General features: G+C 46.5%; 1 protein-coding gene across 1 annotated transcript; it reads right to left on the reverse strand.

Moving 5' to 3' along the window:
• Positions 1-82444: 82444 nt before the first annotated feature.
• On the reverse strand, positions 82445-234760 carry LOC142257080 (sulfotransferase 2B1-like). Its single transcript, XM_075329152.1, has 7 exons — positions 234670-234760; positions 234429-234571; positions 217961-218172; positions 187062-187188; positions 151334-151428; positions 124902-125082; positions 82445-82637 (listed from the first exon to the last, which is right to left on the reverse strand). Exons 2-7 carry the CDS (start codon positions 234562-234564, stop codon positions 82519-82521), a joined length of 870 nt encoding a protein of 289 aa, XP_075185267.1. The 5' UTR covers positions 234565-234571; positions 234670-234760; the 3' UTR covers positions 82445-82518.
• Between the last annotated feature and the right edge of the window lie 19961 nt (positions 234761-254721).

The raw sequence follows: 254721 nt of genomic DNA on the forward strand, positions 1-254721 counted from the left end.
AAAGGAGATAAACTCATGGTGTGGCCACCACCTTCACCTGACCTCAACCCTATAGAGAACCTTTGGAGTATCATGAAGCAAAAGATCTATGAGGGTGGGATGCAGTTCACATCAAAACAGCAGCTTTGGGAGGCTATTCTGACATCATGGAAAGAAATTCAAGCAGAAACTCTCCAAAAACTCACAAGTTCAATGGATGCAAGAATCGTGAAGGTGATCTCAAAGAAGGGCTCCTATGTTAACATGTAACTTGGCCTGTTAGTATGTTTTGGATTTAAATAGCTTTTTATTTCAGTGAATGTGACCTCCTAATGCTGCAAAATCCACAAATGAGCATTTTCAGTTCTTTAAAACATAGAAAATGTTTAGAAACTCTACTGTGCCTAATAATTTGGAACAGTGCATTTTGAGGTTTGTTTGTTTAAAAAAAATTGAAGATTATACTGTTATCATTGGGAGGATTCTTCAATAAAATTAGATGTATACTCTAACGGGTGATGAGTTTTATTAGACTGACTGTCATTTGCGAATTTTCTGTGTTAAGGTAGTGGTGAGCAGTGCCCGGGACATGGTGAGCCTTCCCGCCGGACCCCAACTGATGTGCACTTTATTATGGGACACAAGACTGTAACAACACCCCGAGGTGGAATGTGCTGATCCCGAATTTAATAGATAGACCCCACTTAGCGAAAGAAATAAAACTAAAAGCTATTTGTTTTGTAAGTTTTGTATTTGTAAGCTAATATTTGTAAGAAGCCTGAAATCCTTGAGGATGTGTCCACAATGGTGGTATTGTAAGCCATAGCCCCAGCTTGCGCTGGTCAGTGAGCTGTGAGTTCCCAAGGATGTGTAAAAAGGGGGGTGCGGTGGGCACTTGGTGTGCCCTGTCAGTAGGTATGGTGGGTAGAGAGGAGCATATGTTGTGCTCTCTGGTACCCGGTTCAGTGGGTGCAGGGTGGGACATGGGTGCTCTCCTCTCTGCTGGCTGGCCATCCATGTGGTCCCACTCCTCCCACTGCCGTTGCCTGAGCTCCGCACCCAAATGATTAGAATGTTCCGAGCTCTATTTATGTGCTCACATTGTCAGAGACTTTTACCTTATGGAGAGGAAAAAACCCCTGAAATTGAAATTGACCTGGTGATAAAGTGAACCCGCCCCTGCTGCCAGAATGGTCCGCCCCTGCTGAATATTTCTGGTAAAATGGTTAAAAAGCGGTTGTGTGTTGCTTTTTGCCACCAGCTGATTTGCATATATTGGTAAGCGAGAGCTCTGATTGGCTGGCTGGAGAATGCACACGTGAGCTAGAGAAACTGTACTGTAGACAGGCAGAGAGCTGATGTGAGGGTATCCGGCTCGTACTGTAGGGGTCGCTACAACAAATAGTCATCAGGAGAGATGAGGAGCGATAGAAGCCGTCTGGGTACAGGAATTGTCCCTCGTCGGGGAATATGTTATTTAGTCTCTGGAAAGGTCTTGGATTGAGCATCCCAGCCTGTGATAGATGACTGGAATCAGGTTCTCTGCCCCTACATCATGCTGCTCTCATATGAGGCAGCAAAAACCTAGTTACAGATTCCCTATGAGGAGCGATTGATGCATGAAATCATGCCTGTACCTAGTTCCATCTGTAAACCTAGAGAGAAAAGTGAGTATAGGAGCCAAAGCAAGAATTTTTGTAAAAGAAAGTTTTTTATTTCAGCAAGTTAAAAGGATTAAAAAAAACCACAAAGAGATCACTCACAATAGACCCCATAGATAGTCAAGAAGCACAAAAAAATACACTAGTATCATCAGAGAGTTGTATATATTATACAGTCACTGTATGCACACTGGTAATGAAGCCACTGTTTAAGAGGAATGAAAAGAACATACCTGTCTGCACGAACACATGCTAGAAAAAGAAACAATGTGCAGAAAAACAACCGCAAAAAAAACGGCACAACACCAATTAGCCAGAGATTACCAGAAACATCTGGAAAAAAGGAATGGAAAGACGTTATCAGATATTCGCATGAACCAAAAACAAAGATAATGTCAAGATAAAGAAATACACCGTGTTCCAAATCATTTTGCAAATTGGATTCAAGTGTCATAGCGATTAATTTGTATTTTTTTTCAATGAAACTCATTGATGGTATTGTGTCTCAGGGTTCTTTGGATCACTGAACTCAATCTCAGATACCTGTGATAATTAGTTTGCCAGGTGAGCCCGATAAAAGGAAAACTGGATGCTCCACAATATTAAGCAGGCCACAGTTTTCAAGTAACATGGGAAAGAAAAAGGATCTCTCTGCTGTCGAAAAGCAGCAAATAATGCAATGCCTTGGACAGGGGATGAAAACATTAGATATTTCACGAAAACGTAAGCGTGATCATCGTACTGTGAAGAGATTTGTGGCTGATTCAGAGCACATACGTGTTGGTGCTGATAGAGGCAGAACGAGGAAGGTTTCTGCCAGGCAAGTTCATCGGATTAAGAGAGCGGCTGCTAAAAAGCCGCTACAAACCAGCAAACAGATATTTGAAGCTGCTGGTGCCTCTGGAGTCCCTCGATCCTCAAGGTGTAGGATCCTTCAAAGGCTAGATGTGGTGCATAAACCTACTATTCGACCACCCCTAACCAGTTCTCACAAGCAGAAATAGTTGCAGTGGGCCCAGACATACCTGAAGACTAATTTTCAAACAGTCTTTTTTACTGCTGAGTGTCGAGCAACCCTGGATGGTCCAGATGGATGGAGTGGTGGATGGTTGGTGGATGGCCACCGAGTCCCAACAAGGCTGTGACGTCAGCAAGGAGGTGGAGGAGTCATGTTTTGGGCCGGAATCATGGGGAGACCTCTGGTATGCCCCTTTAGGGTTCCTGAAGGTGTGAAAATGACCTCTGCAAAGTATATAGAGTTTCTGACTGACAACTTTCTTCCATGGTACAAAAAGCAGAAATGTGCTTTCAGGAGCAAAATCATCTTCATGCATGACAATGCCCCATCTCATGCTGCAAAGAATACCTCTGTGTCATTGGCTGCTATGGGCATAAAAGGAGATAAACTCATGGTGTGGCCACCACCTTCACCTGACCTCAACCCTATAGAGAACCTTTGGAGTATCATGAAGCAAAAGATCTATGAGGGTGGGATGCAGTTCACATCAAAACAGCAGCTTTGGGAGGCTATTCTGACATCATGGAAAGAAATTCAAGCAGAAACTCTCCAAAAACTCACAAGTTCAATGGATGCAAGAATCGTGAAGGTGATCTCAAAGAAGGGCTCCTATGTTAACATGTAACTTGGCCTGTTAGTATGTTTTGGGTTTAAATAGCTTTTTATTTCAGTGAATGTGACCTCCTAATGCTGCAAAATCCACAAATGAGCATTTTCAGTTCTTTAAAACATAGAAAATGTTTAGAAACTCTACTGTGCCTAATAATTTGGAACAGTGCATTTTGAGGTTTGTTTGTTTAAAAAAAATTGAAGATTATACTGTTATCATTGGGAGGATTCTTCAATAAAATTAGATGTATACTCTAACGGGTGATGAGTTTTATTAGACTGACTGTCATTTGCGAATTTTCTGTGTTAAGGTAGTGGTGAGCAGTGCCCGGGACATGGTGAGCCTTCCCGCCGGACCCCAACTGATGTGCACTTTATTATGGGACACAAGACTGTAACAACACCCCGGGGTGGAATGTGCTGATCCCGAATTTAATAGATAGACCCCACTTAGCGAAAGAAATAAAACTAAAAGCTATTTGTTTTGTAAGTTTTGTATTTGTAAGCTAATATTTGTAAGAAGCCTGAAATCCTTGAGGATGTGTCCACAATGGTGGTATTGTAAGCCATAGCCCCAGCTTGCGCTGGTCAGTGAGCTGTGAGTTCCCAAGGATGTGTAAAAAGGGGGGTGCGGTGGGCACTTGGTGTGCCCTGTCAGTAGGTATGGTGGGTAGAGAGGAGCATATGTTGTGCTCTCTGGTACCCGGTTCAGTGGGTGCAGAGTGGGACATGGGTGCTCTCCTCTCTGCTGGCTGGCCATCCATGTGGTCCCACTCCTCCCACTGCCGTTGCCTGAGCTCCGCACCCAAATGATTAGAATGTTCCGAGCTCTATTTATGTGCTCACATTGTCAGAGACTTTTACCTTATGGAGAGGAAAAAACCCCTGAAATTGAAATTGACCTGGTGATAAAGTGAACCCGCCCCTGCTGCCAGAATGGTCCGCCCCTGCTGAATATTTCTGGTAAAATGGTTAAAAAGCGGTTGTGTGTTGCTTTTTGCCACCAGCTGATTTGCATATATTGGTAAGCGAGAGCTCTGATTGGCTGGCTGGAGAATGCACACGTGAGCTAGAGAAACTGTACTGTAGACAGGCAGAGAGCTGATGTGAGGGTATCCGGCTCGTACTGTAGGGGTCGCTACAACAAATAGTCATCAGGAGAGATGAGGAGCGATAGAAGCCGTCTGGGTACAGGAATTGTCCCTCGTGGGGGAATATGTTATTTAGTCTCTGGAAAGGTCTTGGATTGAGCATCCCAGCCTGTGATAGATGACTGGAATCAGGTTCTCTGCCCCTACATCATGCTGCTCTCATATGAGGCAGCAAAAACCTAGTGACAGATTCCCTATGAGGAGCGATTGATGCATGAAATCATGCCTGTACCTAGTTCCATCTGTAAACCTAGAGAGAAAAGTGAGTATAGGAGCCAAAGCAAGAATTTTTGTAAAAGAAAGTTTTTTATTTCAGCAAGTTAAAAGGATTAAAAAAAACCACAAAGAGATCACTCACAATAGACCCCATAGGTAGTCAAGAAGCACAAAAAAATACACTAGTATCATCAGAGAGTTGTATATATCATACAGTCACTGTATGCACACTGGTAATGAAGCCACTGTTTAAGAGGAATGAAAAGAACATACCTGTCTGCACGAACACATGCTAGAAAAAGAAACAATGTGCAGAAAAACAACCGCAAAAAAAACCGCACAACACCAATTAGCCAGAGATTACCAGAAACATCTGGAAAAAAGGAATGGAAAGACGTTATCAGATATTCGCATGAACCAAAAACAAAGATAATGTCAAGATAAAGAAATACACCGTGTTCCAAATCATTTTGCAAATTGGATTCAAGTGTCATAGCGATTAATTTGTATTTTTTTTCAATGAAACTCATTGATGGTATTGTGTCTCAGGGTTCTTTGGATCACTGAACTCAATCTCAGATACCTGTGATAATTAGTTTGCCAGGTGAGCCCGATAAAAGGAAAACTGGATGCTCCACAATATTAAGCAGGCCACAGTTTTCAAGTAACATGGGAAAGAAAAAGGATCTCTCTGCTGTCGAAAAGCAGCAAATAATGCAATGCCTTGGACAGGGGATGAAAACATTAGATATTTCACGAAAACGTAAGCGTGATCATCGTACTGTGAAGAGATTTGTGGCTGATTCAGAGCACATACGTGTTGGTGCTGATAGAGGCAGAACGAGGAAGGTTTCTGCCAGGCAAGTTCATCGGATTAAGAGAGCGGCTGCTAAAAAGCCGCTACAAACCAGCAAACAGATATTTGAAGCTGCTGGTGCCTCTGGAGTCCCTCGATCCTCAAGGTGTAGGATCCTTCAAAGGCTAGATGTGGTGCATAAACCTACTATTCGACCACCCCTAACCAGTTCTCACAAGCAGAAATAGTTGCAGTGGGCCCAGACATACCTGAAGACTAATTTTCAAACAGTCTTTTTTACTGCTGAGTGTCGAGCAACCCTGGATGGTCCAGATGGATGGAGTGGTGGATGGTTGGTGGATGGCCACCGAGTCCCAACAAGGCTGTGACGTCAGCAAGGAGGTGGAGGAGTCATGTTTTGGGCCGGAATCATGGGGAGACCTCTGGTATGCCCCTTTAGGGTTCCTGAAGGTGTGAAAATGACCTCTGCAAAGTATATAGAGTTTCTGACTGACAACTTTCTTCCATGGTACAAAAAGCAGAAATGTGCTTTCAGGAGCAAAATCATCTTCATGCATGACAATGCCCCATCTCATGCTGCAAAGAATACCTCTGTGTCATTGGCTGCTATGGGCATAAAAGGAGATAAACTCATGGTGTGGCCACCACCTTCACCTGACCTCAACCCTATAGAGAACCTTTGGAGTATCATGAAGCAAAAGATCTATGAGGGTGGGATGCAGTTCACATCAAAACAGCAGCTTTGGGAGGCTATTCTGACATCATGGAAAGAAATTCAAGCAGAAACTCTCCAAAAACTCACAAGTTCAATGGATGCAAGAATCGTGAAGGTGATCTCAAAGAAGGGCTCCTATGTTAACATGTAACTTGGCCTGTTAGTATGTTTTGGATTTAAATAGCTTTTTATTTCAGTGAATGTGACCTCCTAATGCTGCAAAATCCACAAATGAGCATTTTCAGTTCTTTAAAACATAGAAAATGTTTAGAAACTCTACTGTGCCTAATAATTTGGAACAGTGCATTTTGAGGTTTGTTTGTTTAAAAAAAATTGAAGATTATACTGTTATCATTGGGAGGATTCTTCAATAAAATTAGATGTATACTCTAACGGGTGATGAGTTTTATTAGACTGACTGTCATTTGCGAATTTTCTGTGTTAAGGTAGTGGTGAGCAGTGCCCGGGACATGGTGAGCCTTCCCGCCGGACCCCAACTGATGTGCACTTTATTATGGGACACAAGACTGTAACAACACCCCGAGGTGGAATGTGCTGATCCCGAATTTAATAGATAGACCCCACTTAGCGAAAGAAATAAAACTAAAAGCTATTTGTTTTGTAAGTTTTGTATTTGTAAGCTAATATTTGTAAGAAGCCTGAAATCCTTGAGGATGTGTCCACAATGGTGGTATTGTAAGCCATAGCCCCAGCTTGCGCTGGTCAGTGAGCTGTGAGTTCCCAAGGATGTGTAAAAAGGGGGGTGCGGTGGGCACTTGGTGTGCCCTGTCAGTAGGTATGGTGGGTAGAGAGGAGCATATGTTGTGCTCTCTGGTACCCGGTTCAGTGGGTGCAGGGTGGGACATGGGTGCTCTCCTCTCTGCTGGCTGGCCATCCATGTGGTCCCACTCCTCCCACTGCCGTTGCCTGAGCTCCGCACCCAAATGATTAGAATGTTCCGAGCTCTATTTATGTGCTCACATTGTCAGAGACTTTTACCTTATGGAGAGGAAAAAACCCCTGAAATTGAAATTGACCTGGTGATAAAGTGAACCCGCCCCTGCTGCCAGAATGGTCCGCCCCTGCTGAATATTTCTGGTAAAATGGTTAAAAAGCGGTTGTGTGTTGCTTTTTGCCACCAGCTGATTTGCATATATTGGTAAGCGAGAGCTCTGATTGGCTGGCTGGAGAATGCACACGTGAGCTAGAGAAACTGTACTGTAGACAGGCAGAGAGCTGATGTGAGGGTATCCGGCTCGTACTGTAGGGGTCGCTACAACAAATAGTCATCAGGAGAGATGAGGAGCGATAGAAGCCGTCTGGGTACAGGAATTGTCCCTCGTCGGGGAATATGTTATTTAGTCTCTGGAAAGGTCTTGGATTGAGCATCCCAGCCTGTGATAGATGACTGGAATCAGGTTCTCTGCCCCTACATCATGCTGCTCTCATATGAGGCAGCAAAAACCTAGTGACAGATTCCCTATGAGGAGCGATTGATGCATGAAATCATGCCTGTACCTAGTTCCATCTGTAAACCTAGAGAGAAAAGTGAGTATAGGAGCCAAAGCAAGAATTTTTGTAAAAGAAAGTTTTTTATTTCAGCAAGTTAAAAGGATTAAAAAAAACCACAAAGAGATCACTCACAATAGACCCCATAGGTAGTCAAGAAGCACAAAAAAATACACTAGTATCATCAGAGAGTTGTATATATTATACAGTCACTGTATGCACACTGGTAATGAAGCCACTGTTTAAGAGGAATGAAAAGAACATACCTGTCTGCACGAACACATGCTAGAAAAAGAAACAATGTGCAGAAAAACAACCGCAAAAAAAACCGCACAACACCAATTAGCCAGAGATTACCAGAAACATCTGGAAAAAAGGAATGGAAAGACGTTATCAGATATTCGCATGAACCAAAAACAAAGATAATGTCAAGATAAAGAAATACACCGTGTTCCAAATCATTTTGCAAATTGGATTCAAGTGTCATAGCGATTAATTTGTATTTTTTTTCAATGAAACTCATTGATGGTATTGTGTCTCAGGGTTCTTTGGATCACTGAACTCAATCTCAGATACCTGTGATAATTAGTTTGCCAGGTGAGCCCGATAAAAGGAAAACTGGATGCTCCACAATATTAAGCAGGCCACAGTTTTCAAGTAACATGGGAAAGAAAAAGGATCTCTCTGCTGTCGAAAAGCAGCAAATAATGCAATGCCTTGGACAGGGGATGAAAACATTAGATATTTCACGAAAACGTAAGCGTGATCATCGTACTGTGAAGAGATTTGTGGCTGATTCAGAGCACATACGTGTTGGTGCTGATAGAGGCAGAACGAGGAAGGTTTCTGCCAGGCAAGTTCATCGGATTAAGAGAGCGGCTGCTAAAAAGCCGCTACAAACCAGCAAACAGATATTTGAAGCTGCTGGTGCCTCTGGAGTCCCTCGATCCTCAAGGTGTAGGATCCTTCAAAGGCTAGATGTGGTGCATAAACCTACTATTCGACCACCCCTAACCAGTTCTCACAAGCAGAAATAGTTGCAGTGGGCCCAGACATACCTGAAGACTAATTTTCAAACAGTCTTTTTTACTGCTGAGTGTCGAGCAACCCTGGATGGTCCAGATGGATGGAGTGGTGGATGGTTGGTGGATGGCCACCGAGTCCCAACAAGGCTGTGACGTCAGCAAGGAGGTGGAGGAGTCATGTTTTGGGCCGGAATCATGGGGAGACCTCTGGTATGCCCCTTTAGGGTTCCTGAAGGTGTGAAAATGACCTCTGCAAAGTATATAGAGTTTCTGACTGACAACTTTCTTCCATGGTACAAAAAGCAGAAATGTGCTTTCAGGAGCAAAATCATCTTCATGCATGACAATGCCCCATCTCATGCTGCAAAGAATACCTCTGTGTCATTGGCTGCTATGGGCATAAAAGGAGATAAACTCATGGTGTGGCCACCACCTTCACCTGACCTCAACCCTATAGAGAACCTTTGGAGTATCATGAAGCAAAAGATCTATGAGGGTGGGATGCAGTTCACATCAAAACAGCAGCTTTGGGAGGCTATTCTGACATCATGGAAAGAAATTCAAGCAGAAACTCTCCAAAAACTCACAAGTTCAATGGATGCAAGAATCGTGAAGGTGATCTCAAAGAAGGGCTCCTATGTTAACATGTAACTTGGCCTGTTAGTATGTTTTGGGTTTAAATAGCTTTTTATTTCAGTGAATGTGACCTCCTAATGCTGCAAAATCCACAAATGAGCATTTTCAGTTCTTTAAAACATAGAAAATGTTTAGAAACTCTACTGTGCCTAATAATTTGGAACAGTGCATTTTGAGGTTTGTTTGTTTAAAAAAAATTGAAGATTATACTGTTATCATTGGGAGGATTCTTCAATAAAATTAGATGTATACTCTAACGGGTGATGAGTTTTATTAGACTGACTGTCATTTGCGAATTTTCTGTGTTAAGGTAGTGGTGAGCAGTGCCCGGGACATGGTGAGCCTTCCCGCCGGACCCCAACTGATGTGCACTTTATTATGGGACACAAGACTGTAACAACACCCCGGGGTGGAATGTGCTGATCCCGAATTTAATAGATAGACCCCACTTAGCGAAAGAAATAAAACTAAAAGCTATTTGTTTTGTAAGTTTTGTATTTGTAAGCTAATATTTGTAAGAAGCCTGAAATCCTTGAGGATGTGTCCACAATGGTGGTATTGTAAGCCATAGCCCCAGCTTGCGCTGGTCAGTGAGCTGTGAGTTCCCAAGGATGTGTAAAAAGGGGGGTGCGGTGGGCACTTGGTGTGCCCTGTCAGTAGGTATGGTGGGTAGAGAGGAGCATATGTTGTGCTCTCTGGTACCCGGTTCAGTGGGTGCAGAGTGGGACATGGGTGCTCTCCTCTCTGCTGGCTGGCCATCCATGTGGTCCCACTCCTCCCACTGCCGTTGCCTGAGCTCCGCACCCAAATGATTAGAATGTTCCGAGCTCTATTTATGTGCTCACATTGTCAGAGACTTTTACCTTATGGAGAGGAAAAAACCCCTGAAATTGAAATTGACCTGGTGATAAAGTGAACCCGCCCCTGCTGCCAGAATGGTCCGCCCCTGCTGAATATTTCTGGTAAAATGGTTAAAAAGCGGTTGTGTGTTGCTTTTTGCCACCAGCTGATTTGCATATATTGGTAAGCGAGAGCTCTGATTGGCTGGCTGGAGAATGCACACGTGAGCTAGAGAAACTGTACTGTAGACAGGCAGAGAGCTGATGTGAGGGTATCCGGCTCGTACTGTAGGGGTCGCTACAACAAATAGTCATCAGGAGAGATGAGGAGCGATAGAAGCCGTCTGGGTACAGGAATTGTCCCTCGTCGGGGAATATGTTATTTAGTCTCTGGAAAGGTCTTGGATTGAGCATCCCAGCCTGTGATAGATGACTGGAATCAGGTTCTCTGCCCCTACATCATGCTGCTCTCATATGAGGCAGCAAAAACCTAGTGACAGATTCCCTATGAGGAGCGATTGATGCATGAAATCATGCCTGTACCTAGTTCCATCTGTAAACCTAGAGAGAAAAGTGAGTATAGGAGCCAAAGCAAGAATTTTTGTAAAAGAAAGTTTTTTATTTCAGCAAGTTAAAAGGATTAAAAAAAACCACAAAGAGATCACTCACAATAGACCCCATAGGTAGTCAAGAAGCACAAAAAAATACACTAGTATCATCAGAGAGTTGTATATATTATACAGTCACTGTATGCACACTGGTAATGAAGCCACTGTTTAAGAGGAATGAAAAGAACATACCTGTCTGCACGAACACATGCTAGAAAAAGAAACAATGTGCAGAAAAACAACCGCAAAAAAAAACGCACAACACCAATTAGCCAGAGATTACCAGAAACATCTGGAAAAAAGGAATGGAAAGACGTTATCAGATATTCGCATGAACCAAAAACAAAGATAATGTCAAGATAAAGAAATACACCGTGTTCCAAATCATTTTGCAAATTGGATTCAAGTGTCATAGCGATTAATTTGTATTTTTTTTCAATGAAACTCATTGATGGTATTGTGTCTCAGGGTTCTTTGGATCACTGAACTCAATCTCAGATACCTGTGATAATTAGTTTGCCAGGTGAGCCCGATAAAAGGAAAACTGGATGCTCCACAATATTAAGCAGGCCACAGTTTTCAAGTAACATGGGAAAGAAAAAGGATCTCTCTGCTGTCGAAAAGCAGCAAATAATGCAATGCCTTGGACAGGGGATGAAAACATTAGATATTTCACAAAAACGTAAGCGTGATCATCGTACTGTGAAGAGATTTGTGGCTGATTCAGAGCACATACGTGTTGGTGCTGATAGAGGCAGAACGAGGAAGGTTTCTGCCAGGCAAGTTCATCGGATTAAGAGAGCGGCTGCTAAAAAGCCGCTACAAACCAGCAAACAGATATTTGAAGCTGCTGGTGCCTCTGGAGTCCCTCGATCCTCAAGGTGTAGGATCCTTCAAAGGCTAGATGTGGTGCATAAACCTACTATTCGACCACCCCTAACCAGTTCTCACAAGCAGAAATAGTTGCAGTGGGCCCAGACATACCTGAAGACTAATTTTCAAACAGTCTTTTTTACTGCTGAGTGTCGAGCAACCCTGGATGGTCCAGATGGATGGAGTGGTGGATGGTTGGTGGATGGCCACCGAGTCCCAACAAGGCTGTGACGTCAGCAAGGAGGTGGAGGAGTCATGTTTTGGGCCGGAATCATGGGGAGACCTCTGGTATGCCCCTTTAGGGTTCCTGAAGGTGTGAAAATGACCTCTGCAAAGTATATAGAGTTTCTGACTGACAACTTTCTTCCATGGTACAAAAAGCAGAAATGTGCTTTCAGGAGCAAAATCATCTTCATGCATGACAATGCCCCATCTCATGCTGCAAAGAATACCTCTGTGTCATTGGCTGCTATGGGCATAAAAGGAGATAAACTCATGGTGTGGCCACCACCTTCACCTGACCTCAACCCTATAGAGAACCTTTGGAGTATCATGAAGCAAAAGATCTATGAGGGTGGGATGCAGTTCACTTCAAAACAGCAGCTTTGGGAGGCTATTCTGACATCATGGAAAGAAATTCAAGCAGAAACTCTCCAAAAACTCACAAGTTCAATGGATGCAAGAATCGTGAAGGTGATCTCAAAGAAGGGCTCCTATGTTAACATGTAACTTGGCCTGTTAGTATGTTTTGGATTTAAATAGCTTTTTATTTCAGTGAATGTGACCTCCTAATGCTGCAAAATCCACAAATGAGCATTTTCAGTTCTTTAAAACATAGAAAATGTTTAGAAACTCTACTGTGCCTAATAATTTGGAACAGTGCATTTTGAGGTTTGTTTGTTTAAAAAAAATTGAAGATTATACTGTTATCATTGGGAGGATTCTTCAATAAAATTAGATGTATACTCTAACGGGTGATGAGTTTTATTAGACTGACTGTCATTTGCGAATTTTCTGTGTTAAGGTAGTGGTGAGCAGTGCCCGGGACATGGTGAGCCTTCCCGCCGGACCCCAACTGATGTGCACTTTATTATGGGACACAAGACTGTAACAACACCCCGAGGTGGAATGTGCTGATCCCGAATTTAATAGATAGACCCCAATTAGCGAAAGAAATAAAACTAAAAGCTATTTGTTTTGTAAGTTTTGTATTTGTAAGCTAATATTTGTAAGAAGCCTGAAATCCTTGAGGATGTGTCCACAATGGTGGTATTGTAAGCCATAGCCCCAGCTTGCGCTGGTCAGTGAGCTGTGAGTTCCCAAGGATGTGTAAAAAGGGGGGTGCGGTGGGCACTTGGTGTGCCCTGTCAGTAGGTATGGTGGGTAGAGAGGAGCATATGTTGTGCTCTCTGGTACCCGGTTCAGTGGGTGCAGGGTGGGACATGGGTGCTCTCCTCTCTGCTGGCTGGCCATCCATGTGGTCCCACTCCTCCCACTGCCGTTGCCTGAGCTCCGCACCCAAATGATTAGAATGTTCCGAGCTCTATTTATGTGCTCACATTGTCAGAGACTTTTACCTTATGGAGAGGAAAAAACCCCTGAAATTGAAATTGACCTGGTGATAAAGTGAACCCGCCCCTGCTGCCAGAATGGTCCGCCCCTGCTGAATATTTCTGGTAAAATGGTTAAAAAGCGGTTGTGTGTTGCTTTTTGCCACCAGCTGATTTGCATATATTGGTAAGCGAGAGCTCTGATTGGCTGGCTGGAGAATGCACACGTGAGCTAGAGAAACTGTACTGTAGACAGGCAGAGAGCTGATGTGAGGGTATCCGGCTCGTACTGTAGGGGTCGCTACAACAAATAGTCATCAGGAGAGATGAGGAGCGATAGAAGCCGTCTGGGTACAGGAATTGTCCCTCGTCGGGGAATATGTTATTTAGTCTCTGGAAAGGTCTTGGATTGAGCATCCCAGCCTGTGATAGATGACTGGAATCAGGTTCTCTGCCCCTACATCATGCTGCTCTCATATGAGGCAGCAAAAACCTAGTGACAGATTCCCTATGAGGAGCGATTGATGCATGAAATCATGCCTGTACCTAGTTCCATCTGTAAACCTAGAGAGAAAAGTGAGTATAGGAGCCAAAGCAAGAATTTTTGTAAAAGAAAGTTTTTTATTTCAGCAAGTTAAAAGGATTAAAAAAAACCACAAAGAGATCACTCACAATAGACCCCATAGGTAGTCAAGAAGCACAAAAAAATACACTAGTATCATCAGAGAGTTGTATATATCATACAGTCACTGTATGCACACTGGTAATGAAGCCACTGTTTAAGAGGAATGAAAAGAACATACCTGTCTGCACGAACACATGCTAGAAAAAGAAACAATGTGCAGAAAAACAACCGCAAAAAAAACCGCACAACACCAATTAGCCAGAGATTACCAGAAACATCTGGAAAAAAGGAATGGAAAGACGTTATCAGATATTCGCATGAACCAAAAACAAAGATAATGTCAAGATAAAGAAATACACCGTGTTCCAAATCATTTTGCAAATTGGATTCAAGTGTCATAGCGATTAATTTGTATTTTTTTTCAATGAAACTCATTGATGGTATTGTGTCTCAGGGTTCTTTGGATCACTGAACTCAATCTCAGATACCTGTGATAATTAGTTTGCCAGGTGAGCCCGATAAAAGGAAAACTGGATGCTCCACAATATTAAGCAGGCCACAGTTTTCAAGTAACATGGGAAAGAAAAAGGATCTCTCTGCTGTCGAAAAGCAGCAAATAATGCAATGCCTTGGACAGGGGATGAAAACATTAGATATTTCACGAAAACGTAAGCGTGATCATCGTACTGTGAAGAGATTTGTGGCTGATTCAGAGCACATACGTGTTGGTGCTGATAGAGGCAGAACGAGGAAGGTTTCTGCCAGGCAAGTTCATCGGATTAAGAGAGCGGCTGCTAAAAAGCCGCTACAAACCAGCAAACAGATATTTGAAGCTGCTGGTGCCTCTGGAGTCCCTCGATCCTCAAGGTGTAGGATCCTTCAAAGGCTAGATGTGGTGCATAAACCTACTATTCGACCACCCCTAACCAGTTCTCACAAGCAGAAATAGTTGCAGTGGGCCCAGACATACCTGAAGACTAATTTTCAAACAGTCTTTTTTACTGCTGAGTGTCGAGCAACCCTGGATGGTCCAGATGGATGGAGTGGTGGATGGTTGGTGGATGGCCACCGAGTCCCAACAAGGCTGTGACGTCAGCAAGGAGGTGGAGGAGTCATGTTTTGGGCCGGAATCATGGGGAGACCTCTGGTATGCCCCTTTAGGGTTCCTGAAGGTGTGAAAATGACCTCTGCAAAGTATATAGAGTTTCTGACTGACAACTTTCTTCCATGGTACAAAAAGCAGAAATGTGCTTTCAGGAGCAAAATCATCTTCATGCATGACAATGCCCCATCTCATGCTGCAAAGAATACCTCTGTGTCATTGGCTGCTATGGGCATAAAAGGAGATAAACTCATGGTGTGGCCACCACCTTCACCTGACCTCAACCCTATAGAGAACCTTTGGAGTATCATGAAGCAAAAGATCTATGAGGGTGGGATGCAGTTCACATCAAAACAGCAGCTTTGGGAGGCTATTCTGACATCATGGAAAGAAATTCAAGCAGAAACTCTCCAAAAACTCACAAGTTCAATGGATGCAAGAATCGTGAAGGTGATCTCAAAGAAGGGCTCCTATGTTAACATGTAACTTGGCCTGTTAGTATGTTTTGGATTTAAATAGCTTTTTATTTCAGTGAATGTGACCTCCTAATGCTGCAAAATCCACAAATGAGCATTTTCAGTTCTTTAAAACATAGAAAATGTTTAGAAACTCTACTGTGCCTAATAATTTGGAACAGTGCATTTTGAGGTTTGTTTGTTTAAAAAAAATTGAAGATTATACTGTTATCATTGGGAGGATTCTTCAATAAAATTAGATGTATACTCTAACGGGTGATGAGTTTTATTAGACTGACTGTCATTTGCGAATTTTCTGTGTTAAGGTAGTGGTGAGCAGTGCCCGGGACATGGTGAGCCTTCCCGCCGGACCCCAACTGATGTGCACTTTATTATGGGACACAAGACTGTAACAACACCCCGAGGTGGAATGTGCTGATCCCGAATTTAATAGATAGACCCCACTTAGCGAAAGAAATAAAACTAAAAGCTATTTGTTTTGTAAGTTTTGTATTTGTAAGCTAATATTTGTAAGAAGCCTGAAATCCTTGAGGATGTGTCCACAATGGTGGTATTGTAAGCCATAGCCCCAGCTTGCGCTGGTCAGTGAGCTGTGAGTTCCCAAGGATGTGTAAAAAGGGGGGTGCGGTGGGCACTTGGTGTGCCCTGTCAGTAGGTATGGTGGGTAGAGAGGAGCATATGTTGTGCTCTCTGGTACCCGGTTCAGTGGGTGCAGGGTGGGACATGGGTGCTCTCCTCTCTGCTGGCTGGCCATCCATGTGGTCCCACTCCTCCCACTGCCGTTGCCTGAGCTCCGCACCCAAATGATTAGAATGTTCCGAGCTCTATTTATGTGCTCACATTGTCAGAGACTTTTACCTTATGGAGAGGAAAAAACCCCTGAAATTGAAATTGACCTGGTGATAAAGTGAACCCGCCCCTGCTGCCAGAATGGTCCGCCCCTGCTGAATATTTCTGGTAAAATGGTTAAAAAGCGGTTGTGTGTTGCTTTTTGCCACCAGCTGATTTGCATATATTGGTAAGCGAGAGCTCTGATTGGCTGGCTGGAGAATGCACACGTGAGCTAGAGAAACTGTACTGTAGACAGGCAGAGAGCTGATGTGAGGGTATCCGGCTCGTACTGTAGGGGTCGCTACAACAAATAGTCATCAGGAGAGATGAGGAGCGATAGAAGCCGTCTGGGTACAGGAATTGTCCCTCGTCGGGGAATATGTTATTTAGTCTCTGGAAAGGTCTTGGATTGAGCATCCCAGCCTGTGATAGATGACTGGAATCAGGTTCTCTGCCCCTACATCATGCTGCTCTCATATGAGGCAGCAAAAACCTAGTGACAGATTCCCTATGAGGAGCGATTGATGCATGAAATCATGCCTGTACCTAGTTCCATCTGTAAACCTAGAGAGAAAAGTGAGTATAGGAGCCAAAGCAAGAATTTTTGTAAAAGAAAGTTTTTTATTTCAGCAAGTTAAAAGGATTAAAAAAAAACACAAAGAGATCACTCACAATAGACCCCATAGGTAGTCAAGAAGCACAAAAAAATACACTAGTATCATCAGAGAGTTGTATATATTATACAGTCACTGTATGCACACTGGTAATGAAGCCACTGTTTAAGAGGAATGAAAAGAACATACCTGTCTGCACGAACACATGCTAGAAAAAGAAACAATGTGCAGAAAAACAACCGCAAAAAAAACCGCACAACACCAATTAGCCAGAGATTACCAGAAACATCTGGAAAAAAGGAATGGAAAGACGTTATCAGATATTCGCATGAACCAAAAACAAAGATAATGTCAAGATAAAGAAATACACCGTGTTCCAAATCATTTTGCAAATTGGATTCAAGTGTCATAGCGATTAATTTGTATTTTTTTTCAATGAAACTCATTGATGGTATTGTGTCTCAGGGTTCTTTGGATCACTGAACTCAATCTCAGATACCTGTGATAATTAGTTTGCCAGGTGAGCCCGATAAAAGGAAAACTGGATGCTCCACAATATTAAGCAGGCCACAGTTTTCAAGTAACATGGGAAAGAAAAAGGATCTCTCTGCTGTCGAAAAGCAGCAAATAATGCAATGCCTTGGACAGGGGATGAAAACATTAGATATTTCACGAAAACGTAAGCGTGATCATCGTACTGTGAAGAGATTTGTGGCTGATTCAGAGCACATACGTGTTGGTGCTGATAGAGGCAGAACGAGGAAGGTTTCTGCCAGGCAAGTTCATCGGATTAAGAGAGCGGCTGCTAAAAAGCCGCTACAAACCAGCAAACAGATATTTGAAGCTGCTGGTGCCTCTGGAGTCCCTCGATCCTCAAGGTGTAGGATCCTTCAAAGGCTAGATGTGGTGCATAAACCTACTATTCGACCACCCCTAACCAGTTCTCACAAGCAGAAATAGTTGCAGTGGGCCCAGACATACCTGAAGACTAATTTTCAAACAGTCTTTTTTACTGCTGAGTGTCGAGCAACCCTGGATGGTCCAGATGGATGGAGTGGTGGATGATTGGTGGATGGCCACCGTGTCCCAACAAGGCTGTGACGTCAGCAAGGAGGTGGAGGAGTCATGTTTTGGGCCGGAATCATGGGGAGACCTCTGGTATGCCCCTTTAGGGTTCCTGAAGGTGTGAAAATGACCTCTGCAAAGTATATAGAGCTTCTGACTGACAACTTTCTTCCATGGTACAAAAAGCAGAAATGTGCTTTCAGGAGCAAAATCATCTTCATGCATGACAATGCCCCATCTCATGCTGCAAAGAATACCTCTGTGTCATTGGCTGCTATGGGCATAAAAGGAGATAAACTCATGGTGTGGCCACCACCTTCACCTGACCTCAACCCTATAGAGAACCTTTGGAGTATCATGAAGCAAAAGATCTATGAGGGTGGGATGCAGTTCACATCAAAACAGCAGCTTTGGGAGGCTATTCTGACATCATGGAAAGAAATTCAAGCAGAAACTCTCCAAAAACTCACAAGTTCAATGGATGCAAGAATCGTGAAGGTGATCTCAAAGAAGGGCTCCTATGTTAACATGTAACTTGGCCTGTTAGTATGTTTTGGATTTAAATAGCTTTTTATTTCAGTGAATGTGACCTCCTAATGCTGCAAAATCCACAAATGAGCATTTTCAGTTCTTTAAAACATAGAAAATGTTTAGAAACTCTACTGTGCCTAATAATTTGGAACAGTGCATTTTGAGGTTTGTTTGTTTAAAAAAAATTGAAGATTATACTGTTATCATTGGGAGGATTCTTCAATAAAATTAGATGTATACTCTAACGGGTGATGAGTTTTATTAGACTGACTGTCATTTGCGAATTTTCTGTGTTAAGGTAGTGGTGAGCAGTGCCCGGGACATGGTGAGCCTTCCCGCCGGACCCCAACTGATGTGCACTTTATTATGGGACACAAGACTGTAACAACACCCCGAGGTGGAATGTGCTGATCCCGAATTTAATAGATAGACCCCACTTAGCGAAAGAAATAAAACTAAAAGCTATTTGTTTTGTAAGTTTTGTATTTGTAAGCTAATATTTGTAAGAAGCCTGAAATCCTTGAGGATGTGTCCACAATGGTGGTATTGTAAGCCATAGCCCCAGCTTGCGCTGGTCAGTGAGCTGTGAGTTCCCAAGGATGTGTAAAAAGGGGGGTGCGGTGGGCACTTGGTGTGCCCTGTCAGTAGGTATGGTGGGTAGAGAGGAGCATATGTTGTGCTCTCTGGTACCCGGTTCAGTGGGTGCAGGGTGGGACATGGGTGCTCTCCTCTCTGCTGGCTGGCCATCCATGTGGTCCCACTCCTCCCACTGCCGTTGCCTGAGCTCCGCACCCAAATGATTAGAATGTTCCGAGCTCTATTTATGTGCTCACATTGTCAGAGACTTTTACCTTATGGAGAGGAAAAAACCCCTGAAATTGAAATTGACCTGGTGATAAAGTGAACCCGCCCCTGCTGCCAGAATGGTCCGCCCCTGCTGAATATTTCTGGTAAAATGGTTAAAAAGCGGTTGTGTGTTGCTTTTTGCCACCAGCTGATTTGCATATATTGGTAAGCGAGAGCTCTGATTGGCTGGCTGGAGAATGCACACGTGAGCTAGAGAAAGTGTACTGTAGACAGGCAGAGAGCTGATGTGAGGGTATCCGGCTCGTACTGTAGGGGTCGCTACAACAAATAGTCATCAGGAGAGATGAGGAGCGATCTAAGCCGTCTGGGTACAGGAATTGTCCCTCGTCGGGGAATATGTTATTTAGTCTCTGGAAAGGTCTTGGATTGAGCATCCCAGCCTGTGATAGATGACTGGAATCAGGTTCTCTGCCCCTACATCATGCTGCTCTCATATGAGTCAGCAAAAACCTGGTGACAGATTCCCTATGAGGAGCGATTGATGCATGAAATCATGCCTGTACCTAGTTCCATCTGTAAACCTAGAGAGAAAAGTGAGTATAGGAGCCAAAGCAAGAATTTTTGTAAAAGAAAGTTTTTTATTTCAGCAAGTTAAAAGGATTAAAAAAACCCACAAAGAGATCACTCACAATAGACCCCATAGATAGTCAAGAAGCACAAAAAAATACACTAGTATCATCAGAGTTGTATATATCATACAGTCACTGTATGCACACTGGTAATGAAGCCACTGTTTAAGAGGAATGAAAAGAACATACCTATCTGCACGAACACATGCTAGAAAAAGAAACAATGTGCAGAAAAACAACCGCAAAAAAAACCGCACAACACCAATTAGCCAGAGATTACCAGAAACATCTGGAAAAAAGGAATGGAAAGACGTTATCAGATATTCGCATGAACCAAAAACAAAGATAATGTCAAGATAAAGAAATACACCGTGTTCCAAATCATTTTGCAAATTGGATTCAAGTGTCATAGCGATTAATTTGTATTTTTTTTCAATGAAACTCATTGATGGTATTGTGCCTCAGGGTTCTTTGGATCACTGAACTCAATCTCAGATACCTGTGATAATTAGTTTGCCAGGTGAGCCCGATAAAAGGAAAACTGGATGCTCCACAATATTAAGCAGGCCACAGTTTTCAAGTAACATGGGAAAGAAAAAGGATCTCTCTGCTGTCGAAAAGCAGCAAATAATGCAATGCCTTGGACAGGGGATGAAAACATTAGATATTTCACGAAAACGTAAGCGTGATCATCGTACTGTGAAGAGATTTGTGGCTGATTCAGAGCACATACGTGTTGGTGCTGATAGAGGCAGAACGAGGAAGGTTTCTGCCAGGCAAGTTCATCGGATTAAGAGAGCGGCTGCTAAAAAGCCGCTACAAACCAGCAAACAGATATTTGAAGCTGCTGGTGCCTCTGGAGTCCCTCGATCCTCAAGGTGTAGGATCCTTCAAAGGCTAGATGTGGTGCATAAACCTACTATTCGACCACCCCTAACCAGTTCTCACAAGCAGAAATAGTTGCAGTGGGCCCAGACATACCTGAAGACTAATTTTCAAACAGTCTTTTTTACTGCTGAGTGTCGAGCAACCCTGGATGGTCCAGATGGATGGAGTGGTGGATGGTTGGTGGATGGCCACCGAGTCCCAACAAGGCTGTGACGTCAGCAAGGAGGTGGAGGAGTCATGTTTTGGGCCGGAATCATGGGGAGACCTCTGGTATGCCCCTTTAGGGTTCCTGAAGGTGTGAAAATGACCTCTGCAAAGTATATAGAGTTTCTGACTGACAACTTTCTTCCATGGTACAAAAAGCAGAAATGTGCTTTCAGGAGCAAAATCATCTTCATGCATGACAATGCCCCATCTCATGCTGCAAAGAATACCTCTGTGTCATTGGCTGCTATGGGCATAAAAGGAGATAAACTCATGGTGTGGCCACCACCTTCACCTGACCTCAACCCTATAGAGAACCTTTGGAGTATCATGAAGCAAAAGATCTATGAGGGTGGGATGCAGTTCACATCAAAACAACAGCTTTGGGAGGCTATTCTGACATCATGGAAAGAAATTCAAGCAGAAACTCTCCAAAAACTCACAAGTTCAATGGATGCAAGAATCGTGAAGGTGATCTCAAAGAAGGGCTCCTATGTTAACATGTAACTTGGCCTGTTAGTATGTTTTGGATTTAAATAGCTTTTTATTTCAGTGAATGTGACCTCCTAATGCTGCAAAATCCACAAATGAGCATTTTCAGTTCTTTAAAACATAGAAAATGTTTAGAAACTCTACTGTGCCTAATAATTTGGAACAGTGCATTTTGAGGTTTGTTTGTTTAAAAAAAATTGAAGATTATACTGTTATCATTGGGAGGATTCTTCAATAAAATTAGATGTATACTCTAACGGGTGATGAGTTTTATTAGACTGACTGTCATTTGCGAATTTTCTGTGTTAAGGTAGTGGTGAGCAGTGCCCGGGACATAGTGAGCCTTCCCGCCGGACCCCAACTGATGTGCACTTTATTATGGGACACAAGACTGTAACAACACCCCGAGGTGGAATGTGCTGATCCCGAATTTAATAGATAGACCCCACTTAGCGAAAGAAATAAAACTAAAAGCTATTTGTTTTGTAAGTTTTGTATTTGTAAGCTAATATTTGTAAGAAGCCTGAAATCCTTGAGGATGTGTCCACAATGGTGGTATTGTAAGCCATAGCCCCAGCTTGCGCTGGTCAGTGAGCTGTGAGTTCCCAAGGATGTGTAAAAAGGGGGGTGCGGTGGGCACTTGGTGTGCCCTGTCAGTAGGTATGGTGGGTAGAGAGGAGCATATGTTGTGCTCTCTGGTACCCGGTTCAGTGGGTGCAGGGTGGGACATGGGTGCTCTCCTCTCTGCTGGCTGGCCATCCATGTGGTCCCACTCCTCCCACTGCCGTTGCCTGAGCTCCGCACCCAAATGATTAGAATGTTCCGAGCTCTATTTATGTGCTCACATTGTCAGAGACTTTTACCTTATGGAGAGGAAAAAACCCCTGAAATTGAAATTGACCTGGTGATAAAGTGAACCCGCCCCTGCTGCCAGAATGGTCCGCCCCTGCTGAATATTTCTGGTAAAATGGTTAAAAAGCGGTTGTGTGTTGCTTTTTGCCACCAGCTGATTTGCATATATTGGTAAGCGAGAGCTCTGATTGGCTGGCTGGAGAATGCACACGTGAGCTAGAGAAACTGTACTGTAGACAGGCAGAGAGCTGATGTGAGGGTATCCGGCTCGTACTGTAGGGGTCGCTACAACAAATAGTCATCAGGAGAGATGAGGAGCGATCGAAGCCGTCTGGGTACAGGAATTGTCCCTCGTCGGGGAATATGTTATTTAGTCTCTGGAAAGGTCTTGGATTGAGCATCCCAGCCTGTGATAGATGACTGGAATCAGGTTCTCTGCCCCTACATCATGCTGCTCTCATATGAGTCAGCAAAAACCTGGTGACAGATTCCCTATGAGGAGCGATTGATGCATGAAATCATGCCTGTACCTAGTTCCATCTGTAAACCTAGAGAGAAAAGTGAGTATAGGAGCCAAAGCAAGAATTTTTGTAAAAGAAAGTTTTTTATTTCAGCAAGTTAAAAGGATTAAAAAAACCCACAAAGAGATCACTCACAATAGACCCCATAGGTAGTCAAGAAGCACAAAAAAATACACTAGTATCATCAGAGAGTTGTATATAACATACAGTCACTGTATGCACACTGGTAATGAAGCCACTGTTTAAGAGGAATGAAAAGAACATACCTGTCTGCACGAACACATGCTAGAAAAAGAAACAATGTGCAGAAAAACAACCGCAAAAAAAACCGCACAACACCAATTAGCCAGAGATTACCAGAAACATCTGGAAAAAAGGAATGGAAAGACGTTATCAGATATTCGCATGAACCAAAAACAAAGATAATGTCAAGATAAAGAAATACACCGTGTTCCAAATCATTTTGCAAATTGGATTCAAGTGTCATAGCGATTAATTTGTATTTTTTTTCAATGAAACTCATTGATGGTATTGTGTCTCAGGGTTCTTTGGATCACTGAACTCAATCTCAGATACCTGTGATAATTAGTTTGCCAGGTGAGCCCGATAAAAGGAAAACTGGAGGCTCCACAATATTAAGCAGGCCACAATTTTCAAGTAACATGGGAAAGAAAAAGGATCTCTCTGCTGTCGAAAAGCAGCAAATAATGCAATGCCTTGGACAGGGGATGAAAACATTAGATATTTCACGAAAACGTAAGCGTGATCATCGTACTGTGAAGAGATTTGTGGCTGATTCAGAGCACATACGTGTTGGTGCTGATAGAGGCAGAACGAGGAAGGTTTCTGCCAGGCAAGTTCATCGGATTAAGAGAGCGGCTGCTAAAAAGCCGCTACAAACCAGCAAACAGATATTTGAAGCTGCTGGTGCCTCTGGAGTCCCTCGATCCTCAAGGTGTAGGATCCTTCAAAGGCTAGATGTGGTGCATAAACCTACTATTCGACCACCCCTAACCAGTTCTCACAAGCAGAAATAGTTGCAGTGGGCCCAGACATACCTGAAGACTAATTTTCAAACAGTCTTTTTTACTGCTGAGTGTCGAGCAACCCTGGATGGTCCAGATGGATGGAGTGGTGGATGGTTGGTGGATGGCCACCGAGTCCCAACAAGGCTGTGACGTCAGCAAGGAGGTGGAGGAGTCATGTTTTGGGCCGGAATCATGGGGAGACCTCTGGTATGCCCCTTTAGGGTTCCTGAAGGTGTGAAAATGACCTCTGCAAAGTATATAGAGTTTCTGACTGACAACTTTCTTCCATGGTACAAAAAGCCGAAATGTGCTTTCAGGAGCAATATCATCTTCATGCATGACAATGCCCCATCTCATGCTGCAAAGAATACCTCTGTGTCATTGGCTGCTATGGGCATAAAAGGAGATAAACTCATGGTGTGGCCACCACCTTCACCTGACCTCAACCCTATAGAGAACCTTTGGAGTATCATGAAGCAAAAGATCTATGAGGGTGGGATGCAGTTCACATCAAAACAGCAGCTTTGGGAGGCTATTCTGACATCATGGAAAGAAATTCAAGCAGAAACTCTCCAAAAACTCACAAGTTCAATGGATGCAAGAATCGTGAAGGTGATCTCAAAGAAGGGCTCCTATGTTAACATGTAACTTGGCCTGTTAGTATGTTTTGGATTTAAATAGCTTTTTATTTCAGTGAATGTGACCTCCTAATGCTGCAAAATCCACAAATGAGCATTTTCAGTTCTTTAAAACATAGAAAATGTTTAGAAACTCTACTGTGCCTAATAATTTGGAACAGTGCATTTTGAGGTTTGTTTGTTTAAAAAAAATTGAAGATTATACTGTTATCATTGGGAGGATTCTTCAATAAAATTAGATGTATACTCTAACGGGTGATGAGTTTTATTAGACTGACTGTCATTTGCGAATTTTCTGTGTTAAGGTAGTGGTGAGCAGTGCCCGGGACATGGTGAGCCTTCCCGCCGGACCCCAACTGATGTGCACTTTATTATGGGACACAAGACTGTAACAACACCCCGAGGTGGAATGTGCTGATCCCGAATTTAATAGATAGACCCCACTTAGCGAAAGAAATAAAACTAAAAGCTATTTGTTTTGTAAGTTTTGTATTTGTAAGCTAATATTTGTAAGAAGCCTGAAATCCTTGAGGATGTGTCCACAATGGTGGTATTGTAAGCCATAGCCCCAGCTTGCGCTGGTCAGTGAGCTGTGAGTTCCCAAGGATGTGTAAAAAGGGGGGTGCGGTGGGCACTTGGTGTGCCCTGTCAGTAGGTATGGTGGGTAGAGAGGAGCATATGTTGTGCTCTCTGGTACCCGCTTCAGTGGGTGCAGGGTGGGACATGGGTGCTCTCCTCTCTGCTGTCTGGCCATCCATGTGGTCCCACTCCTCCCACTGCCGTTGCCTGAGCTCCGCACCCAAATGATTAGAATGTTCCGAGCTCTATTTATGTGCTCACATTGTCAGAGACTTTTACCTTATGGAGAGGAAAAAACCCCTGAAATTGAAATTGACCTGGTGATAAAGTGAACCCGCCCCTGCTGCCAGAATGGTCCGCCCCTGCTGAATATTTCTGGTAAAATGGTTAAAAAGCGGTTGTGTGTTGCTTTTTGCCACCAGCTGATTTGCATATATTGGTAAGCGAGAGCTCTGATTGGCTGGCTGGAGAATGCACACGTGAGCTAGAGAAACTGTACTGTAGACAGGCAGAGAGCTGATGTGAGGGTATCCGGCTCGTACTGTAGGGGTCGCTACAACAAATAGTCATCAGGAGAGATGAGGAGCGATCGAAGCCGTCTGGGTACAGGAATTGTCCCTCATCGGGGAATATGTTATTTAGTCTCTGGAAAGGTCTTGGATTGAGCATCCCAGCCTGTGATAGATGACTGGAATCAGGTTCTCTGCCCCTACATCATGCTGCTCTCATATGAGGCAGCAAAAACCTAGTGACAGATTCCCTATGAGGAGCGATTGATGCATGAAATCATGCCTGTACCTAGTTCCATCTGTAAACCTAGAGAGAAAAGTGAGTATAGGAGCCAAAGCAAGAATTTTTGTAAAAGAAAGTTTTTTATTTCAGCAAGTTAAAAGGATTAAAAAAAACCACAAAGAGATCACTCACAATAGACCCCATAGGTAGTCAAGAAGCACAAAAAAATACACTAGTATCATCAGAGAGTTGTATATATCATACAGTCACTGTATGCACACTGGTAATGAAGCCACTGTTTAAGAGGAATGAAAAAAACATACCTGTCTGCACGAACACATGCTAGAAAAAGAAACAATGCGCAGAAAAACAACCGAAAAAAAAACGGCACAACACCAATTAGCCAGAGATTACCAGAAACATCTGGAAAAAAGGAATGGAAAGACGTTATCAGATATTCGCATGAACCAAAAACAAAGATAATGTCAAGATAAAGAAATACACCGTGTTCCAAATCATTTTGCAAATTGGATTCAAGTGTCATAGCGATTAATTTGTATTTTTTTTCAATGAAACTCATTGATGGTATTGTGTCTCAGGGTTCTTTGGATCACTGAACTCAATCTCAGATACCTGTGATAATTAGTTTGCCAGGTGAGCCCGATAAAAGGAAAACTGGATGCTCCACAATATTAAGCAGGCCACAGTTTTCAAGTAACATGGGAAAGAAAAAGGATCTCTCTGCTGTCGAAAAGCAGCAAATAATGCAATGCCTTGGACAGGGGATGAAAACATTAGATATTTCACGAAAACGTAAGCGTGATCATCGTACTGTGAAGAGATTTGTGGCTGATTCAGAGCACATACGTGTTGGTGCTGATAGAGGCAGAACGAGGAAGGTTTCTGCCAGGCAAGTTCATCGGATTAAGAGAGCGGCTGCTAAAAAGCCGCTACAAACCAGCAAACAGATATTTGAAGCTGCTGGTGCCTCTGGAGTCCCTCGATCCTCAAGGTGTAGGATCCTTCAAAGGCTAGATGTGGTGCATAAACCTACTATTCGACCACCCCTAACCAGTTCTCACAAGCAGAAATAGTTGCAGTGGGCCCAGACATACCTGAAGACTAATTTTCAAACAGTCTTTTTTACTGCTGAGTGTCGAGCAACCCTGGATGGTCCAGATGGATGGAGTGGTGGATGGTTGGTGGATGGCCACCGAGTCCCAACAAGGCTGTGACGTCAGCAAGGAGATGGAGGAGTCATGTTTTGGGCCGGAATCATGGGGAGACCTCTGGTATGCCCCTTTAGGGTTCCTGAAGGTGTGAAAATGACCTCTGCAAAGTATATAGAGTTTCTGACTGACAACTTTCTTCCATGGTACAAAAAGCAGAAATGTGCTTTCAGGAGCAAAATCATCTTCATGCATGACAATGCCCCATCTCATGCTGCAAAGAATACCTCTGTGTCATTGGCTGCTATGGGCATAAAAGGAGATAAACTCATGGTGTGGCCACCACCTTCACCTGACCTCAACCCTATAGAGAACCTTTGGAGTATCATGAAGCAAAAGATCTATGAGGGTGGGATGCAGTTCACATCAAAACAGCAGCTTTGGGAGGCTATTCTGACATCATGGAAAGAAATTCAAGCAGAAACTCTCCAAAAACTCACAAGTTCAATGGATGCAAGAATCGTGAAGGTGATCTCAAAGAAGGGCTCCTATGTTAACATGTAACTTGGCCTGTTAGTATGTTTTGGATTTAAATAGCTTTTTATTTCAGTGAATGTGACCTCCTAATGCTGCAAAATCCACAAATGAGCATTTTCAGTTCTTTAAAACATAGAAAATGTTTAGAAACTCTACTGTGCCTAATAATTTGGAACAGTGCATTTTGAGGTTTGTTTGTTTAAAAAAAATTGAAGATTATACTGTTATCATTGGGAGGATTCTTCAATAAAATTAGATGTATACTCTAACGGGTGATGAGTTTTATTAGACTGACTGTCATTTGCGAATTTTCTGTGTTAAGGTAGTGGTGAGCAGTGCCCGGGACATGGTGAGCCTTCCCGCCGGACCCCAACTGATGTGCACTTTATTATGGGACACAAGACTGTAACAACACCCCGAGGTGGAATGTGCTGATCCCGAATTTAATAGATAGACCCCACTTAGCGAAAGAAATAAAACTAAAAGCTATTTGTTTTGTAAGTTTTGTATTTGTAAGCTAATATTTGTAAGAAGCCTGAAATCCTTGAGGATGTGTCCACAATGGTGGTATTGTAAGCCATAGCCCCAGCTTGCGCTGGTCAGTGAGCTGTGAGTTCCCAAGGATGTGTAAAAAGGGGGGTGCGGTGGGCACTTGGTGTGCCCTGTCAGTAGGTATGGTGGGTAGAGAGGAGCATATGTTGTGCTCTCTGGTACCCGGTTCAGTGGGTGCAGAGTGGGACATGGGTGCTCTCCTCTCTGCTGGCTGGCCATCCATGTGGTCCCACTCCTCCCACTGCCGTTGCCTGAGCTCCGCACCCAAATGATTAGAATGTTCCGAGCTCTATTTATGTGCTCACATTGTCAGAGACTTTTACCTTATGGAGAGGAAAAAACCCCTGAAATTGAAATTGACCTGGTGATAAAGTGAACCCGCCCCTGCTGCCAGAATGGTCCGCCCCTGCTGAATATTTCTGGTAAAATGGTTAAAAAGCGGTTGTGTGTTGCTTTTTGCCACCAGCTGATTTGCATATATTGGTGAGCGAGAGCTCTGATTGGCTGGCTGGAGAATGCACACGTGAGCTAGAGAAACTGTACTGTAGCCAGGCAGAGAGCTGATGTGAGGGTATCCGGCTCGTACTGTAGGGGTCGCTACAACAAATAGTCATCAGGAGAGATGAGGAGCGATAGAAGCCGTCTGGGTACAGGAATTGTCCCTCGTCGGGGAATATGTTATTTAGTCTCTGGAAAGGTCTTGGATTGAGCATCCCAGCCTGTGATAGATGACTGGAATCAGGTTCTCTGCCCCTACATCATGCTGCTCTCATATGAGGCAGCAAAAACCTAGTGACAGATTCCCTATGAGGAGCGATTGATGCATGAAATCATGCCTGTACCTAGTTCCATCTGTAAACCTAGAGAGAAAAGTGAGTATAGGAGCCAAAGCAAGAATTTTTGTAAAAGAAAGTTTTTTATTTCAGCAAGTTAAAAGGATTAAAAAAAACCACAAAGAGATCACTCACAATAGACCCCATAGGTAGTCAAGAAGCACAAAAAATACACTAGTATCATCAGAGAGTTGTATATATTATACAGTCACTGTATGCACACTGGTAATGAAGCCACTGTTTAAGAGGAATGAAAAGAACATACCTATCTGCACGAACACATGCTAGAAAAAGAAACAATGTGCAGAAAAACAACCGCAAAAAAAACGGCACAACACCAATTAGCCAGAGATTACCAGAAACATCTGGAAAAAAGGAATGGAAAGACGTTATCAGTAGTGATGAGCGAGCATGCTTGTCACTACTCGGTACTCGCACGAGTATCACTGTACTCGGGCTGCTCGGCGGGGACCGAGTAATCTCGCGATACTCGTGCTTTACTCGTGGTCTTCATTTCTGCATGTTGGCGCTCTTTTGAGAGCCAGCCCTCATGCAGGGATTGGCTGGCAGACCACTGCAATGCCACAGCCCTGTTAGTTGTGGAATTGCAGTGATTGGCCGGCCTGCACAGCGTCACCGAGCCTTTATATCGGCCGGCGCGCTGTGCTCTGCTCACAGCTATTCTGACAGTGAGTGTAGGGAGAGTGTCGCTGATTCAGGGAAAGCTTTGCGGCCCTTTATAGCTTTTTCAGTTGCAGGGCTGCAAACAGTGTGACCAAAAGTCCTTCTCAGGACTATTCTAGTTGTATACAGGCAGGCAGGGTATAGCCAGGTCGGAGTACAGTAGCAGAGTCCTTCTCAGGACTATTGTTGCTGTATACAGGCAGGGTATAGCCAGGTTGGAATACAGGCTAGTGACCAAAAGAGTCCTTGTCAGGACTATTGTAGCAGTATACAGGCAGGCAGGCAGGCAGGGTAGTGGTGACCGTATACCAGCCTTCATATCTGGGGCTGGTGTACACAGTGTAAAACAGTCCAGATAGTGTCTGACTTGTCTGTACTGTAATTGTCGCTCCCCAAAAAAACCTGTTAGTAGGTTATTATTGCGTCCGTGCTTGGTTTTTAAAACCGCACGTGTGTGCCTGTTGGTGGCAGCGTACAGGTGCACTGGTGTGCGTTTACCAAACTATTATATAACGCACAAGTGTAGTGTATAATACACGTCAGTCAGCAGTGGCTGATAGTGTCAGAGTTCTTAATTTTTGCTCCTAAAACCTGTGTTAGGTTATTATTGCGTCCGTGCTTGGTTTTTAAAACCGCACGTGTGTGCCTGTTGGTGGCAGCGTACAGGTGCACTGGTGTGCGTTTACCAAACTATTATATAACGCACAAGTGTAGTGTATAATACACGTCAGTCAGCAGTGGCTGATAGTGTCAGAGTTCTTAATTTTTGCTCCTAAAACCTGTGTTAGGTTATTATTGCGTCCGTGCTTGGTTTTTAAAACCGCACGTGTGTGCCTGTCGGTGGCAGCGTACAGGTGCACTTGTGTGCAATTTCCAGAAACTTTGATATAACGCACAAGTAGTGAATATACACGTCAGCAGTGCACAGCATTGCAAAATGCGCAAGGGCATTGGCAAGGAACAAGGAAGTGGACGTGATGGTGGTGCAGGCAGAGGCCGAGGTCGTGGGCAAGCTCTAATTTCGCCACAACAAAGGGCCACATCTAGTCGCTCGCACGTCCTGTCCCAAATTCTTGGGGACCGCAGCAGTACACCGCTCTTGAACCAAGACCAGTGTCAACAGGTTGTTAGTTGGATAGCGGATAATGCTTCCAGTCAGATTGGCACCACCACAAACACTCTGTCTTCCACACGGTCAAGTGTCAGTAGCCGTGATACTGCACCGCACATTTCTGAACCTGATCCTCCTTCCTACCACCAGGCTGAGTACACGTCCTCCTCGGACATTAATGATCCCACACTTGGACACTCGGAAGAGCTGTTCACGTTTCCATTCACACATTCTGGCCTCTCGCCAGCTCATATTGAAGTGGGTCATGAGGAGATCGTCTGTACAGATGGCCAAATATTTGAGCAGCCACGTTCTCACGAAGTTGGCAACGTGTCTCAACAAGTGGTGGACGATGATGAGACACAATTGTCAGCAAGTCAGGAGGAGGAGCAGGGTGCGGAAGAGGAAGACGACGTGGTGGATGATCCAGTAACTGACCCAACCTGGCAGGAGGATATGCAGAGCGAGGACAGCAGTGCACAGGGGGAGGGAGGCGTAGCATCACAACAGGCAGTAAGAAGCAGGGTGGTGGCCCCAGGCAGAAGTCAGGCAACCGTTCCCCGGAACAACACGACGACACAAGGTGCCTGTCCAAATGTTAGGTCTTCACGAGTCTGGCAGTTTTTTAAGTTGGATCCAGATGATTCAAAAAAGGCCATTTGCAACACCTGCCGTGCCAGCATCAGCAGGGGTACCAAAACTAGCAGCCTGACCACCACCAGCATGATCAGGCACATGTCAGCCAAGCACCCGACTTTGTGGGAAGTACAACAGAGTCGAGGAGCAGTGCTTGCTGATGTCACTGCTACGTCTTCGCTGGTTGTGCATGCGAGCCAATCCTCTGTCCATGCTGCCTGCGAACAAGCCTCCTCCACTCCTGCACCTACAGTTGCCTACGCAGAAAGAACACCATCATCAAGCACGTCCTTGTCCCAGCGCAGCGTTCAGTTATCCATTCAGCAAACCTTTGAACGCAGGCGCAAATACACTGCCAACACCCCACATGCCACAGTTCTAAATGCTAACATTTCGCGACTGCTTGCGCTGGAAATGTTGCCTTTTAGGCTGGTGGAGACAGAAGCATTCCGTGACCTGATGGCGGCAGCTGTCCCACGTTACTCGGTCCCCAGCCGCCACTATTTCTCCCGGTGTGCCGTCCCCGCGTTGCATAACCACGTGTCACAAAACATCACACGTGCCCTGAACAACGCTGTTTCACCCAAGGTCCACCTAACCACAGACACGTGGACAAGTGCTTGTGGGCAAGGCCGCTACATCTCGTTGACGGCACACTGGGTTAATATTGTGGAAGCTGGGACCCAGTCTGAGCGAGGGACGCAACACGTCCTTCCCACACCAAGGTTTGCAGGCCCTACCTCAGTCAGTGTTTCACCCACACTCTACAGCTCCGGAATGTCATGCTCTTCAGCCTCCTCCTCCTCCTGCGCATCCTCATCCACTGTGCCCTCCACACCAGTCACAAGCTGGAAGCACTGCAGCACTGCCTCGGCGAAGCGGCAACAGGCTGTGCTGAAGCTAATCTGCATAGGTGACAAACCCCACAATGCAGAAGAGCTGTGGACAGCTCTGAAACAGCAGGCAGATCACTGGCTCACACCTCTGAACCTAAAGCCAGGAAAGGTCGTTTGTGACAATGGCCGGAACCTGGTGGCGGCTTTGAGGCGAGGCCAGCTGACACATGTTCCATGCGTGGCCCATGTGCTCAACCTCGTGGTTCAGCGGTTTATAAAGTCATACCCAGAGCTGTCTGATCTGCTGGTAAAAGTTCGCCGCCTGTCTGCACATTTTCGAAAGTCACCTACTGCTTCAGCCGGCCTTGCCGGCTTTCAGCGCCGTTTGCATCTTCCGGCTCACAGACTGGTGTGTGATGTCCCCACGCGTTGGAATTCAACTCTGCACATGTTGGTCAGGATATGTGAGCAGAAGAGGGCAGTTGTTGAGTACCTGCATCACCTAAGCCGTCGGGAAATGGGTCAAACTCCACACATAACACCTGAGGAGTGGAGATGGATGTCAGACCTATGTACCATCCTCCAAAACTTTGAGGACTCCACCAAGATGGTGAGTGGTGATGACGCCATTATTAGCGTCACCATACCGCTACTCTGCCTTCTAAAACGGTCCCTGCTGAAAAACAAACATGATGCATTGCAGGCGGAGCGCGATGAGTTGCAGCAAGAAACAGTAGTGGGTGTGGGTGATAACACACAGCCCAGCCTCGTCTCATCACAACGTGCAGTGGAGGACTATGACGAGGAGGAGGATGAAGACATGGAGCAACTCTCCGGCCAAATTGAGGATATGACATGCACACCAGTCATATCCTCGATTCAGCGTGGCTGGCCAGAGGACAGGGTAGATGAGGAGGAGGAGGAGGAGGAGGAGGAGGAGGAGGAGGACAGCATGTTCAGTCATCTTGTTGGTCAGGCTACTGAAGTCCTGGCTGTTAAGAGTCTGGCGCACATGGCTGACTTTATGGTAAGCTGCCTGTCTCGTGACCCTCGCGTTAAGAACATCTTGGCCGACAATCATTACTGGTTGGTAACACTGTTAGACCCACGCTACAAGGAGAACTTTTTGTCTCTTATTCCCGTGGAGGAGAGGTCAACCAAAATGCAGCAGTTTCGGAAGGCCATACTCACGGAAGTAGGCAAAGCATTCCCCTCACAAAACGCTAGCGGCATAGGTCAGGAATCAGTGGACAACCGAGGCGTACAGCCGAGAGAGGCACAAGTCCAATCCGCCAGAGGTAGGGGAACAGTCTTTAAGATGTGGGACAGTTTTCTCAGCCCCTCACGTACCACAGCCCCTGAGGTGCGGGGTAGTGCCACAAGAAATCCTAAGTTTGCCCAGATGCTGAAGGAGTACCTTGCAGATCGAACAACTGTACTCCGACATTCCTCTGTGCCTTACAATTATTGGGTATCCAAGCTGGACACGTGGCATGAATTGGCTCTCTACGCCTTGGAAGTCCTGGCCTGCCCTGCTGCTAGCGTTTTGTCAGAGCGTGTTTTTAGTGCCGCAGGTGGAATCATTACAGATAAACGCACCCGCCTGTCAACTGAAAATGCTGACAGGCTGACTCTGATAAAGATGAACAAGGGTTGGATTGGGCCAGACTTCACCACACCACCAGCAAATGAGAGCGGAATTTAAAGTTTGCCATGTACCTCCACTCACCCATGGGTACACTTCTCGACTTTGGATAATCGCTGGACTGCTCCTCCTTCTCCTCATGCGCCATCATGATGACCGTTACAATAGTTAGGTCTTTGTTTCAGGTATACCCCCAGTGGTAAATTTTTTCGCCCATTCTTTGCAGAATGGACATTACAACGACAGGAGACCCGCTCCTTTGCAATGGGAACAATGTTTTGAGGCCCTCATGCACGTCTCTACCCAGGGACAACGTGTAGCCTCCCAATTTTTGGCTGCCCTGCCTAAGGGCTATACTATAATACACCCACTTCCTTAAAATGGACACTTAATGTTTTGAGGCCCTCATGCACGTCTCTACCCAGGGACAATGTGGAGCCTCCCAATTTTTGGCTGCCCTGGCAAAGGGCTATACTGAAATAGACCCACTTCCTTACAATGGGCACTTCAGGTTTAAAGGCCATCATGCACGTCTCTACCCAGGGACAATGTGGAGCCTCCCAATTTTTGGCTGCCCTGCCTAAGGGCTATACTATAATACACCCACTTCCTGACAATGGACACTTAATGTTTTGAGGCCCTCATGCACGTCTCTACCCAGGGACAATGTGGAGCCTCCCAATTTTTGGCTGCCCTGCCTAAGGGCTATACTATAATACACCCACTTCCTGACAATGGACACTTAATGTTTTGAGGCCCTCATGCACGTCTCTACCCAGGGACAATGTGGAGCCTCCCAATTTTTGGCTGCCCTGGCAAAGGGCTATACTGAAATAGACCCACTTCCTTACAATGGGCACTTCAGGTTTAAAGGCCATCATGCACGTCTCTATCCAGGGACAATGTGGAGCCTCCCAATTTTTGGCTGCCCTGCCTAAGGGCTATACTGAAATACACCCACTTCCTTAAAATGGACACTTAATGTTTTGAGGCCCTCATGCACGTCTCTACCCAGGGACAATGTGGAGCCTCCCAATTTTTGGCTGCCCTGGCAAAGGGCTATACTGAAATAGACCCACTTCCTTACAATGGGCACTTCAGGTTTAAAGGCCATCATGCACGTCTCTATCCAGGGACAATGTGGAGCCTCCCAATTTTTGGCTGCCCTGCCTAAGGGCTATACTATAATACACCCACTTCCTGACAATGGACACTTAATGTTTTGAGGCCCTCATGCACGTCTCTACCCAGGGACAATGTGGAGCCTCCCAATTTTTGGCTGCCCTGGCAAAGGGCTATACTGAAATAGACCCACTTCCTTACAATGGGCACTTCAGGTTTAAAGGCCATCATGCACGTCTCTATCCAGGGACAATGTGGAGCCTCCCAATTTTTGGCTGCCCTGCCTAAGGGCTATACTGAAATACACCCACTTCCTTAAAATGGACACTTAATGTTTTGAGGCCCTCATGCACGTCTCTACCCAGGGACAATGTGGAGCCTCCCAATTTTTGGCTGCCCTGGCAAAGGGCTATACTGAAATAGACCCACTTCGTTACAATGGGCACTTCAGGTTTAAAGGCCATCATGCACGTCTCTACCCAGGGACAATGTGGAGCCTCCCAATTTTTGGCTGCCCTGGCAAAGGGCTATACTGAAATAGACCCACTTCCTTACAATGGGCACTTCAGGTTTAAAGGCCATCATGCACGTCTCTACCCAGGGACAATGTGGAGCCTCCCAATTTTTGGCTGCCCTGCCTAAGGGCTATACTATAATACACCCACTTCCTGACAATGGACACTTAATGTTTTGAGGCCCTCATGCACGTCTCTACCCAGGGACAATGTGGAGCCTCCCAATTTTTGGCTGCCCTGGCAAAGGGCTATACTGAAATAGACCCACTTCCTTACAATGGGCACTTCAGGTTTAAAGGCCATCATGCACGTCTCTACCCAGGGACAATGTGGAGCCTCCCAATTTTTGGCTGCCCTGCCTAAGGGCTATACTATAATACACCCACTTCCTGACAATGGACACTTAATGTTTTGAGGCCCTCATGCACGTCTGTATGCAGGGGCATTGGTGAACCTCACAATTTAGGACTGCCCTGGCAAAGGAAAATACTACAAAGACTCACTTCCTCAAAATGGGCACATTAGACTCAAGAGGCCTTCATGTACGTCTCTTCTCAGGGACATCGGAGTGCCACACAATGTTTTCACGTAAAATCTTTCATGTATTGATCTCAAAAAGTAACATACACCAGCTCTATCTCACTATTGGGTATGTGCCCTTAACATTTCCGCCATGAAAAATCATTTTGGGGTCATTTTGGAAGGTTTTCTGGTGAGTCCGTAAAAATGGCGTAAAACGCGGACAAAATTGTTCACAGCTGTGACTTTTGAGTGATAAATGCTTCAAGGGGTCTTCCCCATGCTGTTGCCATGTCATTTGAGCACTCTTCTGAGACTTTTGTGACATTTTTAGGGTTTCTCCATGCTGCCGGGAGGTCATTTCACAAAAATACTCGGGTCTCCCATAGGATAACATTGGGCTCGTTGCTCGGGCCGAGTACACGAGTATCTTGGGAGGCTCGGCCCGAGCTTCGAGCACCCGAGCTTTTTAGTACTCGCTCATCACTAGTTATCAGATATTCGCATGAACCAAAAACAAAGATAATGTCAAGATAAAGAAATACACCGTGTTCCAAATCATTTTGCAAATTGGATTCAAGTGTCATAGCGATTAATTTGTATTTTTTTTCAATGAAACTCATTGATGGTATTGTGTCTCAGGGTTCTTTGGATCACTGAACTGAATCTCAGATACCTGTGATAATTAGTTTGCCAGGTGAGCCCGATAAAAGGAAAACTGGATGCTCCACAATATTAAGCAGGCCACAGTTTTCAAGTAACATGGGAAAGAAAAAGGATCTCTCTGCTGTCGAAAAGCATCAAATAATGCAATGCCTTGGACAGGGGATGAAAACATTAGATATTTCACGAAAACGTAAGCGTGATCATCGTACTGTGAAGAGATTTGTGGCTGATTCAGAGCACATACGTGTTGGTGCTGATAGAGGCAGAACGAGGAAGGTTTCTGCCAGGCAAGTTCATCGGATTAAGAGAGCGGCTGCTAAAAAGCCGCTACAAACCAGCAAACAGATATTTGAAGCTGCTGGTGCCTCTGGAGTCCCTCGATCCTCAAGGTGTAGGATCCTTCAAAGGCTAGATGTGGTGCATAAACCTACTATTCGACCACCCCTAACCAGTTCTCACAAGCAGAAATAGTTGCAGTGGGCCAGACACATACCTCCCAACTTTTAAAGAAGGAAAAGAGGGACAAAGTTTGCGGCGCGCGTAGCGCGCCGCGGCAAATTTTTAGGCCACGCCCCCTAACCACACCCATTTCACAGTCACGCCCATATCCACTCCCCATCCACACCCATTCAGCACAAACACGCAGGCAGCCGGCGGGCCTCCAGCACGGACACGCAGGCAGCCGGCGGGCCTCCAGCACGGACACGCAGGCAGCCGGCGGGCCTCCAGCACGGACACGCAGGCAGCCGGCGGGCCTCCAGCACGGACACGCAGGCAGCCGGCGGGCCTCCAGCACGGACACGCAGGCAGCCGGCGGTCCTCCAGCACGGACACGCAGGCAGCCGGCGGGCCTCCAGCACGGACACGCAGGCAGCCGGCGGGCCTCCAGCACGGACACGCAGGCAGCCGGCGGGCCTCCAGCACGGACACGCAGGCAGCCACAGTGAGGCGGCCGGTCGCCCGCACAGTGAGGCGGCCGGTCGCCTTCACAGACAGGCGGCCGGCCGCCTTCACAGACAGGCGGCGGGCCGCCCGCACAGAGAGGCGGCCAGCCGCCCGCACAGAGAGGCGGCCGGCTGCCCGCACAATGAGGCGGCGGGCCGCCCGCACAGACAGGCGGCGGGGGGCGCCCGCACAGACAGGCGGCAGGGGGGCGCCCGCACAGACAGGCGGCAGGGGGGCGCCCGCACAGACAGGCGGCAGGGGGGCGCCCGCACAGACAGGCGGCAGGGGGGCGCCCGCACAGACAGGCGGCAGGGGGGCGCCCGCACAGACAGGCGGCAGGGGGGCGCCCGCACAGACAGGCGGCAGGGGGGCGCCCGCACAGACAGGTGGCGGGCCGACCGCACAGACAGGCGGCCGGCCGACCGCACAGACAGGCGGCCGGCCGACCGCACAGACAGGCTCCGGCCGGGGGTGAGGGGGGAGGGAGGGAAATCAGCGCTGGGGAGATTAGTTTACTGTACCAGCAGCAGCACAGGCAGCGCTCCTCTCTATGCCACGTCTACTAGGATGGTAGGAGGGAAAAGCAGGGAGGCGGAGGGAGAGTGGGTGGGCGGAGCCCGGGAGCCGGCCGTCCCGCCCGTGGCAACGGGACAAACAACGTAAAGCGTGAAAGTCCCGCTGTATCCGGGACGGTTGGGAGGTATGCAGCATGTTAGAATGTGTACATAAGATCCCGCTGGTGGTGGCCGCAGCTTATAGGCCCCAAATCTGGTGACAGGTTCCCTTTAAAGTGAACCTGTCAGGTGCAATATGCACTCAGAGCCAGGAGCAGTTCTGGGCACATATTGCTAATCCCTGCCTAACCGTCCCTGTATACACTAGCATAGATAAAGAGATCAAGAACAAATATTTTTAAAGATCTTATATCTTATGCTAATGAGCGCGGGGACTAGTCCGAAGGGCGTTACTTCACTTGGCTAGTCGGCTCGCATAGCATGTTAGCATGTTATTACGCCCCTGTGTGAGTACTAATACGCTATGTGAGCCGACCTGCCAAGTGAAGTAACGCCCTTGGGACTAGTCCCCGCGCTAATTAGCATAAGATATAAGCTCTTTAAAAATATTTTTTCTATAGATGCCTTTATCTATGCTAGTGTATACAGGGACAGTTAGGCAGGGATTAGCAATATACACCCAGAACTGCTCCTGGCTCTGAGTGCAGATTGCACCTGATAGGTTCCCTTTAAAGGGAAACTGTCACCAGAAATTTAGCAAAAAAAATAAAAGATTCCCCTCTGCAGCTCCTGGGCTGCATTCTGGAAAGGTTCCTGTTGTTATTGTGCCCACTTTGAGACCTAAAAAAATACTTTATGAAGTCTTACCTTTTTGTATGCAAATCTGTTTTTATGGTCACGGGGGCGGGCTGCCTGGCGTCCGTTATTCCCCCTCCTGCCGTTGTACGCCGTCCCCCATTGCTCATTTCCATACATGAGGACGCCTTCCTCATGTAACTGTCCTCCTGAAGTTTTGTGCATGCCCAGTGCCACTCTCGCGGGACTGAGCACTGTGCAAAGTGTGAACGCTTTTGAGGTGATTGCGCAGGCGCGAGATTATGGGCGGCGCTGTGATTGTCATCAGCAGCGTCATCCAAGTACCTGCCCATAATCTTGTGCCCGCGCTTCTCACTCTGCCTCCACCGTTATGCGCAAGCACTGTCCATATGAACCACGTTACCTATTACCATGGGCGCGAGATTATGGGCGGCGCTGTGATTGTCATCAGCAGCGTCATCCAAGTACCTGCCCATAATCTCGTGCCCGCGCTTCTCACTCTGCCTCCACCGTTATGCGCAAGCACTGGCCATATGAACCACGTTACCTATTACCATGGGCGCGAGATTATGGGCGGCGCTGTGATTGTCATCAGCAGCGTCATCCAAGTACCTGCCCATAATCTCGTGCCCGCGCTTCTCACTCTGCCTCCACCGTTATGCGCAAGCACTGTCCATATGAACCATGTTACCTATTACCGTGGGCGCGAGATTATGGGCGGCGCTGTGATTGTCATCAGCAGCGTCATCCAAGTACCCGCCCATAATCTCGTGCCCGCGCTTCTCACTCTGCCTCCACTGTTATGCGCAAGCACTGTCCATATGAACCATGTTACCTATTACCGTGGGCGCGAGATTATGGGCGGCGCTGTGATTGTCATCAGCAAAGTCATCCAAGTACCCGCCCATAATCTCGTGCAAGCGGTAATAGGTAACATGGTTCATATGGCCAGCACTTGCGCATAACGGTGGAGTCAGAGGGAAAAGTGCGGGCACGAGATTATGGGCGGGTACTTGGTTAACGCTGTTGATGACAATCACAGCGCCGCCCATAATCTCGTGCCTGCGCAATCACCTGAAAAAGCGTTCACATGCGCAAATCTTCGGGAGGACAGTTACATGAGGAAGGCGTCCTTGTGTATGTAAATGAGCAATGGGGGACTGCGTAAAGCGGCAGGAGGGGGAATAACGGACGCCAGACAGCCCGCCCCCGTGACCATAAAAACACATTTGCATACAAAAAGGTAAGACTTCATAAAGTATTTTTGTAGGTCTCAAAGGGGGCACAATAACAACAGGAACCTTTCCAGAATGCAGCCCAGGAGCTGCAGAGGGGAATCTATTACTTTTATTGTGAAATTTCTGCTGACATGTTCCCTTTAACTGGTAGGGCAGCCAGGATAAAGCAGAGCTGAAGTTGTTGGGAAGCTAGGACCCAGCAGCTCTGCTCCACAGGCAGGAGACCACTGATCGGTAAGCTAATAGAAGCCTGCAGATGTCACTCTGCATAGGTTATTACTGGCCAGTGCTATCTGCCGGAGAGAGAAGTGCTGATTGCACGGTCTCCTCAGCGTCCTGACTCCCCGCGTGTCTGCAGCAGTGACAAGCCGCACACGGGGAATCAGAGAACAGCTGCAGACAAACGCAGGCTCCAGGACTGGGGGGGTCGGCTCTGGGGGAGGGGGGATCGCTCTGCTGCAGGGAGGGGTCGCTCTGCTGCAGGGGGTGATTCATACCTCAGCAGCAGTCACAGGAGTAGGTGCGCGCTCGGCTCTGTAATGAATAGAAGGGAGAAACAGCGAGGCGGGGCTACAGTGGGTGGGTGGAGCCCGGGATAAACAGCGTCACGGGCGGGACCCGGGATCAAAGGCTCAGAAGAGGGACTGTCCCGCTGTATCCGGGACGGTTGGGAGGTATGCCAGACATACCTGAAGACTAATTTTCAAACAGTCTTTTTTACTGCTGAGTGTCGAGCAACCCTGGATGGTCCAGATGGATGGAGTGGTGGATGGTTGGTGGATGGCCACCGAGTCCCAACAAGGCTGTGACGTCAGCAAGGAGGTGGAGGAGTCATGTTTTGGGCCGGAATCATGGGGAAACCTCTGGTATGCCCCTTTAGGGTTCCTGAAGGTGTGAAAATGACCTCTGCAAAGTATATAGAGTTTCTGACTGACAACTTTCTTCCATGGTACAAAAAGCAGAAATGTGCTTTCAGGAGCAAAATCATCTTCATGCGTGACAATGCCCCATCTCATGCTGCAAAGAATACCTCTGTGTCATTGGCTGCTATGGGCATAAAAGGAGATAAACTCATGGTGTGGCCACCACCTTCACCTGACCTCAACCCTATAGAGAACCTTTGGAGTATCATGAAACAAAAGATCTATGAGGGTGGGATGCAGTTCACATCAAAACAGCAGCTTTGGGAGGCTATTCTGACATCATGGAAAGAAATTCAAGCAGAAACTCTCCAAAAACTCACAAGTTCAATGGATGCAAGAATCGTGAAGGTGATCTCAAAGAAGGGCTCCTATGTTAACATGTAACTTGGCCTGTTAGTATGTTTTGGATTTAAATAGCTTTTTATTTCAGTGAATGTGACCTCCTAATGCTGCAAAATCCACAAATGAGCATTTTCAGTTCTTTAAAACATAGAAAATGTTTAGAAACTCTACTGTGCCTAATAATTTGGAACAGTGCATTTTGAGGTTTGTTTGTTTAAAAAAAATTGAAGATTATACTGTTATCATTGGGAGGATTCTTCAATAAAATTAGATGTATACTCTAACGGGTGATGAGTTTTATTAGACTGACTGTCATTTGCGAATTTTCTGTGTTAAGGTAGTGGTGAGCAGTGCCCGGGACATGGTGAGCCTTCCCGCCGGACCCCAACTGATGTGCACTTTATTATGGGACACAAGACTGTAACAACACCCCGAGGTGGAATGTGCTGATCCCGAATTTAATAGATAGACCCCACTTAGCGAAAGAAATAAAACTAAAAGCTATTTGTTTTGTAAGTTTTGTATTTGTAAGCTAATATTTGTAAGAAGCCTGAAATCCTTGAGGATGTGTCCACAATGGTGGTATTGTAAGCCATAGCCCCAGCTTGCGCTGGTCAGTGAGCTGTGAGTTCCCAAGGATGTGTAAAAAGGGGGGTGCGGTGGGCACTTGGTGTGCCCTGTCAGTAGGTATGGTGGGTAGAGAGGAGCATATGTTGTGCTCTCTGGTACCCGCTTCAGTGGGTGCAGAGTGGGACATGGGTGCTCTCCTCTCTGCTGGCTGGCCATCCATGTGGTCCCACTCCTCCCACTGCCGTTGCCTGAGCTCCGCACCCAAATGATTAGAATGTTCCGAGCTCTATTTATGTGCTCACATTGTCAGAGACTTTTACCTTATGGAGAGGAAAAAACCCCTGAAATTGAAATTGACCTGGTGATAAAGTGAACCCGCCCCTGCTGCCAGAATGGTCCGCCCCTGCTGAATATTTCTGGTAAAATGGTTAAAAAGCGGTTGTGTGTTGCTTTTTGCCACCAGCTGATTTGCATATATTGGTAAGCGAGAGCTCTGATTGGCTGGCTGGAGAATGCACACGTGAGCTAGAGAAAGTGTACTGTAGACAGGCAGAGAGCTGATGTGAGGGTATCCGGCTCGTACTGTAGGGGTCGCTACAACAAATAGTCATCAGGAGAGATGAGGAGCGATCGAAGCCGTCTGGGTACAGGAATTGTCCCTCGTGGGGGAATATGTTATTTAGTCTCTGGAAAGGTCTTGGATTGAGCATCCCAGCCTGTGATAGATGACTGGAATCAGGTTCTCTGCCCCTACATCATGCTGCTCTCATATGAGGCAGCAAAAACCTAGTGACAGATTCCCTATGAGGAGCGATTGATGCATGAAATCATGCCTGTACCTAGTTCCATCTGTAAACCTAGAGAGAAAAGTGAGTATAGGAGCCAAAGCAAGAATTTTTGTAAAAGAAAGTTTTTTATTTCAGCAAGTTAAAAGGATTAAAAAAAACCACAAAGAGATCACTCACAATAGACCCCATAGGTAGTCAAGAAGCACAAAAAAATACACTAGTATCATCAGAGAGTTGTATATATCATACAGTCACTGTATGCACACTGGTAATGAAGCCACTGTTTAAGAGGAATGAAAAGAACATACCTGTCTGCACGAACACATGCTAGAAAAAGAAACAATGTGCAGAAAAACAACCGCAAAAAAAACCGCACAACACCAATTAGCCAGAGATTACCAGAAACATCTGGAAAAAAGGAATGGAAAGACGTTATCAGATATTCGCATGAACCAAAAACAAAGATAATGTCAAGATAAAGAAATACACCGTGTTCCAAATCATTTTGCAAATTGGATTCAAGTGTCATAGCGATTAATTTTTATTTTTTTTCAATGAAACTCATTGATGGTATTGTGTCTCAGGGTTCTTTGGATCACTGAACTCAATCTCAGATACCTGTGATAATTAGTTTGCCAGGTGAGCCAGATAAAAGGAAAACTGGATGCTCCACAATATTAAGCAGGCCACAGTTTTCAAGTAACATGGGAAAGAAAAAGGATCTCTCTGCTGTCGAAAAGCAGCAAATAATGCAATGCCTTGGACAGGGGATGAAAACATTAGATATTTCACGAAAACGTAAGCGTGATCATCGTACTGTGAAGAGATTTGTGGCTGATTCAGAGCACATACGTGTTGGTGCTGATAGAGGCAGAACGAGGAAGGTTTCTGCCAGGCAAGTTCATCGGATTAAGAGAGCGGCTGCTAAAAAGCCGCTACAAACCAGCAAACAGATATTTGAAGCTGCTGGTGCCTCTGGAGTCCCTCGATCCTCAAGGTGTAGGATCCTTCAAAGGCTAGATGTGGTGCATAAACCTACTATTCGACCACCCCTAACCAGTTCTCACAAGCAGAAATAGTTGCAGTGGGCCCAGACATACCTGAAGACTAATTTTCAAACAGTCTTTTTTACTGCTGAGTGTCGAGCAACCCTGGATGGTCCAGATGGATGGAGTCGTGGATGGTTGGTGGATGGCCACCGAGTCCCAACAAGGCTGTGACGTCAGCAAGGAGGTGGAGGAGTCATGTTTTGGGCCGGAATCATGGGGAAACCTCTGGTATGCCCCTTTAGGGCTCCTGAAGGTGTGAAAATGACCTCTGCAAAGTATATAGAGTTTCTGACTGACAACTTTCTTCCATGGTACAAAAAGCAGAAATGTGCTTTCAGGAGCAAAATCATCTTCATGCGTGACAATGCCCCATCTCATGCTGCAAAGAATACCTCTGTGTCATTGGCTGCTATGGGCATAAAAGGAGATAAACTCATGGTGTGGCCACCACCTTCACCTGACCTCAACCCTATAGAGAACCTTTGGAGTATCATGAAACAAAAGATCTATGAGGGTGGGATGCAGTTCACATCAAAACAGCAGCTTTGGGAGGCTATTCTGACATCATGGAAAGAAATTCAAGCAGAAACTCTCCAAAAACTCACAAGTTCAATGGATGCAAGAATCGTGAAGGTGATCTCAAAGAAGGGCTCCTATGTTAACATGTAACTTGGCCTGTTAGTATGTTTTGGATTTAAATAGCTTTTTATTTCAGTGAATGTGACCTCCTAATGCTGCAAAATCCACAAATGAGCATTTTCAGTTCTTTAAAACATAGAAAATGTTTAGAAACTCTACTGTGCCTAATAATTTGGAACAGTGCATTTTGAGGTTTGTTTGTTTAAAAAAAATTGAAGATTATACTGTTATCATTGGGAGGATTCTTCAATAAAATTAGATGTATACTCTAACGGGTGATGAGTTTTATTAGACTGACTGTCATTTGCGAATTTTCTGTGTTAAGGTAGTGGTGAGCAGTGCCCGGGACATGGTGAGCCTTCCCGCCGGACCCCAACTGATGTGCACTTTATTATGGGACACAAGACTGTAACAACACCCCGAGGTGGAATGTGCTGATCCCGAATTTAATAGATAGACCCCACTTAGCGAAAGAAATCAAACTAAAAGCTATTTGTTTTGTAAGTTTTGTATTTGTAAGCTAATATTTGTAAGAAGCCTGAAATCCTTGAGGATGTGTCCACAATGGTGGTATTGTAAGCCATAGCCCCAGCTTGCGCTGGTCAGTGAGCTGTGAGTTCCCAAGGATGTGTAAAAAGGGGGGTGTGGTGGGCACTTGGTGTGCCCTGTCAGTAGGTATGGTGGGTAGAGAGGAGCATATGTTGTGCTCTCTGGTACCCGGTTCAGTGGGTGCAGAGTGGGACATGGGTGCTCTCCTCTCTGCTGGCTGGCCATCCATGTGGTCCCACTCCTCCCACTGCCGTTGCCTGAGCTCCGCACCCAAATGATTAGAATGTTCCGAGCTCTATTTATGTGCTCACATTGTCAGAGACTTTTACCTTATGGAGAGGAAAAAACCCCTGAAATTGAAATTGACCTGGTGATAAAGTGAACCCGCCCCTGCTGCCAGAATGGTCCGCCCCTGCTGAATATTTCTGGTAAAATGGTTAAAAAGCGGTTGTGTGTTGCTTTTTGCCACCAGCTGATTTGCATATATTGGTAAGCGAGAGCTCTGATTGGCTGGCTGGAGAATGCACACGTGAGCTAGAGAAAGTGTACTGTAGACAGGCAGAGAGCTGATGTGAGGGTATCCGGCTCGTACTGTAGGGGTCGCTACAACAAATAGTCATCAGGAGAGATGAGGAGCGATCGAAGCCGTCTGGGTACAGGAATTGTCCCTCGTCGGGGAATATGTTATTTAGTCTCTGGAAAGGTCTTGGATTGAGCATCCCAGCCTGTGATAGATGACTGGAATCAGGTTCTCTGCCCCTACATCATGCTGCTCTCATATGAGGCAGCAAAAACCTAGTGACAGATTCCCTATGAGGAGCGATTGATGCATGAAATCATGCCTGTACCTAGTTCCATCTGTAAACCTAGAGAGAAAAGTGAGTATAGGAGCCAAAGCAAGAATTTTTGTAAAAGAAAGTTTTTTATTTCAGCAAGTTAAAAGGATTAAAAAAAACCACAAAGAGATCACTCACAATAGACCCCATAGGTAGTCAAGAAGCACAAAAAAATACACTAGTATCATCAGAGAGTTGTATATATCATACAGTCACTGTATGCACACTGGTAATGAAGCCACTGTTTAAGAGGAATGAAAAGAACATACCTGTCTGCACGAACACATGCTAGAAAAAGAAACAATGTGCAGAAAAACAACCGCAAAAAACACGGCACAACACCAATTAGCCAGAGATTACCAGAAACATCTGGAAAAAAGGAATGGAAAGACGTTATCAGATATTCGCATGAACCAAAAACAAAGATAATGTCAAGATAAAGAAATACACCGTGTTCCAAATTATTATGCAAATTGGATTCAAGTGTCATAGCGATTAATTTGTATTTTTTTTCAATGAAACTCATTGATGGTATTGTGTCTCAGGGTTCTTTGGATCACTGAACTCAATCTCAGATACCTGTGATAATTAGTTTGCCAGGTGAGCCCGATAAAAGGAAAACTGGATGCTCCACAATATTAAGCAGGCCACAGTTTTCAAGTAACATGGGAAAGAAAAAGGATCTCTCTGCTGTCGAAAAGCAGCAAATAATGCAATGCCTTGGACAGGGGATGAAAACATTAGATATTTCACGAAAACGTAAGCGTGATCATCGTACTGTGAAGAGATTTGTGGCTGATTCAGAGCACATACGTGTTGGTGCTGATAGAGGCAGAACGAGGAAGGTTTCTGCCAGGCAAGTTCATCGGATTAAGAGAGCGGCTGCTAAAAAGCCGCTACAAACCAGCAAACAGATATTTGAAGCTGCTGGTGCCTCTGGAGTCCCTCGATCCTCAAGGTGTAGGATCCTTCAAAGGCTAGATGTGGTGCATAAACCTACTATTCGACCACCCCTAACCAGTTCTCACAAGCAGAAATAGTTGCAGTGGGCCCAGACATACCTGAAGACTAATTTTCAAACAGTCTTTTTTACTGCTGAGTGTCGAGCAACCCTGGATGGTCCAGATGGATGGAGTGGTGGATGGTTGGTGGATGGCCACCGAGTCCCAACAAGGCTGTGACGTCAGCAAGGAGGTGGAGGAGTCATGTTTTGGGCCGGAATCATGGGGAGACCTCTGGTATGCCCCTTTAGGGTTCCTGAAGGTGTGAAAATGACCTCTGCAAAGTATATAGAGTTTCTGACTGACAACTTTCTTCCATGGTACAAAAAGCAGAAATGTGCTTTCAGGAGCAAAATCATCTTCATGCGTGACAATGCCCCATCTCATGCTGCAAAGAATACCTCTGTGTCATTGGCTGCTATGGGCATAAAAGGAGATAAACTCATGGTGTGGCCACCACCTTCACCTGACCTCAACCCTATAGAGAACCTTTGGAGTATCATGAAGCAAAAGATCTATGAGGGTGGGATGCAGTTCACATCAAAACAGCAGCTTTGGGAGGCTATTCTGACATCATGGAAAGAAATTCAAGCAGAAACTCTCCAAAAACTCACAAGTTCAATGGATGCAAGAATCGTGAAGGTGATCTCAAAGAAGGGCTCCTATGTTAACATGTAACTTGGCCTGTTAGTATGTTTTGGATTTAAATAGCTTTTTATTTCAGTGAATGTGACCTCCTAATGCTGCAAAATCCACAAATGAGCATTTTCAGTTCTTTAAAACATAGAAAATGTTTAGAAACTCTACTGTGCCTAATAATTTGGAACAGTGCATTTTGAGGTTTGTTTGTTTAAAAAAAATTGAAGATTATACTGTTATCATTGGGAGGATTCTTCAATAAAATTAGATGTATACTCTAACGGGTGATGAGTTTTATTAGACTGACTGTCATTTGCGAATTTTCTGTGTTAAGGTAGTGGTGAGCAGTGCCCGGGACATGGTGAGCCTTCCCGCCGGACCCCAACTGATGTGCACTTTATTATGGGACACAAGACTGTAACAACACCCCGAGGTGGAATGTGCTGATCCCGAATTTAATAGATAGACCCCACTTAGCGAAAGAAATCAAACTAAAAGCTATTTGTTTTGTAAGTTTTGTATTTGTAAGCTAATATTTGTAAGAAGCCTGAAATCCTTGAGGATGTGTCCACAATGGTGGTATTGTAAGCCATAGCCCCAGCTTGCGCTGGTCAGTGAGCTGTGAGTTCCCAAGGATGTGTAAAAAGGGGGGTGCGGTGGGCACTTGGTGTGCCCTGTCAGTAGGTATGGTGGGTAGAGAGGAGCATATGTTGTGCTCTCTGGTACCCGCTTCAGTGGGTGCAGAGTGGGACATGGGTGCTCTCCTCTCTGCTGGCTGGCCATCCATGTGGTCCCACTCCTCCCACTGCCGTTGCCTGAGCTCCGCACCCAAATGATTAGAATGTTCCGAGCTCTATTTATGTGCTCACATTGTCAGAGACTTTTACCTTATGGAGAGGAAAAAACCCCTGAAATTGAAATTGACCTGGTGATAAAGTGAACCCGCCCCTGCTGCCAGAATGGTCCGCCCCTGCTGAATATTTCTGGTAAAATGGTTAAAAAGCGGTTGTGTGTTGCTTTTTGCCACCAGCTGATTTGCATATATTGGTAAGCGAGAGCTCTGATTGGCTGGCTGGAGAATGCACACGTGAGCTAGAGAAAGTGTACTGTAGACAGGCAGAGAGCTGATGTGAGGGTATCCGGCTCGTACTGTAGGGGTCGCTACAACAAATAGTCATCAGGAGAGATGAGGAGCGATCGAAGCCGTCTGGGTACAGGAATTGTCCCTCGTCGGGGAATATGTTATTTAGTCTCTGGAAAGGTCTTGGATTGAGCATCCCAGCCTGGGATAGATGACTGGAATCAGGTTCTCTGCCCCTACATCATGCTGCTCTCATATGAGGCAGCAAAAACCTAGTGACAGATTCCCTATGAGGAGCGATTGATGCATGAAATCATGCCTGTACCTAGTTCCATCTGTAAACCTAGAGAGAAAAGTGAGTATAGGAGCCAAAGCAAGAATTTTTGTAAAAGAAAGTTTTTTATTTCAGCAAGTTAAAAGGATTAAAAAAAACCACAAAGAGATCACTCACAATAGACCCCATAGGTAGTCAAGAAGCACAAAAAAATACACTAGTATCATCAGAGAGTTGTATATATCATACAGTCACTGTATGCACACTGGTAATGAAGCCACTGTTTAAGAGGAATGAAAAGAACATACCTGTCTGCACGAACACATGCTAGAAAAAGAAACAATGTGCAGAAAAACAACCGAAAAAAAAACGGCACAACACCAATTAGCCAGAGATTACCAGAAACATCTGGAAAAAAGGAATGGAAAGACGTTATCAGATATTCGCATGAACCAAAAACAAAGATAATGTCAAGATAAAGAAATACACCGTGTTCCAAATCATTTTGCAAATTGGATTCAAGTGTCATAGCGATTAATTTGTATTTTTTTTCAATGAAACTCATTGATGGTATTGTGTCTCAGGGTTCTTTGGATCACTGAACTGAATCTCAGATACCTGTGATAATTAGTTTGCCAGGTGAGCCCGATAAAAGGAAAACTGGATGCTCCACAATATTAAGCAGGCCACAGTTTTCAAGTAACATGGGAAAGAAAAAGGATCTCTCTGCTGTCGAAAAGCAGCAAATAATGCAATGCCTTGGACAGGGGATGAAAACATTAGATATTTCACGAAAACGTAAGCGTGATCATCGTACTGTGAAGAGATTTGTGGCTGATTCAGAGCACATACGTGTTGGTGCTGATAGAGGCAGAACGAGGAAGGTTTCTGCCAGGCAAGTTCATCGGATTAAGAGAGCGGCTGCTAAAAAGCCGCTACAAACCAGCAAACAGATATTTGAAGCTGCTGGTGCCTCTGGAGTCCCTCGATCCTCAAGGTGTAGGATCCTTCAAAGGCTAGATGTGGTGCATAAACCTACTATTCGACCACCCCTAACCAGTTCTCACAAGCAGAAATAGTTGCAGTGGGCCCAGACATACCTGAAGACTAATTTTCAAACAGTCTTTTTTACTGCTGAGTGTCGAGCAACCCTGGATGGTCCAGATGGATGGAGGGGTGGATGGTTGGTGGATGGCCACCGAGTCCCAACAAGGCTGTGACGTCAGCAAGGAGGTGGAGGAGTCATGTTTTGGGCCGGAATCATGGGGAGACCTCTGGTATGCCCCTTTAGGGTTCCTGAAGGTGTGAAAATGACCTCTGCAAAGTATATAGAGTTTCTGACTGACAACTTTCTTCCATGGTACAAAAAGCAGAAATGTGCTTTCAGGAGCAAAATCATCTTCATGCGTGACAATGCCCCATCTCATGCTGCAAAGAATACCTCTGTGTCATTGGCTGCTATGGGCATAAAAGGAGATAAACTCATGGTGTGGCCACCACCTTCACCTGACCTCAACCCTATAGAGAACCTTTGGAGTATCATGAAGCAAAAGATCTATGAGGGTGGGATGCAGTTCACATCAAAACAGCAGCTTTGGGAGGCTATTCTGACATCATGGAAAGAAATTCAAGCAGAAACTCTCCAAAAACTCACAAGTTCAATGGATGCAAGAATCGTGAAGGTGATCTCAAAGAAGGGCTCCTATGTTAACATGTAACTTGGCCTGTTAGTATGTTTTGGATTTAAATAGCTTTTTATTTCAGTGAATGTGACCTCCTAATGCTGCAAAATCCACAAATGAGCATTTTCAGTTCTTTAAAACATAGAAAATGTTTAGAAACTCTACTGTGCCTAATAATTTGGAACAGTGCATTTTGAGGTTTGTTTGTTTAAAAAAAATTGAAGATTATACTGTTATCATTGGGAGGATTCTTCAATAAAATTAGATGTATACTCTAACGGGTGATGAGTTTTATTAGACTGACTGTCATTTGCGAATTTTCTGTGTTAAGGTAGTGGTGAGCAGTGCCCGGGACATGGTGAGCCTTCCCGCCGGACCCCAACTGATGTGCACTTTATTATGGGACACAAGACTGTAACAACACCCCGAGGTGGAATGTGCTGATCCCGAATTTAATAGATAGACCCCACTTAGCGAAAGAAATCAAACTAAAAGCTATTTGTTTTGTAAGTTTTGTATTTGTAAGCTAATATTTGTAAGAAGCCTGAAATCCTTGAGGATGTGTCCACAATGGTGGTATTGTAAGCCATAGCCCCAGCTTGCGCTGGTCAGTGAGCTGTGAGTTCCCAAGGATGTGTAAAAAGGGGGGTGCGGTGGGCACTTGGTGTGCCCTGTCAGTAGGTATGGTGGGTAGAGAGGAGCATATGTTGTGCTCTCTGGTACCCGCTTCAGTGGGTGCAGAGTGGGACATGGGTGCTCTCCTCTCTGCTGGCTGGCCATCCATGTGGTCCCACTCCTCCCACTGCCGTTGCCTGAGCTCCGCACCCAAATGATTAGAATGTTCCGAGCTCTATTTATGTGCTCACATTGTCAGAGACTTTTACCTTATGGAGAGGAAAAAACCCCTGAAATTGAAATTGACCTGGTGATAAAGTGAACCCGCCCCTGCTGCCAGAATGGTCCGCCCCTGCTGAATATTTCTGGTAAAATGGTTAAAAAGCGGTTGTGTGTTGCTTTTTGCCACCAGCTGATTTGCATATATTGGTAAGCGAGAGCTCTGATTGGCTGGCTGGAGAATGCACACGTGAGCTAGAGAAAGTGTACTGTAGACAGGCAGAGAGCTGATGTGAGGGTATCCGGCTCGTACTGTAGGGGTCGCTACAACAAATAGTCATCAGGAGAGATGAGGAGCGATCGAAGCCGTCTGGGTACAGGAATTGTCCCTCGTCGGGGAATATGTTATTTAGTCTCTGGAAAGGTCTTGGATTGAGCATCCCAGCCTGGGATAGATGACTGGAATCAGGTTCTCTGCCCCTACATCATGCTGCTCTCATATGAGGCAGCAAAAACCTAGTGACAGATTCCCTATGAGGAGCGATTGATGCATGAAATCATGCCTGTACCTAGTTCCATCTGTAAACCTAGAGAGAAAAGTGAGTATAGGAGCCAAAGCAAGAATTTTTGTAAAAGAAAGTTTTTTATTTCAGCAAGTTAAAAGGATTAAAAAAAACCACAAAGAGATCACTCACAATAGACCCCATAGGTAGTCAAGAAGCACAAAAATATACACTAGTATCATCAGAGAGTTGTATATATTATACAGTCACTGTATGCACACTGGTAATGAAGCCACTGTTTAAGAGGAATGAAAAGAACATACCTGTCTGCACGAACACATGCTAGAAAAAGAAACAATGTGCAGAAAAACAACCGAAAAAAAAACGGCACAACACCAATTAGCCAGAGATTACCAGAAACATCTGGAAAAAAGGAATGGAAAGACGTTATCAGATATTCGCATGAACCAAAAACAAAGATAATGTCAAGATAAAGAAATACACCGTGTTCCAAATCATTTTGCAAATTGGATTCAAGTGTCATAGCGATTAATTTGTATTTTTTTTCAATGAAACTCATTGATGGTATTGTGTCTCAGGGTTCTTTGGATCACTGAACTGAATCTCAGATACCTGTGATAATTAGTTTGCCAGGTGAGCCCGATAAAAGGAAAACTGGATGCTCCACAATATTAAGCAGGCCACAGTTTTCAAGTAACATGGGAAAGAAAAAGGATCTCTCTGCTGTCGAAAAGCAGCAAATAATGCAATGCCTTGGACAGGGGATGAAAACATTAGATATTTCACGAAAACGTAAGCGTGATCATCGTACTGTGAAGAGATTTGTGGCTGATTCAGAGCACATACGTGTTGGTGCTGATAGAGGCAGAACGAGGAAGGTTTCTGCCAGGCAAGTTCATCGGATTAAGAGAGCGGCTGCTAAAAAGCCGCTACAAACCAGCAAACAGATATTTGAAGCTGCTGGTGCCTCTGGAGTCCCTCGATCCTCAAGGTGTAGGATCCTTCAAAGGCTAGATGTGGTGCATAAACCTACTATTCGACCACCCCTAACCAGTTCTCACAAGCAGAAATAGTTGCAGTGGGCCCAGACATACCTGAAGACTAATTTTCAAACAGTCTTTTTTACTGCTGAGTGTCGAGCAACCCTGGATGGTCCAGATGGATGGAGGGGTGGATGGTTGGTGGATGGCCACCGAGTCCCAACAAGGCTGTGACGTCAGCAAGGAGGTGGAGGAGTCATGTTTTGGGCCGGAATCATGGGGAGACCTCTGGTATGCCCCTTTAGGGTTCCTGAAGGTGTGAAAATGACCTCTGCAAAGTATATAGAGTTTCTGACTGACAACTTTCTTCCATGGTACAAAAAGCAGAAATGTGCTTTCAGGAGCAAAATCATCTTCATGCGTGACAATGCCCCATCTCATGCTGCAAAGAATACCTCTGTGTCATTGGCTGCTATGGGCATAAAAGGAGATAAACTCATGGTGTGGCCACCACCTTCACCTGACCTCAACCCTATAGAGAACCTTTGGAGTATCATGAAGCAAAAGATCTATGAGGGTGGGATGCAGTTCACATCAAAACAGCAGCTTTGGGAGGCTATTCTGACATCATGGAAAGAAATTCAAGCAGAAACTCTCCAAAAACTCACAAGTTCAATGGATGCAAGAATCGTGAAGGTGATCTCAAAGAAGGGCTCCTATGTTAACATGTAACTTGGCCTGTTAGTATGTTTTGGATTTAAATAGCTTTTTATTTCAGTGAATGTGACCTCCTAATGCTGCAAAATCCACAAATGAGCATTTTCAGTTCTTTAAAACATAGAAAATGTTTAGAAACTCTACTGTGCCTAATAATTTGGAACAGTGCATTTTGAGGTTTGTTTGTTTAAAAAAAATTGAAGATTATACTGTTATCATTGGGAGGATTCTTCAATAAAATTAGATGTATACTCTAACGGGTGATGAGTTTTATTAGACTGACTGTCATTTGCGAATTTTCTGTGTTAAGGTAGTGGTGAGCAGTGCCCGGGACATGGTGAGCCTTCCCGCCGGACCCCAACTGATGTGCACTTTATTATGGGACACAAGACTGTAACAACACCCCGAGGTGGAATGTGCTGATCCCGAATTTAATAGATAGACCCCACTTAGCGAAAGAAATCAAACTAAAAGCTATTTGTTTTGTAAGTTTTGTATTTGTAAGCTAATATTTGTAAGAAGCCTGAAATCCTTGAGGATGTGTCCACAATGGTGGTATTGTAAGCCATAGCCCCAGCTTGCGCTGGTCAGTGAGCTGTGAGTTCCCAAGGATGTGTAAAAAGGGGGGTGCGGTGGGCACTTGGTGTGCCCTGTCAGTAGGTATGGTGGGTAGAGAGGAGCATATGTTGTGCTCTCTGGTACCCGCTTCAGTGGGTGCAGAGTGGGACATGGGTGCTCTCCTCTCTGCTGGCTGGCCATCCATGTGGTCCCACTCCTCCCACTGCCGTTGCCTGAGCTCCGCACCCAAATGATTAGAATGTTCCGAGCTCTATTTATGTGCTCACATTGTCAGAGACTTTTACCTTATGGAGAGGAAAAAACCCCTGAAATTGAAATTGACCTGGTGATAAAGTGAACCCGCCCCTGCTGCCAGAATGGTCCGCCCCTGCTGAATATTTCTGGTAAAATGGTTAAAAAGCGGTTGTGTGTTGCTTTTTGCCACCAGCTGATTTGCATATATTGGTAAGCGAGAGCTCTGATTGGCTGGCTGGAGAATGCACACGTGAGCTAGAGAAAGTGTACTGTAGACAGGCAGAGAGCTGATGTGAGGGTATCCGGCTCGTACTGTAGGGGTCGCTACAACAAATAGTCATCAGGAGAGATGAGGAGCGATCGAAGCCGTCTGGGTACAGGAATTGTCCCTCGTCGGGGAATATGTTATTTAGTCTCTGGAAAGGTCTTGGATTGAGCATCCCAGCCTGGGATAGATGACTGGAATCAGGTTCTCTGCCCCTACATCATGCTGCTCTCATATGAGGCAGCAAAAACCTAGTGACAGATTCCCTATGAGGAGCGATTGATGCATGAAATCATGCCTGTACCTAGTTCCATCTGTAAACCTAGAGAGAAAAGTGAGTATAGGAGCCAAAGCAAGAATTTTTGTAAAAGAAAGTTTTTTATTTCAGCAAGTTAAAAGGATTAAAAAAAACCACAAAGAGATCACTCACAATAGACCCCATAGGTAGTCAAGAAGCACAAAAATATACACTAGTATCATCAGAGAGTTGTATATATTATACAGTCACTGTATGCACACTGGTAATGAAGCCACTGTTTAAGAGGAATGAAAAGAACATACCTGTCTGCACGAACACATGCTAGAAAAAGAAACAATGTGCAGAAAAACAACCGAAAAAAAAACGGCACAACACCAATTAGCCAGAGATTACCAGAAACATCTGGAAAAAAGGAATGGAAAGACGTTATCAGATATTCGCATGAACCAAAAACAAAGATAATGTCAAGATAAAGAAATACACCGTGTTCCAAATCATTTTGCAAATTGGATTCAAGTGTCATAGCGATTAATTTGTATTTTTTTTCAATGAAACTCATTGATGGTATTGTGTCTCAGGGTTCTTTGGATCACTGAACTCAATCTCAGATACCTGTGATAATTAGTTTGCCAGGTGAGCCCGATAAAAGGAAAACTGGATGCTCCACAATATTAAGCAGGCCACAGTTTTCAAGTAACATGGGAAAGAAAAAGGATCTCTCTGCTGTCGAAAAGCAGCAAATAATGCAATGCCTTGGACAGGGGATGAAAACATTAGATATTTCACGAAAACGTAAGCGTGATCATCGTACTGTGAAGAGATTTGTGGCTGATTCAGAGCACATACGTGTTGGTGCTGATAGAGGCAGAACGAGGAAGGTTTCTGCCAGGCAAGTTCATCGGATTAAGAGAGCGGCTGCTAAAAAGCCGCTACAAACCAGCAAACAGATATTTGAAGCTGCTGGTGCCTCTGGAGTCCCTCGATCCTCAAGGTGTAGGATCCTTCAAAGGCTAGATGTGGTGCATAAACCTACTATTCGACCACCCCTAACCAGTTCTCACAAGCAGAAATAGTTGCAGTGGGCCCAGACATACCTGAAGACTAATTTTCAAACAGTCTTTTTTACTGCTGAGTGTCGAGCAACCCTGGATGGTCCAGATGGATGGAGTGGTGGATGGTTGGTGGATGGCCACCGAGTCCCAACAAGGCTGTGACGTCAGCAAGGAGGTGGAGGAGTCATGTTTTGGGCCGGAATCATGGGGAGACCTCTGGTATGCCCCTTTAGGGTTCCTGAAGGTGTGAAAATGACCTCTGCAAAGTATATAGAGTTTCTGACTGACAACTTTCTTCCATGGTACAAAAAGCAGAAATGTGCTTTCAGGAGCAAAATCATCTTCATGCGTGACAATGCCCCATCTCATGCTGCAAAGAATACCTCTGTGTCATTGGCTGCTATGGGCATAAAAGGAGATAAACTCATGGTGTGGCCACCACCTTCACCTGACCTCAACCCTATAGAGAACCTTTGGAGTATCATGAAGCAAAAGATCTATGAGGGTGGGATGCAGTTCACATCAAAACAGCAGCTTTGGGAGGCTATTCTGACATCATGGAAAGAAATTCAAGCAGAAACTCTCCAAAAACTCACAAGTTCAATGGATGCAAGAATCGTGAAGGTGATCTCAAAGAAGGGCTCCTATGTTAACATGTAACTTGGCCTGTTAGTATGTTTTGGATTTAAATAGCTTTTTATTTCAGTGAATGTGACCTCCTAATGCTGCAAAATCCACAAATGAGCATTTTCAGTTCTTTAAAACATAGAAAATGTTTAGAAACTCTACTGTGCCTAATAATTTGGAACAGTGCATTTTGAGGTTTGTTTGTTTAAAAAAAATTGAAGATTATACTGTTATCATTGGGAGGATTCTTCAATAAAATTAGATGTATACTCTAACGGGTGATGAGTTTTATTAGACTGACTGTCATTTGCGAATTTTCTGTGTTAAGGTAGTGGTGAGCAGTGCCCGGGACATGGTGAGCCTTCCCGCCGGACCCCAACTGATGTGCACTTTATTATGGGACACAAGACTGTAACAACACCCCGAGGTGGAATGTGCTGATCCCGAATTTAATAGATAGACCCCACTTAGCGAAAGAAATCAAACTAAAAGCTATTTGTTTTGTAAGTTTTGTATTTGTAAGCTAATATTTGTAAGAAGCCTGAAATCCTTGAGGATGTGTCCACAATGGTGGTATTGTAAGCCATAGCCCCAGCTTGCGCTGGTCAGTGAGCTGTGAGTTCCCAAGGATGTGTAAAAAGGGGGGTGCGGTGGGCACTTGGTGTGCCCTGTCAGTAGGTATGGTGGGTAGAGAGGAGCATATGTTGTGCTCTCTGGTACCCGCTTCAGTGGGTGCAGAGTGGGACATGGGTGCTCTCCTCTCTGCTGGCTGGCCATCCATGTGGTCCCACTCCTCCCACTGCCGTTGCCTGAGCTCCGCACCCAAATGATTAGAATGTTCCGAGCTCTATTTATGTGCTCACATTGTCAGAGACTTTTACCTTATGGAGAGGAAAAAACCCCTGAAATTGAAATTGACCTGGTGATAAAGTGAACCCGCCCCTGCTGCCAGAATGGTCCGCCCCTGCTGAATATTTCTGGTAAAATGGTTAAAAAGCGGTTGTGTGTTGCTTTTTGCCACCAGCTGATTTGCATATATTGGTAAGCGAGAGCTCTGATTGGCTGGCTGGAGAATGCACACGTGAGCTAGAGAAAGTGTACTCTAGACAGGCAGAGAGCTGATGTGAGGGTATCCGGCTCGTACTGTAGGGGTCGCTACAACAAATAGTCATCAGGAGAGATGAGGAGCGATCGAAGCCGTCTGGGTACAGGAATTGTCCCTCGTCGGGGAATATGTTATTTAGTCTCTGGAAAGGTCTTGGATTGAGCATCCCAGCCTGGGATAGATGACTGGAATCAGGTTCTCTGCCCCTACATCATGCTGCTCTCATATGAGGCAGCAAAAACCTAGTGACAGATTCCCTATGAGGAGCGATTGATGCATGAAATCATGCCTGTACCTAGTTCCATCTGTAAACCTAGAGAGAAAAGTGAGTATAGGAGCCAAAGCAAGAATTTTTGTAAAAGAAAGTTTTTTATTTCAGCAAGTTAAAAGGATTAAAAAAAAACACAAAGAGATCACTCACAATAGACCCCATAGGTAGTCAAGAAGCACAAAAAAATACACTAGTATCATCAGAGAGTTGTATATATCATACAGTCACTGTATGCACACTGGTAATGAAGCCACTGTTTAAGAGGAATGAAAAGAACATACCTGTCTGCACGAACACATGCTAGAAAAAGAAACAATGTGCAGAAAAACAACCGCAAAAAACACGGCACAACACCAATTAGCCAGAGATTACCAGAAACATCTGGAAAAAAGGAATGGAAAGACGTTATCAGATATTCGCATGAACCAAAAACAAAGATAATGTCAAGATAAAGAAATACACCGTGTTCCAAATCATTTTGCAAATTGGATTCAAGTGTCATAGCGATTAATTTGTATTTTTTTTCAATGAAACTCATTGATGGTATTGTGTCTCAGGGTTCTTTGGATCACTGAACTCAATCTCAGATACCTGTGATAATTAGTTTGCCAGGTGAGCCCGATAAAAGGAAAACTGGATGCTCCACAATATTAAGCAGGCCACAGTTTTCAAGTAACATGGGAAAGAAAAAGGATCTCTCTGCTGTCGAAAAGCAGCAAATAATGCAATGCCTTGGACAGGGGATGAAAACATTAGATATTTCACGAAAACGTAAGCGTGATCATCGTACTGTGAAGAGATTTGTGGCTGATTCAGAGCACATACGTGTTGGTGCTGATAGAGGCAGAACGAGGAAGGTTTCTGCCAGGCAAGTTCATCGGATTAAGAGAGCGGCTGCTAAAAAGCCGCTACAAACCAGCAAACAGATATTTGAAGCTGCTGGTGCCTCTGGAGTCCCTCGATCCTCAAGGTGTAGGATCCTTCAAAGGCTAGATGTGGTGCATAAACCTACTATTCGACCACCCCTAACCAGTTCTCACAAGCAGAAATAGTTGCAGTGGGCCCAGACATACCTGAAGACTAATTTTCAAACAGTCTTTTTTACTGCTGAGTGTCGAGCAACCCTGGATGGTCCAGATGGATGGAGTGGTGGATGGTTGGTGGATGGCCACCGAGTCCCAACAAGGCTGTGACGTCAGCAAGGAGGTGGAGGAGTCATGTTTTGGGCCGGAATCATGGGGAGACCTCTGGTATGCCCCTTTAGGGTTCCTGAAGGTGTGAAAATGACCTCTGCAAAGTATATAGAGTTTCTGACTGACAACTTTCTTCCATGGTACAAAAAGCAGAAATGTGCTTTCAGGAGCAAAATCATCTTCATGCATGACAATGCCCCATCTCATGCTGCAAAGAATACCTCTGTGTCATTGGCTGCTATGGGCATAAAAGGAGATAAACTCATGGTGTGGCCACCACCTTCACCTGACCTCAACCCTATAGAGAACCTTTGGAGTATCATGAAGCAAAAGATCTATGAGGGTGGGATGCAGTTCACATCAAAACAGCAGCTTTGGGAGGCTATTCTGACATCATGGAAAGAAATTCAAGCAGAAACTCTCCAAAAACTCACAAGTTCAATGGATGCAAGAATCGTGAAGGTGATCTCAAAGAAGGGCTCCTATGTTAACATGTAACTTGGCCTGTTAGTATGTTTTGGATTTAAATAGCTTTTTATTTCAGTGAATGTGACCTCCTAATGCTGCAAAATCCACAAATGAGCATTTTCAGTTCTTTAAAACATAGAAAATGTTTAGAAACTCTACTGTGCCTAATAATTTGGAACAGTGCATTTTGAGGTTTGTTTGTTTAAAAAAAATTGAAGATTATACTGTTATCATTGGGAGGATTCTTCAATAAAATTAGATGTATACTCTAACGGGTGATGAGTTTTATTAGACTGACTGTCATTTGCGAATTTTCTGTGTTAAGGTAGTGGTGAGCAGTGCCCGGGACATGGTGAGCCTTCCCGCCGGACCCCAACTGATGTGCACTTTATTATGGGACACAAGACTGTAACAACACCCCGAGGTGGAATGTGCTGATCCCGAATTTAATAGATAGACCCCACTTAGCGAAAGAAATCAAACTAAAAGCTATTTGTTTTGTAAGTTTTGTATTTGTAAGCTAATATTTGTAAGAAGCCTGAAATCCTTGAGGATGTGTCCACAATGGTGGTATTGTAAGCCATAGCCCCAGCTTGCGCTGGTCAGTGAGCTGTGAGTTCCCAAGGATGTGTAAAAAGGGGGGTGCGGTGGGCACTTGGTGTGCCCTGTCAGTAGGTATGGTGGGTAGAGAGGAGCATATGTTGTGCTCTCTGGTACCCGCTTCAGTGGGTGCAGAGTGGGACATGGGTGCTCTCCTCTCTGCTGGCTGGCCATCCATGTGGTCCCACTCCTCCCACTGCCGTTGCCTGAGCTCCGCACCCAAATGATTAGAATGTTCCGAGCTCTATTTATGTGCTCACATTGTCAGAGACTTTTACCTTATGGAGAGGAAAAAACCCCTGAAATTGAAATTGACCTGGTGATAAAGTGAACCCGCCCCTGCTGCCAGAATGGTCCGCCCCTGCTGAATATTTCTGGTAAAATGGTTAAAAAGCGGTTGTGTGTTGCTTTTTGCCACCAGCTGATTTGCATATATTGGTAAGCGAGAGCTCTGATTGGCTGGCTGGAGAATGCACACGTGAGCTAGAGAAAGTGTACTGTAGACAGGCAGAGAGCTGATGTGAGGGTATCCGGCTCGTACTGTAGGGGTCGCTACAACAAATAGTCATCAGGAGAGATGAGGAGCGATCGAAGCCGTCTGGGTACAGGAATTGTCCCTCGTCGGGGAATATGTTATTTAGTCTCTGGAAAGGTCTTGGATTGAGCATCCCAGCCTGTGATAGATGACTGGAATCAGGTTCTCTGCCCCTACATCATGCTGCTCTCATATGAGGCAGCAAAAACCTAGTGACAGATTCCCTATGAGGAGCGATTGATGCATGAAATCATGCCTGTACCTAGTTCCATCTGTAAACCTAGAGAGAAAAGTGAGTATAGGAGCCAAAGCAAGAATTTTTGTAAAAGAAAGTTTTTTATTTCAGCAAGTTAAAAGGATTAAAAAAAACCACAAAGAGATCACTCACAATAGACCCCATAGGTAGTCAAGAAGCACAAAAAAATACACTAGTATCATCAGAGAGTTGTATATATCATACAGTCACTGTATGCACACTGGTAATGAAGCCACTGTTTAAGAGGAATGAAAAGAACATACCTGTCTGCACGAACACATGCTAGAAAAAGAAACAATGTGCAGAAAAACAACCGCAAAAAAAACGGCACAACACCAATTAGCCAGAGATTACCAGAAACATCTGGAAAAAAGGAATGGAAAGACGTTATCAGATATTCGCATGAACCAAAAACAAAGATAATGTCAAGATAAAGAAATACACCGTGTTCCAAATCATTTTGCAAATTGGATTCAAGTGTCATAGCGATTAATTTGTATTTTTTTTCAATGAAACTCATTGATGGTATTGTGTCTCAGGGTTCTTTGGATCACTGAACTCAATCTCAGATACCTGTGATAATTAGTTTGCCAGGTGAGCCCGATAAAAGGAAAACTGGATGCTCCACAATATTAAGCAGGCCACAGTTTTCAAGTAACATGGGAAAGAAAAAGGATCTCTCTGCTGTCGAAAAGCAGCAAATAATGCAATGCCTTGGACAGGGGATGAAAACATTAGATATTTCACGAAAACGTAAGCGTGATCATCGTACTGTGAAGAGATTTGTGGCTGATTCAGAGCACATACGTGTTGGTGCTGATAGAGGCAGAACGAGGAAGGTTTCTGCCAGGCAAGTTCATCGGATTAAGAGAGCGGCTGCTAAAAAGCCGCTACAAACCAGCAAACAGATATTTGAAGCTGCTGGTGCCTCTGGAGTCCCTCGATCCTCAAGGTGTAGGATCCTTCAAAGGCTAGATGTGGTGCATAAACCTACTATTCGACCACCCCTAACCAGTTCTCACAAGCAGAAATAGTTGCAGTGGGCCCAGACATACCTGAAGACTAATTTTCAAACAGTCTTTTTTACTGCTGAGTGTCGAGCAACCCTGGATGGTCCAGATGGATGGAGTGGTGGATGGTTGGTGGATGGCCACCGAGTCCCAACAAGGCTGTGACGTCAGCAAGGAGGTGGAGGAGTCATGTTTTGGGCCGGAATCATGGGGAGACCTCTGGTATGCCCCTTTAGGGTTCCTGAAGGTGTGAAAATGACCTCTGCAAAGTATATAGAGTTTCTGACTGACAACTTTCTTCCATGGTACAAAAAGCAGAAATGTGCTTTCAGGAGCAAAATCATCTTCATGCGTGACAATGCCCCATCTCATGCTGCAAAGAATACCTCTGTGTCATTGGCTGCTATGGGCATAAAAGGAGATAAACTCATGGTGTGGCCACCACCTTCACCTGACCTCAACCCTATAGAGAACCTTTGGAGTATCATGAAGCAAAAGATCTATGAGGGTGGGATGCAGTTCACATCAAAACAGCAGCTTTGGGAGGCTATTCTGACATCATGGAAAGAAATTCAAGCAGAAACTCTCCAAAAACTCACAAGTTCAATGGATGCAAGAATCGTGAAGGTGATCTCAAAGAAGGGCTCCTATGTTAACATGTAACTTGGCCTGTTAGTATGTTTTGGATTTAAATAGCTTTTTATTTCAGTGAATGTGACCTCCTAATGCTGCAAAATCCACAAATGAGCATTTTCAGTTCTTTAAAACATAGAAAATGTTTAGAAACTCTACTGTGCCTAATAATTTGGAACAGTGCATTTTGAGGTTTGTTTGTTTAAAAAAAATTGAAGATTATACTGTTATCATTGGGAGGATTCTTCAATAAAATTAGATGTATACTCTAACGGGTGATGAGTTTTATTAGACTGACTGTCATTTGCGAATTTTCTGTGTTAAGGTAGTGGTGAGCAGTGCCCGGGACATGGTGAGCCTTCCCGCCGGACCCCAACTGATGTGCACTTTATTATGGGACACAAGACTGTAACAACACCCCGAGGTGGAATGTGCTGATCCCGAATTTAATAGATAGACCCCACTTAGCGAAAGAAATCAAACTAAAAGCTATTTGTTTTGTAAGTTTTGTATTTGTAAGCTAATATTTGTAAGAAGCCTGAAATCCTTGAGGATGTGTCCACAATGGTGGTATTGTAAGCCATAGCCCCAGCTTGCGCTGGTCAGTGAGCTGTGAGTTCCCAAGGATGTGTAAAAAGGGGGGTGCGGTGGGCACTTGGTGTGCCCTGTCAGTAGGTATGGTGGGTAGAGAGGAGCATATGTTGTGCTCTCTGGTACCCGCTTCAGTGGGTGCAGAGTGGGACATGGGTGCTCTCCTCTCTGCTGGCTGGCCATCCATGTGGTCCCACTCCTCCCACTGCCGTTGCCTGAGCTCCGCACCCAAATGATTAGAATGTTCCGAGCTCTATTTATGTGCTCACATTGTCAGAGACTTTTACCTTATGGAGAGGAAAAAACCCCTGAAATTGAAATTGACCTGGTGATAAAGTGAACCCGCCCCTGCTGCCAGAATGGTCCGCCCCTGCTGAATATTTCTGGTAAAATGGTTAAAAAGCGGTTGTGTGTTGCTTTTTGCCACCAGCTGATTTGCATATATTGGTAAGCGAGAGCTCTGATTGGCTGGCTGGAGAATGCACACGTGAGCTAGAGAAAGTGTACTGTAGACAGGCAGAGAGCTGATGTGAGGGTATCCGGCTCGTACTGTAGGGGTCGCTACAACAAATAGTCATCAGGAGAGATGAGGAGCGATCGAAGCCGTCTGGGTACAGGAATTGTCCCTCGTCGGGGAATATGTTATTTAGTCTCTGGAAAGGTCTTGGATTGAGCATCCCAGCCTGTGATAGATGACTGGAATCAGGTTCTCTGCCCCTACATCATGCTGCTCTCATATGAGGCAGCAAAAACCTAGTGACAGATTCCCTATGAGGAGCGATTGATGCATGAAATCATGCCTGTACCTAGTTCCATCTGTAAACCTAGAGAGAAAAGTGAGTATAGGAGCCAAAGCAAGAATTTTTGTAAAAGAAAGTTTTTTATTTCAGCAAGTTAAAAGGATTAAAAAAAACCACAAAGAGATCACTCACAATAGACCCCATAGGTAGTCAAGAAGCACAAAAAAAATACACTAGTATCATCAGAGAGTTGTCTATATTATACAGTCACTGTATGCACACTGGTAATGAAGCCACTGTTTAAGAGGAATGAAAAGAACATACCTGTCTGCACGAACACATGCTAGAAAAAGAAACAATGTGCAGAAAAACAACCGCAAAAAAAACCGCACAACACCAATTAGCCAGAGATTACCAGAAACATCTGGAAAAAAGGAATGGAAAGACGTTATCAGATATTCGCATGAACCAAAAACAAAGATAATGTCAAGATAAAGAAATACACCGTGTTCCAAATCATTATGCAAATTGGATTCAAGTGTCATAGCGATTAATTTGTATTTTTTTTCAATGAAACTCATTGATGGTATTGTGTCTCAGGGTTCTTTGGATCACTGAACTCAATCTCAGATACCTGTGATAATTAGTTTGCCAGGTGAGCCCGATAAAAGGAAAACTGGATGCTCCACAATATTAAGCAGGCCACAGTTTTCAAGTGACATGGGCAAGAAAAAGGATCTCTCTGCTGTCGAAAAGCAGCAAATAATGCAATGCCTTGGACAGGGGATGAAAACATTAGATATTTCACGAAAACGTAAGCGTGATCATCGTACTGTGAAGAGATTTGTGGCTGATTCAGAGCACATACGTGTTGGTGCTGATAGAGGCAGAACGAGGAAGGTTTCTGCCAGGCAAGTTCATCGGATTAAGAGAGCGGCTGCTAAAAAGCCGCTACAAACCAGCAAACAGATATTTGAAGCTGCTGGTGCCTCTGGAGTCCCTCGATCCTCAAGGTGTAGGATCCTTCAAAGGCTAGATGTGGTGCATAAACCTACTATTCGACCACCCCTAACCAGTTCTCACAAGCAGAAATAGTTGCAGTGGGCCCAGACATACCTGAAGACTAATTTTCAAACAGTCTTTTTTACTGCTGAGTGTCGAGCAACCCTGGATGGTCCAGATGGATGGAGTGGTGGATGGTTGGTGGATGGCCACCGTGTCCCAACAAGGCTGTGACGTCAGCAAGGAGGTGGAGGAGTCATGTTTTGTGCCGGAATCATGGGGAGACCTCTGGTATGCCCCTTTAGGGTTCCTGAAGGTGTGAAAATGACCTCTGCAAAGTATATAGAGTTTTTGACTGACAACTTTCTTCCATGGTACAAAAAGCAGAAATGTGCTTTCAGGAGCAAAATCATCTTCATGCAGGACAATGCACCATCTCATGCTGCAAAGAAAGAATACCTCTGTGTCATTGGCTGCTATGGGCATAAAAGGAGATAAACTCATGGTGTGGCCACCACCTTCACCTGACCTCAACCCTATAGAGAACCTTTGGAGTATCATGAAGCAAAAGATCTATGAGGGTGGGATGCAGTTCACATCAAAACAGCAGCTCTGGGAGGCTATTCTGACATCATGGAAAGAAATTCAAGCAGAAACTCTCCAAAAACTCACAAGTTCAATGGATGCAAGAATTGTGAAGGTGATCTCAAAGAAGGGCTCCTATGTTAACATGTAACTTGGCCTGTTAGTATGTTTTGGATTTAAATAGCTTTTTATTTCAGTGAATGTGACCTCCTAATGCTGGTTACAATCTGTAATTTTCTGAGGGAAACAACTTCAACGGTGCTAACACTTTTGGCCATGACTATATATATGTATATGTGTATATATCTATATACAGTTAGGTCCAGAAATATTTGGACAGTGACACAATTTTCGCGAGTTGGGCTCTGCTTGCCACCACATTGGATTTGAAATGAAATCTCTACAACAGAATTCAAGTGCAGATTGTAACGTTTAATTTGAAGGTTTGAACAAAAATATCTGATAGAAATTGTAGGAATTGTACACATTTCTTTACAAACACTCCACATTTTAGGAGGTCAAAAGTAATTGGACAAATAAACCAAACCCAAACAAAATATTTTTATTTTCAATATTTTGTTGCGAATCCTTTGGAGGCAATCACTGCCTTAAGTCTGGAACCCATGGACATCACCAAACGCTGGGTTTCTGCCTTCTTAATGCTTTGCCAGGCCTTTACAGCCGCAGCCTTCAGGTCTTGCTTGTTTGTGGGTCTTTCCGTCTTAAGTCTGGATTTGAGCAAGTGAAATGCATGCTCAATTGGGTTAAGATCTGGTGATTGACTTGGCCATTGCAGAATGTTCCACTTTTTTGCACTCATGAACTCCTGGGTATCTTTGGCTGTATGCTTGGGGTCATTGTCCATCTGTACTATGAAGCGCCGTCCGATCAACTTTGCGGCATTTGGCTGAATCTGGGCTGAAAGTATATCCCGATACACTTCAGAATTCATCCGGCTACTCTTGTCTGCTGTTATGTCATCAATAAACACAAGTGACCCAGTGCCATTGAAAGCCATGCATGCCCATGCCATCACGTTGCCTCCACCATGTTTTACAGAGGATGTGGTATGCCTTGGATCATGTGCCGTTCCCTTTCTTCTCCAAACTTTTTTCTTCCCATCATTCTGGTACAGGTTGATCTTTGTCTCATCTGTCCATAGAATACTTTTCCAGAATTGAGCTGGCTTCATGAGGTGTTTTTCAGCAAATTTAACTCTGGCCTGTCTATTTTTGGAATTGATGAATGGTTTGCATCTAGATGTGAACCCTTTGTATTTACTTTCATGGAGTCTTCTCTTTACTGTTGACTTAGAGACAGATACACCTACTTCACTGAGAGTGTTCTGGACTTCAGTTGATGTTGTGAACGGGTTCTTCTTCACCAAAGAAAGTATGCGGCGATCATCCACCACTGTTGTCATCCGTGGACGCCCAGGCCTTTTTGAGTTCCCAAGCTCACCAGTCAATTCCTTTTTTCTCAGAATGTACCCGACTGTTGATTTTGCTACTCCAAGCATGTCTGCTATCTCTCTGATGGATTTTTTCTTTTTTTTCAGCCTCAGGATGTTCTGCTTCACCTCAATTGAGAGTTCCTTAGACCGCATGTTGTCTGGTCACAGCAACAACTTCCAAATGCAAAACCACACACCTGTAATCAACCCCAGACCTTTTAACTACTTCATTGATTACAGGTTAACGAGGGAGACGCCTTCAGAGTTAATTGCAGCCCTTAGAGTCCCTTGTCCAATTACTTTTGGTCCCTTGAAAAAGAGGAGGCTATGCATTACAGAGCTATGATTCCTAAACCCTTTCTCCGATTTGGATGTGAAAACTCTCATATTGCAGCTGGGAGTGTGCACTTTCAGCCCATATTATATATATAATTGTATTTCTGAACATGTTTTTGTAAACAGCTAAAATAACAAAACTTGTGTCACTGTCCAAATATTTCTGGACCTAACTGTATATATAATTATACTGTGCATACATATATGTTTTTGCAAGAGTGGCAGTGAGACTGTAGGAAGTTTGAGTGGTGGAGGCGGAGCTGGGGGGTGGAGCCTGGGCGGAGTCCCAAGGGGGCCCGAAAATGTTGCCAGTATGGGGCCCTGAAATTCTTAGTGGCGGCCCTGCATACAACCGACCTGAAACCCTAGTCACCCCCCTTAGGGTAGGACAGACACACCAGTGGGTGGGACCAGGCGGATGGAGAACGCTCACCTAGGGGTCTACAGATTCCGGGTCGGGAAAAAGCAGTCAGTCAAGTCTAGAGTCAAGTTCAGTCAAGTGGAGGAGTAGTGTGTGACAGTGAAGCTCAAGTGCAGAGAGCAGAGGCACCGGCTGCATTGGCTAGGTGGCAGATGATGGTCCCCGTCTGACAGGAGACGGGAAGACGGCAGCCGGAGATCCGAAGTGGACCAGGGCAGGGTTGGAGCCCGCTGGTACCGACACCGGAGAACCGACCCGGAAATCGTGCACAGAGGGGATACTTGGACCCTGAAGCCAGGACCGGAACCAACGGACCAACGGCCTAGCTAATTAACCAATTGAGGGCAGGATTATAGGTCCTGTTCCAACCAAAGTCCCAAAAGCAGACAACCACCCACAGAGAGGGATAGGGCATCTGCCAGGGCCCGGTAGATTCCACAAGTCAGCGTTAGCGGGCACAGCTTCCAACAGTAGTACCGGGAGTGGACTCCCGCGATCCATACCGGAAAGTCCACCACAACACAAAACAGGGCAGAGGAAAGAGACACCAACCACCAGCCCGGGTGGGGGACCAGAGTACAACTGGCCGCGGTGGCCGGCCACCAGCAGCTTGGTTAATCACTGGATTTGTCTGATTCATTTAACCGTGAGAAAGCTGAGACTCCCTGGCCTGACCAGGTGCATCGGCCCCTGCTATCACCGTCCCCTGCACAAGACACCGGGTCCCGGGGCAACCATCACTACCCATGGAGGGGCTAACAATCAGCTGCCATCCCATCGTCCCCGTGTGCCCCGCAACAGCAGCGGTGGTGCTACACTTCACCACACACTGTGGGTGGCGTCACAGACTGACTACGGCAAATCCTGTAAAAATACGTCCCCTTTTCATTTGGAGTGTCCGCGTGACCCCCGGGTCCGGAGAATCCCTCGAGCCACACTGCGGATCCGGATCCAAGCAGCCCGGCTGCTACTGACCTGGGGGCGGCACACCCCCTCTAATGATGGAGATGAAAAAGGGGGGTGCAGGGACAGAGGCACAGGCAAATAACTGGGCAACACAGGGATGCAATCTCAAGATTTTACTCACCATTGAAAGTTCCTGCTTTACATGACTGGTCAAATGTCGCCCCCGGAGCACTGAGTCCTGCCGTGATGGGCTCCAGTCGATCCCGGATAGTTCAGAGGCACAACCTAGTGCACCCTTCTGTGTTCCTTTCCTGGTCGTCTTCCTGCACTGACCTATCCCGCCTGTCCGCGGACCCTGTCGAATTGCTGCAGCTCTATCCCTTGGCCCTATGTGGTCACTGTTTCACTGGATGTGTGTGGATGTGGCTTTGGTACTTGCAGTTGTGACGCCCTGGCGCCGCCAGGTGATCACACACAATGTAGACCCCACACTACACCTTCCCTCACAGGGTTACACCAAGCCGACAAAACCCTAGTCACGCCCCCCAGGGTAGGAAAGGCACACCAGTGGGCGGAACCAGGTGGAAGGAAAACGTCCACCTAGGGGTCTAGAGAACACGGGGCGGGAAAAGTGAGAGTGGAGTTCAGTGGAGTTCTGAGTGGAGAGTGAGAGGGGAGAGGAGAAAGTGAAGTTGAAGTGTAAGCCAGAGAGGAAAGCCGTCGGGGTTGGAGCCCCGGCGTGCTGGTTAGGTCGCAGACGGTGGTCCGTGTCTGTCAGGAGACGGGAAGACGGCTGCCAGAGATCCGAGGTGGACCGGGACAGGGTAGGAGCCCGTCAGTACCGACACCGGAGAACCGACCTGGAAACCGTGCACAGAGGGGGTACCTGTACCCTGAAGCAAGGACCGGAACCACCGGCTTTGTTAATTCACCAGTTGAAGACAGGATTATAGGTCCTGTCCCATCCAAAGTCCCAAAAGAGCAGACCAGCAGCCCACCGCGGGGGATAGGGCATCCGCCAGGGCCCCTTTAGATCCCACAGGTCAGCGTCTGCGGGCAAGGCTCCCACCCATAGTTCTGGGAGTGGACTCCCATGTTCCACACCGGAAAGTCCAAAGAGAACTAAACCGTGCAGAGGAAAGTGATACAGACCATCACCCCGGGTGAGGGACCAGAATACACCCGCCCGCGGCGGCCGGCCACTGGCACCTTTGTTTACAGGACTTGTGTGATTTCTTTGACTGTGAGTACACTAACATCCCCCGGGCCGACAGAGCGCGCCGGCCCCTGCAGCCACCATACTCAGCACAGTGACACTGGGCCCCGGGGCATCCACCTCTACCCACGGAGGGGTAAAAACAACTAGCTGCCATCCCAACGCCTCCGGGTGCTCCCTAATAGCAGCGGTGGTACTCTATTTTGCCACACACCGTGGGTGTCATGGACTGTATAGAAAATCCCGCATACAACCAATCCCAGCTTTTTATTCCAAGTGTCCGCGAGACCTCCGGGTCCAGAGATCCCTCGAGCCACACTGCGGTTCCGGATCCTAGCAGCCCGGCTGCTGGCGTGGGGGGCGGCACACAGTAACCTCAGCCTCCGGTTTGCTAGCCGAGCCTTGTAGTTCTCCACTAGTCGCGGGGCCGGTCCCCTATGCGGCCAAGTCCCTCCACTCCGGTATGCCGTTTGTGGAACGAGACCACAGGTGTATGTCGCACTTCCTGTGGACTCTAGGACCCCTTTTCTCCTGTGCCTGGGTCGAACTGCTCCAGCTCCAGACCACAGGTCTTCACTCCTCCGCTCCTACTTCCTGACTGACTAACATTCTACAGTGTGCTCCCACTAACTAGACTCCACATCTCAGCTGACCGCCATAACCCTGGTCTGATGGAGTGTTGCTAAATAAGAGTGTATCTTTGTTTGTGTGTATACTGATTTGTGACCTCCTCCTTACCCGGGAATGGGATACTACACCTCTGGCTGAGGTGCAGTACTTCTGTGGCACCTGGGGCCTCAGGGGCGCCATAGACATACAGTATAGGGCTGATAATAAATGTGATCATAAATAGATGAGAATCAGCTAAATAAAATAAAATAATCTGTTCCTCATAAATCTAAAGGCCCATTTACACACAACGATATTGCTAACGAGATATCATCGGGGTCACGGTGCTGGTGACGCACATCTGAGCTCGTTAGCGATGTCGTTGTGTGTGACACCTTTTTGCGATCAGTAACGATTGCGAAAAGGTGTCAAATCGTTCGTTGTGTACACGTCGTTCATTTTTAAAAAATTGTTCCTCGTTTGGAACGCAGGTTGTTTGTTGTTCCTGCGGCAGCACACATCGCTATGTGTGACACTGCAGAAATGAGGAACAATATCGCACCCGCGGCCGCCGGCAATGAGGAATGAAAGAGGTGGGCAGTATGTTCCGGCCGCTCATCTCCGCCCCTCCGCTTCTATTGGGCGGCTGCTTAGTGACGCCGCTGTGACGACGAACGAACCTCCCCCTTAAAGGAGAGATTGTTCGGCGGCCACAGCGACGTCGGTGAACAGGTAATTGCATGTGATGCTGCCGTAGCGATATTGTTTGCTACGGCAGCGATCACCCCATGACGCACCACCGACGTGGGCGGGTGCTATCGCTCGCGACATCGCTAGCGATGTCTCAGCATTTAAAGCCCGCTTAACAGCAGAGAGAGAACGTCTAAAGTGGGCTTTACACGCTACGAGATCGCTACAGCGATCTCGTTGGGGGTCACGGATTTTGTGGAGCACATCCGGCCGCTGTAGCGATCTCGTTGTGTGTGACTCCTAGGAGCGATTTTGGATCGTTACAAAAACGTCCAAAATCGCTCCTCGTTGACACGGAGGTCACTTCTCAAATATCGCTGCTGCAGCGTGTACGATGTAGTTTGTCGCTCCTGCGGCAGCACACATCGCTCCGTGTGACGCCGCAGGAGCGAGGAACCTCACCTTACCTGCCGCCGCCCGCAATGCGGAAGGAAGGAGGTGGGCGGGATGTTACGTCCCGCTCATCTCCGCCCCTCCGCTTTGATTGGGCGGCCGCTTAGTGACGTCTCTGTGACGCCGCACGGACCGCCCCCTTAGAAAGGAGGCGGTTCGCCGGTCACAGCGACGTCGCTAGGCAGTTTAGTAGTGTGACGAGTCAGGGCGATGTTGTGCGCCACGGGAAGCGATTAGCCCATGTCGCACAACCGATGGGGGCGGGTACCCACGCTAGCGATATCGGTACCGATATCGCAGCGTGTAAAGTGGCCTTAACTCTAAATAAGATAATGTAAACCTTACTGCCAGGCATATAATTATAATATAACATCAAATAGGGGCATAGGGGCAATAGCCCACTCCTTTCCAAGAATACTTACAAATCAGGACTATTTTAATAAAATACAACAAAAACATTAAAATACTTTATAATAAAAAGTTACATTTTATTATTATTTTATCATAAGAATTATTTTTCACATATTTCCTCCTTTATTCATTTGTTTAATTTGTTCTATGGCGTAAATTGTAAGTGAGGTTTTGTTGCAGTTTTTCTCATTAATAAAATGTCTTTATATTTGTGACACAGTTTTTATTCCTTTGTAATTATCAATATCACATACTGTAGGTGCTCCCTTATTCTATTTCTTAGGGGTCGGATTGTGGTGCCTAAATATTTAAGATTATATCAGGAAACTGACCAGCAGCTTCTACAAATGTGAACAGGCGACAACCGAAAAAAACCCACATAACTGCAAAAGCATATCCAGTAACACTCAATAATATAAGGATACATTGGCATTGCATTAATGCTATAAGAATAAAATACATAGCTAATGTGAAAAATGAGTAAAAAGACACAGGCATTGCATTACTGCTTTGGAAATATTGACAAAAAGAGAACCTAACTGTAAATGCCTCTATGTGTAATTAAAAATCCAATTTTTCACATTAGCTATGTATTTTTCTCCTTTCTCTAATATTCTTATAGCAGTAATGCAATGCCAATGTATCCTTATATTATCGAGTGCCACTGGATACGCTTTTGTAGTAAATATTTAAGATCGGAACAAGTGGCCTCCTTTCTATATATCACATTTGTGATGAAATATTTGACATTAATTCATTCATAAGTTGTATCTTTATCATCTGAATCACTGAACGTTTTCTTTTTTTTATGGCAAATTTACATGTTTTACAGAAAGTTGTCCCCCATCTGTAGACCCCCTGGTATCAGACATGTGGATGTTTTAGAACTATTTCTTTTTAGACAACCAGGTGCCAGTTTGTTCCTCACGTTGAAGCTCGTCTTGATACCACTCGGCTCCGTTATTTATGATTGAGGCTTTTAGTGTTTTCCTTTAGGATAGATAAATTGTCCAAAAAAACATTTTTAATAGTTGTAAATTTCATTAAATAGGTGCACAGCAGCATTAATTTCACCCTATTTTCTGTGCTCCAACTATATACACTATATATATATATATATATATATATATATATATATATATATATATATATATATATATATATATATTTATATTCTTTTTATGTATATTTTTAATACACTAATTTTATATATTAAAAATGTACACTTTTTTCAGATATATAAATATTCATATGATTATTTTTTCCATGAACATTTAATTATACCAATTTTAACTCATTTAATAAATATAAACAAAAGTTAGTTTTGACACTTTTACCTTATAACTTTATTTTATTACGTTACATATGGTTTCAATACTGTTAACCCTTAGCAACACATTCTTTTAAGCTTCCCATATAGTACACGATGTAAGGGTTCGCCTTATCTGCATATATTTCATTAGTGGGTTCTAGTCCATTTCTGAGTTAGAGACACCATCTCCTTTAAATGTTTCCATTATTACTTCCCCTTGCTTTTATTTATTGTACCTCCCTGCCCAGTACATCTCCCCTCTGTAATTGAGGTAACTTGTGGTAGCAGCTGATAATACATCATGATCATCTGCTCTATTGATTATTAACCTTTTCTATATTAGGTATAAGAAAGATCTACTTCACTAATATTATCTCTATATCTTTTGTTGGCTGCTGCATCCATAAAGAGTAGTGCATTGTGTTTCCCACACCGCGCTGTCTGTATGGGGAGGGCCGGAGGTCTTCTCATCAGGGGCAGCCTGGTATTACACACAGAGGCTGCGGCAGACATCGTCTTCAGCCCACTTTACACACTGCGATATCGGTACCGATATTGCTAGCGATTGTACCCGCCCCGTCGGTTGTGCGTAACGGTCAAATCGCTGCCCGTGACGCACAACATCGTTAGTTCCCGTCACACATTGCAACGTCGCTGTGGCCGGCGAACCGCCTCCTTTCTAAGGGGGCGGTTCGTTCGGTGTCACAGCGACGTCACTAAGCGGCCGCCCAATAGAAGCGGAGGGGTTGAGATTAGCAGGACGAACATCCCGCCCAACTCCTTCCTTCCTCATTGCATGCGGCCGCAGGTACGATGTAGTTCCTCATTCCTGCGGTGTCACACATAGCGATGTGTGCTGCCGCAGGAACGACGAACAAATTGCGTCCTGCAACAGCAACGATAATCGGGAAAGAAATGACGCATCAACGATCAACGATTAGGTGAGTAATTTTGATCGTTAACAGTCGTTCCTGCGTTTCACATGCAACGACGTCGCTAACGAGGCCGGATGTACGTCACGAATTCCGTGACCCCCAACGACATCGTTAGCGTTGTCGTTGCGTGTAAAGCGGCCTTTAGTGTGAGCAATGCCGTGTTCCTTGTCTTCCTCTCCTGGTTTGTCCTGGAGCAGTTCACACCCTGCGCTTGTTCTCTATCTTGTGATGTGGACATGGAACTTCCATCTGGCGCGGCTTCTGTTTGATTTATGCCTTTGTTTCAATGCACTTATTTCCTATAACTGGGGGATGTTTTAGAACCTAACAAGTTAGCATTATAATTTTTTTACAAAGGGGAAGAAGAAAAAAATCTCACTTAATGTCAGTTTCACCACTCAGTACACCGTGTGCAGAATTATTAGGCAAGTTGTATTTTAGAGGATTTTTTTTATTATTGATCAACAACTATGTTCTCAATGTCCGTTGGGACAAACGCCAGCACCAGCGGGAGGAGATGCCATTAGGTAATTTATTGTACAACTTGCTATGGATCTGATATGATGGTAGAATCCTGATTTTTACTTACACCCTCTGCTACTCATGATCTTGCCTGCTTATGCATATATTTGCTTTATTATAGTTTAACCCTTTGACAGTATAAAGCAGTGCTATATATAGCTTTGTACTGGCATACTTGTCTTACTCACTCTCTCCCCTGCTGTTCATGTTGGTGTTTTATCAATCACTTTGTCTATACCTTGTTTTTACTTTTAATCTAATAAAAATTATATTTTATGGCTTTTTTCGTAATCCCTGGTCATAATGTTTGTAATTATTATGTAGTTTCTCCTTTTAATCATGTCAGGTCCTAATTTTTGATTTTAATATATGTACATATACATACTTTTTATTTTGTCATATTGCACATTTTCTCATTATTTCCTTATATTCATCACTTTAGTCATATTTATTCTTGCGGCATCTCTATACATAATGGTGTATCTCAGGGCTTTTATTCCGAACCCGCATAGAGAGTTCACCATATGTGATTTTTCACAGAGGGCTTTTTCTCCCTCCACTCTTCTATGGTTATGTCTCACAACTTTGGTTTCTACGGAGCACTGGATCTGTACCTTTTACCTGCGCATGCGTGTTAAACATTTTCCCACGCTTATGAACTTGTTTCACCCCGACACTCGCCGGCTTGTTATGAACTCCTGTGAACCCGCAGGCTTATCGGCTGGGAGCTGTAATCTGGCACCCGCTTCTTTTTTACACTGTTCTATACACGTGTTTTTTTCTCTGGTTTCTTTTCTTTTCCTCTTTTCCCCTCTCTTTTTGTTGATAGATGAGAATGTTCATACTCTTTTCATTTACACACCATTTTTTGACAAACAGAACCACACGTGTGAGTGGTGCAGCGGTCTGCATGTCCCTCCACACATCTGTCCCAGACCTATGTGATAACATTCTCTAACACTCAATGGAGTTCTGGGTGGACTCGACACATTTATTATTTTTTATTTTTTTCTAGGTCTCAGACACATATATTCACACATATTTATTTTATTTTATAACAAATTGTATTACGTGGTATTATATACTTAGGACTTAAAGAAAAAAATCCAATGGAGACATCTTTGAAATTCAGCATTTTGAATGTTATACGTCATGTTTCACGACGTGAATACAATGGTATATAATGCCCACGTGGTCTCTGTTACAGCAGATTTGATGTTCTTTTGCCTGTTTGTCCTGGGGAAGGGAGCTAAGTCTCCTGAAACGCGTTGACCTGAGCATGAAATAAAGCAACAATAATCTTATACTTCCATCATCCTTTGATCATTGGCGCGGCCTTTGAAAACCCATCTCTACTACTTTCTGTTATCAGCCAATGTAGGGACTGCTGCCATGACCTGGAGTTACATGCTTTTATAGGAGTTGTGACTTTCACAACTTCCATTGGTGAGTTGAACCACATTATTTATAACCCCTTTCCCTATTGGGGTAATACTCTATTGCGCTTCTTTTTCCACAGTTTTCTATTTCTGCTTCATACAGGAAATACCGGCTCTGACTCCTGGCATACCACCTGACTTCTCTTTGCTTATTCCTTTGGTGACCGATATTGACCTCCTGCTGCTGACTTGGTTTGTTGACTATGCTGCTGCCCTCTGCTGGTTGACCTGCTAACTGCACTCTGAAGTTACATTGCTGGTATCTTCAGTATCTTTCTAGTGCAGTGTGACAGTAGGCTCAGTAAGTGCGATTTTGTTCCCATATTGATGCAGTAAGCATGGTACTGTTCCCATAATGATGTAGAAAGCTAGGTTCTATTCCCATTTGATGAAGTAAGCTTGGTTCTGTTCCCATATCTCTGTAGTAAGCTCAATTCTGGTCTCATATCCTAATCCTTTCAGTTCCCTTATCTATGCAGTAATCTTGGTTCCATTTTCATGTCTATATAGTCAGTTAGTTCAGTTCTTATATTTATACAGATGTGAAAAAGGGTAATAATGTTTTTGAACTTTTCACGTTCAGACTCCATATGCCACCATCCACTACAGATATGAATGTAAGACTACCCTCATTTTAAAGACCATCATCTTGGCTATCTTATAAGAAACCTTGACTGGCAACTATTTAGCATATTATTAATTATACAGATTTCTGTCATGTCACTGCATTGTTACTGTTTTGCTCCTAAAAATATAAATTTTTATTTTTATTATTTAGTTAGCATTTTGTAAATTCACCTTTGACTTTCAAAACTGCCTGAATCCTACTGGGCATGCTGTCGATCAGATTCAAGCATGTCTTGACCGAAATCTGATTCATGGTCTCTTCTAAACATTTCCAATGTTAGTGCATACTTGTCGACTCACTTGGGTATGTATACAGCTTTTTCTTCAACTCTACCCAGAAGTGTTCGATTGTATGGGGGCTGTGGGGCCAATCCAGTACCTTTAATTCATTGTCAATGAACCATTTCATTGCCAATCTCGACTTGTGTCATCCTTTTCATACCCATAGTTCTCGAGTGTATGAAATATAGTGTCAATGTTAAAAGGAACCTGTCAGGTCCAATATGCACCCAGAACCACGAGCCTAACCGTCCCTGTATAATTTAGCATAGATAAAGGATCTTTAGAAATCGTATTTCTAAAGATCTTTTATCGTATGCTAATGAGGAGACTAGTCCCCTGGGCGTTAGTTCCCCTGGCTAGTCAGCTCCATTAGCATGTTAGCACGCCCCTGTGGGTGTGCTAACATGCTAATGAATGCGCAGCATTAGAGTATGATCTCACTCAACTCTCCGCTGCCATAATGTCCAACGCTGGATTTCGGCTCAGTGCGCAAGACCTCGGAGTTTCAGTCATGCGCACTACTTCAGTTTGAAGCCAGGACGTGTACACCTGGCTTCATAGTGCACATGATCGAAATTCCGGGGTCATGCGCACTGATCAGTGTTGGGCAGCAATGGCAGCGGAGAGGGGAGTGAGATCATCCTCTTATCCTGCGCATTCATTAGCATGTTAGCACTCCCACAGGAGTAGCAATATGGAGGATTAGCAATATGCACCCAGAACTGCTCATGGTTCTGGGTGCATATTGCACCTGACAGGTTCTCTTTAATTGGGATACAGTTGGCACAGTGATGGGGTCATGATGATTAACATCCTTATGGATCTTTTATTATGACAGCACTAAAGGCCCCTTTACACACTGAGAATTTCTAGCGATCCCACCAGCGATCCCAACCTGGCCGGGATCGCTACAAAGCCTCTGGTGAGTCGCTGGTGAGCTGTTAAACAGGCATACCTGCCAACGACGCAGCAGCAATAGGGACCTGCAGGACGACCTAGCTGGTCATTGGGGACGTGTGAAAGCAGCTATTTGAAAGGGAAGTCGCTAACGAAGTCATTGTAACGGTGTCAAACACAACGATGCATGCTGCACAGTGGGAAACAAAGGACCAACAAATGGTCCTGAAATATTTGTAGCGATCAGCGACTTCACAGCGGGGGCCAGGTCGCTGATGCATTTCACACACTGCAATGTTGCTGGGGAGGTCGCTATTACGTCACAAAATCGGTGACGTTACAGCGATGTCGTTAGCGATGTTGCAGTGTGTAAAGGGGCCTTAACTGTCAATGGAGAATGTACTGTATATCTGTACACACGTCTATGAGTGGGAGCTTTTGCTTCTTTGTTTGTATAACCCTGAACCACCCAACTTCCTGCCAAATGTAATTCATTAAAGAGAACCTACCAGTACGATTTTGTAATGTAAAGATATGGCTGAAATTACATTGTAATGCTAATTACATTGATACCTACAGTATGTTGAAAAAAACTACTATGTTGTTTGGTTTTAATCACAATTTGAAATTTTCTGCTAGTTAGATTTCAGTGCTCAGGGGCCAGACTGTACACTGGGTCTTCTCCTCTCAGTCTGTGATTCCCCGGCCCCTCTGCCAGCCTCCCACATGTGAATGACTGGTCACTGTTGAAATTTCATACAGAGGAGGCAGGTCATCCAAAGACTGAAGGCAAGTGGAGGGGCGGGATTCAATCACAGACAGGGAGGAGAAGAACCAGAATACAGTCTAGCCTCTTTAATCTAATTAGCAGAAACTTCAAATGATGATTAAAGAAGAAAACATAGCAGATTCTTTAGGTACCGTCACACTAAGCAACATCGCTAGCAACATCGCTGCTGATGCACAACTTGCTAGCAATGTTGCTTAGTGTGAGATCCAGCAACAACCTGGCCCCTGCTGTGAGGTCGTTGGTTGTTGCTGAATGTCCTGGGCCATTTTTTAGTTGTTGCTCTCCCGCTGTGAAGCACACATCGCTGTGTGTGACAGCGACAGAGCAACAACTAATGTGCAGGCAGCAGGAGCCAGCATCTGCAGACGCTGGTAACCAATGTAAACATCGGGTAACCAAGAAGCCCTTACCTTGGTTACCCGATATTTACCTTCGGTACCAGCCTCCACCGCTCTCAGCTGTCAGTGCCGGCTCCTGCTCTGTGCACGTGTAGCTGCAGTACACATCGGGTAATTAACCCAATGTGTACTGTAGCTAGGAGAGCAGGGAGCCAGCGCTAAGCAGTGTGCGCGGCTCCCTGCTCTCTGCACATGTAGCTGCAGTACACATCGGGTAATTAACCCCATGTGTACTGTGGCTAGGTGTGCGCTGGTAACCAAGGTAAATATCGGGTTGGTTACCCGATATTTACCTTAGTTACCAAGCGCAGCATGCTTCCACGTGTAGCGACGCTCCAGCGATCCCTGCCAGGTCAGGTTGCTGGTGGGATCGCTGGAGCGTCTGACTGTGTGACCTCTCACCAGCAACCTCCTAGCAACTTACCAGCGATCCCCATCAGGTTGTATCGTTGTTGGGATCGCTGGTAAGTTGTTTAGTGTGACTGGGCCTTTTCACCAAAGGTATCACTGTAATCAGTTTTACAGCCATGCCTTTCTTTACACTCCAAAATTGTGCTGTCAAGTTCTCTATTACGGTGGCTTTACACACTGCAACATCGCAAACGACATCGCTGTAACGTCACCGGTTTTGTGACGTAATAGCGACCTCCCCAGCGACATTGCAGTGTGTGAAACACATCAGCGATCTGGCCACTGCTGTGAAGTTGCTGATCGCTACAAATCGTTCAGGACCATTCTTTGGTCCTTTGTTTCCCGCTGTGCAGCATGATCGCTAAAAAGTCTCAGTGTGTAAAGGGGACTTAAAACACTGGAAACGAGTGATGTGTCACAATATCTGTCAATCACTATTCTCTGTCAGTCGGTCTCTCCCTCTCGGTCTCTATTCTCTCTCTGTCGGTCCGTCACTATCTCTGTCCCTCTCTCACAGTCTGTCGGTCATTTTCCCCTCCACTCTCATACTCACCGATCCCCGGCGCGGCGCTGCATGGCATTCATACTGCTGCGGCGGCTTTTACTATTTTGAAAAAGCCGGCCGCTCATTAAACAATTTCGTATTCCCTACTTTCCCCGCCCACAGGGGCCTATGATTGGTTGCAGTGAGACACGCCCCCACGCTGAGTGACAGGTGTCTCACTGCACCCAATCACAGCAGCCGGTGGGCGGGTCTATACTGTGCAGTGAAATAAATAATTAAATAATTAAAAAAACTGGCGTGCGGTCCCCCCCAATTTTAATACCAGCCAGATAAAGCCATACGGCTGAAGGCTGGTATTCTCAGGATGGGGAGCTCCACGTTATGGGGAGCCCCCCCAGCCTAACAATATCAGTCAGCAGCCGCCCAGAATTGCCGCATACATTATATGCGACAGTTCTGGGACTGTACCCGGCTCTTCCCGATTTGCCCTGGTGCGTTGGCAAATCGGGGTAATAAGGAGTTAATGGCAGCCCATAGCTGACAATAAGTCCTAGATTAATCATGTCAGGTGTCTCCCCGAGATTCCTTCCATGATTAATCTGTAAATTACAGTAAATAAACACACACACCCGAAAAATCCTTTATTAGAAATAAAAAACACAAACAAATTCCCTCATCACCAATTTAATCAGCCCCAAAAAGCCCTCCATGTCCGGCGTAATCCACGGACCTCCAGCGTCGCTTCCAGCTGTGCTGCATGGAGGTGACCGGAGCAGCAGAAGACACCGCCGCTCTGGTCACCTCCACGCAGCAAATGAAGACAGCCGCGCGATAAGCTGAGCTGTCACTGAGGTTACCCGCTGTCACTGGATCCAGCGGTGGATCCAGCGGTGGATGCAGCGGTGGCCGCGGGTAACCTCAGTGACAGCTCAGCTGATCGCGCTACTCACCGCCGCTCCGGTCAGCTCCACGCAGCAACTGAGGTAAGTAGCGCGATCAGCTGAGCTGTCACTGAGGTTACCCGCGGCCACCGCTGCATCCACCGCTGGATCCAGTGACAGCGGGTAACCTCAGTAACAGCTCAGCTGATCGCGCGGCTGTCTTCATTAGCTGCGTGGAGGTGACAGGAGCGGCGGTGTCTTCTGCTGCTCCGGTCACCTCCATGCAGCACAGCTGGAAGCGACGCTGGAGGTCCGTGGATTACGCCGGACAAGGAGGGCTTTTTGGGGATGATTAAATTGGTGATGAGGGAATTTGTTTGTGTTTTTTATTTCTAATAAATGATTTTTTCGGGTGTGTGTTTTTATTTACTGTAATTTACAGATTAATCATGGAAGGAATCTCGGGGAGACGCCTGACATAATTAATCTAGGACTTATTGGCAGCTATGGGCTGCCAATAACTCCTTATTACCCCGATTTGCCAACGCACCAGGGTAAATCGGGAAGAGCCGGGCACAGTCCCAGAACTGTCACATATAATGTATGCGGCAATTCTGGGCAGCTGCTGACTGATATTGTTAGGCTGCGGGGCTCCCCATAACGTGGAGCTCCCCATCCTGAGAATACCAGCCTTCAGCCGTATGGCTTTATCTGGCTGGTATTAAAATTGGGGGGGACCGCACGCCGGTTTTTTTAATTATTTATTTATTTATTTCTATACTCCATAGTGACACGCCCACCGGCTGCTGTGATTGGGTGCAGTGAGTCTCTTGTCACTCAGCCTGGGGGCGTGTCTCACTGCAACCAATCATAGGCGCCTGTGGGCGGGGAAAGTAGGGAATACGAAATTGTTTAATGAGCGGCCGGCTTTTCAAAATAGTAAAAGCCGCCGCAGCAGTGTGAATGCCGTGCAGCGCCGCGCCGGGGATCGGGGATCGGTGAGTATGAGAGAGGAGGGGAAAATGACTGACAGACTGTGAGAGAGGGACAGAGATAGTGACGGACCGACAGAGAGAGAATAGAGACCGAGAGGGAGAGACCGACTGACAGAGAATAGTGATTGACAGATATTGTGACACATCACTCGTTTCCAGTGTTTGACTAGCTAGGTCCTTCTGCAGGTCCGGATCGCTGTTGCGTCATTGGCCAGGTTTGCCTGTTTGACAGCTCACCAGAGACTCACCAGAGACTTTGTAGCAATCCTGGCCAGGTTGGGATCGCTGGTGGGATCGCTGAAAGTCTCAGTGTGTAAAGGGGCCTTTAGATATTCTGTACATATTATAATTATTAATAACCACGTTCAGACGCTAAAGATGAAGTTGTTTTTTATTTCATTCTTGCTTAGCTGGTCTTAGCTTAACTTAACTCCACATTATAGACATTCATCCCAGCTGAATTTAACATCAAGGTCTTTCATTTTCTCCTGATAAATTTTATCCATAGTTTCTATTTGTTTTTGTGTGAAATGGTTTTTCCAGTCCCCAATGATTCCTAAAAGAAAGAAAAAAGTTGAATAATTCAGACATTTTGAATAGAAATTGCTTTCCGAGACTTATAGATTTCGTTGAAAAGCTCACAAGCTTCACAGAACTGTCAGTGTCCTAATGTAGACAGTTACACGGCTGTTACCAGATTTGTTGGCTCATTTTTCGTTTGTTTTTAAGACCCTGTTTTCAGGGCCGTATTTACCATTAGGCACCCGTGGTCCGGTGCCTGGGGCAGCAGGTTGCGGGGGCGGCACCCTCTGGCAGCAAAAAAAAATGTATTTAATTTTTTTTTTTTTACCTGGGGAGGGGGGAGGGGGGAGAGGTGCACCTCTGTTTGTTTGTGTCCGCGTCAATTAAGACGGGAATGCAAACAAACTGCGGCCGCCGAGCACAGGGAGCTGATTGACCCCGGAACTGCCGGCGCCTGCACTTCCGGGGTCACAGGCACGCGCCAATCAGCTCCTTCCTCTGTGCTGCGTGCACTGCTGTGTGGACGTCACATGGAGAGCTCACAGCAGGACGCCGCGGAGGATGACGCGATGGAAGCCGGTGTCAGAAGAGGATACTCACGTGAGCCAGGAAGATGGCGGTGGGCACTGGATCAGGTAAGTGCTCGCAGAGCTGAAGATTCATAAGGAGCGTGGGGGTGTCTCTAATGCAGACCGGAGATCTACTCATGCGGGGGGGGGAGGCAGAGGCTGATACTGGGAGGAGGCTGGAGGGAGGCAGAAGCTGAGACTGGGGGGAGGCTGGAGGGAGGCAGAGGCTGAGACTGGAGGGAGGCAGAGGCTGAAACTGGGGGGAGGCTGGAGGGAGGCAGAGGCTGAGACTTGGGGGAGACTGGAGGGAGGCAGAGGCTGAGACTGGGCTGAAACTGGGGGGAGGCTGGAGGGAGGCAGAGGCTGAGACTGGGGGGAGGCAGAGGCTGAGACTGGGGGAAGGCTGGAGGGAGGCAGAGGCTGAAACTGGGGGGAGGCTGGAGGGAGGCAGAGGCTGAGACTGGGGGGAGGCTGGTGGGAGGCAGAGGCTGGCTGAGACTGGGGGGAGGCTGGAAGGAGGCTGAGGCTGAGTCTGGAGGGAGGCTGAGACTGGGGGGAGGCTGGAGGGAGGCAGAGGCTGAGACTGGGGGGAGGCTAGAGGGAGGCAGAGGCTGAGACTGGGGGGAGGCTGGAGGGAGGCAGAGGCTGAGACTTGGGGGAGACTGGAGGGAGGCAAAGGCTGAGACTGGGGGGAGGCTGGAGGGAGGCAGAGGCTAAGACTGGAGGGAGGCAGAGGCTGAGACTGGGGGGTGGCTGGAGGGAGGCAGAGGCTGAAACTGGGGGGAGGCTGGAGGGAGGCTGAGACTGGGGGGAGGCTGGAGGGAGGCAGAGGCTGAGACTGGGCCTAAACCTGCAATATTAGTATGAATGTATATGGTTTAAGAAATATATTTATTTAGTTGTAAAATTTTGGTTCGATTTTTGCAAAAACTTCCTTAAAAACTGCCGTTTTCAGCTGTTCAAAGTCTATTCACATTTCCATCAATGTCAATGAGAATGAGAAGTTCTGAAGATAAAAGACATACAATTTGTTAGATGTTCATGGTGGTTAATTCACTGCCGGGGTGATTTTAACCTGTATGTGCTTGCTAATCCACTTATCAGTTCTTGTGCACATAAAGAGCCAATCGGTTTAGAGATAACGATCCTCCTATAGTCACAGACATCCCTGCACTCCCAGTAAATCCAGTGCAGATAACCCAGAGTGCTAGGGATGCCACAATACAATAAGCACCCTTGGCAGGTGTTTGGTGCAAGTTACCTGGTCACTGTCATCAGTGGTTCATGATGAATAAGATTCCCACAGAGCAAAGGTGAGCTTACTCACCCAGGGACGATTGCCTAGCTATACCCATCAAACCCTGAACCACAGATGACAGTAAATTCCTTTAGGGTTGCGTTTCTAGCCATTACATTGGGATACGAAACCACCAATGACAGCTATACTCTTCTTTGGGAATTTTTTGCAATCATATACCCACAACACACTAAACCACCAACGACAGTAAACTCTGCGAACAAGGCCGTTATGGCCAAAACATCAGAGAAAAAAATCTGTCAACTACTGTTTACTTCCTTTGCTTGGCAGCTCCTTCAGGGCTGCTTTTCTACAGCTACTCCCCTCTTTGGGCATGTTTTGCAAAATTCCTGCAGGAGAAGATAAAAATTGGCTGAGACTGGGGGAGGCTGAGACTGGGGGGAGGCTGGAGGGAGGCTGAGGCGGAGACTGGGGCAGGCTGAGGCTGGGGGGAGTCAGAGGCTGAGACTGGGGGAGAGAGGCTGATGCTGAGGGAAGATAGAGGCTGATGCTTGGGGAGGCTGGGGGAGAGAGGCTGATGCTGAGGGAATATAGAGGCTAATGCTGTGGGAAGATAGAGGCTGATGCTGTGGGAAGATAGAGGCTGATGCTGTGGGAAGATAGAGGCTGATGCTGTGGGAAGATAGAGGCTGATGCTGTGGGAAGATAGAGGCTGATGCTGAGGGAAGATAGAGGCTGATGCTGAGGGAAGATAGAGGCTGATGCTAGAGACAGAGGACAAGGGTTGAGGGATAGTGCAATGACAAAATCGATTAGGTGGGGGGAGTGTAAGGACTCAGAATAAGAGGGGGGCAGCATTGGGAGCTCATTATGGAGAAGGGGCAGCATGTGTGGGCTCAGTATGGAGTGGAGCAATGTAGGGGAGTCAATATCAAGAGTGGAGTAGTGTGTGTGTGTTTGGGGGGAGGGTGTCTCAGCATAAACAATAGTGTGGTGGTCTTAGCATGAGTGGGGCAACATGGCGGTGTCATTATGGAAAAGAGGAAGGCAGCATTAGGAGCTCATGGAGAGGGGCAGCATGCATGGGACACTGTGAGGAGGGAGCAGCATGCATGGGACACTGTGAGGAGGGGGCAGCATGCATGGGACATTGTGAGGAGGGGGCAGCATGCATGGGACACTGTGAGGAGGGGGCAGCATGCATGGGACATTGTGAGGAGGGGGCAGCATGCATGGGACATTGTGAGGAGGGAGCAGCATGCATGGGACATTGTGAGGAGGGAGCAGCATGCATGGAACATTGTGAGGAGGGGCAGCATGCATGGGACATTGTGAGGAGGGGGCAGCATGCATGGGACACTGTGAGGAGGGGGCAGCATGCATGGGACATTGTGAGGAGGGGGCAGCATGCATGGGACATTGTGAGGAGGGAGCAGCATGCATGGGACATTGTGAGGAGGGAGCAGCATGCATGGAACATTGTGAGGAGGGGGCAGCATGCATGGGACATTGTGAGGAGGGGGCAGCATGCATGGGACATTGTGAGGAGGGGGCAGCATGCATGGGACATTGTGAGGAGGGGGCAGCATGCATGGGACAGTGTGAGGAGGGAGCAGCATGCATGGAACATTGTGAGGAGGGGGTAGCATGCATGGGACATTGTGAGGAGGGGGCAGCATGCATGGGACATTGTGAGGAGGGGGCAGCATGCATGGGACATTGTGAGGAGGGGGCAGCATGCATGGGACATTGTTAGGAGGGAGCAGCATGCATGGGACATTGTGAGGAGGGGGTAGCATGCATGGGACAGTGTGAGGAGGGGGCAGCATGCATGGGACATTGTGAGGAGGGGGCAGCATGCATTGGACATTGTGAGGAGGGGGCAGCATGCATGGGACATTGTGAGGAGGGGGAAGCATGCATGGGACATTGTGAGGAGGGGGCAGCATGCATGGGACATTGTGAGGAGGGAGCAGCATGCATGGGACATTGTGAGGAGGGGGCAGCATGCATGGGACATTGTGAGGAGGGGGCAGCATGCATGGGACATTTTGAGGAGGGGGCAGCATGCATGGGACATTGTGAGGAGGGAGCAGCATGCATGGGACATTGTAAGGAGGGAGCAGCATGCATGGGACATTGTGAGAAGGGGGTAGCATGCATCTGACATTGTGAGGAGGGGGCAGCATGCATGGGACATTGTGAGGAGGGGGCAGCATGCATGGGACATTGTGAGTAGGGGGCAGCATGCATGGGACATTGTGAGGAGGGGGGCAGCATGCATGGGACATTGTGAGGAGGGAGCAGCATGCATGGGACATTGTGAGGAGGGGGCAGCATGCATGGGACATTGTGAGGAGGGGGCAGCATGCATGGGACATTGTTAGGAGGGAGCAGCATGCATGCGACATTGTGAGGAGGGGGTAGCATGCATGGGACAGTGTGAGGAGGGGGCAGCATGCATGGGACATTGTGAGGAGGGGGCAGCATGCATGGGACATTGTCCTCACATCATGCTGCTCCCTCCTCACAATGTACAGATCATATTTCATAATTGAGGAAGGTGTGGTGGGTATAATTTATAAGTGAGGACAGAGTGGTGTTTAAGTTTATTAGGGGAAGTGTGACAGTCACAGTATATAAGTGGGGACGGTGTGGTGGGAATATTTTATACTCATGCTATGTTTTGATGTGCCTGTGGTGATCCCCATTGGGGGGGTTAGTGCCCTACGTTTCTCATTGATACTTTTTAAAGTGTTTTACAGAGTAGATCTGCCTTAAACAGATGTCGTGTGCGAAAACTCAGTGTTACGTTATCACTAAGGGGCGCGACCACTTAAAGTGCCTAGGGCAGCATGAAGGCAAAATACAGCCCTGTCTGCTTTACTCTTGTTCCTGGGTTCTGTCTTCAATTACAACTATATCCTATTCTGAAGAATCCCGTGCAACTATTAACATAGAAAACACTATTTAGCTTTCTATTGTTTATAAAATCTATTGATGTCTCTCTCTATAAGGATTGCTTTGATCGTAGTTATCATTTTACAGTTTACAGTGAATGCAGCTAAGGTCTTCATTAGAGTTGAGCGTGGTTCGTGGTTCTCCAGTTCGCGATTCGAGTGATTTTGGGGGGTGTTCTAGATAGAACTAGAACTCGAGCTTTTTGCTAAAAGTTCGTTAGCTCGAGTTACATTCTAGAACGGTTCTATCAGCCAAAAACCAATCTAATTAGTAGCTGGCTTTTCGCTGTAATAGTGTAAGTCACTCTATGACTCACACTATTATGAAATTTCAGCGTATAGTGTGCAGGGACTGTGCATTCAGATCACTGCTGCTGGGATAATGGCGATTGCCATTTTTTTTTTTCTTTTCTTCCTTCCCTCAGCGCGCGTGTAGTGGGGCGGGCCAGCATGTCAGCCAATCACAGACACACACACAGCTAAGTGGACTTTTTGCCAGACAAGCAAGGGCATGTGTCATAGGCTGTCCATGTCACATATCCCTGCATTATAAAAACGGGTATCTGCCCGTCTGGACGTCATTATCTGCCTTCTGTGTCTGGGTGTCAGTCACCGCTGGCGTAGCTCCTGTCGCCGATCCTGCTGTGTACGCTCTACACACAGCGCTATACAGAATAGGGATAGAAGTTTCTTTCAGCCCTTTTAAGGACTAATTACAGCTGGCTCAGAGCCATAGGTGACAGTCAGGTCCGTGGAAACAGTTTTTAACAGCTACAGATAACAGCGTCTGTGTAGCTAAGCTCAGGGACTTCCTTGCTGCATTTCACCATTAACAAGGATAGAAAGTGAGGCTTCCTTTCCTCTACACTGACCCACAACCCGGCCACTGTACACTCCTGCCCTTTTTAACAAAGCCATTTTAATTGCAGAGTGCTGCCAGTTAGTGGCATCCTAAAAGTGGCTTTTGGACTTCATTAGTGTCCCACTGGTGCCAAGCTATTTGCAGCACCTCTGCATTGCACCCTAAAGCTCATTGTTACTAAGCCACTATAATAGCAAACACTGAGTAAACTTAGTGGCATCCAAAAAGTGGCTGTTGTACTCCATTTCTGCCCCACTGGTGGCAAGCTATTTCCAGCACCTCTGCATTACACCCTCCTGCTCATTTTTAATTAGCTATAATAATAGCAAAAAATGCTGCAAGTTAGTGGCATCCAAAAAGTGGCTGTTGTACTCCATTTCTGCCCCACTGGTGGCAAGAAATTTACAGCACCTCTGCATTACACCCTCCTGCTCATTTTGCTACGCTATTTTTATAGCAAACTCATGGAATTCCTTGCTGCATTTCATCATTAGGAGGGATAGAAAGTGAGACTTCCTTTACTGTCCTGGTACCCACAGAACACGGCCACTGTACCCACCTGCCCACTTTTGCCACGCTATTTAGTTTGCCCAAAGAGCTGACTCTTTTTCTGCATCATAAAATTGTTTGGAATACTAAGTTATTGTTCCTTTGCTGCCAAGCAAGGTGCAACACATGTGCATTCTACACTCCTTTCCATTTGTGGAACGCAATAATTAACTGCAGGTAGTCCAGCCAATCTTTGAAGAAGGTGCAGGCGTGGATATAATGTTTCCTTCATCGATTGGTGGTTCTCTCGATGTCTGACAGCTCAACAATATCATCTGTTTGCACTTACAAAACAAGTGACGACCTGCCAAAAACACTCCCGCTTACGGGTAACGGGGTGCAAGTTCAGTGTGAAAAAGCATGTGTGACTGCTGTCCCCACAGTCACAGAGGAGGAAGAGCACGCAGATGCACTTAATGGGGCAGGCGGTGGTTGCACAGCCCCGCTAGGTCGCATTGTAGCACAGTGAAATTCCCATTGCAACTTATGCTTCATTTTAAGTCTTGTATTTGGTGGGCTCCCCAGTATGCAGCAAAACCACGCAGCATGAAAAGCACTGTATGCAGTTGGGTTCATAAATGATTGTTTCACTTTCCCAAAACAAACAATAAGAACCATGCATAAAATTGAAATAATAGAACAATCTATTCAGTTGCCTACTACTTGCTAAGCCCTCTGCGTAGCAGCAGTAATTGTGTGTGTGTGTTTGTGTGTGTGTTTGTGTGTGTGTGTGTGTGTGTGTGTGTGCAAACACAACTTACTAGTGGCGCATCACAAGAGCTTCCCAGTTATCTACCTAAACATAGACAAAAACACATTACCCCCCTGAATACCCTTGTTAGCTGAAGCCTCACAGATAAGGCAGATGATAACAGTGTGAATGCAAACCACACAGCTCTGCAACACAGTCATGCAATTCTTGAAAAGCAACATTCAATGCAAACATGTGTCGCTGTCCCTCTATGATTTAAACTGTACGTGACAATTTGACAGTGTAGAGGCAGCAAGTCTGATTGTCTATATAGTCGTCCTACCCAGAACAGATATGTGTTTTCATAATAAAACAAAGTGTTGCGTGCACGCATTACTGTCTGGGCACAGCCTACCGTACCCGGGTACTGTGATGTCCATTTGCCATAAATACAGACTTTACGCTCCTATCATGGTAAACAGTATAGACAGCACCGGAAGAATGTTGGTTTGTGGCACAGGATGCTGCTCACTGGCGTTACGGTACACCTCACCAAACTCCAAAATTACTCCCCTCACAATTGAACGAAGTGTTTCTGCGGTTGCTCCTTGCTGTAACACACACCTTTATCTTTTCATTCTGTTCATAGACAGCATCTCCAAGTCCACACCCGAAGATCGTTTTGCTATTGCTATAGTGAACAAACAGACAAAAGCAGCTCCAAAAAAACTGCAGCCCCTTGTGTGTAGTCTGCAACAATGCATGCAATGAACGGCAAATAAGCATGTTGCATTGACAGTGGCTAAAGCTGAGCAATACATCCTCATGCTATCAAATCTTATCCATGTGACACTTCATGGTGGTAGTACTCAAAGTTGAAATTTTTTGACTTCTTCTTACAGATTGTTACAGATTACATGACTTGTGTGATCCTTTGCTATGTCCAAAAAATTCCCAGGCTAGGCAAGGCTTACAGCCCATGCAAACTGCATAGCCAACATGACTTATGCTCATAGGCAGAGTTGTGGCCGAGGATTCAGTTGTTGACTTGCTTCCGGTACTTTGTCTTTGTCCATGAAGACACAATGTAAACTCGTCGTCAGTAGCATCCTCCTCCACCTCCACTGCTGACGTCATCGATTGGCTCACTTTGGTTTGACAGTAAGTGGTGTCCAAACCTCATCATCACCCTGTGTGTTTTCATTCCCCTCGTCCTGAGTCCTCCGTGACAACCTCTTCCTGCCCTGACCCAATAGCAAAGTTGACGTTACAATCAGGTATCTGAGTCTCCTCATCATGTTACCCATTGTGTCCACCAGGATGATGTATGGTTTGGAAATGAGGGTGTACATGATGATCAGCACCTTCTTCATCGGGGCCTGGATCCAACTCACAAACATTCTGGCCATCTGTGCAGATCATTTCCCCTGTCTCCTGTAACTCGCTGCCTCAACACGTCAGATTATCTGCTACACCAGCAAGCTTCAAACGGAACCTGAAAACTCATCTGTTCATAAATTCCTATAACCATTAAATGACACCACCACGGTGCGGAGCTTCTGCCCAACCTACACCCCACCTACTGTCTACTCCACAAAATACTTTACAATGTAATCCCGCAAGGGCTGAGTCCTCTGCCCTCTGTACCAGTCTGTCTATTGTTACTTGTATATGTATTCTGTATGTAATCCCCTTGTCATGTACAGCACCATGGAATCAATGGTGCTCTATAAATATATCTTAATAATAATAATAATAATACTGATAATAATAACTTCTTTGTCTGTACTCACTGGAGCTTTAGAGCAGACTTCTGATTCCCAGGCTACAGTGTGACTGAACGGCTCTGCAGACTCAACCATCTCTGTTACCCCTTATTCAGCAGTGCTGGTGGAAACTTGAGAGCAGTTATGAAGCAAGTGCAATTGGGTTTACACCACTGTGGAATGTAGTATTTGTGATATTGAACTTGAGGTGGAGGAGAGCCCACTTTATTGCGCACTTCACATCCATTGAAGCAGCTGCTGTTTGGGTGCCTCCTCTACTTTTGTTAACGATGGTCGTGTCCGTGAAAAAATGATCATATCAGATTATCTACAGGAAGAAGTACACCTGTTATTTTAGCTGTTATTTGTTGTTACGAATTGGTGCCGCCATAAACGCAAGCAACTTGCTGCGGTTCCAGTTGCGCCCAGGCATCAGCTGCCATTTAGGGCTGTGCCTCGGGTTGTCCAGCTGGCTGATTTCTCAACCACGTGTAAGTGTGGAGAGGCGGCCAGTGCGCATGCGTGTGCCGATTTACCCCAGCCGCAGCCTAACTCCAGTGTTTCGCCTACTGAGTATGCTCAGCCTGACTGTGTCATTCCTGAGGCAAAGTCTTCATTTTGGGCTACAGCGCATGCTCGTTTGGACTGTGCCTGAGTCATTCAGCGACCTGCGGCTCAACACACTTACACAGGGCCCTGGGGCTTGACTCACTCTCGGGACGCCACTAAAACTAACTGCACCCAACATCAGCCCCAGGTGTCCCCTTACACTGCAGTGGCGGTCCCCACTGACCGCAATACCGAGAGTGGCGTCACGAAAATACATATAAAGAAGCAACCTAAGTGTGACCAGACTTTTCCTCCACGTGGAGTCCCTAAAGGTAATGCACCAACACAACACCTGTGGGGCTTCACACTTACTGCGAAAAGCCTCTTTGCACAGGTACTTGCACTCCGTGCCAGGTCTAAGTCCTGTGTTGTGCCTAGACAGCATGCTGAAGCGGATAGTCTTTTTTTCAGAAACTGTATTTCATGCTACTGAGCATGCTCAGGCACTTACTGCATCAGAGGCTAGGTCCGGTAATAAACTCTTTGGCCCTGCCCCTGATGTGGGGGGCCCATATAGACCACAGGGCATCAGGTGTCCTGACAATTTGGCCAGGCCACTCCCAACAGGCTTGCAGAAGCCCGCCCCTATGACTTGTCCCCTCATTGTTGTTGGTCAGACGATGACTGTTGAGGTGTTTTGGTCGTGGCAGCCATGAGGTCATCATTCAAGTGGCGGTTCCAAGTAGGACGCTAGTTATGCCACTCATGACGTGTCACTCTGCTTTTGTCTCCAGGAGGTGCATTGTGGTCCACCCTGGTTTGGGGCAGACCCAGGTTATAAAAGGGGCTGGAGCCAACAAGAAAGTGCCCAGTCTTCTATTATGCTACGGAAGAGCACACCTCCATGTGTTGAACACATTGCGACTTTAGCCCAGAGGTAGACAGGGATAGGTCATCGATGCAGGCCGCCACCACAGTTGGTAACGCAGAACGTTTAAGAACAGCTCCTGTCCTACCAGTCCTGCTAGTGCAGCCCAGTGGCATAAACAGGCCTGCTGCTGCTGATGCGCCTCCTGTCCACAGGTGTGTCCCCTACGCACACGGACAGCGTACCCAATGGCCCCTGTGTTGTTAACAGGGAGTTCCGGGGCTGGGTAATCGTGTGGACCCTGTGACGCTAACAGGGTTCTGAGTCTCCAGATCCGAGTGGCGTCTAACTCGGTTCAGGCTACTATTTGTTTCAGAGTCAACCTGCTCTGTATCCTCCACTTAACCTTCCAGTTGCCAACCTCTCCTTTTCTATCTGTGAGCACGGTGGACACCAAATGGCGATTGGGATATCTACCTTTCTCTTTCTTTTCTTCTTAATTTTTTTATATAGCGGTAACATAGTATATACCACCTTATCCAAATCTACCAGTCCCACCATAACAGATGTTGTTTCTTCAGTAAATGTTAATGTTGCTTAACCACCAAACCCACGGACACAAACTTTTTTACCCTTTCCAACACACCTGTTCCCCTTTCCATCAGCATCTCTCCTTTTTCAACTCAGTTTGTATATGACCAAAAGTGCAACTCTGCAGGGACACCTTACTCAACGCCATCTCAGCACAGCAGCCAGCCCTCGGTCCCTCAGATGTGGACAAGTAAGACCATTTCCTCCTATCCATGACAAAGCGTTGAGATTCACTCTGTGCACCACTGGTGTTTAATGGAAAAGCAGATCTAAGATTGCGTAACACCTTCTGCTGATACTCCTGCATACGTGCGTCCCTTTCTATGGCAGGAGTTATTTCGCAAAATTTTGTGTTCTACCGGGGATCTAACAGTGTGGCAACCCAGTAGTCAGCATGACTTGGAATTCGTACAATCCGAGGGTCATGTTGTAGGTAGTGCAGCAAGAAGGCGCTCATGTGTCTTGTGCATCCAGGAGGACCAAGTCCTTGGTGTGTTGGTGGCAGAGAGTTGAGAATCATGCTTCCTTCCTCTGCCCTCTCCCCCCAACCTCGCACAACCGAAATGTGACCAAGCTCTCACTTATCTGATAAGTCTTCCATGCCCATCGCCAGTTCGTCCTCCATTTTTTCCTGGGCTCCTGCACCTTCCTCAACAGTTTTGCTGATACTATGCGCCCTTGATAATCCCTCTCTCCCACCGTACCATGACTGCCGCCAAGGTGCCGCTGACCATCTGGACCTTGTAGATCTTGTTATCCCTTCCGCATATGACTCCTCCATTACTTCCTCCCCTTCCTCTTGTACCAACACCTGACTCTGAATAATGCTTACAGTGTGCTCCATCATGTAGATGACCAAAATTGTCACGCTAAGAATGGCATCGCCAGTGTTAAACATCTTCGTCGACATTTGTAAACTGTGTAGAAGGGTGCATAGGTCCTTGATCTGACACCACTCCAGCAGCGTGATCTGCACCACCTCTGGATCAAGTTAGCCCAGGGTATACATCATAACGTATTTCAGCAGGGCTCTGCGGTGCTGCCACAGACGCTGCAACATGTCCAGATTCCAATTCCTGCGTGACGGAACATCGCATTTCAGGCGTTTAACCGCCAGACCTTAAGACTTCAGGAGCGATGAAAGTTGTTGAGCTGCTGGGTGCGAACGATGGAAGTGAGCACATAGCGAGCGTGCCTGCTGTACAAGACCATGTAGGCTGGGATGTTGTTTTAAAAATTGCTGGAGAATCAGATTAAAAACGTGAGCCATAAAAGTCACGTGTGTCACATTGCCCTGACGAAGGCCCGCAGCCATGTTTGCATCATTGCCGCACGCGGCTGTTAAGTCACCACCGGAGTCCGCTACGTCAATTTCTACTCCGGTTGCAAGGTGACAACGTGTTCCTTTCGTGCATAGTGCTGATGATGGGAGAGGAGTCGACACCAGCGGCGCAGGTGGACGCAGGTTATGGTCACCCACTGGGATGCGTTACCTTGACATATGCAGAACCAATGGCTGAATGCAGGTGGTGAGTATCTCACAGATGAAATACCATCATTCAGCTACAACCAATGGGAAGACACAACACCCTTTTTTAGGCCCCTCCTGTCTGCAGACCACTGCCAGACATAGCTATGAACCTCTGGTTACTGTTACCCCCAGTTCAGTTTTATGATTTTGTGTGCTTGTTACCTGACTATTTTTCCTGCTTGCTGTTTATGTACCTCGTTGGCCGATTCGTATTTCACCTCTGCTTGTTTTCTGATTAAGTCCTGTCCCTCCCATTCTGTCCCTCTTCCTCAATTAATGTTTTGACCCTGCATGACTACTATTCTCTGGAACTGCAGCCTTCCACAGGTATTGATCAACTTGGGCCCTGTGTCATTCAAAATCACTGTATAGGGGTTAAAGGGTTTCAGGGTTCTGGGGGTCCAGCTTGGTGAGTGGCTTCCCTCTAGCCTATCCTTTACAGCCCGTCTGAGTGTATCGACCCAGGCAGGCGTTACACCGTGCCCTCTGCAGAAGGCCATGTAGGCCGGGATAGTGGTTTAAAAATTGCTGGACAACCAGGTTCAATACGTGAGCCATACAAGGCACATGTGTCACATTGCCCTGAAGAAGGGCCGCAGACTGTTTTGCATCATTGTCGCACCCAGCATTCCCTGGCTGCTGGTTGAGTGGAGACAACTATTGATGAAACTTGGTCTCACTCTACAGAGCTAACCGTCCACAACTCCTCAGCGGTGTCTCACATTTCCTCTACATTTCAAAGTAAACATTTGACCGCCTGATGGCCTTGAGCTCTGCTGCCAGCATAGTAAGGAGGTGTGTGGGATTCCTTAGGCGCAGTTACAAGGAAGGGTGGCCTGAACACACAGGGCTTGGGCTGAGGTGCAGGAACAACACGAGGTTGATGAGGCAGAAGCAGTGGAGGAACTTGTACATACAGAGGAAGGATTGACACACAACTCGTGGGGACGGAAAGACTTGTACAGCAGACCCTTCTCCATCTCTCACCATAGTTACCCAGTGCCCAATTAGCAACATGTAACTCCCCTGTCCATGCTTACTGTTCCAAGTATCTGTGGTGAAATGCACCCTGTCACACACAGAGTTTCTCAAGGAATCAGTGATGTTGTGTGCGACCTGCTGTGGTAGCGCGGGCACCCCTTTCATGGAGAAGGAGTGGAGAATGGCCATCGGCTCTTGGGGCACTGCAATGGGCATAAGGTCTCGAAAATCCTCGGTGAAAAAAGGGTGTAAAGGCATCCTTTCTGTAGCCAACAAGTTTGAGATGCTGAAACTAAACCTCTTAGGCATGTCATGCACTTTGAAAATCATGTAAAAAACATCAAGGGGACTCCAACCACAGTCTCCCTCGTTGCCACTAATTGGGCCACACACACCCCACTTGACTGGCATCAGTTGACCCCCAATTTCAAGATGAAAAAGATGCTTTGCATGAAGCACTCTCAAAAATACGCGTGCCTTTCGCCTCACCTGGCTGAGCCAGGGGAAGAAAAGTCCTCTGAGAGCCATGACTTGTTCATCTTGGTTCTTTTTTCAAAAGCGAGGGGACTCCAACCACAGTCTCCCTCGTTTCCACTAATTGGGCCACACACACCCCACTTGACTAACATCAGTTGACCCCCAATTTCAAGATGAAAAAGATGCTTTGCATGAAGCACTCTCAAAAATACGCGTGCCTTTCGCCTCCCCTGGCTGAGCCTGGGGAAGAAAAGTCCTCTGAGAGCCATGACTTGTTCATCTTGGTTCTTTTTTCAAAAGCGAGGGGACTCCAACCACAGTCTCCCTCATTTCCACTAATTGGGCCACACACACCCCACTTGACTGGCATCAGTTGACCCCCAATTTCAAGATGAAAAAGATGCTTTGAATGAAGCACTCTCAAAAATACGTGTGCCTTTCGCCTCCCCTGGATGACACAGGGGAAGAAAAGTCCTCTGAGAGCCATGACTTCCTCATCTTGGTGAACGTTAGTATGTCCACATTGTCAGTGGACAGACGCATGTGCTTATCTGTCAGCACACCCCCAGCAGCACTGAGGACACGTTCCGAGAGAACACTGGCTGCGGGACACAACAAGATCCCCAAGGCGTACGTGGTGAGCTCAGGCAATTTATCCAGATTGGAAGCCTAAAATGAGCAGGGCTCAAGTTGCACAGTAATGGCATCGATGTTCCCTTGCATATACTCATATATCTGTGTCTCCTCCTCTTTTTCCTTGTCCAGCTCTTTTGTTTTTGCATGAGTATATGTCCTTGTCACTTTCCCATGTGTTTGTGTTGTGTTGTGAGTTGTTTGTCACCATTTGGACACTTTTGAGGGTGTTTTCTAGGTGTTTTTATGTGTTTGTGATTGCCTGCCATTGTTTCCTATGGGTTCGAGTGGTTCACCGAACCGGTTTGCCGAACCGAACTTGAACCAAACCTCGGTTCGGCGAACCGAGCTCGAGCCGAACCGCAACCGGTTCGCTCATTTCTAGTCTTCATATCAGAATTATGGGCTGTAGACGTGTATTGCTTATAATCATAATGATTTATTATGAACTGTAAAAAATTGTATCTGTCCATGATTTTTTGATAAGCTGCCCAGAAAAAATAGAAAGCCAAGTTGGCAATCCTGATTGCAGCCCCCACCATGGCTTCTTTAACATTCTGTACTTACAACACCAAAAGGCTCAATAAACCAAAAACGCAAAGCCATATATTTTATTGGCTCCACATACTGAACAAAAATATTAATACAACACTTTTGATTTTGCTGTTATTTTTCATGAGCTGAACTCAAAGATCTAAGACTTTTTCTATGAATACCAAAGACCCCATTCTCTTAAATATTGTTCAAAATTTGTGTTAGCAAGAGCTTCTCCGAATAGGAGTGACATATTAAGATTCTTATTAGACAGCATGATTATTGCACAGGTGTGCCTTAGGCTGGCCACAATAAAATGTCATGCAAAAATGTGCAGCTTTACAGTATTGGAGAGGTCTATGGGGGTCAAGAAATGAGTCAGTATCCAGTGAGATCACCTTTTGCCAGTCTGCATTCTGTTCTCTATAGTGAAAACTGGGAGTCAACGTCACGTTGAATGGGAGCATTTGCCCACTCAAGTCAGTTACAATGATGGACTGCAGTCAGGTGGAGACTCTGATGAGTATGACAGAGGAGCTTTCCTGAGACGGTTTCTGACAGTTTGTGCAGAAATTCTTGGTTTATTCAAACCTATTGTCGCAGCAGCTGTCTGTGGGGTCGGTCTCAGACAATCATAGAGGTGAAGATGCTGGATGTTGAGGTCCTGGGCTGGTGAGGTTACACGTGGTCTGTGGTTGTGAGGCCGGTTGGATGTACCGCTAAATCCTCTAAAACTCCTTTGGAGATTGCTTGAGAAATGAACCTTCAATTCATAGGCAACAGCTCTGGTGGACATTCTTGTAGTCAGCAGCCAATTGCACGCTCCTTCAAAACTTGCGACATCTGTGACATTGTGCTGTGTGAGAAAACTGAAAATTTTAGAGTGGCCGTTTATTAAGGCCAGTCTAAGGCCCGCCTGTACAATAATCATGGTGTCTAATCAGTATATCTTACATCTGTGAGGTGGATGGATTATTTCAACAAAGGAGAAGTGTTCGCTAACAGATTTAGATAAATTTGTGAACAATATTTGAGAGAACAATGCCTTTTGTGCACATAGAAAAAGTCTTAGATCTTAAGGTACCGTCACACATAACTAGATCGCTAGCGAGATTGCTGCAGAGTCGATTTCTGTGACACAGTAGCGATCCCGTTAGCGATCTCGTTATGTGTGACATCTACCAGTGATCAGGCCCCTGCTGTGAGTCGCTAGTCGTTGCAGAATGGTCCAGGCCATTTTCTTCAAAGGCGATGTCCTGCTGGGCAGGACACATCTCTGTGTTTGACACTGTGTGACAGGGTCACAGTGACTGCTGAGATCGTTATACAGGTCGCTACTGCAACCTGTATCGTTCCTGCATCGCTGGTAAGGTCTGAGTGTGTGATATCTCACCTGCGACCTCCCAGCGAATTACCTGCGATCCCTATCAGGTCGCATCGTTTTCGGGATCGCTGGTAAGTCGTTGTGTGTGACTGGGCCTTTAGAGTTTAGCCACGAGACAGGGGAGCAAAAAGAAGTGTTGCATTTATATTTTTGGTCAGTAACAGAAGTATGTGATTCTGACCTTTATTTGACTTTTTTTTCACCAAAACTTGCATCACATTAGAAAGTCAGGTGGGTTATCTGTTGCACTTCATTGGTCCCTACAATTCAACTTTTAAATTCTGGAATAAACCCTAAAGGGAGATACTTGTTTCTAAAGATAACCTGTCACATGGAAAATGCTATTAACCTGGAGAAGTGAGGTTAATCTGGAGGTTAATAGTATTCTGTAACTGCGCATGTGGTTTTGATGGGATTTTCTGCCAGAAGATGCAGATTTGATGCAGAAATGTCTGCAATCAAATACTCAATGTGCACACATCGCCTAATCCGGTAATTTGGCATTAAGTTCAATAACTTTACAAGAAGTCACAGCTAGGGTTCCAATGGTACCCCAGCTGTGATCTAAGGTGAACTCACCTATGGAGAACTCATTGAACTCAGTGATCAGATTAGGCGATGTGTTGAGTATTTGGTTGCAGACATTTCTGCACCAAATCTGCCTCCCCTGGTAGAAGAATGCACCGAAACCGCATGCGTTTTTATGCAGTTTTGGTGTGTTTTTTAATAATAACAGATTTCCTCACTGTTTAATGTGTAATGTGAAACGAGGCTCCAAATAACTCCTGAGTTGGCTTGCTTTCCATGCACCCCAGACCAGTTTCTACAATAAAAGTGGACTACTGAAACATTCAATTTTGCAAAGTGTCAAATTATTTCCAGACTATGGAAATCTTCATTATTCCTTGCCAATCTACTGTGGGTTGAGGCATTAATTGAAATAATGCTCTTGAAGGGATGATAATAGAGTAAAAGATTTCTTTAAAGGGAGCCTGTCATGTCCCTAAAAGCTGTTAACCTGCAGATTTGAACAGGGGCGTACATAGAAATCATGGGGCCCCATAGCAAAAGTCTGAATGGGGCCCCTCAACGCAATAAAACAATGCAATAAAATATTAACATAATAAATAGTCCACTTCTGGGGGGGACGTATAATTACTGTGGGGACGAATAAGTTACTGGGTGTCGGCATACAAGTTACTAGGGGCGTATATACACATTATGAATTAATCTTTATCCTAGCCAGGCTATACATCTATCAATCCAGGAAGTAGACTATTATCGGGCCTGGCTCCGCCTGCATTGGACCAGTCTAGGCAGTGCTGTGATTCTGTTTTGTGACTGTGTATAATGCGACCGTTTGAGTCTCTGCCAGGTGTAGACAACGTGCTGAGCATCCCGTGAGCAGTACAATCACCAATGGCTGCCTCCCGCCCGCCTGCCTCCAAAGCTCCTCTCTCTGGCTGTAAAGCTACATCAGCCAGGGGCACATACAAGTTGAGCCAGAGAGAGGAGCAACATGACATTTCAAGGAGGGATTTTCCGGTCGTTGATTCCTATATTATTCCCAAATTACCCTTACCCGGTATCAATAATACACGGACACTGCTTGCGACTTGGTAAAATATGGCCACAGCAGCCCTTTATTGCCTATTGTTTACACACTAACACAAGGAGGCGCCGTCCAACGGGCGTCCCCAACATTTAACAATAGGTAATACCATAATAATAATAATAATACAGTACGTAACGTAATACAATACGTAACCCTGGGTAGGCCCGGTCCAGAAACCACCTTCCACCACCAAAACATGATCCCTGGCCGCAACACACACCGGGCCGGAGATGAGGTATGAATCACCTACGGATCAATACCCCCCACCTTGCAGGACCCATGCCTGCAAGATCCTTGTAACCGGAGCCACTATATCCTACAAGTGACTCTCCAATCAAACAACATTATCCGTTAAACCGCCTCTGGACCAGACCTACCCCCGCCATAAGTCCGGTCCAGAAGCCATACTCCACCACCAGAACACAATCCCTTGCCGCAACACACCGACCCAGAGATACGAGGCATTAATCACCTACGGATCAATACCCCAACCTTGCAGGACCCCATGCCTGCAAGATCCATGTAACCGGAACACACCAACCCAGAGATACGAGGCATTAATCACCTACGGATCAATACCCCAACCTTGCAGGACCCCATGCCTGCAAGATCCCTGTAACCAAAGCCACTGTATTCCGCAAGTGACCCTTCAATCACACAAACCGTCAGAAAACACGATCCCTGGCCGCAACACACCGACCCAGAAATACGAGGCATTAATCACCTACGGATCAATACCCCAACCTTGCAGGCCCCCATGCCTGCAAGATCCCTGTAACCAAAGCCACTATATCCTACAAGTGACCCTTCAATCACACAACCGTCAGAAACACGATCCCTGGCCGCAACACACCGACCCAGAGATGGGGGCATTAATCACCTATGGATTAAAACCCCCCCAAGAAGCATCAAGTATCAACCGTGTCTCAAAACCTTACATTCCTCTTTACCTCCAAGTCAATATTATCCCCGGCTGCAACCTCCAGCCCAGAGATATGAGGCATCAATCACCTACGGATCAATCCCCCATGTGCATGACAGTAACTGTGACCTCAAAAACCTTAAAGCCCGTTAGCGACTTTAATCCAACAACATCCCCGGCTGCAACTAGCCCAGACATAAGAGGTATTAATCACCTACGAATCAAAACCCCTATGCCTTGCAGAACCACGTGCTTGCACTGCACTTGGATCCAGAACCATGACCCCAACCAGTGACTCCTCCTGCGATTACCATTTCACCAAAATGGATCACTGACCATAACAATGGTCCCATATTTAAATGAGGTAAAAGTCACCAAAGGAGTAATACCCGTACCCAAACCAAAAACACCCGTACTTTCAATTACCTATCACCTGGGGCACTATAGCCACCTGTGACTCCCTGGCAACCATCAACTCCTTAATATATAATCCTTGGCAACAACCCTGACCCATATATAAGGCATTGATCACCAACGGAGCAATACCTCCTCCCTGCAGACAACCTTGTACCTGCAGGTCACCAGTAACCGGAGCCACTGTACCTTCCCCAGTGGCTCTCCATCCAAACACCAGTAACAATTAGAGCTCCTCTGGACCAGACCTACCCCCGCTGCTGTGACAAAGGACATAATCCCCATTATTTATGCTGACCATACACATATACATCATACACATCATATACATATACCTATATTCCCACATTACCCCCATCTGATTCACCCACTTACAAGAATCCCAAATGACAATATACATCACAATCCACAAAGAAATCTCTTTTCTTTCGTTTTTTTTTTTGTTTTATTTTATAAACGACACTTTCTCCAATCCTTTCTTTTCTCATTTTTTTTTTTTTTTTTTGTCGTAATGGCTCTTAAAATTGAATAATTATCCATGCATATAAACACACCAATAATAACAATACACAATAGAAGGGAGGGTGGGTGGGAAGCTGTCATCCAGGAAGTGCAAGAGGAGGTAATTGACTCCCACCTCCTATTATATACACCATAAAGCTCCCTCCTTTACTACCACCACACTCCACCCCCTAACCAATCACCTTCTTTTCCTCATTGCTAAACGAACCAACACTGTTTAACCCCATCAACTCCCTACCCTCCGGGCTGTCATGTCGCCCCTACACCCTATGGGTTCCATGGCTTTCTTGACATTTCCAGGAGGGATTTTCCGGTCGTTGATTCCTATATTATTCCCAAATTACCCTTACCCGGTATCAATAATACACGGACACTACTTGCGACTTGGTAAAATATGGCCACAGCAGCCCTTTATTGCCTATTGTTTACACACTAACACAAGGGGGCGCCGTCCAACGGGCGTCCCCAACATTTAACAATAGGTAATACCATAATAATAATAATAATACAGTACGTAATACAATACGTAACCCTGGGTAGGCCCGGTCCAGAAACCACCTTCCACCACCAAAACATGATCCCTGGCCGCAACACACACCGGGCCGGAGATGAGGTATGAATCACCTACGGATCAATACTCCCCACCTTGCAGGACCCATGCCTGCAAGATCCTTGTAACCGGAGCCACTATATCCTACAAGTGACTCTCCAATCAAACAACATTATCCGTTAAACCGCCTCTGGACCAGACCTACCCCCGCCACAGAACAGGCCACGTGACACCTTGCGTGGCCTCGACCCCCACACACCCAACGCTTGCTCCCCGAACTTGCAAGCCAAACCAACCATTAAAACCTTTCCATCCATCACTTAAACTCTGAGCATCCAATATATGCACCAGCCAGCGTACCCAGTCCACCTTACTGCACCGCACTCCCCTGATCCTTGGTGGCAGGAGCCACTGGGTCCCTCTGACGGCCACTCAGGCCACCATGCCACAAGCTCCCAAACTATACCGGAATCCACACCATGCCGCGCTGGCCTTATTATAACCAATTAAATGCAGTACCGACTGTACCATCGTCCTCCCCAGTACCGACCAAAGAACCACTGTACAGTCACCCTGTACAGTCAGTCCTCCTCCTGTCTCCAGCTGAATTAAACCACCACTGGGGTTGAAATACAACAACAGGATGACACTCACTGCTTATGCTACTGGGTCACTTCCCACCCCAAACCTAGTTCTCCCAGGAAACCGCTAAAGTGAAACCCCGCTGTAAAACGACTGCAATCCATAGCCTTGAAATTTCCCCTACAGCTGACCTTGCAGCTTTCCCAGAGCCAAATATCACTACCGGTCTCCCCTGACCAATTTATTCCGCCATCACACCCTCTGACAACAACAGAGGCTCGAGCTGTCTTCCCCAGAAAATCCCAAAATCTTCCCACATACTCAACTACCACACTAATGGACCTTCTTCATCCGAAATCAGGCCCACTTAATTTCAACGAGGCCCACACGGCCTAACGGAACCATGCTCCACCCCAAAATTAACACGGCCTCAAAAAACAAAACAACCGCAATCATCGCCCTGTACCCCTTACTGAGGCGAAGATATTGAAGCATTACCTTCGATCCTAAGGTCCCCAACAACACCTCCAACCATAATGCATAGTCCGCTTGCCTCCGCAAACCGGACCACGACAAGCTCCCTGTACTACAATGCCCACCGGAAAATTGCAGCCACACCACTGGCCCGATTGACTCCATATGCAACTATGTGCATCAGGAGACACAACTTTACCAAACACCATGTCCGGGCCTTTCGATCTCAAGGAAAACCTTGTGACACGCAACCCCCTTTGAGCTCTCATATTACACCCCAAGATAAATTAAAACCTTGGCCACACCATAGTATCCGCTCAAAGCCGACCACCGAGGGGCGTACCACCATTTTCCCGTAACGCACAACTGCACCTTCAAACCAAATACCTTCGTGCCGTGAGACCGGAGCACCACGACTCCCTAAGCAAACCCTTACCCAGATGCCCATACCTACCACCGGGCCAAGAATTCCCTTTTTTTTTCTTTTTTTCTTTTTAAATTGTATATGAATATAAAATAGACTCCACCAGCCCACAGATTCCAGGAGTCCACCCATGCAAAACACCCAATAATACCAGATGGCCCTAAACTATCCGACTTACACTCTATGCACCACAAGTACCCAATCCTCTAGTCCAAACCATAACTCGTATAGTCCCCACCCGTAATCACGGCTGTCCGAAAAACTCCATTATTCCGTCCGCAGCCCACCATTGCTGATTAACCGAGTTCACCCACAGCAGCCCAAAGCTGCCCAGCACCTACATTAACACCAATTCAGTCACGCTGGACTCAACATTCCTCCCAGCACCAACTTCCACAATGGGATAACATGCTGACTAGCCACAAATTAACCCCATGTTACCATTGATGCGGTTGCAAACCTATAAACCCATTACAGCAACCAACACTTCACCTTCTCCTACATTTCCGCTCTCCTTTATTCACTTATGCACAGCAACCCTTCGCGCCATACCGGGGCCCCGCACCTACACATCACTCACAAAAACCCCCTGAAAACTCCTCGCACACACCGTACCGCGGGACCCCCCGCCCCTTTACCTGACCCACCATAATTCATCCAATAAGAACCACCATGCATCAGAAGATTAATAATGAAACACCCCAGCAAACCTTCACTAACTGCGCCGTCTCACCCGCTCACATGTGCCGCAATCATCAGCACCCTTAACCAAGTCTCACAAGACCTAAACTGCGGTAAACGCCGAACCTCGCCATCCCCAACCTGCAACTGTAACCACCGGACCTGACGCCACCTGCACCCTCACGGCCCCGCTGCCATGAGACCACCCCGTCCGTAACTCTGCCCCTGGCCTCCAGAATATGAACCCACACCCCCCAGGGACCACGGCACCAACCGACCTATGAACTAACCACATGCTCCAAACCCCCCCAGCTGCTACCCATATCTCCAGACACTACTCCACTACAGCGACTGTCACCCCACCACTACAAAAAGGTTGAAACTTAAATTGATTACCGCGCCAGGCTGCCTCCAGAGGACGCCCTCAGATCAGCCGTCACCGTCCTTTTTGCCAGTCGTCTGTCGCTGATCCCGGGACAGTCCCTCAAGCTGCAGGCACCTAATGCCCGCCGGGTTCACCCTCTGACGCCAGGAGCACCGTTTCCACATGCCCTGTTTGGTCCGATTGTCACCTCCACAATGCTGGGCGCTCCCCTCCTGGGGAAAGCCGCTACTGATTAGAGCTGCACCCTTGTCCCAATGCCTGCTCCAGGATAGACAGCAGGCCTCCTGTCTCCTCCTCGTCGCCACCTGCTGCGCCCAGTCCTCTGGTCCAGATGATCCAGCCACACAGGTGAGGTGACCCTGCAGGCGCCTCCTGTCTCCTCCTCGCCGCCGCCTACTGCGCCCAGTCCTCCGGTCCCGATAATCCAGCCACACAGGTGTTGTGACCCTGCAGGCGCCTCCTGTCTCCTCCTCGCCGCCGCCTGCTGCGCCCAGTCCTCTGGTCCAGATGATCCAGCCACACAGGTGAGGTGACCCTGCAGGCGCCTCCTGTCTCCTCCTCGCCGCCGCCTACTGCGCCCAGTCCTCCGGTCCCGATAATCCAGCCACACAGGTGTTGTGACCCTGCAGGCGCCTCCTGTCTCCTCCTCGTCGCCACCTGCTGCGCCCAGTCCTCTGGTCCAGATGATCCAGCCACACAGGTGAGGTGACCCTGCAGGCGCCTCCTGTCTCCTCCTCGCCGCCGCCTACTGCGCCCAGTCCTCCGGTCCCGATAATCCAGCCACACAGGTGTTGTGACCCTGCAGGCGCCTCCTGTCTCCTCCTTGCCGCCGCCTGCTGCGCCCAGTCCTCCGGTCCCGATAATCCAGCCACACAGGTGAGGTGACCCTGCAGGCAGCTGTCCTCCGGCCCCCCGCGGAGGGAGGGGGGGGGTGTTGTCCATCCACCGCCGCTGGGCGCGCTCCCGGCCGGGAGCAGCCACATCGCTCAAAAATCCAGGCTGAGGCCTCACACCGGAAGTAGGCCCCCGGGCTGGACACGCCCCCTTTTCGGCCGTCGCGGCCCTGCAGGAGATTCCTCCCGACAGCCAGAGCGGGCGCAGCAAGCTACCACTGCCCGCCCAGCTGCGGAGGGTCCCCACGGGAGTGGGGGCTCTCACGTTGTCCTCCTCACCCCCACCTTCCCCAAAAGACCCCGGCGAGTCCTGAAACTGCCAGCACTGCAGCAAAGAGGGGGGGGGGGAGGGGAAGGTGCCGAGGAGACACCCAGGCAGCCTGGGTGTGGGATTGCACTGCCTGGGCGCCCTGCACCGCCATGCTGACCAGATCCGAGGATTCCTCAGGACATCATGATGGAGGTTCCCCAGCCCGTCCAAGCTGTCATCCAGGAAGTGCAAAAGGAGGTAATTGACTCCCACCTCCTATTATATACACCATAAAGCTCCCTCCTTTACTACCACCACACTCCACCCCCTAACCAATCACCTTCTTTTCCTCATTGCTAAACGAACCAACACTGTTTAACCCCATCAACTCCCTACCCTCCGGGCTGTCATGTCGCCCCTACACCCTATGGGTTCCATGGCTTTCTGAGCAGGAGCAGCTTCTGGGACACTGCAGTGTACACGATGCGCCGGCGATGAGCTGCAGACGCTGACAGTCTGACACTCAGCCTGGCTGGGAATCAGGGGCTGGCGAATTTTTGCCTGGGGGCAAGCACAAAGCAGAGGCCCCTCCCTGATAAGCGGCCTATACTTATTGGTTCTGATTCATTAAAAAAGTTGGTCCAAAACTAAATTTTACTTTACTTCTAAATCTCTGTTATAATCCAATCTTTTTTTCTAAAATACATTAATGAAAAATTCCCTCACTACTCTGCTTTATTGTTTTACTACTTCCTCTTATACTTTGTTTGAAAATCCCTAATTCACCCTGAGATACTCAAACATCATTAAGGGGCAGAGACTCTGGTCAATCTGCAGCCTCTGCCCTCTTGCTGAAGCAAAGCATCATCAGTGACCTCCATTTCAGGGGCCAGGCTAATTTGTGCTTTACTTTGCATGCACCAGCTGTCAATTCCAACAGATGCTCAGTAGAATCTTGTCACTGTGCACTATTCTTCTCAGTACACAATGAAAGTGCATTCCTTCACCGGCTCTGTTCAGAAGTGAAGTCACTTGTGGGAATGGCTCTGGTCTCTGCTTGCTCGTTCTTCACTTACCACTTACAGTGCGGTCTGCTGTCAGATTGTCACTTGTAATCAGAGCCGACGAGGGAGTGCACTGCCATTGTGCACCGAGAAGAATTCTGCACAGTTCCATGATTCTACTGAGCATCTGTGGTAATTGACATCTGGCATATACTCAATAGAGCATTGATGAGCCTAGCCCCTGAAATGGACTTCACTGATAACAATTCATTTCAGGGAGGGGGCAGAGGCTGCAGTAGTGATCACAGCCTCTGTCCTCTGATGATGACTCGTTTGAGCCTTGTAGCATGCACTGGGATTTTCAAACGAAGCGACATCAAAGAGGAAATATAAAAAATAAAGCAGTTAGAGAAGTGAGGGAGGGATAGGGAATTTCTAATAACAGTACTGTATATTAGAAAAAATATTAAATTGTGAATTTAGATAGATAGAGATTTAAGAGTAAAATTAAATTTCATTTTGGACTAGTCCACTGCACAACATCAAGTACATGTTCCAACCTTTACAATTTCAGGTCTTATCCTTTGGACAGGCCATTATCACATCTGGAGACCAATTTATCGACCAACTATATAGCAGTATTACAGCATTCAATAATACATTCAAGAACCTCTTAAAAAAGTACAAACCAGCAGCAGCCAAAGTAACAGTGCCCGACGCTCGCTCAGCACCGCACTGCCTGACTCTCACTCAGCACCGCAGGGCCTGACTCTCGCTCAGCACCACACCGCCTGACTCTCGCTCTGACTCTCGCTCAGCTCCGCAGGGCCTGACGATCACTGAGCACCGCACTTGACTCTCGCTCAGCACCGCACTGCCTGACTCTCGCTCAGCACCACACCGCCTGACCCTTGCTGAGCACCGCAGGGCCTGATGATCGCTGAGCACTGCAGGGCCTGACGCTTGCTCAGCACCGCAAGGCCTGCAAACAGTGGAATGAGCCGCAGCCAACAAACCAAAGAACTCCAGAGTAAACAGTAATAAAAAATAGTCCTACCAAAGTGCCTTCCAGTAATTAGTGATACATTTACTGCCGCCATAAAAATAAGTCAATTCTACAAATCTATAAATATCTACATTTCTTTTTAGTAATGCATCAACAAAATAGTCATACAATTACCAAATAATACATACTACAGTATATAGTGTTACTGAACCAAACCCACCATAGCAAGACCAATAACACTACTATACATTGCAAAATAATGCCGACACACCATAACCAAATATTATCACCACATAGAGTCTGAATATAATCATCATCCTGTTACTGAGCAAAGCCCACTGCACCAAGACCAGTGGGATCACACCGCAAATACCCTCCCCAAGTCTGCAGTGTGTGAACTTGGCCTAAAGTAGCGATGTCCTCCTTCGTGCCCCTCACCACACACAATATAAATTTTCACATCTGTCTCCTCCATATAATGGTAACAATTATGACCCTCTTCATAGCCTTAGAAGCTATAGTAAAACTGCACAGTACAGGGATAATACACAGTGATGTCACAGTACAGGGGTATAATACACACAGTGATGTCATAGTACAGGGGTAACACACAAGGATGTCACAGTACAGGGGTAACACACAGGGATGTCACAGTACAGGAGTAACACAGTGATGTCACAGTACAGGGAGGGGTAACACACATGGATGTCACAGTACAGGGGTAACACACAGGGATGTCACAGTACAGGGATAATACATAGGGATGTTACAGTACAGAGATAATACACACAGTGATGTCACAGTACAGGGATAGTACACAGGGATGTTACAGTACAGGGATAATACACACAGTAATGTCACAGTACAGGGATAATACACAGGGATGGGATGTTACAGTACAGGGGTAACACACACAGTGATGTCAGAGTACAGGGATAATATAGACAGGGATGTTACAGTGCAGGGGTAATGTGATGCCCTGGACAAGCCAGGTAGTCACAGATAGAGCCCCGCACTACACCAGTCCCCTAACAAGGTGTCAGCAGCCAACCATTTAAACCCTAGTCACCTCCCTCAGTGCTTGATGGACACACCAGGGGGCGGAGCCTAAAAACCGGAGCACAAAGGGAGTACTCAGACCCTGAAGCTAGGTCCAGAAGCTACTGGGGCTAGCTAATTACTGATTGCGGCCAGGACTATAGGTCCTTTCCCACCCAAAGTCCCGACTGAAGACAACAGCCCAACGAGGGGGATAGAAAGCCACCGCGACGGCAGAGAGATCCCACGGGCCAGCGTCTGCGGGCAAAGGGCTCTTCCGACATCCACATGCCGGGGAGCGGACTCCTGACGTTGCAGGTGCAGGTAGTCCATCATCACAAACAGGTGCAGGAGAAAGGCAGAGACCACCAACCGGGTGGGGGACCAGACTGCAGCCGGCTGCGGGCACCGACCACCATCACCTTGGTTTACCAGAGACTTGTGTGTGTTACTAATCGGGAGTACATCAGTGCCCTCCGGCCGCCCATCTCCCTGCACCGCCTAACTACTACCCCAACAGGTCCCGGGGCCACCATCCCTACCCACGGAGGGGTTAACAACTTGCTGCGCAACATCTCCCCCGGGTGCCCCGTAACTGCAGCGGTAGTGTCCACCTTCACCACAACCCGTGGGTGGCGTCACGAACTTAACACGGCTCCAGCCATACACCTATGTCCCCTAAACCGCCAGCCCCTTTCAGATTGGAGTGACATGACCACAGGGCCCCCGGGTCCGGAGACGCTCGAGCCACCCACCAGCGAGCCCGGATCCGAGTGGCTCAGCTGCAGCCGAGCACGGGGCGGTACACATCGACTCTTCTGGCGTCACAAACAGGATACTTACCCATCCACTTACCTTGTGGAAGTGCGCCTTGTGTTGAAGTCAGCGGTGATCCGTTGAAAAATTTTCAGAATCTGCCATCTTGTCGCCATCTTGTTGGCGCGAAAATTCCCGCCCAAGGTCTCCTTCCCCAAGAAGCTGAAGCCCCGGGGATACGGCTGTGCCGCAAAACAAAACTTACCGGCCGAAAAAGTGAGTGCCGCGAAAAGACCAAGGGAGGGGCGGGTGAAGATTCTGCGACATGTGACCGAGCGGATAAAGGGCAGGGACTCCAGGACTTTGCGACCCTTCTGGTTCCTAGACCCCGAGAAAGCGATATGGCTGACCCGTCTAGCAAGCCCGGAGCCCCGGAGCCCGCGCCCGGAACAGCGGCGTGGGTGGAAGCCTGGATGACGCAGATGTGCCACCGTCTGCAGGTCCAGGTGCGCTTCTTGATGGAGCGGTGGGTGGCCGAGATGGAGGAAGTGGCTGCGGCCGTGCGAGTACGTGAAGTGGAGGCAACTTTAGAGGAGCGGGTAAGTGACCCACGCCCCTATGTCCCCGAAGGACCGGCCAACACGGCTGAGGGACCCGGTCTGCCCCTGCCCTCTATATTGCCTCCCTCGCCGCCCGTACCGGTTGCCGCTGCTCCCACGCTCGGTCCGCTGCCACCAACACCGGCAGCGGAGCCCGATCCACCAACCCACGAGGACCCGCCTGTAGTAGCCGCCGGCGAACAGCCCGTCGCCACCCTGACACCAGCCCCGAGGAAGAGTCACCTCTGGAGGATGCCGGCTCCCGGTGTGGACCCGCCAGTCCCGGAAGTGACCGCGCCCCAGGTGATCGAGGCCCCGGCAGTCCGCCCGGCCAAGATGGAGGTGGCCGCTGACCGGAAACCAGCCCAGCAGGTAAAGTTGGCCGTTCCCAGGTTCCAAGCCTCGGCTGAGGCGTTGCAAGGTTGCCGCTGCGAGGCAGCTAAGCAGGCCACGACACAGCGGGGTTCCCCAGCGCAGAAGGTGCCGGTTGTAGCCGGCACAGGGGAGCTCCGGCTGGGCCCGACCCACATGCAAAGCGAGCCGGAGCAGGCAGACGCTCCATACTGGGAGCGGCAGCAGCGCCAGCTGTGCCGGGAGATAGCAGCCCGCGAGAAGAGAAAAGTGGAGGTGCTGGCCCGGACCATCCAGGAGACAGACAACCTCAGGAACACCATCTTCCGGGTGCGGGGCTCGACCTTTGAAGGCCATTTTCGGCATTTTGACCCCCAAAGAGAATGGGGGTTCATCTTTGAGCCGGGCCTGGAGGCAGAAATCTTTGTGTCCCGGAGGGACGTCTATCCCCACCTGCCAATGGGTCACCCAGACCGGGACCTGGAACCCGGTGAGTTGGTCACGTATACCCGGCACTGCGGAGAGAGGGGGTGGTTTGCCCTGAGTGTCCGGATAAGGGCATACATGGGTGCTCAGCTGCACGTCCACTCCTCTCCGCCACACTCTGAACAAGAAGATGAAGAGTATTGAAAAAGGTAGCGGTTCCGGCTGCCATACTGCCCGATCCTGTTGGGACTTTGTTGATTTCCCGTTTGATTCTCCCCCATTTTGATACATAGACAAGGCTGAGAACTAGCAGGCCACCCAAAAACGTTTGGGCCTTGTAAATAGTCCCTGACCACCCTTTTCATGTCCTGCAGTCTACAAAGAGGCTGGTTGGAGGAAGGGCCTGCGAGATGTTGTAGGCCGAGGTCCCGTCACCATGCAGACCAGTGACAACCCTCCGGGTCAGGGGTCCCCTGGACGTGGGGCCTCTGAGAGACTGCCGGGTAAGGAACTTATTACCCGGCTCGTGTGGGCAACACCCGAACCCAAACCCGTTTCCTGGACTGGGGAAAAGGGGTGCTGACCTGTTTTTAGAGGCAGCATCAAGGTTTAGATTTGCTTGGGTGGGCAAAGTGAAAAGGACCCGGTGCCGTCCCGTTCCCGGTTAATAAAAATGTTTGCAACGTTTAAGTAACCAGCCTCCCGCAAGGGAAGAAATCTAAAATATGCTTCAGTTGTATAAATGTTAGCATACCTGTAAATATGTTTTTACCTTTTCAGTTCAGAAAAATAAACGGTGGTGGTCGGACGGTCTGCAGTTAACCAAGGAGGAGTGTGACGCCCTGGACAAGCCAGGTAGTCACAGATAGAGCCCCGCACTACACCAGTCCCATAACAAGGTGTCAGCAGCCAACCATTTAAACCCTAGTCACCTCCCTCAGTGCTTGATGGACACATCAGGGGGCGGAGCCAGGCGGTTGGCACGCCCACCGAGGGGTTCAGAGAGCCTTATGCAGGAAAACAGTGCAGTTTTGAAAAAGGAGTTGAGTTTGAGAGTTGAGTGGAGGAGGTCAGGCCTGTGTGACAGGCCTGTAGCAGACTGACAGGTGCCAGGGTAGGAGCCCGGGCACCTTTGGCTAGGAGGCATACGGTGGCCTCTGCCTGCAGGAGTCGGGAAGACGGCTCGGTGGAACCATGGTGGACCAGGACAGGGTAGTGGCCCGCCGGTACAGACCCGGGGAACCCATTGGAAACCGAAGCACAAAGGGGGGTACTCAGACCCTGAAGCTAGGTCCAGAAGCTACTAGGGGCTAGCTAATTAACTGATTGCGGCCAGGACTATAGGTCCTTTTCCACCCAAAGTCCCGACTGAAGACAACAGCCCAACAAGGGGGATAGAAAGCCACCGCCACAGCAGAATGATCCCACGGGCCAGCGTCTGCGGGCAAAGGGCTCTTCCGACATCCACAAGCCAGGGAGCAAACTCCTGACGTTGCAGATGTAGGTAGTCTATCATCACAAACAGGTGCAGGAGAAAGGCAGAGACCAACAACCAGGTGGGGGACCAGACTGCAGCCGGCTGCGGGCACCGACCACCATCACCTTGGTTTACCAGAGACTTGTGTGTGTTACTAATCGTGAGTACATCAGTGCCCTCCGGCCGCCCATCTCCCTGCATCGCCCAACTACTCCCCCAATGGATCCCGGGGCCACCATCCCTACTCACGGAGAGGTTAACAACTTGCTGCGCAACATCTCCCCCGGGTGCCCCGTAACTGCAGCGGTGGTGCCCACCTTCAGCACAACCCGTGGGTGGCGTCACAAACTTAACACGGCTCCGGCCGTACACCTACATCCCCTAAACCACCAGCCCCTTTCAGATCGGAGTGACCACAGGGCCCCCGTGTCCGGAGACGCTCGAGCCACCCACCAGCGAGCCCGGATCCGAGCGGTTCGGCTGCAGCTGAGCACGGGGTGAAACAGTAACACACAGGGATGTAACAGAACAGGGGATTCTGATCTGGCTTATATATCCTGAGTCATATTGCAAAGGATTGTCGAAAATCCACTTGTGACTTTTAGGATCGCTACTTCCAATAGGTGGCGCTGTGCTAGAGTTTGTCTCCTTTACTGGAGAGACAATTTGTAATATTACAAGCAGACATTTGTACATTAGAATACTCACCTGCTCCTGTGCTGTGAGAGATGTTAATGGCTCCAGCCTCTCTGCTGCACTTCCTGTCCTGGCTGTGTTCAGATCCTGTCCTGTGCTTTTTTTTCTGGTCTTTCTACTCTCTGCTTCTCTTTGTGTGCTCTGCTCTCTGTTTGCTGTGATGATTCTGCTCCTTCTGCCTTGTTGCTCTGCTATGTTTTCTCTGGTCTCTGCTCATTATGCTCTCTGCTCCTTCTTTGCTTTTTCTGCACTGTGTTTTTCATCTTTCTATCTCCCGCGCTGTACTAAACAAGCTCCGCCCCCTCTCCTGATTGGCTGTTCTCCTCCTGGCATCTCTCACAGATCTCCGATTGGAAGAAAACGCTGCCTGGGGACTCCCTCCTCTTCAGCAGAGGCTGTGCCGTGTGCAGGGTCTGCATATCGGTGTTGAAGCCAGCGTGCAGCTACACAAACAGTGCAAGCCCCCCTAATCAGCTGCTTAGTGACCTCCCCGCGGCAGCCTGCCTATGCTGGGAATTATGAAAGTGAAAGTGCACACACGGCGGGAAGCCGGGGCCAGGCCCCTGGACTATCAGGTCATCACAGGGTATTGCACAATCTGCTCTTCCGTACAATATCCACCCCCTTCTTGGTTATGGGTCCCCAACTACATGGTGTTGCCTACATCAGCTAATCAAAATCCTAGGTACACTCTGCACCACACCCACCAGACACACCAGTGGAAGGCCTGAGTGGAATAGGGTCACCCACTTGGGGGGGTTGGTTAGGGGAGGTCAGGAGTACAGCAAGAGTGTTGGAAGTGAAGGAGAGAGGAGGTCAGGAGAAGGGTTCCTAGGAAGCTATCTAGGTGGCAGATGGTGGTCTGGGCCTAGAGGAGCTGGACCCCCGGTCACAGTGGATCGTGGCTAGGGGCACGGATCTGTCGAAGAGGACAGCTGGCGGCCTTGCACCATGAACAGGCTGGGACCAGGGCACGACGGGGTACGTGGACCCTAGATCAGAGAGTAGCTTGATGCAACCCGACAATTTACCCGACGAGAATGGAGCCTTCAAGATCCGCTCTCCACCCGCTCCAAAATTGTGGTACTAGCACAACGAGGGGGATAGGACTTTCCATTTAAACAGTCCAGAAAATCCCAAGCGTGAACCCTGAGAGCAAGCTCCCACAGTTAGCCATAGTGGGGAGCGGGACCCGGCAAGTTCCATACTACCGGGACCAACAGAGAAGTAAACTTAGTGCTAGGAGGCAGGTCACGGATCACCAGGCAGCACCATTGGGGACGGGACCAGAACTAGTTCCCCTCAGCGGCAGCGGTATCCAGAACTTTGGTTTATCCAGTTGTCAGTGTCAGCTTAATGGACTGAGTGAGTACTCAAGTGACCCCCTCACACCTAATGGCACTCCCCCTCACCACCACCGAGTCCCGGGGCATCCCCCCTACCCGTGGAGGGTTCTAACACCTGGCTGCCCCATTCCATCACCTCAGGGTACTCCCAACTGAAGCGGTGGTACTCCAAATTACCACATACCACGGGTGGCGTCACGAACTCTAACACAATCCCCTGTAAATACCCCCTTCATTTGAGTGGCCGCACGACCCCCAGGTCCGGAGACCCCTCGAGCCACCGCGGATATGGATCTGAGCAGCCTGGCTGCTGGAACAGGGGTGGCACACAGACAAGCTGAATTGGTCTCAGAGAGTGAGTGGTGATTTTTAACCTCTCTGGGCACACCTCTACGACTGCATTTGGTGGCCCCCCAAGAGCAAACAAGTCAACAAGCTATGATTGCAAATCAATAAAAAGTCCCATAATTTTCATAATGAATGCTGAAGTCAGACTAACACTTAACCTCCACATGACTCCTATTCAGCTAACCCTCTTCTTTGGGAAACAGGTAATTAAAGAGATTGCAGATGTGAGCCCAGCCACAGCTTGAATGCACAAGAAAGTGAAGAATGACAGACTTACGACTGGTAAAGAGAAAAGCTTCAGTGAATAGAAAAGTAGAGTACATTGGAATCCTTTGTTTCCTTATGGAAATTATGAATTGAGGTTTTAAGAACGACGTCGAAATAATAGAGAGGGTAGTCATATGCTTTCATTCATAATGAAGTGGCAAATGCAAAACATTGTTTTGCATCGCTGGATGAAGGGTGAGGTCTCTCCAAATGCATATTGACATGATAGGAAACATGGCATAGATATTGCCCTCTATCTATGAATAGATAAAATCATGATAGAAAAGATGACAGTAATATCTCCAACCTGGGACCACCAGGGGTGAAGATATCATAAACGTTGGGGATCTCATAAAATTTTGAAGGAACAAGCACATTCCACAAACAGCACTCGCATGTGGTCACCAACAGGAGATAATGTGGGAGTGACTTTTCGTTAATAAATATAGAAGTTTGAACTGACTTTTTGATCAATGCCAGGAAGATACTTTGCCATATTGGATTGTTTTCTTTACATTGGAGTCCTTTCGTCCATAAATCTGAAGCCATTGCAATGACATCAAGGTTAGTAATTTTCTTTTGTTTATTGTATATTATTTATAAACAATGCCTACTTTAAGATTAAATATATAGCACCCCTGATGTATCAGGTGCCACAAAATGTAACCTGTGGAAACCCAAACCCTGGAATATCCGTGCCAGTCAACACACTAGCACCCTCAGACCACATACACAACCCCAATTCCAGACTGGGAGACTGCCTAGCAACAGGTATAAGGGATGGGCACTTATTGGCTAATTGCCACCCAATCTGTAGGGAGAGACCCAGCAAGGGGAGGGGCCAGTGGTCAGTTGGGAAGTTGGCGGGAGGAAGTAGTCGGTGGATAAGTGGAAAAGTGAGATGTAGCGCTAAGAGTTGAGAGTTGGAAGTGGAGGAGAGAGGAGTGAGAGAGTGAAGTAAAGACAGGAAAAGTGTAATGACCTGAAGTAACAATGGAACACTTTAAAAGGAGAGAGGGACAGTGGAGTAAGGTACCAGGACTCCAGGAACCGTGGTTTACCTGTGGAAGTGTAATACTCCAGGAACCGTGGGACGACTGTGGAAGTCTGAAACCTAGGCTCACAGGACTCAGCATGAGGTGAGGTGCAGACCCTAGGACAGCGGGACACTTTATGCTCAACTGTTAAATCTGCCACGTGAGGGGATCTCCAGGGTCCCTCACCAACCAAAGAGTCTGAAGCATCAGCAGCAAAGAGGGGACCGGGGATTGAACCCCTTAAATAGTCCAGGCTGCCTGCAATAGGACCAAGACTGAAGCAGAGGGGCTTCCCCAGATCCAGGTACAAAGCTCAAAGTAAAAGGCAAGTTGAAACTGCAATACCGGTGTGGACTGTCTCCTTCTTGCCTCTGTACATATACACTGACTGTTTCTTACCATAACCCCCATCAGCCACTGCTGGGGCCTAGCCCTGCTTGCGGAGGGCCTAAAACACCTAAGCTGTATTACTCCACCAGACCCCGCAGGACTCTGCAGCGACGGCTTCAATAACCTGGCTGCACACCGCAAGTGGCGTAGTTGAAAAACTCTTTTATTTTATTTTCTTCTATTTTTTTCCCATTTTTCACTCCCTTTTTATCAGACCGACCCCCAGGGTCACAAAACTGGGCATCGGCCATGACCACGACTGATGCCCTCTGCGCGCCACGCGCCTGGGACCAAGTACCCCACAGCCCTGGGGCGTCACAAATATATACGCGACTCCAAACAGTCTGCCATTCCCGCTGTCCTTCCTTCCATATAGGGTACTCACTCGGATCACAGTCCTGGATCCTCTTCCAGCTCTCTGCCTGTGGCCTGTTTATCCAGAAACATGCGTGCACTGAACAGGTTTTCTAGGACCTTCCTAAAGCCCGCTTTACACGCTGCAATATATCTTACAATGTGTCGGCGGGGTCACGTCGTAAGTGACACACATCCGGCATTGTAAGTTACATTGCAGTGTGTGACAGGTATGTGCGATTGCGATTGAACGTAAAACGTTCATCACATGCACATCATTCATTTCTCTAGAATTGAACGTCAGTTTGTTCAACGTTCCAGGGGTAGCGCACATCGCAGTGTGTGACACCCCAGGAACGATGAACAGATCTTACCTCCGTCCTGCGGCTCCCGGCCAGCAATGCGAAAGGAAGGAGGTGGGCGGGATGTTTACGTCCCGCTCAGCTCCGCCCCTCCGCTTCTATTGGCAGGCTGTCGCGTGACGTCGATGTGACGCCGAACGTCCCTCCCACTCCAGGAAGTGGACGTTCGCCGCCCACATCGAGGTCGTATGGAAGGTAAGTATGTGTGACGGGGGTTAATCGTTTGTGCGGCACGTTCAACAAATTGAACATGCTGCACATACGATGGGGGCGTTGCAAATCGCATACGATATTGTATGCAAAATTGAAACGTGTAAAGCAGGCTTAAGTTTGACGCTCGACGCATCCTACTGTGAGTTAAAGGGCCAGTACGTCTTAATCTGAAAGTTCTTCTCAGCCTATTGCAGAGAGGCACTGGATATATAAGGCATCCTCCCCTTCTGGGAGGTACCTGAGCAACGCCTTCCTGTCCTTTAGTGTGGCATTGCTTCCGTCAGATCCCTGTTCCCTGCCCTTGTTGTCTATCTGTGTCCTTGAGCCTAATCTCTGTTCCTTGTCTCCGCTCAGAGCTGGCCATGCCTGTCCACTGCTCAATGCTTGCCTGTGATTCCTGCATTCTACAGAGTCCACACCGGATCAGTTGTGACTACTCCACTTCAGCTTAACGGTCCAGATCAAGCACCACGTATGGAGATCCGTACCAAGTCTTCTGGCATCTATGTCCTTCCAGCTACTGGACCAAGACCTGGCTTGGTGATACCATCTACTTTTATTTTTGTCTGAACTCTGCCAATGCTCAGGTCGTACGTAACTGCTGTGTTCTACTACTCAACCATATCTTCGGGTAACTGGACTTCTCTGGTGCTAGTCGCATGTGAACTCTGGACTCTATTCTAGGATCCCTGTTATTTGGTACCAGTCACGTTCTGACTAATGAAGTTCTCCCTTTCTTAAAGCTTTGTTCGAGTCCATTCCTGAGGTCAACTACCACAGTCCTCTGTGGTCATGTGAGTTCACTACTGCGCTCTCTGTGAGTAGCGCAACAATAGCTTTGTTCTTCCTGTTCTTGTTCTATAAACCGCAACCCTGAAGCCATATGTTATCTGTAAGGGGTGTCCAATTGACCTGTAAAGCAATTGGTGGTGGCAGCTAGTCATTTCTTTTGTAATGTAGGGGTTGGTAGTGACTGTACAAAGGCAAATATATTGTATATTACAAGAGTTGGAATCGGTTGTATATATACTATACCCTCACTGTGAGCTCCCCAATAGTGATGGGCGAATCAGAACTATAAAGTTTGGGGTCTATAACAGATACCTAGTGTCTTGGCATGGACATCGAACAAGGATTTATCAGGAAAGTCCATATTACTGTTTGGGTTCAGCAACCCGGGTAATGATAGAAATGAAAAAAAGGAAAAAGAAAGAAAGTAAGTATTAAAGCAGGGGTGTTATACTTACCGACCTTCCCTGTAGCTGTAAAACAATATCATGGTCTGATCATTACCTCTCATACATATTCACTGCTTCCCCCGCCCACCATCAGTCCCGGCATCTGTGAATGGTTGCAGTCACACCATGCCCCCACAATATTTGACAGCGTCTGTAATTGGTTGGAATCACACACTCTGTCTGCAGCCGTATAGTGATGTAAAAATAAATAAATACATTTAAAAAATGGCATAGAGTACCCGCATATTTTGATAAAGCAGATCACTACAGGCTGCAGCCCCCAGCCATGTGCCATATTTTTTATCTTGGCTGTGTATCAAGGTAAGAGGGACGCTATGCAGCTTTATTTAATTATTTAAATAAATTATTTAACTGCGGTTTCCTCTAATTTTGATACCCAGCCATGATAAAGCCGACAGCTGGGGGTTGGTATTCTCAGGTTGGGGAGGCTCATGGTTATTGGGTCCTCAAGGCTAAAAATATCAGCCCACAGCTGCCAACAATTGTTCCATCAATTAGATGTGACAATTCCAGCATTTTACTCTGCCCATCCCAATTGTCCTGGTGCGATGACAATCGCGGTAAATATAAGGGGTTAATGACAGCTCACAGCTGCCACTAAGCACCAGATTAGTAATAGGTAGGGGTCTCCCCATTACTAATTCTGTAAGTGAAAAGATATAAACACAAGTAGTGAAAAAATCCTTTATTTGAAATAAGATAAAAAAACTCACTTTCTCCATTGTATTACTCCCCAAACACCCAGGTCTGACGTAATCCACAGGAGGTTTCACGACAATCTCGGCTCTGCAACATACTGACACATTAGAGAACATGAGAGCTGCAGCTGTGATGTCACAAAGTTTACCTGCTGTCACAGCTGAAGGTTCCCAAAGTACCCCACTTGTGACCGCAGGTAAACTCCCCTCAGGTGAACTCAGTGACCTCACCTCAGCTGAACTCATTGAATTCAATCAGACCTGCATCTACTCGCAGAAAACTGTGCTTTTGGGCCAAGAGATGCAGATTTGGTGCTGGAATTTATACATCAACTTCCTTCCCCAAATCCGCATCTTCTGGCAAAAAAAGTATTTTGATGCAATTTTGATGTGTTTTCTTGCCAGGAAATGCAGATTGGGTGCAGAAATTTAGTGTATACATTTTAGCACCTGGTAGAAAATCACAAAAAAACTGTTTTGATGCCATTTCAGTGTGCTTTTCTGCCAGGAGATGCAAATGTGGAGCAGAAATCTGGTGCAGCTATTTCTGCATCAAATGTGGCAGAAAACCGCACCTAAACTGTTTTTTTTTTACTAGGAAATGCAGATATGGTGCTATAATGTATACACCAAATTCCTGCACTAAATCTGCATCTTCTGGCAAAAAAATGCATCTAAATGCCATGAGGTTTTAATGTGGTTTTCTGCTAGGAGATGCAAGTCTGGTGCAGACATTTCCATCTCCTGGCAGAAAACAAAGCATCAAAACCACAGTTCTTGTGCGGTTTTCTATCAGGAGATGCATTATTTGGTGCTTAATATTCAAATTGTCTCTCCAGGACAGGAGACAAACTCTAGCGCAGCGCCACATATTGGAAGTAGCGATCCTAAAAGTTAAATGTGGATTTTTAACAATCCTTTACATATAATTTAGGATATATATGCCAGATTAGAATCCCAATTTGCAGACACGGTGTTTCGGGGTGCTTGCCCCTCGTCAGTGCAAAGTATGGGGTGTCTGATCTGGCTCATGAGAAGCTTTGTGGGGACCACGGGGGAACACTATTCTCCTTATGGAGACTTTGCAAGCCAGTCTGGCTGCCAGTAAAGTAAGGGGACTTATAGCTGCCATGCCCCTCTGCAAAATATTCAAATTGGAATTTAAGCACCAAATTCCTGCACCAAATCTTCATCTCCTGGCCAAAAACCACATCACTACCGCATAAAAAACGCAACGCGTTTTGATGTGTTTTTATGATAGGAGATGCAGTATTGGTGCAGGAATTTGGTGTATAAATTTAAGCACCAAATCTGCAGCTCTTTCCAAAAAAACACTGCTTTCTACCAGGAGATGAGGTCTGATGGAACTCAATAAGTTGAGGTGAGGTCACTGAGTAAAAATGAGTTCATCTGAGGTGAGTTTACCTGCTTTCGCAGTTGGGGCACCGTGTCTGCCTGAAGCCGCAGCGGGCAGTCCTGTTCTCTAATGTCCTCACGCGCTGTGACTTCAGTATGTAGCAGAGCTGGAAACGTCGTAGTACGCAGTGTGGATTATGTCGGACCTGGGTGTTTGGAGGGTTAGTAAATTGGAGAAAGAGGGTGATTTTTTCAGATTTTTTTTTCCAAATATATTACTTTTTCAGTGTTTGTGTTTATTTCTTTTCACTTTCAGAATTAAAATGCACAATAATGCACACTAGCAATATGTTTAGTATTCACTAAAACACTATAACTTATCAGACTCTAGATGGTGCCGACTGCTCTGCTGCTCTGACTCTGCTACATCGCCAGCAGCTACACTAGTATACACAGTGTGCAGAATTATTAGGCAAATGAGTATTTTGATCACATGATACTTTTTATACATGTTGTACTACTGCAAGCTGTATAGGCTTGAGAGCCAACTACCAATTAAGTAAATCAGGTGATGTGCATCTCTGTAATGAGGAGGGGTGTGGTGTAACGACATGAACAGCCTATATAAGGTGTGCTTAATTATTAGGCAACTTCCTTTCCTTTGGCAAAATGGGTCAGAAGAGAGATTTGACAGGCTCTGAAAAGTCCAAAATTGTGAGATGTCTTGCAGGGGAATGCAGCAGTCTTGAAATTGCGAAACTTTTGAAACATGATCACCGAACAATCAAGTGTTTCATGGCAAATAGCCAACAGGGTTGCAAGAAGCATGTTGGGCAAAAAAGGCACAAAATAACTGCCCATGAATTGAGGAAAATCAAGCGTGAAGCTGCCAAGATGCCATTTGCCACCAGTTTGGCCATATTTCAGAGCTGCAACGTTACTGGAGTATCAAGAAGCACAAGGTGTGCCATACTCAGGGACATGGCTAATGTAAGGAAGGCTGAAAAACACCTCCTTTGAACAAGAAGCATAAGATAAAACATCAAGACTGGGCCAAGAACTATCTTAAGACTGATTTTTCAAAGGTTTTATGGACTGATGAAATGAGAGTGACTCTTGATGGGCCAGATGGATGGGCCAGAGGCTGATCAGTAAAGGCCAGAGAGCTCCACTTCGACTAAGACGCCAGCATGGTGGAGGTGGGGTACTGGTATGGGCTGGTATCATCAAAGATGAACTTGTGGGACCTTTTTGGGTTGAGGATGGAGTGAAACTCAACTCCAAGACCTACTGCCAGTTTCTGGAAGACAACTTCTGCAAGCAGTGGTACAGGAAGAAGTCTGTATCATTCAAGAAAAAACATGATTGTCATGCAGGACAATGCTCCATCACGTGCATCCAACTACTCTACAGCGTGACTGGCCAGTAAACGTCTAAAAGATGAAAAAATAATGACATGGCCCCCTTGTTCACCTGATCTGAACCCCATAGAGAACCTGTGATCCCTCATAAAATGTGAGATCTACAGGGAGGGAAAACAGGACAACTCTCGGAACAGTGTCTGGGAGGCTGTGGTGGCTGCTGCACGCAATGTTGATCGTAATCAGATCAAGCAACTGACAGAATCTATGGATGGTAGGCTGTTGAGTGTCATCTTTAAGGAAGGTGGCTATATTGGTCACTAATTTTTTGGGGTTTTGTTTTTGCATTGCAGAAATGTTTATTTCTAAATTTTGTGCAGTTATATTTGTTTACCTGGTGAAAATAAACAAGTGAGATGGGAATATATTTGGTTTTTATTAAGTTGCCTAATAATTCTGCACAGTAATAGTTACCTGCACAAACAGATATCCTCCTAAGATAGCCAAATCTAAAAAAAATACACTCCAACTTCCAAAAATGTTAAGCTTTGATATTTATGAGTCTTTTGGGTTGATTGAGAACATAGTTGTTGATCAATAATAAAAAATATCCACTAAAATACAACTTGCCTAATAATTGTGCCCATGGTGTACAGTACATTCAACATCAAGCACAATTATATCACAGTACTGTACATTAGGGAAACACTGAATAGTAGGAGGGGGAGCAAATCAACCAGCTCCTACAGTCTCAAAGATTCCAACCCATTACTAATTTAGAGCTTAGTGGCAGCTGTGAGCTGTCATTAACCCCTTATATTACCTCGATTGCCTCTGCACCAAGAGTATCGAGAGGGGCCGAGTGAAGTGCCAGAATTGTCACAACTAATGGATGCCACAACTCTGAGTGGCTGCGGGTTGATATTTTTAGCTTGAGGGACGCAATAACTATGGGCCTCCCTAGCCTGAGAATACCAGCCCCCAGCTGTTGGCTTTATCATGGCCGAGAGTCAAAATTAGGGGGGACTGCATGCAGTTTTTTAAAATTATTTATTTAAATAATTTAATAAAAATTTGCATAGGGTCCCTCTTATTTTGATACACAGCCAAAATTAGAACATGACAGATGGCTGGGGGCTGCACCCTGTATCCATCTGCTTTATGTGCGCTGGGTATCACAATATGGATAATGTGACAACTGTGCGGGAGACTCGGTAAATATAACTGTCTTGCTTTGCAGCCCCTTAGCCCTTTCTACCACCATTCTACAGCACAATGTTTGGGTCCCCATAGAATTATATCGGGTTTGTTATCCGGGAAGATATTCGGGTTCAAGTCTGGTCCCGAACCGGATGGATCAGCTGAATCCGATCATTTCCGGGTTTGCCTATCTCTACTCCCCAATAATCGGCCTAGTACTGGAAACAACCATGGCCTTCCTTGTCCATTAATCGTCGGTCAATTGTGTAATTGGACTGATTATTGGGGGCAGCAGAGTGCTGTTCTGGACAGTCATACTTTCAGTAAGGCAGACAGACAACATTGTAATGATACTAGGTTGCAGATTAACCCATTATCTGCTAATTAATAGTGTTTGTGGACATGACAGTTTCTCTTTAACATTTGACTTCCTTAGTCAGAATTTAGGTCTTCACTGGCCTGCTCATCCTAGATATCAAGTGGAGTAACCCCTTTTTAAACCACTTACTGATATAATTTGACTATCCTCTTGTCCTATTTCTCTTTTTATGCTTTGTCCTTTTCTTTATCTTTGTTTGCACAAGCTAAGATTTTCCACATTTTCCACGTGGAATTTGTATCATAAAATACATTTATCTATAAGTTGCATTTGTACACGAGTGCTTGCTAATATATAACCCTGCAACAGGATTTTGATATACATTGGTTTTGTTAACATCGATTTGATTCCTACGATTGCAATACCAGTTATTGAACTGTTAAAGAACATATCAACAGAATGGAAAAGTGGAAATCCCTTTCATCGCAATCTCATTGTCTATTACTTCTTTGCTCTTTACCTTTTCTCATAAAATTGTTGTTGTTTCTATCAAACAGGGAGTTTGGAGCTTGGCTATTATTGGCCATATTGTTGTTTTTCATGCTAGTGAAGCTAGAATGCTCCACAATTAAGTCGATGGCCTTTTCGTCTAGCTCTTTCTCAAGGAATGTACATATCTTCTTTACAGTTCCTCTATGGTCCTGGAATAGAAAAGGTAAGCTTGTATGCACAATAATGAATTACACTTCAGACACAAAACAAATAACTAAATTATGAAATTGAAAAAAAATAATGCCAACATTTTCTCTGAATATAGACACTGGCTGGCAATTTGTCACATGCATTTACACTTATGTGTGGCTTCAGGGACTTTTTAAAATAAAATTACAGGAAAAAAACATTTCTGGCTAAATGTCTGATCCAAAAACAACACATAAAGGAAAGTCATACTTACCAATACACTGCTGCTCCCCATTATTGGCAGCCCTTCATTTTTTTCATAGATTGTAAAATATTTTCAGAAATAAATGGAAATGTACCAAAGTTATATATTTAGGACTTTTTAATTAGTGGTTCAAAGTAATACAACAATAAAACATTATTTGTCAACTTACATGTGGAAATTTCAAAGAAGAAACCAAATAAACAGCATGTGCAGTAATAAATGCATCCCTAATTGATATTTGGTTGCGCAGCCTTTGGCATTGATGCCAGCCTCCAAACATCTCTTGTAGCCATCTATAAACTTCTTGTACTACACAGCTACCGTGTTTCCCCGAAAGTAAGGCCCTGTCTTACATTAATTTTACCCCCAAAAGTCCCACCCTGCCTTACTTTCGGGGGAGGCCTTACATTGGAAAAAAAAATAACAATGCCTTCCCATTGTTTCACAGTCCGGCATCCACCCCATCCTCCCCCCTGCAGCCTCCCCATTGTTTGAGAGTCCGGCATCCACCCCATCCTCCCCCCTGCAGCCTCCCCATTGTTTGAGAGTCCGGCATCCACCCCATCCTCCCCCCTGCAGCCTCCCCATTGTTTGAGAGTCCGGCATCCACCCCATCCTCCCCCCTGCAGCCTCCCCATTGTTTGAGAGTCCGGCATCCACCCCATCCTCCCCCCTGCAGCCTCCCCATACAGTGGTTCTGCCCCCCACTCTGCCACCACACACACTGACACATACGGTACCGGTACAGCCCCACACGGCACCCACACACATATCGTACCGGTACCGTACACACACACACACACTGACACATACAGCCCCATACGGCACCCATACACATACCGTACACATACCGTACACACACACACACACAGAGAGAGTTTCGGAACTTACCGTTACTTTCCTTCTGTTTCGATCTCCTCTGCGGTGCCGGGCTGACGAATCGGATGCCGGGGACGCTGGACCAATCGGAGCGAGCCTGCATGCGGTGACGTCGCGGCTGATTCGGCCAATCAGCTGCGAGCCGGCTGACTGGCCAATCAGAGCTCGAGCTGATGGCCAGCAGGGAGCCTGTGACGAACAGGCTGATCGGCCAATCAGCATCGAGCAGGAAGAGCGTTGACCCGGGACGCGCCGCAGGCCGGCGAGATATGCGGCCTTACATTACGCCGCGACCACCACCCATAGGCAGCCTTACATTCCCCGGGCCCCCCCGCTACCCTGCCTTACAATCGGGGGGTGCCCTACATTGGCGGACCCCCCCGAAATCCCAACCCTGCCTTACTTTCGGGGGGGTCCTACTTTCGGGGAAACACGGTAGTATTTTCTTCCACTCTCCCTTTGCAGTCTGATTAAGCTCTTGAATGTTTGCAGGGTTCTTATTTCAGCTCACCCCAAAGATTTTCAGTGTGATTGAGGCCAGGATTCATTGCTGTCCATTTTAAAATAGTTCATATTTTCTTTTTTAACCATTCCTATGTACTTTTGGATGTGTGCTTTGGGTCATTGTTTTGCTTGAAGACCCATGATTTTGGACTCAAACCAAGTTTTCTTACACTGGGTAGGACATTTCACTCTAAATTCTCTTGATAAATCACTGATTTCATGATTCCTGTAATACAGGCAAGTCCTCCAGTACCAGAAGCAGAAAAACAATCCCACAGCATTATATATCCTCCACCATGCTTAACTGTTGGTAGGGTGGTCTTTTCCTTATAAGCTTTTTTGCGCCGTCTGTAAACAAACTTTTGCTTTGCATTGCCAAAATGGTCTATTTTTGTTTCATCTGTCAACAGAACATTTTTCCAGAAGGATTGGGGTTTGTTAAGGTACTCTTTGGCAAAGATCAGTTGTTCCTTTTTATGTCTTTTCTTCAGCAATGGTTTCATCCTTGGCCTTTGCCCATAAAGTTCTGCTTGGTTTAGTGGGCGGAGTATGGTACTTGTTGAAATCATGACCTCAGACTGTCAAAGGTTGGCTTACAGGTCTTTGGATGTTTGATGTAGTGTTTTTACATCATTTGAACCAACCTTTGAAGACACCATTTGTCAATTTTTCTCATTCTCCCATGTCCAGAAAGTTTCTTGACTGTTCCATGCTTTTCAAACTTCTTAATAACATTGCACACTGTTGAATCTGGGATACCAAGGTCTTTGGAGATGGCCTTATACCATTTGGAAGTCTTGTGTTTGCTAATAATAGCAGTTCTGATGTCCTCAGACAGCGCCTTTGCCTTCACCATTGTGACAAAGGAACAGGGCCTACCATGAAGTCACTCGGCTCTGCTCCACCCAGACACACACTCGGCTCTCCTGCACCCAGACACACACTCGGCTCTGCTCCACCCAGACACACAGTCGGCTCTCCTGCACCCAGACACACACACTGTTGTAGTTATCTCCTTACAATGCAGGGGGTTGTAGCTCATGATGGGACATCTGAGAAATGTGCACATGCGGCTCTGGGGGCCCCACACACACGGCTTTGAGGGGCCCGAACACACAGCGACACAGCTCTGGGGGCCAGGACATACCTCTCGGAGGGGGGGGGGAAATCCATACAACTCACTGGGGTCCATAAAGTGGGGGGCGGGGACTCAGGGCACATACAGATCGGGTGGGGTGGAGGGGTGTAGAACATACCGTTCAAAATTACTAGTGGAGAGGGGGCCCACACAGCGCCGGAGGGCAGTGCTGTGCTGGGGGTCGCTGGCTGGCACTGTGCCTCCTTCATCTGTGCTGTGGGACTGGAGCAGGAAGTCGCGCGGTAGCTCTGCCCACACATGAAGTTCAAACCAGGAGGATGCAGCACCTTAAAGGGATGGCAGCCTCAGTTTCCTGCCGAGGACTGCGGTCCCCGTCACTCGCAAGTGGCCCCCTCAGCTGTTCAGGGCCCCGGCATTTGCCCGGGTTTGCCGGATGGTGACGCCGGCCCTGCCTGGGACCCCTGTTCAATTGGGGCACGGAACAGGAAGATTCTTTCCAGAAGATGAAGTCTGTCTTAACCGGGGAGGAGATCCTGGCTTATTATAACTATGGCCTTCCCTTTGTGTTATACACTGATGCCAGTAATGTGGGTCTGGGGGTCGTTTTGTCCCAGGTGCAAAAGGGCAAAGAGAAGGTGATCGCCTACGCCAGCCGGAAGTTACGACCGACAGAAAGAAATCCAGAAAATTATAGCTCCTTTAAGTTGGAATTTCTGGTGCTTGTTTGGGCAGTAACAGAATGATTTAAGCATTACCTGGCTGCTGCCAAGTTCACGGTGTACACCGACAATAATCCACTGACACACCTGGACACGGCGAAGTTGGGAGCTCTGGAGCAGGATGGGTCGCACGATTGGCTAACTATTACTTTGTTATCAAGTACAGGGCTGGCCGTAAGAATACTAATGCAGATGCCCTATCCCGGATGCCTCACTTGTCTGATGATGATGGAAACGAAGAGGACCTGGAAGAAGTTGAATTACCTGCATTCCACCAACCTCCCTTGGAGGAACCATTCAGGTCCAGTGCCCAACTACAGGCGATGACTTGTAATCCGCTGCCTGACCATGGCTGGCAGGAGGACCAAGATCGAGACCCATAAGTCAAGTTAGTCAAAGTGTTGCTGGCTAGACCTGATGCCCACCTTGGACCAGGGGCTCCGGAGGAAGCCCAGAAGTTGTGGCAGGATCGGAGTCGACTCTATCTGAACCAAGGTAAGTTGTGTAGGAGTTTGACCAACCCCAAGACCCGTGAGAGAATCTGCCAGATCGTAGTCTCTAAAGGCCCCGTCACACACAGAGATAAATCTTTGGCAGATCTGTGGTTGCAGTGAAATCATGGACATATTGTTCCATTTGTATTTAATATAAACTGCCCGTGGGCAGTTGTCAGCGCTTGACCTAATAACCCTTATACTCTTGCAGCTAGGTTAAATGACAAAATGGCCCCTTCAATTTGCCTGATACCACAAATTCTATAGATGGGATTTATTAAAAAATCCTCAAAAACTAGCGCTAGAAAAGGGTTTTAGCAGAAGGTCTTTTTATTATTAACAGTTTGTTGCTATCCTTGTTCTAGATAGGATAAGAATAATAAATCACAGTACATAGAACCATAAGAAATAAAAATAAAAAATAAAAAACGAATAATAGTGAATACAGTATTAAATTATATATCAAATTATCACAGCAGGCTTTCTCTGATTAGTCTCTTGTAATGCCCCGAACGGTGGCAAAACAACCAACTATATTAGTATGGTATAATGGTGGTGTAATACAGATACCATATAAAACCGGGTCAAGCTAACGCTGTAATCTGTAAAGGGTCCAGAATTATTTGATTGCAATGTGCAGTATATATGTGACGCCCTGGGCAAGCCAGGGGTCACAGGTCACAACATCACATGCACCCCACATTCCCTGCAGGAACACCAAGCTAACCCAAAATCCTTGTTGCCTTCCTCCAGGGGCTGATGTCCACACCAGGGGGTGGGCCAGGCGGTTGGCTCTGCCCACCGAGGAGTTCTCAGCCCTGGAGGCGAGAAGAACCAGGCAGTTGAGCTCAGGCAGAGCTTGAGTGAGAACAGAGATCAGTGAGGGAAGTGAAAGTAGAAGGAAGTGAAGTGGTAGAGGAGCTTAGCAGAGAAGCTGAAGTAAAGTGAAAAGAAACAGCTTGTAAAGCCTGAAGTTGGTCCGGGTGTGTGCCCCGGACAGTGACAGCAAGGTCAGCAGACGGCGGTGGTAGTCTGCAGGGGGACTGCTCAGAGGTTGCTGGAAGGACCGCGGACGGGTGGTGACCCGGCGGTACCGGAGCAGTATACGAAGAACAGTCAGCACCAGGGCAGGGGCCTTTCGGATCCCGGCAAGGCTAGGAGTCGCCATAATTTGCCAAATCCGTCAATGAAGGGGGCGTCTGTCTCCTAACAACCAAGTCCCGATTGAAGGCAACAGCCCGACCGTGAAGGGGAGACACCGCCACCGCCAGGGCACCAGTTTCCCAGTGCCAGCGCCTGCGGGCAAAGTAGGGCTCCTTCGGCCCAGCTTGAAGCCGAGGAGTGGGTAACCGGTGGGGACCCATCGCTACCAAAGAGACTTTCATAGGTGCAGGGAAGAGACCGTCACCGCTAACTGCAGGGAACATCAGCACCGTGAACCGTCCGAGGGATCCGTCCAACCAGCCGTTTGTTTACCGAGAACTGTGTCGTGTTTACTGGCTGAGTGAGTACCTCCGTGCCGTGCGGCACAGCGCTGTCCCGGCGCCCCTGCACCTCCACAGGCCCCATCCCCGCCTGTCCACCATCCCAATCCCATCACCGGGCCCCGGGAGCACCAAGACCCCTACCCACGGAGGGGCAAATCAACAACTGGCTGCTCCGTACCATCACTCCCGGGCTCCCCAGAAAGAGCAGCGGTGGTGTCCACTTAATCACCACAACCGTGGGTGGCGTCACGGACAATAAACTGTCCCAAATCCCAATCCCCTTTCACTCACGGGCGAGGAGCGCCGCTCGAGTCCCCGGGATCCGGCCCATCGCTCGAGCCACCGAGCAGCAGCAGCAGGCCGCAGTGCCAGCCGGACCCGAGCAGTGGGAGAGCGCGGCGTCCCCTCCTCCGCCCGCGACATATATATAAAAATTTGCAACGTTCCAGGTGCCTCCAAATAAAGTGGAGAGACCGCTCTCCGGTCAGTTTAAGCCGGCAATGTGGTAGGGCACCGGTTCATACAGTTATTTCAACAAAGCTGTTTACCTGCACTTTGATTTGGGCAGGAATCCCCACAGATTTAGTTGCTGCACACACCTCCTTTGTAATTGGAGCCGTTTCAATGCAGGACTGTATTGTGGATCATCGGCTCTGCACTGCTCGCTCTGGAAGCTTTGACAGGGGAATCCTGCATTTAAACGGCTCCAGTTACAAAGGAGGTGTGTGCAGCAACTAAATCTGCGGGGATTCCTGTCCAAATCAAGCTGCAGAGCCAGCACTATATTGTGGCTCACCGTCTCTGCACTGCTCACTCTGGAAGCTTTGACAGGGGAATCCTGCATTGAAACGGCTCCAATTACAAAGGAGGTGTGTGCAGCAACTAAATCTGTGGGGATTCCTACCCAAATCAAAGTGCAGGTAAACAGCTTTGTTGAAATAACTGTATGAACCGGTGCCCTACCACATTGCCGGCTTAAACTGACCGGAGAGCGGTCTCTCCACTTTATTTGGAGGCACCTGGAACGTTGCAAATTTTAATATATATACTGCACATTGCAATCAAATAATTCTGGACCCTTTACAGATTACAGCGTTAGCTTGACCTGGTTTTATATGGTATCTGTATTACACCACCATTATACCATACTAATATAGTTGGTTGTTTTGCCACCGGCCGGGGCATTACAAGAGACTAATCAGAGAAAGCCTGCTGTGATAATTTGATATATAATTTAATACTGTATTCACTATTATTCGTTTTTTATTTTTTATTTTTATTTCTTATGGTTCTATGTACTGTGATTTATTATTCTTATCCTATCTAGAACAAGGATAGCAACAAACTGTTAATAATAAAAAGACCTTCTGCTAAAACCCTTTTCTAGCGCTGGTTTTTGAGGATTTTTTAATAAATCCCATCTATAGAATTTGTTCCATTTGTACACAGCCACAAACCTGGCACTGATTGTCCACAATTTCACTGCAACCACAGATCTGCCAAAGATTTATCTCTGTGTGTGACAGGGCCTTAAGTCTTATGTCCCAGTGGTGCTGGAAGCGTACCATGACAGAGCTGGACATTTTGGTTGGAAGAAATTGGAGATGCTGTTGAGAAGCTGCTTCTACTGGATAGGGATGAGAGACTCCATAGAGGCGTGATGCAGAAACTATGGCCCCTGTGCCTTGCGGAGACAAGATAGCACCAGTCAGCGTGCACCCCTCCAATTGATCGTTACCAAACAACCTCTGGAGATTGTGGGTACACGTATGCACTCACGATGGTTCATCACTACTCTCGTTTCTGGGTAGTGGTACCCATGAAGGATTTGACTGCCAGTACCGCAGCGAAGGCATTCCACACTCATTTCTGTAGGCCGCATGGGTATCCAGACCGTGTTTTGACCGATCAGGATCCTGCGTTTGAAGCCGAGATTTTTCAGGAGTTTTGCAGCCTATACGGGTGCAAGAAAATCCGCACCACTGCCTATCATGCGCAGACCAACGGGATGTGTGAGAAGATGAACCATCTGGTGATCAATTTGTTGAAAACCCTCCCTCTTGAGGAACGGAATCGATGGCCCGAAAAGCTGCCAGATTTGGTCGACATGTACAATAACATCCCGGTAGGGTCAACCAAGTGCACCCCAGACTATCTGATGAGGGCTAGTCTGGGGAGGCTCCCGGTGGACTTAGAAATGGAAGTAGAGTTCCCTGAAACTTATGCATCTGGAGAAGATTGGGACTCACGTCGCCAAGCTCAGTGTAAACAGATCCAGAAATACGTTGAAGAAAGCTTGGATCAGACCCGGGAGCGGCAGGAGAGGAATTTTAATAAGCAGGCTAAGGCAGCCCCCTTCACCCCTGGTGAGATCGTTTTAAAGAGGAAAAGGAAGCAACACAAATTGGACGACCAGTGGGAGAGAGAGCCGTATGTGATACAGCCTTCCAATTTCGACAACCAGAGGACTTGTGTGATTAGCAAAGATGATGGGCGAACTGTAGCTGTGGTGTATAGAGATCACTTGAAGAAGTGCCCAGAACCTTTGAAAAGAGCAGAAGAACCTCAGTCCCAGCCTCCCGTGAGAGAAGAAAGGAAGAGGGTGATTCACACTATTCTAGGTGATTTTCCAGAGAATTGGCCAATGCAGAATGGAGCAGTAATTGTCCCTGTGTTAACATTCCCACAACCCGTGGAGGAACCAGAGCAGGAAAGGCTTACTGACACTGCACCCACTCCAACACCTAAAGTACCGCCAGTGCCCTTGCCACGCAAACGTAGGGTTCTGCCAGTTACACCCAACATGGGGGGCGAGGGACCCGTAGAGAGTGTAGATGCTTCCCTAGAAAGAAGCGAGAGTCCAGAACTGAGCAGGTCAACCCGTACAAACTTTGGTCAACCTCCACAGAGGTACAGAGAAGAGTGTTAAATATACACAGTACCAGTAGTTGCGATGCCATAGAATGTTAGGTATCGGTGTTTTCGTTTATTATTTTCCATAGTTTATTATTTTTCATATAGAAAATGTTAGTAAATCAACCAGTTTTAATGAAAAGAGTGAAAGTTACCAGATTTGCTAGAAGATTGTCAAAATGTGTACCCCCGGTACATAGACTTGGTTCAGTTTTTATATATATTAAGTAAAAATGGACAACGGTCACAGGACTGGCGTGACCAACGCAAACTAGTGTCTTGTATAATAGTTGCACCTTCTTTGCCAGCCAGTGTCGTCAAAATTACAACACTCGGGACCTTAACCCGGTCATGGACCCACCTTAGGTTTCCAGGGGCAACAGGTTGTTTGGGTTATTGGGATCCGGGACGTTGGGACTGTCGCAGGAAGGGGCTGCAATGTGGAAAGTTGAGCCTCCGTTACCATAAAAACCGGTAGCGTCCCACCATTGGGCGACGAACTCTTAGTAATAGTAGAATTTTAGTAACGTTAAGTGTATTACCTCCCCTGTGTAGCATGGACCCGTTGAATAAAAATGTGTTAACTTATGTTTCCTTTTTCCAGTTTAAGCAAAACAAAAATAAACCTCTGGCGTCCTGTAGCTTGCGGATGAGCTACGTTTAACCAAGGGGGAATGTGACGCCCTGGCCTATCAGGTCGTCACAGGGTATTGTGCAATCTGCCCTTCTGCACAGTATCCACCCTCCTTGGTTACAGATCCTGGTCCTTTGGTGTTCCTAACAGCTTAGCCAATCAAAATCCTAGGAACATTTCCCACTGTAACCTACCAGACACACCATTGGGGGGCCTGAAAGGAATAGGGCCGCCCACATGGGGGGCTTGGTGAGGAGAGAGTGAGGAAAGTGACAGTTGAGCTGAAGTTGAGCTGAAGTTGAGCAGAGGAGTGGAGGAGGTGAATTGACTCTCTGAGAGGGAGAGATCAAGGAGGAGAGCTCCTGTGTACTAGGTGGCAGATGTTGGTCTGGACCTGATAGGAGCTGGAACCCCGGTCGTAGGGGACAGTGTCAAGGGGCACGGACTGCTGAGGAGGGCGGCCGTCGGCCTTGAGCTATCACCGGGCAGGGGCCAGGGCACAACGGGGTACGTGGACCCCAGGCCGGAAAGTAGCTTCACGCATTCCGGTAATTTACCCGACGGGGGTGAAGACTTCAAGTGTCATCCCCACCCGCTCCAAAATCGGGGTACTAGTGCACCGATGGGATAGGACTTTACCACTACAGTCCAAAGAAATCCCACGCGTGAACCCTTAGAGCAAGCTCACTCCATTAGCCATACGAGTGAGCGGGACCCGAAGAGTTTTATACCCACGGGTCCAACAGAGACGAAGGTGTCAAGGATAGGGCCACCGGCTAACAGCAACACCAAGGGCACGGATCCAAGCGTGCTCCCTTGAAGCTGCAGTGGTGCTCAGAATTCTGGTTTACAAGCTGTCGGTGTGGTTATTCTGGGACTGAGTGAGTACATTGAAAACCCCTTGTCCTATCCCCAATGGCACCCAAATACCATCCCAGCATCAACGGGCCCCCGGGAAACAAACCCCCTACCCACGGGGTTAAACATCAGGCTGCCACACCATCGTCACCGGGCTCCCCAATGGCAGCGGTGGTCCCTCACATTACTACGCACCGTGGGTGGCATCACAAACTTTCCAAAATAAAAAACCTATACATATCTCCCCCCTTTTTAATCGAGTGGCCGCGCGACCCCCGGGTCCGGAGACTCCTCGAGCCACCGCGGATCCGGATCCGAGCAGCAGCAGCAGCCCGGCTGCTGGCACGGGGGCAGTAAACTGCAGCAGTAGAATATATGCAATGTTTAGGTCACTGTCATTCCGCTGGGAATGCAAGGGGTACTGCTAAAAAGTCGAATCAGCAACCCATCCTAAGGATGTATGTCCGGGATTGGCACCTGCACCGTAACAGCTACAGCCACAAAATGTTGCACACTCACACTTCTGGACCCCGAGAGCATCATAGGCTATGTTTTGAGGGGAAATTTTAACCCCGCGCTTTACAGTTATTCGCCTAAAAACCTGCCTCCATTAAAGCGAATGGAGCTGGGAGCCACAGTGCAGCCAGAACTTCAGAAGAATGCGCAGCCGCGCCCTTAAATGGAATGTTGGCGTGTCACAATGCAGCCAGGGAAATAGACAGACACAGACAGGGAAAGAGGCAGACACAGACAGAGTAAGAAACAGACACAAAGAGACAGATACAGACAAAGAGACAGACTGACCGGGAAAGAGAGGGAAAGAGACAGACACAGACAGATAAAGAGACAGACACAGACAAAGAGACAGAGACAGACACAGGGAAACAGACAGACAGGGAAAGAGAGGGAAAGAGACAGACAAAGACAGGTAAAGAGACAGACAAAGAGACAGACACAGGGAAAGAGACAGAAGGAAAGAGGGAAAGAGACAGACAGGGAAAGAGAGGGAAAGACACAGACAGAGAAAGAGAGGGAAAGAGACAGACAGGGAAAGAGACAGACAGGGAAAGTGACAGAGATAGATAGACAGACAGGAAAAGAGATAGACAGACAGGGAAAGAGATTGAGACAGACGGAGAAAGAGACAGAGACAGTCAGAGACAGACAGGGAAAGACACAGACAAACAAAGAGATAGAGAGAGACAGAGATATATACAGAGGGGGAGACAGACATTATAATTACATTATAATTTATATCTATTTGTTTTGTGGTTTTTGTGTGCAGAATACATTTTTGTTAATACATTCTATTTTGTTAACAGCAGTTATTAACCTGGGCGAAGCCGGGTAGTACAGCTAGTAGTATATAATAGCTCAGGCAGGAGTGTCTAAGTGAGTATTAATAAATACCTTAGGATAGCAGACCAATTGTTTGCAGGATCCCTCGCGCTGTGCGAGTTTCACAGTAGCATCATCAGCTAGGCATGTGTAGAAAGAGGGGAACCACTGCCTTATATGATGCTGTTAATTGCTTGTTATCCGTGTTGAGAATACAGTGGCGCATAGTACGTCTGTTCTGTCACCTTTATGTTAAAAGTGACTTCCGAAGGACACAAATGGAACACAAGAGTGGAACGCAAGTCAGTTCCTGGTGACACGCTTCTGGATGTCTGAGGGACGTCAACAGCGCATGCGCACACCCAGCAACAGAGAAACAATCACAGCACTATGTAATGAAGATATCTAGGTGGTGAACGAGGTCCATGGATTGATCTCATGGTCAAAAAAATCTTCTGGCCAAAAAAAAAAAACACATCAAAGCGCGATGCGGTATTGATGCGGTTTTTTGACAGGAGAGGCAGATTTGGTGCAAGAATATGGTGTATTAATTTCACCACCAATTCTGCATCACTCAGGGGGAAAAAACCCACAAAAAAAATTTTGACGCCATTTTAGAGAGGTTTTCTGCCAGGAGATGCAAATTTTGTGCTGAAATGTCTACACCAGATTTTTGTGAAAAGCCTGCATTCAGATTTAAGCATCAAACAAGTATGAAGCCCAAACTTTCTAATTCAGGTTTGCTCAACCCTAACTGTTAGTCCTCATAGGGGACTTAAACCTTTCACCACTTGACCAATGGAATGCAAAACTATAACATTAAAATATGTTGTCAATATACCAATCTAATGCTAAAAATGGACAATTTAATGCTGCTTTCAGCAATTGACTGTGGCATCTACATGATTAAATGACACAGAAGCACTTACAACATATGGAGCAGGCTTAGCTCAGGGGTCTGCTCCATTCACGCACTCCTGACCTGATAAACTATTTAAATTATTATTTACAAATCATAAAGTTAATTTATAACCGGAAAGATGAATGACAGATGCATATAAGCAGGGCCGCCATAAAAGCATTACTGCCATTACTGATGTATGGGGCCTGGGGGTGCTTGAGGCCCACCAACACCAGTGCTTACTTTATCTACAGTGCCTACAAGTAGTCTTCAACCCCCTGCAGATTTAGCAGGTTTGATAAGATGCAAATAAGTTAGAGCCTGCAAACTTCAAACAAGAGCATGATTTATTAACAGATGCATAAATCTTACAAACCAACAAGTTATGTTGCAATTATGTTGTTATGTTATGTTGTTAAATTTTAATAAATTTTCAACATAAAAGTGTGGGGCAATTATTATTCAACCCCTAGGTTTAATATTTTGTGGAATAACCCTTGTTTGCAATTACAGCTAATAATCGTCTTTTATAAGACCTGATCAGGCCGGCACAGGTCTCTGGAGTTATCTTGGCCCACTTCTCCATGCAGATCTTCTCCAAGTTATCTAGGTTCTTTGGGTGTCTCATGTGGACTTTAATCTTGAGCTCCTTCCACAAGTTTTCAATTGGGTTAAGGTCAGGAGACTGACTAGGCCACTGCAACACCTTGATTTTTTCCCTCTTGAACCAGGCCTTGGTTTTCTTGGCTGTGTGCTTTGGGTCGTTGTCTTGTTGGAAGATGAAATGACGACCCATCTTAAGATCCTTGATGGAGGAGCGCAGGTTCTTGGCCAAAATCTCCAGGTAGGCCGTGCTATCCATCTTCCCATGGAAGCGGACCAGATGGCCAGGCCCCTTGGCTGAGAAACAGCCCCACAGCATGATGCTGCCCCCACCATGCTTGACTGTAGGGATGGTATTCTTGGGGTCGTATGCAGTGCCATCCAGTCTCCAAACGTCACGTGTGTGGTTGGCACCAAAGATCTCGATCTTGGTCTCATCAGACCAGAGAACCTTGAACCAGTCTGTCTCAGAGTCCTCCAAGTGATCATGAGCAAACTGTAGACGAGCCTTGACATGACGCTTTGAAAGTAAAAGGTACCTTACGGGCTCGTCTGGAACGGAGACCATTGCGGTGGAGTACGTTACTTATGGTATTGACTGAAACCAATGTCCCCACTGCCATGAGATCTTCCCGGAGCTCCTTCCTTGTTGTCCTTGGGTTAGCCTTGACTCTTCGGACAAGCCTGGCCTCGGCACGGGTGGAAACCTTCAAAGGCTGTCCAGGCTGTGGAAGGCTAACAGTAGTTCCATAAGCCTTCCACTTCCGGATGATGCTCCCAACAGTGGAGACAGGTAGGCCCAACTCCTTGGAAAGGGTTTTGTACCCCTTGCCAGCCTTGTGATCCTCCACGATCTTGTCTCTGATGGCCTTGGAATGCTCCTTTGTCTTTCCCATGTTGACCAAGTATGAGTGCTGTTCACAAGGTTGGGGAGGGTCTTAATTAGTCAGAAAAGGCTAGAAAAAGAGATAATTAATCCAAACATGTGAATCTCATTGTTCTTTGTGCCTGAAATACTTCTTAATACTTTAGGGGAACCAAACAGAATTCTTGTGATTTGAGGGGTTGAATAATAAATGACCCTCTGAATAAACTTTTCACAATTTAAAAAAAAAAAATAAAAAAAGAAATAACATTCTTTTTTGCTGCAGTGCATTTCACACTTCCAGGCTGATCTACAGTCCAAATGTCACAATGCCAAGTTAATTCCGAATGTGAAAACCTGCTAAATCTGCAGGGGGTTGAATACTACTTGTAGGCACTGTATATGTGCGACCGAGGGCACACATCCAGCTGAAATGCATTGCTGTGCAGAGATCTGTCACTGCAACACATGCTGTTGGCCAAACAGTGGCTGGTGGCTGATATCGGCGATACTGTGACTGGGGGTGGCACATGACAGTGACATCATGTGTGGCGCCCCTGAGGTTTCAGTCGTCACAGAGTATTGAACCTTACTTTAGGTGCGATATGCGCCTCGGGTAAGGGGGACGTTAATCACCGGTGTTCCAAATTTCACACTTACATAAAGCTTAGGAGCCTTCTCCCAGGGGAAATGGCTCAGGGTAGGCAGGGGGGTGGCCATCATGAGTCATGGGACTTCCCTCGGTCACTGAAGCCAGCCACCTGGGGGGCGGGTTCCACTTGGGGTAGAAGTAGGCGCACACTCACACAATCACTAGTCAGTGTACCTGGAACACTAGTTCTGGGACGTGACACCATCACCTCTTTCTTTCTTATCTTCACGGGGCCTGGGGCTTGGAGCAGAATGCTAGTCCCAGATGCCTCATAGCTGAAAGGGAAACTCTGAAAAAGGACTTTCTTCTTCTTTCAAACACCGGTAACTTCTCCTAACTTATCCGGGGTTGATGGAGCCCATCACAGTGGGTGACCAGTACTATCCGGGCGAGCGGCACAGCACAAAGAGAGTAAAGACACCTGGGACCGCAGCCACTGACTCTGACTCTTGATTGCACTGCCGCCCCGCGCCTCGGCGCTCAAAAGCCATCACTAATCTCCTCATCATCCTCCCCGGGGCCCGCTCCACCTGTGGGGAGCGATACTATCTCTGGCTGCTAATGTGACGCCCTGGACTAGCCAGGTAGTCACAAACACAACATCACACACACCCCCTCCCCTGGTTAGGAAACAACAGTCAAACAAAATCCTTGCTGCCTCCCTCCAGGGTCTGATGTCCACACCAGGGAAGGCGGAGCCAGGTGGTTGGCCCCACCCACCGAGGAGTTCACAGGCCTGGAGGCGGGAAAAAGCAGTTAGTTCAGTTTTGGAGTGGAGGAGTGGAGGAGAGTCGAGTTCTGGAGTTGAAAGTGAGAGGACAGAAACTGTTGGTGTCTGGGTAGGAGCCCAGGCACTGTCCGCAAGGTCGGCAGACGGTGGTGGCCGTCTGCAGGAGGTGGTACAAGGTACCGAGACGGGGAGCAGATTTGTACCAAGCACAAAGGCAGGGCCATCAGACCCCGACCAGGCTAGGAGCCGCCGACAATGGTCAAATCCGAGAGTGACCGGAACCCCAGGGGTTCCCTAACACCCAAGACCCGACAGAAGGCAACAGTCCACACAGTGAGGATAAAAAGCCACCGCCATAGGCTAGAGATCCAAGGGCCAGCGCCTGCGGGCAAAACGGGCTCCATCGGTACATACACGCCAGGGAGCGGACTACCAGTGGGAAACCATCGGAGTCAATACATTCTACAATGGTGCAGGGAAAAACAGCCACCATCAACCTGTCCGGGGAGAGCAAAGACACTGCAGCCGGCTGCGGGACCCGTCCATCCAGCCGTTTGGTTTACCAGAGACTCTGTGAATCTGTGCCTGAGTGAGTACAACAGTGCCATCCGGCACCGTGCCGCGCTGCCCCTGCAACCCTGCACTCCAGCCTTCCAGCCTCCCCGTACTGCCACCGGGCCCCGGGATCACCAACTCCTACCCATGGAGGAGGAACCAACATCCTAGTTGCTCCCTGCCATCGCTCCCGGGATCCCCGTCACCAGCAGTGGTGGTGCCCATTATCACCATAACCCGTGGGTGGCGTCACGAACTATCTCCCCAAACAAACCACCCCCTTTTCACTCGTGGACGAGGAGCGCTGCTCGAGTCCCCAGGTCCGGCCCACCGCTCGAGACACCAAGCAGCAGCAGCCCCAGACCCGAGCGTAGCGAGCACGGCCCCTCCGCCCGCGGCAACTTTGCGTCACAAACAGGATTAGAACCAATCTACCTACCAGTAGAAGTGCGCCTTGCAGTCTCCGCCGGTGGCGTCCGGCCAAAAAATTTGAAGTCCTGCCATCTTGGGCGAGAAGATTTTCCGCTCAAGCGTCTTCTCCGAGTAGGGAGGGCGCGAAAGTGAGGCCCCGCCCCCAGAAGAAGGAAGTGCTGGAAAGAACCAAGGGGGGGCGGGTGCAGGTGTACCTGATGTAACCGAAGGTATAAAGAGCAGGGACGCCAGGACTCTGCTACACATCCGGTTCCTGGAAGCACAAGTGCCAGTATGTCCACCCCATCTGAAAGGCCTGAGTCCCCGGAGCCTGCGCCCCGGACGGCGGCATGGCTGAATGCCCAAGTGATGTTTCTGTGCTGTCGCAACCGGGCCCAGGTGTGTGACCTGCTGGATCGCTGGATCGCTGAAGTGGAGGAGCTGGCTGCGGTCGTACGGGCGCATGAAGTGGAGGCCATGCTAGAGGAGCTGGTGAGTGACCCACGCCCTTATGTCCCCGAGGGACCGGCCACTGCGGCTGAAGGACCCGGTCTACCCCTGGCCCCTGCAGGGCCTGCTTCATCGCCCGTGCTGGCCGCCCTTACTGCCCCGCTCAGCCCACCACCCCCGATGGGGACAGCGGAGTCCGCGCTGATGCCCCGCCAGGGCCCAAAGGCCTGAGACGACGCCAGCCAACCAAATGCCAGAGCGGTTAATTCAGAAAAACCGATAGCGGTCCTCCGTGCACCGACTGACGACGAATCGCCTGCCACTGAGGAGCCACAGGTCTGGGCTCAGCTGGAAACCGTACTTTTCCTACCGGATCCCGCCATCAGCCCCCTGGAGTCAGATGACAGCGGCTCAGGGGCTGACACAGAGCCCGTCTCAGAGGAAGAAGGAGTCTTCGGCTTGAATGATATGGAGGCCACATACATCCCTCGGAGCGGAAATAATGGATGTCGGGCGGCCCTTCCCCATCGCGCCTGCCGTGTGCTGGAAGGGATGGAGCCTGTATTTCTTCGCCTGGAGCCGGGCGAGGAATACGTAAATGAGCAATAAAGGCAGCGGTCCTCCGTCCTCCATTGCAACCCAGTTGTCCCCATTGGGACCATCAGCACCTTGTTCTTGTTTTAAGTTTTTATCTGAATGAATGAACACCAATTACCTGAATACCTCACCTGATTACCGTCCGTAAAAGAACAAAGTTGTCCCCGTGGGGACTTTATGTGTTCCCACTAACCCCCTTCCAGAGACAAGGCCGAGAACTTGCAGGCCAACCACGAACTTGTGGCCTTGTAAATAATTTGTGGGCTGTGTTCCGTTGCCGCCTCCGGAGAGGCAGATTGGAGGAAGCACCCGCAGCAGAGTAGGCTGGGGTCCGGTCACCACCCCCCTGAACGTGGGGTCCCCTCAAATGACAGCCGGGTGCGAGACACCATACCCGTTCCCGCTTGGGTGACCTGGAACCGAGTTCCTGCTTCCGGACTGGGGAAGAGGGGTGCTGCCCGTTTCTTAGGGGCAGCATCAAGGTGTAGGTTGCTTGGGAGGGGAAGCGGAAGAACATGGACCCGTCCGTTATTAATAAAAATACTACTACCATCCGCCCCGGAGGACAGCGACAGCATTGGCAGCTAAATCTCTGGCCGCATGCCACAGGTGTCGTCACGACAATCTTCCTACTAATATCCCCACCATCTTCCCTCCTTATTGGTGTACACCTCGGGGCATGAAGCCGGGCAGGCCATCGTGACATCCCGGATCATCACACCAGCCCGGTGACGAGTAACGCAGGTACCAGACACCCCATGCATGACGACCCCTGCCCCCTGGGTGCTACACATGCACCATAGCGCAAACTCTGATATCAGTTGCCAGCCATTGCACGCTACCTACAGATGAGCACATCATGTTACTTCAGAGTGAAGGGCAGGTGAGTAGATTTTTTATTTATGCATTAGAGAGACGGAATGAAGCCTTTCTAAACCAGGAAGGTGCTCAGGATAAGTACTGTATATATATACCAGGATGGGCCCAGAATGGGGACATATATACAATACCAGGATGGGCCCAGGATGGAGGCATACATACCAGAATGGGGACATATACAGTAGCATGCAAAAGTTTGGGCACTCCTGGTCAAAATTACTGTTATTGTGAACACTTAAGCAAGTTTAAGATGAAATGATTTCTAAAAGACATAAAGATATAAATTAAACTGAAAAGACAAAAGACGCTCATAGGGTACTAACGTTGATAAAACGTTATTGTAATAGATCAGCTTACCTGATACAGTTGTGAGATAGTCACAACTGCTATAGAAGGCTTAAATGTTACAGCTGTGTGCAGCCCCCGTGCCAGCAGCCGGTGCCGCTCGGATCCCGTGCTTACGGTACGGCTCGAGGGGTTACCCGGACCCGGTGGTCTCGCGGTCACTCCGATTAAAAGGGGGGCGTTTTTGTACGGGATTAATTATAGAATGTATGTGACACCACCCACGGTGTGTGGTGAGGTGGGACACCACCGCTGCTGTTGTGGGATACCCGGGGGAGATGTGATGGCAGCCGGATGTTAACCCCTCCATGTGTAGGGATGGTTGCCCCGGGGCCCAATGTCTCTGTGCAGGGTATGGCGACGGCAGGGGCCCGCACGCTCAGATGGACCAGGGGATAGTTGGTTACTCACTATTGAATGAATCACACGAATATTTTGGTAAACCAAGGTGTTGGGTGCTGTAAAATTACGTATAGTGGGTGCCACTAAATTGCCAATATTGTTGGCCTTCCTATATATAAATTTTGGGTTAGTGGGCAAAAAATCCCCTATTATTAAATAGGCAGAAGAATAAAAGATACTGATACTAATGCAAAAAAAAAAAAAAAAAAAAAAAAAAAAAAAAAAAGAGTATATGGGTGTAATGGATATGGATAAATATATATATGTGTAACATACCTCAAAATTAGTGTTTCACTGGTCCAAGTTTGTTTTGAATATAAGAGACTTACTATAGCAAATTTATACCATTTATGATGTTCTCTTAAAATAAAACAAATTTTTAAAAAAAATTTTCAAAATTTAAAATCTAAAATAGAACTGCTGAAAAATAGTGTACACATATATATATTTTGTCCAGTATATGATGGTATAAGTAGGGATATATGTAGGATTGCCCAGAAAAACCTTTGCACAAGTTTTTATTTTATATTATATTATGTTACATTGTACTCCGGTCTATGGGTATTATGAATAGCTTTTTTACAAATTGATATATGTAGTGATTAAAATGTAGGTTGAATTGAAATACCATTCACTTTTATGTAAATTGCAAGTAATTTAATATGCGCATAAATAGCGCTCTAGGCAATAGCCCAGTCATCCTTGAGGAAGGGGGCCGGTGCACGCCCCCGAAACGCGCGTCGGATTAAGACTCTGCTTTGCCTACTTCACCTGTGTGGTGATACTCTGTCAAACAACCTCTCCCCCGTGCGGTATCAGTCAGCCTCTAATAGGACACGGTCCGGACTGTCTGCTGAAAAGGGTGAGAAGTTACCGCTGATATTTTTGTCTGCAACCATCCTCCAGTGGTGCCCTCTACGGCTACTCATTGTTCGCATTGGAAGTGGATTGGAACCTTGCACTGTCTGTTTTACCTGTGTGGTGACAGTTTGCCAAGTAAATTCCTCCGGTGCGTGGATACAGTCAGCTCACACTGGACACAGATCGGACTGCCCGCTGGAGAGGTTGAGTAAAACCGCTGATCTTACACTCTATTTGCAGCAAACAATCGGTGCTTCCAGCGGCTGTGTCTAGCTGCTGGTTAACTGGGACAATACGGGACCGCCTGATTGTGGCACCGTAAAGTGGTCTAGAGACTCTAACTAAGTGGGATGTTGGTAACCTGACATCTCCTCCACAACCTGTATTGTTCACGGCCACTTGCCTCCAAGTAGGTGCTTGGGAAATCTAACAGGTTAATCCTGCATTCACAACGACTTCAGTTTATTTAACGGAGGAATCCGGTCTATTTACTGCAGACCAAAATCTGCTGGCAAATCCCACTGATTTCACATTGTGGATTAGGGGTATTTTGTTTTCTACAACAGATTGTTGAGGCTAATTCCCCATCTAGGGGTAATTGTAACGTTGCAAAGCTTGATGTGTGTAAAATAGGCTTGCAAATTAGTCAGAGGTGGTGTGGTACACCTTTATGCTATCAGTCTTAATATTTTACCAAATCAAGTATAAGCCACCGGCCGGGGCATTACGATAGCTGAGTTAGAAATAAATTATTGTGAATATTGGATCACCTCTGAGGAAACGGGTTTATACCAAAACCTTTTGTGTGGTTCCTTGATTTATTTTTATTTTTATGTTTATTTTTCATTTTTATTTTTATTTCTATTTTTATTTTCATTTTTAGTTTTATTCAATTTATGTTTTTTTCTGGTATATGTGGTTCTTGGATTTAATATTTAGTGTATTGTGTACTATTAAATACTCTGCCTTGGAACAAGGATAGCAAAATTTCTTAATAAAAATATATAAAAAAACCCATTTAGCGCTGGTTCTTTGTGGATTTTTGCATAAAATCCCCTATATAATTTATTAAAACCTGGCAAAGTAAAGGGGTCTCTCTGCCATTAGAACCAAGCTGCAAGAATACAACAGGTTTTTTCGGGGTTAAGCGCTGCCAATTGCCTGCAGGCATTTTTAGAATATATCTTCCAGTTCTGTAAGATTCTTGGCTCCTCTTCCAGTTCTGTGAGATCATTGGCTCATCTTGCATGCACAGCTCTTTTGAGGTCTACTCACAGATTTTCAATTATGCTTAAATCAGGGGACTGTGAAGGCCCTTGTAAAACCTTCAGCTTGCGCCTTTTGAGGTTGTCTATTGTGGATGTTGACGTGTTTAGGATCAATATCCATTTGTAGAAGCCAACCTCTTTTATCCTCTTTTCATATTCAGCTCTTTAACAGATGGTGTTATGTTTGCATCAAGAATTTGTTAAAAATTAATTGAATGCCTCCTTTTTGACAAGGGATCTCCTTCGGGTATGGGATAAAGCAGTAGCTAAATATAAGCTCTCGGACAAACTTGGACCGATGACACCTTTATTTGATAACCCTGCCTTACCTCCAGTGGTGGGAGTTGATAAATTTCTAATCTGGTCCCGTAAGTCCAAAACGAGACTTCAGCAGACCCTCGTTGGCTCTCTAGCTGTCCCCTCTTTCCAAGAGTTGAGAACGTTATGTCCGGATTGCCCTGTTCCATGGTTCTCCTACCTACAATTTAGATCCTTTCTTTCATCTTTCCTGTTGATCGCCAGAATTAGAGTTCCGCATTCTGCCTTTGAGAAACTATTGATCCAAACCTCGACTCCTCAACACACGATTTCCCAAATTTACAATATCCTCATATCTATACCTGATCTTATAGATTTGTGGTTTGTCAGGGAATGGGAAAAAGAGTTGAATGTTTCCTTTCCACAGCGCGAATGGGAGAAGGCCTTCTTATGCGCACATAAACTCACCATGGCTTGTAAACTTCAGGAAAGGAACTACAAAATTCTCACTAGGTGGTATAGGTGCCCCGCCGATCTACGGAGGTTCTATCCCACCACATCAGACAATTGCTGGAGATGTGAGACAGCCAAAGGTACTATGTTGCACATATGGTGGGAATGCCCTTCGATTCACCAACTATGGGGTAAGGTTTTCGAGATCTTTAGTCATATCTCAGGTGAGCGACCTCCCATTTCTCCTCAAACTGCCCTTTTGTCAATGCTCCCAGGGTCCTTTAAGACTATCAAAAGGGGTCTACTTAAACATTGTCTTTCTGCCACCAAGTCTATTATCCCCAGGCGTTGGAGATCTAGGGAAGCCCCTACTATAGCGGACTGGTCTCTGGAGATGGATTATATCTGTAGAATGGAAAGATTATCGGCTCACAATGAGTCTGAATCTGAACAGTTTTTCCACACGTGGCAGGATTGGATTATGTTTTGAGAGTCCTCTGATTTCTCAATGGTCCTCGGAAAGTGACATTCCATTCATGGTCAAATAATACATGGCACTATCCTCGCCCCATCCCCCCCCTTTTTTTTTTTGTTTTGTTTTGTGTTTCTTCTCTTCTTTTCTTTGTCCTTCCATCTCTCTTCTCTCTCCTTTATAATTCTTACTACACTATTCTGTGATTTTAGACTTACAATAAAAACAGTTTCTGCATACGGTAGCAAATACTGGGATTGTTATGTTCACAATATATGAGACACTTATGTTTCTATGTTCGCCATTGAGTTTAGTTCTGCAGGATACTTAAAGACACGTGTTGCCGAGCTTGTGTGGTCTATTTTGAGTGATTTACTGTCTATATTGTAATGGTGCAATTGCACTTACTTTGTATGTATCCTGTCTCGTTGATACACTTCAATAAAAGATTTTTGAAAAAAAAAAAAATTAATTGAATGCATTCTTTCCTCTACTGATCTAAAATGCAACAAAAAGAGGAATATAATTTCCCCCCAAAAATCAACAATTATTCACAGCAACAAGAAGACAGCAGTGTTTACCTGCACAGGCCAAAGAATCTAATGCACTCACAGGATGCAGCAAAGCCCCTCAATAAAGATGGAGGCAACAGGTGCAAAACACTGATGGAGGAACCACTCACACACTGCCACTCCATGGAGGAGGGGATTGCTTAGTATTAAAATGGCACACAAGAAGGTTTGTATTTTGTCCAAAATATTAACCAATACCTCATATACATTTTATATATATTTTTCTACATATTATGTTTTTATACATGATGCAGCCAGGCCCATTAATGTAGGTCTTGTAAACTGGGGTCTCCATTCCTGTGTGATGTACCTACACTGTGTGTAGAATTATTAGGCAAGTTGTATTTTAGAGGATTTTTTTATTATTGATTAACAACTATGTTCTCAATCAACCCAAAATATTCATAAATATCAAAGCTTAATATTTTTGGAAGTTGGAGTGGTTTTTTTTTAGATTTGGCTATCTTAGGAGGATATCTGTTTGTTCAGGTAACTATTACTGTGCAGAATTATTAGGCAACTTAATAAAAACCAAATATATTCCCATCTCACTTGTTTATTTTCACCAGGTAAACCAATATAACTGCACAAAATTTAGAAATAAACATTTCTGACATGCAAAACAAGGTGGCTATATTGGTCACTAAATTGTTTGGGTTTTGTTTTTGCATGTCAGAAATGTATCCTGGGTGGGGCGAGGGTGGTGCCATGTATTATTTGACCATGAATGGAATGTCACTTTCCGAGGACCATTGAGAAATCAGAGGACTCTCAAAACATAATCCAATCCTGCCACGTGTGGAAAAACTGTTCAGATTCAGACTCATTGTGAGCCGATAATCTTTCCATTCTACAGATATAATCTATCTCCAGAGACCAGTCCGCTATAGTAGGGGCTTCCCTAGATCTCCAACGCCTGGGGACAATAGACTTGGTGGCAGAAAGACAATGTTTAAGTAGACCCCTTTTGATAGTCTTAAAGGACCCTGGGAGCATTGACAAAAGGGCAGTTTGAGGAGAAATGGGAGGTCGCTCACCTGAGATATGACTAAAGATCTCGAAAACCTTACCCCATAGTTGGTGAATCGAAGGGCATTCCCACCATATGTGCAACATAGTACCTTTGGCTGTCTCACATCTCCAGCAATTGTCTGATGCGGTGGGATAGAACCTCCGTAGATCGGCGGGGCACCTATACCACCTAGTGAGAATTTTGTAGTTCCTTTCCTGAAGTTTATTTTAGAGGATTTTTTTATTATTGATTAACAACTATGTTCTCAATCAACCCAAAATATTCATAAATATCAAAGCTTAATATTTTTGGAAGTTGGAGTGGGTTTTTTTTAGATTTGGCTATCTTAGGAGGATATCTGTTTGTTCAGGTAACTATTACTGTGCAGAATTATTAGGCAACTTAATAAAAACCAAATATATTCCCATCTCACTTGTTTATTTTCACCAGGTAAACCAATATAACTGCACAAAATTTAGAAGTAAACATTTCTGACATGCAAAAACAAAACCCAAAAAATTTAGTGACCAATATAGCCACCTTGTTTTGCATGTCAGAAATGTTTATTTCTAAATTTTGTGCAGTTATATTGGTCTACCTGATGAAAATAAACAAGTGAGATGGGAATATATTTGGTTTTTATTAAGTTGCCTAATAATTCTGTACAGTAATAGTGAGTGGTTGCTTCATCAGTGTTTTGCCTCCACCTTTATTAAAGGGTTTTGCTGCATCCTGTCAGTGCATTAGATTCTTTGACCTGGGCATTCTTCCCTCAACCGGTGAAATGCTCCCCATGCCATTGGCTATAACACAACCCCAAAGCATGATTAATCCAACCCTTGCTTAATGGTTGGGGTTATGTTCTTTTCCTGAAGTTTTGTGCCCCTTTTTCTCTACGCATACCTTTGATAATTGTGGCCAAAGAGTTCTATTTTATCTCATCAGTCAACAGGACTTGTGGAAAAATGGATCAGGCTTGTTAGATGTTCTTTTGCATACTTCTGACTCTGAATTTTATGCTGAGAACGCAGGAGAGTTTTTCTTCTGATAACTCTATCATGAGGACCATATTTGTGCAGGTGTCTCTGAACAGTACAACAATGTACCACAACTCCAGAGTCTTTCAAATCTTCCTGAAGGTCTTTTACAGTCAGGCGTGGGTACCGATTTGAATCTCTAGCAATTCTTTGAGCAGCTGCCATGGGGTGTAATGAGGTAACTTGGAACAAGGGCACCTATACTGGCCCTAGAACTAGGGTGGCCCTAGCTGTCCCTGTTCCCCAATATATGTCTAATTGCGATGATGTTTGGGCCACCTTCCTAACCCTACAGTAGCTCCTGAATAGCCCTGGACTATACCCCCTCTCCTCCACCCCTGGAGAGGGCCGGGAAAGGAGTGGTTCATCCCACACAAATAGACAGACAGGGAAAAACCAAAACTCAAACTCAATGCACACATACACAAAGGTAAGACAATATGTGCTCAGAAGGAAATAAAGAATCAGGGAGGAAATTAACCAAAATTGAGAATATTTCCACAACACACCAAATAACGCACAGGAGATCACCAGAACAAGATCACCACAGCACAAAGACTATTGCAAATTAAGCTATAATCAGTGTGGGGGAACAGGCTCTACCATCTTTTAATGTTTGGAGGCGGCTGTGATAGGTCTCCTATAACCTGTGACCCTAGCAGCAATCCACAGCCCAGCAGAAATGAACTTCTGCCAGACTGATTACTAAAAAGCACACAACTAGTCGACGCCCGAGTCTGACTATGCAACTCAAAGCACCATAGTGTGACATGTCAGACTCTGCAGTGTGAACAGAGTCAGACGTCGGCATGACACTCAGTGAGTTTAGAACTGAACATTGTGTGACAGTAGCTCTCACAGAGATTTTGCATGGTCTTTCAGACCTCTACTGTTCCTGTCTCTTAATTACATTTCAAACTGAGGAAAGGGCAACTTGAAAATTCTTGGTTATCTTTATAATAGCCTTCTCTTGCTTTGTGGCCCTCCACCATTTTCATTTTCAGAGTGCTAAGCAGCTGCTTAGAAGAACCCATAGCTGCTGTTTTTTTTGGTAGAAAGTTAGAGGAGGCTGGGCTTTTATAAAGCTGTGAAATTTGCATCACCTGGCCTTTCCTAACGATGATAGTGAACAAGCCGAAACCCTAAAAGGTTCATTAAGATCTAATCACACAAATCTCCAAGGGTGTCCAAACTTTTGTTTAGGCCCATTTTTCCTGTTGTAATTTTTAAAATGTAAAAGATAAAAAATATATTTTTTTTGCCTAAAATACAAAAGAAATGTGTCATCTTTAACTTTATGCCTTTTAGAGATTATTTCAACTTGCCCAACTATTCACAATAACAGTAATTTTGTCCAGGGGTGCACAAACGTTTGCATCCCACTGTATACCAGAATAGGTCCAGGATGGGGACATACATACCAGGATGGACCTAGGATAGTGACACATACCAGGATGGGGACATATATACCAGGATGGACTCAGTTTAGGGATATATATACCAAGATGGGGATATATGTACACCAGGATAAGGACATATATAACAAGATGGACCCAGGATGAGGACATACAGTCATGGTTAAAATTGTTGAAACCTATGAAATTGTTCCAGAAAATGAAGTATTTCTATTAGAAAATTATTGCAATTACCGTATTTTTTGGATTATAAGACACACTACATATACAAACTGTATATTTTAAGACATTTTTAATAGGTTAGTGTAGAGTAATCTCAGGGACAAAAAAATATTTAAATTACCTGAATTAGGTCTTCATATGTAACAAACAAAAAATTGTTGTTATCTTTCAACTGCATCCAGTCTTTAATGTGATCAAACCAGGAGCCAAAGGGCACTAAATAAAAAAAAAAATTATATAGATAAAGTACAAATGTTTAATGAAATAAAATAGATAATGCCTTTCATAATAGAAATAATAATAAATTAATTAATCTCATCATGTCACAGATTTTGACCTTCAAGACAAAAACCTACTTTTTAAATCTGAGACATGCATATGGCAAGATCTATGGAATTCTTCTACTAATCCTGATATGCTGCCCCTTCAAAGATGAAAGCAAGAGGGTCTCTAGCACTGCCTGTTGGAAGTTGCAATTCTATAAATCAATATCATCTGTGACGCCCTGGACTAGTCAGGTCGTCCCAGGTAGTCACACAACACCACACCCCCTCCCGATTAGGTGACATCAGTCAAACTAAAAACCTTGTCACCACCCTCCAGGTTTGATGTCCACACCAGGGGGCGTAGCCAGGCAGTTGGCTCCGCCCACCAAGGAGTTCGCAGGCCTGGAGGCGGGAAAACACAGAGAGTAGTTCAAGTTCGAGGAAAAAGAGTAGTCTGGAGGAGGTAGAGAGCAGTCAAGTTCACGGGCAGTCCTGTGTCCAGGCCTGCCAAGAGACTACCGGGTGGCTGGGTCGGAGCCCAGTCACTATTGGCAAGGAGGCAGACAGTGGTGGCCGCCTGCAGGAGGTGGGATTACAGCCGGTGGAACCGTAGGGACCGGGGACGGGCGGTGGCCCGCCGGTACCGAACTGGGGAACCGTTTGGAAACCAGAGCACCAGGAGGGGTACTCAGACCCAGTACAAAGCCCTGAACCGACAGGGCCGAGTCAAATCAACTGATTGCGGACTGGACTTTAGGACCTATCCCACACAAGACCCGTTAGAAGACAACAGCCCAACCATACAGGGTAAAGCCACCGCCAAGGCATAGAGACCCAAAGGGCCAGCGTCTGCGGGCAAACGGGCTCCTATGGCATATACAAGTCGGGGAGCGGACTACCGGTGTCTAGGTATAGGAGTCAAACATTTACACACAGAGGTGCAGGAGAAAGGCAGAAACCACCAACCTATTCTGGGAGAAGCTGCAGCCGGCTGCGGGCCCCGTTCATCACTCCGTTTGGTTTACCAGAGACTCTGGTGTCTTGTGTCATAGTGAGTACTAGAGTTGAGCGGGGTTCGCGATTCGAGGTTCTCCAGTTCGCGGCTCGAGTGATTTTGGGGGCTGTTCTAGATCGAACTAGAACTCGAGCTTTTTGCTAAAGCTCGATAGTTCTAGATACGTTAGAGAACGGTTCTAGCAGCAAAAAGCAGGGCATTTTACAGCTACAGTGTGCAGGAGCCATCGCTGGCAGCCTGCCAGAAGCTGGTAACCAAGATAAACATCGGGCATCCAAGCAAAGCGCTTTGGTTAGTAACCCGATGTTTATCCTAGTTACGTGCAGGAAGCCCACACTTCCCCGCTCAGCTCGCTCCACCCCCTCCTGCACGCGGCATGTACACACACACACACACACACAATCACACTCACCTGTCCCCAGCCAAGCAGTCCACAACACTGACGTCCTCAGCGCCACCCACTTCGCACTCCGCCGCCAGCACACATGGCTCCGCCCACCTGCACTCTGCACACATGGTCCCGCTCGGCTTACCTGCGGTGATGAAGTCCCAACCTCAGCGCTGTCACTGTCCTCCATAGCCGCCGCTTGTCACATCACCTTCTCTCGCTTCCGACCCGAGAATGACTAGCGGTGATGTCACGGGCCGCTCGCGATACTTGGCTGTGAAGGCGGCGGTCATTGAACTCAGTGACAGGTGCTTTCAGCAGTGCAGGAGATCAGCGCAGGTAATGTACCTCGCTGACAGGCAGCACTTGTCATCCCCTGCAGTGACCTGGGATGACCCATTGATGTTAGCTCAGGTCACTGCACTGCTCTCCCAGCCAATGGGGAACATCCTGCTCTTCATTGACTGGGACAGTGTGGATCGTCATGGCAACCCCTTGGATTACACCAGACCTGGATTTGTTTTTCTTTCTAATAAATTGGTTAAAGAGGGAATGTATTGGGGATTGTTTTTTCAAATAAAAATGTGTTTGTCGTCTATTTTGTTTTATTACTGACTGGGTTGTTGATGTCGGGTATCTGATAGACGCCTGACCTCACCAACCCCAGGGCTTGATGCCAGGTGACATTACACATCTGGTATTAACCCCATATATTACCTCGTTTGCCACCGCACCAGGGCACGGGATGAGCTGGGGTGAAGTGCCAGGATTGGCGCATCTAGTGGATGCGCCACGTCTGGGGTGCCTGCGGCCTGCTATTTTTAGGCTGTAAAGGCCCAATAACTATGGACCTTCCCACCCTGAGAATACCAGACCACAGCTGTACGCTTTACCTTGGCTGGTGATCCAATTTGGGGGGAACCCAATTTTTTTGTGTAATTATTAATATTTATAAAATAATTATAAAAAAAGAGCCTGGGGGGACCTCTGTTGGGGGAGACCTCCCGGTCTCTCAGGGTCACGGAGGTGAATTTCAAATCAGAACTGCGCAGATGTATATGAATCAGGAAAATGACCACACAGAGAAACGTGTCTCTATTTGGGAGAAGTGGATGCCTTCTGCCAGTGTATTCAAAAGCATAACATTTTATACAGCTTTTTGGACAGTCCTGTAAAACAACATTCCTTTAAGGCATTCAGGTGTGTCTGGGAAGAGAGGAAAGTCTATTCAAGAATATTTCTTAATCATGAGTCTAACCGGTTTTCCAAGACTGGAAGAAGACATTGAAGAATGTCACTTTACTTATTTATGAGACTGCAAACTCATTACTTAGCCCTAAGCATAGTTGGTTTACGTTTACAATCCTTGCAACATTTCATTCAGGTATATGTAAAAAGCAATACATAAAACATAGAAAATACAGATTAATCTTATTATAATATAATATCATACTGGACAAACGATTCATAGCCTAGGCCTTCACACCTCCACATTGGATCCCCAACTACGGTAAAGCTGCCAGCTGTGGTTTTTAGGCTACAGCCGTCTGCTTTACCCTAGCTGGCTATCAAAAATGGGGGGACCCAACGTCATTTTTTTTTAACTATTTTTTAAATAGAAAAAATTAATGGGCTTCCCTGTATTTTGATTGCCAACCAAGGTAACGGCAGGCAGATGGGGGTGGCAACCCATAGCTGTCTACTTTATCTGCGCTGAGAATCAAAAATACCGCGGAGCGCTACGTCATTTTTTTTAAAGATTTATTTTTACAGCACTGTGATGTCCAGCAATCAAAATACAGGGAAGCCCATTTTGTTTTTAGTTATTTAAATAAATAATTAGAAAAAATATATATGGGCTCCCGCTGCATTTTTTGTATTGCTAGCTAAGGGTAATCCAAGCAGCTACTGGCTGCTAACCCCCACTGCTTGGTGTTACCTTCACTGGCAATGGAAAATCCAGGAAAGCATTTTTTATTTTTTTTGCCAAAAAACTACAAAAAAAGGACGTGAGCTTCGCCATATTTTTGTATGCTAGCCAGGTATAGCAGGCAGGTGCTGGAAGAGTTGGATACAGCGCCAGAAGATGGCGCTTCTATGAAAGTGCCATTTTCTGAGGCGGCTGCAGACTGCAATTCGCAGCAGTGGGGCCCAGAAAGCTCAGGCCAACCTGTGCTGCGGATTCCAATCCCCAGCTGCCTAGTTGTACCTGGCTGGACACAAAAATGGGGCAAAGCCTACGTCATTTGTTTTCTAATTATTTCATGAAATTCATGAAATAATAAAAAAAGGGCTTCCCTTTATTTTTGGTTCCCAGCCGGGTACAAATAGGCAACTGGGGGTTGGGGGCAGCCGTACCTGCCTGCTGTACCTGGCTAGCATACAAAAATATGGCGAAGCCCACATAATTTTTTCAGGGGGGCAAAAAACTTCTGCATACAGTCCTGGATGGATAGTAAAACAGGTTTTTTGCCCAGCTCACCTGTGCAATGGAAGCCAGTAATCCTGGGCTGTGCACGGAGAAGAGATTTGGAGAGCCAGTCCATGTGCATAGGAAGTGATTGAGAGATTTCACCAGCACAAAACTCCAGGCATCTTGTACTTTAAAATAAAAACTTCTTTATTTTCTTATCATTAAAAAGTCCATGCTATAATGGTAAAGCCCATGTCAGAGAGGACGCGTTTCGAACATCCAGTTCTTATTCAGTCTCTCAATAAGACTGAATAAGAACTGGATATTCGAAACGCGTCCTCTCTGACATGGGCTTTACCATTATAGCATGGACTTTTTAATGATAAGAAAATAAAGAAGTTTTTATTTTAAAGTACAAGATGCCTGGAGTTTTGTGCTGGTGAAATCTCTCAATCAAGTCCTGGATGGAGTATGCTGAGCCTTGTAGTTCTGCATCTGCTGTCTGTCTGTATGGAGAAGAGCAGACAGCAGCTGCAGAACTACAAGGCTCAGCATACTCCATCCAGGACTGTATGCAGAAGTTTTTTGCCCACCAAAAAAATTACGTGGGCTTCGCCATATTTTTGTATGCTAGCCAGGTACAGCAGGCAGCCACGGGCTGCCTCCAACCCCCAGTTGCCTATTTGTACCCGGCTGGGAACCAAAAATATAGGGAAGCCCATTTTTTTTAATTATTTCACATTTCATGAAATAATTAAAAAACAAATGACGTGGGCTTCGCCCCATTTTTGTGTCCAGCCAGGTACAACTAGGCAGCTGGGGATTGGAATCCGCAGCACAGGTTAGCCCGAGGTTTCTGGGCGCCTCTGCTGCGAATTGCAGTCCGCAGCTGCCCCAGAAAAAGGCGCTTTCATAGAAGCGCCATCATCTGGCGCTGTATCCAACTCTTCCAACAGCCCTGAAGCCCGGTGGCTTGTTGGGTAATAATGAGTTAATACTAGCTTTGTTTTACTAGCTAGTATTAAGCCAGAGATTCTTAATGTCAGGCACGTTTGACCCGGCCATTAAGAATCTCCAATAAAGGGTTAAAAAAAAGACACCACACAGAGAAAAAATACTTTAATAGAAATAAATACACAGACACATTAGAGACTCCATCTTTATTACCCCCTGTCAGCCCTCCACGATCCATGGTCTTCTGTCTTTCTCGTTTAACAAATGCAGCTCTGCTCCATCACTGCTGCATGGGGGAAGACGCTGCTTCCCATGCAGCCTTCACTCAGTGAGAGATCAGTGCTGCTGGCTGTTAGCGGTAATAGCGGTAACATAGCAACAGTGCTCCGATCATGTAATTCCCGGAGCCGCGGTTAGCGATGACGTCACCGCTAACTGCGTTGCTACGGTGTCAGCCGGTCCCTAACGGAACGGGGAGTCGACCGTGTGCTAGAGCATGTCGCCGGTACACGGCGATACACAAATGTGCACCGTGTACCGGAGAGTGCAATGACAGGACCTTGGACAGGACATGACGTCAAAGCCATGTGACCAGTCTGTAGCCAATGAGATAATAGCCACGTGACTGGTCACATGGCTATTTTGACGTCACGATAGGTCTTGCATCACTGCTGGCAGTGCTGGTCACCGGGAGGATTCCGCGATCATCGGATGGAATAGCGGCAGGAGACAGAGTGCAGGAGGGATCGCGGGGACCGGTAAGTGTTATGGCAATGTTTATTAACTGTATGTGTACATTTATAATGCGTTTTTATGTGTTTGTGATTGCCTCCCATTATTTCCTATTGGTTCGAGTTCGGTTCGTCGAACGTTCGCCGAACTGAACTCGAACGAGACTTCCGTTCGACGAACCGAACTCGAGCCGAACCACGGCCGGTTCGCTCATCTCTAGTGAGTACACCAGTGCCTTCGGGCCGCGCACTGCGCCACACCGCAACACTTCGCACTGCACCCCGGCCCTCGCCAACCGGGACCAACACACCCTACCTACGGAGGGGTCAACACCTAGCTGCGCCATTACACCGCTCCCGGGAGCCCCCATACCTTCACCGCAGCGGTGGTGTCTACAATCACCACAACCCGTGGGTGACGTCACGAACTAACATCCCAAATCAAACCACCGCGGCCCCGGCCGTGGAACTTCTCACCCAAATCCCCACGTGTAGCGCCAACTCCCTTGCAGAGCGACGTGACCCCCGGGTCCGTGAGAGGCTCGAGCCACCCCCTGCAGTACGAGCACGGATCAGAACGGCTCGGCGGTCGCAGCCGAGCCCGTGGGGCGGTACACATCCATTCAAAGAGCCTTACAACATGACAGAATAAAAAGCAAAACTTGGATTGGTTCTATATCCTAAGTCATGTGGCAAGGTTCTATAGCGCTTTTCCTCCACAGCCAGTTTTCACCTTCCAGACATTTGTCATTTTAAGTATTAATAACTCTGGAACACTTCTACACATCCCAGTGATTCTGAGACAGTATTTTTGTGACACATTGTACTTTAGTGGTACATTAGGTCCATATGATTTGAATTTATTTATTAAATATCTGAAAAATAACAAAATTAGCAATTTTCGACCAGAGATTTTTTATGAACAGATTAAAACTACTCAAAATAGGTAAAAAATGACATTTACTATGTATCTAGTTTATGTCAGCGCCATTTTTGAAAATCAACTGGGACCCTATATAACAAGAAAAAACAGCATAAAAACAACCTCCACTTCAAAAATATTATGTATTGCAAAGTGTGCACAGTACCAACATTCCAAGCTGTACTATTGAAAAAATGAGATTTTTGGCAAAAAATTGCAATTTTTCGAGCCACCCCGCCAACGTCACGGCAAATCTCCTGGGGCAGTCCTAACACTAAAATATTTTTATTTAAAGTGTGCCATGTGGCCTCACATATGCAAAATTAGGACTGCACAGCACGTACCTTGTGCTTTTCAGTCACCGTCTCCATGACTGATTCATGGTTGTGGGCGGGACAGGCCCGAGCACATGCTGCTTAGAATAAATAGCCAGTGGACGGGGTTGGATGGCCAGTGTGAACAGCCACCAACCGCCAAAAATCAGGACAGATGGAAAAATAAACATGAGGTGCACTGCAAGATGAGAATCAACTGGGACCCTATATAACAAGAAAAAACAGCATAAAAACAACCTCCACTTCAAAAATATTATGTATTGCAAAGTGTGCACAGTACCAACATTCCAAGCTGTACTATTGAAAAAATGAGATTTTTGGCAAAAAATTGCAATTTTTCGAGCCACCCCGCCAACGTCACGGCAAATCTCCTGGGGCAGTCCTAACACTAAAATATTTTTATTTAAAGTGTGCCATGTGGCCTCACATATGCAAAATTAGGACTGCACAGCACGTACCTTGTGCTTTTCAGTCACCGTCTCCATGACTGATTCATGGTTGTGGGCGGGACAGGCCCGAGCACATGCTGCTTAGAATAAATAGCCAGTGGACGGGGTTGGATGGCCAGTGTGAACAGCCACCAACCGCCAAAAATCAGGACAGATGGAAAAATAAACATGAGGTGCACTGCAAGATGAGAATCAACTGGGACCCTATATAACAAGAAAAAACAGCATAAAAACAACCTCCACTTCAAAAATATTATGTATTGCAAAGTGTGCACAGTACCAACATTCCAAGCTGTACTATTGAAAAAATGAGATTTTTGGCAAAAAATTGCAATTTTTCGAGCCACCCCGCCAACGTCACGGCAAATCTCCTGGGGCAGTCCTAACACTAAAATATTTTTATTTAAAGTGTGCCATGTGGCCTCACATATGCAAAATTAGGACTGCACAGCACGTACCTTGTGCTTTTCAGTCACCGTCTCCATGACTGATTCATGGTTGTGGGCGGGACAGGCCCGAGCACATGCTGCTTAGAATAAATAGCCAGTGGACGGGGTTGGATGGCCAGTGTGAACAGCCACCAACCGCCAAAAATCAGGACAGATGGAAAAATAAACATGAGGTGCACTGCAAGATGAGAATCAACTGGGACCCTATATAACAAGAAAAAACAGCATAAAAACAACCTCCACTTCAAAAATATTATGTATTGCAAAGTGTGCACAGTACCAACATTCCAAGCTGTACTATTGAAAAAATGAGATTTTTGGCAAAAAATTGCAATTTTTCGAGCCACCCCGCCAACGTCACGGCAAATCTCCTGGGGCAGTCCTAACACTAAAATATTTTTATTTAAAGTGTGCCATGTGGCCTCACATATGCAAAATTAGGACTGCACAGCACGTACCTTGTGCTTTTCAGTCACCGTCTCCATGACTGATTCATGGTTGTGGGCGGGACAGGCCCGAGCACATGCTGCTTAGAATAAATAGCCAGTGGACGGGGTTGGATGGCCAGTGTGAACAGCCACCAACCGCCAAAAATCAGGACAGATGGAAAAATAAACATGAGGTGCACTGCAAGATGAGAATCAACTGGGACCCTATATAACAAGAAAAAACAGCATAAAAACAACCTCCACTTCAAAAATATTATGTATTGCAAAGTGTGCACAGTACCAACATTCCAAGCTGTACTATTGAAAAAATGAGATTTTTGGCAAAAAATTGCAATTTTTCGAGCCACCCCGCCAACGTCACGGCAAATCTCCTGGGGCAGTCCTAACACTAAAATATTTTTATTTAAAGTGTGCCATGTGGCCTCACATATGCAAAATTAGGACTGCACAGCACGTACCTTGTGCTTTTCAGTCACCGTCTCCATGACTGATTCATGGTTGTGGGCGGGACAGGCCCGAGCACATGCTGCTTAGAATAAATAGCCAGTGGACGGGGTTGGATGGCCAGTGTGAACAGCCACCAACCGCCAAAAATCAGGACAGATGGAAAAATAAACATGAGGTGCACTGCAAGATGAGAATCAACTGGGACCCTATATAACAAGAAAAAACAGCATAAAAACAACCTCCACTTCAAAAATATTATGTATTGCAAAGTGTGCACAGTACCAACATTCCAAGCTGTACTATTGAAAAAATGAGATTTTTGGCAAAAAATTGCAATTTTTCGAGCCACCCCGCCAACGTCACGGCAAATCTCCTGGGGCAGTCCTAACACTAAAATATTTTTATTTAAAGTGTGCCATGTGGCCTCACATATGCAAAATTAGGACTGCACAGCACGTACCTTGTGCTTTTCAGTCACCGTCTCCATGACTGATTCATGGTTGTGGGCGGGACAGGCCCGAGCACATGCTGCTTAGAATAAATAGCCAGTGGACGGGGTTGGATGGCCAGTGTGAACAGCCACCAACCGCCAAAAATCAGGACAGATGGAAAAATAAACATGAGGTGCACTGCAAGATGAGAATCAACTGGGACCCTATATAACAAGAAAAAACAGCATAAAAACAACCTCCACTTCAAAAATATTATGTATTGCAAAGTGTGCACAGTACCAACATTCCAAGCTGTACTATTGAAAAAATGAGATTTTTGGCAAAAAATTGCAATTTTTCGAGCCACCCCGCCAACGTCACGGCAAATCTCCTGGGGCAGTCCTAACACTAAAATATTTTTATTTAAAGTGTGCCATGTGGCCTCACATATGCAAAATTAGGACTGCACAGCACGTACCTTGTGCTTTTCAGTCACCGTCTCCATGACTGATTCATGGTTGTGGGCGGGACAGGCCCGAGCACATGCTGCTTAGAATAAATAGCCAGTGGACGGGGTTGGATGGCCAGTGTGAACAGCCACCAACCGCCAAAAATCAGGACAGATGGAAAAATAAACATGAGGTGCACTGCAAGATGAGATTTTTGGCAAAAAATTTTTCCATCTGTCCTGATTTTTGGCGGTTGGTGGCTGTTCACACTGGCCATCCAACCCCGTCCACTGGCTATTTATTCTAAGCAGCATGTGCTCGGGCCTGTCCCGCCCACAACCATGAATCAGTCATGGAGACGGTGACTGAAAAGCACAAGGTACGTGCTGTGCAGTCCTAATTTTGCATATGTGAGGCCACATGGCACACTTTAAATAAAAATATTTTAGTGTTAGGACTGCCCCAGGAGATTTGCCGTGACGTTGGCGGGGTGGCTCGAAAAATTGCAATTTTTTGCCAAAAATCTCATTTTTTCAATAGTACAGCTTGGAATGTTGGTACTGTGCACACTTTGCAATACATAATATTTTTGAAGTGGAGGTTGTTTTTATGCTGTTTTTTCTTGTTATATAGGGTCCCAGTTGATTCTCATCTTGCAGTGCACCTCATGTTTATTTTTCCATCTGTCCTGATTTTTGGCGGTTGGTGGCTGTTCACACTGGCCATCCAACCCCGTCCACTGGCTATTTATTCTAAGCAGCATGTGCTCGGGCCTGTCCCGCCCACAACCATGAATCAGTCATGGAGACGGTGACTGAAAAGCACAAGGTACGTGCTGTGCAGTCCTAATTTTGCATATGTGAGGCCACATGGCACACTTTAAATAAAAATATTTTAGTGTTAGGACTGCCCCAGGAGATTTGCCGTGACGTTGGCGGGGTGGCTCGAAAAATTGCAATTTTTTGCCAAAAATCTCATTTTTTCAATAGTACAGCTTGGAATGTTGGTACTGTGCACACTTTGCAATACATAATATTTTTGAAGTGGAGGTTGTTTTTATGCCATTTTTGAAAAGTCTGTTTTTGTGAGGATATCAGAAGGGTTAAAATGTAAACAGTATTATCATTTTTTTCAACGAAATTTACAAATTACAAATTCTGTTTCTTTTAGGGACCATAATACTTTTTAAGGGACATTAAGGGACCTATACATCAGAAAAACATTAAATAAGACCGATGTCTAAAAACTGCCACCATCAAGATATTCATAAAGTTTGTTAACACTAGAAGTCCCAGAGAGGGGTCGTTTAATATTTCTACCTTTGGAATCCAGAGACGGGTAGAATGACCTGAAGGATTTTAGCTAACATCCTATGATCACCGTCTTTTGTTCTGTAATTAAGGCCATTACTGTCACACCACAGGAGGTTGTTGTTTTCCATTGAGTTTAGCCATTTAGTTTCTAGTTAGTTCTATTCAGTTTATTGTATTTGATAATATGACTAAGGGTCATTTGACCCTCTTTCAGGACTTCAGGGGGGAGCTCGAAATTTCTGGGACTTCTAGTGTTAACCATTAGCTAGTGTGGGAGTGGCGGGGGACCGTAGTCATGGGCAGAGGCTAGCCCCTGCTTCCAGGCAGCGTCTCTCCTCGGCACTGCACTCCTGCCACCTCCTCAGTGCAACCAGGGACACCGCAACTTCTCCTGCTCAGGACAAGTTCAGATACGAAGTCCAGGATAATGTTTAACACTTCACTGAATAACAAGCACAGTTTCTGTGGAGTACATCAGCTGCGGGCACATAGCTTCAACAATACAGGCATTTTAGGGTTTGGTTCCATTTCACATTTTCCTGCACACTGCTCCCACAGTGGCAGCTAGTAAATTCATGGAGTTCCACATGGATCTAATCGCATCCCCTCCCACAGGGATTCGTTTCACCACCGGACGGAGTTCCTTCACCACTGTCTCTGTGACGACCCGTTCACTCAGGTCTATGTTATCTCACACTTAGACCGGTCCTTTTGGAGTCAGTTACTTCCCGGAAATTCCACTTGAATCAAGGCCCACAACTTCAGGACCAGTCTGTGCCCATTTCTGCACCTGGCTACTGAAGAGTTTCCTTTGTCCACTTGATCTGGGTTTCTTAGGGTGACGCTGAGGGTCTGGCTGAATTACTCTGGTCTTCTCTAACTATACTTCCCTTAGATACCGCTTCTCTCTACTCAACGGTGTCCATATCTGACTCAATCCCAACGGTCAACTCACTGTTGCCGGGCAGATTTAACCTTTAACTGCTTCAACCCTGTTCTCCATCCCAACCCCAAGCTAAGGGACCAGGGCGTAGTGACACCTAGTGGTGCCTGAAAACAGTGCACCCAAGAGCACACACATATAAACAACATTTCCCATTCATAAATACACAAAATAACTATGATGTCTTCAGGGGGGATGTAGGGTACCGATCACCCTCCTACACTAGTGCACAGAAATTACTGCAAATTGAAAGGAAAAAATGATGAATTACATAAAAAAGAAGAAATGTTGATTTAACAATAAAATTTTAATTTTCACAAGGCTAAAATGAGAAATTGAAAGATGAATACCGGGCACTGCTTACCACGTATACCGCCGATGTGTTGTCACTGCATGAAAAAATCCATCTTGCTTGAAGGAACCACTTATATTCCAAAGCTTCACCCTCGCTTGTAAATTAACCGCTAGGAGGAGTGCAAGGATCAGGGGGTGCTCAGGCAATAGAATGAGATCCAAGAGTTCATCAATGAAAAGAGCTGGCAACACTCTCCTAATCCATCGTTGCTTTATTTCAGAAGTGTATGCATCAAACAGGCAAAAGGGGGAGGTGCGGGATGACGGCACCCTTTCCCACCACTGAGGGCGCTTCCACGAGTCCACAAATCAAACATCAGAATTGCCTCTTTATATAGGGCGATACCGTGACTGACGTGATAAGGTTAAAAACAAACTTAAAAACATTCACAGCATACCAATAAACCTAAACTGGACATAGCCGACACAATCTAATATTTTACGTTTAACTAGTATAGAAGAGAAAAACTTATTTATCAATCTATCTAATATTGTATCAAATCTCTAAAGCAATGAAATTATTGTCCATTTTACTGGAAATATAGCAAAAACTTTTAGAAAACGACTATACAAAGAGGGTGGTAGCGGTCGATTATAAAAAAATAACCAGGTCATTTTTATCGTTGAACCCCAATGGTCCTAGGGCTTTACTATCTAATATCCATCGTGCCTCCTTTCTCAGTAGGCACTTATGGGTGTCACCCCCTGATGGTGACGGCGTTATTTTCTCCAGACCTGCAAAACGCAACACTCTTTGGTTACTACCATGGGATTCATGTGTGTTATTAACCATGTTGCCCCCACCCCCGTGTGTATTGAATTGAAATGCTCTATTATTCTAACGAAAAAGGGCCTGAAAGTCTTCCCTATATAATAAAAACCGCAGGGGCAATAAAGTATGTAAACTACCCACTTCGTTCTGCATGTTATTAAATCTCTCACTACGTGCCATTTATCACCAATCTTTAGTGACTTTCCTGTGATGTGGTTGTGATGCCCTTGGACTATCAGGTCGTCACAGGGTATTGCACAATCTACCCTCCCGTGCAGTATCCACCTCCCTCTTGGTTATGGGTCCCTAACCAAATGGTGTTGCCTACATCAGCTATTCAAATTTTAGATACACCATGCACCATACACACCAGACACACCAGTGGACGGCTTGAGAGGAATAGAGTCGCCCACCTGGGGGGTCAGGGAAGGGAGGTGAGGAGTGTAGTCAGTTGAGAGGTAGTGAGTTGGAGAGTAGCCCTCGAGCTGTGAGGAGCTCTGAGGAGGTCGGGAGCGGGGACTCCCATAAGGAAACTGTCTAGGTGGCAGACGGTAGTCTGGGCCTATGGGCCTAGAGTGGTTGGACCCCCGGTCACAGGGGATCGTGGCAAGGGTCTCGGGTCTGTTGAGCAAGACAGCCGGCGGCCTTGCACCATCACCGGGCTGGGACCAAGGCACGACGGGGTACGTGGACCCTAGGTCGGGGAGTAGCTGCATGCAACCCGATAATTTATCCATGGAGAACGGAGTCTTCAAGATTCGTTCCCAACCGCTCCAAAATCGGGGCACTAGCGCAACGAGGGGAATAGGACTTTCCACTCAAAACGGTCCAGAAAATGCCAAGCGTGAGCCCTGAGAGCAAGCTCCCATACTTAGCCACAGTGGGGAGCGGGACCCGGCAAATTCCATACTACCGGGACCACCAGAAAGTAAACTTAGTGCCAGGAGGCAGGTCATGGGTCACCAGGCAGCACCATTGGGGACGGGACCCGAACTAGCTCCCCTCAGCAGCAGCGGTGTCCAGAGATTTGGTTTACTCGGTTGTCAGTGTCTGCTTAATGGACTGAGTGAGTGCAAGAGTGATCCCTTCATCCCACGGCCTTATCCTCCCACACCGAGTCCCGGGGCATTCTCCCCACCCGTGGATAGTTCTTACACCTTGCTGCCCCGTTCCATCATCCCCGGGTACTCCCAACTGCAGCGGTGGTACTCCTAATTACCACACACCACGGGCGGCGTCACAAATTCTATAATCCCTTGTAAATACCCCCTTCATTAGAGCGGCCGCACGACCCCCTGGTCCGGAGACCCTCGAGCCTCTAAGAACCCGGATCCGAGCAGCTTGGCTGCTGCCACGGGGGGGGGGGGGCACACCTCAAATTCCTGGCGTCATGAACAGGATTCGAGCAGGACCCACTTACCTGGGTGACATGCACCTTAGATGTTGAAACGGCGAGTCAAAAGTCCCCTTTCCCGCCATTTCCGCCATCTTCCGCTATCTTTTGGCGCCAAAACGCCGTCTTCTCCACCAAAGCGCACAAAGCAGAAGCCCCGCCCCTCATCCTGAGAGTGAGCCCATAACCGGAAGTTCCCAGAGGGCCACAGCATCGAAGAGAGTGCTGGGCGAAAACCAAGGGGGAAGGTAAAGATGTCCGCGCCGGACGATGGAAGTGTCGCAGCGCTACCCTCACCAGATCAGGGCGACGCAGATGCCGTAGGCGCTGCTCCGGCCATAATGGCAGCTGCACTGGGGGCTGGGGTGGTCGCGCCTATCATGCCGATCACCTTGCCCTATGTGCCTGGCGCCGCCTGATCCCACACTATGATGGCCGACCGGATGTGCTACAGGGGTTCAAGCGAAAGATCTGTAATGTCCTCAACATGTACGCCCTGACCGGATGGCAGCGGACATCTGTAGTGTGACGCCCTGGCAAAACCAGGTAGTCACAGATGACGGTACCCCCCACTAAGGGGTACAGGAATCGCCTCCTCCTTGGGAATTAACACCACATCTCACACACAGGAATATCAGCCACAAAGCCTAGTCCCCCCCCTATGACAGCCAGGACACACCAGTGGGCAGGACCAGTCGGATGGGAACACCCACCTAGGGGTCTAGAAGTGACAAGTGGAGGGAACCAGTCAGTTACAGTTTGAGTTGAGTGGAGTTGGAGTTTGGAGTTGGAGGAGAGCAGACAGAGTCAAACAGTGAGGAGTCTGTAGTGTGGTCAGGGTTGGGGCCCTTGGAACACGGTAGAACCGACTAGGTGGCAGACAGCAGTGTAGGGCCACAGGTGACGGAGATTCAGTCACGGTAAACGGTAAACCTGAAGTGGACCGGGGCATGGTTGTAGCCCACCGGGACCGACAACGGGAATCCGGTTCGGAGGCCGTGCACAGGCGGGGTACCTGGACCCTAGGACGAGGCAAGCTTCAGGCCCCTTGTTAATTAACCAGCGGGACAAAGTACCAGGCCTTGTTTCTGAAGAGAGGAGCCCAGAGAGAGCAAACTGGCAGCCCAACGCAGGGGATAGGGTGTCCGCCAAGAACCCTTTAAATCCCACGGGTCAGAGTTTGTGAGCAACGGCTCCCTCTGCGTACAAAGCTGCAGGGGAGTGGATTTCTCCCGTTCCAAGTGGGGTTAATCAACACACAGCAAGACACAAGTGCAGGAGGAAGGGTCCCTACCTTGCTAACTCGTGTGCGGGACCAGCACACCTCTGCAACGGCAACCGGCATCCGGCCTTGGTTTACAGTACAGACTCTGTGTGGATTATTCCTAATCGTAAGTACACCGGTGTCGTCCGGTCAACCTGCCGACAGCGCCCCAGCCCTGCTCCCTAACTACACCTGGGCCCCGGGACTACACCTCCCCCTACCCGTGGAGGGGATACCACCTTGCTGCCCAACACCATCGGTCCCGGACACTGGCCCCAAGAGGCAGCGGCGGTGCCACCATCCCATCACCGCAACCCATGGGTGGCATCACAGACAGAGACTAACTCCCCTGTAAATACCCCCCCTTTTTCACTGTTGCGAGGATGGGTGGTTGCACGAGCCCCGGGTTCGGTCGCCACTTGAGCCCAAGACACAATTCCGGATCTGAGCGCCCTCGAGTAGCCCCTTTGCTGCAGCGGAGGCGGCACCCGTCCGCGACAGTAGTACTCGGTCAGCTGACTGGCGCTGCTGAATTAGAAGTGGAGACATAGACTGAGGAGGATCGGGTCTCGGTAATCGCCATTTTTAAGAGACTGGGAGCTGCATTTGTGACCCGCACTGAAGCTGAGCTGAGGATGAGGTTCTATAACTGCAAACAGCGCCCCCAAGATAGCATTAGGAATTATGCCCTGAGACTACAAGCGGTGCTACAGACTCTGAAGCTGAGCAACGACATCGGTGAGCCAGAGGGGAACAAGATGCTTGTGGAGCAATTCCTACAAGGCCTGGGATCAGTGGAGGACCATAAGCAGCTCCAGCAGTGGGCCCTGGAACATCCTGCCTTAGACTTTACTATCCTAAAGGAGCGGCCCAATCAAAGCCCTGCAGCCCCCGGAGGCACCTGATTCTCCACTCCTGACCTGGCAAGCTGTCACCTCTCTGTTGCATGTGAAGCCCCCTGCCTTGGCGCTGCCGGAGCCAAACCCCCCAGTGGTGCCTGTAGGCGGAATCAGCAATTTGTATTCACAGGTACAGCAGCTGAGTAGCGACGTCGCAAGGATCTTGGAAGCGATGCAACTCAAGTCCAAGGCCACCCCGATGAGAGAGATCCAACTAGCCGACTGCCCGGAGGACGTCCCATGGATGCTTGCGGCTCTCTTTCGGAAGGGGTTGGCAGAGCCTTTTAAGGATGTTATGGTGGGCTTTCCTGTCCCCTCTGGTCTTGATTCCTCTATGTCATTGGCCATTCAGATTGATAAACGTTTACGGGAACGTAAAACAATGCGAAAAGAGGTGAATCTCTCAGAACCGTCTCCGGAGCCTATTAAGTGTGGTATATTTATGTAGTATATCCAAGAAGGAATTTGGTGAAAAAATAGCCACATTCTAAGATCACATAATTGTAAGATTTTATTTAATGGGGGACTTGTTCTTTTCTTATAATTACCAAGGTATGGAGAGGGTTAATGGACCTTCTGGAGAGGGAGACTGGTAGAAATCTGCCTTAAAGCAAGCACTTTGGACCTCTAAGCCGTATGCATGTTATTTAGTGGAATTAAATCAATGCTATGATCTATTACGTATATATTACAATGAAAATGTGGTTTATCTAACATTGCTTTTATATTCCTGCATGCTTGTATTTTTATTACTCTTGTAATGTATTGTTTTTTGTTGTATATGAAGTAAGCACTATTTTGTGGATTATATATATAGATCCGGCTCAGATGAGGGGCGTATAGGTATATATATCACCGTGGCTACTCATTCTGATTATATTGCTTATGAATAAGGAGTCTGTTCTTCTCCAAAACGCGTTAAGTGTATTTATACTCTGCACTTGGTCTTTTTATGATTTTTGAATAAAGAAAATATTTTTACTACATCGGTGCTGGATTCACTCTCCTCCTTTGTTCCTCTTGATGGTACTGATAGGTTCCTTTCTAGGGTAGAACGGCAGGATTTTAGACAGCGTAATAAGCTGTGTGTTTTCTGTGGAGACACCTCTCATACTATTTCTGTCTGCCCTAAGCGCGAGTAACGATTTGCCCATTCATTTACTTTGGGCAATGTACAATCTAAGTTTCTTTTGTTGGTGTCTTTGATCTGTTCCCTATCATCAGTTTCGGCTATGGCTTTTAATGATTCAGTAGCTGCCCTGAACTTCATGGATTTTGGGTTTGCTGAGCATTGTGGTTTTCCTATGGTGCCTTTGCATGCTCCTATCCCTTTGAGGGGTATTGATGTGTGGCGCCCCTGAGTCTTCCGTCGCCACAGAGATATGGCACCTCAGCCAGAGGTGTGGTATCCCATCCCGGGTAAGAATGGGGTCACCTACCGGTTCACAGATAAAACCTGCACACACCAATTGGTAGGCATACACCGAGTCAGGGATAGTGGCAGTAACCCCCATAGATGATCAGGTCATGGTGCCGTAAGTCCCATTCATTGGTCCTAATGGTGTGGGTGGGGCCTAGCCAGGGGGTGTGTGGGAGGAGTCCGAGAGAGTGAGTAGAGGAACAAGTCAGTCAGTTCCAGGAGGAAAGGAATGAAGGAGGTTCCTGGTGGAGATCCTGGGGTCTTGCTAGGCCCAGGTGACACTGAAAGAAGGAATTCCAGGGTCACGGAAGGGCAAATGTCCCATGACCTGTTCCACTAGAAGATCGGGTGGAGGGATACGGCTGCAAAATCAGGGATGGTCCCTAGACTGAGGGAAGAAAGACATTTCTTTAAAGTAAAACCGAAGGCCTGGGAGATCGTTGCAGGCGCCCAGGGCCACAACCCGCCACAGATCACCAGTGAAGGGGGCAAGATACGACTGAGGTCAGCCACCTTTGTACAGGCCCTCTGGTGGAGGCGCAAGACAATCCAAAAACAGTTGAGTGCTGGGAGACAAGCACAGAAAGGACACATAGAGGGGTGAACTGGTACTGACCCTTGACCTATCCGGGATCGGCAGAGACCCACAAAAGCGGATCCTGACATACTGCGGGTAACCGATCCGCACAACTGTGAGACTAACAGTGAGTAAACATCTTAACTGCAAGCCCCGTGTCATCTTCTGGTTTCTGCACCTCATCCACAAACACCATAGACTTTACAAAGCACCAAAGGTTGCCCTGGGGTACCCACTCTACCTGTGGAGAGCAAGAAACACCTCAGCTGCCATATCAGCAGCCCCGGAGGTCCCTTCCAGCAGCTGCGGCTCCATAGCTGCAAATTACCACAGGTGGCGTCACGAATCTTAAATAAACATTACCATCACCTGCCCAATATTGCCAATTTTTAATTGACTCTGCCAGGGTCACGGAATCGGGCCCCGCCACCACTGACTACCCCGGACTATTCCGGCCCCACACTGAGTCACCTAAGGCCCTGGGCCGAGCGAGTCAGATGCTACTTCTTTAGCTGAAAATAAGCCCCAGTTTTGGACGCAGGTGACGATGCGTCCTCCTGATGCCTGACCATCAGGAGGGTTGTAAGTTTTTGGTCTTGCATAATTTGCATAACATTTTGGTGCTGGGATTCCCTTGGTTGCAAGCCCATAATCCAGTTCTTGATTGGACTTCTTTATCTGTGACTAGTTGGGGCTGCCAAACTACTGTTTTGTCTATTTCATCTCAGACACGGGAGGTCCATGACTATTTTGCAGATTTCATGGAAGTGTTTAATGAGACCGAGGCTGCGTTTTTGCCTCCGCACAGGGACTGTGATTGCTCTATTGAGTTGGTGTCTGGTTGTAAATTTCCTAAGGGACGGCTTTTCAATTTATCTGTGCCTGAACATGTTGCTATGCGGACTCACATTAAGGAGTCTTTGGAGAAGGGTCACATTAGACCATCCTCTTCAACTATGGGCGCCGGTTTTTTTTTTGTGGCCAAGATGGATTGTTACCTGTATTGATTATCGTCTCCTTAATTAAATCACAGTTAAATATCAGTACCATTGCCTCTGATTTCCGACCTGTTTTCTAGAGTGAAGGGTGCTAGTTGGTTTACTAAACTCGATCTTCGGGGAGCATATAATCTCATTCGCATTAAGCAGGGTGATGAATGGAAGACGGCGTTTAATACCCCTGAGGGGCTTTTTGAGTACCTAGTGATGCCCTTTGGGCTCACTAATGCCCCTTCCGTCTATCAATCTTTCAGGAATGATATTTTCCGGGACTTTGTGGACAAGTTTTTGATTGTCTATTTGGATGACATTTTGATTTTTTCTCATGACTGGGATTCTCATGTTGAATAGGTTCGGACAGTATTTCAGGTTCTCAGGGACAATGCGTTATATGTCAAAGGATCGAAATGTCTGGCATACAAAAGGTCTCTTTTTTGGGGTTTATTTTGTCCCCATCTTCTATTGAGATGGATCCGGTCATGGTCCAGGTCATTCATGATTGGGTACAGCCTACTTCTTTGAAAAGCCTTCAGAAGTTTTTGGGTTTTGATAATTTCTATCTTAAATTCATAGGTAATTTTTCCAGTAAATTCAAGTCATTGACTGATTTGACCAAGAAGGGAGCTGATGTTGTGAATTGGTCTTCAGAGGCAGTCTTGGTGTGAAGCCCTGGACTAGCCAGGTTGTCACAGGTAGGCCCTTACACAAACACTCCCCCATCCTTTAATAAGGTGACAGCAGCCAAACTACAAAAACCCTTGTCACCTCCCTCCGGGTTTGATGTTCACACCAGGGGGTCGGAGCCAGGCGGTTGGCTCCGCCCACTGAGGAGTTCACAGGCTCTGAGGCGGGAAAAGCACTAGTCTTGTTGAGCTTTGACTGTGAAGTGGAGTGGAGTGAAGTTCAAGGGCAGACCTGTGTCCAGGTCTGCCATAGTCTACACCAGGTGTCTGGGTTGGAGCCCAGTCACCTCTGGCAAGGAGGCAGACAGTGGTGGCCGCCAGCAGGAGCTGGGATTACAGCCAGTGGAACCGTAGGGACCGGGCGACGGGCGGTGGCCCGCCGGTACCGAGCCGGGGAACCGATTGGAAACCGGAGCACTAGAAGGGGTACTCAGATGAGGCCCAGAAACAACTGGGCTGAGTCAAATCAACTGATTGAGGACTGGACTTTAGGCCTTTTCCCACCTAAGACCCGACTGAAGACAACAGCCCAACCATTAGGGTAAAGCCACCGCCCAGGCATAGAGACCCGACGGGAAAGGGTCTTCGGGCAAAAAGGGCTCTTCCAGCACATACCAGGCTGGGGAGCGGACTACCGTTGCTCAGGCATAGGAGTCGTCATTTCTACACAAGTGAGGTTCAGGAGAAAGGCGGAAACCACCAACCTGATAAGGGGAAAAGCGCAGCCGGCTGCGGGCATCGTTCACCATCTTGTTTGGTTTACCAAAGACTCCAGCATGTTTGTAATAGTGAGTACAACAGTGCCTTCGGGCCACTCACCGCGCCGCACTGCACCGACACTCCAGTACCATCCATTCCCCCGCCTCAGCACCTCTCTCGGGCCCCCGGGACCATCATTCCCCTACCCACGGAGGGGTCAACACCAAGCTGCGCAACACTGTCCCCGGGAGCCTAGTCAACGGCAGCGGTGGTGTCCATCCATTCACCACAACCCGTGGGTGGCGTCACGAACTCAAATCCCCTACAAACAACAGCGGCTCCAGCCATGGACCTCCCCATTGAAGTACCTACGTGTAGCGCCAACCCCCCCTTTCAGAGAGACGTGACCCCCGGGTCCGTGAAGAGCTCGAACCACCCACCGACGAGCATGGATCCAAGCGGCTCGGCAGCCGGCCGAGCCCCGGGGTGGTACATTGGCCTTTCAGGAGCTGAAAAGGAGGTTTACTTCTGCTCCGGTCTTGCGGCAGCTTGATGTGTCTATTCATTTTCAGGTAGAGATCGATGCCTCAGAGATCAGAGCTGGGGCTGTCTTGTCTCAAAGGGACCCTGTGACTTCTAAAATTAGACCCTGTGCTTTTTTTCCCCCGGAAATTTTCACCACCGGAGCGAAATTATGATGTGGGGAATCGGGAATTATTGGCTATGAAGTGGGCTTTTGAAGAATGGCGACATTGGCTGGAGGGGGCGAGACATCAAATTGTAGTACTTACTGATCATAAGAATTTGATCTATCTTGAATCTGCCAGGAGGTGGAATCCTAGGCAGGCTAGATGGGCCTTGTTATTCATGCGCTTTAATTTTGTGGTCTCTTATATTCCGGGTACTAAGAATATTATGGCGTATGCCCTTTCTAGGAGTTTCTTTGCTGATTCTCTGGATGTGACTGAGCCTACTACCATCCTGCATGAGGGAGTGATTCTCTCTGCGATTTCACCCGATTTGAGACTTGCACTTGAGGAATTTCAGGAGCACAAACTTGAAAGATGTTCTGAAGGGAAATTGTATGTTCCTGACCAATGGAGGAGTAGAGTGATGTCTGAAGTTCATTGTTCTGTGTTGGCTGGTCATCCTGGGATTTTTGGCACCAGGGATTTGGTGAGTAGGTCCTTTTGGTGGCCTTCTCTTTCTCGTGACGTGAGGAGTTTTGTGCAGTCCTGTGAGATCTGTTCTAGATCCAAGTCTTCTTGTTCTCGTTCTAGTGGACTATTATTGTTATTGCCGGTGCCGAAGAGACCATGGACTCACATCTCTATGGATTTTATTTCTGATCTCCCTGTTTCTCAGGGGATGACGGTTATTTGGGTAATCTGTGATAGATTTTCCAAAATTATTCATTTGGTACCACTGCCTAAATTGCCATCAGCTTCGGAGTTGGTACTTTGTTTCTTCGTCAGGTGGTTCGTTTGCATGGTATTCCTGAGAATGTTGTGTCCGATAGGGGAGTCCATTTTGTGTCTAGATTCTGGAGAGCTTTTTGTTCTAGGCTGGGAGTTGAGTTGTCCTTCTCCTCTGCGATTCATCCTCAGACCAATGGACAGACTGAAAGGAGAAATCAGACTTTGGAAACCTATTTGCAATGTTTTGTGTCAGCTGGTATGCTTGGCTAACATATGGTTTCTCACGCTGGAGGTGCCCAAGCTGGAAGTATTTCTGCCTCTGCTAAGATTGGTCTGACAGATTTGACAAATGGCAACCGTTTGGTCTGAAGGACTCTTGGAAAAAAACTCCCACACAATTGCAGCACGGACCCTTGGATTCTGAGATGGCACAGGTAGTGCACGGACCCTTGGATTCTGTGATGGCAGAGGTGGTGCATGGACCCTTGGACTCTGAAATGCCACAGATGGTGATGTCATGTGCCCGTACATTTGCGTCCCCCCCATTTTATTCGGCGTGTCCGCGAGACCCCCGGGTCCGGAGACCCTCGAGCCACCACCCGTGAAGGTCCGGATCCGAGCAGCAGCAAACAGCAGCTGCTGGCACGGGGGCGGCACACCCCGAAACTTGGTGTCACAAACAGGATTCTTACCCATCGACTTACCTTGTGGAAGTGCGCCTTGTATTGGACAGTCAGCGGTGATCCGTTGCCGAAATTTCAGAAGTTGCCATTTTGGTCGCCATTTTGGCGCGAAAAACTACAGCCCAGCATCTTCTTCAAAAGGGCGCGAAAGCCGCTGCCCCGCCCCCTGGGAACGTGGCCGGAAAGTGAGGCCGTAAGTCACAAAATGAAACTTACAGGCCTGAAAGAGGAGTGCCAAAAAAAGACCAAGGGGGAGTAGATGGAGGATGTCTGCTCCTAAACGCAATGCCGGCCCCGCACCGACCACTGGAGCTGCGGCGCCCGCGGGGGAAGCAGCCGGTGACGAAGCTGCAGCTCCCGCTCCGGTCGCAGGAGCGGCGGACCCCGAGACTCCGCTGGTGACTCCCCGTATAGCAGCTTGCAATGACCCGCCTGCCACAGGAAGGATGTCGGCTCACCAGAGACTCGTATGTTTTACTGAAAGTGAGTACACCAACACCCCCTGCGGTCGCCATTTCCCCTGCACCAGAGCCATTTGGTCCCGGGGCCACCATCCCTGCCCACGGAGGAGTTAACATCTTGCTGCACAACATCTCCCCCGGGTGCCCCGTAACAGCATCGGTGGTGTCCCACCTCCCCACACACCGTGGGTGGCGTCACGAACTTATTACGGCCTAGCCCGTACATCTACGTCCACCCCATTTTATTCGGCGTGTCCGCGAGAGCCCCGGGTCCAGAGACCCTCGAGCCACAACCCCTGAAGGTCCGGATCCAAGCAGCGGCAGCTGCTGGCACGGGGGCGGTACACACCCGTCACACGGACTTACCTTCCCTGTGACGTCGCTCTGGCTGGCAAACCGCCTCCTTTCTAAGGGGGCGGTTCATGCGGCGTCACAGCGACGTCACACGGCAGCCGTCCAATAGAAGCGGAGGGGCGGAGATGAGCGGGAGGAAGATCCCACCCACCTCCTTCTTCCTCATTGCCGATGGACGCAGGTAAGGAGATGTTCGTCGTTCCTGCGGTGTCACACGTAGCGCTGTGTGCAGCCACAGGAACGACGAAGAACATCGTACCTGCAGCAGCAATGATATTATGAAAAGGAGCAACGTGGGAACGATCAACAATTTTTGACGTTTTTGCAATCGTTGATCGTCGCTCCTAGCTGTCACCCGCTGCAATGTCGCTAACAGCGCCGGACGTGCGTCCCTAATGACGTGACCACGACGATATATTGTTAGCGATGTCGCAGTGTGTAAAGCACCCTTAAGACCACAACAAAGATGACTGCAGCGTTACTGTGAGGGCAAGCAACATCATATGTGTTCATTGGCTGGAAAAAGGCATTAGGAAGTCAGAAATGAAAATAAAAGTATCGGAGCGACTACCATATTAGCCATCGGAAAGCGAATACCACGAATACCCCATTAGCCGTCGGATACCGAATAGTGGCGAATGCATTCACTCATCCCTAATTGTTATCCTTTTGCTCGTCAGTGTATATTGCTGTAAGGGGCCCAAGATGGGGGACATTATAGCAGGAAGGGGTCCAAGATGGATGACATTATAACAGAAAAGGGAGTCATTATACCAGGAAGAGGCCCAGGATGAAGGACATACCAGGAAAGAGAGATATTGAAGCAGGAAGGTGCCCTGGATGGATACATTATACCAGGATGGAGGACATTATACCAGGAAAAGGCCCAGGATAGAAGACGTTATACGTAGATTGGGGCCAAGAAGGGGGCCATTATTACAGGATATTATTGCTAGAAGGAGCCAGAATGGGGAGCATTATTACAGGATGGAGGTGTTCCTACATGAGAGGGCAAACATGTATCTGTTCACAGGATCTGGAATGCTACAAGGACCTACACATATGACTAACATGAAGGTGGTGCTCAGGTCCAAATTTTGCACCGGGGTCCATCGGACTTTAGTTAAGCCACTGCAAAGCACATTCTACTTCACAGTGCCACATTCATTCCCTATAAGAGGTTTAATCTCTCATCCAGCTGATCACTCTTTTTGACATTTTTTTTTAGGGAATAGTTGTATTTTTAATCATTTAGCAATTCTGGTGCAACTTTTTTTTAAATTGTTCTGCGTCGGTACTCTGATATTCTATCACACCAGAGCATACGCGCTCAGGCGCTCAGCATGGCAGTCAGGGCCGGCTCCAGGTTTTTGTGGGCCCTGGGCGAAAGAGTCTCAGTGGGCCCCATCCACACATAGACATGCACAGATACATACACATACAGGCACACGTACACATACTTAAAGAGAAATTCACAAAAACACATAAATAGACATAAATCTAGACACAGTCATATACACTGCCATACATAGATACATATCATACATACACACACATTATTTTTATATATTTATCCTGTATATATATTTCTAATATTGGGAAGCCGGCAACAGCCTCATTCACCTCCCGGCTTGTCTAACAGACATGGCCGCACATAGGGCACACTAACACTGCTGTATATACATCCCAAGAGAGGTCTGGGGTGGGGGGGGGGCATACAGCACCTGGGTGGAGGGGACATACAACTCTGGGGGTATAGTAGTATGCAGCCCCCATATTGTGTTATGAAGCCCCCATTGTCCTCCATATAGTATTATGTAGCCCCCACATGCACTATGCAGCCCCCATATAGCACAATGCAGACCCAGATATCATTAGGCACCTTCATGTAGTATACAGCACACATATAGCACACCCACATAATGCAGACCCAGATAGCAATAGGCACCCTCATGTAGTACACAGCCCCTAAATACCACAGTGCAGAGCCAGATAGCATTAGGCACCCTCATGTAGTACACAGCACCTATATAACACAGTAGAAAAAACAAAAAGCCAGCACCAAATGTGCACTACAGCACTAAACATTCCAAACTGTACTTATTATAAAAAATGTTTTGAGATTTTTGGCAAAAAATTGCAATTTCTTGAGCTGCTTCGCCACGTCACGGCAAATCTCATTTGAAGCAGTCCTACACTAAAATATTTTTATAAAATGTGCCATACGGCCTCACATATGAATAGTAGAACTGCTCTCAGCAGCACTCACCTGGTCTATTTCAATCCCGTACCCATGACTGAGTCATGGCTGTGGGCGGGACAGGTCCAAGCAAATGCTGCATGAAGTAAATAGCCTGTGGACAAAACCTGATGACTTAATGTGAACAGTCACCAACCGCCAAAATCCAGACAGATGGAATACATCCCAAATTGGGGTGCATAGCAAGGTGGAGGTCAACCACCGACCAATTCAATGAAGAAAAAACAAAAAGCCAGCACCAAATGTGCACTACAGCACTAAACATTCCAAACTGTACTTATAAAAAAATGTTTTGAGATTTTTGGCAAAAAATTGCAATTTCTTGAGCTGCTTCGCCACGTCACGGCAAATCTCATTTGAAGCAGTCCTACACTAAAATATTTTTATAAAATGTGCCATACGGCCTCACATATGAATAGTAGAACTGCTCTTAGCAGCACTCACCTGGTCTATTTCAATCCCGTACCCATGACTGAGTCATGGCTGTGGGCGGGACAGGTCCAAGCAAATGCTGCATGAAGTAAATAGCCTGTGGACAAAGCCTGATGACTTAATGTGAACAGTCACCAACCGCCAAAATCCAGACAGATGGAATACATCCCAAATTGGGGTGCATAGCAAGGTGGAGGTCAACCACCGACCAATTCAATGAAGAAAAAACAAAAAGCCAGCACCAAATGTGCACTACAGCACTAAACATTCCAAACTGTACTTATTATAAAAAATGTTTTGAGATTTTTGGCAAAAAATTGCAATTTCTTGAGCTGCTTCGCCACGTCATGGCAAATCTCATTTGAAGCAGTCCTACACTAAAATATTTTTATAAAATGTGCCATACGGCCTCACATATGAATAGTAGAACTGCTCTTAGCAGCACTCACCTGGTCTATTTCAATCCCGTACCCATGACTGAGTCATGGCTGTGGGCGGGACAGGTCCAAGCAAATGCTGCATGAAGTAAATAGCCTGTGGACAAAGCCTGATGACTTAATGTGAACAGTCACCAACCGCCAGGCTTTGTCCACAGGCTATTTACTTCATGCAGCATTTGCTTGGACCTGTCCCGCCCACAGCCATGACTCAGTCATGGGTACGGGATTGAAATAGACCAGGTGAGTGCTGCTAAGAGCAGTTCTACTATTCATATGTGAGGCCGTATGGCACATTTTATAAAAATATTTTAGTGTAGGACTGCTTCAAATGAGATTTGCCGTGACGTGGCGAAGCAGCTCAAGAAATTGCAATTTTTTGCCAAAAATCTCAAAACATTTTTTATAATAAGTACAGTTTGGAATGTTTAGTGCTGTAGTGCACATTTGGTGCTGGCTTTTTGTTTTGTTTTTTTTTTTTCTATATAACACAGTGCAGAGCCAGACAGCACAGTGCAGAGCCAGATAGCATTAGGTATCCTCATGTAGTACACAGACCTATATAGTACAGTGCAGACACAGACAGCACAGTGGAGAGCCAGATAGCATTAGGCACCCTCATGTAGCATACAGCTTGTATATAGCATAGCCTGTATATAGCACAGTGCAGAGCCAGATAGCAGTAGGCACCCTCATGTAGAATACGGTGATTAATACTCAGTGGCGTAACTAGAGTTTGATGGGCCCTGGTGCAAAATTTGGATCGGGGCCCCCCTCCACGTACACCGACACTTAGGGTGCGGGATAATGACACTGACACTCGGGGTACAGGATAATGATGCTGACACTTGGCTCTTACCCTCAGCACCCAGGTTTCCCATGATCTGAAATCCCTCTATCAGTACCCAGCTTTCCCATGTTCTGATATCCATCTTTCCCTCAGCACCCAGCTTTCCCATAACAGAGTAAAGCTGGGTGCTGAGAGATGTATAGCAGAGCATGGGAAAGCTGGGTGCTGAGGGAAAGAGCCTTTTTCCCTCAGCACAAAACATTCCCATCCCATACTTGTATCTTTATCCTCCTTGTATATAGATCTCCAAATACTATAATGGCCCCCACATAGCCTTCCGTATAATATAAAGGGTCCCACATAACCCGTCATATATTATAATGCACCCCCATAGTTCTCCATGTATTATAATTCACCCCATAGTACTCCATATATTATACTGCACCACAGTCCTCCATGTTTTATAACGCACACCCATGTGTGACCATGTGTAAGGTAGCCTCCATATTCCTCCATTTATTATAATGTAGCCCCCATAGTGCTATATGTATTATAATGTAGCGCCATAAATAATCATTTTGTATTATGCAGCCCCATACTCCTCCATGTATAATGCACCCCTAGTCCATGTATAAGGTGTCCTTCATGTTTATTATGCAGTCCCATAGACCTCCATGTATCATGGAGCCAGACCCCTCCAGGCCTCCATGTGTCATGCAGCCAGCAAAATAAAAAACAAGTACCTCTCTTCTCCTTCCAACCCTGCGACTGCGGTAGTTACGCCCCTGCCCCCATATGTCACACACCCTGCACCCCCATATCACACACACTACACCCCCATATCTCACACACCCTGCTTCCCATACAGCCTGCACCCCCATATCACACACACACACACACACACTGCTCCCCATACAGCCTGCACCCCCCATATCCCACACACACACTGCTCCCCATACAGCCTGCACCCCCCCATATCCCACACACACTGCTTCCCATACAGCCTGCACCCCCCATATCCCACACACACACACTGCTCCCCATACAGCCTGCACCCCCCATATCCCACACATACTGCTTCCCATACAGCCTGCACCCCCCATATCCCACACACACACACACTGCTCCCCATACAGCCTGCACCCCCCATATCCCACACACACACTGCTCCCCATACAGCCTGCACCCCCCCATATCCCACACACACTGCTTCCCATACAGCCTGCACCCCCCATATCCCACACATACTGCTTCCCATACAGCCTGCACCCCCCATATCCCACACACACACACTGCTCCCCATACAGCCTGCACCCCCTATATCCCACACACTGCTCCCCATACAGCCTGCACCCCCCAGATCTCACACACTACACCCCCATATCTCACACACCCTGCTTCCCATACAGCCTGCACCCCCCCCCCATGTCACATACACACTACACCCCCATATCTCTCACACCCTGCTTCCCATACAGCCTGCACCCCCCAGATCTCACACACTACACCCCCATATGTCACATACCCTGCTCCCCATACAGCCTGCACCCCCCATATCACACACAATACACCCCCATATCACACACACACCCTGCCCACATATCTCACCCTGCCTGTACCCCAACTTACCCCTCTCAAACACTCTGCACCCCTTCACATGCTTCTGTCACAGTCTGCAGCCCTCATATGCCACTCACCCTGCAGCCCCCCCCTCACCCTCATGTCCCCTCTTTTCTTATTACCAGTCATCATGTGTCCAAATCGCCTTCAGTATCTTGCTTTCTGCCCGGCATCCTGTGTCTCCTCCCACACAGTCACATGGGCGTGACATCATCGCAGGTCCTGCAGGATGGAGATTCCGTCTGCTGTGCAGGTCAGGAGCACTCCTGCAGCTCAGAAACGGCTGGTGGCCTCTCCAGGTCAGGGGCCCCTCTACTGACGCTGGGCTCCCCTGACTCACAGGCCGGCCACTACACAGCGGCACTACACATAGGGGCCCGGCAGCCGGCTCTGCAGAGTACTACTGCCGCTGTGTAGTGGCCGGCCTGTGAGTCAGGGGAGCCCAGTGTCAGTAGAGGGGCGGCTCACTTCTCGTTCGCCCGCTGATCCGGTCTCCTCGGCGCGTCGTCCATTGCTGTCGCTCGCTCTGACCTCTCTGCAGGCGCGCAGTGATGACGTCACCGCGGTCCTCTGCAGAGCTGTCAGAAGAACGCCGACAGTCACAGCGGGGAGAATGATAAGAGAGAGAGCGCCGCTCACTCTCTCATCATTGCTCTCAATTGTATCGGCACCTGCGATGCCGATGCAATTGAAAGCTCGATCCTCGGCGGGGGGCGGTGACAGCGCGGCCACCGGGCCCCCCTGAGTAGCGGTGCGCCACTCCTGCCACCGCGAGTGGGCCCCCCCGGCAGCTCAGGGCCCCGGCATTTGACCGGGTTTGCCGGGTGCTGGCGCCGGCCCTGATGGCAGTGCAACGCAATTGTGACAATGGAGATGGTATAGAACAGTTATGGCAAACGTTTCGCAGGCCAAGTGCCCAAACTGTAGCCCTAAACCCATTTTTTTTTACCGAAGTGCCAACCAATCCTATTATATAAATAATTGATTTTAACCTTATCTTTGCAGTCTTCTCTTCTCCTCAGCAGGGGGTTTCACGCTCATGCATGCTTACCACACATTGAAGCTCAGCGACTCCCAACTGCCCTTTCCAGACACAGCAGTTGGATTGATCTTTCTAGAAAAAATTGCAGCATATTAGACAGAGATTTTAGCATGGAATGCAATCAGATTTCACCCTGTAATCCACATCTACATTTCAAAGTCTAAACATCCTGAAATCCCATAAAGACGTACAAGTTGCTCCCCTCCCCCTTCATTGTGTAGTCATGTCCCCCTTCCTAATATATATTTCCTACATTCTGGTATATTTGTCCCCCATCCCGGCATGTTCCCCATCCTGGTAAATGTTCCTCCATCCCGGCATGTACCCCATTCCTGGTAAATGTCCTCCATTCTGGTAAATGTACCCCATCATTGTAAATGTATCCCATCCTGGCATGTTCCCCCATGCTGTTAAATAACCCCCTCCTGGTAAATGTACCTCATCCTGGCATGTTCCCTTATCCTGGTAAACGTAACCCATCCTGGTAAATGTACCCCATCCTCGCATGTTTCCCCCCCATCCTTGCAGCCCCATCCTTGCAGCCATGTTTCCCCCATCCTTGCAGCCATGTTTCCCCATCCTTGCAGCCATGTTTCCCCCATCCTTGCAGCCATGTTTCCCTGCATCCTTGCATGTTTCCTCCCATCCTTGCAGCCATGTTTCCCCCATCCTTGCAGCCATGTTTCCCCCATCCTTGCAGCCATGTTTCCCCCATCCTTGCAGCCATGTTTCCCCCATCCTTGCAGCCATGTTGCCCCCATCCTTGCAGCCATGTTGCCCCCATCCTTGCAGCCATGTTTCCCCATCCTTGCAGCCATGTTTCCCCATCCTTGCAGCCATGTTGCCCCCATCCTTTCAGCCATGTTTCCCCATCCTTGCAGCCATGTTTCCCCCATCCTTGCAGCCATGTTTCCCCATCCTTGCAGTCATGTTTCCCCATCCTTGCAGTCATGTTGTCCCATCTTTGCAGCCATGTTTCCCCATCCTTGCATGTTTCCCCATCCTTGCATGTTTCCCTCCATCTTTGCATGTTTCTCTCCATCTTTGCATGTTTCCCTCCATCTTTGCATGTTTACCCCCATCCTTGCATGTTTACCCCCATCCCTGCAGTCATGTTTCCCCCATCCTTGCAGCCATATTTCCCCCATCCTTGCAGCCATGTTTCCCCATCTTTGCAGTCATGTTTCCCCCATCCTTGCAGCCATGTTTCCCCATCCTTGCAGTCATGATTCCCCCATCCTTGCAGCCATGTTTCCCCCATCCTTGCAGCCATGTTTCCCCCATCCTTGCAGCCATGTTTCCCCATCCTTGCAGTCATGTTTCCCCCATCCTTACAGCCATGTTTCCCCCATCCTTGCATGTTTCCCTCCATCTTTGCATGTTTCCCTCCATCTTTGCATGTTTACCCCATCCTTGCAGCCATGTTTCCCCCATTCTTGCATGTTTCCCTCCATCTTTGCATGTTTCCTCCATCCTTGCATGCTTCCCCCCCATCCTTGCATGCTTCTCCCCATCCTTGCATGCCTCCCCCATCCTTGCAGCCATGTTTGCCCCCGTGCTGGCACTGTCCCCCCACACCTTGGCACAGCTGCACAGTTTAAAAATAAAAAAAATAAAAAAAACCTTCCAGCACCCGCTCCACCGCTGCGCGCCGCTGGGTCTTCAGTCAGTTCCCACGCGGCCACAAGATGCCGGCGCCGCTTTCTGATGCTCCTCTGTCTCCTAGGCAACAGGCCTGCGGCCTAGGAGAGGAGGAGTGTCAGAGGGAGGAGATATTCCTCAATCTCTGTTCCTGGCTTGAAGTTCTGTCTGTCCCTGTTTTTACTATCAGGAATTTGGTATTTTTCTATAAGAATTTTGCACTGACCACAATCAGTTTCCTTTCCTTTTCTTTGTATCAAGTTAGTTGGGCCTCGGCTTTGCTGAACCTATTTTTCCTATTTGTGTATTGTGTTTTCCTACATCACCATAATCTTTGTGTGGGGGCTATCTACTTCTTTGGGGACTTCTCTGGGACAAGGTAGATTTCCTTATTTCTCTCTGTGAGGCATAGCTAGTTTATTAGGCTGTGATGAGGCATCTAGGTTTTTAGGAACGCTCCATGGCTACTTCTAGTGTGGTCTGATAGTTAGGGGATTGCAGTCAGCCCAGGTTCTAACTACTCCTGTTTTCTTGGTGTTTTTTCAAAAATGGGAGTTTTTTGTAATCTTACACAGTTACCGCATCATAACAGGTGGCCTTGTCCGGTTGCGTTGCGCCGAGGCGTACAGCAAATGAAGGGAAAGCGGGGTGATTGTTAAAGTTTGTCTTGACGCCACCTGTGGTATGTGGCCAGGGGATAGCCACCGCTGCAGGGTTCCTTGCTGGGGCTGGTGGTAGTGCAGCTTGGGTGTGATCATCCCCCACAGGCGGAGTGGACCCCAGGAGGATGGTGGGGGTTGTAGTGGTGCAATGGGGTACAGAACTGGGACGCCAACAGTAACTGGACGACACAGGTTGGTAGTTTCCTTTTTACCTTTACTGGTCATGTGTTATGGTCCAGGTTTACAGTGGTCTGGTAAGCCCAGAAGCAGCATGGATCTCTTCTTGCCTGGCAGGTTGGAGGCCTTCCTTAGTTTTCTCTTGGTGGGAGCCGCTGCGGCCTGGAGCAGCACAGCATCCCCTTCTCTCTCTTTACTTGAAGATTACTGTCCCCTGTGATGGGCAGCGTGAACCGGTTGTGGGACTCGCTTGTATTACTGCGATCCCGGGTTCTGTATTGCTGCTGCGTCTTGGAACTAAGCTGGGCCAGGAAATATAGAATGTCTTGCCCTCCAGGTTTTACTACTAGGCCGTTAGCACCTAGTAACCAAGGACCCCGGTGTCCTGTCCTAGCGCTCGGTCCTGGAAAGCTCACTCAGCAGCTCTCAATCAACGACAGCTCTTTCTTCTCGCCAACACTGTTCTGCCTCACTTCCTTCCTGTTCACTCTAACCCTTCCCGCAGGTCAGCATGTACAGAGAGACTCCCTTCAAAACAGGTTATGAGCTCCCCTTGCTGGCCTGGAGTAAGGGGTACTTTGCACACTACGACATCGCAGCTGCGTTGTCGGTGGGGTAAAATCTAAAGTGACGCACATCCGGCGTTGCTGTTGACATCGGAGTATGTGAATCCTTTTTGATACGATTAACGAGCGCAAAAGCGTCGAAATCGTATCATCGGTGTAGTGTCGGTCATTTACATGATGTGGCGGCAGCGACAGGTACGATGTTGTTCCTCGTTCCTGCGGCAGCACACATCGTTGTGAATGAAGCCGCAGGAGTGAGGAACATCTCCTTACCTGCATCCCGCGGCTCACGCCGGCTATGCGGAAGGACGGAGGTGGCCGGGATGTTTACGTCCCGCTCATCTCCGCCCCTCCGCTTCTATTGACCACCTGCCGTGTGACGTCGCACGACCCGCCCCCTTAGGAAGGAGGCAGTTCGCCGGCCAGAGCAACGTCGCAGGGGAGGTAAGTGCGTGTGAAGCTGCCGTAGCGATAATTTTCACTACGGCAGCTATCACAAGATATCTCAGCTGCGGCGGGGGTGGGGGCTATCGCGCTCGGCATCGCAACCATCGGCTTGCGATGTCGTAGTGTGCAAAGTACCTCTAAGAGATGTTGTATGTGATGTTCCTGACAAGGAGAGGTCCGCACGCTGCCTCCAAGCATAGCATTGATCCCGGTGAGGAGAGCAACGCCACTGTGGCTCCCATGACAACTGGGGTGCCACATTGTGACCTGGTCCCAGAGTCGCCAAAAGTCTCCCCAGAGCGGGATATACTCATGACATATTCCTCCTAGGAATTTATGTAAAACATGACATTGAGGGGCAACCAGATCAATAGCTGACCTTTCCGCAATCCAACACTGTTCAATCATTGCTCACAATATTAGACTGTGTAGGTAAGCAACCTTTAGATTAGTCAAACAGGGACACCTAGTTGGCAATATATTTATAATTTATTAAAGGACATATCAGAATAACAGAAGAATGGTACAAACTCATGAAGGAAAAATACAATTTAATGAGTAATTAGAAATCTCATTTAAGGAGTAAGGCGGGCTTTGCACGTTGCGACATCGCAAGCCGATGCTGCGATGTCACACGCGATAGTCCCCGCCCTCGTCGCAGGTACGATATCTTGTGATAGCTGGCGTAGTGAAAAATATCGCTACGCCAGCTTCACATGCACTCACCTGCCCTGCGACCGTCGCTGTGGCCGGCGACCCGCCTCCTTCCCAAGGGGGCGCGTCGTGCGGCGTCATAGCGACGTCACACGACAGGCGGCCAATAGCGGCGGAGGGGCGGAGATGAGCAGGATGTAAACATCCCGCCCACCTCCTTCCTTCCGTATAGCCACCGGCGGCAGGTAAGGTGATGTTCCTCGCTCCTGCGGCTTCACGCACAGCGAAGTGTGCTGCCGCAGGAACGAGGAACAACATCGTACCTGTCGCGGCACCAGCATTATGGAAATGTCGGAGAATACACCGATGATATGATAACGACGCTTTTGCGCTCGTTCATCATATCATCTAGGATTTACACACTGCGATGTCGAAAGTGACGTCGGATGTGCGTCGCTTTCGATTTGACCCCACCGACATCGCACGTGCGATGTTGCAACGTGCAAAGCCGCCCTAAGGGTGGCTTTACATGCTGCGATATCCGGCCCGATATCGCTAGCATGACACCCGGCCCCATCATTTGTGCGTGACGGGCATATCGCTGCCTGTCGCGCACAAAATCGCGCTCCCCGCCACACATACCTGTCCTTCGACGTCGCTGTGACCGGCGAACCGCCTCCTTTCTAAGGGGGCGGTCCATTTGACGTCACAGCGACGTCACTAAGCGGCCGCCCAATGTAAGCGGAGGGGCGGAGATGAGCGGGACGTAACATCCCGCCCATCTCCCTCCTTCCGCATTGTGGCCGGAGGCAGGTAAGGAGATGATCCTCGTTCCTGCGGCGTCACACGTAGCGATGTGTGCTGCCGCAGGGACGAAGATCAACTTCGCCCCTGCAACAGCAGCTATAATTGGGAGTGGACCCCCATGTCAACGAGGAGCGATTTTGGACGTTTTTGCAACGATCCAAAATCGCTCCTAGGAGTCACACGCTACGACATCGCTACAGCGGCCGGATGTGCGTCACAAAATCCGTGACCCCAAAGAGATCGCTGTAGCAAAATCGTAGCGTGTAAAGCCCGCTTAACGGTTAACTAAAACCCTTTAGTGAAAGACTTTTCAGTGTCACAATTCTCATGACTTTAGTGGACTGCAGAATTATATTATAGTAATATGTAACCCTATGGTACATACCTCTACCTTGCAAAAAGTCTTCCATGAATTCATCAAAGCTATTAGGTTTTTTCACAACATATGACATATGAGCATGATGATAAAGAGACACCAGCACATCTCTAGGGCTTCGAGCTGTATAAATGATCTACAAATATGACACAAAGAAAAGGCTTTTTTAATATAGAAGCAAAAACCAACAGAATTTTGATTGCAAAGACTTGACTTTTCATGTGAAGATGCCAACATTACAACCAGAGTTAAGATGAGCCTCCACATTCACACTAGTGACTACACATTTGTCATGTCATGTCACCCTGTCTTGGGAGTTTTTTTTCCTCCCACTGCCATTTTCACTGAGAACAACGGTCTAGTTTTCTTGCATTCAAGATGGCCAGCATAGGAAGCACAGCAGCAAGTATGAATTATGTGCCGCCCTGGCAAAACCAGGGTGTCACAGAGGTCTGCATCCATGTTTTTGGTGCAGATCTCACACTCCCTTGGGGAGTTTCCCACACAGAAACAGACCAGCCAATCAGGTCCCACTCACCCCCTCCCCAGGAAAAGGGAGGGGTGAGAGCAATTTGGTTTGCAAAAGACTCTGAGTATTTCTTCCATCTGTGTTCCTGACCCTCCACATCAATCCAGCTTCATCCAGCACCACGATAACCGAACTGTGAGTGTACTATTCCCTGCAATCCCTGCCACCACACAACTCCCAATTGGGCCCCGGGACTACACCTCCCTTACCCGTGGAGGGGATTCCACCTTGCTGCCCCACACCACCAGTCTCGTGCACGGTCCCCAGAGGCAGCGGCGGTGCCAACACTTTATCACCGCAACCCACGGGTGGCGTCACGGACAATTCCCCCTACCTGATCCCCCTTTTATTGTGGAGCCTGGGATCACAGACCGGGTCACGCCACCATACACCTACAAAAGTGACCCCTTGGCCCGGATCTGAGCACCCCCCTCTCCCTGGGCGACACAATTACACCATTCCTGCCTTCTCTGTGCTGTGAAAATGTGGCTCAGACTTTCCACTGTTCCTTATGCCATGGCAGCGGCGATCTTGGGTGCGGAGAACCGAAACATTGGTCTCAGTGGAGAAGGCAGCAAGATGCAAACGGAGAGAATCAAGAATGGTGACTATACATAACAGATGCACTATCGTTTTTAAATGTTAGGGCGGCGAGAAGCTTTAACTTGGTCATAAAATTAAAATAGTTGGGCAGTTTGTGAGAATACAGTATATCTAAAAGCCCATAGATTCTGCTCTTACATAGAAGACCCCCAACCTCTCTCATTTCTTACTGCAGCAGCATAATAGACACTCTTCTTGCATAGAAAACACCCAACGTCCTCAGTTCACATGGCAGTAACTCAATTTGAAGGCCTCCCTTAGATCTGATGTGTAATCAGTGGTGCTGCATCCTGTCAGTCACAATATATCCTGTGCTGAATGCATCATCTTATGCACAGATACAGGATATTCCGATGCTTGTATCTATGTATTCTTTGAAAGCTATCAGTGCAGGCATAAAAGAGGAAACCGACAAAGCATTGTTGGTGAACTACGGGCCCACCGTCATCATGGGTGCTATAGACATTGTGCTCTTAAACCATGGGCAGCAGAAGCCCAATATCTGGGGTGCTATTGTAAAAATGTGGGGAGGAGGTCTACGTAAGTGCACCTTAGTATATTGGTTTAAGAGATTTCATGAGAATTTTGCCACCCTCGTTAAGAAGACCAATATAAAAATGACCATCTATAGGACCGTGCTCCAAGGTGTAGGATAATAACTATTCAGATCAATATCTACACATTTCAGGGTGTGAGCTCATTTCTTGAGCAGAACATGATATTCTGTACAGTCCTTGTTTGAGAAAGTTGTTCAAGTGTCATACACATGACATAGTCGTCCTGATCCACCTCTCTCCTCAATACCACCCCGTTTCTCCCCTCTGCATGTCCCTCCACTGGCTCCCAATCTTCCACTGTATCCAATTCAAACTACTAACACTGACCTACAAAGCTGTGCATAATCTCTCTCCTCCGTATATCTCCAAACTAATCTCCCACTACACTCCAACACGTCACCTCCGGTCCTCCCAAGATCTCCTTCTCTCCTCCTCTCTTATTCGCTCCTCACGCAACCGACTCCAAGACTTCTCCCAAGCATCCCCAGTCTCCTGGAACTCGCTGCCTCAACACATCAGACTATCCCCTACCCTTGCAAACTTCAACCGGAACCTGAAAACCCACCTGTTCAGAAATGCCTACAATCTACAATGAACCCACTGCCGCCCGACCACCGTGCGGAGCTGCCGCCCGACCACCGTGCAGAGCTGCCGCCCGACCACCGTGCGGAGCTGCCGCCCGATCACCGTGCGGAGCTGCCGCCCGACCACCGTGCGGAGCTGCCGCCCAATCTACACCCCACCTACTGTCTCCTCCCCATAATCCTATAGAATGTAAGCCCGCAAAGGTAGGGCCCTCTTCCCTCTGTACTAGTCTGTCTACTGAAACTTGTATATGTATTCTGTATGTAACCCCCTTCTCATGTACAGCACCATGGAATTAATGGTGCTCTATAAATAAATAATAATAATAATAATAATAATAATAAATCCTACCAAAATCATAGGGTTCAGTTGACAATATTTATGGCCACCTGAAGTTATGCCCTGCCTTGAGGTAACAGTACACAATACAGTCCCTGGAGTGTGTACAGACAGAGTGGGAGATTTTATTATAAGGGAAATTTTGGAGTCAGTTTTGCTTGAGGCCGAGTTTCTTTTATTTGTGCCAAATTGATCATTGTCTCACAATCTTTGATAAAAGAGGTAGATCTGTAAATACAACATGCAGAACTGTTGTCTACCGCTATTTCTTCAATTTTTACTCTACCACCTCCCCCAGTGGAGAATGATACATTTTTTGCTAATTTTTTATAGTCACTATTATTTATTAAGTCTGGTATTGACCTACTTAAGAAACCTTTCAATAGTAGCTTAAGCAGTAATAATGATTAAGATATTACTGATGTCAAAGCACTGAAGGGATGAAAACAATGCTCAATTGGAATGGGAACAGCATGGCAAAGATGCCTGGACACATGTCTGACTCCTAGGACACTGCTGGGAATAATGTCAGAGTATTACGCCACTTTTACGGAGTGACAACAAAACATACAAAACCGAAGATAAAATGAATTTTACAGGACAAAAATTTTAGGAAACGTTCTTTCTTGTATAATAATTTGTATATAAGGAAAATAAAACGAGAGAAAAAACAAAGCGCCTCCTGCACTAATCATTCACTCCATCTTTAATTAAGCATACGCACACATATGTGGCGCCCCTGAGTATATCAGGGTGCCACAGGGTACTGCAATCCTTACCCAGGGTGTAGGGCCTGCCCCCCATGATTCCAGGTTCCCAATAACCGGTGTCACACCATCAGCACCACAAATCCCAATCACACCTCACATCATGACCTGTCAGACACACCAGTGGGTTGGTTAAGCTGGAATAGGGCCACCCACCTAGAAGTCAGGCAGACTTGTGGGAGGGAGGAAGTGGTGAGCAGAGCAGTGAGAGCCCTCAAAGAATGAGGAGCTGGGAGTTGTAGCTCCCGGGGAGCGAGACCAAGGTTGGGTCGCAGACGGTGGTCCAGGACCACAGGAGTCGGGGACCGGTAGCAGTGACATTGGAAAGGGTGCGATGGGCATAGTCTAGGAGGACTGTCGGCATCAGCAAGTGTGACGCCCTGGACTAGCCAGGTAGTCACAGACATAACATCACACACACATCCTCCCCTGGATAGTTAACACCAGTCAAACAAAACCCTTGTTGCCTCCCTCCAGGGTCTGATGTCCACACCAGGTGGGGCGGAGCCAGGCGGTTGGCCCCACCCACCAAGGAGTTCAGAGGCCTGGAGGCGGGAAAAGAGACAGATTCATTTTGGAGTTGAAAGTGAGAGGACAGAAACTGTAAGTGTCTGAGTAGGAGCCCAGGCACTGTCAGCAAGGTCGGCAGACGGTGGTGGCCGTCTGCAGGAGTTAGTGGACCTCTGCGGAACCGTAGGACCGGGATCGGACGGTGGCCCACCGGTACCGAACCGGGGAGCGGAGTGAAGCTAAGCACAAAGGCAGGGCCATCGGACCCCGACTAGGCTAGGAGCCGCCGACAATGGTCAAATTCGAGAGTGACCGGAACCCCAGGGGTTTCCTAACACCCAAGACCCGACAGAAAGCAACAGTCCACCCAGTGAGGATAAACAGCCACCGCCATAGGCTAGAGATCCAAGGGCCAGCGCCTGCGGGCGAAACGGGCTCCTTCGGTACCTATACGCCGGGGAGTGGACTACCGTTGGGAAACCATCGGAGTCAACACATTCTACACAGGTGCAGGGAAAGAGAGCCACCATCAACTTGTCCGGGGAGAGCAAAGACACTGCAGCCGGCTGCGGGACCCGTCTATCCTGCCGTTTGGTTTACCAGAGACTCTGTGAATCTGTGCCTGAGTTAGTTCCACAGTGCCATCCGGCACCGCGCCGCGCTGCCCCTGCAACCCTGCACCCGGCCATCCTGCCTCCCCGTACCGCCACCGGGCCCCGGGATCACCAACCCCTACCCACAGAGGGGACAACATCCTAGCTGCTCCCTACCATCGCTCCAGGGATCCCCTGTCACCAGCAGCGGTGGTGCCCATTATCACCACAACCCGTGGGTGGCGTCACGAACTATCTCCCCAAACAAACCACCCCCTTTTCACTCGTGGGCGAGGAGCGCTGCTCGAGTCCCCGGGTCCGGCCCACCGGTCAAGCCACCGAGCAGCAGCAGCCGCGGACCCGAGCGTAGCGAGCGCGGCCCCTCCGCCCGCGGCACAAGCCCGATAAACACACCAGTACCGAGCACGTCGAGGTCCAGGACCCTAGGTCAGGAGCAGGTTCAGCCATCCTGATAATTAACTTGGGAGGGAGAGTATCTTCACGAACTTCCCTAAGACCTCAGAGATTGAAGGCATCAGCACAACACAGGGATACCTCCTGATGAAACCGGCAGTGCGGTGAAACGCGCGTCGAGGTTGGAGTAGGTGCAACTTGCGGTGCTGCTGTGGACGCATATTCTGTACAAATGACAACAGGTAATTGGACTGAATTATGGGGCTAAGTAGATAGATGGGGGCAATACTATAGGCACATGCCTGCTACTTTAAACTCTCATGGCATGCAAATTATAGTGCCCTTTAATCAATCTATACAGTGTATGTTGACATACCCATATTCCATATAGGGTGTTTATATTTTCATACTAGTATAAAATTCTACAACATTGGTATCCTATACTATACATATGTAGACTACATCCCCATTGGTCCACTCCTGTAAACATATGATATGTCCATTTACACTGGCCGTTACTATACGGGCAGATGCAGCTACTGTAGTATTGTGCCACTCCTTATAAGTGCGGCTTGACATCCCTCCCTATATCCCAAAAATGTTATCCTGTGTATGATGAAATTTTTATATGATTTCTGCACGAGCACTTTGTACAAATAAAATTTGATGTTTCAAATATAGAGTACGATTCCTGGATTCTTTATAGGTTGCTATCTGCTACACAACACAGGGATAGGGTTTTCCAGTAAAGCAACCCAACTGAAATCCCAAGTGCGAGCCATCAAGAGCACAGCTGCCCTACACACAGGACCCCAACAGCTTCACGCCAAGGGGCCACAACGAACACTAAAATTGTGCACGGAGGCAAGGGTCCGGACTATCAAGTGACACCGGTGGGAGCGGACACCTGGATGGGCTCCCCTGTAGTGACTGTGATGCACAGAGACATTGGTTTATCTTCAGTGTGTGTCTACTTTATAATCCTCATCCTCTAACTAATTCTAACTAATTAAGACCCTCCACAAACTTGTGAACAGCACTCATACTTGGTCAACATGGGAACGACAAAGGAGCATTCCAAGGCCATCAGAGACAAGATCATGGAGGGTCACAAGGCTGGCAAGGGGTACAAAACCCTTTCCAAGGAGTTGGGCCTACCTGTCTCCACTGTTGGGAGCATCATCCGGAAGTGGAAGGCTTATGGAACTACTGTTAGCCTTCCACGGCCTGGACAGCCTTTGAAAGTTTCCACCCGTGCCGAGGCCAGGCTTGTCCGAAGAGTCAAGGCTAACCCAAGGACAACAAGGAAGGAGCTCCGGGAAGATCTCATGGCAGTGGGGACATTGGTTTCAGTCAATGCCATAAGTAACGTACTCCACCGCAATGGTCTCCGTTCCGGACGAGCCCGTAAGGTACCTTTACTTTCAAAGCGTCATGTCAAGGCTCGTCTACAGTTTGCTCATGATCACTTGGAGGACTCTGAGACAGACTGGTTCAAGGTTCTCTGGTCTGATGAGACCAAGATCGAGATCTTTGGTGCCAACCACACATGTGACGTTTGGAGACTGGATAGCACTGCATACGACCCCAAGAATACCATCCCTACAGTCAAGCATGGTGGTGGCAGCATCATGCTGTGGGGCTGTTTCTCAGCCAAGGGGCCTGGCCATCTGGTCCGCATCCATGGGAAGATGGATAGCACGGCCTACCTGGAGATTTTGGGCAAGAACCTCCGCTCCTCCATCAAGGATCTTAAGATGGGTCGTCATTTCATCTTCCAACAAGACAACAACCCAAAGCACACAGCCAAGAAAACCAAGGCCTGGTTCAAGAGGGAAAAAATCAAGGTGTTGCAGTGGCCTAGTCAGTCTCCTAACCTTAACCCAATTGAAAACTTGTGGAAGGAGCTCAAGATTAAAGTCCACATGAGAAATAACGTTTGGAACTCCATTCTATGTCTGAACTGGGTGCAAAAACCTAAAAAAACATCACTATGGGGAGATAAGGTATGCACACCAGTGACTATGTAAGGGGAATACATGGAATAGCAGAAACTGCTGTGTGAATACTGACATGAAAAATTCAATAGCTATATGTAAGGATGAAATGTGAAAAATGGAATCTGCATTACTGCCATGAATATATGAATAAAGAGAAATTTAGCTACTGAATTGATCAATGCAATAGAGCCCCAACACTACGCCAAAGTATTTCTCTACGTTGGGGTCCCTAGCTTATGTGTGTCCTCTCATGCAGTTAAAAAACTTACCGTGTATGGGAAGCTGAGACCCAGGCTATATATACGATGTGGATTGGCAATAGGTGTGTGTGGGGAGGGTTCCCAAACGAAAAACAACTAACAAATAAGAAATAACGTTTGGAACTCCATTCTATGTCTGAACTGGGTGCAAAAACCTAAAAAAACATCACTATGGGGAGATAAGGTATGCACACCAGTGACTATGTAAGGGGAATACATGGAATAGCAGAAACTGCTGTGTGAATACTGACATGAAAAATTCAATAGCTATATGTAAGGATGAAATGTGAAAAATGGAATCTGCATTACTGCCATGAATATATGAATAAAGAGAAATTTAGCTACTGAATTGATCAATGCAATAGAGCCCCAACACTACGCCAAAGTATTTCTCTACGTTGGGGTCCCTAGCTTATGTGTGTCCTCTCATGCAGTTAAAAAACTTACCGTGTATGGGAAGCTGAGACCCAGGCTATATATACGATGTGGATTGGCAATAGGTGTGTGTGGGGAGGGTTCCCAAACGAAAAACAACTAACAAATAAGAAATAACGTTTGGAACTCCATTCTATGTCTGAACTGGGTGCAAAAACCTAAAAAAACATCACTATGGGGAGATAAGGTATGCACACCAGTGACTATGTAAGGGGAATACATGGAATAGCAGAAACTGCTGTGTGAATACTGACATGAAAAATTCAATAGCTATATGTAAGGATGAAATGTGAAAAATGGAATCTGCATTACTGCCATGAATATATGAATAAAGAGAAATTTAGCTACTGAATTGATCAATGCAATAGAGCCCCAACACTACGCCAAAGTATTTCTTATTTGTTAGTTGTTTTTCGTTTGGGAACCCTCCCCACACACACCTATTGCCAATCCACATCGTATATATAGCCTGGGTCTCAGCTTCCCATACACGGTAAGTTTTTTAACTGCATGAGAGGACACACATAAGCTAGGGACCCCAACGTAGAGAAATACTTTGGCGTAGTGTTGGGGCTCTATTGCATTGATCAATTCAGTAGCTAAATTTCTCTTTATTCATATATTCATGGCAGTAATGCAGATTCCATTTTTCACATTTCATCCTTACATATAGCTATTGAATTTTTCATGTCAGTATTCACACAGCAGTTTCTGCTATTCCATGTATTCCCCTTACATAGTCACTGGTGTGCATACCTTATCTCCCCATAGTAAAGTCCACATGAGACACCCAAAGAACCTAGATAACTTGGAGAAGATCTGCATGGAGGAGTGGGCCAAGATAACTCCAGAGACCTGTGCCGGCCTGATCAGGTCTTATAAAAGATGATTATTAGCTGTAATTGCAAACAAGGGTTATTCCACAAAATATTAAACCTAGGGGTTGAATAATAATTGACCCACACTTTTATGTTGAAAATTTATTAAAATTTAACTGAGCAACATAACTTGTTGGTTTGTAAGATTTATGCATCTGTTAATAAATCCTGCTCTTGTTTGAAGTTTGCAGGCTCTAACTTATTTGCATCTTATCAAACCTGCTAAATCTGCAGGGGGTTGAATACTACTTGTAGGCACTGTACATTAATTCTTGTCTATTTGATAGGATGATGACAGCTGTCCAGACCTGCATCCCACCACAAGAACCATTCCGGAATAATCCCTGGAGAATTAAATCAACCTTAGTGACAAAGTGAGGGGCTACACACCCCCTTTTGTCTCCAGGTATTGACTCTTCTAAGAGTGTTGCTCAAACTGTTGGGATGCAGCTGTGGGACCATATTTTCAGAGATGAGATCCTCAATCCAACTCTCAAAAAGGTTAAAGAGTCTTCATTAGACATGGCAAGTCGAGCTGGCCTATAGATGCTCACCTCTGTAGCTGTAGTATCATCCTATCTATAGTTCCAATGTGTACTGTATAGTGATGAGTTAATATATTTGGCACTATTCATCATTGGCACTAATATTAAGGTATTCGGGATATTTGTTACTCAATGAATATTTTGGTATTCGCCTTGTGAGTTTTGAGTCCCCTCCCCGCATATTTGGTGACTTATTTTCAGCCACTCAACATACAGGAATTGCCTGCCAGCATAATTTGTCAAAAATCGCAGCTGCCATCAAGCACTGGGTTGCTAATGGACAAGTGTCTATGAGTCCCCACCATTCCCAACCCTGTAAGTAAAAAGAAGAAAACACAGACAAAAATCCTTTTATTTTAAATATTAAAAAACACACCCACTTTCACCAATTTATTAACCTCAAAAACACCCCCATAGTTCCAACATAATTCACACGACATCCCATGACGATCCCAACTCTGCTACATCCAGAAGCAGCAATGATGGAAAATGCGACTGCAGCTCCTGGGACACACTGAGGGCATCCGGCGATCCAGCTGTGACAAGCAGTGATGTCAGGTCATCGAAGTTCACAGCCGGGTTTCTATGGTACCAAGTGTGACCACCAGTGAACCCTTTACTAGACTGCCGGGCTGTTGGATTGCGGGACTCAGTGACACAGCAGTCCAGCAATCCGGCAGTCAGGTCACATGTATTCACAACCAGGGGCTCCCCCATTAGCCTTAGTGAACTCAGTTGAACCTGGTGCCTGATTTATGGAATGCTGTGTGGCCGTGTACCGCAATCCGACAGTCCGTTAGCAGGTTTAACTGAGTTCACTGAGAGCAGTGTGAACTCCAGTGACCTGACTGCTAGATTGCAAGACTGTCAGATTGGAGCACACGGGGGCACATCAGTCTGACCATCTGTAGCTGTGACGCCCAGAAACCTTAAAAGAGCCTTTAAGGGAGCCTTTAGGGTTCCTGGAGTTGCCAGCTGTTGGGGACACCTGGAGGCTGTGGACGTTGTGGCAGACTGCGCTGCCAGGACACAGGCCAGCACTGAGTTTTCCTGAGGTCACGTCTGTCAGCTCCCATGCTGCTCTCAGTGTGTCCCGGAGGCCACGGTGAGTGGTCACGTGTTCTAATATAACCACTCACCATGGCCTCAAGATGAAGCAGAGCTGGGATCAACGTTGGACGTCGTGTGGATTATGTTGGACCTGCGAGGATATTTTTGGGGTTAAAAAAATTGGTGAAAAAGGCTGTGTTTTTTAATATTTAAAATGAAGGATTTTTGTGTGTTTGTGTTTTTCTTTTTACTTACAAGGTTGGTAATAGGGGGGTCTCATAGACCTTTCTCTTACCGACCCAGAGCTTGATGTGAGCTGTGATTTTTGACAAATCACAGCTGACATAAACCACATATATTAGCCCCATTTCCACTGCAACAGGGCAATCAGGGTGAGCTGTGTAAAGCGCCACAATTGGCGCACCTAATAGATGCGCCATTTGTGGGCGGTTATGGGCTGATATTTTAAACCTGGGGAGGGCCCAAAAACCATGGACCTTCCCAGTCGATGAATACCAGTCTCCAACTGTCTGTTTTATCTGCACTGATTATCAAAGATGGGCAAGAGCCCATGTTGTTTTATTATTTATTTAAATAACTTAAAAAACAAAAAAAAAAAAGTTGTGGAGGAGACTCTACTTTTGCTAATTATTCAAGATAAAGAACACAGCTAGGGACTGCAGCCCACAGCTGCCTACTTTACCATTGCTGGTTATCACAAATAGGCAGGCGACTGCAAGTTAAAGTGGCGTAATAGTCTAACAACATTGTCCCATAAGTGACCTGTTTCACGGATGCATACAAGCATCTTCCCCATGCTGTTCCCATTCAATTTCAGTACTTTTCCACCCTTTACAGCATTATTACAGACCTGCCAGACATCCTGGGAAGGTCTACTGGAAAATTATTCGATTTTCCCATTGACTTGCATTAGATGCGTTATTTGTGATGAATATGACTCGCCCACCCCAGGGCTATGGGACACCCGGTGCCGGGCCGGACAAGTCCGGGGGTCGTCAGTGGTGGCGGGGCCCGACTCCGTGACCCTGGCGGGAGTCAATTAATATGGCTTCAGTGGGGGTGCTTAAAGTTTATATTCGTGACGCCACCTGTGGTTTGCGGCTATTAAACCGCCGCTGCTGTATGGGGCCTCCGGGGCTGGTGGAATGGCAGCTTGGATGGTCCTGCTCCCCACAGGTGGAGCAGTTCCCCCGGGGCAACTGTTGGTGCTTATTACAGTCTATGCAGTGATGGAAGTCTATGCAGTGCAGATGAAATAACAGAGGCAACACCAAGGGTGCAGTTTCAAGTTGTTTACTCACAATTCCTGGTTTATGGCGCACTGTGCCTTTGGACAGCTGGAACCCCCTGTCAGGGACCTCTGCTGATCCTGGGTAGATCTGGGAATAAAAGCCGGTGCACCCTTCTATTGTGTTCCTCTCTTCAGCTGTCTTCATAAGCCTGCTTTATACGTTGCAATTTCGCATACGATATCATATGCGATTTGCAACGCCCCCATCGTATGTGCAGCACGTTCAATTTGTTGAACGTGCCACTCAAACGATTAACCCCCGTCACACATACTTACCTTCCATACGACCTCGATGTGGGCGGCGAACGTCCACTTCCTGGAGTGGGAGGGACGTTTGGCGTCACATCGACGTCACGCGGCAGCCGGCCAAAAGAAGCGGAGGGGCGGAGCTGAGCGGGACGTAAACATCCCGCCCACCTCTTTCCTTCCGCATTGTGGGCCGGGAGCCGCAGGAGGCAGGTGAGATCTGTTCATTGTTCCCGGGGTGTCACACACTGCGATGTGCGCTACCCCTGGTACGATGAACAATCTGACGTTCAATTCGTCAGGAATGAACGACGTGCATGCGATGAACGATTTTTCGTTCAATCGCAATTGCACGTCGCTGTCACACGCTATAACATACCTTACAATGCCGTATGTGCGTCACTTACGACGTGACCCCGCCGACACATCGTAAGATATCTTGCAGCGTGTAAAGCAGGCTTAAGCCTTGCCTTTGCTGGATGTACCTGGCTTGGCCTCCACTACAGCCTCCGGATAAGGGGCTAGCCTAGCTGGAACTTCACCCTCTTCCCAGAGGTTCTGCAGTGGGCTGTGGCCCTGGGCGCTTGCAGCCACCCTGGACCTCGGTTTTCACTTTTGGAATTGACTTCTCTTCCTCCAGTTTCTAGGGACCGTCCCCTGTCTGCAGCTTGATCCCTCCAACTGATCTTTCTGTGGAACAGGCCCTGTGCTTGAAAGCGGTTCAGTGGCCCTGGAATCCCTTCTGTATTTCTCGGTTGTGGTGTCACCTGGACCTAGCTGGGTCCCAGAGTCTTCACAAGGAAGCGTCACTTTCTCCTTCTTGCTCCTGACTGACTAGAGCACTTCTCTTCTCACTCCTCTCAGCTCTCCTCCTTACTTCAGCTCCACTCACTTCACACTCCAAACTCTCACTTCTCACTCTAACTTCAACTGACTACACTTGACCTTCCTCTTTCTACTCTACCCTCGGCTGGTTCCTCCCACCCACCCAGTTGCTAGGCTCCACCCAATGGGAGAAGGGATGGGTCTTATGCCCCCCCATCATACAGCATAGGGGTGGCTGCCACTATCCCCGGTCACAAAATATGCCTAACAATGGGTGTAGTGCAGATTTGCCTGTGCTGTGGACCGGCGTTTACTCCTTTCCTTACCCAGGATGGGACATCACACAGGGGGGTGACATCTTCCAAAAGAACATGAGGGCAGGACATTAGGAATGGGTGTCATCTTCAAAAAGAACAAGGGGGTGGGGCAATGCAGGAAAGTCTTCTGTAGTATCCTTTTTTTTTTTTTTTTTTAATTGCGGGGGTCCTCTTCTGGCTCAGCTCCCGGTGACATGGAAGCTGCAGCCAGGTTGGTCTGGGTCCCCTGGGAGCTCGTGCGGGGACTGTTGCGGGGTAATGGTATCAGAGCTGCGTCCTCCTCTGGCTGTTCAGGAGTCTGCTCTTCAGCCACGACAGTTGCTGGGATAGACGGCATTGCGGCCTGGTCTGATCTGGCCGGATAGGGTGTTTCTGCGCCGGACGTCTCAGCAGGGACTTCAGTCAGGATCGCAGCATGGATCACAGCTTGGGTCTCAGCGGGCATCGCAGCATGGATCCCAATGGGCATCGCCTCCAGGATCTCCATGGGCATCGCAGCATGGATCGCCACCGGGATCGCAGCAGGGATCACATTCGGGAGCGCAGCAGGGATCACATTCGGGAGCACAGCAGGGATCACTGCGGCCTCCGGTAGTAACGCCGGCGGGGTCAGCACACCCGATGGAGCAGGGGCAGTGTGGGACTCACCCAGGGCTAGGCCGGAGATGCTCTGCAGCAGGGTCGCCATCGCTGGTGTGGGCTCCGGATGGGCGTGGGCGGCACCTCCACACAGGCCTTGCTGCACTGACATCTGAAGACTCCTCATGGCCAGCACCATCTCCTTCCCCCACACGACTGTCTCCCGTCAGCTCTGCTCCTGTATCCCGTCAGCCTTCCTCCCGACCTAAGCCTCCAGCTCAGCGGCGGTCACAGGCCTGATCCAGGTGAGCTCCTCCTGGCCTCCGCTTACAGGAGCCATTTTCTCTATTCCCCTAGACAGCAGCATTAACTGCCAGGGATTGTCAGTTTCTTAGCGCGCCATTTTGCATCCGCTGCTCTGCATAGCGGGCTCAGCTTCGCGCTCTTTTGCAAGACCAAAGGGGGCGGGGCCTCTTTTTCGCGCTCCTTTTCTCTGGCACGCCCCCCTTCTTCCCGCGCTTTGCAAGCGGTAATTGCAGCGGCAGTTTTCCAACAGTAAAACACACAGTCTTTTCAGGCGCATAGTACCCGGTGGGTCCGGGCACGTTATCCTGTTCGTGACGCCAAAGTTGACTCGCCCACCCCAGGGCTATGGGACACCCGGTGCCGGGCCGGACTAGTCCGGGAGATGTCAGTGGTGGCGGGGCCCGACTCCGTGACCCTGGCGGGAGTCAATTAATAAGGCTTCAGTGGGGGGTGACTAAAGTTTATAATTCGTGACGCCACCTGTGGTTTGCGGCTATTAAGCCGCCGCTGCTGTATGGGGCCTCCGGGGCTGGTGGAATGGCAGCTTGGATGGTCCTGCTCCCCACAGGTGGAGCGGTACCCCGGGGCAACTGTTGGTGCTTATTACAGTCTATGCAGTGATGGAAGTCTATGCAATGATGGAAGTCTATGCAGTGCAGATGAAATAACAGAGGCAACACCAAGGGTGCAGTTTCAAGTTGTTTACTCACAATTCCTGGTTTATGGCGCACTGTGCCTTTGGACGGTTGGAACCCCCTGTCAGGGACCTCCGCTGATCCCGGGTAGATCTGGGAATAAAAGCCGGTGCACCACCCTTCTATTGTGTTCCTCTCTTCAGCTGTCTTCTAAGCCTTGCCTTTGCTGGATGAACCTGGCTTGGCCTCCACTACAGCCTCCGGATAAGGGGCTAGCCTAGCTGGAACTTCACCCTCTTCCCAGAGGTTCTGCAGTGGACTGTGGCCCTGGGCGCTTGCAGCCACCCTAGACCTCGTTTTTCACTTTTGGAATTGACTTCTCTTCCTCCAGTTTCTAGGGACCGTCCCCTGTCTGCAGCTTGATCCCTCCACCTGATCTTTCTGTGGAACAGGCCCTGTGCTTGAAAGCGGTTCAGTGGCCCTGGAATCCCTTCTGTATTTCTTGGTTGTGGTGTCACCTGGACCTAGCTGGGTCCCAGGGTCTTCACAAGGAAGCGTCACTTTCTCCTTCTTGCTCCTGACTGACTAGAGCACTTCTCTTCTCACTCCTCTCAGCTCTCCTCCTTACTTCAGCTCCACTCACTTCACACTCTAAACTCTCACTTCTCACTCTAACTTCAACTGACTACACTTGACCTTCCTCTTTCTACTCTACCCTCGGCTGGCTCCTCCCACCCACCCAGTTGCTAGGCCCCACCCAATGGGAGAAGGGATGGGTCTTATGCCCCCCCCCCATCATACAGCATGGGGGTGGCTGCCACTATCCCCGGTCCCAAAATATGCCTAACAATGGGTGTAGTGCAGATTTGCCTGTGGACCGGCGTTTACTCCTTTCCTTACCCAGGATGGGACATCACACCTCTGGCTGAGGTGCAATGTTCCTGTGGCGACGGAAGCCACAAATACAAGCAGCAAAGTAAGCAGGGCAGCATCCATTGGGATCTCCTGGTATAGAGAAGGAACCGTACAAAAGGAGAAAAGGATATAGCAATAAGGGATCACCAATACAATAAAAGAAGGTGAGAAACAAATTTTATTGAGACAGTGTGGACATATCACGGCTCCAGGGACAAGCAGGAGCACACAAACAGACAATTAAAAACAATTAAAAAGCTCAAAATGGCATGATTCCCCAACACGCCAACCTCCAATGAGATGAAACAGAAATATAGAGTACCTTTCACATAGAATTTAGATAATCAACCTCCATAGGATGTAATATGTAGTAGCAGACAAAAACAGATATGGCTACTGGTATTTGGATAACAAGCTTCAGGGAAAGGTAAATTTAGGTCAGAGATGAACATATAAATATGCAATATGTACACATTCTAAACCAAGTATCAACAAATGCTGATGTAGAATAAAATAGACCTAATAGACCCTTCTGGGTGCAAAAAGTATTATATCAAAAATGTAATAAATGAATAAATGGTTTGGACGTCCACATAGGGTTAAATGATTGAAAACCATGAAGCACAGAACACACCATATACCCTGAATGTTTTGGTGATGCACTAGTTAGCTGCAACTAAATACCTGTCGTGCCCAAGGTAAGTCAGGTGTGTACCTAGAGGAGCAAGTTCACATAATCCATAATAGCAACAGCAATACACTGATCAGGCTATGGAGTGGTAACAGACCTGAGTCACAGACCCCTGGTAATCAATAAGATATCACCAAAAATAAATCAAAAGAATATAATAATAAATCAAGGAAATGCAGAGTCTGAAGCAGGAGTATGGATAGCCTGAGAGATCATCCAGATAGGTATCGAGACCATACACACACATGACAGGGCAACAGTGATATCAGGGGGAAGGAGGAGGGTAGGTACAAGTGGGGAGGCAGGAGGCATGTGACCCTCACGCATGGGGATGGGCACCAGATTGAAGGGGACATTCCCGTGCGGAGTCTGTACGGTCTGTCCTTATATGACAGCTGACGACAATATCTCTTTATCTATCTTTCCCGGACAGATCACCAGCAGAAGCTATTACAACTGTCGCTCTAAAAACGTGATCTACTTATTGATCTGTGATTGTGCGAAAATTTACGTGGGACAAACTACACAGGAGGTAAGAAGAAGGGTCCAACAACACCTGTCAAACATCAACATAGCGTGTGCTGACCAGGCCAAGGGTAAAGCTCTCTCCTCTGTGGCCTCTCACTTTCTAACAAGACACGTGGGACCCCATGTAAACTTGAGAGTTTTCATTGTGGATTCGGTCAGCCAGAATATCAGGGGTGGTAACTGTACGAGGGAGTTAATGAAAAAAGAGCCCAGATGGATTTATACCCTGAAGAGTGTGGCACCACATGGCCTGAATGAGGACTTGCTCTATACAGGATTTTATAAAACCATCTAGGTTGCCCTGAGTCTCCTTCCTCACTTTGTGCCTCTTAACCCCCCTTCTGTGATCTCCTTCTTTATTGTTGGATTCCACTTTCATTGGACCTAAGGATTTTAAAGATCCCATTTCGGCTTCCGCACTTGGATCTACACACGGAAGGAACAGTTACTTCTGCGAGGCCAGGACTTCACTGAAGGCTTCTTCAAACTTCTACCTTTGAGAGCTCGGATATTTTGCAACCCCTGCAAACTCGAACCCTGTGGACCTCAACATAATAATATGGATTGGACTTTTCTTAGCATTTGCATAACATGGACTTATAACAATGGACACTTTCCAAAAATTTACAGACCCAACCTACTTTGGGGGACTATTTTATTAAGGGGTCTCTTGGACCTTAATAGTCATCTAAGGATTTACCTTGGAATGGCCAGAGTGAGTGCCTATGGACATAGTCATGTCTAATCCTATTTTGACTTTAGGTTTTCCAGCTGTCTCTTCTCTGGAACACACCCCACTAACTAATGGGTAAAACCCGTAGGGCTTCCTGAGATGATTAATATGGGCATCAGTTTGTGCCTGTCTAGCACAGGGGGTTTCCATCTTTGAACCGTTGGTATGGCCACTTATATGCCTATATGCTTAACTGCTCCCTGTCTCCCCCAAGGAGACATTTGTATTGAGAATACTGACAAACTATTTGGCATATGTCCTATACAATTGCTTATGTGTCTATAGGTGTGTTACCTTACAAACCCATGTGTGGCCTCATTTATAGCCCCTTATGGTGATCCTCTTTTTGTGTGTAGGCTCACCCTTTAGGAAATAGGGGTGTATTGCTGTTCACCCCTGGTTAGTAGGGTTTGGTGAAAACCCTATGTTTAAGCTTATGGAGTCTAGGATTTGGGACCCAAGAGGTTAAGTTTACTCTATTCTCTCCTATTGCCCTGATGAATCTGGAGTGCTTTATGTATAATACGTTATTTCGAACTATATATAATAGGGTATTTATACAAGAGCGCTTGCATGAGGAAGTCTGGCAGATTTGCTTGTATAACGCTGCTGCTTCTAGCGCCTGCGCATTAGCCAGCATCTACACTGTCATTGAACTAGTTCAATTCACATAAGCAGCTACTCTGTTTGAGTGGCGCTGGGTATACCCGCGCAAGCGCAGTGCGACGTTAGGGCGCGGCCTCTCATGTCATGTGACCGATCCAAGATGGCGGCGGCCATCGCTAGCGTTTTGTGACTCATGGACTGGTGAGTAATCGCCTCTTAATCGTTTTTTCCATTTATATAGAGCACACTCTGAGACTCACTGTACATTTCCTCTCCCCTGAGGAAGCCACATGTGTAGTGGCGATACGCGTGGGGTCACACGCCTCCTGCCTCCCCCCTTTTACCTACCCTTCTCCCTCCCCCTGATATCGCTGTTGCCCTGTCAGATGTGAGTATGGTCTCGATACCTATCTGGATGATCTCTCAGGCTATCCATACTCCTTCAGACTCTGCATTTCCTTGATTTATTATTATATTCTTTTGATTTATTTTTGGTGATATCTTATTGATTACCAGGGGTCTGTGACTCAGGTCTGTTACCACTCCATAGCCTGATCAGTGTATTGCTGTTGCCATTATGGATTATACACAAAGGAGAAAAAGGCACACATAACCCGAGCGCACATCAAGAATAATAATAAAGAAATTTCAATAATGTATAATATTTTATTGGGTCAATGAAGAAACACACAATTTAAAATCACTTAAAACAGACAATACATCACAAAAAGGCCTCAAGTTGTAATACAATAGCTCCGGGACAATATACCAATTGATACAGATCTAAAAAAATTTTGCTAATGAATAGATCCAAAATATCCATGAAATGTATCAAAGAATTCTCCACATTGTAGGTACAATATTTAGTGGCATGCAAAGATAAGGTTATCACAGCTGCCTTTGTTTGCTACTGTGGTGCTCGCAACCACTGACGGTTTAATTAGTAACTAATTATCCAATCTTCTGCACGTTTATATACACCGCCTTTGGGTCATATCCCTTACCTCCCCTGACGAAGCTGTCTGTCAGCGTAACGCGTGGGGCTCTCTCCACGGCCTCCTCCACAGCACACCTGCTTTTCAGCTCCTTCATTCTCCCTTTGTTGCATGCAAACTTTTGGCCACACCGGGCCCGGTGGGTAACTCTGCTCTTTCTGATCATTTTTTGATCTGATATCCAGCACTTATGTGCTTTTCATATAGCGATTCTGATCCACCTCTTTGCAGCTATGACACCATGGCTATCGCATGATTTCCCTGAGTCTGGCTATTCTGGATAATTTATTTGGCTTTCACCTGCACCTTTTGATATATGTATTGCTACTTTGTAACACTCACGTAGCTTCTATTAGCATTGTAATTGTGTTTGAGGGGTTCTTTTTATTACATGATCTCAAACATTGTGATGATCATATATCTCTATTTGCTGGCTATTTGATCTATGCCATATGCACTTTGGCGCTAAGATATACTATCATGTTGTGCAATTTCAATGACCATGGTTATGATTCCATGTGCTAAATCCTTAATGTATTAAAACACTTGTCAGTGCGGGCCCCCCCCCCTCCCCCCTTTTTTTTTTTCCCCTGCCTTGCTGGGAATTAACCCTTAAGGTGCCAACTGCACATTATTGTCCGAACTCCTCTTTGCATGCCACTAAGTATTGTACTTACAATTGGAGAATTCTTTGATACATTTCGTGGATATTTTTGGATCTATTCATTAGCAAAAAATTTTTTAGATCTATATCAATTGGTATATTATCCCGGAGCTATTGTATTACAACTTGAGGCCTTTTTGTGATGTATTGTCTGTTTTAAGTGATTTTAAATTGTGTGTTTCCTCATTGACGCAATAAAATATTATACATTATTGAAATTTCTTTATTATTATTCTTGATGTGCGCCCTGGTTATGTGTGCTTTTTTCTCCTTTGTGTACTGTCGCGGGCGGGGAGAATGCCACTGCGCTGCGATCGCTAACGCTCGGGTCCGGCGCTGCTGCGATGGCTGCTCGGTGGCTCGAGCGGTGGGCCGGATCCGGGGACTCGAGCAGCGCTCCTCGCCCGTGAGTGAAAGGGGTGGTTGGTTTGGGGGATTTAGTCCGTGACGCCACCCACTTGTTGTGGTGAGGTTGGGCACCACCGCTGCTGGTGACGGGGATCCCGGGAGCGATGGTAGGGAGCAGCTGGGATGTTGTTTTCCCCCCTCCGTGGGTAGGGGTTGGTGGTCCCGGGGCCCGGTGAAGTGACGGGGAGGCAGGGTTGGCAAGGTGCAGGGTCGCCTGGACTGCGCAGCGCGGTGCCGGATGGCACGGTTGAATTCACTCAGCCACAAATGTACGCAAAGTCTCTGGTAAACCAAACGGCTGGATGGACGGGTCCCGCAGCCGGCTGCTGTGGCTTCTCCCGGACGGTTGGTGGTGGCTGCCTTTCCCTGCACCTTTGTGTATGTTCGGCTCTGATGGCTTCCTACCGGTAACCCGCTCCCCAGCGTATATATGTGCCGGAGGAGCTCTTTTGCCCGCAGGTTCTGGCCCTTGGAACTCTAGCTGTGGCGGTAGCTGTATTTCTTTCTACTGGTCGGACGGTTGCCTTCTATCGGGTCTTGGCTGCTAGGAAACCCCTGGGGTTCCGGTCACTGACTGATTTGACCTTTAACGGCAACTCCAAGCCTGGTCGGGGTCCGCAGGCCCTGCCTGTGTGTGCTGGCTTCACTTCGCTCCCCGGTTCGGTACCGGTGAGCCACCGCCCGACCCCGGTCCTACGGTTCCGCATTGATTCACCTCTCCTGCAGATGGCCACCACCGTCTGCCAACCTTGCTCTTAGTGCCCGGGCCACACACTCGGACACGGTCAGTTTACTCCTCCACTACTCTTCACTCCTCACACTTGCACTTCCCTAACTGATCTCACTTCCTTTTCCCGCCTCCAGGACTGTGAACTCCTCAGTGGGTGGGGCCAACCGCCTGGCTCCACCCCACCTGGTGTGGACATCAGCCCCTGGAGGGAGGCAACAAGGATTTTGTGTCTGGCTGATGTGCCTGTCTCGGGGTGGGGGGGTGTGTTCTGCAGTACCTGTGACGACCTGGCTAGTCCAGGGCGCCACATTCCCCCTTGGTTAAATGTGGACCGTCCGCGGGCTGCCCGTCCATCACCGGTTTTATTTTTTTCTTTTCAACTGTAAAAATATAAAAACAACAACACAGTATGCATTTCAAATCTTCCCTTACAGGAGGCATGTCACTTAAACGTTGCAAAATACATATATATATACATTTTTAATAATAACGGACGGACGGCTTCCACTCTCCCACCCAAGCAACCTAGCCCTGATGCTGCCCCTAAGAAGTGGGCAGCACCCCTTGACCCCAGTCCAGATCCAGGCTGCTCGAGCGGGAACGGGTACGGTGACTCGCACCCGGCTGTCACTTCAGGGGACCCCACGTCCATGGGGGACCCCTGACCCCCGGAGGATCGCCACCGGTTGCGGTAGTGGCGGGCCTGGGCCATCACTTTCCTCCAGGCCCATCCTCCAAATCTGCCTCTCCGGAGGCGGCAACGGAAAACATGCCCCCAACTTATTTACAATCCCACCAGTTCGTTGGTGCACTGCCAGTTCTCAGGCATGTCCATGAAGAGTTCCTCATGTCAACGGTAACAAAGGGTCCCTGCGGGGACAACTTGCCAGCAATGGCCGGGTCAATTACTTTGTCAATCAGGTTATTTACTCGGTTTGATTCATTCATTTAAACAAGGTAACGGTACTGATGGTCCCAACGGGGACAACGGTGCAACGGAGGGACCACTGCCTACTTAACAGTCCATTCTCAACCGTTGGGCACCAGTGCCACCTTCACATGGTGCACTGCTCTGGACCCTGATGGTAGCTCGCTGCAGGTGATGTTTCTCCACATACATGCGGGCATGCACATCCGCTTTACACCTTTTTCGGGCAGCGACCTCCCGGCCCAGCTGGCACTGCTGCCGCTCCCAGTATGGAGCGTCTGCCCGCTCCGTCTCGCTCTGTGCGGGGGTCGGGCCCAGCCGGAGCTCCCCCGTGTCGCCTACGACCGGCACCTTCTGCACTGGGGAACCCCGCTGTGTCGTGGCCTGCTCGGCTGCCTTGCAGCGGCAACCCCGCGACGCCTCAGCCGAGGCCTGGATTCTGGGGGCAGCCAGCTTTACCTGCTGGGCTGGCTTCCGGTTGACGGCCACCTCCATCTTGGCCGGGCGGACTGCTGGGGCCGTTGTCATCTGGAGCGCGGCTTCCTCTGGGATCGCTGGTGCGTCCAAGTCGGGATGAGGTACTTTCTGGACGCAGGCACGACGTGGGGCTGGTACGGGTGTCGGAGCGATGACAGGCTGACTGCTCGCGTCTTCTGCAGGCGGGTCTTTGCATGCTGGTAGAACAGACTCCGGTGTTGGTGGCAACGGACCGAGCAGGGGAGCAGCGGCAACCGGTATGGGCGGCGGCGGAGGCGATATAGAGGGCAGGGGCAGACCGGGTCCCTCAGCCGCAGCGGCCGGTCCCTGGGGGACATAGGGGCGTGGGTCGCTTACCCGCTCCTCCACGGTTGCTTCCACTCCGCATGCTTGCACAGCCGCAGCCGGTTCCTCCACTTCGACTATCCACCGCTCCATCAGGGAATCAGCCTGGGTCTGGATCTTCCGACACATCCTTCCACGTTGGCGTCCAGGAACGTGTTTCGGCAGAGTCCTGGCGTCCCTGCACTCCGCATCGCTAGTTACATGCCGTCATTCTTCAGCTGTCCCCCCTTGGTCTTTTCTCGGCACCTCCTCTTCAGGGGTGGGGCTTCGGCTTTCGCGCCTCCACTGCTCAAGAAGACGCTCGAGCGGGAAAATCTTCGTGCCCAAGATGGCGGATTCTGAAATTTTTCGGCCGGACACCGCCGGCGGGGCACAAGGCGCACTTCTACCAGCCGGTAGAACGGTAAGATCCTGTTCGTGATGCCAAGTTGTCGCGGGCGGGGAGGACGCCACTGTGCTGCGCTCGCTAACGCTCGGGTTCGGCGCTGCTGCGATGGCTGCTCGGTGGCTCGAGTGGTGGGCCGGATCCGGGGACTTGAGCGGCGCTCCTCACCCGTGAGTGAAAGAGGTGGTTGGTTTGGGGGATTTAGTCCGTGACGCCACCCACTGGTTGTGGTGAGGTTGGGCACCATCGCTGCTAGTGACGGGGATCCCGGGAGCGATGGTAGGGAGCAGCTGGGATGTTGTTTTTCCCCCTCCGTGGGTAGGGGTTGGTGGTCCCGGGGTCCGGTGAGGTGACGGGGAGGCAGGGTTGGCAAGGTGCAGGGTCGCCTGGACTGCGCAGCGTGGTGCCGGATGGCACGGTTGTACTCACTCAGCCACAAATGGACGCAAAGTCTCTGGTAAACCAAACGGCTGGATGGACGGGTCCCGCAGCCGGCTGCTGTGGCTTCTCCCGGATGGTTGGTGGTGGCTGCCTTTCCCTGCACCTTTGTGTATGTTCGGCTCCGATGGCTTCCCACCGGTAACCCGCTCCCCAGTGTATATATGTGGCGGAGGAGCCTTTTTGCCCGCAGGCTCTGGCCCTCGGAACTCTAGCTGTGGCGGTAGCTGTATTTCCTTCTACTGGTCGGACGGTTGCCTTCTATCGGGTCTTGGCTGCTAGGAAACCCCTGGGGTTCCGGTCACTGACGGATTTTACCTTTAACGGCGACTCCAAGCCTGGTCGGGGTCCGCAGGCCCTGCCTGTGTGTGCTGGCTTCACTTCGCTCCCCGGTTCGGTACCGGCGGGCCACCGTCCGACCTCGGTCCTACGGTTCCGCGTTGATTCGCCTCTCCTGCAGACGGCCACCACCGTCTGCCAACCTTGCTCTTAGTGCCCGGGCCACACACTCGGACACGGTCAGTTTACTCCTCCACTACTCTTCACTCCTCACACTTGCACTTCCCTAACTGATCTCACTTCCTTTTCCCGCCTCCAGGACTGTGAACTCCTCAGTGGGTGGGGTGAACCGCCTGGCTCCACCCCACCTGGTGTGGACATCAGCCCCTGGAGGGAGGCAACAAGGATTTTGTGTCTGGCTGATGTGCCTGTCTCGGGGTGGGGGGGGGTGTTCTGCAGTACCTGTGACGACCTGGCTAGTCCGGGGCGCCACAGTACAATTCTGCTTTCACACATAGGGCAGCACTCATATGATCACTCCAGGCTGTGCACTCCTCCTCCCCATTATTCGCTATTATGGATTATGTGACCTTGCTCCTCTAGTTACACACCTGACTTACCTTGGGCACACATGTATTTACTTGCAGCTAACTAGTGCATCACCAGCACATTCAGGGTGTATGGTGTGTTCTGTGCTTCATGGTTTTCAATCATTTAACCCTATGTGGACGTCCAAACCATTTATTCATTTATTACATTTTTGATATAATACTTTTTGCACCCAGAAGGGTCTATTAGGTCTATTTTATTCTAGATCAGCATTTGTTGATACTTGGTTTACAATGTGTACATATTGCATATTTATATGTTCATCTCTAACCTAAATTTACCTTTCCCTGAAGCTTGTTATCCAAATACCAGTAGCCATACCTGTTTTTGTCTGCTACTACATATTACATCCTATGGAGGTTGATTATCTAAATTCTATGTGAAAGGTACTCTATATTTCTGTTACATCTCATTGGAGGTTGGCGTGTTGGGGAATCATGCCATTTTGGGCTTTTTAATTGTTTTTAATTGTCTGTTTGTGTGCTCCTGCTTGTCCCTGGAGCCATGATATGTCTACACTGTCTCAATAAAATTTGTTTCTCACCTTCTTTTATTGTATTGGTGATCCCTTATTGCTATATCCTTTTCTCCTTTTGTTGTGTTGTGATGAATACACAAACAATACGAAATATTTGAGACAAATAATCCAAACCCGAATATTTTATAATTCGCCCATCACTAATAAAAGGTAAACAAAAAAGTGCACATTTTATCGCCACATCCGTAATGATCTACGGTATAAAACGGTACAATAACCCGTACAATGAATGCCCTTTAAAAAAATAAAAGAAACAAAAATATAAAACATATTAAAAGGTGTATTGAAGAAAAAATATGGTATCACTAAAAATGTCACTATGTCCTACAAAGAATGTGACCCCCCCCCCAAATTCAATTTTTTTTTCTCTGTGTGGCTCTGTTCACACGTAGCGTTCTTTAAAAAACGCAGCTGTTTTCCATATCAGTTAGGAAAGAAAAAACAAATGTGTGCATTAGATTTAGGAAATTTAATAGCTTTTGCTGGTACTGTAAAAATTAGTTTCAGTTATATGATAAGATACATTTGCCAAGAATTGATGTTAGGTCAACAAGTAAGGAGAAGGATCAGAGTGAAGAAGATGAGGTGGTGGGTGATGAAGTCTCTGACCCAACTTGGCAAGGTGCCATACAGAGCAATTAAAGCAGAGCAGAGGGAGAGGGATCCACAGCACTGTAACAGACAGGAAAAGGCAGTGGGGTGGCCAGAGAGAAAAGGTGGGCAACTGTGTCCCAGAGCAGTCACATGCGGCAAGAGTTAGATGTCCCCCTGTCTGTTACTTTTTTAAAGAAAGTACAGACAATAAAAGAACATTCATTTGCAACCTGTGCCGTACCAAGATCAGCAGGGGCCTATCCCTACACTGAATGCAATTAATGGCAGTATTAATTAAGAATAGAATAGATGTAGGCCTGAAAAGGATTTTTTGTTTTAGGCTGCAGCAACAAGGACTGTAAGGCAATGAACCCTGGCTATATGCTTCTAATGCAAAACTGTCGCTTCTTTAGCAACTCTCCCTACGCAAAATGTAGCAAAGAGTGATATTAATAGGGAATACAAATAGAATAGAATAGAAAAGATGTAACCCTTATAAGGACTTATGGTTTTAGGTTGCAGTAGCAAGGATTGTAAAGCTGCAATCCCTGCCTAGATGCCTCTAATACACTATCCCTTCTCCACCAGCTCTCCCTACACTAAGTGCAGCTAAGAGCAGTAATATTAGAGAATAGAATAGATTTGAATTAGCCATGAAAAGGAATTTTGGGTTAATGTAGCAGCAGCAAGGAATCAAAGGCAATAATCACTGCCTAGATATCTCTGAAGCCTGCTTTACATGTTGCAATTTCGCATATGATATCGTATGCGATTTGCAACGCCTCCATCGTATGTGTGGCACGTTCAATTTGTTGAACGTGCTGCACAAACGATTAACCCCCGTCACACGTACTTACCCGATCATACGGCCTCGATGTGGGCGGCGAACGTCCACTTCCTGGAGTGGGAGGGACGTTCGGCGTCACATCGACATCACGTGGCAGCCGGCCAATAGAAGCGGAGGGGCGGAGATAAGCGGGACGTAAACATCCTGCCCACCTCCTTCCTTCCGCATTGCTGGCCGGGAGCCGCAGGACGCAGGTAAGATCTGTTCAATGTTCCCGGGGTGTCACACACTGCGATGTGCGCTACCCCGGGAACATTGAACAACCTCACGTTCAATTCTAGAGAAATGAACGATGTGCGTGCGATGAACGTTTTACAGTTCAATCGCAATCGCACGTACCTGTCAATGCCGGATGTGCGTCACTTACAATGTGTCGGCGGGGTCACGTCGTAAGATACATTGCAGCGTGTAAAGCGAGCTTTATACATTATCCATTCTCCATCAGGTCTCCCTATACTAATTGATGCTAAGAGCAGTATTATTAGAGAATAGAATTGATTTTAATTAGCCCTGAAAATGACCTTTGTGTTAACATAACAGCAGTAAGGCCTGTAAGGCTAGAATCCCTGCCTACATGCCTCTAAAACATTATTCCTTCTCCAGAGGTTTGCCCTACACTAAATGCAGATAAGAGCATTATTATTGTAGTATTGAATACATTTTTTACGTAGCAGCAGCAAGGTCTGTAAGGTTAGAATTCCTGACTACATGCCTCTAATACACTGTCCCTTCTCCACCACCATACACTACACTAATTGCAGTTAAGAACTGCATTTTCAGAGAATAGTATAATTTGAATTAGGCTATGTGCCCACGCTGTGGATTTACCGCGGATTTTTCCGCGGATTTGCCGCGGATTTCCCGAAAATCTGCAGCAGCGGCACTTCCAAGCCATTTCAATGGCATTTTGGAAATGCTGTGTCCATGCTGCGGATTTTTCCGCTGCGGATTTGCCGCGGATTTTGATGCGGAAAAATCTGCAGCATGTCAATTCTTTGTTGCGGATTTTGGTGCGGATTTTGGGTATAGAATGGGGAAAAAAAAAAAAAGAAATCCGCATCAAAATCCGCGGCAAATCCGCAGTAAATCCGCGAAAGTCGCGGATTTTCATGCAGAAAAATCCGCAGGTACATTCTATCGTGGACACATAGCCTTAGACCTGAAAAGGACTTTTGGGTTAATGTAGCACCAGCAAGAAAAAAGGCAATAATCCCTTCCAACATGTTTCTAATACACTATCCTTTCTCCAGCAGCTATCCCTGCACTTACTGCAGTTAAGAGCGGTTTTATTAGATAATAAAATAGATTTCTGTACATTGCAGCAGCAAGGACTGTAAGACTATAAGATAAAAATCACTAATATGCTCTTCCTTCTCCTGCATCCAATCGAGAATCTGTGGAAAGAGATGAAAACTGCTGTTCACAAACGCTCTCCATCCAACCTCCCTCAGCTCGAGCTATTTGCAAAGGAAGAATGGGCAAGAATTTCAGTCTCTCAATGTGCAAAACTGAGAGAGACATATCCCAAGTGACTTGCAGCTGTAATCGCAGCAAAAGGTGGCGCTACAAAGTATTAACTTAAAGGGGCCGAATAATATTGCACACCTCAATTTTCAGTTTATTGTTTTTTAAAAATGTTTAAAATAAACAATAAATTCTGTTCAACTTCACAATTGTGTCCCACTTGTTGTTGATTCTTCACCATAAAATTTAAAATTTTTATCTTTATGTTTGAAGCCTGAAACGGGGGAAAAGGTTGAAAAATTCCAGGGGGTCGAATACTTTCGCAAGGCACTGTAGGTGGATAAGGTGAATACTCCAAACATCATGAAAAATTGGAGAAATGCAGAACATCCATGTTTCTAAAACTGTTAATTTTCTATTAAGAATCCATAGAAAAATGGCAAACAATTAAAATCCCTGCCCTTAATCATAGTATGTAAAAATTAGGGCAGGGAGTATCAACAGACAAATCAGTGATGATCGCAACCATATTAAGTAAGTGGATTTCAATTGTTTATAGCGATGAGTAGATCAGGCAAAGTTCCAATTTGACTGTTCGCGGTTTTTCCTCTAAAATTTTGTTCACAGAGTATAAATGATAAGATTTAATAATAAATGTAGTATGAAAAAATAAAATTTGTTAGAACGTCACCACTTGCGCTAAAATCCACGGGCTTCTTGGGACAGGCCAGTAAATCTGGATTTGATAGGGTCCAGGAAGGCTCTACGCATACGAGTGTAAGGTCACAGCGAACACAATGATGTCATGACACCATAACCTTCCATGCACTTCTGCAGAACTCTCCTAGGTCTCCATCAAAGACAGTTGTCCCGGCCTAGCATGAGAAGCCCGGGGATTTCAGCGCAAGCGGAGATGATCTAAAGATGCATGTCAGAACCAGATGGATGACGTGGAAGGGCCGGAGAGGTGTGCGGTTAGCTGAGTACAAGGACTTATTTAAAAACATTTTGATGGTCTTATATGGTTCAGGAAGATGGTGGCCAGTGGTTACCATTTTGCTGAATTCTCCAAGAGTAGAAGTACAAAGAACACTGCATTTTTTTCAAAAGCAAATTTTTGTAAAATTCAAATAGAATTCAATTTTAATCAAGTGTATTTGCTCATTTCTAAATGTTTTCCATTTTTATATGGCTTCTCAACAAAGAATTATCGATTTTAGAGGCATGGATGTGTCACATTCCTTCATTTTTCCATGATGTAGTAAGTTGAAGGTCTACAAGGGAATTGGCATCTATTATTCTTATAAAAGTTACTAAAAAAAATCATAGACATGGCAAGCCACCTTCCCTCTTTATACTCATTATTCACAATACAGCATTGGTGCAATTAAACTTTTAACTATTTGTATGTTTCATTTAAATCATTCATGCTTTATTTTTTCTTTTTAGCTGACCTTTTCTAATCAAAACTACACATCACTCTTATTCTTAACACTAAAACTACTGGACTCGTGACACCTATATAGAAATACATGGTGCAAAGTAGTCAAAATGACTACCTCAGTAGTGCTAGTGTTAAAGGCTGTTTAGCAATGACGGGATATGACCTTTCTAGTGAGGACCAGAGCTTTAGAGAAGGCTGACAGCAAGAAAAAAAGGAGTAAAAAAAAGGAGTATGGAGTAAAATGTTTACATTCATAACAATTCAAATGCTTATGCCAATAAGGCTTTTAATAATTAAATGTGTGTAATGTAGGGTGTGTTAATATACTCACCTACCGCTGCTCTCTCCATGGACCAGCGCCGTTCCATTCCTCTTGAGTGACATCACTGGAATTGTGACTACCCAGCTTACTCCTTGTGTAATGCATAAGCCAAAAGTCTATTTTACAATGCACAGATATGGGTCCTTGTTCTGATGCTCCATAGACTTTTACATTATGAAAGCTACTCTGTATCACGCAAAGCACCATGTGACTTGAAGGAGTCTGCATAGCGGTGACATCACTGACAAAAGCAGAAGGACACTAGAGAGCAGCAGCAGGTGAGTGTATAAATACCCTTTTTCCTTGAAACCTACCCCCCTACCTACCTAGTAGGATTTTGAGGGCTTTTTGAGTATGCATAAAATAGAAGCTCTACATCAAAATTAAGCATTGGTTGCAGTTCCATAAGGAAATGTCCAAGCAGCTAAAAAAGTTAAAGAATACTCTTCATCAAAGAAAGCAAACATCCCCAAAAGAAATCTGACACCCTAAAAGAAAGCAGACACCCCCCTGCACTCACTAGACCCCAAACAATTACAAGAAAACCAAATCACAAAAAGGATCAGGAGACAAAAAGTATATATATAATAAATCTTTATTGAGAAAAATACAAATTAAAAAGAGATGGGTGTAATGACAGAAAAGGTGCACTAGATGGCATACCAAACCAGCAGAAAGCAGTGCATGTGCTTGATTGTTAGAAAGCCCATGTAACAAGCCTCTTAAGTAGAAGGTAAATCACAGAGAAATATGTCAAGATATGACAACATATATACCATGTGCATCAGCAACATAAAGTGCAAAAATGAGGCAAAAAAGTCATGGCTAACGAAAGTAATAACACTTACTTACAAGCTGGAATGGCGCCAAGTCCCATCCGACGCGCATTTCAGCAATAGCCTTCGTCGGGGGGGGGGGGGGCGCTGACGAAGTGCATGCAAGTGCAACTGTGATTCTTTTAGGGGGTGTCTGCTTTCTTTTGGGGGTAAAATTTGTAGTACATAGAGAATAATAAATTTAAGTAGATAATTTAAACCTTTGTAAATATGGTATGTATCCACCACTATAGGACTGATTCTGAAGCATGAGAATAACAGATCAGATAAGAAACTGTGTATCTGAACCAGTAATAGGATTAACACAAAATGTTGATGTTCCAGAATATGATGACATCATTAGATTTGAATAAACACTGATTTTTGTTTCAAGAATAAATGTGGATTGCTGTTCATGGGAAAATATAAGACATCCCCTGAAAATAAGCCCTAGCACATCTTTTGGAGCAAAAAAATATTGGAAAACCCTGCACACTCACACTAAATTACATGAATATATACACTTTTATTTAATTAAAAAACTTAATAGGGGTGGTCAAGGGCCAATGACCAAAAAGCTGCACTGAACCTTTTGTCATTAGCTTTTATGTCCAATCATTCTTTGATATTGATGATCCTTTGTATAGATCATAAAGATCAGCTCAGAGGGGTCCAACCCCCATGTTCCCCACTAATCTGCTGATTGCAGAGCTGATGGAAGCCAAATATGTGCAGTTAATGGAAAAAACACCACTGCTCCATTACGCTGTTTGTTGGCCAATACAGGTACTGCAGAGCTCCAGGAGGGCCTTAATATCGAAGTGGAGGAAAACCCCTAAAGTGAATACAGAATAATTAAATTACATACCTTTGCTTTTGAAGAAAAAAAAGACTTTGGAAAACACTGAATAGGCAAATGAGATGCAAAAAAACGTGGAGATTGACATTTTTCAACAAGCTGTATCCCAAGTCCACTAACATCAAGCCAGGGGATTCTCAGAAAATTTGGAACTTGACGACACCAGGTACAATCACCATTTCGGCGGATAAGGCTCAAGATTTCCATCATCCATGTAGTTCCTACAAAGAAAAAAGTCTAAATCAGCCATTCTTGATCAGTTACTGCATCTAAAGAACACAAACTTGAGATTCACTTTTTTCTTGTAATTTATATTTAACTTTGAAAAACCACAAGAGATATCTTCTATAAAATAGAGGTATGAATATAATAATTCTGGGTATGATGGACTTTACAATTTTCATATCTTAAGGCCGCTTTATACGCTACAACATATCTAACGATGTGTCGGCGGGGTCACGTCGTAAGTGACGCACATTCGGCATCGTTAGTGGTGTTGTAGCGTGTGACAGCTACGTGCGACTGCGATTGAACGTAAAACCGTTCATCGCATACATGTCGTTCATTTCCTAAAAATTGCACGTCGGATTGTTCAATGTTCCCAAGGCAGCACACATCGCAGTGTGTGACACCCCGGGAACGATGAACAGATCTTACCTGCATCCCGCCGGCAATGCGGAAGGAAGGAGGTGGGCGGGATGTTTACGTCCTGCTCATCTCCGCCCCTCCGTTTCTATTGGCCGGCTGCCGCGTGATGTCGCTGCGATGCCGAACGTCCCTCCCACTCCAGGAAGTGGATGTTCGCTGCCCACATCAAGATCGTATGGAAGGGTAAGTACGTGTGACAGCTTTTAATCGATTGTGCGACATGGTCAATAAATTTAACGTGTCGCACATACGATGGGGGCGTGTCACATTACATACGATATCATATGCAGAATTGAAAGGTGTAAAGCAGGCTTTAGTCAACAAGTCATAAGATAATACTTACTTATAAGATAATAATTACTATTAAGAAAGAAATGGTGGTAAAAGATTTAGCCATCTTTAAGCCCTTTATGATGTACTATTAGATCATGGGAGAGTGAGACTTAACAGACTATTACAACATTTTGCTCAGAGCCACCCTCTGTAGAGACAGGTTTAAAGAGCGAATATAATTACGTCCAGACTTCAGAAATATTTGGACAGTGTCACACGTTTTGGCATTTTAGGTGTTTACCAAAGCATATGCAAAATACAGTTATATCATTAATATGGGCTTAAAGTGCAGATGCTCTGCTTTAATTTGAGGGTATTCACATCTTAATTTGAATAAGATTTTAGGAATCACAGTTCTTTAAACTGTAGTTGCCTTTTTTCAAGGAACAAAAGTAATTGAACAAATATCCCAAACACTCCTTAATCGGCTGCATGGGCTATTCTCTTATTAATGTATAATCAATTAATCAGGTAAAAGGTCTGGAACTGATTCCAGGTGCGACATTTGCATTTGGAAGCTGTTCCTGTGAACCTGTAGGAAAGTATACGCAGCAGTCTGCATTGGAGCGACCTGGGAAGATTAGTGATGGGAGACTGCCCACCGCTGGCCGAAGGAAGAACAACAGACCGGGAACCAAAAATCACCTAGGGTATAGAAGTTTTGCAGTTTGTTTCCAGCGGGAAGCATTTCAGAGAGTGACGAGCTCAGGAAGAGGATGTGAGAAAGGAACAGGAAAGAAGAAGAGCCCAGGAGCCAACCAGAAAAGCAGTTCTGGCGCAAAGGGAAAGTGTTGCGTGGTCGTGCTGGCTGAAGGGAAGAAGGAGGTCTTCCCTGCAAGAGATAGGAATGAAAGAAAGACGGCACCAGAGCAAACTGAAATAGGTAGCCCGCAAGTCCCACAACACTGCACTGTCCAACAAGCCCCTTAAAACGATACCCAAGATCCTCACACTGTCCAGCAATCCCCTGAAGAAGACCCCTGCCATGCCTGTCCAGACCCCGACTACGCCTGTCAAAACCCCAACTTCACCTGTCAAGACCCCCAGAACGGACTACGTGGTCAAGCGACAGATGTCGCCAGTCAATATAGCCACCCGTGGGTGACCCGACTTCACCCAGGATGTTGCTTCATGCCCAGCTGAGTGGTACTTGATAGGGAGAACTGTATTGATAGGTGTTGAAGCCTATAGCACTGTGCAATTTAATGATCGTAACCCATGGAAACGGGGATGGTAGGGCCTGTGGACTAAGGACAGAGGCCCTGACATTTCTACACTGTTTTCCACAAGAATTAGTGTGTTTAGCTCTTGCCCCTATTAGGCTGCATTTCATGAGCTACTATGTTGTTACTTCCCAGTGTAACCAGAAGTTGAACTATTTTTCCCTTGTGATAACCTTCCCTTGCCTTCTGTTTCCCTATCCCTGTCAGTAAATTAATAAATCGAGTTGCATTACCACTGTTCCTCCTTCTCTGTGTGCTGCATTTTGACCCTGCTCTTACAAACCCACAACAGGTGGTCAAAGGAGCTCTTAATGGAAGAGAAACAGACCATCAATGGGCTGAAAAAAAGAAGACATTTTTCAGGGAGATAGCTGAAATATTAGGAGTGACCAAATCAACAGTTTGATACATTCAGCTCTGGTGAGCTTGGGAACTCAAAAAGGCCTGGATATCTATGTAAGACAACAGTGGTGGATGATCACAGAATCCTTTCCACGGTGAAGAAAAAACATTTTACAACATGATCCAAAGCACACCACATCTTCTGTATAACATGATAGAAGCAGTGTGATGGTTGCACATGCATTGCTTCCAGTGGCCCTGAGGCACTAGTTTTTATTGATGATGTGACTGAAGATGGAAGTAGCCAGATGAAGTCTGAAGTGCACAGGGCAATACTTTTGTTCAGATTCAACCAAATGCAGCAAGGTTAATTGGATGGCGCTTGACAGTACAGATGGATAATGTGACCCAAAACATACTGCGAAGCAACCCAGAATTTTTCAAGGCAAAGAAGACAAATATTCTGCAATGGCCGAGTCAATCACCAGATCTCAACCCCATCGAGGTACATTTCATATGCTTAAGACAAAACTTAAGGCAGAAAGACCCATAAATGAGCAACAACTGACATCAGCTGCAGTAAAGGCATGGCAAAGCATTGCAAAGGAGGAAACACAACATTTAGTCCATGGCTTCCAGACTTAAGGCAGTCATTGTTTACAAAGGATTCTTTACAAAGTATTAGAATAAACATTTTTATTATAGTGAACCAAAAAAAACAAACAATTCCAGTAATCTTCTAAAATATCCAATTTATTATAAGTTCATAAAATCCATAGGTAAAACAGACCATGTTGATGCGTTTCAACCAACTGGTCTTAATTGTAACATATTCTGCTTTCAAGTTAAAACACTTAAAAACAATGAGCCACTCCCATTTCATGATATCACCAATTACAAATCACCACAATTAATTATATATAAAGTCAGAACAAAATATTGTAAAATATGTCGCCATATATCTCATCAATAAATATACATTAAATCATTACAATAATGCATACCAAAAGGAATCCTGGTATTGAAATTTTATATCCATAAAGCCTCTGCCTTTAATAATGCTTTTCTCCAGTTACCTCCACGTTTGGGGTTATTAACCCTCAAAAAGCCAATACATTTGAAATTACTGAGATCACCATCATGGTCCTGTGAAAAGTGTTTGGCTTCACCTGACACAATGATGACTTTCTTTTTCTTTATGTCGGCAACATGTTCTGCCACCCGATTTTTTAATTTCCAAGTAGCCAATTTAGGCTAAGTCACACTTCTCACATTTGATCATATACACAACATTCGTAGTGTCACAGTTAATAAAGAATTTCATTATGTATGGTTTTCTGTACTTATATGGGACCACATTATTTTTAATTACATTTGGACAAGTATTTGGAAATAATGCTCCTGCTTTCCCTGACAATTAATATGGATTTTATGAATTTATAATAAATTGGATATTATAGGCTGATTGGCTGATGGGCTTTTTGGTCCTACTAACAAGAATTTATGAGCGAGAGTGAAGGCAATACTGTGGTGAGTTTTTTCTGAATTTGATTTATTATGGTAAAATTACTTTGTCCAATTACTGTTGAGCCCCATAAATGAGGAGACTTTTTAGAAAAATGGTAGCAATTCCTAAATCTTTCACAAGATATTTTTGTTCACCCCTTTTAATGAAATATGAAAGTCTTCTCTTCAATTGCATCTCAGACGTTTCATTTTAAAGAGGTTGTCCACTATTTTGACAACCTCTTGTCATTCCACATGTTTCTCTAATTAAAATTAAAAAGCGTATACCTCCCATGCCTGCGCTGTTCCAGCGGTGTCAGGGCCCACTTGAGGTTGTGACGCCTCGTGCCCAATTACCCCTGGCTTCTCTCTCCCCGCCTTTGAACAAATGAGTTAATCAACAGGAAGTGAGAGCTATGGCTGGCTGCTAACTTCCTGTTGATTATTCCTGTGTCCAATGGCGGGTGGAGAGAAGCCAGGGGTGATTGGGAGCGAGGCTAACATGATATCCCAACCTCACATGTGCTCCGACACAGCTGGAATAGCACAGGCATGGGAGGTATAGGCTTTCTTTATTTTAATTGGGGGAAACGTAGAATAACAAGGGCTTGTCCAAGTAGTGGACAACCCTTTTAAATAAAACAATAATGGTTTGCGGAGCAAAAATCATGACGATTCAGTCACTCTCCAAATATTGCTGAGCATAACTTTTTCACCAGTCTGTGTCCCTTTTTATTTGTGAAAACAGTGGGCAGCTACATTTAATTTTATAAATAACATATCACATATGCTGATGTGACGCCCCGGCCTATCAGGTCGTCACAGGGTATTGTGCAATCTGCCCTTCTGTGCAATATCCACCTCCTCCTTGGTTACGGGTCCCTAACTAATGGTGTTGCCAAAACCAGCTAATCAAAATCCTAGGAACACTCTGCACCACACCCACCAGAAACACCAGTGGACGGCCTGAGTGGAATAGGGTCGGCCACGTGGGGGGTTGGTTAAGGGGAGGTCAGGAGTGTCAGGAGTCAGTCAAAGAGAGAGAGTAGTGTTGGAGGTGAAAGCGAGAGGAGGTCAGAAGCTGGGCTCCTTAGAAGTGATAGGTAGCAGACGTTGGTCTGGGCCTGGTAGGAGCTGGATCCCCAAACGCAGGGGATCGTGACAAGGGGCACGGTATTGTCATGGAGGACAGCTTGCGGCCTTGTACCATCACCGGACTGGGACCAGGGCACGACGGGGTACGTGGACCCCAGGTCAGGGAGTAGCTTCAGGCAACCTGACAAATTGACCAATGAGAACAGAGCCTTCAAGATCCACTCTCCACCCGCTCCAAAATCGGGGTACTAGCGCAACGAGAGGGATAGGACTTTCCACAAATATGGTCCAAGAAATCCCAAGCGTGAACCCTGAGAGCAAGCTCCCTCAGTTAGCCACACTGGGGAGTGGGACCCAACTAGTTTCAAGCTAAAGCGACCAACTAGAAGGAAGCAAGGTGCCAAGGGACAGGTCACAGATCAACAGGCAACACCAGCAGAAACGGGACCCAAACGTGCTCCCCCTCAGCAGCAGCGGTGTCCAGAACTTTGGTTTACTAAAGTTGCTGGTGTCAGCGTTATTGGACTGAGTGAGTACGCAAGTGACCCTTACCTCCCCAACGGTACATCCCTGTCACCATCACCGAGTCCCGGGGCACCCCCCTGCCCGTGGAGGGGTTAAACACCTGGCTGCCCACTCCATCCCCACCGGGTACTCCCAGGTGCAGCGGTGGTACTCCACCTTACCACACACCACGGATGGTGTCACAAACTCTAAATATAATCCCCTGTAAATACTCCCCTTGATTCGAGTGGCCGTGAGGCCCCATCCCCGGGTACTCCCAACTGCAGTAGTGGTACTCCAAATTACCACATACCACGGGTGGCGTTACGAACTCTAACACAATCCCCTGTAAATACCCCCTTCATTTGAGTGGTCGCACGACCCCCGGGTCCGGAGACCCCTCGAGCCACCTGGGATCCGGATCCGAGCAGCTCGGCTGCTGACACGCGGGCGGCACACTGATATGTGACCCTAATGCAATCCTAAAGGAGCCAACTTTCAAGCAAAAGTCGGGTTCAAACATCCGCATTTGCATACTAGAATCCCACAACCTCCACACAAGATCTCACTCTAAACTAAACTAGCGCTACCACATCCTTTACTTAGCATCTATCAACTGGTAACTGCTCTAATGCAGTGTTGAATCATTGTCACTGATCAGTATCAGTGACATCATTAATCTGTCTCTGGTTTCTGAGATTTCTTTTCAAAAGTTTTTTTCTGCTTATTTTTATACAAATATAAAAAACCTCCATAAAATCAAAACAGAAAAATGAGTAGTAGTTTAGTTAGTAATTCATATTACAGTTTTGCTTCCTCGGTCTTTCTTCAACATTTGGTCTCATCCAATGGTCCTCTGGAGTCACCCATGTTGACAGACATATATTAGACTTTATCTTCACCTGTCTCCACTTCCTAATTAACCTCACAACCTCACCTCTCATTCTTTTTGACTATTATCTACTTACTTTCTTATCCATGTCCACTTCACCTGACCCATATGTCCAACAACTAATACACCACTGCAGAAGCTTTGCACACCTAGACAGTCATATGCTCTTTGACTCTCTCCTACCATTGTTTTCCATATTTTCATTCCACAACACAGACAATGCATCAGTTTTCCACAATGCCACACTCACATCAGCTATTGATTCATTGCACCCTGCCATCCATGAGATGTAATGGATGGCAGAGTGTGACAATTAAATAGACAACCCTGGCACACCAGCTTCACTAACAAGCTTTGGCAAGTATCCAGGTTTGCGGAGCAGAGGTGGAAGAAAACGCAAACACTGCAATACTTCACCACATTCAAACAAGCAAGTTATATATTCATGTCAAACCTCATCCTCTGCTAAACAGAACAACTTTCCAAACCTCGTATCTTCTTTATGCTACAACTCCAAACAGTTATTCCCTCATTTATCCAAAGGTGGCCCTCCACCCTCCCTCATTTCTACAGAAGACTTTTCAGCACATTTCAAAAACAAGATCAATCAAATTAAGCAAATCTTTAATGCTCAACCACCACAACCCCTCTATATAACAGACCAATGCCCTTCACCCATAACCTTCTTCCGCACCATCACTAAGGGAATGCTTAATCATCATCTCTCCAAATCACATCTCAGAAACTTGTGCACTTGACCCCATTCCATCTCACCTCTTTCCCAACCTTTCCACCGCCATGCTTATCCCAGCCCTAATTTATCTATTCAATCTATATATAATGGTACCTTCTCTTCTGCTTTCAAACATGCCACACTCTTCTAAATCTGGCTTCTGTCCACACCATTCCACTGAAAGAGCACTAGCCAAAATTACTAATGGTTTATTTACTGGCAAAGCTAAACAGACAATTCTCTTTAATCCTGCTTTTCTAGACCTGTCCTCTGCCTTTGACATAGTTGACCACTCTCTCCTACTAAGGATCCTCTCTTCCATTTGCATTAAAGACTTTGCCCTCTCCTTGATCTCATCATATGATTCTAACCACGCATTTAGCATCTCTCATACCCATACTACCTCCTGATTCCTCCCACTCTCTGTGGTCCCTAAAGGCTCTGATTCGGAATCCATACTTTTGTCCATCAATACTTTTGTCCTTGGATAATGGATAAAGTCCCATGGCTTCCTGCACCACCTATACTGTGATGACACTAAGATCTACACTTGAAACCAGAAGTTTACATCCACTAGCTAAAAAAACACATATTCATATTTTTTTTTCACTATCTGACATGAAATCAGAATAAACCTTTCCCAGTTTACATCAATTAGGAACCAAACTTATTTATGTTTGCCAAATGCCAGAATAATGAGAGAGAATGTTTTAAGGCATTTTTATTATTCTCTGCAAAGTTCAATGTTTATACACTTGGTCAAAATTGTTGGTACTCCTCGTTTAATGATAAAAAAAACCCACAATGGTCACAGAAATAACTTGAATCTGACAAAAGTAATAATAAATGAAAAAATCTATGAAAATGAACAAATGAAAGACCGACATTGTTTTTCAACCATGCTTCCACAGAATTTAAAAAAAATAAAACTCAGGTGTGCCGCCCCCGTGTCAGCAGCTGCTCAGATCATGATCTGTGGTGGCTCGAGGGGTCTCCGGACCCGGGGGTTGTGCGGCCACTCAAATGAAGGGGGTATTTACAGGGGATTGTGTTAGAGTTCGTGACGCCACCGTGGTATGTGGTAATTTGGAGTACCCCCGCTGCAGTTGGGAGCAACCGGGGATGATGAAATGGGGCAGCCAGGTGTTAGAACGCTCCACGGGTAGGGGGGATGCCCCGGGACATGGGGGGGATGGTGTTTGGGGAGTGCTGTGTGGAGTGAATGGGTCACTTGCGTACTCACTCCTGCTCGTATCCTGTTCCTGACACCAGGAATTTGAGGTGTGCCGCCCCCACGTCAGCAGCCGGGCTGCTCGGATCCAGATCCGCTGTTGCTCGAGAGGCGTCCGTACGTGGGGATCTTGCGGCCACTCAAATAAAAAGGGGTATTTACAGGGGATTGTATATTTAAAGTTTGTGATGCCACCCGTGGTGTGTGGTAAGGCGGAGCACCACCGCTGCCATTGAGGAGTACCCGGTGTGATGACGGGGGCAGCAAGGTGTTGTGACCCTCCACAGGCAGGGGGGATGCCCTGGGACTCGGTGATGGAGTTGGGAAGTGCCGTTGGAGGTGAAAGGGTCAATTGCATACTCACTCAGTCCATTAAGCTGACACCGACAACTGGATAAACCAAAAGTTCTGGATACTGCTGACGCTGAGGGGAGCTAGTTCGGGTCCCGTCCACAATGGTGCTGCCTGGTGATCTGTGACCTGCCTCCTGGCACTAAGGCGGGCTTTGCACGCTGCGACATCGGTAACAATGTGTTACCGATGCTGCAGCGATAGTCCCGCCCCCGTCGCACGTGCAATATCTAGTGAAAGCTGCCGTAGCGATTATTATCGCTACGGCAGTTTCACACGCACATACCTGCCGTGCGACGTCCCTCTGGCCGGCGACCCGCCTCCTTCCTAAGGGGGCGGGTCGTGCGGCGTCACAACGACGTCACACGGCAGGCGGCCAATTGAAGTGGAGGGGCGGAGATGACCAGGATGTAAACATCCCGCCCATCTCCGTCCTTCTCATTGCAGCCGGCGGCAGGTAAGGTGAAGTTCCTCGCTCCTGCGGCTTTACACACAGCAATGTGTGCTGCCGCAGGAGCGAGGAACAACATCGCACCTGTCGCTGCACCGGCATTATGGAAATGTCGGAGGCTGCAGCGATGATACGATAACGACGCTTTTGCGCTCGTTCATCGTATCAAAAAGGATTTGCACGTTGCGATATCGACTGCGACGCCGGATGTGCGTCACTTTCGATTTGACCCCATCGACATCGCACGTGCAATGTCGCAACGTGCAAAGCCGGCCTAAGTTTACTTCTCTGTTGGTCCCGGTAGTATGGAACTTGCCGGGTAAGCTCCCTACTATGGCTAAGTGTGGGAGCTTGCTCTCAGGGTTCACGCTTGGGATTTCCTGGACCATTTTAGTGAAAAGTCCTATCCCCCTCGTTGCACTAGTACTACGATTTTGGAGCGGGTATAGAGCGGATCTTGAAGGCTCCGTTCTCGTCGGGTAAATTGTCAGGTTGCCTGAAGCTACTCCCTGACCTAGGGTCCACGTACCCTGTTGTGTCCTGGTCCCAGCCCGGTGATGGTGCAACGCCGCCGGCTGTCCTCCTCGTCAGTTCTGTGCCCCTTGCCACGATCCCCTGCGACCGGGGATCCAGCTCCTCTAGGCCCAGACCCCCGTCTGCTACCTAGATGCCTTCCTAGGAGCCCTGCTCCTGAACTTCTTCTAGAAAAATGTCTAAAGAGGTTAAAGGTGAACTTCAAGCTCAAGGAACATCAGTGTCAGATCGCACCATCCGTCATTGTTTGAGCCAAAGTGGTCTTCATGGGAGATGACCAAGGATGACACCGTTATTGAAAAAAAATCATAAAAAAGCCAGACTGGACTTTGCCAAACTATATGTTGACAAGCCACAAAGCTTCTGGGAGAATGTCCTATGGACAGATGAGATAAAAATGGAACTTTTTGTCAAGGAACATCAGCTCTATGTTCACACACGAAAAATGAAGCATTTCAAGAAAAGAACACTGTCCCTACTGTGAAACATGGAGGAGGCTCTGTTATGTTTTGGGGCTGCTTTGCTGCATCTGGCACAGGGTGTCTTGAGTCTGTGGAGGGCATAATAAAATCTCAAGACTATCAAGGGATTCTAGAGGGAAATGTGCTGCCCAGTGTCAGAAATCTTGGTCTCAGTTGCAGATCATGGGTCTTGCAACAGGATAATAACCCTAAATACAAAGTTAAAAACACCAAAGAATGGCTAAGAGGAAAATATTGGACTATTCTGTAGTGGCCTTTTATGAGCACTGACCTAAATCCTATTGAGGATCTTTGGAAAAAGCTGAAACATGCCGTCTGGAAAAGACAACCTTCAAACACGAGACAACTGGAGCAGTTTCCACTTGAGAAGTGGGCCAAAATACTTGTCGAGAGGTGCAGAAGTCTCATTGACAGTTACAGGAATTGTTTGATTCCAGTGATTGCCTCAAAAGGTTGTGCAACAAAATATTAAGTTAAAGAGGGAACCATCATTTCTGTCCAGGCCTATTTCATGAGTTTTATTTTTAGAAGACACTGTGGAGACAACTATGAGCGGTAGAGGCACATGGGCAGATTGTATTTTATTTCCACCTGCATATTCACCCCTGTCACTCAGTCCTCTCCACAGTGTCTGCAATAAAATGTCGCGGTGATCGCGGTATTTGCATGCGCTGATTCTGATGCCATTTGATTGGAGACAGCTATGAGTGGTAGTGGCACATGGGCACATTGTATTTTATTTTCCATCTGCGTATGTGCCCCCGCCGCTCATAGTCATCTCCACAGTGTCTTCAATAAAATGTCGCCAAGATCGCAGTACATGCATGCACTGATTCTGGCACCATTTTATTGAAGGCAACATCACACTAGCAATGTGCATGCGCCGCCAACAGCGGTAATGACAGCACAGTGTAAAATTTCAATAAAGAAAAGGGGGCAAGCCAGGAGGAGGCAGGAGCAGGTATGATTAAGAGGACCCAACCCACAAAGTCCCGCTCATGACAGTGCACCGATGATGTAATTTCTGAAGGTTTGAAGAAGGATCATTCTGCAATCAAGCCTCGGTTTTCTGCACTTAAGGTAAAATTTAAATCAGCATCCTAGCCCCATTAGGGCATTGCCTGTAGTTTATAGGGCAAAAACCTGGTGGTTGGTTCCCTTTAAGTCTGTTGCCCAATTAAACCACCTCTCCCCTTGCTACGCCTCCATTTCTCCCCTCTTAAAATCCATTCATAGGCCCCCAATACCCCAACATATCCAGTTTAAAATACTAACATCGACCTACAAGGCTTATATTCCGAACTCATATTCTCCAGTGCTGCCAAGGCCTTCAGCTCTCTTCCACACTTGTATTTCATCACCCAATCACCTCCATGACTTCTGCGGAGTATTCCCCTTCCTCTAGAATTTGATGCCCCAACAAGTCCGATTAGACACCAAATTTGGAACTTTCAGACAGAACTTGAAGACACATCTGTTCAAGAAATCTTACATCCTGCATTGACCCTGCTGTCACCTCACCACCAAAGCTGCCACAACCCCCCCAACCTATTGTCTATTTCCCCATTATTCTGCAGACTGTAAGCATGCAAGGACAGGGCCTTCTCCTTTCTGCACTAGTCTGTCATTGTTAGTTTGTTTATTGTAATTTATATATGTATTTTTGTTTATACAGTACAGACCAAAAGTTTGGACACACCTTCTCATTCAAAGAGTTTTCTTTATTTTCAGGACTCTGAAAATTGTAGATTCACATTAAAGGCATCAAAGCTATGAATTAAAACATGTGGAATGAAATACTTAAAAAAGTGTGAAACAACTGAAAATATGTCTTATATTCTAGATTCTTCAAAGTAGCCACCTTTTGCTTTTATTACTGCTTTGCACACTCTTGGCATTCTCTTGATGAGCTTCAAGAAGTAGTCACCGGAAATGGTCTTCCAAGAGTCTTGAAGGAGTTCCCAGAGATGCTTAGCACTTGTTGGCCCTTTTGCCTTCACTCTGCGGTCCAGCTCACCCCAAAACATCTCGATTCGGTTCAGGTCTGGTGACTGTTGAGACCAGGTCATCTGGCGTAGCACCCCATCACTCTCCTTCTTAGTCAAATAGCCCTTACATAGCCTGGAGATGTGTTTGGGGTCATTGTCCTGTTGAAAAATAAATGATGGTCCAACTAAACGCAAACCAGATGGAATAGCACACTGCTGCAAGATGTTGTGGTAGGCATGCTGGTTCTGTATGCCTTCAATTTTCAATAAATCCCCAACAGTGTCACCAGCAAAGCACCCCAACACATCCTCCTCTATGTTCACGGTGGGAACCAGCCATGTAGAGTCCATCCGTTCTCCTTTTCTACAAAGACACGGTGGTTGGATCCAAAGATCTCAAATTTGGACTCATCAGACCAAAGCACAGATTTCCACTGGTCTAATGTCCATTCCTTGTGTTCTTTAGCCCAAACAAGTCTCTTCTGCTTGTTGCCTGTCCTTAGCAGTGGTTTCCTAGCAGCTATTTTACCATGAAGGCCTGCTGCACAAAGTCTCCTCTTAACAGTTGTTCTAGAGATGAGAAGGTGTGTCCAAACTTTTGGTCTGTACTGAATGTACTTTTCACATGTACAGCACCACGGAATCAATAAAGTTCTAAAAATAGATAATCTATACAGTGCCTACAAGTAGTATTCAACCCCTTGCAGATTTAGCAGGTTTGATAAGATGCAAATAAGTTAGAGCCTGCAAACTTCAAACAAGAGCAGGATTTATTAACAGATGCATAAATCTTACAAACCAACAAGTTATGTTGCTCAGCTAAATTTTAATAAATTTTCAACATAAAAGTGTGGGTCAATTATTATTCAACCCCTAGGTTTAATATTTTGTGGAATAACCCTTGTTTGCAATTATAGCTAATAATCGTCTTTTATAAGACCTGATCAGGCCGGCACAGGTCTCTGGAGTTATCTTGGCCCACTCCTCCATGCAGATCTTCTCCAAGTTATCTAGGTTCTTTGGGTGTCTCATGTGGACTTTAATCTTGAGCTCCTTCCACAAGTTTTCAATTGGGTTAAGGTCAGGAGACTGACTAGGCCACTGCAACACCTTGATTTTTTCCCTCTTGAACCAGGCCTTGGTTTTCTTGGCTGTGTGCTTTGGGTCGTTGTCTTGTTGGAAGATGAAATGACAACCCATCTTAAGATCCTTGATGGAGGAGCGGAGGTTCTTGGCCAAAATCTCGATCTTGGTCTCATCAGACCAGAGAACCTTGAACCAGTCTGTCTCAGAGTCCTCCAAGTGATCATGAGCAAACTGTAGACGAGCCTTGAAATGACGCTTTGAAAGTAAAGGTACCTTACGGGCTCGTCTGGAACGGAGACCATTGCGGTGGAGTACGTTACTTATGGTATTGACTGAAACCAATGTCCCCACTGCCATGAGATCTTCCCGGAGCTCCTTCCTTGTTGTCCTTGGGTTAGCCTTGACTCTTCGGACAAGCCTGGCCTCGGCATGGGTGGAAACTTTCAAAGGCTGTCCAGGCCGTGGAAGGCTAACAGTAGTTCCATAAGCCTTCCACTTCCGGATGATGCTCCCAACAGTGGAGACAGGTAGGCCCAACTCCTTGGAAAGGGTTTTGTACCCCTTGCCAGCCTTGTGACCCTCCACGATCTTGTCTCTGATGGCCTTGGAATGCTCCTTTGTCTTTCCCATGTTGACCAAGTATGAGTGCTGTTCACAAGTTTGGGGAGGGTCTTAATTAGTCAGAAAAGGCTGGAAAAAGAGATAATTAATCCAAACATGTGAAGCTCATTGTTCTTTGTGCCTGAAATACTTCTTAATACTTTAGGGGAACCAAACAGAATTCTGGTGGTTTGAGGGGTTGAATAATAAATGACCCTCTGAATAAACTTTTCACAATTTAAAAAAAAAAGAAATAACATTCTTTTTTGCTGCAGTGCATTTCACACTTCCAGGCTGATCTACAGTCCAAATGTCACAATGCCAAGTTAATTCCGAATGTGTAAACCTGCTAAATCTGCAGGGGGTTGAATACTACTTGTAGGCACTGTATATATAATTGCCTTATTCTGTCTGTCTGTCTTGCTCCAAAATGACGTCATTACAGTGACAACAGTCGCATTGGCCACTCTGCTGGGCCCGGCCACGGCCCCTGCACGCATTGGCCCGCTCAGCCACGCCCCCCGCACATTGTACCCACTCGGCCACGCCCCCCGCACACACTGTGCCCGCTTGTCCACGCCCCCGGACACTGTGCCCGCTCGTCCACGCCCCCCGCACACTGTGCCCGCTTAGCCACGCCCCCCGCACACTGTGCCCGCTTGGCCACGCCCCCCACACACTGTGCCTGCTTGGCCACACCCCCCGCACACTGTGTACGCTTGGCCACGACCCTCGCACACTGTGCCCGCTCGGCCACACCCCCCGCACACATTGGGCACCTATACGCCTCCCCCCAGGACTACTCCACCTATTAGACACCTCACCTCCAGGACTACTCCTCCTATTAGATTCCTCTCCCCCCAAAACTACTCCTCCTATTAGACTCCTCCCCCCGAGGGCTACTCCTCCTATTAGACTCTCCCCCCAGGACCACTCCTCCTATTATTCTCCTCTCCCCCCAGGACTACTCCTTCTATTATCCTCCTCTCTCCCCAGGACTACTCCTCCTATTATCCTCCTCTCCCCCCAGTACTACTCCTCCTATTATCCTCCTCTCTCCCCAGTACTACTCCTCTTATTATCCTCCTCTCCCCCCAGTACTACTCCTCCTATTATCCTCCTCTCCCCCCAGGACTACTCCTCCTATTATCCTCCTCTCCCCCCAGGACTACTCCTCCTATTATCCTCCTCTCCCCCCGGAACTACTCCTCCCATTATACTCCTCTCTCCCCAGGACTACTCCTCCTATTATACTCCTCTCTCCACAGGACTACTCCTCCTATTATACTCCTCTCCCCCCAGGACTACTCCTATTATACTCCTCTCCCCCAGGACTACTCCTCCTATTATACTCTTCTCTCCCCAGGACTACTCCTCCAAGACGCACACACTGCACAAAACATACCTCCCCCCAAAACACACACACTCACACAAACTGCGCAATACACAGCCCCACACACACACAACGCTGCAGACACACAGCGCTCTACAAACAACGCAACACACACACAACACCGCTCTCTCACACCCCCCCACAACACTCAGAACATTTACAGCACCCTGCGTTAGAATCGGGCCACCTTCTAGTTAAAAATAATAATATTATTGTCTATTATTATTATTATGGATAATGTTTGTACTAGTTATTGTAAACAATACTTAATCAATTTGTAAATTGAAATTATTATTTAATATATTTGGTGGTAATTGATATATGAAATGCTATTTGTTGTCTGTAGAATTGAACTAGTACCTAACTATTTGTACTCTCTATACTCATATTGTCTAATACTCGCATATTCGTTCCGAATAGCGTTTGCAATGCAAATCAAAGGGGAATACTCGCAAAGTAATGGCTAACCCGAATGCCACACTATTTGCTACTCGCACGAATAGTATGGCATTCGGGTTACTCGTTATATTGAGAGTTTTCCCTTTTGACTTGCATTGCACATGCTATTCGGAACGAATACGCGAGTATTAGACAGTACTCGTTATCAGTATAATAAGAGTACGAATAGTTAGGTACTTGCTCAACTCAAGTTCTCTGTTATGTGAGTGATTTTTTGTGTTGTGGGGGGCTGTAAAATTTTAAGAGCCAACCACTCTCTTTAATCTTTTGGTTTGTATTTGCTATCAATATATAATAATATGATAATATAGATCTTTTTAATATTATAAAGTTGACTTGATGTTCTTTTTTTGCTATCGTTCTTATATTGGGTTAAGCTATATCAGATGGTAAGACCCAAGGAGTCTAAAACCTCCTATTTGTTACCATCTTTTCAGTTAGCCATTGAAAGGCATCATACACTTAGAACTCTACATTTTGACTATTTTTCTACCTATTGGCTAACATGGCAGAAAGATATATCTTTCCTGCAACAATTGTGGTAAATTCAGCTCAATAAAGGATTTCAGAAATTTAGAAGAATAGCACAAAAACAAACAAACCAATTTCTTATACTGTAATTATACCTGACTTTGGGAACGAAACAATGAAGACGTCATCATCACGGACATGAAATTCATTCTCCAAGTACTTCAGCCTTTCTTGGGAATATACTAGAGAAGCAAAGAAAATCCCTTTGTGTTGGAAATAGTCGGAGTCCATAGTACCTCTGCAGATTATAAAAAAAAAAATCGCAATAGAAAATCATAAAGTTTCCTGCTTCGGTAAAAATAAATATGGAAAAATATTCAGCAATATAAAATACACCTGGAGAGCAACGAGTGCGTCCTACTAATAAAAGATGTCTCTTGTCATCTACTACTGTGCTGCTGCTTTTCTAGGACAAGTCAAAACAGGTTTGATGCTTCAAAGAAGAAAAGAGCATGAAAGAGAAGTTGTATTTATAGATACTTACTTTGAAAGTCATGCCCATCCCATAAATAAAAACATTAAGACATTAGACCTGCCCAGCTCTATGTCTTGGCACTGCGCTTTAAAGTTACTGTTCTGTAGTTTTTCTTCTATGACACAGTAATTATAATTAGGAAAAGTGTTCCATGTGAACGTGTATGTGCAACAGACATGATGAAGGCAGCTGAAAAGACTGAACCCTACTAATATTGTCATGGTATTGTACTATCGCGTCAGGGAGACAGCAGGGAGAATCTGGTTAACTCTAAGGAGATGCACCATGCAAGCAATACACATACTACAACCCCTGGCAAAAATGATGGACTCACCGGGCTCTGAGGATGTTCATTCAGTTGTTTATTTTTGTTTAAAAAAAGCAGATCCCAGACATGGCACAAAACTAGAGTCATTTTAAATGGCAACTTTCTGCCTTTAAGATTCACTAAAAAAATCATGAAAATATAATGTGCTAGCCAGTAACGGTTACTTTTCCAAACCAAACAGGGGAAAAATAATGGATTCACTCAATTATGAGGTAAAAATTATGGAATCATGAAAAACAAACAAACAAAAAACCACTCCAATACATCACTAGTATTGTGTTGCGCTATGTCTGGCATTTATAACAGCTTGCTGTCTCTGAGGAATGAACTTAATGAGTGAGAAACAGTACTCATCATCAATCTGGCTCCAACTTTCTCTGATTGCTGTTGCCAGATCAGCTTTGTAGGTTGGAGCCTTGTCATGGACCAATTTTTCAACTTCCACCAATAATTTTCAATTGTATTGAGATCCGCACTATTTGCAGGCCATGACATTGACCTTATGTGTCTTCTTTCAAGGAATGCTTTCACAGTTTTTGCTCTATGGCAGAATGCATTATCATCTTGATAAATGATTTTATCATCCCCAAACATCCTTCCAATTAATGGGATAAGAAAAGTGTCCAACATTTCAATGTAAACTTTATTAACAGCCATGTCCCCAGTGCCTTTACCTGACATGTAGCCCCATATCATTAATGATTGTGGAAATTTACATTTTCTCTTCAGGCAGTCATGTTTATAAATCTCAGTGGAACGACACCAAACAAAAGTTCCAGCATCATCACCTTGCCCAATGCAGATTCGCGATTCATCACTGAATATGACTTTCATCCAGTCATCCACAGTCCACGACTGCTTTTCCTTAGCCCATTGTAACCTTGTTTTTTTTTGTGTTTAGGTGTTAATGATGGTTCTTGTTTAGCTTTTATGTATGTAAATCCCATTTCCTTTAGGTGGTTTCTTATAGTTCGATCACAGACATTGACTCCAGTTTCCTCCCATTCGTTCCTCATTTGTTTTGTTGTGCATTTCCTGTTTTGGAGACATATTGCTTTAAGTTTCCTGTTTTGATGCTTTGATGTCTTCCTTGGTCTACCAATATGTTTGCCTTTAACAACCTTCCCATGTTGTTTGTATTTGGTCCAGATTTTAGACACAGCTGACTGTGAACAACCAACATCTTTTGCAACATTGCGTGATGATTTACCCTCTTTTAAGAGTTTGATAATCCTCTCCTTTGTTTCAATTGACATCTCTTGTGTTGGAGCCATGATTCATGTCAGTCCATTTGGTACAACAGCTCTCCAAGGTGTGGTCACTCCTTTTTAGATGCAGACTAACGAGTGGATCTTATTTGATGCAGGTGTTAGTTTTGGGAATGAAAATTTACAGGGTTTCCATAATTTTTACCTCAGAATTGAGTGATTCCATAATTTTTCTTCCTGTTTGGTTTTGAAAAGTAACCGTTACTGGCTAGCACATTATGTTTTCATGATTTTTTTTTTTAGTGTTTCTTAAAGCCAGAAAGTTGACATTTGGAATGACGTTAGTTTTATGCCATGTCTCTGATCTGCTTTTTTTTTAAACAAAAGTAAACAACTAAATAAACATTCTCAGAGCCAGGTGAGTCCATAATTTTTGCCAGGGGTTGTATAAGAGTAGACGCCGGCTTACCTGCTGAGATTTTGAATCAAAAGACACTTCAGGAAAACGCAGTTGTTACTTTCCTGAAGCTTCTTCTTTGGCATCCTTTTTTTAACTACTACTAAGCTTCTGCTCATAATCAGCCACTTTAATAGACAAGACCACTAAATAGTGGTCAATGTGGAAACTACACTAAGCCCTAATTATCAGGCTGTATTGAGGAGTATTCCCTCGGAGTGACATCAAACAGTAAGTAGAGGTGAACAGGAACCCATAGAAAAACAACTCATTCTACATAATCGCGCCTCTGCATATATGCATTTTTCGGACATTATTACAGGTGTGTGACCTTTATATTATATCTAATTATCACTGATCTTAGTAAGCCTCAATTTGCTATATTTATTATTTATTATTTTTTATACACAAATACAGTGATTCTTTTGTTTTATATAGTCCATTTGCACAAGTACACCTACATACCCTAAGGTTTGTGTACAATATTTTTTTATGGTCTCAGTAATTATTTAAATTGCAACATATTAATACCATTTTATTCACATTAAGGTCCTATATTTGACCTGAATACACAACACATCATTTTTTCAGGATACCATCTTCTTATCATTCTGCAAACATATTCAAGCAAGTACAGGTAATTACGTATTTTTAAATACCAATAATTTTCAAATACCAGTAATTTAAAATCATCAGTAGTAGTAACAATCCATGTATCAGTATTAGCGCAGTAGATACAGTACAGACCAAACGTTTGGACACACCTTCTCATTCAAACAGTTTTCTTTATTTTCAGGACTCTGAAAATTGTAGATTCACATTAAAGGCATCAAAACTATGAATTAAAACATGTGGAATGAAATACTTACAAAAGTGTGAAACAACTGAAAATATGTCTTATATTCTAGGCTCTTCAAAGTAGCCACCTTTTGCTTTGATTACTACTTTGCACACTCTTGGCATTCTCTTGATGAGCTTCAAGAGGTAGTCACTGGAAATGGTTTTCCAACAGTCTTGAAGGAGTTCCCAGAAATTCTTAGCACTTGTTGGCCCTTTTGCCTTCACTCTGCGGTCCAGCTAACCCCAAACCATCTTGATTGGGCTCAGGTCTGGTGACTGTGGAGACAAGGTCATCTGGCGTAGCACCCCATCACTCTCCTTCTTGGTCAAATATCCCTTACACAGCCTAGAGGTGTGTTTGGGGTCATTGCCCTGTTGAAAAATAAATGATGGCCCAACTAAACGCAAACCGGATGGAATAGCACACCGCTGCAAGATTCTGTGGTAGGCATGCTTGTTCTGTATGCCTTCAATTTTTAATAAATTCCCAACAGTGTCACCAGCAAAGCACCCCCACACCATCACACCTCCTCCTCCATGCTTCACGGTGGGAACCAGCCATGTAGAGTCCATCCGTTCACCTTTTCTACAAAGACACGGTGGTTGGATCCAAAGATCTCAAATTTGGACTTATCAGACCAAAGAACAGATTTCTACTGGTCTAATGTCTATTCCTTGTGTTCTTTAGCCCAAACAAGTCTCTTCTGCTTGTTGCCTGTCCTTAGCAGTGGTTTCCTATCAGCTATTTTACCATGAAGGCCTGCTGCACAAAGTCTCCTTAACAGTTGTTCTAGAGATGAGAAGGTACAGTATGTCCAAACTTTTGGTCTGTACTGTATATATATATTATTTACTAAAAGCTGTTTTTTTCTGTTTGTGGTACCTGCAAGAAGACTTTTATCAGGTCTAATGTCGTGAAATACCTGGCATCGCATAGTCGATTAATCAGGACATCCACTTAATGAATTAAACAGGCAACAAACATTAACACAGAATTCAGCTTCCCAAAATTATGATAGATAAATAAAAATAGATACAGGCGCAATATAAGAAGCATCCGTGGATAAATCCCAAATAGGTATAATTAAATTCTGCTCACCTTTACAGGTTGTGCGCCTCCGCACAACCCCAGTGAAAGCGTGACAGTCCGAGGTGATCCTCCGTCCTGATTGCTGTGTCCGTGCTTGTTGGATCCAGACTTTGGTATCGCTTTAGGCTCCTGAAGTCCACCGGCACCTTGAGACTCAGGTTTTCCTTTGCGATCCTCCGTTCTCCAGCTGGATTCTCTAATGGATTGTGAGGTCCTATGCAGCTATTACCGAAATCCCAGGTAGGGAGTAGGCATATAGGAAAGATTTTTTTCGGTCTGCTATAGCGCTTCAGGAACCATTTGCTGATGTTTAAATGTTGTATTTTTATTTTTTATTGTTGAGCTCCTATTAATAAGTATAAGTATTAATAGGAGCTCAACATTAAAAAATAAAAATACAACATTTAAACATCAGCAAATGGTTCCTGAAGCGCTATAGCAGACCGAAAAAAATCTTTCCTATATGCCTACTCCCTACCTGGGATTTCGGTAATAGCTGCATAGGACCTCACAATCCATTAGAGAATCCAGCTGGAGAACGGAGGATCGCAAAGGAAGCGCTATAGCAGATCGAAAAAAATCTTTTCAAAATTATGATAGAAGCGCAGGCTGCCATCATGCGTTGGGATTAAGAATATGTGACTCCTCTATAACCATATAAGACAAAGGAACTCATCACTGCATGTTACGTCCATGAAGGTAAGCCTATGACCCTTGTGTGATGGGTACTGTGGATTCCTTGAATGCTTTGAGTCAAATTTTGGCTAACAAAAAATAAAATACAAATAGATCTGAAAGTCACATGCACCCACAAAATGGTACAATACAATTTAAAACCCACTACACAAAATAACAAGCTGCCATACAGGCTTTGTAAACCAAGAAATTGAATGTTTTAACCCTCAGAACATGATGTGCCATGCAAAAAAAAAGGTTGTTGTAAAAAGAAATAATCTTCTATAAAAGTAGTCGAAGATAAAAATATATATATACAAATTGTAAATTTACATAGTCGAATTGAACTGCAGGATAAAGGCAACATGTTAATCATACTATACGGTGAATACAGGAAAAAATATCAATGAAAAACAATTCCAGAATGTTTTTTCTTCATCCTTGGTACAAAACGATGGAATAAAAGGTGATAAAAAAGGTTGGATGTTCCCAAAAATTATAACTGTATAATCTACAACTTGTCATGCAATAAATTGGCCCAAAAATTAAAAAAAAGTTGTGTCTAAGGATATAGCAACCAACCTCAAAAATATTTTTTTAAGTGTTCTTCTTTTCAAAAATTGTAAAATGTAAAAAAAAATAAATAATTTGGAATCACCATAATTTAGCTGACCTTTAGAATAAGGGTTACAAATGTAATCAAAATTATGAAAAAAGTTGCACATTTCCCAAGATGATAACAATGAAAACTTCACCTTGCCTTAAAAAGTATAAGCCCTTACACAACCCTGTTGACAGAAAAGTGTTAAACCATGACAAAATATTTTTTCAAACAGTGTATACACACATGGTCAAAATTGTTGGTACCCCTCGTTTACTGAAAGAAAAACCCACATTGGTCACAGAACTTAAATTTGACAAAAGTTATAATAAATTAAAACAAATCAATGAAAATTAACAAATGAAAGTCAGACATTGCTTTTCTGCTTCCACAGAATTTAAAAAAAAAAAAAATAAAGCTCATGAAATAGGCCTGGACAGAAGTGATGGTACACTTAGCTTAATATTTTGTTTGAGGCTGACCTTTTGTTACGATTCCTGCAACTGTCAATGAGATGTCTTGTCACCACCAGAGCCCACTCCTGCAACTTCTGCTTTGATCACCAGGCAGCACTGTGTTCCTGCTGTGGATAATGCTGGTGATGGGAGAGGAGTCAGTGCCAGTGGCTCTGGTCGGCGCAGGCTCCGCTCATCCACTCAGCTGGATTTCCCTGGGGCCTGCAGGCCACGGGCTGACTGTAGGTGGTGTGTTTCTTCCAGCTCATGTTACCACCATTCAGCTACAGCCAACGGGAAGACACCACACCCTTCTTATTCCTCATCCTGTCTGCTAGACATTGCCGGAGATAGTTTTTGTATTCCTACTTCCTGGTTCCGCGCTCTGTTCGGTTTAGTGATTTCTGTGTTTTGACCTCTGCCCGTTTTCTGACTACCCTTCTGCCTGCTGTTCTTGTACCTCGCTGCCAGATCCAGATTTGACCTTTGCTTGGTTTTCTGACTACGTCCTAGTTTGCCAATTTTGTTCCTGTACTACATCTCCTGGTTTACCAAAAAAAGAGGAAGGGAAAATTGCTCCTCTGTCTTACTTGCCTCCCTATTTTTGTCTTGTACCGATGGAAGATTTTTATTACCAATAAAGAAATTGATTTTAAGTCGATCCTCTCCTGGAGTTGCTGGATTTCCTTCTTTTTTTCTACATCTCCTGGTTTGACCCTACCAGACTACTACTCTCGTCTGGACTGCAGCCTTCCACAGGTAGTGGTCTCCGGGGCCCTGTGTAATTCCAAATCCCTGTACAGGGGTTAAAGGGTTTCGGGGTTCTGGGGGTCCTGCTTTGTGAGCAGCTTTCCTGTAGCCTGTCCTTTACAGCCAGTCTCAGTCTGTGGTTCCAGGAAGGCATTACATGAGACTTCTGCACCTCTCGACAGGTATTTTGGCCACTCCTCAAGAGCAAACTGCTCCAGTTGTCTCGTGTTTGAAGGTTTCCTTTTCCAGACGGCATGTTTCAGCTCTTTCCAAAGATGCTCAATAGAATTTAGGTTAGGGCTCATAGAAGCTGTGTGTTTTGGGTCATTATCCTGTTGCAAGACCCATGACCTGCGACTGAGACCAAGCTTTCTGACACTGGGCAGCACATGTCTTTCTAGAATCTCTTGATAGTCTTGAGATTTCATTGTACCCTTCACAGATTGAAGGAACCCTGTGCCAGATGCAGCAAAGCAGTCCCAGAACATAACATAGCCTCCTCCATGTTTCACAGTAGGTACAGTGTTCTTTCTTGATATGCTTCATTTTTCCATTTGTGAACATAGAGCTGATGTGCCTTGCCAAAAAGTTAAATTTTTGTCTCATCGGTCCATAGAAAATTCTCCCAGAAGCTTTGTGGCTTGTCAACATGTAGTTTGGCAAATTCCAGTATGGCCTTTTATGTTTTTTGGGTTTTTTTCAACAATAGTGTTCCTCCTTGGTCATCTCCCATAAAGTCCACTTTGGCTCAAACAACGACGGATGGTGCGATCTGACACTGATATTCCTGGACCTTGAAGTTCACCTTTAATCTCCTTAGAAGTTTTTCTGGGCTCTTTTGTTACCATTTGTAGTATCAGTCTCTTTGATTTGTCATCAATTTTCCTCCTGCGGCTATATCCAGGGAGGTTGGCTACAGTCCCATGGATGTTAAATTTCTGAATAATATGTGCAACAGTAGTCACAGTAACATCAGGCTGATTGGAGATGGTCTTGTAACCTTTACCTTTAAAATGCTTGTCTATAATTTTCTTTTTAATCTCCTGAGACAACTCTTTCCTCTGGTCCATGTTGAGTATGCTACTCACCATGTCATCAAACAGCACAGAGAGTATCTGTAGCCCTATATACAGGCCTACTGACTGATTACAAGATTTTAGAAACCTATGACGCTAATTAGTCGACAAACTTTGATTTAACATGTCACTTTTGTCACATTATTTTCAGGGGTACAATCATTTCTGTCCAGGCCTATTTCATGAGTTTTATTTTTAAAAAAAAATCTGTGGAAGCATGGTTGAAAAGCAATGTCTGACTTTCATTTGTTCATTTTCATAGATTTTTTTATTTATTATTACTTTTGTCAGATTTAAGTTATTTCTGTGACCTTTGTGGGTTTTTATTTCATGAAACGAGGGGCACCAACAATTTTGACCACGTGTGTATAATGTACAAAAATCATAAAACATGAAACTATATAAATTTGATATCGTAGTGACCAACAGAATGGAGATAACATCTTATCTGCCAAACATAGGGAAGAGAGTAAAATTTAAAATGTAAAAGGAAAATGGTAGAATTGCTGTTTTTTATACCTTTCTATAAAGAGTTAATAAAATTGGTTAATAATAACTTATATGTACCCCAAAATTGTGTCACTTATAAATACAAGACATCCCACTAAAAAAACAAACCATCATATGGTTACATCAAAGAGAAGATAAAAATGTTGGGGCTCTTTCAATGCAACAATGAAAAAAAAGAGAAGAAATGTTTCACAGTGAAGGTCCAAAATAGGTTAAACAATGAAATACTAATATGTACAGGAATGTACAGATGACATATTTTCTCAATAATGGTACTTATGTTGATAGTTAATGTAATAACTACATAGCCCGTAGATTATTTATGGCAGTGTGTATAGTGTGGCAGTGTGTTCTAGGTGTACATATTTACTTACAGTTGCCATTCATCATTGCTTTGTTAATATTCCCCTGTGTAAGTCCATGTGACTCTGTATCATCAATCAATCAATGCTGGGAGGAGATAAAGTAGATAATGTAGTAAACTGATAGTAGATAGAGTGTTATTAAGGTTTATATGAAGCTATGAATAAGAGTCATCGATTTGAAACACTTCAGTGACTATATGTTGTGTCTCTGGGTGAACTATGTAGGTGTCCAAATAAACTCAAACAAGACTTTTCTCTTGTCTGCTTGATTGCATTGCCTCATGACCAGTGATGGGCGAACCCGCAGTTGTTCGGGTCAAGTGGGTCCGGCCGGACTTAAAAAAAAAGCCAATTCAGGCCCGGACTTGAACCCGAACATCTGCTTGGACGCCGGACCCTATATAAGTCTATGGGGACCCAGGGACCTGAACAGCCCAAAATAAAGGGTTAAAGCAGAAGCAATATACTTACCGAGCCTTCCGCGTGGCTGTAATGCTACTTCCGAGTACGTTCATCAGTACTCATACATATTCACTGCTTTCCCCGACCACCGGCGGCTCTGATTAGCTGTCGGTAGACCATGCTCCCAACCTAACAGCACATGTGATTGGCGTCAATCACAGGCATTGTTTGTGGCCTTATTCTGAAGTGTCAAATAAATAAATAAAAAAAAAGATATAGGGTTCCCCCTGTATACCGATACCAGCACAGATAAAGCCTCGGCTACTGGCTGCCTCCCCCACCCGTGGGCCTATCTTGGCTGTGTATCAAAATATGAGGGACATCATGTAGCTTTTATTTTATAATTATTTAAATAAATAATTTTAAAAAAGTGATGTGTGGTCCCTCCTCATTTTGACACCCAGCCAAGATAAAGTCAACAGCTGGGGACCGGTATTCTCAGGCTGGGGAGGCCCATAGTTATTAGGACCCCCCTAGGCTAAGAATAGCAGCTTGAAGCCGCCCTGGAATTGACAAATTTATTAGATGCAACAATCCCGGCGCTTTACCCGACTCTTCCCGATTGCCTTGATGTGGTGGCAATCGGGGTAATAGAGGTTAATAACAGCACACAGCTGCCACTAAGCCAAGAATTAGTTTTGGGTAGAGGTCTATGAGACTACCCATCACTAATCCTATAAATCAAAATAAAAACACAAACAACAAGAAAAATCCTGTATTTTAATTATTTTTTTTATTACCACATCATACCCAGGTTCGGTGTTAAACACAATGTCCCACGAAGATCCCAACTCTGCTACATGTTGGAGTGGCAGCAGAGAAGAACATGACTGTCCTGCTGAGACTCCAGGCAGAGACTGATTAAGCCACAGCTGAGAGCTGTGAAGTCACTGAGTTTAGCTGAGTTCACAGGTGTTAGACATCTGCAGGCTTTGAACTCTGGTAACACCTCCAGGTGTCCCCACACCTGTGAACTCAAATAACCTGACCAGAGGTGAACTCACCTCATTGTTAGATGCAGCACAGTTGAGAGTGTCAGATGTAGCAGAGCTGAGATAGTCAAATGCAGTAGAGCTGAGAGTGTCAGATGCAGCAGAGCTGAGAGCTGCTATTCTTAGCCTGGTGGGTTCTAATAACCATAGGCCTCCCCAGGCTGAAAATACCAGCCCCCAGCTGTCGGCTTTATCTTGGCTGGGTATCAAAATAAGGGGGACCGCACATAGCTTAAAAATTATTTATGTATTTATTTTATTAATAATAATAATAATATTAATAATAATAAAAAGCCACATGCGGTTCCACATATTTTGATTCAGAGCCAAGATAAGCCCATTGGGGGTGGCAGCCTGTAGCCATTGCTTTATCTATGCTGATAACAGTATACAGGGGGGTACCCTACACCATTTATTCAATTTATTTATTTATTTTGCACTGCAGTATAAGGTCGCAGACAATACCTGTAACTGCAGCTAAACACAAACACACATGCTGTTAGCTCTCTACAGGCAGCCAATCAGAGCAGCTGGTGGTCGGGGAAAGAAGTGAATATGTATGAGCACTGATGAGCGTATCCGGAGGTAGCGTTACCGCTGCAGGGACTCTATATAAAGTATGTTGGTAAGTATATTGCTCCTGCTTTAACCCTTTTGGTTTTTTGTTTTTTTTTTATTATCCATGTGGCTGAACCCGAACTGTAAAACGGACTTCCCAGAAAAGTCTGTGTCCAGGTCCGGGACCCGAACACCTGCTGTTCGGTACGGACGCCAAACTTTACAGTTCGGGTGAGGTCATCATTACTCATGATTCGCAAACCTCTTGATGTTCTCTACAATAGCTGCACTTTCTATAGGTGCAGATTGTGAAGTCAGTGTGAAATTTGGTAGCCACTGCTGCTCTACTGCAATGATTGCTGGCAGTATCATACAGTGGCAGAAACGCTCCATAGACTGAAGCAGGTACCTGCAGCCCACTGCTGCCACTAAATATGGTTTCCACAGTGGCTGGGGAGCAGACCATACCAACCTGCAACACAGTCCCTGCCACTAATGTTGTTATTGCTCCAATTTTGGGGTACATGCATTTTTTTAGGTAATTGCAGCAACTGAAAAACATCAATTCTGGACTTCAATTTATTTTCTCCATTTTGACTTTAATTGTATGCATTAGATATCACTACATTCCAATAGTTCCAGCAATTCTGGACACATTAATACTAAATATGTTAATTTTTTAATTTACTTTAGGGAAAAGGGGAGAAATTTAAACTTGAATGTTTGGGGGCTTTATATACAGTCATATTATATACGGATAAGGCTGCACATCAAACTTAGATAATGGTATAATGCCTCAAGCATATGGACAAATATTGGAATATACAATGAAAAATGCTACTTGCTAATTTGAACATGTGAATAATGAATTGCATACCTGCCATGAATATTAGGAAAAAGGAGATATTTAGCAATCGCATTGATCAATGTAACTGAGCCCCAAGGCCTCGTCAAGGCATATCTCTATATTGGGGTCCCTAGCTCTGTGACCCTAACTGTGTGTCATCTCATTGCAATTAAAAACTGCTATGGGTGGAGAGGGGTAACTAAGGACTTTCTTATATAGGAGATGGAAAAAACATGGCCGAAAGGGGCGGAGCTGTGTTCACATTCAGAAAAAAACTACATCTAACTGAATAGGATAACTGAAGTGAGCACTAATATATATATTATGAGTGCAAGCCAAAAATTACATACTATATACGGATAAGGCTGCACATCAAACTTAGATAATGGTATAATGCCTCAAGCATATGGACAAATATTGGAATATACAATGAAAAATGCTACTTGCTAATTTGAACATGTGAATAATGAATTGCATACCTGCCATGAATATTAGGAAAAAGGAGATATTTAGCAATCGCATTGATCAATGTAACTGAGCCCCAAGGCCTCGTCAAGGCATATCTCTATATTGGGGTCCCTAGCTCTGTGACCCTAACTGTGTGTCATCTCATTGCAATTAAAAACTGCTATGGGTGGAGAGGGGTAACTAAGGACTTTCTTATATAGGAGATGGAAAAAACATGGCCGAAAGGGGCGGAGCTGTGTTCACATTCAGAAAAAAACTACATCTAACTGAATAGGATAACTGAAGTGAGCACTAATATATATATTATGAGTGCAAGCCAAAAATTACATACTATATACGGATAAGGCTGCACATCAAACTTAGATAATGGTATAATGCCTCAAGCATATGGACAAATATTGGAATATACAATGAAAAATGCTACTTGCTAATTTGAACATGTGAATAATGAATTGCATACCTGCCATGAATATTAGGAAAAAGGAGATATTTAGCAATCGCATTGATCAATGTAACTGAGCCCCAAGGCCTCGTCAAGGCATATCTCTATATTGGGGTCCCTAGCTCTGTGACCCTAACTGTGTGTCATCTCATTGCAATTAAAAACTGCTATGGGTGGAGAGGGGTAACTAAGGACTTTCTTATATAGGAGATGGAAAAAACATGGCCGAAAGGGGCGGAGCTGTGTTCACATTCAGAAAAAAACTACATCTAACTGAATAGGATAACTGAAGTGAGCACTAATATATATATTATGAGTGCAAGCCAAAAATTACATACTATATTTTGGCTTGCACTCATAATATATATATTAGTGCTCACTTCAGTTATCCTATTCAGTTAGATGTAGTTTTTTTCTGAATGTGAACACAGCTCCGCCCCTTTCGGCCATGTTTTTTCCATCTCCTATATAAGAAAGTCCTTAGTTACCCCTCTCCACCCATAGCAGTTTTTAATTGCAATGAGATGACACACAGTTAGGGTCACAGAGCTAGGGACCCCAATATAGAGATATGCCTTGACGAGGCCTTGGGGCTCAGTTACATTGATCAATGCGATTGCTAAATATCTCCTTTTTCCTAATATTCATGGCAGGTATGCAATTCATTATTCACATGTTCAAATTAGCAAGTAGCATTTTTCATTGTATATTCCAATATTTGTCCATATGCTTGAGGCATTATACCATTATCTAAGTTTGATGTGCAGCCTTATCCGTATATAGTATGTAATTTTTGGCTTGCACTCATAATATATATATTAGTGCTCACTTCAGTTATATACAGTCATGGCTGAAAGTGTTGGTACCTTGCAATTGTTCTGGAAAATTAAAATTTTCTCCCAGAAAATTATAGCATTTACACATGTTTTGTTATACACATATTTTTTTTCCTTTGTGTGAATTGGAACAACACAAAAAAAAACTAAACAGAAAAATGGATATAATTTCATGCAAAACTCCAAAAAACAAAAATAAGCTAGACAAAATTGTTGGCACCCTCCACAACTTAATATTTGGATGCACTCCCTTTGGATTAAATAACTGCAATCAATCACTTCCTATCCACAAGCTTTTTACACCTGTCAACTGAAATTTTGGACTCTTCTTTAGCAAACTGCTCCAGGTCTCTCATATTTGAAGGCGCCTTCTCCTAGCAGCCATTTTAAGATCTTTTCACAAGTGTTCAATGGGATTAAGATCCAGACTCATTGCTGCCACTTCAGATCTTTCCAGCGCTTTGTTCCTATCCATTCCTGGGGGTTTCTTGAAGTATGTTTGGAGTAATTGTTCCGCTGAAAGACTCATGACCTAGAACGCAATCCCAGCTTTCTGATACTGGACACAATATTGTGATGCCCCTGGACTATCAGGTCGTCACAGGGTATTGTACAATCTGCCCTCCCGTACAATATCCACATCCTTCTTGGTTATGGGTCCCCAACTACATGGTGTTGCCTACATCAGCTATTTAAAATCCTAGGTACACTCTTCACCACACCCACCAGCAGGGCAGACTGGGACTAAAATTCAGCCCTGGCATTTGGGGGTACAGAGGCCCACTTGTCGCGTGGTAAATGTCAGGCCCGGACTGACCATAGGGCAATTCTGGCAAATGCCAGATGGGCCAGTCCCTGTAGTGGGCCGGTGCCTTAAGTGGGCCGCTGTATCTGCAGTCACCGCCACGCTCCTCAACAGTGTGTGCATGCGGTACACACACTAGCTGCAGCAGGAGGCAGCGCGCTGTGCCATGCTGTGCTGGCCCTGCTGTGTGATAGTGTGTCTGGCCTGCACACGCTGCTGAGGAGTGCGGTGGTGGCGGTGCTGGTGATCGCAGCTTCTTGCTTCTTATTCAAATGTATTTGTGTCTTTCAGACATAAATACATTTGAACAGTGCGCCGGGACTGGGCCCCGCCCCCGACGTGCATCAACGTGCTGAGATCAGAACCTAGCTGACGTCATCACAGTGCTGCGGGCGCCATGCTGGCTACATCAGGCAACAGTAAGCGCTCCATGGAGGAGCCGAAGATGAAAAATGTAATTAATGGGGATGAGTGGGGAGGGGCTGAGGACACATAACGGGGAACATTTGTGAAGGAACACTGCTTTGTGACAGGCAGAGGGGGAATACTGTATTCCAAGGGAGGGGGGGGAGGCAGGAGTGTGTAGTGATGGAGTAGTGTAATTTGTGTGTGTAGGAGGTGATGGGGGTGCATTGTATTATGTCTGGGGAGGGGGTAATCGAGGGTGCATTGTATTGTGTGTGGGGGGAGGGGTAATGGAAGGTGCATTGTATTGTGTGTGTGTGTGTGTGTGTGTGTATATTTGTGGGGAGGGGTAATGGAGGGTGCATTGTATTGTGTGTGTGTGTGTGAGTGTGGGGGGGAGGGGTAATGGAGGATGCATTCTATTGTGTGTGTGTGTGTGTAGGGGTAATGGGGTTGCATTGTAGTGTGTGTGTGTGTGTGTGTGGGTGGGGAGGGGTAATGGAGGGTGCATTGTATTGTGTGTGTGTGTAGGGGTAATGGGGGTGCATTGTATTGTGTGTGTGTGTGGGGGGAGGGGTATTGGAGGATGCATTCTATTGTGTGTATGTGTGTGTGTGTGTGTGTAGGGGTAATGGGGGTGCATTGTATTGTGTGTGTGTGTGTGTATGTATGTGTGTGTGTGTGTGTATGTGTGTGTAGCGGTAATGGGGTGCATTGTATTGTGTGTGTGTGGGGGGGAGGGGTATTGGAGGATGCATTCTATTGTGTGTATGTGTGTGTGTGTGTGTAGGGGTAATGGGGTGCATTGTATTGTGTGTGTGTGGGGGGAGGGGTATTGGAGGATGCATTCTATTGTGTGTATGTGTGTGTGTGTGTGTAGGGGTAATGGGGGTGCATTGTATTGTGTGTGTGTGTGTATGTGTGTGAGGGATGATGGAGGGTGTATTGTATTGTGTGTGTGTGTGTGTGTAGGGATAATGGGAGTGCATTGTATTGTGTGTGGGGGGAGGGTTAATGGAGGGTGCATTGTATTGTGTGTGTGTGTGTGTGTAGGGGTAAGGGGGGTGCATTGTATTGTGTGTGTGTGTGTGTGTGTGTGTGTGGGATAATGGAGGGTGCATTGTATTGTGTGTGTGTGCGTGGGGGGTGATAATGAGGGTGCATTGTAGTGTGTGTGTGTGTGGGGAGGGGTAATGGAGGGTGCATTGTATTGTGTGTGTGTGTGGGGAGGGATAATGGAGGGTGCATTGTGTGTGTGTGTGTGTGTGTGTGTGTGTGTGTGTGTGTGTAGGGATAATGGGGGTGCATTGTATTGTGTGTGTGTGTGTGTGTGTGTGTGTGGAGCGGTAATGGGGTGCATTGTATTGTGTGTGTGGGGGGGAGGGGTAATGGAGGATGCATTATATTGTGTGTGTGTGTGTTTGTGTAGGGGTAATGGGGGTGCATTGTAGTGTGTGTGTGTGTGTGTGTGTGTGAGGGATAATGGAGGGTGCATTGTATTGTGTGTATGTGTAGGGATAATGGGGGTGCACTGTATTGTGTGTGAGTGGGAGGGGTAATGGAGGGTGCATTGTATTGTGTGTGTGTGTGTGCGTGTGTGTAGGGGTAAAGGGGGTGCATTGTATTGTGTGTGTGTAGGGATAATGGGGGTGCATGCATTGTAGTGTGTGTGTGTGTGGGTGGGGAGGGGTAATGGAGGGTACATTGTATTGTGTGTGTGTGTGTGTGTGTGTGTGTGTGGGGAGGGGGAGGGATAATGGGGGTGCATTCTATTGTGTGTGTGTGTGTGTGTGTGTAGGGATAATGGGGGTGCATTGTATTGTGTGTGGGGGGAGGGGTAATGGAGGGTGCATTGTATTGTGTGTGTATGTGTGTGTGTGTGTGTGTGTGTGTAGGGGTAAGGGGGGTGCATTGTATTTTGTGTGTGTGTGTGTGTGTGTGTGTGTGGGATAATGGAGGGTGCATTGTATTGTGTGTGTGTGTGTGTGTGTGTGGAGCGGTAATGGGGTGCATTGTATTGTGTGTGTGGGGGGAGGGGTAATGGAGGATGCATTCTATTGTGTGTGTGTGTGTAGGGATAATGGGGGTGCATTGTATTGTGTGTGGGGGGAGGGGTAATGGAGGGTGCATTGTATTGTGTGTGTGTGTGTGTATGTGTGTAGGGGTAAGGGGGGTGCATTGTATTTTGTGTGTGTGTGTGTGTGTGTGTGTGGGATAATGGAGGGTGCATTGTATTGTGTGTGTGTGTGTGTGTGTGTGTGTGTGTGTGTGTGTGTGTGGGGATAATGGGGGTGCATTGTAGTGTGTGTGTGTGTGGGGGGGCAGGGGTAATGGAGGATGCATTGTATTGTGTGTGTGTGTGTGTGTATGTATGTGTGTGTGTGTGTGCGTGTGTGTGTGTGTGAGGGATGATGGAGGGTGTATTGTATTGTGTGTGTCTGTGTGTGTGTGTGTAGGGATAATGGGAGTGCATTGTATTGTGTGTGGGGGGAGGGTTAATGGAGGGTGCATTGAATTGTGTGTGGGGGGAGGGGAATGGAGGGTGCATTGTATTGTGTGTGTGTGTAGGGGTAAGGGGGGTGCATTGTATTGTGTGTGTGTGTGTGTGTGTGTGTGATAATGGAGGGTGCATTGTATTGTGTGTGTGTGTGTGGGGGGGATAATGGGGGTGCATTGTATTGTGTGTGTGTGTGGGGAGGGATAATGGAGGGTGCATTGTGTGTGTGTGTGTGTGTAGGGATAATGGGGGTGCATTGTATTGTGTGTGTGTGTGTGTGGAGCGGTAATGGGGTGCATTGTATTGTGTGTGTGGGGGGGAGGGGTAATGGAGGATGCATTCTCTTGTGTGTGTGTGTGTGTGTAGGGGTAATGGGGGTGCATTGTAGTGTGTGTGTGTGTGTGTGTGTGTGTGTGTGTGTGTGAGGGATAATGGAGGGTGCATTGTATTGTGTGTGTGTGTAGGGATAATGGGGGTGCATTGTATTGTGTGTGGGTGGGAGGGTAATGGAGGGTGCATTGTATTGTGTGTGTGTGTGTGTGTGTGTGTGTGCGCGTGTGTGTGCGCGTGTGTGTAGGGGTAAAGGGGGTGCATTGTATTATATGTGTGTGTGTGTAGGGATAATGAGGGTGCATGCATTGTAGTGTGTGTGTGTGGGTGGGGAGGGGTAATGGAGGGTACATTGTATTGTGTGTGTGTGGGGGGGGGGGAGGGGTAGGGATAATGGCGGTGCATTGTATTGTGTGTGTGTGTGTGTGTGGAGCGGTAATGGGGTGCATTGTATTGTGTGTGTGTGTGGGAGGGAGGGGTAATGGAGGATGCATTCTATTGTGTGTGTGTGTGTAGGGATAATGGGGGTGCATTGTATTGTGTGTGGGGGGAGGGGTAATGGAGGGTGCATTGTTTTGTGTGTGTGTGTGAGTGCGGGGGGGAGGGGTAATGGAGGATGCATTCTATTGTGTGTGTGTGTGTGTGTGTGTAGGGGTAATGGGGGTGCATTGTAGTGTGTGTGTGTGTGTGTGTGTGTGTGTGGGTGGGGAGGGGTAATGGAGGGTGCATTGTATTGTGTGTGTGTGTGTGTGTAGGGGTAATGGGGGTGCATTGTATTGTGTGTGTGGGGGGGAGGGGTATTGGAGGATGCATTCTATTGTGTGTATGTGTGTGTGTGTGTGTGTGTAGGGGTAATGGGGGTGCATTGTATTGTGTGTGTGTGTGTATGTATGTGTGTGTGTGTATGTGTGTGTAGCGGTAATGGGGTGCATTGTATTGTGTGTGTGTGGGGGGGAGGGGTATTGGAGGATGCATTCTATTGTGTGTATGTGTGTGTGTGTGTGTAGGGGTAATGGGGTGCATTGTATTGTGTGTGTGGGGGGGAGGGGTATTGGAGGATGCATTCTATTGTGTGTATGTGTGTGTGTGTGTGTGTAGGGGTAATGGGGGTGCATTGTATTGTGTGTGTGTGTGTATGTATGTGTGTGTGTGTGTATGTGTGTGAGGGATGATGGAGGGTGTATTGTATTGTGTGTGTGTGTGTGTGTGTGTGTGTGTAGGGATAATGGGAGTGCATTGTATTGTGTGTGGGGGGAGGGTTAATGGAGGGTGCATTGTATTGTGTGTGTGTGTGTGTGTAGGGGTAAGGGGGGTGCATTGTATTGTGTGTGTGTGTGTGTGTGTGTGTGTGTGGGATAATGGAGGGTGCATTGTATTGTGTGTGTGTGCGTGGGGGTGATAATGGGGGTGCATTGTAGTGTGTGTGTGTGTGGGGAGGGGTAATGGAGGGTGCATTGTATTGTGTGTGTGTGTGGGGAGGGATAATGGAGGGTGCATTGTGTGTGTGTGTGTGTGTGTGTGTGTGTAGGGATAATGGGGGTGCATTGTATTGTGTGTGTGTGTGTGTGTGTGTGGAGCGGTAATGGGGTGCATTGTATTGTGTGTGTGGGGGGGAGGGGTAATGGAGGATGCATTATATTGTGTGTGTGTGTGTTTGTGTAGGGGTATTGGGGGTGCATTGTAGTGTGTGTGTGTGTGTGTGTGTGTGAGGGATAATGGAGGGTGCATTGTATTGTGTGTGTGTGTAGGGATAATGGGGGTGTACTGTATTGTGTGTGGGTGGGAGGGGTAATGGAGGGTGCATTGTACTGTGTGTGTGTGTGTGTGCGTGTGTGTAGGGGTAAAGGGGGTGCATTGTATTGTGTGTGTGTAGGGATAATGGGGGTGCATGCATTGTAGTGTGTGTGTGTGTGGGTGGGGAGGGGTAATGGAGGGTACATTGTATTGTGTGTGTGTGTGTGTGTGTGTGTGTGGGGAGGGGGAGGGATAATGGGGTGCATTCTATTGTGTGTGTGTGTGTGTGTAGGGATAATGGGGGTGCATTGTATTGTGTGTGGGGGGAGGGGTAATGGAGGGTGCATTGTATTGTGTGTGTGTGTGTGTGTGTGTGTGTGTGTAGGGGTAAGGGGGGTGCATTGTATTTTGTGTGTGTGTGTGTGTGTGTGTGTGTGTGTGATAATGGAGGATGCATTCTATTGTGTGTGTGTGTGTGTGTGTGTAGGGATAATGGGGGTGCATTGTATTGTGTGTGGGGGGAGGGGTAATGGAGGGTGCATTGTATTGTGTGTGTGTATGTGTGTAGGGGTAAGGGGGGTGCATTGTATTTTGTGTGTGTGTGTGTGTGGGATAATGGAGGGTGCATTGTATTGTGTGTGTGTGTGTGTGTTTGTGTGGGGATAATGGGGGTGCATTGTAGTGTGTGTGTGTGGGGGGGGGAGGGGTAATGGAGGATGCATTGTATTGTGTGTGTGTATGTATGTGTGTGTGTGTGTGTGTGTGTGTGTGAGGGATGATGGAGGGTGTATTGTATTGTGTGTGTCTGTGTGTGTGTGTGTGTGTAGGGATAATGGGAGTGCATTGTATTGTGTGTGGGGGGAGGGGTAATGGAGGGTGCATTGAATTGTGTGTGGGGGGAGGGGGAATGGAGGGTGCATTGTATTGTGTGTGTGTGTGGGGGGGGGATAATGGGGGTGCATTGTATTGTGTGTGTGTGTGGGGAGGGATAATGGAGGGTGCATTTTGTGTGTGTGTGTGTGTGTGTGTGTGTGTGTGTGGGGATAATGGGGGTGCATTGTATTGTGTGTGTGTGTGTGTGGAGCGGTAATGGGGTGCATTGTATTGTGTGTGTGGGGGGGAGGGGTAATGGAGGATGCATTCTCTTGTGTGTGTGTGTGTGTAGGGGTAATGGGGGTGCAT

The sequence above is a fragment of the Anomaloglossus baeobatrachus genome, chromosome 11 (genome assembly GCF_048569485.1).
Source record: "Anomaloglossus baeobatrachus isolate aAnoBae1 chromosome 11, aAnoBae1.hap1, whole genome shotgun sequence".
NCBI classification, from domain to species: domain Eukaryota; kingdom Metazoa; phylum Chordata; class Amphibia; order Anura; family Aromobatidae; genus Anomaloglossus; species Anomaloglossus baeobatrachus.

Bases quoted from the DNA above. Each gene is read 5' to 3' on its own strand.
- LOC142257080 (XM_075329152.1), bottom strand. From the start codon at position 234,564: ATGGACTCCGACTATTTCCAACACAAAGGGATTTTCTTTGCTTCTCTA. The intron at 151,429-187,061 runs GTATGTACCATA...TTTTTTATTTAG, and splicing joins AGACTTTTTGCAAGGTAGAG to TGCCCTTTGGCTCCTGGTTT. The intron at 82,638-124,901 runs GTAAAGAGCAAA...TCTTTCTTTTAG, and splicing joins CAACAATTTTATGAGAAAAG to GAATCATTGGGGACTGGAAA.